Here is a 243793-nt window from a genome sequence, read left to right on the forward strand (position 1 = left end):
GAAGATTAGAGTTCCATACTCTTCATGCAAAGGATCAGAGTCAATATTTGGGCTTTGATCTGTTATGGTAGCCCCCATAGATCTCAAAAGGAGATAGGGAATGAGGGCTAATCCCCCAAATCTCATGAATTGTCATTGAACCATCATCTGACATTTGGATCATCTGACATTTTATTCTGGGGGACTTTTCTGCAATTTTACTTTTACTTTGTTCTAAGAATGAAAATTTATCTGTTCATGTTACTCCTGTACTTGCAAATCTATTACGGGTGACCATTGTTCAAAGGATAATGCCCTAACTCTTCCTTATCAAGACAAACAAGGCCCTTAACATTCTGGCCCCAACCTACCTGAACCAGCCTTATCTAGGGTCTCTGTTCATCCAACTCCACACCCCCCCTCCCCCCCCCCCTCTCTCTCTCTCTCTCTCTCTCTCTCTCTCTCTCTCTCTCTCTCTCTCTTTCATCAGTACAAAGTTTAAGGAGGATGCCATGCTAACATAGAATGGATTTCATCTCCTCTCTGAAGACCTTCCTCAGGTTTGCATGGTATTTATCACACTTTTGTTTAAGTGTTTATTCCCTTTTCTAAACAGTAACCTATTCAAGTAAAGGGGCCATGTATTTAGCATCTAGTACCTGAAACTTTGTTACATCATAACTATATCAATTAGTAAGGAAAATGCTTTATGCAGTTGTTTGAGTCCAATGCCAATTATAGAGATGTACAAACAAGCTGTTTTACAGGAAGAATAATAACATCTAAATGTAATGGTGAAGAAAAAACAAAATCGCAATTCTAAATTCTATCCAGAACGAACTCTGACTATGAATGCTTGCACTAGACAACGCTATGAACCCTAAGGCTGCTCTGCCACCCACACTTCCTAATTCCAGCCCTTAGAGAGAGCATGGACAGGACAGGCTTTGTCTGTCAAGATGACAATGTAAGGAAAAGGAAGCTCTCTGGGTAGGGCCAAGTGTAGGGGTGCCAGACTTGTTGGGAAGAAGATGTCTTATTGGAAAGTGCTTTTAGAAAAGGGGAAGCCTATTCGTTAGGGAAAAGACTAATGAGAGCAGTTAGATCACAGAAGGAAAGGAAGTTGAGCTAATATCTTTCTCTTGTGTGTTGATGCCTGGGTGCAAAAGGCAGAGCTGAATCTCTGGATGCAGAAGCACATGATAAATGATGGTTGCTAGGGAGAGAGTGGTTGTCATATGAGATAATAATCCCTCGGAGAATAATGCCTTTGCCCTTTTGGTAATAGCTATTTGTTTCTGCTTTTCCTTTTTTTTTTTTTCTCCCTCTTCAGAACCTGAACTAGAATACTGACAGCTAACCACATTTAAAGGAACCGGATGGTGGTGAGAATTTGGAAAATAAAACATCCAAGCTAGAAAAATCATCCTGTAACCAAAATGTTTACTTCTTAAAGTTTTTTTTCCCAAGAAAACCACTACCATTCATTGAATGATTCATATAACATATATCTTGTGCCTTCTCTGCACTATGCCCTGTGCTAGACACTGGGAATAAGATGAATAAGACATAGTCCATGCCTTTAAGGATGTGACAGATGTTACCAAAAAGAAGTGCAGTAAGCTGTTGTAGGCGACAGTAATGCAAGCCTGTAAAGGTGGAGGCAGAGCACAAAGAAGGGCTGATGCATTCAACCCTGGAGACTCAGAAAAGCCTCCCATAGAGGGGTGACTCTTGAGAGGACTCTAGAAAGAGAAGTAGACTCCTTGGTTGAAAGGGAGGGGGAAGACTTGGGATCTAAACAAAGGAATTTGGATGAGAAGCAAAAATTTCCCGGCCCATTCAGAGACCTGGGGCCCTGAAGTCCCCGAAGGTCAGAAGGGACAAGCCAGACTTTGGAGAACCTCAGAAGCCTTATTAAGAATTTGGACTTTCTCGGGGCGCCTGGGTGGCGCAGTCGGTTGGGCGTCCGACTTCAGCCAGGTCACGATCTCGCGGTCCGTGAGTTCGAGCCCCGCGTCGGGCTCTGGGCTGATGGCTCAGAGCCTGGAGCCTGTTTCCGATTCTGTGTCTCCCTCTCTCTCTGCCCCTCCCCCGTTCATGCTCTGTCTCTCTCTGTCCCAAAAATAAAATAAACGTTGGAAAAAAAAAATTTTTTTAAAAGAATTTGGACTTTCTGTTAAAGGTAATGAAGAATCATTTAATTGTTTCAAGCAAGGAAATATATCTTTATAAGCCTTTGTGAAATGTGAGTTTATTAAAGATCTCTCTAGTGGTAAAGGATAAACTAGAACAGCGTGAGACTAGAGACAGGCTAGGAAGAGACAAGAGAGAAAGGAAAGCAAAAGAACACAGGGGACATGTAAGAGTCACTACCTGATCATCCTACCTGGGGGAGGGGAGGAACAATACTGGCAACGATTTAATTTTGATCTATTATTTTAGCATAAAAATGCATTATACAGCCCTTCTCTCAGCCCCAAAAACTCTAATCATATTTTTCTGATAAATTGTAAAGAAAGAATACTGATGTTTTCTGGCCCTGCATGAACATTAGTGCTAATTATGCACTTGCATCTAAAGCAGACCAGGTTTCTAACACAGAGCAAACTGTCACCCTCTTGGAAATAAGTAAACAGAGAAACCACTAATTAAAACAGTAACCTGACATTTACCTGGGCTTTCTTACAGCTAGAAAGAATCCCCTAGGATTAACAGCGATCCAATCAATCTGGAGTATGTTGAAGTTCCCACATACTAGTGCAGAAAATACAACATATGTTTATGCCGAGAGATTGAAGATTGTCCTCCTAAAGTATCTATCGCTCAATAAATATGTCACGATTGTTTCTGTAAACAGAATATTTTAGATATAAACTTTAAAAATATATGTAAGAATATATATATATAATATATATTACTTTTAGATGGCTTACAACTTTATTCACTATGTTTAATATTGTAAATGACATCTGTTACTTCATTCTGATTTTTTTAAGTTTATTTATTTATTTTGAGAGAGACAGAGAGAGTGTGGAGCAGGGGAGGGGTGGCAAGAGAGGGAGAGAGAGAATCCCAAGCAGGCTTCATGCTGTCAGCACAGAGCCCAACACGGGCTCAACCCACAAACCTTGAGATGAGACTAAATTGAGAGTCCCATCTTTGACTGAGTCACCCAGGTGCCTCCTTCTTTCTCATTATTAACACAAGACAACAATTGGGGAAATACAGAAAGTATTAAGAGGAAAATAGAACAATGACTCGAACTATCATTAATGACAAACCTTGCATCATCTTGTTTCCCTTCTTTCCCTCAACAACCATATTCATCAGGAAGTCTGTGAACTCTGTCTCCTAAATATTCAATACCATTCACTTTTCTCTACCTCTATTGATGGCACTATTGATGGCACCAAATTACCATGATCTCTTCCATGGATTACTGTACTGCCTTCACCAGTCATGCTAACACTCTTGTCCTCATTGCACCTAAGCACCACACGGTGGCAAGTGATTTTTTTAAACATAATTCAGATGATCACTCACCTACATAATATCTTTTCATGTGGTGACGGATCACTAATAAGCAACTCTTTATAGAAGTCCTTCATCATGACAATGACCTTTTGCCCAACAAAATAACTCCTGCAGTTTTTCTCCACTTAATTTGTCTATGGAAGTGACACCCCTCCTTCCCTTTTTGAGAATTATTCTGTCTCATTTCAATTCCTATCTCATTATTCCACATTACATGAAGTCTTAAAAGCGATTCAGCTGCAAGGGATCTTGAAGGTCATAAACTCCAGTGGGTTTTCAATTTTGTTTTTTGCAGTATAACTCAAATAGATAAATACATAATATATTTATGTTCACTAATATAAAAGTGATATAAGCTGTATTTTATTAGGATAAATGTGTTATTTAAATTCAAATCTATATTTTGTTGTTAAGACACTTCATAAGACTTATCTAAGAAAATAACTTGGTTGCTTATTATGTGCTCGGCCCCACTGGGTGGGCACAGAGTTGCTGATGTTGATGGGAGTTTGCGTACTTCTCTTCTGATAGTTTCAGTTTTCTCAGTGAATCCAGAAGCAAGGTCATCAGCTGAGAATGAGTGTGAAGGAGGAGATGTTAGAAGTTTAAGAGAAGGGAGAGAGGAAATTATGAAATAAAGTGAGAGAGTGAGTGGCTTAAGACACAGGTTTACAGAACTCTGGTGCCCCGACCAGCCGCACCAGTATGGCATGGGAACTTGTTAGAAATTACAAATTCTCAAGGCCCCATCAGAAACTTTGGAGGTAGGGCACCCCTGATTCATGTTTTAACAGGCCCCCTAGGTGAGAGTGATGCTCAATGAAATCTGAATGCCTGGGAAGTGCAGGAATGTTTCCGGACAGCATTAAGAGTCCCTTATTTTTTTTTTCTAAAATTTTTTTAGCGTTTATTTATTTTTGAGACAGAGAGAGATAGAGCATGAACGGGGGAGGGGCAGAGAGAGAGGGAGACACAGAATCGGAAGCAGGCTCCAGGCTCTGAGCCATCAGCCCAGAGCCCGACGCGGGGCTCAAACTCACAGTCCTCGAGATCGTGACCTGAGCTGAAGTTGGACGCTCAACCAGCTGAGCCACCCAGGCGCCCCTTTTTTTCTTTTTTTTTTTTTTCTAAAAATTTTTTTAACGTTTATTTATTTTTGAGACAGAGACAGAGCATGAACGGGAGAGGGGAAGAGTCCCTTAAGGTTCAGGATTATTGATGGACAATGACACACCACTGTTGTGTATTTTTCATTGACCAAATTTAACTATCGAGTGCAGGGTTGAAATAAATAGAGATTTTAATTTAACTCAAATTTGTGTTTGCCAGTTATTAAATTTTGCACTTAACGTATTTCAAGGTGTATGCTTTTTTAAAAAAATGCCTAAAAATGAAACAAATATATTTGAGAAATGAAACTCAAACTACATGTTTTTAATTCCTAAAGCAGAAACAGAGTATTAAACCTAAACTACTGGATCTAATCCAGCTTCCTTATTACACAGGTGAGTAGGCTTAAACTGATTAAATGTACCCCTGCTTTATTCTAATTGATAAAAATGCCTACTTTAAATAGGAAATCAGGCAATGGTAATATTCAACAATGACAATGGTATTTTCAGTAAGAAATTTTTTTCTGGAAACTTCCCAGCACACCTGAATTAAACCAGTGGTTCTCTAATATTTTCCTCTGTTAATAAAAGAAAGGGCAACAACATAGATCTGTCAGAAAGAGTGATTGGAGGGGAGATGGGAGGAAACCGCTCCCCGCCCTCTACCATGAGAATATCAGGAATTTGGTAATTTGGCACAAGGGAGGGAAGGCAAAGGTAGCCTTTAAAAGCTTGCATCCCATGCACATTTGCCTTCCCTCTCTCTGGAATCACTTGGGTATTTTGCTGATTACCTCAAGGTCAAACAGCCAATCCCTAGATTCATGAATATCAAATGCACTCCTCTCTGCCTATTTTGTAAGCATGTGCCATGGCCCCAAATTAGAGAGCAGTAAAGTACTACAACCCAGCACTCCTGCTGTAGAAAGGAACCACTCACCTCATTTCTGTCTCTCCCTCTCTCTCTCTCTCTCTCATCCTCTCTGTCTCTCTCTGTCTCTCTGTCTCTGTCTCTCTGTCTCTCTCTCTCTCTCTCACACACACACACACACACACACACACACACACACACTTGCTTCCAGGCTCAGCACTCATTTCTTTCATCTGGAAAGCATCCTCCCTACACCTTACCATTTCAAGTGTTTCACATCATTTAATAGCAGAAAAAACAGACTTTTCCTTGCCTACTTTAACTGTTTCTCTCCTTTCATCAAATCCTATAGAATGTATTATTTTTACCTCACAAATCAGAATTTCCCTGAACCCACAGACTAAGTTGAGATCCCTGCTAAATGTTGGCAGTATAGCTCTTACCATTTTCAGAGCACCCATCAAATTACGAGTTAATGAAATCTCTTGTTTAATTGCCTGATGTATGATCTATCAGGACAAGGACCTTGTACATTTTGTTCAATTGTACAAGTGGTATCCCCGGTGTCTACTACAAGCCCTGGCACAGGATAGATGCTCAGCAAATAATTGTGGAAATAATAAATGAATATTCTCTTATATTCCAAGAAGTAGCCAAATGTTTGTATTAGATGAGTGGTATGATGCTGTTTGGGCCCCAATGCCCACATCTCCTGCTATTTACATCCTTACGCAGTCCCCTTTTCTTGAATCTGACACTGTTGGTTTTTTTTAATTTGTTAATGTTTATTTATTTTTGAGAGAGAGAAACAGAGCGTGAGTGGCGGAGGGGCAGAGAGAGAGGGAGACAGAATCCAAAGCAGGCTCCAGGCTCTAAGTTGTCAGCACAGAGCCCGATGCGGGGCTCCAACCCACCAGCTGTGAGATCATGCCATGAGCCACCCAGGCGCCTTGAATCCGACACTCTTTAACCAGTCAAATACAGTGGAAGATACATGCTCACCACTAATCAGGCCTAAGCCTCAAGAAAGCTTAGTAGCTTCTCTTTTTGCACGCATGGAAGTTACTCCCCACATACACAGTCAACTATCCTGAAACCACCAAGTTAGGGGGAAACCCAAGTTATCTGTATGCTGAGGCCACGTGGAAGACAGCCAAGAACCCAGCTGACAGAACCAAGGAACTGCAGCTGAGCAAGAAATGAACGTCTCCTGCAACCAAACTCACAGTTAACAACCAGCACCCACTTCCCAGTCATGTGATGAACCATCTTACAAATGGATCATCCAGGGGCGCCTGGGTGGCTCAGTTGGTTAAGCCTCTGACTTTGGCTCAGGTCATGATCTCACAGTTCATGAGTTCTAGCCCCACATCAGGCTTTGTGCTGACAGCTCAGAGCCTGGAGCCTGCTTCGGATTCTGTATCTCCCCCTCTCTCTGCCCCTCCCATGCTCATGCTCTGTGTTTCTCTCTCAGTAATAAATAAAAATGTTAAACTTTTTTTTAAAAAAACAAAAAACAAATGGATCATCCAACACCAGGCCAGCTGTCCCAGCTGATGCCATGTGCAGCAAAAACAAGGTGCTATACCCAGTTCTGCACAAATGGCAGAATCATGAACACATAAATGATTACTATAGTTCTAAGCCAGTAAATATTGAAATGATTTGTTATGCAGGAACTGATAACCAGGATAGATGATTGATATATATTAATTTAAATTTCACAGAAATAATATTATATGTACACTGAAAGACTTGTTTCAGTGACAGGCAGCAAATTTCCAGAGAGGAGCTATATGTTTTCTGGACATATCATAGTCTACTGTGTTTTTAAATCAAGCATTATGACCTGTTAGCAGTTTTCTTTCAGCCATGTAACATAACTAATGTTTATAAAGTATTTACTATGTGCCAGATATAATTTAATTCCTTTTTTTTTTTTTTTTTTAGTAATCTCTGTCCCCAATGTGGGTCTCAAACTCATAGCCCTGAGATCAAGAGTCCTATGCTCTACAGATGGAGCCAGCCAGGTGCCCCTCATTTAATTCTCACAACAGCTCTATGCTACACTTTATCCCTAATTTACAGATGTGGAAACTGAGGATTAGAGAGATGAGGTCACCAGTCTGAGGTCACACAGCAAGTAAGCATCAGTGCCAGCATTTCAACCTAGACAGTGACTCTTCAGAGCCTAAGATCTTAAAAACACTAGGGGACATTCTGGAAAGAGCCACCACCATCACCACCACCACCACCCAACTGTCATAACCATTTTAATTGTGCTCCTTAAAGAAAGAATTGCTGTCATGATTCTCTAGGCACTTCTCTTTCTCCCCAGCTCGGCAGAGCTCCGCTCCACCAGGGCTACTGGAATAAGGGGCAATATCACTGTAAGTTAGCCCCCCACTAGGGCCTGTGAGTGGGATGACTTATCACCCATTTTACCTCTAAAAAGGATTTGCAGAAAGAGAGTTAACCCTACCAACATTCAGCACCTGTGGAAATGATGTCGCTTGCAAGGAAAAGCCTATGTGATCAAAAATTTCTTCCCCAACTGGTACAAGCCTCAAATTTGCCACCACGGAGGGGAAGTGATGATGATCTGCCACATTCTTCGGTACCCCCAGTTCTCTAGATTCAACTTCTTCATGTGTAAATTAGAGAACTTGATCTTATAAATTCTATGGTTCTATTTTTCATTTCTTTAAGATATATTTAGCAGCTATGTCCTTAAGTTAGATAAATGAAGTAATTTAGCAGTTTAAGTCATTAAGTTAGGTAAAAGATTATACATATAAAATAATAAAGTAATAATATAATAAAATGTAGTAAAATAATAAAATAATAAATTCTATATATAACATATAGTATATCATATATAACATATATATGTTATATATAACATATATAACACACATATTATATACAAAATTTAATTGAAAGGTACTGGTAATCCCTGGGTTTATTTCCATTCATTTTTTTTTTCAATTTTTATTTATTTTTGAGAGAGAGAGTGCATTCATGATCAGAGAAGTGGCAGAGAGACAGGGAGACACAGAATCTGAAGCAGGCTCCAGGCTCTGAGCTGTCAGAGCTTGACGCAGGATTCAAACTCACAACCATAAGATCATGAACTGAGCCGAAGTCAGATGCTCAATCGACCGAGCCACCCGGGTGCCCCTCTATTCTGAAACCTAAAAGAAAACATAGAATTTGGGGGAAAGCAGTACAAATGACTCTCAAATTATCTACACTGAATCTGCCAGCAAAGCTAAAACTTGCTGTGAAAAGAAAAAAAAAAAAAAAAAAAAAAAAACCTAGGAATTGGAAATGTTACCTAAGTATCCCTCATGGTTCCCACAAGTATGCAGGACATGTAGCTAAAGCAATTCTATGCATGGGTCGGATTTGAAAATCTGACTGTACGCATTCAACACAAGTTTATTGAACATATTTTTCTTTATTTATTTATTTTGAGAGAGAGAGAGCATGCAAGTGCATGCAGGAGGAGGGGCAGAGAGGGGGCAGAGAGAGAGGAGACAGAATCCCAAGCAGGATCTGCAGGGTCAGCACAGAACCCAATGTGGGGGCTTGATCTCAAGAACAGTGAGATCATGGCCTGAGCCGAAATCAAGAGTCAGATGCTTCATTAACCAGTTGGCCATCCCAGCGCCCCATGTTGAGCACATTGAATGAAAACTATTCCATACTGATCAATACGAAGGATCAGAAAATGTGCATGACAATATCTTTCTGGTAGCTTAACATCTGATAGAAAAGGAAAGACACATATGTAAATAATCACAACCAAGGAAAATGGAATATATGAAATGTCAGTCACAAAAAGACAAATACTATTTGATACCACTTACACAAGGTGTCAAGAGTAGCCAAATTCCTAGAAACACAGCAGAATGGTGGTTCCTAGGGGCTGGGGTAAGAGGAACGGGGAACTGTTGTTTAATGGGTATAGAGTTTCAGTTTTGCATGTTGAAAAAGTTCTGGAGATCAGTTGCACCACAGTATGAATATACTTAACATTACTGAACTGTACACTTAGCAATGGTTGATAGTCAATTTTACATTATGAGCTGTTGACCGCAATAAAAAAGGGAAATGGAATATAAATACCACATGAATGGTACAGATAGTAAGTAGTGCAGGAGCTTGAGAAAATGACAGATTCACTGCTGATTAAGTTGTGAAAGTTAAGGGTGAAAGTTAGTGGGACAAGGAAAGCCTCCTTGTAGGAAGTAAATCTGGAGGCAGTCCTTGAAGATGGCCTGAGTCTTGACAGGTAGAGATTGGGAAGATTGAAGAGATGAGTAAAAGTGGGAAGGTAGAAAAGGCCACAGAGTGCTGGGGACAGGAAAAGAAACACTCTGATTTTACACGAAGCAATATATACAGAGAAGAAATGTTTAAAGAACCACAATCCAGGGAATTTTAAATTCATTGTAGTTAGAGTTATATTTCCACTGTGTGTCACTTCTTCATAATTAAAACAATATATGACAGATTGCCCTAAGGAATGAACTTTTATTGCTTCAATTTTAGATTGATAAGAACCCATTACGATGTATCATTAGTAACAGCTAATAACAGTAATGATTTAATAAGTGTAATGCAACCTAAGACACTTCACAAATAAACAAAAATTAAACCAAACTGGGCAAAATGCCCAGATTACTTCCTACACACACCAACAAAGTACTATAAAAAGTGAAAATGAAAAGAAATGTCTCACAGCAATGGTGGTTATTTTGGGGTGGTAAAACAATGGAAGACCTTTTCTCTGTATTACTTTTTATTCTTATGTTTTAAAATAAACATGAACACTTTGTACAATGGAAACACATTTCATGAAACAAATCGCTATTATAATAAATGACATTGGAAAATGAGAGAATTATTCCTTGAGATCCTGAAAGAAAAATGATGCGGATTTTTTTTTAAGATTTTGCTTTTAGGTAATTTCTACACCCAACATGGGGCTCAAGCTTACAACCCCAAGATCAAGAGTCACATGCCCTACCAACTGAGCTAGCCAGGTGCCCCAGGGATCATCCTTAATAAAATGAGGGGACATGTTCTCCTGGTCAGATTTCCTCAAAGTTCTCAGATCACTCTCTCTATCTCTGTATCACCAAGCAAAGTGGGGACTACAGCTATTTGTCTTCCATTGATCTTACATACCCCTAACAGAGGTCTTCCCAGCATAATGTCTGAGTCAATAGCTCTTGATAATTAATGACTTTGAATACATACGATGGAAAGTCACTACACCATTCCTGAGGTGCCTTTTGGCCCTGCACTTAACTAGAAGGAAGGAACAGCAGGAAGGCTCCCATCGGTTAAGATGTTTTATAGAACTTGACAGTCCCATCATTGAGCCAATTTGGGGAGTTAGTCTCCTCTCCACAAGAAGAGAAGATATGGCATCTTCTCTCTTTTTTTTTTTTTCTTTTTAAGTAATCTCTACACCCAGTGTGGGGCTTGAACTCACAAGAGATCGAGAGTCACATGCTCTTCTGACAGCCAACCAGACGTCCCAATGGGATCTTCTTTTAAGGAGAGACTGTGGGTAGGTTTACAACTGAACTTACACTTTTCATTCCTAAAGGAAAGCAATGTTATCAGTTTCTTCCATTTTCTTCCACAGATATTCTTTTTTTTTAAATCTTCTTATTTTATTTATTGGAGAGAGAGAGAGAGAGAGAGAGAGAGAGAGAGAGAGAGAAACATAAGCAAGGGAGTGGGGCAGAGGGAGAGAAAGAATCCTAAGTGGGCTCCACAATCATTGCGGAGCCCAATGGGGGACTCAGTCCCACGATCCTGGGATCATGACCTGAACTGAAACCAAGAGTCGGGAGCTTAAAGCTGAGCCACCCAGGCGCCCCTCCTTCCACAGATAGTCTATGCATATATATGCAAATATGTATGTTACACACACACATATGACATCACATCACTGGTGTCTGTCTCCAATTTTCTTTTCTTTTTATTTTTCTTTCTTTTTTTTTAAATTATTTTTAAGTAATCTCTACATCCACTGTGGGGCCTGAACTCACAACCTCAAAATCAAGAGTTGTATGCTCTACCGGTTAAGCCAGCAAGTAGCTTTTCTGTCTCCAATTTTCTAATTTCTTTCCACCCCCAATATATTCAACTACACCCATAATAGTAACACTTGTTGATTTGAACTGCAGTTGAATTGCTGAAATGAACCAAAGAAAATTTCATGTAATCACTCAACAACTGTCAAAATTTGAGGTAATACTTCATCCATGCCAGTGAGCAAAACAGATAGGGCTTCCGCCTTCACAACGTTTAAAGTGTAATTTTCAAAATCATGATAAGCTATTAGCCTAATAACTACCTAATTTTTTAATGCTTATTTATTTTTGAGAGAGAGAGAGAAAGCAGGGGAAGGGCAGAGAGAGATGGAGAATCCCAAGAAGGTTCTGAGCCTGACACAGGGCTCAATCCCAGGAACAGTGAAATCATGACTTGAGCTAAAATCAAGAGCTGGACGCTTAACCTCCTGAGCCACCCAGGTGCCCCAAACCTACCTGATTTCTATAAAAAATATGTACGTGTATAAAACAACCAGAGAAAAATTGCCAATAGACTCAAATGCTTGCTCACTGGTAGAATTACAGGCTACCTGTGGGGCAGATGCTGAGTCTACAAACACCGGTGCCAAGAGACAGAATTGGATAGGCTTTGGATAAGTAGGAATTTTATACACGGAAGACATTTTAGATATAATGGAATTCTTTACTTTTAGAAGAGGAATACAAGTCTCAGGGGGTAAATGAGTGCTATTTAGAAGTAGAGGGAGACCCAGGCTGTTTCCAATCCAGAGTAGCCCATTGTGTCTGCTGTCGGTGAAAAACAATGTAGACGACTTTTTTTTAAATATTCTTTTTAATGTTTATTTATTTTTGAGAGACAGGGTGTGAGCAGGGGAGAGGCAGAGAGAAAAGGAGACCCAGAATCTGAAGCAGGTTCCAGGCTCCAAGCTGTCAGCACAGAGCCAGATGTGGGGCTCAAACTCACGGACAGAGAGATCATGACCAGAGCTGAAGTCGGCTGTCACCCAGGCACACCCCTCCACCCCACTCCCGCCCCCGCCATGTGGATGACTTTTAAGAACACATTCCAACCTTCCATTGTGAGCTGCATTCTTTTTTGTAGAAAACACTGCAAGGAGAGAACACAGCTTTGGGATCAATCAACATTGACAATGCAAAGAGTTTAAGACCATGAACTTCAGAGCCTGATTGCTGAAATAAAAATCCCTACTGTGCAACTTATTATCTATGTGACCGTGGATGGGACAAGTGACCTCAACTTCCCTGGTCTCAGTTCGTCATTTGTAAAGTGGGAATGATAATTGTATCCATTTTATGAAGTCACTGTGAGAGTAAATGGAGTTGGTGCACATAATGGTGTGATCGTAAATGTTTAAAAATCAGTCTGGGCAGTAAGGATGCTTTGTAGCAATTACCAATTTCCTACCAATGTGAGGTCAGTCAACTCACAGAATTTCTGGTATTTTAACAATAGGTTCGTCTTGAACTGGTTACATGGCCACATCACTGCATGTAAAGTTATTTATGAAAGTGGCACTTGGTAAGTGCTATATATATAAAATGTATAGATACTAGTCACTATATACACTAATATGAATGATAGCATTTTCTCTGATTTTGGAATGTTGATACAGACTGTAATTTTCAGAATAACTAAATTCATAGTGGTGCCTAGGGGGCAAAAGAGGCCCCCAAAGACCATACAACCTAACTGAAACAGTCCGTTTGCTATGCAACTACAGATTCAAGACAGATTCCCCCATGTATCTGCCCCTTCTAATCAGATTTCCACCCCTAATCCCCTTCTAGATGGAGGAGAGCCACTGTAAATGCATTAATAATTCCTATTTGAATGACATTATTAACCACATATGATTTCTAATTTTGTAACAATTAATTAAGTGTATCCCATGTGCTTTACTTACAGTATCTCAATTAGTCCATATAGCAACCATGTTGGACGGATATTATTTTCAAGTGAAGAAACTGACTTTCAGAGAGGATTCTTAACTTTCCAGCTTTCCAAAGGGCTTACATCTAGTAAATAATACATGCTTGATCCTGGTCTTTTGAGGCTAAACCTTATGGCATAATCACACATTGTGCCATAATTACAACAAGTTTTGCTTTGTTTTGTTTTTCAGTTCCATGTAAAAATACGGGTTAAGTAATTTATATAATAGTACTTTAACAATAACTGTCCATATTGAACACTACAGCTAGCTATATACTGAACCATGTATGTAATATCTAATTTTATATATAAAGTTAATAGTAAACTATTGCTGGATATTTATAAACACTAAGAAAACTCCTCTTATTATACATTTTCAGTAAATTGCTCAATGATTCTAAAATCAAGAAGGCTTATACTATGATTTCTGTACTTTTAAATTATTGTTTCAAAAGCAGAATTCTTAAAATAAGCTTAATTTCTGACTCTGAAGATATAAACACAATATTAAGTCTGTAATTTGAAAATCTTGGAAAAAGATTTCTTTAAAAGATGGGCAAATGGGGTAGAGTGGGAGGTGGTGAGGGGAGTAGACAAGAATGTCACTAAAGACAGTTTAGGGGCTGCATACACCAATATGAACGTTCCTCTATTAACTGTAGGAGTATACAGAATGAAAACATATATGATTTAGGTCAATAGGATCATCTGCTTTCAAACAAATGACATTATGCCTACAAGTATAGAGAAATATAATATCCATATTTTATTCGTACCAAGATGCATTTAACACACTCAGTGTCACAACCTGAAACACGATCTGCCCATCCTCACCTCTGAGGCCTCATTCGACCTCACCTAGACTGCTTAAACTACAACGACAATCTCCCTATTCCTGGAAAATACCAAACTGGTCCTACCTTTGACCATTCTCATCCGCTTAACATATGCCTAAAATGCTATTCCCCAGATGGGTGATCCCTCCTTCCTATGCTTCAAAACTCTGTACGTCTGACTGTCGCTCATCAGGGAAGTTTTCTCTGACCACCAAATATAAAATAGCAATCTGTACCCTGCTCATGCCATGTGCTCCCATATCTGTGTTTGACTTCTTGCATAGCCCTTATCACTACCTAATATTTCTACCTATCTTTCTTTCCTTCCTTCCTTCCTTCCCTCCTTCCTTCCTTCCTTCCTTCCTTCCTTCCTTCCTTCCTTCCTTCCTTCCTTCCTTCTTCCCTTCTTGTTTTATTTTTTTTAATTGTGGTAAAATACAGATAACATAAAATTTACTGCTCAACTATTTTTAAATGTACAGTTTGGTAGCGTAAAGTACATTCACATTGTCATGCAACCAATTTCCAGAAGTCTTCACCTTCCCAAACCGAAAGTTCATACCCCTTATACAATTTACCAATTTCACCCTCTCCACAGCCCCTGACAACCACCATTCTACTTTCTGTCTCTTTGAATTTGACTACTATAGGTTTCTCATGGAAGTGGAATCATACAGTACTTGTCCTTTTGTGACTGGCTTCTTTTATTTAACATAATGTCTTCCAAATTCATCCATATTGTAGCATGTGTCAGAATTTCCTCCCTGTTTAAGGCTGAATAATATTTCATTGTATGTGAAACATAATATGTATATACCACATTTTGTTTATCCACTATTCCATGGATGGACACTTTGGTCGCTTTCACCTTTTGGCTAGAATGCTCCTGTGAAAATGGATATACAAATAGCTGTTCAAGTTCGCACTTTCAACCCTTTTGGTTATATACCTAGAAGAGCAATTGCTGGATCATATGGAGTTCTATTTTTCATGTTTTGAGGAACCGCCATACTGTTTTCCACAGCAGCTGTATCATTTTACATACCCAATAGCAGTGCACAGGGCTCCAATTTCTCCATATCCTTGTCAATAATTACGTTCTGCCTTTTGATAGTAGCTATACCAATAGGCGTAAGATGGTATATATTTATTTTTATATCTTTTTTTTCTATCTTTCCTACCTGCTGCAATATAAGCTTCATGAAGCCGGGGACTTCATTTTGTCACTGTTGCTTCCCAAATTCTGTAACACTGCCTGACAGTGTGATAAAGGCATATTAGGCATCAAAAAATATTTATAAAATGAACTAAGTGATACCACACCTTCTTTTATCTTAGCATAATTTTCTTTGTGTTTTTTCTCTTTTTCTTTTTTTTAAGTAAGCTCTGTGACCAACTTGGGGCTTAAACTCATGACCCAGAGATCAAGAGTCTCATGTTCTACCAACTGAGCCAGCCAGGCACCACTATCTTAGCATAATTTCCAACTTGAAAAGATAAGAGCATAGTTATTGTAGGAATTATTATATAGACCATCTCAACAGATTCTCTCAGAAGTTTGAGTGTAAAATTGAGACTCTTATCTCTATTGATTATATTTTAAAGTTTAAACCCAGAGGTAATTTCAGTAATGTAATGCATACATCACATGAACTGAAGAACAAATTCTTTCTAAACACATTCTCAACAATTGCCAGGGACCATTTTTGTTTATTCCTGTGATCATCATCTAAACTGTGTCTTTTGCTGTTAGGTTCTAAAGGAATGCTCTTAGATGATAATGCTTTTCATCACCATGGAAACATTAACCACAAAGTTTATATCAAGCTCTCATAGAGATAGCTAAATAGAAAGAGAACATAAAACTCAGAACATAAAACTCAGAACATAAGACTCAGTCTTTAAGCCTCACAGAAGTAAATTCCAGTAAATTAACTGCAGATTCATGAGATCTAAAATTCAATCAAGTTCTAGCTATTTAGCTTAGCAGATATTGTTGATTTGCTACTTAACACCTTTCTGTAATTTTCCCCAACCATTTTGGTTAAATGATAATGTACCCAACCCCAACACATGGCATCGTGTTCTTATTCCTAGAGATTTTTCTAGGGGTAGGCACATGATCCAGTTCTAACAATGAAATGAAAGGAGGTTTTTGAAGGATGACGTCTAGGAAAGATTTTTCTCCCTGATACACAAAAAGGGATGTGACCAGAGGAAGACCTGGCCATCATGTGCCACACTCCACATAACCTTGCTTTCTGCTTTGGATAACATTACATTGAGACATGATACTTGGTGGGCGCGGGGAGGTGGGAGTAATGGCGTCTGGCTGGGCCAGTCAAAAGAGTGTGTGACTCAAGCTGTAATCATCAAGACAGTATGGTACTGGCACAAGAACAGACACTCAGATCAATGGAACAGAATAGAGAACCCAGAAATGGACCCATAATCATATGGCCAACTAATCTTTGACAAAACAGGAAAGAATATCCAATGGAATAAAGACAGTCTCTTCAGCAAGTGGTACTGGGAAAACTGGACAGCGACATGCAGAAAAATGAACCTGGACCACTTTCTTACACCATACACAAAAATAAACTCAAAATGTATGAAAGACCTCAATGTAATACAGGAAGCCATCAAAATCCTCGAGGAGAAAGCAGGCAAAAACCTCTTTGATCTTGGCCACAGCAACTTCTTACTCAACACGTCTCCAGAGGCAAGGGAAACAAAAGCAAAAATGAACTACTGGGACCTCATCAAAATAAAAAGCTTCTACACAGCGAAGGAAACAATCAGCAAAACTAAAAGGCAACCGACAGAATGGGAGAAGATATTTGCAAATGACATATTAGATAAAGGGTTAGTATCCAAAATCTATAAAGAACTTATCAAACTCAACACCCAAAAAACAAATAATCCAGTGAAGAAATGGGCAAAAGACGTGAATAGACACTTCTCCAAAGAAGACATCCAGACGGCCAACCGACACATGAAAAAATGCTCAACTTCACTCATCATCAGGAAAATACAAATCAAAACCACAATGAGATACCACCTTACACCTGTCAGAATGGCTCACATTAACAACTCAGGCAACAACAGATGTTGGTGAGGATGAGGAGAAAGAGGATCTCTTTTGCATTGTTGGTGGGAATGTAAGCTGGTGCAGCCACTCTGGAAAAGAGTATGGAGGTTCCTCAAAAAACTAAAAATAGAACTACCCTACAACCCAGCAATTGCACTACTGGGTATTTATCCAAGGGATACAGGTATGTTGTTTCAAAGGGACACATGCACCCCAATGTTTACAGCAGCACTATCAACAATAGCCAAAGTATGGAAAGAGTGCAAATGTCCATCAATGGATCAATGGATAAAGAAGATGTGGTATATACATACAATGGAGTATTACTCGGCAACCAAAAAGAATGAAATTTTGCCATTTCCAACTATGTGGATGGAACTAGAGGGTCTTATGCTAAGTGAAATTAGGCAGTCAGAGAAAGACAAATATCCTATGACTTCACTCATATGAGGACTTTAAGAGACAAAGCAGATGAACATAAGAGAAGAGAAACAAAAATAATATAAAAACAGGGAGGGGGACAAGACAGAAGAGACTCATAAATATGGAGAACAAACTGAGGGTTACTGGAAGGGTTGTGGGAGGGGAGATGAGCTAAATGGGTAAGGGGCACTAAGGAATCTACTCCTGAAATCATTGTTGCACTATATGCTAACTAATTTGGATATAAATTTTAAAAATAATTAATTAAATTTACAAAAAAAGAGAGAGAGCATGTGACTCTTGATCTTGGGGTCATGAATTTGAACCCCACATTGGATGTAGTTTACCACAAAAAAACTACATGATGCTTAGAACTGTGGCAGCCATCCTGTGACCAAGAGGTACAACATAGATTACACCTGAGGACTGCAAAACAGAAAGATTAGAGAGGCTTCAATCACTGATAACATTACTGATAACATCAATAACTTCTGACCTCCTTGTTAGGTAAACAGTAGATTCTTTATGGCTTAAGGCAAGATTAGCTGAAGCATCTTAAATGATGTGTGTATATGTATGTGTGTTAGGTACACTCTTCCATTAAACAGCTGTGATTCCAGACCACAACTTCATCACTTGCAGAGAGAGGGAGAGAGATGGGGCGGGGGGAGAGAGAAGGAGGGAGAATAACGGTCCAATGCAGAACGCTGAGAGACACTTATAACGAAGACAAGTGAGAGAAGAGGAAATGATGGAGAATAATAAAGAACTTCCTGGGAATGCACTGGGAGGAAAATCATGAATGAGTCATGGTCATAAATAAGGCTTTTTATGATCTGGCTTTTGACTGAATTACCAGTCTCATCTCCTGTGACCCCCTCTCAACACTCTGGTTCAGCCATTCATATCTGCTGATAACTCACTAAAATACAATATGCTTTCTACTTCTATGTCTTTGCACCTGCTCTGTCCTCTGCCTGGAATTTCCTCTCTATCTTTCAAACTTTTACTCTTCCTTCAAACACCAACTTCTCTCCCAGGCCGTTGCTGAATTCCCCCCCAGTAAACAAAGGCCCATACTGCCTGGGATCATACCCCCATGATCCAAATCATCACATTCTATTTGTTTTTTTGTTTTGCTTTGTTTTCCCACCATAGGGTAACTTCCATGAGTAGTGACTGTTTTCACCTCTGCATTTCCAGGCCTTAACAGGGCACCTGGAATGAGGAGTGGGTATTATATGCTCTATTTAAGGACATGGCTATGGTGCCTAACACATGTGGATATAAATCCATTACTCTGCCGTTTACTTGCCCATGTGATCATAGGTAAACTATTAAGCCTACTTCTCTGTCTTATAGATTGGGATAATTACTGTACCCATCTCATAGAATGGATGGGAGAATGAAATGAGAGAATACATGTATAGAACTTGGCACACACTCAGGCTCCATTAAGAGTTAGCATCACATTTCAGAGGGAGTTCAATGTAATGGTTGAATATATGAATGGTGCTCTACAGTCCTCCCAGGAAGAGTTTCAAAAAGGAAAGAAAGATCAACAGAATCAAAACTGCTGAGAAGTCTAGTAAGATTAGGGCTGTCAGTGTGTTAAATTTTCAACCAAAGCAACCTTCTCTCCACATAGTTGGGCGTCTTTCACTTCACCATCAGGCTCAACCCTGCTCCGGTCTCCATAACTATGAAGACAAAAAAAATGGGGGGAAAAAAAACAACTCCTAGGCAAAGTAACTTCCTAGAGTAGGCAAAAGGAGTGGGATCAAGGTCAGGATAATTCTTCCTATGAAACAGGAAGAAAGAAAGCAAGAATATGTGAAAATACTGTGTAGAGCTGGAGGTATGTTTCTGGTTTTCTTTTATAACTAAAGAGGATGACTATAAAAGAGGCATTTGTGAATAAAACATTTTTTACTCTCAATGAAAGAATTAAGTCCGTAATACAAGAAACCAATCTACTTTTATCAAAAACAGAGAGGACTGGGGCGCCTGGGTAGCTCAGTCAGTTAAGCATTTTGCTCTTGATTTCAGCTCACGTCATGCATGATCTCATGGTTTGTGAGTTTGAGCCCCACGTCGAGCTCTGCACTGACAGTGCAGAACCTACTTGGGATTGTCTCTCTCTCCTTCTCTCTCTGCCCCTCCTTCACTCTCTTTCTCTCTCTCAAAATAAATAAACATTAAAAAAAAAAAAAGGAAATAGGATTTTCAAAGTTGGCATACAAGTTCCCTTACCCAATTAGAATTCTGATTTAGTCAACAGCTCTGGTGTTTTTGTACAACTTGGCTTCTTATATTTGTAAATGTGTCTTTTATTATTCATTGGTGTCTAAATCAACTATATGAGCACTTCTAACAAAGGTATACAAATACTTGATAACTATCATGGATAGGTAATAGCACTACATACATTGATTTGGTAAGCATTATTTTTAGCTCAATGGTGCAGATTTAAAAAACAAGTATTTTTCCTTATAAACTAGTATTATGAAAGTGAATAGTCCATATAAGTTATGTCAAATATATTTGTTATTCTTTTTCTTTAATGTTTATTTATTTATATTGTAAGAGAGATTGAGAGAGAGAGAGAGAGAGAGAGAGAGAGCGAGCATGACAGGGAGAGAGAAAGGGAGAGAGAGAATCCCAAGCAAGCTCCGTGCTGCCAGCACAGAGCCCAACACGGGGCTCCATCCCACCAACCGTGAGATCATGACCTGAGTCCAAATTAAGAGTCAGAAGCCCAACTGACTGAGCTACCCAGGCACCCCTATATCCATTATTCTTAAATTTGTAAGCTCACTTAATTTAACCAATATCATAGTATGATGCATGTAATATTCATTACATGAGGCAGCAAGTTGGTTAAACCAGGTTGAATCCAGTTCCCAAAAGCGTTTATGTCACTTGCCTGATCCCAAAATGAACTAGGGTGAAATGACCTTATGATATGAAACTGAAGACAGACATTAAAATAGAAACTCAGTATTCATAAAACCTGTGGGAAGATTTCTTTTAGTTTTAATGTTTATTTATTTTTGAGAGAAAGAGACAGAGAGAGACAGAGTGCGAGTGGGAGACACAGAACCCGAAGCAGACTCCAGGCTCTGAGCTGTGAGCACAGAGCCCTACGTGGGGCTCAAACCCACAAACTGAGATCATGACCTGAGCCGAAGTTGGACACTTAGCCGACTGAGCCACCCAGGTGCCCCGATTTCTTGTACTTTTATAAGCCTATTCTTTAGGTCATACAAACCCAATTTATATTATATCATACATTGCAGAAAAATGACATGATCCTTCTACTTTTATTACCATAAGAGTTGAATAAAGGTTAATGAATTTAAAAAACTGCATTGCTAGGAGTCTAGTTTTTAATACCAAGTGTCTGGCAAGCTACCATCCATTATAAAGGAAAATTGTTGAAATAAATAATTTCTACATAAGACAGTGTGGAAGATTCGAGGCGATTTATTGCTATGTTACTCCAAGTAAAATAAAGCATTTTTAAATGCTTTGTTCTTTTAAGAACAAAATTGTTGGGGCACTTGGCTGGCTCAGATGGTAGGGCATATGACAATCTCAGAGCCATGAGTTTAAGCCCCATGTTGGGGGGTAAAGTTTACTTTTTAAAAGGGGGTAGGGCACCTGGGTGGCTCAGTGGTTAACCATCAGACTTCGGCTCAGGTCATGATCTCACAGTTCATGAGTTCAAGTCCCACTTTGGGCTCAGGCTCTCTGCTGTCAGCGCAGAGCTTGCTTCAGATCCTGTCTCTCTCTCTGCCCCTCCCCATTTGTGCTCACTCTCCCTCTCTGTCAAAAGTTATAAGAAACATTAAAAGAAAGAAAGAAAGAAAGAAAGAAAGAAAGAAAGAAAGAAAGAAAGAAAGAAAGAAAGAAAGAAAGAAAGAAAGAAAAAAAGAAAAAAAGAGGGGCAACTGGCAGCTCGGTCAGTTAAGCATCAGACTCTTGATCTGAGCTCAGGTCTTGATCTCAGGGTCGTGAGTTGAAGCCCCATGTTGGGCTCCACACCGGGCATGAAGTCTGCTTAAAAAAACATTGTTTTAGATATATGCAAATAAAACAAAAGTATATGTCCTAGGTCCTTAATTTCATTAAAAGAAAAAATAAAGTCCAGATATAGCATTTGACAGTAACTCCTATCTTGATGTCTCCTCTAGTTTCTTTAAACTGTAAGATACCCATTCTCAACAAGCATGATCATATCTTTGACTTTTTGTTGGGTTTCCATCACCTAAACTTGGGCACATCCCCACCTAAACTGGTTACATCCAACATAGGAAATACCATCAGTCTGTACTCTGCCCAAAGGATTCTGTTTTCAGTCTGAACTCAACCAAGAAATGACCTAGTAAGCTATAACTTAAAGTATCCCTCCTATCGCCTCTAGCTCACCAAATGGGGATCGTGACCAAATACACATGTTCAAGACAGAAGACACCAATTAGATAGATATCATTATCAGGTTAATAGGTAGATTATGGTAGAAGTTTTGCAGAGTAAAGTGACAGAAGCAAAAGACCCCAGAAATCAGACTGTAAAATTTAGTACTTTAAACAACATTTAAATTAATGTTGAAATTAATTGATTTAAATTAATTAATTTTAAACTAAATCACATTAGCATCAAATAAGATTAAAATGTAAATAATGACAACAACCCTAAAACAAGGAAGTTATCAATCACAGCATGGACATTTCTAGGAAAGAATATGGAATTGAGAATATGATCAGGCTGGATCTGGAAAAACCAAAGACTGAGACTTCCTAGTGAAGAGGCACAGTATTTTGTTTCAAACCCCGACTGGATAGTATTAATAACCACAGATGTGTCTAACTTATTGTATCTTCATTTTTTTTAATTTATTTTTTTAGTAATCTCTATTCCCACTATAGGGCTCAAACCCACAACCCCAAGATCAGGAGTCGCATGCTTTTCTGACCGAACCAGTCGGGTGTCCCTATTGTATCTTTAAATGCATATAATTTTTATTTATATTGTGAGTTCCATTATTCCTTATGAATTATTTACTGGTTTCATAAAGTCTTAAAGTAAAGAACCTAGGTATGCCTGACTGGCTTAGGTGGTACAGCACAGGACTCTTGATATGCAGGTCTTGAGTTCAAGCACCATGTTGGGTGTATAGCTTACTTAAAAAATGACTAGGGGCACCTGGCTAGCTCAGGTGGTAGGGCATGTGACTCTTGACCTCAGGGTTGGGAGTCGAAGCCCCATGTTGGCTGTAGAGATTACTTAAAAACAAAATCCTAAGGAAATAATACAAAATAAAATTGAAAAGGATGGGGTACCTGGGTGGCTCAGTCTGTTGAGTGTCAGACTCTTGATTTCAGCTCAGGTCACGTTTCAGGGTCATGGGATCGAGCTCTGTGTTGGGCTCTGCACTGAGAATGCTTCAGATTCTCTCTCTCTCTCTCTCTCTCCCTCTGTCCCTCTTCCCAACTCATGCTCTCTCTCTCTCTTTAAAATAATAATTTTTAAAACTTTAAAAAATAATAAAATAAAAATAAAATACAAAAAAGGCAAACAACAAACAAAAACACTCTTGCAAGCATTGTTATAAAAAGATATCTGGTCTAATACTTAAATATTGGTCAAGATTCTGGTGCTCAAATGAGCCAAACCAGATAAGCAAATCTATTACAGTGCTCATTTTTTTCTGAGCGTTCTACAAGTTATATTTACACAAAAGGATCTCAGTTAGACCTATGATCTTAAATCTATTATTGTTCAGCTTGTGAAATAAATTATTCTTTCAACTAAAATCCCTGCATGCAGCAGCAGCTTCAGAATTTCTATTAGTTGGGACCTAAGAGAGGAATATGATAGGAAGACAGGGAGATTCTAAGGAAGCATGATGTGAGTTACTCGTGCAGAACATAAACATATCATTTTTCTTAGATTTTATGTTACAGAATTTATGAAAATAGTAGTTTCCTAGAGTTACTTTTATTCACATTTTAGTTAAAACTGTAAAAATATGGCTTATCCATGATTAGGTGATGATGATGATAATGATGATAGAGCCAAACCCTAGCAGGGGTATTTACCTTCTACAGAATAAAGATCAAACTCCAGCAAATTGAAGACTCTCCATGGTATACCAATTATCATTCCAGTTTCATCTTTCACTATTCACTCCTGGTCTCTTACTCTGTAGCCAGTCAGTTTTGATTACTAACTATTCTGTCTACTCTTCATTTTTTCCTCCCATTTCTATGTGTCTCTTCATGCACTCATTCTGAATTTCCAATGTTTTCTTCTTCTTCTTCTTCTTCTTCTTCTTCTTCTTCTTCTTCTTCTTCTTCTTCTTCTTTTAAGATTTTCTTTTATGTAATATCCATACCCTACATGGGGTTCGAACTTATAACCCAGAGATCAAGAGTCACATGCTTTGCCAGCTGAGCCAGCCAGGCTCCCTTCAAATGTTTTTTATCCAATCTCTACCTGTCAAAATTAAATCTATTCTTCAATATCCATCTCATATTTCAACTGCTTCAGTAAAGCTAATGTGATTTCCCCCAACCAAAATAAACATCTTTTATCTGTTTTCTTATGGTATTTTGTACTCTATTATTGTATTTACCATATTCTATCTGTATTATAGTAAGCTGTGTACCTTCCTTGATTCATCTTCCAATGAATTGTTAAGATTTGAGAGTAGAGGTAAATCTAAAGTCCTTTTAGGAAAAATTTTCCAAATAGACCAGAACTTCTATAATCATGAGGCTTATCTTTTAAAAAATCTGAGGGGGCGCCTAGGTGGCTCAGTCGGTTAAGCATTCCGACTTCAGCTCAGGCCATGATCTCGCGGTCCATGAGTTCGAGCCCCACGTCGGGCTCTGTGCTGACAGCTCAGAGCCTGGAGCCTGTTTCAGATTCTGTGTCTCCCTCTCTCTCTGCCCCTTCCCTGTTCATGCTCTGTCTCTCTCTGTCTCAAAAACAAATAAAACGTTAAAAAAAAAATCTGAGGAACTTATCACTTATAATGGTCCACCTAGAGGAATATTCCAGGAGACCACCTATACTTGCAATTTGGTTTTTCATTTTAAGAGCAACCTTTTATAATGTCCAATGAAGTTGTAGAGGAAGATTACATTGTTAGTATATCTTCCATCAAATGATAGTTAAAATTGGAAATGTGATTGCCGATAGCACTCTTCTTTGAAAGACAATAAAGTTCCATTGATTAAAAGCAAATAGTTACTAATCAGGGTCTTTTTCAGACTGTCATTCGCTTGCTAGGTAATGCTGAGCACATTATACTCCTTGTGCATCCACTTACCTAATCTGAAATCTAAAATACAGATTATCTGCTTTCCAAGCTGTTACAGATATTAGTCATTAAGTGACTGTCAGGAATGATTATGGGGCACCCAGATGGCTCAGTCGGTTAAGGGCAGATCCTTGGTTTCTGCTCAGGTCATGATCTCACAGTTCAGAACCCATTGGCCGATGCTGTCAGCATACAGCCTGCTTGGGATTCTTTCTCTTCTTTTCTTTTTGCCCCTCCCCCCCCCCCTCTGTCTTTCTGTTAAAATAAATGAGTAAACTTTAAAAAAAAAAAAGAGTGATCATGAAAGAGAGAATATGAAAAGTGAACAGAAATGGTACTTGCTAATAACATCCTGAGCTTAATCTAAAGTGATCTAAGGTACTCCTGGTGGCTCAGTTGGTTTAGGCATCTACTCTTGATCTCAACTCAGGTCCTTGATCTTAGGGTCATGAGTTCCACACTGGGGTGTGGAGCCTACTTAAGAAAGAAAGAAAGAAGAAAGAAAGAAAGAAAGAGGGAGGGAGAGAGAGAGAGGGAGGGAGAAAGAAAGAAAGAAAGAAAGAAAGAAAGAAAGAAAAGAAAAGAAAGAAAGAAAGGGAATCGAAGGTGGCACCTGGCTGACTCAGTTGATAGAGCACGCTAATCTTGATCTCGGGGTTGTAAGTTCAAACCTCTAGTTGGATGTAGAGATTACTATATACGTATAAAACCTGAAAAAATAATAAAGTGATCTTAAGAAAATAATGGAGTTAAGGAAAAGTTTTCACCAAAGTAATATAATCCATTAGGACTCATCACAAGATTCTGATAACTGTTTCCCTAATATGGTATATATAATCCATTAGGACTCATCACAAGATTCTGATAACTGTTTCCCTATATGATGACATATAAGTATGTAACATTAAAAGTGGAGGAGAAGGGCGCCTGGGTGGCGCAGGTCGGTTAAGGGTCCGACTTCAGCCAGGTCACGACCTCGCGGTCTGTGAGTTCGAGCCCCTCGTCAGGCTCTGGGCTGATGCTCAGAGCCTGGAGCCTGTTTCCGATTCTGTGTCTCCCTCTCTCTCTGCCCCTCCCCCGTTCATGCTCTGTCTCTCTCTGTCCCAAAATAAATAAACGTTGAAAAAATAAATAAATAAAAAATAAAAATAAAAGTGGAGGAGAGGTGCATGGGTGGCTCAGTAGGTTAAGTGTCCAACTTTGGCTCAGGTCATGATCTGGCAGTTTGTGGGTTCGAGCCCCACATTGGGCTCTGTGCTGACAGCTCAGAGCCAGGAGCCTGCTTCAGATCCTGTCTCCCTTTCTCTCTGTCCCTCCCCTATTCAACTCTGTCTCTCTCTCTCTCTCTCTCAAAAATAAATAAAACGTTAAAAAAAATTTTTTTAAGTGGAGGGAAACAAAAAAGGATCTGCAAAATATAAAGCTTGGTTGGCAATTGTATACTTAGGACCAAAATTGATGTAATTCATTCATTACTTGGAGTTTCTACATTGCTGAATATAGGACTCAGAAGTGCGAGGAGGTAAAAAGTAGCCTTTATCCAACAATTTTACTTCTGGGAACTTATCTACCAATACATGTGTTCAAAAACCCCTATATTCCCACACATCCCCTTAAACACAATGTGCAAGATCTTCACTGTTGCAGAATGCTGGCAGCAACAGAAATGTCCATTCATAAAGAAAGTTTGAAATGAATTATGATATGTTCATTTAATAAAATAATACATAGCTGAATAAAAAATGAAGTGTATGTACCAAAATGGAGTGATGACCAAAATATTTTTTTATGAAAGAAACAGAGTACAAAGCAATGTGTACAGTAGATCACATTTATGTAAATGAAAGGGGGTAGAGGTATGTATACAGGTAAATTTTTATATAACACAGAATAGTTTCGCTTGGGAATACATAAGAAGTGGTTGCTTTAGTGGTAGGGGGTTGTGAGTTTGGGTTTGGAGTAAGGTTTACTTAGAATTATTAGAGTTTAATACTAGGCCTTTCGGCTAGCATGACAATTATTTGCATTTTTTTAAGTTTATTTTCAGAGAGAGAGAAAGAGAGAGAGCAGGGGAGCAGAGAGGGGCAGAGAGAGAGGGAGAGAGAGAACCCCAAGCAGGCTCTGTACTGTCAGTGTGGTGCCTGACATGGGACTTCATACCCACGAACCGTGAAATCATGACCTGAGCCGAGATCAAGAGTCAAATGCTTAACGAACTGAGCCACCCAGGAGCTCCTATTTGCATTTTATAGATTATAAAACTAAGGCTTAACAAGACTGAATAATTTATTTACTCAGATTACTCAGAATTATTTATTTACTCAATAGCAACCAGGTTAGCTGTACAAGTCGACTTCTGACTTTTATGTCTACTCCTCAGAAAAATGACTTAGATGTCTACTTCTAGCACTGTCCCTGGAAAGGGAAGGGGCTGATATTTATTAAGTATTTCTCGTATAACAACAATACCTAAAATTATTGGTATTTACCAAGTGCCAAGCACTAAGCAAAAGGCATTGTGCACTGTATTCATTGCATTCTTTAATTTTAAGCTAATTTTATGTAGTGGATACCACTATGATCCCCCCATTCATAAGTGAAGAAACTAGGCACAGATAGGTTAAGTAGTTTGCCTAAGATCAGGTCACATGGCCAATAAGTGACCAAACCAGACTTTGCACAGGACACCTGCATACCCCAGGCTTCACTGTCAAGATCTGTCTACAGCCTCCACAAATAATATTTGGGCCACGGGTGCACACGAGTACCTCTCAGTCTGCTCTCTGGAGAACAGACTAGGAGGAAAGCAGACCCGAAGTCACTGGAACAGAAAATTCTGGTTCCTAATTACCCAGAGCATAATTCCAAAGACAAAAGTACTGACTCAGTGTGAGCAAGTTCCCTGGCCCCAAGCACTCCTCCCTTGGTAGAAAAGGGTATCATCAGAGGAGGCCCAGAGTGGGAGCCTCCGTAGGCCAGGGACTCTTCTGCTTTTGTCTAAGGGTGATTCTGTGTGACACCCTCCAAACTCCAATGACAGAACCCAAATCTAGGACCACTGAGCAACTGAAAGTCAGTCAAAGTGTATTCAGTGTTTCATATAGTGATTGACAAAGATGTAAGTGGGAAAATATTTCCTCTGAAATGCTTACTTAACTAGTTGTTGTCACCTGTGTATTACCTCCTGCTCCAATGACAAAAACAATGTGCTGAATATACCAACTTACTTTGTGTTAACTTGGTTCTCACTCTCTGAACGTGGTAGATCACGTTTGCAAAAGTGGCTAATATCCTAACCCCATGCTGTTTCTAAAAATGTAGGATTGATATTCACCCTTCCCATGGAGTAATGGGATCTAGGTCCCCTCCCCTTGAATCTAGGTGAAAATTTGTGACTGCTTCAACCAATAGATTATGGCAAAAGTGGCCCTGTGTGATTTCCAAGTCTAGATCATAAAGATGTTATTTACTTCTGCTGTGATTTCTTGGGACTCTTACTGTTAGAGCACAGTCATCACGCTGTGAGGAAGAGAAGTGTCTACATGGTGAGGACTTGTGCATGCGTTCCAACCAACAGCCCAGCCAGCACTGTCCACCAGACATGTCTGTGAGCAAACCTTACATGATTCCTGCCCCCAGCCAGAAAGTCACCTCAAGCCTTCTGGTAACCCCAGCTGATTCCCAATGCCCTCATCAAGCCCTGCTCACACTGCAGATTACAAAATACATGATTACTATTGCTCAAAACCACTATGCTTGGGGTGACTTGTTATGCAGCAATAGGTCACTGAAATTTTATTTATAAATCTTTGCAATCACAGCTAGGTTTACTGAACTCAGGGTTGTATGTGTCATTAGGAACAGGTGATTGCTCTATTTTTCTTTTTTTAACTAAACTCTATACCCTAGGTGAGGCTTGAACGCACAACTCGGAGATCAAGAGTTACATGCTCTACAGGCTGAGATAGCCAGGCACCCCCTTATTAGCTCCTTAATATACCATAACCTACCTATAAAATAACTCTTTTTTTAAATTTATTTTAATTTATTTTTATCTTTATTTTGAGAGAGAGAGAGAGTGGGCGGGGGGTGGGGGCGGAGAGAGAGAGAGAGAGAGAGAGAGAGACAGAGAGAGAGAGAGAGACAGAGAGAGAGAGAGAGAGAGAGAATCTCAAGGAGGCTCCGTGCTGTCAGTGCAGAACCTGATGCGCAGCTTGAACTCCTGAAACGTGAGATCGTGATCTGTGCCAAAACCAAGAGTCGGACGTTTAACCGACTGAGCCACCCAGACCAGCCACCCCAAATAACTCTTTTTTTTAAATAACTTCAAAAAACATGAAACGTTAATCTTCTCTAAAACCTACAATGAATGAAGTCCCTATTTATTTTTCATTTCATTACCAATATTGAATATAGCTGATTTAGAAACTTTTCTTAACGCCCCTGGAAGCTCTACTCATCAAGCAGACACAACATGACATATTATCTTGTAATTTTCCATTTGTTTTCTTGATATAGTTTTATTGTATGCATTTCACTTTTATAAATGGCTTCCCTCCCAGACATGACGATTTGCCTCGTACTTTCATATAACATTTAGATTTAAAATTATGTAAATAACATTTTAAAAAACAAAGCCAAAAGCATATTAACGTCATTAAGATTTCCTAAAAATTACATGGTACATACCTATTTCTAAAATCTGAAAAACTCAAAACATCTAAACCTAGAAGAAACAGTCCAAAAATGGACTCATGTCAATATGTCAATTGATTTTTTTATGAAGATGCAAAGGCAATTAATAGATAAAGCACAGTCATATCAATAAATAGTGCTGGAACAACTGGATAGCCATAGGCAAAAAAAAAAAAAAGGTTCTTGATCTATAAGTTATAAAAAATCAACTCAATATGGGCCATAGACTTAAACGTAAAATGTTAAAACTATAAAACTTTTAAGAAAATATGGGAGAAAATATTTGTGACTCTAGATTAGGGAAAGAGCTCTTAAACACAATAAAAATGCAACCCATAAAAGAAAAAAAATGATAATTGGACTTCATCGAAATTATAAGCCATTTCTGAGAAAGTGTAAAGAGAAAAGACAAGAAACTGACTAAGAGCAAATGTTTTCAGATCTCAGATCTAACAAAGAACTTACATCCAGAATATATAAATAACTCCCTACACAATAAGAAAACAACACCCAGTTTAAATGATGGCCAAAGTATTTGAATACTTCAACAAAAAAATGTAAGGATGGCAACTAAGCACATTAAAATGATGTTCAACAACATCAGTCATTAGAGAAATACAAATTAAAATTACAATGCAGTACCTCTGCATACCGACTAGAATGACTAAAACGAAAAAATGATACCACCAATTTGTATTCTTTTTTTTAAATTTACATCCAAGTTAGTTAGCATGGAGTGCAATAATAATTTTAGGAGTAGAATACAGTGATTTATCCCCTACATATAACACCCAGTGTTCATCCCAACAAGTGCCCTCCTTAATGCCCCTTGCCCATTTAGTCCATCCCCAACCCACAACCCCTCAAGCAACCCTCAGTTTGTTCTCTGTATTGGAGTCTCTTATGTTTTGTCCCCCTCCCTATTTTTATATTATTTTTGCTTCCCTTCCCGTATGTTAATCTGTTTTGTATCTTAAATTCCACATACGAGTGAAGTCACATGATATGTCTTTCTCTGACTAATTTCGCCTAGCATAATACACTCTAGTTCCATCCACATTGTTGCAAATGGCAAGATTTCATTCTTTTTTACCACTGAGTAATATTCCATTGTATATATATATATATATATGTATATACATACACCACATCTTCTTCATCCATTCATCTGTCAATGGACATTTAGACTCTTTCCATACTTTGGCTATTATTGATAGTGCTGCTATAAACATTGGGGTGCATGTGACCCTTTGAAACAGCACACCTGTATCCTTTGGATAAATACCTAGTAGTGCAATTGCTGGGTAGTAGAGTAGTTCTGTCTTTAATTTTTTGAGAAACCTCCATACTGTTTTCCAGAATGGCTGCACCAGTTTGCATTCCCACCAGCAGTGTTAAAAGAGTTCCTCTTTCTCCGCATCCTCGCCAATATCTGCTGTTGCCTGAGTTGTTAATTTTAGCCATTCTGACTGAGATAACATCAAATGTTGACAAAGCCTCAGAGCAACAGGAATTCTCACTATTGGGAGGAAAGCAAAATAGTATAATCACTATGGAAAATAGTTTAGCAGTTTTTTTATAAAGTTAAATATACACTTACGATATGATCCAGTAATCCTATTTCTAGGTATACACCTGAGACAAATTAAAACTTTATGTTCACACAAAACCTTAATAGCAACTTTATTCTCAATTGCTGCAATCTGGAAACAACCCAAATATCCTTCATCTAAATGGCTGAACAGTGGTACCATCCATACAACAGAATACTACTCCACAGTAAAAAGGAACAAAATATTAATGCACACAGGAAGTTAGATGGATATTTAGAGCACTGTGATGAAAGAAAAAAACCCAAAGGTGATTATCTAGATAATTCCATTTACAATGATTCAGGTAAAGGCAGAAATGTAGGGACAGGACAGGTCGGTGGCTGTGGTCAGTGGCAGCCAGGGGTCAGAGAAGGAAACATTTGTTTGACTACAGTGGAATTAGCACAAGGGAATGTTTCAGGGAGATAGAACTGTTCTGTACCCGGGCAGTGGTGGTGGAGACACAGCCTAAGTATTTGTCAAAACTCATAAAACTGTATATAAAGTGAATTTTACTGTATGTAAATTTTTAAAAATTAAAAACTCGAAACCAGTATACATCAATGTATGCTATATTATTTATGGCCTTGTTCTTCCATTACTTCACTGTCTGAAGGAAATTATCCTCTTTTGTTACTAAAATACCTTACATAACATGAAAATTCAAAATATAAGTTATCTTGACCTTAACCATAAACAAAGAATGGAATTGATATTAGAAGCATGAAAAACTTGAAAATATAAGCCTATTGTTGTTTGTTTACGCCTGTTCCAGAAGACTCTCCATTAACCCAACTCATTTTCAGAATTTTAAAAATTTTTTTAATGTTTATTCATTTTGATAGAGAGAGACGAAGAGTGAACGGGAGAGGGGTAGAGAGAGAGGAAGTCACAGAATCTGAAGCAGGCTCCAGGCTCTAAGCTGTTAGCACAGAGCCCGATGTGGGGCTCGAACTCACAAACCGTGAGATCATGACCTGAGCAGAAGTCGGACGCTTAACTGACTGGGCCACCCAGGTGCCCCAGAATTATTTTTTTTCAGGACCACTGTATTAACAGCAGGAATAATTGAAGAGTTCTCAGGGGTAAGCAAAAGCTAAATGAGGGATTTAGTCTCTCAGCAACCATGACGCTAGAGAAATACTCTCTTAGAGAATACAGAAGTGAAAATGGAATTCAAGTTATCTCACTTAACAAATTACAATAATGAAAATTATTTCACTCTGCTATAAATTCTGCAGTTATTTTCAAGGTAACCTAAAGGAGAATGGTTACATTCTTAGCAAGAGTGCTAAGACAAGCTCCCTCAAGAGTCACAATGTCTGAAAATTAGAAGGGGAATACAATAAATAATAGTGATTGTGAAACAAGGCATGATCAATTAAGACGAAGTCTGAAATCCCTGAGTTGCAACTGTCTAGCTATGACCTTGAGCAGGTAGCTCAGTTCCTCTAAACCCACATTTCTCATCTGGAGAAGAGGAATAACATACCTCCTTCATGGAACCCTTGAGAAAAAAACCAGCTTAGCATTCACACCTGAGTCATTATAAATATTTCAGCATTACATATATGGGAGTTGTCTAAGTTACCACAGCATACAAAGAAGGAACACGTGGTTTGCTGCCATAAATGCAAAGACCCAGTACCAACAAATCTTGGAGAAGGATTGATCATGAAATGAAAAGACACTAAATGTTACTAGCACCAATTTCAAAGGATTTCTTATATCTTTTCAATTCTCCTAGCAATCATTGCCTTGGAAACTCCCATCAGCGTTCATCAGAAAGATGGTTAAGGCCAGAAAGAGGCTAGCAAAATATCTTAACTTCAAGATGTCAATAAATACTCATTTAATTAATTGATTTAAGTTTTCTGGCAATGGCCATAGGTATCATATGGGTCTCTTAATATACATAGACAAACTATTTAAAAACTTAGTTGCAAAACTACCATTTCTTAATCTTTTCTTTACAAAGTGAAAAAGTGAATGAAGAATAAACACAGGAAGAAATCCAGTAAATGTGTCTTTCTGCTGGAAACTAATCTAATGCAGATATTTATAAAGTAGGTGAAACGTCTGTACCACGTCATCTTGTATATAAAATAAAGATAAACCTTTATTTAAAAGAAGGAAAAAACTGGGGTGCCTGGGTACCTCAGTCAGTTAGGTGACCAACTTCAGTTCAGGTCATGATCTCCAGATCACGAGTTCAAGAGCCCTACATCAGGCTCTGTGCTGACGGCTCAGAGCCTGGAGCTGGCTTCAGATTCAGTCTCTGGCTCTTTCTACATTTCCCCTGCGCTCGCTCTCTCTCTCTCTCTCTCTCTCTCAAAAAATAAATAAACACTTAAAAAATGCTTTAATAATAAAAAAAGAGGGTAAAATTATGTATCTAGTATCTTAGGAGCCTAGGACAGAGTATATTGATAAATTTTCTCTCCCTCAACATGACAGAATGAAGTTGAAGGTCATTTTCCCTTGACCTTCTCATTTTTGGAACCTAGATTTTAACCACGGTATGTGAAGCCACTGGACTACTTTAGCTATTTCATGCTGCATCAGTATTTTCCAAAAGCTAAGCAAAAATATTTGTCCAAAATATCAAATTGTAAAATAATACATGTAGTATCTGATATGTAATTCTAATAACATATTAAATAATTAAAAGAGAACAGAAATATATCAAATTAATGCAAACAGGAATTTGGTCATACAGTGACTTTTTAGATATATGCAGGCCTAGGTATTATTTAGGCTCATTATTAGAGGAATGATCAAAACAAAAGCTGAGAAATAAACATATTTTTAAAATAATGTGGAAAGGACCTTATAAGCAATTCAGAATTTAAATGTTTTAATGTTAGTCTTCATTAAAAATACCTACACCTGCTAATGGATAAGATTTTTGTGTGTGTCCTCTTCCTTTCTTTATCTTTAAGGCATGAAATATTACCTTATGCAGAATATATGTGTGTTGAATAAATGAATCTTCACATAACATTCTCATTGAAATTAGACATTAAACACACTAATTTACCAATTATATTTATATTCACAAAAAGACTTTCTAAAGTATTTTTTATTTCTAAATGTCCATTACATAATTAAAATTCACTGCTTTGGAGTTCTATGCTTTCTCAATTATACTTTTTCTCTCAATCATGACTTAAAAAGAAAAAAATTTCAGATTTTAAGTCAGTTGTGATTCAATCCAGAATTGGTTTGAAAAATAATTCTTAAAGAACAAGGAAAAAAGATGTGTGAGAAACAGTGACACCGTTAAAATATACTGGGACTGGGGCCTAAAATATTTCACCACTTGCAGGAAAACACTGTTATCTCTTCTGTTTTTTTTGGTTTTTGGGGTTTTTTTTATTCCTAATTGTCTCAAAATCACTTGCAGGCAAATGGTGATACTGCAGTCAGAGGTTGTCAGTATTTTTTTTCCACCTGCCTGGATGAATCAGGTAGAATGGAATGACCAATAATTCCAGGAGCCTATTTCTACATCCTATGCAAATTAATGCACCAATCACTAAAAGAGTGCTTCTTTAAGGTCATATAAATGAAAGTCTAACCAGAGGACACCACTCAATTACTTGAATGTTGCAGCATTATGTCATTTACACAGCTTCTAGTTAGGAGGTCCTCTAAGTAGATATCTACAAAATAACAATGACCTTTCTTACAAATTTTTTCTAGTAACTATTTGCATATATACTTTCTTAGATCAATACAAGTATTCTAAATATAGAATAAGATTTCATAGAGATTTTTATGAGTACGTATATTCTGTTTAAACTAATATATTTTTATCCTTAATGCTTATATGAATATATATACTACATACATATATACATATTTAGTCAAATAGATATAGAAATGTTTTTTCATCCTATTTTCTTGCATAGGATGTGTTTTCTCTTATATTGCAAATACCAATAATTTCACCTTCATTCTTACATGCATAAATATCACAAATATTTATCACAAAGATTTAATGATACCTGCCACCACAATTCTTCAGGAAAAAAAAAATAGCTCCATGTGCAATTAAAAACGCATTGTCATAAAATTAGAGTCCTGTGCCCTATAAGAGTTTAAAACCCTAACAATTTCTTTGGGATACCATTTTAAAAAGTGCCATTAAAAAAAGTATACATTTTTAAGAAAGAAGATTTTCAAAAGTATACATTAATTTTTAGTTGCTGCATTAAAAAATGCACATAAACAAAGGTTGCCCCTAAAATAGCACTACCTGTACATATTAAAATTCAAATGTGGCAAAGACCTGGTTAAGTGTCAACTAAATTTTATGGGCAGAATTCCTTTTTTCAGAAATTCTGAAGCCCCTGGTGTTCTTCATAATTTCTACACCGTCCTGAAAAAAGACCATTGTGTTGGGCATTATCTTCCCGCCCAGATAGTTTCCATAAACCGATTTTACCCTATTTCTAAACAGGAATCCAATTATCGTTGGTAAAGAGGTTGCCTCCTTGGAGTCAGTGGATCATATTTTCACACCCATGCACTACCCTGATCAGGGCTAACCCTTGCGTTCCTACGGCGATAACCTAAAGTGGTATGTAGTTCAGGCAATGACAGCAGGAAACACACACACACACACACACACACACACACACACACACACACAAAACTCTTTCAGATACCAAATCGCAGATCACAACCAGATGGAGTACTCCCTTGTTTTAATATTACCATACAAACAGAAAACAGGACTCTTTCAAATAGCCAAAGCAATGTGCATTCCCCTCTTGCAGTATTGGGGAAAACTGTCTTTGCACACGACAGAGCAGGAGCACATGTTTTCTAGTACTACATGTCTATTACAGGGCTGCAGTTGTCCGGGGTAGCTCTGTCTGAAAGTTGAGAACTGGTAAGTAACATATAGACAAGATTCCTCCTCTCCTAAGAGTGGGAAGTGAATGCTTCCGGCAGTCCCTCTCAGAGTCCTCGCTGGATTTGGGTCTGGGGTGCATTTCCACCCTGAGGGCACCACGGGTTTCTTCTAATGGTGCAGCTCCGCAGTAGATCATGTGACATTTGGGTGTGTGCCTCTGTGCGCGACTTGGGGGGGGGGGTGGGGGATGAGTTTGCGGGGGCGGGGGGGTGTGCAGAAGTTACACGTCTGGTTTTGGAAGACGTGTTTCTAGGAGTGTATGTGTGTTGTCTGTGTGCCTGTGTGTGTCTGTGTGTGAAGTGAGTAGAAAAAGAGATTATGAGACTGGCCTGGGCCAGCGATGCGGCAAGTACGCCTATGTCCGCCCACCTCTCGCGCAGCCCCTACCCGGGGCGAGGTCCCGTCCTTGAGGGAGGCGAGGACAATGGGGTGCGCCCCTCCCGCACTTTGTGCACCCACCTGACGAATCCGCGGCGGGTTCGGCGGGGTGGAGGCCCCGCCTTCCGGGGCCGGGGAGGTGGGAGAAGCCATCTTCCTGGTGCTCCGGGTTTCTTCCCCCTGTCACGCCCGGGTCCCCCGCGTCTCCTGGAGTCCTCAGCGTCCGGCCTGCGGCCCGCGGCCCCGCAGGGACCGGGAGACTCCGCAGCCGCCGCGCCCGCGGCCCCGCCCGGCCCCTCCGCCGCAGAGTGCAAGGAGCGGCCGGCCCCTTCGCTCGCCCTGGCGGAGTCCCGGCCGGAGCCCCTAGCGCCTTCCCGCGCCCACCTACCTCCCGGCCGGGAGACTCGGGGCCATGGCGGTCCGGGGTCTGGCGCGACCTTGGCCGCGAAGCCGGGCGGACGGCGGCCACTTCCCAGCGCCGCGCTCCGCGCGTGTGTCTGAATGTGTTAGCGGCGGGGCTTATTCTAGCGGCGCCGGGAGAAAGGAGGCTGCTTCCCTCGCTGCTGCCGCTATCGCCAGGAGAGCGATGAGCTCATGGACAGCTCCCAGAAATATGTCTATATGCACCACTGACTGCCGGAGTTCGGGAGGTGGGTGGGGAGAAGGAGGCTCCTCGGCTGGCGCTCCCGCATCACAGGCAGACGTTCCCCCGGGAGGCCCCCGGCCTGCAGGACACGTCCAGCTCTTCCCTGCCCATCTCCACACTCGCTCGTCTCTCTCCATTCATACAGTGCACACATTGCCTGTTCACACCCATTCTCCCCCTTCGCATTGTGATAGCCACGCACTCACCAGCGCTCACCGCTAGCCTCCACAGGCACACATTCTTTGTTCTGTCAACCACTCCCTATTGAGAAGGAGAAATTAATTTATGGACTGGACACGGCGTGAAATGCCACTGCGACTTCAACCTATGTCGTCTGTGGGCTGATGAACTGCCTTAAGCAGTGTGTCCTTTACTCTTTGGGCGTTTCCCCTTCCCCAAGACCCAGCTTCTCCCCTCCCATCTTCATTCATGAGAAAGTATCCGTCAAACTACTGTCCAGGGTAGTGATGGACCCCATCCTCACTAAGGTGAAGAGAACGTCCTCTGTAGTAGCCCTGTGAAGAACTTAAAAGACAGGACCAGGTTTTGCAGACCTCAATCTGTGCAAGAACTTGTGGCAGCAGTAGTGAATCCCGCACAGGGACCAGCTTTGTTTGCATTATTGTCTCTCAGGGATACATCTGGAGCTGTCATTGACTAAGTGCAAACCACTTTCCAAGACCTGATCATTTTTTCTCTTTATTGGCTCCAGCTGCCCCACTGAGGTGGAAATGACAGCTTTTTATAAATAAGGTGACCCTCAAGAGATTAATTGTTCCCTCTCATGCATCAATTTCCTCTTTCTTATGGATCTCCATACAAACATATTCCCACCTTTAAAAAAACCAAACTTTACCAGCAGATACCCTCCCCTTACTCCTATCCCCCCAGCTAGTATTTCAGTTGATTATACCTCTTTCAGTAAGATCTTCAACAAAGTTCCAATACCTCCCATTCTTATCCTTACACTCTCCACTAAAGCTTCTTATAGAAGCTTTCCTCCATTTATTCCACCAAACTTCCTATTGCCAAGATTCCCAGTGATGTTCATGTTACCAGGTCTAATGGTCAATTCTCAGTCTTCATTTGGCTTGACCACTAAATGATTTTTTCAAATGTTTTATTTATTTATTTGGGGGGGGGGGAGGCGAAGAGAGAGGGAATCCCAAACAAGTTCCACTTTGTCAGCACAGAGCCCGTCTCAGGGCTCAATCCCACCAATCGTGAGATCATAACCTACGCAGAAATCAAAAGTCAGATGCCCAACCCACAGTGCCACCTCAGGCACCCCTAAAGGATATTTTTTTTAATTGAAGTATAGATTGCATGTAATACTATATTAGTTTCAGGTGTACAACATAGTGATTTAACAATTATATACATTATGAAATGCTCATAAACATGACTGTAAAAAAAATCCATTCCTCTTGATCATCTTCTTAACTCACTGGTACTTCTCTTCTGTCCCCTTTACTATTTCTTCCTCATCATCCAGACCTCTACACTTTGAAATATCAAAAAGTTCAGTCCTGGTCCACCTTTTCTTCTCTATTTATACTCACTTTGTTGTTGATCTTAAGATGACCTCAGTTCTATGGCTTTAAATAGAATCTGTATTATGGGGTGCCTGGATAGCTCAGTCAGTTGAGCCTCCGACTTCGGCTCAGGTCATGATCTCACAGCTTGTGAGTTTGAGCCCCATGTCAGGCTCTGTGCTGATGGCTCAGGGCCTGGAGGCTGCTTCAGATTCTGTCTCTCTCTCTCTCTCTCTCTCTCTGCCCCTCCCCCACTCATGCTCTGTCTCGGTCTCTCAAAAATACAAAAAAAAATTTTTAAGTTAAATAAATAAATAAATAAATAAATAAATAAATAAATAAATAGAATCTGAATTCTGATACATATTCCCAAATGTGTATCTCCACCCCCCAATTCCCCTATTAAGTTTAAACTCCTACTGCCAACTAATTCCTCCTCTACCTGGATATCTAGGAGTTTCAAGCTTACCAGGTGCAAAACTGAGCTCCTTTTTATCCTCCCCTCCCAAATCAACTGCTCAGCTATAGCTCTACCCATCCTTCAGATGTTCAGGGCAAAAACCTCCAAGATATTCTTAATTCCTCTCTTGCTCCCACGATCCACATTTGATCTAACAGCAAATCCTATTGGTTCTATGTTCATGCAGCATTTCATCACTTCGTTTACACCATAGTCTCTCTAGCCCAAGCCACCATCATCTTTCACTTGCCTGAGAGCACAAGTCTCTAATCAGTCTGCATTCTCCACCCTTGCTCCTCACAGTTGGCTTGCAATGGAGCAGCTGGCCAATGCTCAAAGACCTCTTATGTCTATTCATCTCACTCACTCAGAGTCAGAGCAAACGCCTCTTGATATAAGATAAAGTCTATGTAATCCATCTTCCATTCCTGCCCACCACCTTGTTTCTACTTCTTGAGCATTCCAGGCCTACTCTGGTTTTGGCCCTTTGGACTTAAACCACTTCTCCAGAAGATATCATCATAGATCATTCCCTTACTTCCTTCAGGCCCCTGTGCCAATATCACCTCATCAGTGAGGTCTCCTTGGTGAATTATGTCTCCCAAAATTCATATATTGAGTCATAACCCCCAGTACCTCAGAATATGACCTTATTAAGAAACAGAGTGGTTGCAGATGTAGTTAGTTAAGATGGGGTCATACTGAGTTGGCCTCCAATCCAATATGACTGGTGTCCTTCTAAAAGGGGGAGATTTAGACACAGAGACACACACACAGGGAGAGCACCATGTGAACATGCAGACAGAGATTGGGATGATGCATTTCTAAGCCAAGGAATGCCAACAAACTACTAGAAGCTGGAAAAGTGGCAAAGACAAGATTTTCCCTCACAGCCCTCAGAAGAACCTGCTTTGCCAACATTGATCCCAGATTTCTAGCCTCCAGAACTGAGAGAGAATAGATTTCCTCTGTTTAAGCCACACATTGGACTCTGTGCTGATAGCTCAGAGCCTGGAGCCTATTTCAGATTCTGTGTCTTCCTCTCTCTCTCTGCCCCTCTCCCGTTCATGGTCTGTCTCCCTCCCTCTCTCTTTCTCTCTCTCAAAAATAAATAAACATTAAAAAAAATTTTTTTAAAGTGCCTCAGGAACGTGTGAGCTATTTCAAGTGGGTTAAGTAAAGACATGATTCAGTCCTTTGAATATAAGGTATTCAAAGTACAACGCCTCCCTTTTCCCTTATGCATCCCATCTATCCATTCATGTACACAAACACTCAAACCTGCTTCAACCTCTTCATTCTTAATCTACATAAAGAGTCTCGCTGTCGACTGAGTCACTCAAACTAGAAACTTTAGTGTCATTCTCAACCTCTCTACATCTCTCACACTCTATAATCTCTCACCAAACCCTGTGAATTCTAATATGGTAAAGTCCTGCTTCTTTTTCTCCATATCCATGGCTTTAGTCCAGGTTAGTTCAGCTACACTTAGTGTGTTATTGTAGCTTCTTAATAATGGCCCTTCAGAGCTTTTTCTATTCTGAAACATCTTGCATAATTCAGAGTATCTTCCTTAAAAACAAAAACAAAAACAAAAAACCCTCCCATTTCAAAAGCCCTGATGGCTTTCTGTTGCCCTCAGGATGAAATCTACATCCTTTCACTTTGAAATAAAAACCCTTCTTAATATTAATATACTTTTTTTATGCTCAGGAAGATTTCCTAAGAATGATAGCTATAAAAAAAATTTAAAGAGAAGTGGTAGATTTTCCTACATAAAATTATAAAACTTCTTTACATTAAAACTCACTCTATTATAGGGCATGAAAATATTTATGAATATGTATTTGTGTGTGAACAGAAAAAACTTAAAAGCTAAATGACCGAGGGCAGCTGGGTGGCTCAGTCAGTTGAGTGTCCAAGTCTTGATTTCAGCTCAGGTCATAATGCTAGGGTCATGGGATAGAGCCCTGCTTTGAGCCCTGCGTTAGGCTCCAAGCTGGGCCCGGGCCCTGTTTGAGATTCTCTCTGTCTCCCTCTGCCCTTCTTCCTTATTTCCCGCTCATGGTAGCTCCCAAAAAAAAAAAATTTTTTTTTTTTAATTTTTTTTTTCAACGTTTATTTATTTTTGGGACAGAGAGAGACAGAGCATGAACAGGCGAGGGGCAGAGAGAGAGGGAGACACCGAATCGGAAACAGGCTCCAGGCTCTGAGCCATCAGCCCAGAGCCTGACGCGGGGCTCGAACTCACGGACCGCGAGATCGTGACCTGGCTGAAGTTGGACGCCCAACCGACTGCGCCACCCAGGCGCCCCCAAAAAAAATTTTTTTAAAGAGAGGAGGACTTTTAGGAGAACTCACAAAAGAATAGTAATTTCTAATAAGCAGATGGAAAAAAATGTTTAGCCTCTTCTGTAATAAAAGAAATGCAAATGCAAATGACAAACTACTATTTTCACGTTTAAATTGGCAGAAAAGAGAATTTTAAGCAATGAAAATCCCTCCAGAGCTTCCAAAAGAATTCTGAAGAGTATCTTGTCACTCTGTACAAAAAAAAAGCTGTAAAATATACAAATATACATATAATTTTTGAGTTTGAAAATGATCACAAACATGAACAAAGGTTTTTTTATTGCAGCATTCTTCATAATAGTAAAAACAAAGACAAATAAACAATAACAACCTGGAAATCACCTAAATATTCTAAAGAAGGGAATTGAGTACATACATTGTGGAACTTCCATATACAGGAATGTATAATGGAATGCCATTAACCCATTCAAATAATTCTTCAGGCAAATATTTCATGTATGGTAGTTTTCATAATAAATCATTTCAAGGGGCCCCCGGCTGGTTCAGTCAGTAGAGCATGCAACACATAATCTCAGGGTCTTGAGTTCAAGCCCCACATTGGGTGTGGAGCCTACCTAACTTTTTTAAAAAGGCAAAAAAATAATTGTTGCAAGTTATCAGTTGTTTGTTTGTTTTCCTTTAGTGCCCTTCTCCATTTTTTCCACAACTAGGCCTTTGAGCTTGTTTCCTTCTGCTCCTGATTCACTCTCTGTTTCTGCCACTTTCTTGTCCTTGGAAACCAGCCTCGACTATGCCTTTGGCCCCCCACATGCTGGGTTCCATCTGCCCAGAATGCCCTCACCTCCCTTCTTCACCTAACTAACATCTGTGCACCTTGCAAGACCTAGATCAAGAAAGTCTTTGTTTACTCCTTTAGATAGAGTTTTGTTCTCAGTGCCCCCAGAGCAATTTTAGCCAGTTCTATTTTAATACTTGCACATCTGTAATTTTTCTGTCTACACAGTTATCTTCCCAACCAGACTACGAGATTTCAAAGGGAGTTAAGACTGGATTTTTTTTTTTCTGAATTTTCAGTTCCTAGCAGAGCCCTTCACAGTTAGTAAGTGCTCTATAAAGCTTGTGATTTCAAGGAGCACAACTTGAAACAATATCGAATCATAATTTATGACCACAGCTAGCTGACTGCATTGAATTTCCACCAAACTACGTGTGTGTGTGAGAATGTGTATACGTGTGTGTAGGTTCGTGTGTTTGTATAAATAATTTGGAGTCACCATTGTGTCAAATATGAAGCAAAGAAACATAACCACATAATTCTTAACTTACAATTCTCAGAAAACAGTCAACACTTCTCAAAGGTGTATGTTTTGTTTCCTTAAAGAGATTACAACCACTTATGGAGATATAGAAATTTACACATAAATTTGTATGATCTTGTATTTTCATAGATCTACATATCTCCCCAAATAGTAATATATACATTATTATAAATATATTTAAAGTAAGTTCATTAACATTTCAATCAAGCTTCAAAAAACCCAGAGCCTCCAACCTTTCAAATGTCTGAATAGCTATTGATCTCCATTCTAGAACAGAGGCTCATTATCATTGGTGCGATATTTGTGCAGGTCCGAAAATTAAAGGTGCGTATTATGATGTGACAAACTTGGCTTTGAGTCTGGCTTCTATATCTGATTATACGTTACCCCTCTAAACCTTATAGGTTGTATGTGTGGTAGGAGTTGGAGGTCTAGAGGCGATATAAATCATTTACTGTGTCTGGACACTCAATGACTACAAAGCTGTATTAGGTCTTATTTTCTTCCTTAATCTGACATTCCACATTTATTTTATCTGTAGGCTTTTTTTAATGTTTGTTTATTATTTTTGAGAAAGAGAGAGAGCACGAGCTGGGGAGGGGCAGAGAGAGGGGGACAGAGGTTCCAAAGCAGGCTCTGCTGGCAGCAGAGACCCCAATGTGGGGCTCGAACTCAGGAACAATGAGATCATGACCTGAGCTGAAGTCAGAGGCTTAACCAACTGAGCGACCCAGGCGCCCCTATCTGCAGGCTTTTATAGGTATCATATAATTTATGCCCACAACTACTATGTGGAGTGGCAGGACAGTGTTATGCTTATGTTATAAATAATGAAAATGAGTCTCAGGGTTTAGATGTATGACCCAAGTCATGCTAGTAAGTGCTGTTTTCAGAGCTCCTGTTGAACATTTTCTCTTGAATTACACTACATTGGAACTTTAGTAAAATTCACAGGTGGTTTTCTTTGGCGGAGGGTGGGGGGAGGGGAAAAATTCACGGGTGTTTTCTGATTCTGACAAAAAAAGAATTTTCTTTTGTTTGAACTCCGATGCCTAATTTCCCTCTACCATTTTTTCCCGGTTTCCTAAAATCAACTGAAGACCACGAATAACATGAAATGCATGCATGCTTCAGTATGTAACCAGGGTACATCACCTAAACTGCTGAATCAACTTCCTAGAAGTCATGGGTCCACCATTAATGTGCCATTACTCCACCCCTTCTGATGTTTATCCAGGGCTGCCTTCCAGAGGATCAAGTATATGCGATAGCAAATTGTGAATAAGTAGCCAGGGCATACAGATGTCGAGTGTCCTTGTCCTCAGCATACCACCTGGCTACAGTGTTTTCATTCATTTATGGCTGCTTTCTCCTCCTCTAATTCCATTTGTAACTGGGGGGGAAAAAGCTAAGGACTCATCGTATTCATAAGAGAAGATAGTTTTAATATAGTACAGTTGGCATTTTAGGCAGGATTTGTAGTCTAAAGGCCTTACTTTCCACACTAAACTCTAAAGCTAAAAAAAAAGTCTCTTTATGTATGTCAACTATACTCAAAAAAAAAAAAAAAAATAGAGAACAAACAGGGTTGCTGGTGGGTTAAATGGGGGATGATATTAAGGAGGGCATTTGTCGGGGCGCCTGGGTGGCGCAGTCGGTTAAGCGTCCGACTTCAGCCAGGTCACGATCTCGCGGTCCGTGAGTTCGAGCCCCGCGTCAGGCTCTGGGCTGATGGCTCAGAGCCTGGAGCCTGTTTCCGATTCTGTGTCTCCCTCTCTCTCTGCCCCTCCCCCGTTCATGCTCTGTCTCTCTCTGTCCCAAAAATAAATAAACGTTGAAAAAAAAAATTAAAAAAAAAAAAAAAAGGAGGGCATTTGTTGTGATGAACACTGGGTATTGTGTGTAAGTGATGAATCACTAAATCCTATGCATGAAAATAATATCACACTGTATGTTAACTAACTGGAATTCAAAACAAAACAAAACAAAATAAAGCAAAACACAAACTTGGGAGGGAAAAAAAGAAAAAAAATTAAAGTCTTCCTACAGCTTCCAGACAAAATTGAAAACGGTAATAAATCTCTAAAGAGAATTGGGCTCGTTCCCAAATAAATATATTAAAACTATATATATATATATATAATATATATATATATATATAATGTCCAAAACAATCTTAAAATTAATCAATTAAAAGAACAGGAGCTTCAACTACACAAAACAAATCAATAGGAACACCTGAGTGGCTTGGTCAGTTAAGCATCCAACTCTTTTTTTTTTTTTTTCAACGTTTGCTTAATGTTTCTAAGATGCTGTTCTGAGCAGCCTGTAGGTAATTACTTATTAAATTCTGACAATCACTTTATCAAATAGGGATCAATATTATCCCTGTTTCATAGATAAGGAAAAAGTAACTTGCCTGAAGCCACAAAACTGATGAATAGAGTGGAGCTGGGATTTAAACCTGGGTGGGTAGTCTTGCACCAGAATCTATGTTCTTTTTTTTTTTTAATTTTATTTTTTATTTTTAAAAATTTACATCCAAATTAGCATATAGTGCAACAATTATTTCAGGAGTAGATTCCTTAATGCCCCTTATCCATTTAGCCCATTCCCCCTCCCACAACCCTTCCAGTAACCCTCAGTTTGTTCTCCATGTTTATGAGCCTCTTCTGTTTTGTCCCCCTCCCTATTTTTATATTATTTTTGTTTCCCTTCCCTTATGTTCATCTGTTTTGTCTCTTAAAGTCCTCATAGGACTGAAGTCATATGATTTTTGTCTTTCTCTAATTTCACTTAGCATAATACCCTCCAGGTCCATCCATGTAGTTGCAAATAGCAAGATTTCCCTTCTTTTTGATTGCCGAGTAATACTCTATTGTGTGTATATGTGTATATATATATATATATATATATATATGTATATATATATATATATATATATATATATACCACATCTTCTTTATCCACTCACCCATCGATGGACATTTGGGCTCTTTCCATACTTTGGCTATTGTTCAAAGTGCTGCTATAAACATGGGAGTGCACATGTCCCTTTGAAACAGCACACCTGTATCCCATGGATAAATTCCTAGTAGTGCAATTGCTGGGTTGTAGGGTAGTTCTGTTTTTAGTTTTTTGAGGAACCTCCATACTGTTTTCCAGAGTGGCTCCACCAGCTTGCATTCCCAAGCATCCAACTCTTGATCTCTACTTAGGTTATGATCTCATGGGTTCATGGGATCGAGCCCTGTGTCAGGGTCTACTTACAGTGCATAGCCTGCTTGGGATTCTCTCTCTCTCTCTCTCTCTGCCCCTCCCCCATTTGTGCACCTCTCTCTCTCTCTCTGTCTCTCAAAACTTAAAAACAATCAATAGACTGAAATTCAGATATTCTAGCTCACATAGATCTTGATCCAAGTTCTGTTTCCTATGAAATATAGGCTGAATGTTAGGAAGCTGACACTGAAGATTTCCATTAGGACTCCTTTGTTTCTTTCAAATTTTATTTCCTATCTTTTGTCTACATAAAACTTTTTTCAGCTGAACCAATCTAATGTGTAAATTAATCCCCACAGGGGCACCTGGCTAGTAGAGCACATGACTCCTGATTTTAGAGTCATGAGTTCAAGCCCCGATTTAGGCATGGAAACTACTTAAAAACAAACAAAAAAGTCATAAGTTAATCCCCACATTTATTTCTGCCTTCTAGTTAGAGTATTATTGGATTTCCCTAGACTTCTCTAATGGCCATAACTTTTGATTATTTATTAGCACTTTTTGTCTGTAGCAATCCTATCACTCTTATGTATATATAATACAGGGTAACACTTAGTGTATAGTTTTCTGTATTTTATGTATGCAGTTTATTTCCCAATTGCTATGTCATTAACAGCTTAAAGTCAGGGGCTATGTCATATAATTGCCTTTATTTCCAGAACCCAGTACATGTCCTACAAATAATAGGCATGAAATAAATGATTGTTGATATTTCTAAAAAGTCACCAGAAATAAAAAAATCCCTAGAAATGGACATTAGTTTTTATGTAGGAGCTCCAAAAAGAAAGGAATATTTTTCTCATTTTCCAGTCATTTTTGACTTCTTCAAAATAATAAGGAGTATAGAGAGACAAGTTTTGAAGAACACGTTGGTCTTCAGTTGGCAGCTTATACCTGTACATGCATTACATATTATAATATATGGCATTACATTTACATATTAAATAACAATATACCTTATCACTTGAAGTTATTCCAGATGCTTTTGACACTCATATTTACAAGTGTATCTCAGTATTTTACAAAATTTTATTAAGATTCTAAATAGTTATTAAGCTTGAATCTTTTATAAAATATTAATTATAAAGGTAATGCATTCTCATAGTAAACAACAGACAACATACAATATAAAGTGAAAAATATGAGTCCTTTACTTCTCGTTACTTTAGTCCCATGCCCTAGTAGTCAACTAACATAAATTATTTCTTATTTGTCCTTCCAGAACTCTTAGCACACATGTCTGAAAAGACAAAATAAGTATATTTTAGGAATTATGTTATACATTCTACTTTACAGGTTGCTTTTTTCCTTTTTTTCCCCCCACAAGGTGCTTTTAATCTCTGTACAATATAGCATGTTTCCATATCAGTATATACAAATCTACTTAGTTTTTTTTTTTAAGTTTATTTATTTATTTTGAGAGAGGGAAAGACAGAGCACATGAGCCAGGGAAAGGCAGAGAGGGGGGAAGAGAAAAATTCCCAAACAGCCTCCACACCATCAGCGCAGGCCCGGGGCTCAATCTCACAAACCATGAGATCATGATCTGAACCAAGAGTTGGACTCTAACCAGCTGACCCATCCAGGCACCCCTGCAACACTTTCCAAATGATGATGTCCCCTTTGTCATTTCCTTTCTGCAGCCAAGACCAAAGAGTTGAGACTGACATTTTCGCTGGGAGGAATTCCCTGGAGACTCAGCCAAGTTGTTGGATGAATCAGTGGTTCGTTTCTTTTGATTGTGGTGTAGTAGAAGTCTTAATACCATAAACAACATGGTATTATCAGACACCACAGCATCTTCTATCACAGCACATTTTTAAGAAATCAAATAAGTGACTCTAAAAGTCAAAGGTTGTGTTATGAAATTAATATAGGCCCAGGCTTGGTTTCAGGAGTGTGATGGTACCTTTAGGAGTACTGTCCTGGATGAGGTACAGGATAATCTTTCCAATAGAAGATGTTTACAATTAGAAAATACCATTATTATTGCATGTTTTGGACATGCAATATCCAAAATCCAAAAATCATTTGGACAACATGATTTACTTTGACCTTAAAGGACAGAAAAGGTAATCTTGACTGAAATAAACCTCCAGAAGGCTTCTGACCTTCTTCTTCACTGGGATATTTTCCAGTTCATCCAGGGCAATATGCCTGGTACATGAAGAGCCAATGTGAAAATCAGCTGTGTAGGTCAAACAGGTGAAGTACTCTTTTATAGACTTGCTCTAGTGTTTGAAACAAATCCCACTGAAAGACAGGAAGTACCTTAGTGTATTAAGATAGTATTATCCACCTTCCAAATAGATAAGTGACCATTCAGAACAATTAGGAAACTGAAGTACAAGGAAGACTGAGGAAAACTACAAATTTAGGACACATTCACCTCACAGTTGCTGAAACAGCTGTATAAGGTGTTTCAGAAAATGTGAAAGAGCGGGTTCCTGGGTCGCTCAGTTGGTTAAGCATCCAACCCTTGGTTTCAGCTCAGGTCATGATCTCACAGTTCCTGTGTTCCAACCCTGGGTCGGGCTCTGCACTGACGGTACATAGCCTGCTTGGGATTCTTTCTCTCCCTCTCTCTCTGCCCTTCCCTTGCTCATGCTCTCCCTCTCTCTCTCAAAAATAAAAATAAACATTAAAAAAAAAAATAAGAAAAAAATGTGAAATAGGACTCTGTCAAAAAGCACTTTTCTAGAAGAAGAATGTAGAATAGAAAACAACTTTATAAAATAAATAAGAATTCTGCCATATGATAGAATTTCTTTCCTAATAGATATTAGTTCTTGGTGAAGTAATGAAGGGAATAAAAGCAGAAGAAATCAAGTTAGATATACTTTTATAAATGAGAAAATGTGCATTTGACCCTGTATGTTTTTTATCAATTAAAATGCAATCTAAGGATCTGTAAATTGGAGCAGAATATTCATAAACAACTAGGGAATTTTGAATAACAAATTTCATTGCTTTGCAGATGGCACATAGATGTGACTTTGTAAAAACAGATCAGAGAGAACAGGAAAGAAATAAAGACTAATTTACTTCGGTGATAAAATAATGTCTGAATCCCCACACTAAACAACCATTTTCCTGTTCTGCTAAAAGTGCTTTATATGTTACTTAGCTTTTAAGATAAGTATCTATTTTTTTTTTTTTTTGTCAATTGGGCACATAAGCAAAGTTTCAGTTGGTGTCCTTGAAATAGTTTCTTCAATTCTATGCATCTTTCTTTCTTAAGTGCAAAAGGGGATATGGAGAATGATAATACTCAAAGACCAAGACAAGGATAAAACATCCTTTAGAAGTCAACTATTCAGGACCAGTGAGCACCCCACATGGCATGACCGAAACCAACCTCAGCTGCTGCTTCTCATTCTCACAGCACAAACCAGAAAATCCGGGATCATCCTAATCTCCTTCTTCTCTTCCACCAATCTTCCCCACATCAGTTATTAAATTCCCTTCCTACCGACTTCTTTGGTAACAGTCCCTTTTTCTTTCTTCACAGTGGCCACAATTTCAAGCTCCTGACACCTTTTCCCATTTTACGGCAGGGACTCCTTGACTGCTCTGTCTGACTCTGATCCCATGATCTATCCTCCAATGATCTTTCTGAAACAAAAGTGTAATCAGGTGGCACTTCTGTTTTCACTCCTTCAAAGGCATTGCACAGGATTCAGGATAAAATCCAAATCCTTGAGTTTAATGAGCAAAGCTCTTCACAGTCTGGTCCCTGCCCATGGCTCTTGCATCATCAGCTACGATTTCCACACGTGCCCTGAATATATCTTGCTATTTTCTACCATCTTGCCTTCAAACACCCTGCTGCCTATGAGTCAAACGCTCATTCTTACTTCTATAAACCAATGCTCAAGGTCCCTCTTCTGGGTTCTGTTACCTCCCACCCCCACATAAATTCCTGTTTTAGCTCTCATTTTACTTATGCTACGCATTCATTCATTCAACAATTATTTGCGTGCCTACTATGTGCCAGGAATTCTACTATATTGTCACTGTGCTTTGATGATTTATGTGTCTCTTCTCCCTCTTTGAATGTAAATTCCCTGCATAGTGGATTCATCCATAAGGATGAATGGACAGACAGACAGAGGGTTGGAGATTTTAAAGGATAGCTGACAGTGTTCTTTATAAGCACCAAAAATATTTTGTATTAATCATTTTATGTAGAAAAATTTCTAGGATGTACTATAAACTCCCTGCTTTCTTTTTTTTCTTCAATATATGAAATTTATTGTCAAATTGGTTTCCATACAACACCCAGTGTCATCCCAAAAGGTGCCCTCCTCAATACCCATCACCCACCCCCCCCTCCCCCCCCCCCCATCAACCCTCAGTTTGTTCTCAGTTTTTAACAGTCTCTTATGCTTTGGCTCTCTCCCACTCTAACCTCTTTTTTTCCCTTCCCCTCCCCCATGGGTTTCTGTTAAGTTTCTCAGGATCCACATAAGAGTGAAAACATATGGTATCTGTCTTTCTCTGTATGGCTTATTTCACTTAGCATTACACTCTCCAGTTCCATCCACATTGCTACAAAGGGCCATATTTCATTCTTCCTCATTGCCACATAGTATTCCATTGTGTATATAAACCACAATTTCTGTATCCATTCATCAGTTGATGGACATTTAGGCTCTTTCCATAATTTGGCTATTGTTGAGAGTGTTGCTATAAACATTGGGGTACAAGTGCCCCTATGTAACAGTACTCCTGTATCCCTTGGGTAAATTCCTAGCAGTGCTACTGCTGGGTCATAGAGTAGACCTATTTTTAATTTTTTGAGGAACCTCCACACTGTTTTCCAGAGTGGCTGCACCAGTTTGCATTCCCACCAACAGTGCAAGAGGGTTCCCGTTTCTCCACATCCTCTCCAGCATCTATAGTCTCCTGATTTGTTCATTTTGGCCACTCTGACTGGCATGAGGTGATAGATATCTGAGTGTGGTTTTGATTTGTATTTCCCTGATGAGGAGCGACGTTGAGCATCTTTTCATGTGCCTGTTGGCCACCCAGATGTCTTCTTTAGAGAAGTGTCTATTCATGTTTTCTGCCCATTTCTTCACTGGGTTATTTGTTTTTCGGGTGTGGAAACTCCCTGCTGTCTGAAGAAATACTACTACTGTTTCACCTTACTAAATGACTCCTTATTACTTTTCTTTGAAGTATTTAAGTTTTTTCTATATTTTCGTTTTCCTTCCTTGCTGATATGAAATGATTTTTTGCTTACTACCGTTGTCAATATGCCACTCAAGACAGATGTTCTTCCTCTAACACCAATCTGATCTGTTTAAGTTTAGAAGACACATCATAAAAGTTGCTGTAACTATATGCAAAATACAAACAAATGGATACAGAATGAGGTCCTGAAGACTCTTTTGTAAGAATAGTCATGAGGGTGGCTGGGTGACATGGTCGGTTAAGCTCTGACTTCAGCTCAGGTCATGATCTGGTAGTTCCTGAGTTCCAGCACTGTGTCAGGTTCTCTGCCTGCACAGAGCCTGCTTCAGGTCTCTGTCCCCCTCTCTCTCTCCCCCCCCCCCGCCCCTTGCACACTGTCTCTGTCTCTCTCAAAAGAAATAAATAAACTTAAAAAAAGAGAATAGGCATGAACTCTAGAGCAATGGACTTTAGGACAATTATTTTTGCATACTCAGAATATTTTGCTTACTTCAAGATTCTTTGGGTTCTGTATAGCAGTGGTATTAATGTACCAAATTTAGTACCATTTTAAAAACTAAAATCTACCAAAACAGAAATTAATATTTGAACATATACCTGTTTAGAAAATAGTAATAAGATATGGTATGGTGGAGGCCTCTGGCTGGCTCAGTCAGTGGAGCATGTGACTCTTGATCTCAGGGTCATGAGTTCAAGCCCCACATTGGGCTGGAGCCTACTTTAAAAATTAATTAATTCATAAGTAAATAAAAAAAGATACGGTATTGTGAAAAGACAAATTACAAAATTGATTTGATTTAAACATCTGGCAGAATCTATGAAATTCCTCAGTATATGGTGAAATGAAAAGCATGAGCTTTGGAAACAGATAACCCAGGTCCAAATCCTTGTTCACCCCTGGGTGATCTTTGAGTAACAGCTATTTTACCTTCTGTGATCTATAAAATCCCTAACCTGAAAAATGGAGGTAAAAACACTTCTTGGGGGGCCTGGATAGCTCCAGTTAAGTATCCAACTCTTGATCTCAGCTCAGGTCTTGATCTCAGGGTCATGAGTTCAAGCCCCACTTGGACTCCACGCTGTGTGTGGAACTTACTAAAAAAAAAAACAAAAAAAAAAAAACAACAAAAAAAAACTTTTCTTATGTGTTGTGAATAGATTAAGATAATAATTTAAATAGTCAACAATGTACACTAACAATTTGTAAGAGAGAGTAGCTGTTATGTAAGTGGACTTACCACAGTAAAAATAAATTTTTTTTAAAGATAATAGTTTAACAGCAATTGCTTATTGGGCATTTTCTCTTGTAAGAATGAACTCCTCCAAATAAGATAGGCATCTATATCAGTAATTAGAGAAAGAGAGCTGAAGCCTCAACAAAATGGTAGATCATTAATGTTTTACTAGGCAAATCTTGTAATCCCTTTTACATTTATGCTATCAGTGCCTCTTTCAAGCAACCTTGTAACCTTTGCTAACATGGTTACAGCCATGCTCAGCCTGCTTTCGTGAGATCTCCCCTCCTTTATTTGTCAACAAGCTTCAGGCCTTCCCCTAGAGAATACCAGGCCCTTTTTGAAGAAGGTGTAAAGGTGGTTTTTTTGTTTTGTTTTTTGTTCTTGTTTTTGTTTTGTTTTGTCTTGTTTAATTCTGAGTTGTGGTAAGCACTTTCTATCCATTAACTCATTTAATCTCATGGAACACATCCGTGTTTTCTTTTTTCTTTTATGCTATCTTTATTTTTTTTTATGAGGTAAAACAACAAATAACATTGTATTAGTTTCAGGCATACAACATAATAATTCAATACTTATATATATTGCAAAATGATCACCACAATGCCTAGTTAATAGATGGAAACTTTAAGATTTATTTTCTTAGCAATTTTCTAATATATTAATACAGTATTGTTAACTCTGGATGCCTTGCTTGTACATTACATCCTCACGACTTTTTTTTTTTTCTTTTTTAGTTCATTTGCTATTTTGAGAGAGACAGAGAGAGCTTAACAAGGGAGGGGGAGAGAGAGAGAGGGGAGAGAGAAAATGCCAAGCAGGCTCATGGGCAGACCCGATGCAGGGCCTGAATTCACAAAACCGTGAGATCATGACCCTGATCTGAAATCAAGAGACTGAGGCTTAACTGACTGAGCCACCCAGGCGCCCCTGACTTATTTATTTTTTAACAGAAGTTTGTAGGTTTTTTACTTTTCAGTAATCTCTACACCCAGTCGGGAGCTCAGACTTACAACCCCAAGATCAAGAGTCACATTCTCCATCAACCGAGCCAGCCAAAGCACCACTGAAGTTTTGTAGCTTTTGACTCTCTTCCCTAGTTTGCTGCCCTCACTCCCACTCCTCAGTCAGGTACTGATATTACACCACGTTTACAGACAGGCAGAAGTGGAAGCTTGGGTTGTTCAACACAGTAGTCAGAAGCACATGTGGCAATTGAGCACTTGAAACACGGCCTGTGTGGGGCACCTGGCTGGCTCAATTGGGAGAGCATGAGACTTGATCTCAGGGTTGTGATTCAAGTCCCATGTTGGGTATGGAGCCTATTTAAAAAAAAAAAAAAAAAATGTGGCTCACCCTGAACGAGATACACAGATGAATACAAGCTATTTCATTAATGTGGTTTACTTTGGGGTGCCTGGGTGGCTCAGTTTGTTGAGGATCTGACTTTGGCTCAGGTCATGATCTCACAATTTGTGAGTTCGAGCCCTGCATCGGTTCACTGCTATCAGTGCAGATGCTGCTTCAGATCCTGTGTCCCCCTCTCTCTCTGCCCCTTCCCTGCCGGCACTCTCTCCCTCAAAAATAAATAAATGTTAAAAAAAAAATGTGTCAAGGGTGCCTGGGTGGCTCAGTCGGTTTAAGTGTCCGACTTTGGCTCAGGTCATGATCTCGTGGTCCGTTGAGTTCGAGCCCTGCGTCGGGGCTTCTGTTGCTGACCGCTCGAGCCTGGAGCCTGTTTCAGATTCTGGTCTCCTTCTCTCTCTGACCCTCCCCCATTCATGCTCTCTCTCTGTCTCAAAAATAAAATAAACGTTAAAAAAAAATTTTTTTAATAAAAAAAATGTGTCTATGTGGAAAATAAAACACAATCTTAAAAAATATATATTGGTTTATGTTAATTGCATGTTGAAATGATATTTTGTATATATTGGCTTAATAAAATATTTTAACAAAATTAATTATACTTGTTTCTTTAACTTTCTGTAACTTGGCTACTATAAAAATTTAAATTACTTATGTACTTCATAAGTAATTATGTGTCTCATAAGCTTCATAGGACAGCACTGGCTTAAGCAATTTGCTCAAGATCACCCTGAGAGTGTCAGAGGCAGAGTCAGAACCAGGTGGTCTGGCCCCGGAGCATACACTCTATCACCATGCTCTGAATCAGCATAAAGCACTCAATGGCCCTTTGGACACATAGTATCACAAATTCAGTGAATGTGCATCCTTTGGTCTTTTTCCTTCTATGTTCTCTACTAACGTGTCCCCTTCCTCCACCTCGGCTTCCTTCTAAACTACATATTAAGTAAGTCAGTCTAAAAAAATAAAATAGCAATCTGTTAGATAGAGAGCCCATGTGGTACTGAAGTGATCTTCTTTTTGCTTTAATAGTTTTAAGATGACACAGTTATTTTATCCACAATGTGTGAAAAGCTAATGTCTAAGAATAGGCCTACAGGGATACTGTGATCTATTTCTGAATACCATTAGGTCAACATTTATTATGTTGAGGTATACCTGAATTTTCTAGCAAATATCTCAATCATGGCATCATATGCTCAGAGCTGGGGAATGACTTTGGGATGAATCCCTCCATGATGCTCCCCCAGAAAATAGGGTTGACAAGATATATCATTGCCTCTGTATGTGAAAATTATGGCTTGGTGTACATTTTTTGTTTATAAACTGCTATGTTTTCAAGCTGATAATCCTGGGATGCCTGGCTGGCTCAGTCAGTAGAGCATTCGACTCTTGATCTCAGGGCGGTGAGTTTAAGCCCCACGTTGGGCGTCGAGCCTACTTAAATACATACATTCATACATACATACATACATTACTTATATATGTATATAGGTCCTAAACTGAACAATTAAAATAACCATAATAATTATTATTACATTTATTACATCATTTACTGAGTGCTCATCCTTAGAAGACTGTTTTCACAGATGAAAGATTTAATATGTGTAAAGATTAAAACAGTGTTGGCACACAGTAAGTAGTCAATAAATGTTAGCCATTATTATTACAAAGTAATATTAAACTTTGACTCACTGATGTATTTGGTCCTCAAGACTCCTGTAAGAGAGAAGTGAGGTTCAAAAAAGTTAAATAATTTGTCAAAGTTTATATAGTTGATGGAACAGCTGGATGACAAGACAAGCCATCTGACTCAGAGCCAATGCTTTTAACTGCTATGCTCTCATTCCATAAATGCCTTTCTGTGTGCTTTCGTAATTGTGCAATACCATAAGATTATCATGAAAAAATTTTAAATATAGATAACAAGGTGAAAAAATAAAAAGTATTTATAATCCAACTGGCTCCGACCTAGTAACACCTTGATTAATTCTTCCAACTATTTTTCTACTGATTTAAAAAGTGCAACATCTAGGGCACGTGGCTCAATCAGCTGGTAGAGCATGTAACTCTTGATCTCATGGTCCTGAGTTTTAGTCCCACATTGTGGGTGGAGATTCCAAAAAAGAGGGGGCACCTGGGTGGTTCAGTCAGTTAAGAGTATGACTCTTGGTTTCATCTGAGGTCATGATCTCACAGTTTGTGGATCAAGGCCTGAGTCAGGCTCCACACTGACAGCACAAAGCCTGCTTGGGATTCTCTCTCTCCCTCTTTCTCTGTCCCTCCCCTGCTCACATGTGCTCTCTCTTTCTCAAAAATAAATAATTAAACTTAAAAATTATTTAAAAAACTGCATCTAATTTACTTAATTTAATAATATATTATAAATATCTTTTAAATGTGATTTTACAAAAAAATTTTAAAAATTAAAAATAACTGTGATTTTACAGCGTCTTTTTACGGCTGCATAGAATTCTATTATATTCGTAAATTATTATTCAGGTATTTATTTTTGACTATTCAGATTGTTTCTAATTTTTTATTTCATTATAACATATGTAAACTATGCTGTTATGTGTGCTTTTTTTTTTTTTTCAGTGTTTACTTATTTTTAAGAGAGAGACAGTACAAGCAGGGGAGGGGCAGGGAGACAGAGGGAGATACAGAATCCAAGGTAGGCTCCAGGCTCTGAGCTGTCAGCACAGGAGCCTGATGTGAGGCTCAGACTCATGAACTTTGAGATCATGACCTGAGCCAAAGTCGGATGCTTACCAACCTGAGTCACCCAGGTGCCCCATGAGTACCATTATAGTTGAATATTTTTACCCCTTGTTAATTATGGCTTTCAAATGCATTTCTAGCACTTCAAAATATATTTTTTTACATATATATTTTGAAGCTTTAGATACATAACACAGATTTGAAAGAATTTACAAAATTAGACTCCCATGAGTGGTGAATATAAGAGTAGCCTTTTCACCATATACTTATGAATAGTGTGCATTGATTTTTTAAAAATATATTTTGATACGTGAAATACTATATATGGTTTAATTGATTTTTTTTTTTTTTTTTTATGACTAGTGAGGTTGAACTTACTCTTTCAAATTTTCATGTGTGCCTTTGCTTAGGAGAGCCTCCCAGAGATTGTTTTCCTCACTCTTATAAATATGTCTTTGTGATAATAAAAATAGCTGGTATTTGCTGAGCACATACTGTGTTTCAGACACTATGCCAAGTACTTTATAGATACCATCTGATTTAATTCCTACAAGACTACTAGTTACCTGCTATTATCATTCCCCATTTCCAGATAAGAATACTGAAGTTTGAAGAGGTAAGTTCATTGATCAAGATCACAAGCCAGTGAAGAGCTGAACAATCTTGGAATATGTACATTAATAAGGATCATAATATTCAGTCCACCTAAATTGTCTGAAACAAATATATGGGACATGCTCTGTGGAACCAGTGTTTCTAGGTAATTGTTAAGACTGTAGCAAAGAAAAATAAACAAACAAACAAACAAAAAAGACTGTAGCAAGAGTTTGAAATCAAACAACCTCAGAAAATATCAAGCAATGACTACTACAATACTTCTTCTGTCATAAGCTATATGACAACTATATAGGAAATTTATAATTTTCAATATAAATAATGTTAACCATATATCTATATACATATTTTTCAAAGTAGCTCTAGACCAAATGGAGCCTGAACTCATGACCCTGAGATCAAGAGTCACATGCTCTACTGAGACAGTCAGGCGCTCCTTAAAAATGTTTTTAAAAATGCAATCAATCAAAATATTTCTAATTTGGGACACAAAGTGCATTATAGTTCTTTATATACCAGATGTCTAGTACCTCTCATTGTACAGCTCAGTTTAACACATTATCTTATAGCATGAGGACATTTTGGAACTTTTCAGCTTTCGAAACTGAAATTAAAGAAGAAATGAACTTAAGGTACCCTTATACAAATCTTGAGGTAATTCAGAGGGGGAGAACATATCATTAACCTTTTGATCATTAGTAATTGTGTTGTCATTTTCAAAAAATTAATTTTGTGTGTAGCAGAGAAAAACAAGAAAATCCCTTGCCCTAATGGAGCTTACATTCTAGGCAGGGGGTTGGGAGGGAGATAGATGTTGCAAATAATATATACTATTTCAGGTGGGTAAAGGGGCTGTGAAGAAAAAAAAAGGAAGGTAAAGGCACAGAAATGATGGGAGAATAATGGATGGGAACAGTGCTGTTTTAATAGAAGGATCTGGGAAGTCCCCTCTGTCATGCTGGCATTTGCACAGGGACCTGAATGAAGTGATGGAGCAAAGCCTTGCAGTTATTTTGGGAAAGAACATTTCAGGCAGAGAGAAAAGCAGATGCAAAGGACCTAGGGCAGGAGCAAAAGCTAATGTAGCCGGAATGGAATGAAAAGAGGTAGAAGAAGAGGTTAGAGGGAGTGGGGCGGGGCCAGGTACAAAGGGCCTCATGGGCCACTGTAAAGACTTTTGATCATTTGATTGACAGTGAAAATCACCGGAGGTTTCAGAGCAGAGGAGTTATACATTCCGAGCCACACTCTTACTGCTTTTAAGATTAGACTGTAGGCAGCAGCCATGAAGGCAGGGAGGCCAGCTGAGACGTCATTGCACATGTCCAGTTGTCCAAGTATGTAGTTTAGACTAGGATGGTATCATAGGTGACAATAAAGGTCAGATTTGGGTTGTTTATAAAGATAAGACTGACAAAATCTGAGAATGGTTTGGATGTGAAATGTGGAGACAAGAAAGCAGTTAAAGTGGCTTAAATATACAGGACTTTGTCTTATTTCATTTATTCATCTACTTGTTCATTCTTTCATAGATTTATTTATCCAGTATTTCCACAAGCTGACAGAATGCCAATCAATGTGCTGGATGCTGGAAAGCAAGGAAAAGAAAACCTTTTAGCCTAGCAGATTTTAGAGGCATATTTTTCAATAACTTTTTTTTTTCCTGATCATGAAACTAATATTGGGGCGGCTGAGTGGCTCAGTTTGTTAAGTGTCCAACTCTTGATTTAGACTCAGGTCATGACTTCAGGATTCGTGAGTTCCAGCCCCATATTGGGCTCTGTGCTAAGAGTGAGGAGCCTGCTTGGGATTCTCTCTCTCTGCCTCTTTCTGCCCCTTCTGTGCTCTCTCTCTCTCTCACTCTCTCTCAAAATAAGTAAAATAAACTAAAAAAAAACTAATATTGATTGAAGATATTTTGAGAGAAAGAAGCAAAAAAAAGAAAAAATCCCCATCAAGGTATTAAAGTCTTGAAATTTAAACATATATTCTCCTTGAAATATTATTTTATTATAATATGAGGATTTCTTTAAGTTTTTTTTAATGTGTATTTATTTCTGAGACAGAGAGAGACAGAGCATGAGTGGGGGAGGGGCAGAAAGAGGGAGACACAGAATCTTAAAACAGGCTCCCAGGCTCTAAGCTGTCCGCATAGAGCCCGACGTGGGCTCGAACTCACAAACTGTGAGATCATGACCTGAGCTGAAGTCGGACACCTAACCGGACTGAGCCACCCAGGCGCCCCTATAATATGAGCATATTAAACAAGGTTTCTTCCTGTCATTTCATATCTATGTATGTATTGTCTAGAATACATGTAATGTCACATAGTTGGGATCATACTCTATACAGAGTTTTGAACCCAATATTTCTTCACTCAATATAGTTCCTTTGACATGTCATGTAAAGTCTTTCAAAAATATTATCTTTAATGGCTACATCTTATTTCTTCTTATGAGTATACCAAAATTTTCTTGACCATTCCCACATATCTGACTTATTTTCTTTGGGAAAAAGAATCCTGGAAATGGAGTTTTTAGATCAAAGGACCAAAATTTCTTGAAAGTTCTTCAAGAAATTGTTAAGTAGTTCTCTTGAAAATGTCAAGTATATACGTATCAGCAACATATGATCACTTTTTTGTCTTTGGACCCTTGTCAGCACAGAGTGGTAAATTTTTTAAAGGTTCTATTATTTTTGTTTTTTAAGTAATCTCTACACCTAATGTGAGGCTCAAACTTACAACCCTGAGATCAAGAGTTGCATGCTCTACTAAGTGAGCCAGCCAGGAGACCCAAGTAGTAACTTTTTAATTGCCAATTTTTGCAGTAAGAAAAAGTAAAAGATTTTCCGTTGTTGGGGCGCCTGGGTGGCTCAGTTAGTTGAGTCTCTGAATCTTGATTTCAGATCAGGTCATGATCTCACCATTCATGAGTTCAAGCCCTGTGCTGGGCTCTGATAGCTCAGAGACTGCTTGGGATACTCTCTCTCCCTTCCTATCTCTCTGACATCCCCTGTTCACACGTGTGCTCTCTCTCTCTCTCTCTCAATCTTTCAAAATAAATAAACATTAAAAAAAAAAAAGATTTCCATTGTTGCTTTAGTTTTCATTTATTTGAATACTTTAAAATGTTTAAATATTAGGCATACTTACGTATCATAGTTTACCTGCCGTTTACTTTTGTGTTCACACCCTTCATGGGGGTTTCTTGTGGTGTGCAGGAGCAATTTTGAGACAAAGTTAACTGGAGATTAAGAAGACTGGGGACCTCCTGGGGCTAAAGATACTCTGGCAAGGGTAATGAGGTTAAAGTCTGTTCTTCAGCTTCTTTGATCTGGGACCTTGGTAGCTTACTCAAGGATGGCTCAAGCTACCCAAAGTCACATGCTATAAATATAATATTTTTTAAGATTTTATTTTATTCTACACCCAAGGTGGGGCTCAAACTCACAACCCCAAGATCAAGAGTCACAGGCCTCATGGACTGAGCCAACCAGGCATCCTAATTCACTTATTTTAAATAAAGTGTATAGTCCACTAGTGACTGAATATATGTGTCTTATTTGCAAATCACTCTTTTCCTATTGACGAGCTATCTGGTTAATCAGTTTAATAACAAATTCAACAAGTACACATTAAGTGCCTATTATCTGCAAGTTAATACAGTTAAATAATGAGCAGCTTATGGTTTTTCCCCTCAAGGTCTTTATAGTCCTATGGGGAATAACAGATTCCATTTAATTATAACATAACAAATGAAGGAATCACAAAGAAAAGACATGAGAAGATCATTTGCTGAGCACAAATGGGGAAGGGAACTTAGTTGGTATTTAACTAAACCATTGTGGAGTATCCCCCAGAGAGTGTAACTTTCTAGTGTGCCTCAAGTACATGTCTCTCCCCTTTGAGGTCTGTTGGGTCAACCCGAAATATTGGCCTTTTCCTGATAATACCATTACAGCCAATGCATTGCAATGTCACTCTTTCTTCTTCAATGTCCTTTCTATAGTACTTTTAAGTTTAAAGTTTTGAGTGTTTTATCAAAGTGCTGACCACATCTAGAGGGCATAACCAAATTATCACCTTCATGGCCTTGGCACTTTTACCTTCATGGTCCCCTTATAAATATTGAAACTATAGTTAATAAACTGTGCTGTATAAAGGCAAATATATATTATGTGTTAAAATATAAAATATTTTTTTGAACCTGAAAGTCATTTTTCCTTCTGATTTTAAAATAAATTAAAACATTTTCTTAAGCCCAGAAGAATACTGTGGCCTGCATATGTGATGTCTGCTGTGCCTATACCAAGTCATTAATTTCCTCAATAGCCAGTTTCTACTCAGGGAACTTTCTTGAACACAGTCAACCCAACTTGTAGGTATAGATACCTATTAGTCTTAACCAAAGAGAAAGACTCTTCTCTACCTTCAGCATGCCATATGCCTGGTCACTTAAAGAAGGTTTGATGTGGGACATCTGGCTGGCTCATTTGGTGGAGCATGTGACTCTTGATTTTCGTGTGAGTTCGAGATTACTTAAGAAAAAAATCTTTTTATTTTTTTTATTTTTTTTTAAAGTTTATTTCTGAGACAGAGAGAGACAGAGCATGAGTGGGAGGAGGGGCAGAGGGAAAGGAGACAAAATCCAAAGTGGGGTCCAGGCTCTGAACTGTCAGCACAGAGTCGGACGGGGGGCTCAAACCCACAAACCGTGAGATCATGACCTGAGCCGAAGTCAGACGCTCAACCGACTGAGCCACCCAGGTGTCCGAACCCCCCCCCCTTTTTTTTAAAGAAGGTTTGATGAATAAATGAGCAAATGAAAGAAATTGGGTGAGAGAGTTGGTAAGAATGGCCCTCATTCATTGGGACATATGTTGTGTTAGATGCTATACTAAGCACTCCATTACTAATTCTTAAATAATCCTGTCAGATAGGTACTATCCTCTTGTTGCCTCTGCCTAGCCCAGACTTGTTCTCACATAAAGTAGCCCCTCTCGCTCTGTGGTTATTTTTTGAGTGGCAATTTTGTAGATGATTTTTCCCTTTAAAAAGCAAACTACATTTATAAAAATGTTTTAAGTTTTTTGTATATATAAAATAAGGGGAAATCATCCATTATAACACTTCCCTAAAGCTAACATTAATACTTTGTATATTCCTTTCCTAGTAATTTGTAAGATGCATGCATATTTTTACATAATGAAATTATCAGGGATAACCCATTGTCTATATTGCATATTCAGTTTTTACCTTTTGTCTGCATGATAATCAAAAGTCGCATGTTTAAAAAAAAGTAGCATGCTGGGGCGCCTGGGTGGCGCAGTCGGTTAAGCGTCCGACTTCAGCCAGGTCACGATCTCGCGGTCCGTGAGTTCGAGCCCCGCGTCAGGCTCTGGGCTGATGGCTCGGAGCCTGGAGCCTGTTTCCGATTCTGTGTCTCCCTCTCTCTCTGCCCCTCCCCCGTTTGTGCTCTGTCTCTCTCTGTCCCAAAAATAAATAAAAACGTTGAAAAAAAAATTAAAAAAAAAAAAAAAGTAGCATGTACAATGGTTTTATAGTACAAAGTATCTACATCCCAATTTCAGTAACTATTCCCCTTGCATCATCTTCCAATTCTTGTTATAAATAGCACTTAAGAATGAATGAATGAATGAATGAATGAATGAATAAGTAAGTAAGTAAGTAAATAATAAATAACATTTAAGGAGTGTTTCTTTTTGGATTATATTATTAGATGATAATTTTCTTTCTTTCTCTCTTTCTTTCTTTTCTTTCTTTCTATCTTTCTTAAGATTTTATTTTTAAGTAATCTCTACAACTAATGTGGAGCTCAAATTACAACGCTGAAATCAAGAGTAGAGCATGCTACTAATAATTTAGAGCATAATCTAAATTATGATCTAAGGGATGCCTGGTTGGCTCAGTCATTAGAACATGTGACTCTTGATCTTGGGGTCATTGAGTTCTAGTCCCATGTTGGGGAGAGAGATTACTTTTAAAAAAATGAATATTTAGTCTAATCTCATGAAATGTATTTTAATTCTATTTCTCTATTCAGTATCTATATGACTAAAACAAAAATTTAACTGAACTTGGTGAACATAAAATTTTATGGAGGCCTAAGCTTTTAAATTCTCACTCAAAAATCCCCCAAGAACAACCTTCTCAAATTATTTGATTGATATAGAAAAAGATAGTTATTTAAAAACTTATATTACGGGGCGCCTGGGTGGCTCAGTTAAGCGTCCGACTTCAGCTCAGGTCAGGATCTCCCGGTTCGTGAGTTCAAGCCCCGAGTCGGGCTCTGGGCTGGCTGATGGCTCAGAGCCTGGAGCCTGCTTCTGATTCTGTGTCTCCCTCTCTCTCTGCCCCTCCCCCATTCATGCTCTGTCTCTCTCTGTCCCAAAAATAAATAAACGTTAAAAAAAATTTTTTTTAATAAAAAATAAATAAAAAATAAATAAAAATAAAAACTTATATTACTATGGCTTTACTGTTATTTCCTATCAAAAGTAATACACTTATTTAAAAATTTTTAGAAGTACAGAAAGAAAGAACTAGGAAAAACAGCTTATTCATTGTCCCACTACATAATCACTGTCATGGATAGACTATTGGTAAATTTCCTTCCAGTTATTATTTTTTTTAATGCTTAGATTACTTTAAAAAAAATTTGTATTCCTACTACAAATACAATTTTTTCATCCTGACTTATTCACTTGACATTTCCCCACACAATTAAGCAGTTTTCATAAAAATACTTTTTTTTTAATGTTTACTTATTTATAGAGAGGGAGAGAGACAGAGTGGGAGCAGGGAAGGGGCAGAGAGAGAGGGAGACATGTAATCCGAAGCAGGCTCCAGGCTCTGAGCTGTCAGCACAAAGCCCCACGTGGGGCTCAAACTCACAAACTGCGAGATCATGGCCTGAGCCGAAGTCGGATGCTCAACTGACTGAGCCACCCAGGTGCCCCATAAAAACACTTTTTTAATGAAAATAATGTTCTATGGATTTACTTGGATATCAATATGATTTATATTTGACTACTGTTAATCCATCCATCATTGTTTAATTAGGTTAATCTATCAAGTTAAGCGGTCTTTAGTCTTTCCTCAGCATCCCATGTCCACTGAACAGACTCTCCCAAAAAGCGGAGGTATGTTTGCAGAAGCCTCCATGCTGTATTTTTCTTAACTATTCGCCCATTATTTTGAGTTTTCTTAATTCTATCTTGGTTCTGCATTTGTCCTTACATAGTCTTTGTTAGTTTTGTTATTTTTCACTAACAAATTTATTTGTTTTCACTTTTAATATGTCGATAAGTCATCATATATGCATAGTAACTATAATCGTCATCTTCCTTATTAAAAAGGCAATACCTAATCACTTAAAAAAAAAAGAACATTATAAAACAGACAAGGAAAAAGAACTACAAACACTGCAATCCAGACAACAGTGCTAACTCTTAGCATATACCTTTCTACATCTTTTTTTAAAAAATTGTTTAAATGCTTATTTATTTTTGAGAAAGAGAGAGACAGAGCATGAACGGGGGAGGGGCAGCGAGAGAGGGAGACACAGAATCAGAAGCAGGCTCCAGGATCTGAGCCATCAGCCCAGAGCCCGACCCGGGGCTCGAACTCAGGGACTGCGAGATGGTGACCTGAGCTGAAGTCAGACGCTTAACTGACTGAGCCACCCAGGCGCCCCTCTACATCTTTTTTTTTTTTTTTTTTTTTAGGTATGTGCATGTGTATGTATGTGTCCCTTGCACTTCATCTGCACTTATCTGTTATTTGCCATTAACAGTGAAGAAAAAAACTAATTTTTCATCTTGAAAAACACACACACAAAAGCTGTATCCTTGGACTGAAGTTTCATATTCTTGTGATGTTTTTTTCAAAGGGATTTAGGGAGTCCTACCTATTTAGTTCAGGGAACAGAAAACACCAAGTGAGAGAAGGTTGATACTGGATGTAAAAGAAAATAGAAACAAATAAGTCAAGGTCGAAGAAAAAGAACAGGTTCAGAGGCCCCGGATCCTCAGCTGCTGTTGCTTCTCATCTTGCACCTGGCCTCCTGCCGAACACCAAGTGCCTGTCCTTGACTTCCCTCCTCCCTCCTGCCCTTGAGGAGACACACATTAAGACATGAGGAGCCTAAACTCCCAGTCTCCTGTGCTAACCCTACAATGCACACGCCCATGACACTCCAGCTGGTACTGAGTGATTTCGTAGTTTCTAGTGATTGGCATTGCCTTAGGGGACTTCCTTGTGTTTTGACAACATTGGTATCTCAATAAAAGATCGAAGAAGAAATCTCTTGCCACAGGAATACACAATTCAAATAGGTTAATTATGTTTAATGTTCCATAGAATAATGAATACATATATGGGCTGTGTGCTTGATATTTACATTCTATTTTATAAAATGTTACCACCTATGTTGGCAAAACATGAGCTTCAATGTCAGCTGAATTTGAAATCTTACTCCTGACTTTGCCATCTATACGTTATAAGAACTTCATCAAGGATCTTAATTCTCCAAGCTTCAATTTCCTTAGATGAAATGTAGCTAATAATACCTAACTAAAAATTTAAGTTTTATATGAAATAACATATTCAAAAAGACAAATATAAGGCCAGGCAAATAGTTTCTTAAACCTTTATTCCTTATCACAGCTAGAATGGTGTCTCGTGTATTTGTTGCAATTGAATTAAATAGATGAGCACACCACATAAACATGAGTTTAATTCTCTGCCAGCATAGGCATCTGAGAAGTTTTGCAAAGTTGAGAGAGAGCTCCTTGGTCTTCTGGTGCTGCAGAAGGGTGCCCAACACTGCCATTTACTTATACATGTACCATGTTAAGAATCTACTTGGGTGCATGTCAAAGAAAAGAAAGAGACTGAGAATTTGAAAGAGTGGCCAGTAGGAAGGACACAGACCCAGGAATTTTCCACCATGTTGCCATAGTGCTTGCCCTACTGAATCGACACAAAGTTACATAGGACTTTGCATTACCCATCAGCTTCAGAGATTCTCAATATAAATCTGATTCAAGCAGAGAATTTAAAGAATTTAGGAAGAAAAGAGAAATAATTGCCCTGCACCATCCTAGAAAGAATTTAAGATTAAAAAGGACAGAGCCGTGAATTTGCATTGAATGGATATGAAGAGCTAAGAGTTGGTCAGCATTTTTTTTTTTTTTTTTTTTTTTTGATGAGTTAGGAATGATGGGTTTCCCTTAATGATGGGTTTCCAGTAAGAATAGTGTTTCTGGAAAAATGTAATCTGAAACTTTTCTCTTTATTTCCTATTTTACCTCTTCTGACTGAAAGAGTAGTTTAGTTTCTACATCACCAGCAAAATTCAGGGCACTGGATGACTGATCTTGTCTGTAGACAGAGAATGAGAGAAAATGAGGTGTTTTCATAAAGAAGACACTTCCTGCCTAAAAATATCTATCGCTGAAATTCTATTTTAGAATCTCCTTATAAAATGCTTATCATAGTGCCTGTGCATATTAATTGTTCAATATATGTTGGCTATTTCTATCATCATTATAATACACATAATATTACATATTGTCATTACCTCTACAGTGTTGTAGTCCCAGAAAGGATAGTACTTTAAGATGTTTTAGACCACATTATTCTGCCCCAAACCTTCCAGTGGCTTCTCATCTCCCTCAGAATCAAAATAAATTTTTTTTTTTTTTGCAGCGATCCCCAAGGCTCTATATCATCTGACGTCCACCTCCACGCTTGGCCTCATCTCCTGCCTCTCTCTCCCGTATTCATTCCACACCATCCAGGCCAGGCTTCTTCTTGTTACCTCAATATCTGAGGCACATTCCCACCATAGGGCCCTTGCATTTGCTCCTCCTCGGCTTGAAAGCTGGATTGCTCTCTATCTCACATCTTTTAGGTCCTGACTTAAATGTCATCTTCTCAGTAAGACCAACCCCTGAGTGTCCTATTTAAAATTGCAGTATCTGCATACACACCACCCACTTGAACTCCCTATCTCCTTTCCTGGCTTTATTTTTCTACATAGTGTGTGTCATAATCTAACATAGTGTATGCATGTGTGTGTACATTTATATATAAATAAATATAAATGTTTTATATATGGGTGTGTATACATATACACATACACATATATATACATATACATATACATATACATATACATATACACATACAGCTATTTCCTTCACTGGAATATAAGCTCAGCCAAGCCAGATATATTTTTTTGTTGCTGATGCTTAGCCCCAAATAGCTGTATAATAAATATTTGCTGAATTAATACATGAATCATATACATTGCTATTTGTAATGAAAAATCTAAGAAAATATTTTAATAAAAGTACAATCATGAAAGGAGGCATGAGATCAGATGGACACCACCCAAGAAGGTGAAGGACAGAGAATGGAACAGGTTTTCGTTTTGTTTTGTTTTTTAATTTTAGAGAGATAGCACGTAGTGGGGGAGAGGGCCAGAGGAAGAGAAAGAGAAAGAGACACAGAGAGAGAGTCCCAAGCAGTCTCCACACTCAGCAAGGAGACCAACGTGTGGCTTGATTTCATGAACCATGAGAGTTCATGCCAAAATCAAGAGTTGGATGCTCAACCAGCTGAGCCATCCAGACATCCCAAGAATGGGACAGTCTCGGACCCTGAAGATTAACCTGTCTACTTGATCACTTTGCAGAAGGCCAACCCTCTTCAGTGGGCCAGAAACAAGACTGCATTAATCCTGTCAATAGAGGAAAACCCAACCCTAATCTCAGAAACTCCACTGCTGTATTAAAACCCTTTTGTGGTCACTTCTCATGTATGTTAATAGATCTCTCCTCTTCCTCTAAGGGTACTAAAACCAACTAAACAAACAAAAAATTTCAAGGGCTTAGAAGGGAATGACTAACTAAATATAACCACATTGTACTGTAAAAAATAAAGACTGCCAAAATGAGAGCCTATCAACAAGGAACACATTACGTTGTTCCTGGTTTCAACTTTGAGATAGGAAAGTTAAAGAAACTAAGGTTAACAATTCTCTATTTTGCATATAATAATCAGAAACTTTAAATGATTGGCTCATCCTTTCAAAGTGCAACCTGGATATTTAAAGGCAGGGACTACGTGACTCTGGGCAAAAATATACCGTATCACATTGGAAGCTTGGTATGCCTTCCCAGCTGCTGCAAGAACATTTGTCATGTGCTGACAGCATTCTCACTTCTGAGGGTATGCATAGTCTCAAACAGTAGCTGCAGCCTCTGCCTCGGTTTGGGTGTCTTTGTGAAATCAATTCTCAATAACCCTGTGAGAGCAGAACATAAGGAAGGTCTTAAGTCCCCTCCTACCTTTTGAAACCATTTCAAAGTTAAGTATATAATCAGAAGAGGTTACCTTTCAATGATATGCAGGTTGGGGGCAGAAGTGTGGTGAAACCAAACACTTCTTCAGGCCTGCACAGGGTCTCATGCCTCTGGGATTAAACATCAGCGTTGGGTGTCGACTAAAGCAGAGTCATCAAAAACTTGCTCTGAGAACTTTTAATCATAGCTTTCTCTTTCTTGGCATAGGTAAGTTAGAGGGTGGTGGTGTTTTTTTCATAGAGGCCTTGGGGAAGGAAAATTAAGTAGAAAGAGAGAGGGGCTGTGTTGGATGGACGCAGAACATAGGTTAGTTTACAAGGGAATATGATATGGGCTTAAGCAAGTAGAAGAAGCCGTATGATATGCAAAAATTAGCTGTACAAGGTAATCTGATTAGCGTCAGATAATCATGAAGACAGTGGTCCTCAGAGAGCCATCTGGACCAGCAGCATCGGCATCATCAGGGGACTCGTTGGAGATGCAAATTCTCAGACCTATCCCAGACCTACGGGATCGGAAACTCTGGAGGTAGAGAGTTTAACAAGCCCTCCAGGCGATGCTGATGTAATCCTAAAGTTTGAGAACCACTGAACCACAGGATCTCGTGCCCTAGTGCAGAGATTCTCCAACATTAGTGAGCATCAGTCACCTGTAGGTAGATCACAACTGCCAATGCCCTGCACAGGATATGTTCTTCGTCAGTTCTTGTGGACTTGTGGACGACAGGAAAGGAGGGATGGGGGTGTATTCCCTTAAACTGAAGAAGCAGAACTATTCAACTTCCATCACTATCTCTTACTTTTTGTTTTTTGTTAGACTCAAATTTATAGAACAAAAGTTAATCTCTAACACCAATTACCAGGTATGAAATAAATGTACCTAATATTTTACTGAGTCGAAATCAGTATATATACTATTTTGTGATACAATTTTTATTTTATTTTAGTTTATTTGTTCATTTATTTATTTATATTTAAGTAGGCTGTATGACCAACGTGGGTGGTTGAACTCAAGACCCTGAGATCAAGAGCTACATACTCTATCTTTTAAATTTTTTTAAAGTTTATTATTTAGTTTTTGAGAGAGAGAGACAGAGACAGAGCATGAGCAGGGGACAGCAGAGAGAAAAGGGAGACACCAAATCCAAAGCAGGCCCTGAGCTGTCAGCACAGAGCCCGACGCAGGGTTGGAACTGACAAACTGTTAAGATCATGACCTGAGACCCAGTCGGACACTTAACCAACAGAGCCACCCAGGGGCCCCGAGTTTCATGCTCTATTGACTGAACCAGCCAGGTGACTTTATTTATTTATTTTTAAAATATATTTATGTTTACCTTTATCTATAAAGCATCAGGGTCTATTGCTTTTTTTTTTCCACTTGGTTTATGTGCACACTTTCATGTATCAGTTTATCCCATGTGCTTGTTACTTTTATGCTTTACAATCTTTCTTTGTATTTCCTTTTCCCTGGCTTATAATTGAACAATTAACTCTGATATTTATGACGAGTAGTGGCAATAGCATTGGAATCAGTTAGTGCTACCAGGTGCTAAGTTCAATTCAAATAACAAAGAAAGAATCAGTCCCAGTTCTGTAGAGACAGCAGTCACATGAAGTAATTTAAGGAAATTAACAAGGACCACAGTAAGAAGCACCTCAGAGTTTAGATGATTGGGGAATATGCAGTAAAAAAGTGATCAGAGTCTCCAAGACTCCTTGGAGAAAATTAAGTTTTGGATTAGCACTGAGAGGAAGTGATGGATATAGATTGGCAGAGAGTGGCAAAGCCATTCCACGTTTAAGGAATGGCTTTTCCAAGGGCCCACAGAGAGGAACTAGCAAGTCATGTGCTGGGTGCTATCTGCCAATTAACTTGGCTCAAGAAGAAGGTCATGTTAGGAAATAACAAAAGATGAGGTTGAGGAGTTGACAATGAGCCCAGAATGCTAAGCTAAGAGATATAGTAACCAGTAAACAGGAAATCTTGATAGATTCACAAATGAGACAGTGATGTGATAAAACTATTAAAAAAAAAAAAAAGTTTGACATCCAAAATGAGTATTGATATAGAAGTAAAATCCACAAGTTTTCATAGCTGGCAGTGTAAGCCATTTAAAACAAGAATTATTGTAAGATGTAAAATAATTTGCACTATTATGCCTCTCTTCCTTTGTTTGTATACTTCAGGTGCTTTCACAACTCTCTGTCCTATTTCCTCCAGCATCACCGGGTAAAATAGTTCCATTGTAAGTTTGTGCTAGGAAGAATAGCCTTTGACTGATACTCCGAATTCTGTCATGCAAAAGTAGTTCAAGTTTTCCTGAGTCAGTCTTAACACTGTACTTCTGAAGTACTTTTCTGATACCCTTCCACCTACATTGAGCTCTAAAGCTGCATTGCTTAACCTTAGTCAACCCAGCGAAGCCCTTGCTTGCTATATCCTTTGCAAACCCTGTTAGCTTCATTTAATGCAATTGCATCTCTACTCACATTTCACAGCCTTTGACTGGAGCAGTAACAGGGCTGAAAATAGCTCTTAAAAATCTTAATATTTTAGATATGCCAAATACATTAAATAAAAGTGAAAGTGTGATGCTACACTGTCCAGTTCTAATCCTGAATTCTATTTTTGTTTTTAATTTAAAAATCCTACATATATGAGAAGCCATCTATAATTGAGCAGTAATTGTTCACTCTGGGGTCCGTATAACTCCAGGATATCTTAGTGAATTCAGTTTTTTTTTTTTTAAGATTTTATTTTTTTAATTAAAAACGCTTATTTATTTATTTTTGAAAGGGAGAGGGGGGTGGAAAACAACAACATGTGCAAGAGGGCGAGTGAGTGGGTGAGGGGCAGGGAGAGAGGGAGACAGAGAGTCCCAAGCACGCTCCACGCTGGCAGCACAGAGCCCTACTCGGGGCTCAGTCTCATAAACCATGAAATCGTGACCTGAGCCAAAATCAAGAGTTGGATACTTAACCGACTGAGCCATGCAGGCACCCCATAAGATTTTATTTTATTTTATTATTTTTTTTTTCAACGTTTATTTATTTTTGGGACAGAGAGAAACAGAGCATGAACAGGGGAGGGGCAGAGAGAGAGGGAGACACAGAATCGGAAACAGGCTCCAGGCTCTGAGCCATCAGCCCAGAGCCTGACGCGGGGCTCGATCTCACGGACTGCGAGATCGTGACCTGGCTGAAGTCGGACGCTTAACCGACTGCGCCACCCAGGCGCCCCTAGATTTTATTTTTAAGTAATCTCTACACCCAATGTGGGACTTGAACCTACAACTCCAAGATCAAGAGTGGCAGGCTCCATGGACTGAGTCAGCCAGACACCCCCACAGGTAGTGAGTTTAAATCAAGGGCAGAGCTGATGGATAATGAATTGGTGAGGGAATTTTGCCAAGGCTCGATACCCTGCGGAGTGATGATTTCCAAATGAAACGTTTTCAAACTTGTTAAGGACTCTGAGAGCTAGGCAGAGCAAAGTATTGAAGAGCAGAACCCATAGATTTGGTTCAACATATTTAAATAGTTTTTTGGCCCAAACTGTTTCAAGTAATGAGAAATGAGGTCTGAGGTTTGGGAGAGTAAGTCATTGGGATGGTGAGAAAAAAATGGTAAATACTTCCTATGTGATATGAACCAAAGAAAGTCACCAGGCATTCCTCGATAACAGATGATTGTCATTCATGTATTTTCTTCGCTGTTTCCACTATTCCAGTATCTTATAGAGTCCTACAGTCCCATCAACCTTGGTGGAGTCAAGAAAATCCATGCATTTCCCTGAAATAACAAATCCTCCAAGCTCAGAAAGGAGAGAGGGAGAAAAAGGAGAAAAGTAAAGAAGAGGGAGAAGAGAAGAGAAAGGAGAGTGTGATAATTTAATTTATATGGGAAAGTCTTAATTGGGAAACAGGAATATACTCTTCCCAGGCTTCATTTTCCAAATTCTTTTCTGAGTGTGAACATTGAGCCACACTTGCGTGTGATTTAGCACTTAAAGATTCACTTGGGGTGCCTGGCTGGCTCAGTGGGTAGAGCATGTGACTTCTTGATCTCTGGTTGTGAGTTTGAGCCTCACTTTCGGTGTAGACATTACTTAAAAATAAAATCTTAAAAAAAAGAAAAAAAAGGTTTAGGGCACATGGGTGGCTTAGTCAGTTAAGCATCCAGCTTTGGCTCAGGTCATGATCTCATGGTTTGTGGGTTCCAGCCCCACGTCGGGCTCTGTGCTGACAGCTCAGAGCCTGGAACCTGCTTTGGATTCTGTGTCTCCCTCTCTGCCCCTCCCCCACTCACACTCTCTCTGTCTCTCAGAAATGAATAAATGTTAAAAAAAATTTTTAAAAAGATTCACTTGTCTTTTTGTTGTTGTTGTATATGAAAATTTATTGTCATGTTTTCATCATCATCAAAACTTAAGATCTTGGTCTTTCCTTCTTGCCTTTGTATGAGGCCAAAAGAGAGAGACATTGGCTACTTTGACGACCTTAGGGCAAACTCCAGGAATGTCACCAACAGCATGACCTTTGCAACCAAATCCAGCAACCAGAACCTCACCGTTTTCCTCGATAAAATTCAAACAACCATCATTGGGTACAAAGGCGGTGATTTTCTTGCCATTCTTGATCGGCTGGACTCTGACACACTTCCTGATGGCAGAATTTGGCCGTTTGGCTTCAACCCCTACTTTTTTCCAGCACAATTCCTTTCGCATGGGAAGAGCCTCCAAAAGGGTTGGCCTTCAGGACTGTGCCCAAATCGGCTTTCTTGTACTGTTTATCGTACCACTTCTGATCTCGTCAGTGGCTACGGAGCTTCCTGGCAGTATGAAGACCACGACACTCGCCCATCCTGCCAGCACCATGGGCTTGAGCAAAAGCAAGATTCACTTGTCTCATGACATGATCTTCACATATATCTGTGTCCATTGGAAGGAACAGGGACTGCTTCTAATAATAGGAAAATTGGCTCTATTGAACTTCATTTTTCTTTTTTAACATGTATTTATTTTTGAGAGACAGAGTGGGGGAGGAGCAGAGAGAGAGAGGAAGACACATAATCTGAAGCAGGCTCCAAGCTCTGAGCTGTCTGCATAGAGACTGACATGGGGCTCAAACTTATGAACCGTGAGATCATGACCTCAGCCGAAGTTGGACGCTTAACTGACTGAGCCACCCAGGTGCCTTGAGAATTAATTTTTCTACCGAGGCATATTCCTGGGGGATTCTTTTTCCCTAGGATAAATTTGACTACTAGTGGTGTTTCTCCTAGGTGTTGGCTTTAGCACCTAAATCTAGCATCTGGGATAACTCCATTTGTCCTGTGACTTTGGATAAGTAATTGAACAACTCAGGGCTTCTGTTTCTCATCTGTAACATAAGCAATAATTTACAAGATGATGCTTGTGTGTCTTTTTTGCACATGATTATTCCAAGTGCAGCCTTCCTTTCTCAGACCTATCTATCCCTGCCTCAGAAAGAGTCTGAACTTTTAGAACTATCAATAAAATATTTAACCTATTGAACCCCATCCTCAGGTTCAGGAATTTTTAGTTCCTGCTTAGATGACAACAGCAAGTATATAATTAATGAAAATTAGTTAATACTGCAAACCTGTATTACAGAAATTAAAGAAGTTTTCTAAATTAATTATCTATGTAGATTTGAGACTGAGATTTTGTTTCATTTATTTATTTTGAGGGGGGGGCAGGGGTAGAGAGAGGGAGAGAGAATCCCAAGCAGGCTCTGCACTATCAGCACAGTGGCTCAATCCCATGAACCATGAGATCATGTCCTGAGTCAAAATCAAGAGTCAGATGCTTAACTGACTGAACCAGCCAGGTGTTCCCTTCCTACTTTATTCTTTTTTTTTTTATTTGCATCCAAGTTAGTTAGCATATAGTACAACAATGATTTCAGGAGTAGATTCCTTAATGCCTCTTACCCATTTAGCTCATCCCCCCTCCCACAGCCCCTCCAGTAACCCTCTGCTCTCCATATTTAAGAGTCTCTTCTGTTTTGTCCCCCTCCCTGTTTTTATATTATTTTTGTTTCCCTTCCCTTATGTTCATCTGTTTTGTCTCTTAAAATCCTCGTATGAGTGAAGTCATGATATTTGTCTTTCTCTGACTACTTTCGCTTAGCATAATACCCTCTAGTTCTATCCATGTAGTTGCACGTGGCAAGATTTCATTCTTTTTTGAGTCCTAGTAATACTCCATCGTATACCTCTTTTATTGATTCTTAATGGAAAGTGTGTTTTTTAAGGATAAATGTAAGAAAATAAATAAAATAATAAAAATGAGTAATTATATGAAGAACTAGCTAAGAAACTGAAGACATCAGAATAAGAAGAATCCATAGAAAAAATAGGTAAAAGAAATGTGCAAAATGTGTCAGAAAAGAAAGATCACTCATGTTTGCTTAGAGGCCAATCAATAAGCATTTTCTGTTGTTCTTTCACTCCACATCTCAAAATGATATTACTTTGAGACCTGAAAATTCTTTCAAAATTTAAAAATAAACTTTACAAGTACTATGGCATAGAATGATCACTTTTCTCATATCCCTTCTTAAAAGATTATTGTATTATTTATATAAATACCAATCTTTTTTCTTATAGCAATGAGTATGTATAGAGCCCTTGCTACATGCCCGATATTGTACTAAGCACATGAGACCTATTAACTGACTTAATTTTCCCCACATGCTCTACAATAGAGTATTATCCTAATCTCTACTTCGTAGTTTGGAAAACTGAGGCAGAAAAAGGTGAAGAAAATTCCCAAAAGCAGTTAGCTGGTAAGTGGTAGGATAGGGTTTTGAGTCCCTATCATAAACAACATGAAATACTCCCTAAAGATTCCACAAAGATGGCCGTCTCTGAGGAGAAATGCTCAGTAGAACCCAGATCTACAGTTAATATACTTCTATGTGATTTCATAGATGTTGGCCTCACAAATTAAACCAATGGAGAAAGATGTCTGAATTAGTTAAAATCTGATTTAAAGAATAACTGAAAAGAATTTTATTCTTTATTTTGACATATATTCCTTGGCAGTACTTGAAGATGTACTAACAGCATGCACAGTATCACTAAATAGGAATAATTTGAAGTTAATAATACATGTAAGTGAATATTTCTTCTGTTTTTAGTATTTAAGTAATCAAAAATACCTTACTGATGCTAATTAAAATAAGCTTAATTTATTCATAATGTTTAATCTTTCCTTAAGGGTGTACAATATAATAATTAAAAAAAATTTTTTTTAATGTTTAGTTATTTTTGACACAGAGAGAGAGGCAGCATAAGCAGGGCAAGGGCAGAGAGAGAGGGAGACACAGAATCCAAAGCAGGTTCCAGGCTCTGAGCCATCAGCACAGAGCCCAACCCGGGGCTCGAACCCATGAACCGTGAGATCATGACCTGAGCCGAAGTCGGATGCCTAACTGACTGAGCCACCCAGTTGCCCCACAATACAATGATTTATGTATACATTATGAAATGATAATCACAGTCAAGTTAGTTAACACACACATCACCTCACATAGTTACCAACTTTTTATTTTTCCTTTTTTTATGATGAGAACACTGAAGATTTACTTTTCATAGTACATTTCAAGTATACAATACAGTATTATTAACTGCAGTCACCATGTGTAGATTAGATCATTAGATCCTCAGAACTTACTATCTTATAACTGAAAGTTTATGCCCTTTGACATCACCCCATTTCTACCACCTGCAGCCCCTGGCAACCACCATTCTACTTTGTAGTTCTATGAATTTGACTTTTTTAGATTATGCATGTAAGTGAGATCATACAGTGTTTCTGTGCCTGACTTATTTCACTTAGCATAATGTCTTCCAGGATTACCCATGTTGTCACCAATGGCAGGATTTCATTTTTTTATGGCCGAGTAGTATTCCACTGCATCCATATAACACATTTTCCTTATGCATTCATTTGTCAACAGACAATTTGGTTGTTTCCATTTCTTGGTTATTGTTAATAAATGCTGCAGTGAACTTGGGGGTGCAAATATCTCTTCAAGACACTGATTTTATTTTCTTTGTATATATACCCAGAAGTGGGATTGCTAGATCACATGGTAGCACTATTTTTAAATTTTTTAGGAATCTCCATATTGTTTTCCCTAATGGCTGTTACCACTTCACATTCCCGCTAACAGTGTACAAGTATTCCCGTTTTTTCACACGCTTCCCAACACTTGGCATCTATTGTCCTATACACAATAGCCATGCTGACATGTGTGAGGTGCTATCTTTTGTGGTTGATTTTAATTTCCCTGATAATTACTAATATTGAGTACCTTTTTAGGAACCTACATACAGTACCATCTGTATGTCTTTATTTAGGTCCTCTGCCCATATTTTAATCAGATTTTTTTTGGCTATCAAGTTATATAATTTCCTTATATTTTATATCAGATATGTGATTTGCAAATATTTTCTCTCATTCCATACGTTGCCTTTCTTTCTTTCTTTCTTTCTTTCTTTCTTTCTTTCTTCTTTCTTTCTTTCTTTTTCTGAGAGAGAAAGAAGGAGTGAGGGAGGTACAGAGAAAGAGAGGGAGACAGAGAATTCCAAGCAGGCTCCACACTGTCAGTGCAGAGTCTCATGCAGGGCTTGAACTCACGAACTATGAGATCAGATGCTTAACTGCCTGGTCCACCCAGGCACTGCTCTTATATGTTGCTTTTTCATTTTGTTTGTTGTTTCCTCTGCTGTACATAAGTTTATCAATTTGACATTGTTCCACTTGTTTATTTTTGCCTTTGTTGCCTAAGCTTTTGGTGCCCAATCCAAAAAATCATTGCCAAGACCAGTATCAAGGAGCTTTTCCTTATGTTTTCTTCCAGGTGTTTTATAGTTCCAAGTTCTACATTTAAAACTTTAATCCATTTTGAGTTAATTTTTATGTATGGTATAAGGTCTAATTTCATTATTTTCCACTTGTCTCTCCAGTTTTCCCACACCATTTATTGAGATACTTTACCCATTGTGAATTCTTGTTGCCATGTCAAAGATTAGTTGACTGTACGTGCATGGGTCTATTTCTAGGCTCTCTATTCTGTTCCATTGGTCTATTTGTCTATTTTTATGCCAGTACCATACTTTTAAAAAATAACATAGCTTTGTAATATAGTTTGAAATCAGAGAGCAAAATGCCTTTAGCTTTGTTCTTTCTTAGGATTGCTTTGACTATTCAAGGTCTTTTGTGGTTCCATACAAATTTTAGGCTTCTTTTTCCTGTTTCTGTGAAAAATGCCACTGAAATTTTGATAGGGATTGCAATGAATCCGTAGATAGCTTTGGGTAATATGGACATTTTAACAATATTAATTCTTCCAATTCATAGGGCATCTTTCTGTTTATTTGTGTCTTCTTCAATTTCTTTCATCAAAGTGTCATAGTTTTTAGTAAACATGTCTTTCAGCTCCTTGGTTAAATTTCTTCCTAAATATTTTATTCTTTTTTTTTTTTTTTTTAAGTGAACTCTATTCCCATCATAGAGCTTGAACACACAACCCTGAGATCAAGAGTTGCAAATTCTATTGACTGATCCAGCCAGGCACTCCATATTTTACTTTTTGATGCTACTGTAAATAGTTCATTGTTAGTGAACAGAAACGCAACAAATTTTTGCGTGTCAATCTTTCATCCTTCAACTTTACTGAATTCACTTATTAGTATTAACAGTTTTTGGTGGAGTCTGTGGTTCTTTTCATATATAAAAGCATGTCACCTGCAAACACAATTTCCCTTCTTCCTTTTCTATTTCCTTGTGCTTTCTTTTTTGTTGCCTGGTTGCTCTGGCTAGGACTCCCAGTGTTATGGTCAATAGAAGTGGTAGGAGTGGGCACCCTTGTCTTATTATTCCGGATCTTAGAGGAAAGACTTTCAGCTTTTCATGGAGTATGATGTTCACAAGTATGATGGGCTTGTCATATAAAGTGTTTATTATGTTGAGGTAAATTGCTTCTATAGCTACTTTGTTGAGAGTGTTATCATGAAAGATGTTGAATTTTGTCAAATACTTTCTCTGCCATCTATCAAGATGACCAACATGCTTTCTATGCACCAGGAACTTATCTGGGCACTGGGGAGACCTGGTTTAAAATCCCAGCTCTCCCTTTTATTAGCCTGTGATCTTGGACAAGTTTCTTAATCTCTCTGATCCTCAGTTTCTTCATATGTAAATGTATCTATCTCATAGGATTGTTCTAAGTATGAATTATAAATATATAGTGCTTGCTATAGTGCTTGGTACAGTAAACACCTGTATTCACTTTTATTATTAATTAATACAGAGTTATATAAAGTAAAAAGTGAAAGGGGCGCCTGGGTGGCTCAGTTGTTTAAGCAACTGACTTTGACTCAGATCATGATCTCATGGTTCATGAGTTCAAGCCCCACGTCAGGCTCTGTGCTGACAGCTCAGTGCCTGGAGCCTACTTCGGATTCTGTGTCTCCCTCTCTCTCTGTCCCTCCCCTGCTCACACTCTGTCTCTCTCTCTCTCTCTCAAAAATAAATATTAAAAAATATATGTTAGGCGTACCTGGGTGGCTCAGTCGATTGAGCGTCCAACTTCAGCTCAGGTCATGATCTCATACTCCGTAAGTTCAAGCCCCAGGTCAGGATCTGTGCTGACAGCTCAGAGCCTGGAGCCTGCTTCGGATTCTGTGTCTCCCTCTCTCTCTGTCCCTCCCCCGCTCATGTGCTCTCTGCCAAAAATAAACGTTAAAAAAATTTTAAAAAATATATATATATGTTAAAAAAAATAAAGTAAAAAGTGAAAATCCACACCAGATTCCACTCTGCAGATATAGCCACTGTTAATATTTTGGCTTATATTTGTCCCTATTTTTTGTATGCAAATATATATTTTATATCTGTATGTATGTAAACATGTTTTATATGAGTGAAATTGTTTTACTCTTCAACTTGCTTTTTCACTTAACTATATTTATTTTATAATCAGAAAGAAATCGATATCTGGTATATATTATAGAGGATTAAATACACTGTAGGGGTACATGGCTGGCTCAGTGGGTGGAGCATGCGACTCCTGATCTTGGGGTTGTGAGTTCAAGCCCCATGTTGGCTGTAGAGATTACTTAAAAATAAAAATCTCTGGGGTACCTGGGTGGCTCAGTGGGTTAAGTGACTTAGGCTCAGGTCATTATCTTGCAGTTCATGAATTTGAGCCTGGTGTCGGGCTCTGTGCTGACAGCTCAGAGCCTGGAACCTGCTTCAGATTCTGTGTCTCCCTCTCTCTCTGCTCCTCCCCTGCTTGCACTCTCTCTCTATCTCTCAAAAATAAATATTTAAAAAAACTTTTTTAATAAAAATCTTTATTTTATTTTTTTAACGTTTACTTATTTTTGAGACAGAGAGAGACAGAGCATGAACGGGGGAGAGTCAGAGAGAGGGAGACACAGAATCTGAAACAGGCTCCAGGCTCTGAGCTGTCAGCACAGGGCCTGACGCGGGGCTTGAACTCACTGCGAGATCATGACCTGAGCCGAAGTCGGCCACTTAACTGACTGAGCCACCCAGGTGCCCCCAAAATCTTTAAAAATATATACTCTAGTGGCACCTGGGTGGCTCAGTCGGTTGTGTCTGAATCTTGATTTCAGCTCAGGTCATGATCTCACCATTGTGGGATGGAGCCCTGTGGGGGCTCTACACTGACCGTGAGCATGACAGCATGGAGCCTGCCTGGGATTCTCTCTCTGCCCTTTCCCCTTGCTCTTTCTCAAAATAAAAAAGCATTTAAAAAATACACTATGTATAAATTAGGCCCATTCTTCCACACACTCGTAATCAAATATGGATAGGGAGATGACCTTTAGGCCACCTGAAAAACCAAAGTGGATAGTTTTTGGTTAGAGAGGGTAAGTGTATAATAGAGAATAGGGTCCATTGTTAAACTGAAAAATCTATTTATTCACTGATATTGAGGTCAGCTTTTCTCCTTTAAGAGTAATCTAAGATAATTTGATATATGATATATTAAAACTGAGACCAAAGTCAGCACCATCCAAAACAAAATATGTCCATAAAACAAAGAATAGTCTTGAGGATTAGAGTCCTGGGTGGGACCAATGGGGAATTCAAGTCAATAGTACGATGTGATCAGAGGCTTTTGGACAGCTTATTCTTAGAAAGACTGTGGTTTTGTTTGTTTCATTGTTTTTAAATATTTTTTTAAAGTAAGCTCTATGCTCAATGTGGAGCTTGAACTCAGAAACTTGAAATGAAGAGTCATATGCTCTACTGACTGAACCAGCCAGGAACCCCAGAAAGGCTGTGATTTTTTTAAAACCACTTTATGTATGTATGTATGTATGTATGTATGTTTATTTTTGACAGACAGAGAAAGAGACAGAGCATGAGTGGGGGGAGGGGCAGAGAGAGAGAGACAGAGAGAGAGAGAGAGAGAGAGAGAGAGAGAGACAGACAGAATCTGAAGCAGGCTCCAGGCTCTGAGCTGTCCACATAGAGCCTGATGTGGGTCTTGAACTCACGAACCACAAGATCATGACCTGAGCTGAAGTTGGCCACTTAACCAACTGAGCCACCCAGGTGGGCTCCTTTATTTCATTTTTTAAAGTGTGTTTATTTATTTTGAGGGGGGGAGGGGGCGGAGAGAATCCCAAGCAGGCTCTGAGCTGTCAGCACAGAGCCTGAGCTGGGGCTCTATCCCATGAACCATGAGATCATGACCTGAGCTGAGATCAAGAGTAGGATGCTTAACCAACTGAGCCACTCAGGCACCCCTATTTAATTTTTTTATTTGAGTGAGAGAGAGAGAGAGAGAGGCAGAGAGAGAGAGAGAGCTCGAGTGGGGTAGAGACGCAGAGGGGGAGAGAGAGAAAGAGAGGGAATCTTAAGCAGGCTCAATGACACAGGGCTCCATCTCACAACTCTGGGATCATGACCAGAGGCAAAATCAAGAGTCGGACACTCAACTGACTGAGCTACCACCCAGTCACCCCAGAGAGACAGTGTTCTCAATCAGCTCAGTCAAACACTGAACCCACAACTGGGAAGAAACAGGATGTATGAGTATTTATGCTTGCATGGATAGAGAGCAACAGTTCAGCTAGTGCTCCGAAGTACAACCATTGTATTCAGAACGAAGACAAATTTATAGTGCCTTAATATGTCTCGTAAGGTGTTCCTTCCAGTTTCTCCTATTTCATTTAAAAAAAAAATTTGTTTTTTTTAACGTTTAAAAAAGAGAGAGGGAGACACAGAATCCAAAGCAGGCTCCAGGCTCTGAGCTGTCAGCACAGAGCTCGACGCGGGGCTCGAACTCACGGACCGCAAGATGGTGACCTGAGCCGAAGTCGGCCGCTCAACCGACTGAGCCACCCAGGCACCCTTCCTATTTCATTTTAAAGATGGAAGATCAGGTTCTAGAAGAGTCATAGCAGAGAGACATACTCATGTCTCTTCAGTATAAGACACAGATGTCAGCTCCTCAGCCATTCAGTCAAGCTTTGGATAAGAGCAATCCTCTTGGAGCAGCACCGCAGGAGCTCGGTCTGTTCATCGAGACACCTATCACCCAGGAGAGAAGGTGATGCTGGGTCCAGTGACAAACCAACTGGATGGGATTTGACTCCCAGACACCCCAGAGACACTTGGCCTCCCCCAGGTCTAGGCCACACATTTGCTTTTGGCTCTGGTCTAGTCAGTCATGGTCATGGTAGCAACATAAGTACTTGACATGCATGGCACAAACCATATAAACTTTATAGAAGGGGGAAAAATGCGTTTAGAAATATTTAGCAGGCCCTTAGGAATTCATGGACCACTTCCTTCACTTTCTTTGTACTGCACCCCTTGCCTGTCATAAACACTTCTAGGAATTTTTTCTAAGCACACACACATAATAATAAAAAAATTAGAGGGGCACCTGGGTGGCTCAGTCGGTTAAACATTGGACTTTGGTTCAGGTCACAATCTTGTGGTCTGTGAGTTCGAGGCCTGCATCAGGCTCTGTGCTGACAGGTCAGACCCTGGAGCCTGGTTCAGATTCTGTGTCTCCCTCTCTCTCTGCCCCTCCCCCACTCACACTTTGTCTCTGTCTCTGAAAAATGAACAAACGTTAAAAAAATTTTTTTTCAAATTAAAAGAAAATTAGGAAACCAAATGTCAAGCAATAATTGTTTCATTAATAGGTTATAGTAGGGGGTGCCTGGCTGGCTCATTCGGTAGAGCATGTGCCTTTTGATCTCAGGGTTGTAAGTTTGAGCCCCACATTGGGTACAGATAAAAACTACTTAAAACTAAAATTAAAAAAAAAATCTTGGCGTGTCTGGGTGGCTCAGTCAGTTAAGCATCCAACTCTTGATTTCTGCTCAGGTCATGAGATCGAGACCTGATTCGGGATCTGCACTGACCATGGAGCCTGCTTGATTCTCTCTTCCTCTGCCCCCTCCCCTTACTCCCCACTCTCTCTAAAATAATAAAAAATAGTTAAATAAAATTTCTAAAAACAAAAAATCTTTAAAAAAGAAGCTATAGGGGCGCCTGGGTGGCGCAGTCGGTTAAGCGTCCGACTTCAACCAGGTCACGATCTCGCGGTGCGTGAGTTCGAGCCCCGCATCAGGCTCTGGGCTGATGGCTCAGAGCCTGGAGCCTGTTTCCGATTCTGTGTCTCCCTCTCTCTCTGCCCCTCCCCCGTTCATGCTCTGTCTCTCTCTGTCCCAAAAATAAATAAACGTTGAAAAAAAAAATTAAAAAAAAAAAAAAGAAGCTATAGTAAATAACATAAAGGGTATTAAGTAGCTATTAAAAATAACAATGTAGGGGTGCCTAAGTAGCTCAGCCGTTAAGCTTCTGACTTGGGCTCAGGTCATGATCTCACATTTTGAGTTCCACATGGGGCAAGCTTGAGGCCTACTTCCGGTCAACACAAGCCCTGCTTTGGGTTAAAAAAAAAAAAAAAAGAAATACACATGAGCCCCAGGTAAGCCCCACTTCTCTTTTCCTGTCTCTGTCTGCCCCTCATGGGATTCCACTCCCCCACCCTGCCCCTTGCTCACTTGCGCACTCTCTCTCTCTCAAAAATAAAGAAATAATAATAATAAAAATAAATAAAAATAAAAATAACAATGTGGGGCACCTGGGTGGCTCGGTCTAGTGTCTGACTCTTGGCTTCTTCTCAGGTCATGATCTTGTGGTTTGTGGGTTCAAGCCCCTCACTGGGCTCCATGCTGGCAGTGCAGAGCCTGCTTGGGTTTCTCTCTCTCCCTCTCTCTGCCCCTCTCATATTCTTTTCTCTCTCTCAAAATAAATAAACAAATATTTATTTATTTATTTATTTGGGGGGGGGGCGCATGTGAGTGAGGGACAGAGAGAGAATCCCAAGAGAACAGAGAGAGAGAGAGAGAGGGAAGTGGGGTTCACCCGAAGTGGGGCTCATGTTCACCCAAAGCAGGGCTTGAGCTCACCCACTGTGGTGCTCAAGCGCAACCAATGTAGGACTTGAACTCACAAACCATGAGATTAGGACCTGAGCTGAAGTCAGATGCTTAATGACTGAACACCCCCAGGTGCTTTAAAAAAAAAAAAAAAAAAAGATGCTATTTTTGAATGATTATCATATGCCAGGCCTGTGCTACACAGTACATAATATTACTGTCCATATTTTGTAGATTAAAAACATGATTTGGAGGGGCACCTGGCCTGCTCACTCAGAACATGCAACTCTTGATTTTAGGATTTTAAGTTTGAGCCCCACATTGGGTGTAGAGATTACTTAAAAATAAAATCTTAAAAAATAAAAATAAAACATAAACCTCACTTGGAGAAGGTAATATCTATTGACAGAAAAATCTTTACAGTATACTATTCACTAAACATAGGAGGTTATGAAAGTGTAATAACCTGTATAAAATTTTGGTGACTTTCTTTTCTGTTTTGTTCTCATACAATTTCTAATTTTTTCCTTAATAAATTTGTGTTATTTATGTAACTCAAATATAATAGGCAAATTTTTTTTTTGTTTTTTGTTTTTTGAAAAAAAATTTAAGTAGGCTCTATATCCAACCTGGGGCTTGAACTCACAACCCCAACTGGGGGACAGGGGAGTGCTGGCTGGCTCAGTTGGTATAGCATGTGAGTCTTAATCTCTGGGTTGTGAGTTCAAATACCATGTTGGGCATGGGGCCTACTTAAAAAAAGAAAAAAAGTTATTTTCAGTACTTGCGAGAATTTAAAAATCTTTCTTCACTCTCTTCAGTCTTTCTTCCTTATTGTTTATCAAACTTGGTTTTCTTTTTTAAAATCCAGTGACAGGGCAAATGGAGTTGGTTTCCTTAGTAATAGCAGCTAAAGCTCCCAAACATTCTTTTCTTTTTGTTTTTTCCATTACTTTCTTTTAAAACTGTTTGGATTTCCTGAGTAATAGATACGCATACTAATTATTCTGATTTTATTCTGGGAGCTTGAAAATCATGACTGTGAAAATGGCCTGATTCAAAGTTTAAATCAACAATTTTAACAGCTTAAATCAACAATTTTAAGTGGGTCACCAGTTACTCCTAGAATTTTCAGACATTTTCAGTGCTGTGATTTAAGTTCTTGGGCCAATGTTTTATTACCACAGTAGTCAACAAGGGTTCTCAAATTAAATGCGAGGATTGTATTTAAAGGATTCTTCAACTTTCTACTCATGTTTTTTTTAATTGAACAAAATACATGGTTGTTAAAATTAAAGACACAAAGAGCTAAAATTAAAAAGTCTGTTTTTTTAAAAAAAATATTTTATGTTTATTTATTTTTGAGAGAGAGAAAGAGTGCAACCAGGGGAGGGGCAAGGAGAGAGAGGGAGACACAGAATCCAAAGCAGGCACCAGGCTCTGAGCTGTCAGCACAGAGTCCTATGGGGGCTCGAGCCCACAGACCCTGAGATCATGACCTGAGCTGGAGTAGGACTCTCAACCGATGGAGCCACCCAGGAGCCCCCCAAAAGTCTGTCTTTACTTCAGGTCATCTTCACCAAAGGCATCACAGTTATCAATTTCCTATGTAGTATTCTAAAATGTGTTTAATGTAAAGGGGTATCTGGGTGGATTGGTGGGTTAAATGTCTGACTCTTGATTTTGGTTTAAGTCATGACCTCAAGCTTCTTGAGTTTGAGCCCTGAGATTTTCTCTCTTGGGATTCTGTCCATCCCCTGGCTTGCCTCGTCTCTCTCAAAATAAATAAACATTAAAATAATAATAATAAAATGTTTTTAATGTATGCAACAGCACAAATATGATAAATGCTTTTTGAAGTAGATACATTATCTTTAATATATTTACCCAGATGGGCTCATACTCTATTACTGACTTGTAACATCTTTCCTCCACTTCAATCTTAACCTCTGCAAAGCATTCAATTGGATAAACATACAGTAATGTGAAGAACTAGTTCTTTTTTGAAGATTTAGAGTTTTTCCTGGAATGACCACACCAATGACACAAAAGAACATCTAAACATTTGATTCTACTTATATAAAGTACAAAATCAGATGAAAGTAATCTATGCTAAGTCTCCTCCCTTTGTGGAGGGAGTGGGGGTGGCTGGAAGAGGGACTCTGAGGGTGCTCATGATGATAGTTCTTGATTTGGGTGCTGCTTACCTATGTGTTCCTTTTGTAAAATTTCATTGATCTTTACTAAGCTTCAAAAAACAAACAAAAACACAAAGTACAGTTTTCAGTATACATGTTGTGCTTCTTAAGAAGTTGACAAGGTAGTTGTTGGTGCTGTGCTTTATAGGACATAAACAGTGGTGCTTTATGCAACATAAAGTGATTAGCTTGGTTACTTTTATTGAATTTTAGCTCTGTGCTTCTGCATATTTAAACAACTAAATATATAGTTGTTACAAATGTATGACTAACACATATAACCTTACATTCCCAGATATTGCTCTGGCATCAGTTTTTATACACAGCTATTTGGGAGAAACCCAAAATCCTTGTATTTGGCCTCTTGTATTATGATTGTAGTTTCTATTCGTCCAACAGTTTGTAGGACATTTTCATACAGAACTCCACCCTCAAATTAACATGTTAAAAAGTTGCTAATTATATCCTCACCCCACCAGCACACCTCCTGAAAATCAACTCTCATCTTAACCTTATTTATTTATTTATTTATTTATTTATTTATAGTTCATTTTGAGAGAGAGAGAGGTTCTGTGTGGGGAAGGGGCAGAGATAGAGGGAGAGAAAGTCCGAAGCAAGCTCTGCATGGTCAGTGCAGAGCCTGATGTGGGTCTCGAACTTATTTTATTTTTTAAAATCAATTGTTGTGTTCTGTCACCTAGCCTAGAATTTCTTAGATAGCTTTTACTCTTCCATTTCCACCATTTTTTATCTGATCAGTCACCAAGGACTGTTAGCCCTTCTGACCTAGACCTTGCATTCATAACATCTTTTTCATTTTCTCTGAACTCCACTGCTTCATGACTGAAATAGTCTAATAGTTTTTTTTTTTTTTTTAAGAACTTTTTTTTTAAACGTTTATTTATTTTGGAGAGAGAGAGAGAGCAAGCAGAGGAGGAGCAGACAGGGAGACAGAATCCCAACAGGCCCACAACTGTCAGCACAGAGCCTGACGTGGGGCTCAAACTCATGAACCGTGAGATCATGACCTGAGCCAAAAGCAAGAGTCAGACGCTTAACCGACTGAGCCACCCAGGCACCACCCCCAACCCTGACACTTTTTTTTTAAAGTAAGCTCCATGTTGGGCTTGTAGCCCATAACAGGTCTTGAACTCACAAAACTGAGATTAAGACCTGAGTTGAGATCAAGAGCCAGACACTTACTTGTTTCTTCCTTCTTTCCTTCCAATAGTTGACATATTGATGCTGGTTTTTTACACTGATACTTTGATATCTTTCCCTTGTCTAAAATCTACAGTTGCTACAGGGTAAATCCCTGAATCTAACATTCAAAAAATTTCTATAGACCGATCCTTATCAACCTATCCTATTCTTTATCTTTCCCTATTTTCTTTTTATGAACTTTCTTCAGCTGCTGAGATTTTTCAAACACACCAGGCAAATTCCTCCTTTAGCATTTTTACATGTGCTGTTTTCTTAACTCTACTGATATAAGAGATGGTAACAAAGGTCAGCTAACAACCTTTGCTGTCGTCTTGAAGAATGAATCCTAAACCTGTAGTCGTCTTTCAGAATATCTACTTATTATAATTAATAATAATGCAAGAATGCACTCGACTCAACCCAAGCTTGGTCAGGAGAGTTGGGTCTCCTAAGGGAAATGGGAATTTTGAACTGAGAGTCCATGAGCCTGGAGAACATTGTTGCTGAATCGACTGAACAGTAATTTGAAGTAGCCTCTCTAAAATCTGTGAGGAAATCCAGAGCTGTCCTGGCTCCCGTACTTCATTTACTTCTTTCTCAGATTTCACAAGTTTCCCTTGTATTTACAATATTTTTTTTTCCCCTTTGCTTAATCTAGTGTAGTTTCTATTTCTTGCAACCAAAAAATAGTAAATAGGGCATCTGACTGCTCAGTCAGTAGGACATTCGGTTCCTGATCTCATTTTCATGAGTTCTGGCCCCACATTGGGTGTAAAGCCTACTTACAAACAAAAACCAAAGAGAAGGGGCATATGGGTAGCTCAGTCAGTTGGGCATCTGACTTCAGCTCAGGTCATGATCTTGTGGTTCCTGAGTTCAAGACCCACACTGGGGCATTCTGCTGTCAGCACAGAGCTCGCTTCAGATCCTCTGTCGCCCTCTCTCTGCCCCTCCCATTGTGCTCTCTCAAAAACAAAATATTTCTCACTTGCTCTTGCACACTTATTCTTTCTTCTAATTTTTTTTTCTTGCATATTTATTCTGTAAATATGTTGCTGGGTCCCATACTGACCTATCCTTACTCTGACAGGTGAAGAGAAGTAAATCAACAGTCACGGAGTGTTTACTTCATGAGATGGGCAAGTTACAGCACAGCACAAAAGCTCTGTAGTTATTTACCAGTCGTGAGCATGCTTGAGAAGTGGCATGAGAACTTTTGGGCTAAGTACGCAGGAACAAGGGATACTTATAAACCTGGAGTGAATGAATGACTTGGAACTGGGGCAGTGGCCTTCTCAGATAATAGGACTGGAAACAAATAGGTGCCCCTCCCACTTGGTATTGCATAAGCATCTAATATTGACTCAACTTTTAAGAAAAAGGGAGAGAACCCTACACTGACTGAGGTTAAGAATTCTGTAGAAAGTAGGGCTTGAAATTGAAATTAAGTTGAATTATAAAAATATAAAGTTATACTTCCTGCACACCTTTGTGGACCAAGATTTATTATATTGCAACAGAAATAATGGATTTTGTAATACTTATTTTTGAGAGAGAAAGAGCACAAGTGGGGGAGGGGCAGAGACGGAGGGACAGAGGATCTGAAGAGGGCCCCAGGCTGACTGCAGCCAGCTATATGCAGGGCTCGCACTCATTAACCATGTGATCATGACCTGAGCCAAAGTCAGTCATTCAACCGACTGAGCCACCCAGGTACCCTTGGATTTTGTAATACTTAAGTACTGTAAGATAAACATTATTTGACCATATCCATTGGATCCAAAATCTAATTTATCAATTATATAATGAATTCACTAGTTAACCCACAGTATATCAAGATTAATTTTAATACATTCACCCAATTTTTCTAAGTATCACTTTAGTTAAAATAAGGATTAGGCAGGTGTGTGTTTGGTTACTAAGTAATTTCATGAAAAGTTCTTCAGGTATGGGGGGGAGAATCCCCTTAAATCCTGATAATTTTTTTTAAGCTCTATGCCTGACATGGGGCTTGAACTCACAACCCTGACATCTAGAGTTGCATGTTCTACCAACTGAGCCAGCGAGGCACCCCCGACAATTTTTATTTAGTTACCCCACTAGGGACTTACAGAAATACAAATTCAGATCTATTCCAATCAAAAGATAACAAACCTTACCAAATGGTAAGACCTAGAACAGACTTTTCTTTTCCTAGTATCGAATAAGTCTTTTGTAGAGCAATAAGCATTTGGATATTTTCAGTTGATTCTTTCAGTAACTGAGTCAGTATAAAAGCTATTACTATAAATACTACCACTGATTCCAGTTGTATTGTGGTTTCTCCAAGTCAGTGCTATCTTACTGAAATATAATGTGAGGCATGTAAGTAATTTAAAGTTTTTTATTAGCGGGGGGTTCCTGAGCAGCTCAGTTGGTTAAGCATCTGACTTCAGCTCAGGTTATGATCTCAAGGTTTCTGAGTTGGAGAGCCCTGCATGGGCTCTCTCCTGTCTGCACACAGCCTGAGCCTGCTTCCTACCCTCTGTCTCCCTCTCTCACTGCCCCTCCCCTACTCGTGTGTGCATACTCTCTCTTCCTCAAAAATAAACATTAAAAACAAATTAAAAAAATAAAATTTTCTATAGCAACATTAAAAAGGTTAAAAAAAAAGCAAATGAAATTAAGTTTAGTAATATTTTAAGCCAATAAATATTATCATTTCAATAAGCTATTCAAATATGAAAACATTATTATATATATTTTTAGTAAGCTCTATGCCTGAGGTGCCTGGCTGGCTTGGTTAGTACAGCATATGACTTTTGATCTTGGGACGAGTTTGGGCGCCATGTTAAGTGAGTGTAGTTTACTTTTTTTTTCCAGATAAATAGAAAGTGACCACGCATATGCTCATGGGAGAAGGGCAGAGTAAAAAGAGAGAATCTTAAGCAAACTCCACTCTCAGCACATAGCTGAAATGGGGCTTGATCTCACAACCATGAGATCATGACCTGGGTGGAAATCAAGAGTTGGATGCTCAATGGACAGAGTCACCCAGATGCTTTTTTAAAAATTAAACTCTGGGGGCACCTGGGTGGCTCAGTCGGTTAAGTACCCGACTTCAGCTCAGGTCATGATGTCACAGTTTGTGGGTTCGAGCCTGTGTCAGGCTCTGTGCTGACAGCTCAGAGCCTGGAGCCTGTTTCAGATTCTGTGTCTCCTTCTCTCTCTGGCTCTCACCTGCTCACACTCTGTCTCTCTCAAAAATAAATAAACATAAAAAAAAATTAAAAAAAATATAAAGTAAAAACTAAACTCTGTGCACAACATGGGGCTTGAACTTGTGACCCCAAGATTAGTAAGAGTCTCATGCTTTACCCACTGGATCAGCTAGGTGCCCCCAAAACACAACTTTTAAGACCAAGCCCTGGTTAGTCAAGATAGAGCAAATCTAAAACATTTCGGTAGACATTCACAATATAGTTATATATATTATAGTTGTAAGTATTGCTATAAAAATTTTTCCTATAATGGTTGCAAAACCTCAGGTTGACATTTAGAGATCCCTAGTATAATGTCTATACTTGAAAGTCCCTATTTTGATAACCTGCTCTGTAATATAAACCAAGTCTCCAGGTTTGGATCACCTCAGACCTGGAGTACTGTGGTAATTTCAAGAATGTTAGTTTTTTGTCTTATTTCCCCAGCAGTGTAAGGATGGTCTCAATCACAAAACAGAAAAAGCTAAGGATCACTGGGCTGTCATGTACAGTGTGCAGATTGTGCACTGTATACCTCCAAGAACACCTTCACATCGTACTCTATGCAAATGCTAGCACTGGTGCATAACTTGTGCAGCTGCATAAATGAGACAATCTTGTTTGTACCAATAAGTCAGTCATCAGACAAATGGGGAATAAATAAAAATGATAGTGTGGACTCTTCTAGTGTGACTGCTTCCTACTTTTTCATTTTAATTCTCTTTATATTATAAACTTCCCAAGGTATTAAAAAAAAATAAAATTTGTGACTTATTTTTTAAAGAAAGGTATTGCTTTAATTAAGATTGTATTTGTCCGCGGGGCACCTGGGTGGCTCAGTTGGTTGAACATCTGCCTTCAGCTCAGGTCATGATCTCACGGTTCGCGGGTTCGAGCCCCACATCGGGCTCTGTGCTGACAGCTCAGAGCCTGGAGCCTGCTTTGAATTCTCTCTGCCCCTCCCCCACTCATGCTCTGTCTCACAAAAATGAATGTTAAAAAAAAAAAAAAAGATTGCACTTGTCCACAAAGTCTCATGCTAACTCAAAGATTCCTGCTTATCTGTCAATATTCTGAACATGAGAAAATAAGAAAAGAAGGCAGGATTCAGACTCCAGACTGGGAAATTATTTTGTAAAAAGCAGACTGAAAGATACGGCTCTGTAAAAATATAAAATATTTATACAACAAATGTATTATAAACCAAGTTGAAAGGCAAGTGGTTGAATGGGAGAACATATTTATAAGGATATGTTAACATAAAAAGTTCTGCAGTTCAGTCCTTAAAAAGAAATTATCCATGCCATAAAAATCTACAAATAATAATTTGTTGGGGCACCCAGGTGGCTTAGTCAGTTAAGTATCTGAATCTTGTTTTTGGCTCACGTCATGATCATATTTATCATGAATACACTTCACATTTTCATGTTTAGATCGGGAAAAACGAAAACGACTGATTATGATTAAAACCTGTACTTTTTTTAATAGTTTATTCAAGAGTGAACAAGCATAGGCACAAGGGGGGAAGGTGCAGAGAGAGTGGGAGAGAGAGAGAATCCCAAGCAGGCTCTGAGCTATCAGCGTGGAGCCTGACGGGCTCAATCTGAAGAACCATGAGATCATGACCTGAGCCAAAACCAAGAGTTGGATGCTTAATTGACTGAGCCACCCAGGTGCTCAACCTGTACTTTTTAAAAAGTAAACTCTATGCCCAAAGAGGGGTTCCAAGTCATAACCCTGAGATCAACAGGTGCATGCTCTGCTGAGTGAGCCAGCGAGGCACCCCAGATTCTGTATTAGTAAGAGTTTAGATTAAAAAAAAAAAAAAAAGGAAAATGTAATTGTTGCCCAGTGAAAATTTATAAACCATTTTGGGCTATTTCAGACATACTAATATAAAAGATATATATGTATTTTTAACTTTTAAGTAAGCTCCATGCCCATCATGGGGCTTGAACTCATGTTCTACCAAAGGAGTCAGCCAGGCACCCCTAAAAGATATCTTTGTCCCAATTCCTATTCCAGAAATCTATCCCGCAAATACATTTCAATAAGGTGGACATGATGTTCACTGCAGCATTGCTCTTGGTAGTAAAAAAGCAGACAACTACTTGTCCAATAGAAGCATGGTTAAATAAACTACAGTACATCTCTACCATAACATGGAAAACATTGGCTAGAAAGAATAAAATAAGGAAGAAAAGGAGAAAGGCGGGAAGGTGGTTAAGAAGGGAGGTATCACAGTTGTTATATGTGTGGTCTTTAGAATAAGAGAAACTGAACTTAAATCTCAGATTAGGTATTATAACCTTTGACAAGTGCTTTAGTTTCAACAACTACTAACAACAGACAATGACCAATGAGTGGTACTGAGCTACTGTAAGGTGCTTAAATAAAATTAGTTTTGCAGTTAAGAAACTAAATCCCACCAAAATACATGAAGACAGGTACACAGGAAGCACTTACAAAAAAAAAGGAATGTGAACACTGAGAATCAGCAAGTTGAGTAAGAAAATATCCTTCACTGGAGCAAACTGTAACACCCATCCTGGGGGAACATCTTGAAACACATATTCAATTTAACTCAAACAAATATGTATTAAACAATTACTATGTGCTAAGTGTTAGATAAAAAGGAAATTCACTTACCCCCCCGCCCCCCAAATTAAAGGTTCATAGAAACCTTGGAAGGTCACTCAATTATCATGAGTAAGCTTTTAGGAATGTATCCCACATAATCTGGAGCTACTTGTTACATTACTTACATAGTATCATGATTATGTTGGCTTGTGGGTCTTCCCCAAGGCTGTAAACTGCTCAAGGGCAGGATGCCTTACCTTTTATTTGTAGCTGTTTGTCAGGGTCAAATGTGTAGCAAAGACTAAGTATTTCTTTAATTAAATGAATTAAAGAATAAATAAAAGAATGAATGAATGGGGTTTCTCCTCCACCTTTTCTGTTTGTCCTAAGGAGTTACCTAACAAAGTATAACTTTTATTACTTATTTTTGCTTACCGTCTCTAACTACTGCTGAACTATAAGGTCCACGGGAGAGAGATCTTTGTCCCAAGTGCTAAAAGCGTCCAAAGATATTTGCTGAATGACCACTTATCTTGTTTTAAAAACTGCCAAGGGGAGAATTTCTTAAATTTTACTTAATAACCCTTCCAAAGTCACCTTAAGACCGTCCTCACTGAGACCAACTGAATCCTTTAAACATACATCCAACTGTTGACTATTCTGGATCAACTAAAGCATATTTAGTCATAATCTTCATAATAAGGTTTAGTAACTATTTATAGATATTTCTTTCCCTCCATTACAGTGTGTGTACGTTAGCTTTCCTTCATAGAGAAAAAAAAGGGAACGGGTCAGTGGGCAACTTGCCAGATACCTATTTTTAGTATTAATAAACTGCTGTCACCTCAACCAGTGAGGCAGCCAATCTCCTCAAATCCCTGGTCCACAGAAGTAGTTTCCTGACTGTAGGTCTTCTACAATTAGGCACCAAATGAGGCCCTCACTTCTGGATAAAGCTGATGGAACTACAAATGGTTTCTAGCCCAAGGAAATGAACCCCATGGCTGTTTTTAATATTCTGATAGGGGATCAAGATGCCAGTCATGAAAAGGCCCTGTAGATTCAGTTCTGAGAAGGACTTAAAATACTCCAGTCTGCCACTTTCCTGAATAAAATGATAGAGTTCAGTTATGCCCAAGGCTGATTCTGAGAAGATGGTTTTTCTCCCTGTGTTCAGAGCATCTGGTACATTTTACTTTGGTTAAGCAAAATAAAATGTTTAACTTCATTTATGAAAAACAAACTCAATACTTTTAAAAGTTTAATATTTTAATTGGACAGTTCATATGGCCTATTCAGTGGAAGCTCAGATAAGCAAAGTGCAATGAACAGAATGAAGTATCACACATAAGTCTCTGTATAAGTCAACATGAAAAGATATCCTAGATATTTGAAATGGAAAAAGCAAACTATAAAACAAGTACAGTGAGTCTACTGTCAAACAGATTTTCTTAAACTATTTGTGTAGTATTATTTTTGCAAATATTTTGTTTTTTGTAATATAAAAACAACAAAATCAATGATAATGTTCAAAACATTTACTAATTATTTTGAGGTTGATTTGTAGAAGATAATTTCAGCAAATAAGACGTTTAATGTAAAACTGTGGGTATACAATGTACTTGTCTCAAAAAAAAGTCTTATTTACAAGTTAAGGAACAAAGGTATTTTTTTTAATTAACGTAGGTTTCAGAAAAACATTCTTTATTATTGACTACCATAATAAAATGGATTTCCTAAGAAAAGTTCAAGTAATCATTGAAATCTTAAGAGGTGAACCAAAAGTGTTTTTTAATCATATTCAGAAAATCTAATATGTTTACTTGCTTGTTGAGTCTTTGCCAGTCTAATCTTCTCAGCTTTGGTGATTAACTATGGAGAAAGAAATTAGAAATCAGAAATCTTAAAAAGATAATTACGACTAGAAAAATCAGGTTGAATAAAAATTTTTTAAAAGAGGGAAAGGTAGACAAAAGACATAAATTAAGCGTAGCTCAAATCAATATAGAAAGAACTGTTCAGGATTATGGCTTATTAAGTATAATAGATAATAAATCTTAGAATTACCTAAAACACTCAAATTTTAGTTTCACATTACTAAAAAAATTTCAGTTGAAAACAGCCACTCCATGCTGACAATTTTTTTTAACCTTTTAGGAGGGTTCAAGACCCATATTGGTTAGTTGTTTCATATCCCCTTGGACTTGAGTATTAATTACTAAGACATTTCTTAAAAGATATGTGGTCCTAAATAATTATATTGTGCATGCGAATTCATGCATTATTGGAATGAGACAATATATTTTGGTCTGAGTGCTACACAAAGGTTTGCTTACAAATCTGAAGATTAAAATATTCTACCTAGGGATCCACTCTTTTTAAAATTTTTTTTTTTTTCTTCAACGTTTTTATTTATTTTTGGGACAGAGAGAGACAGAGCATGAACGGGGGAGGGGCAGAGAGAGAGGGAGACACAGAATCGGAAACAGGCTCCAGGCTCTGAGCCATCAGCCCAGAGCCTGACGCGGGGCTTGAACTCGCGGACCGCGAGATCGTGACCTGGCTGAAGCCGGACGCTTAACCGACTGCGCCACCCAGGCGCCCCTTTAGGGATCCACTCTTAAGAGAACTTATTACTTACCACACCCTTACATAAATACTTTAATATTTTTAAAGGCAAATGAAATTGTATGGAATGTAGAAGACCGTTTAAGATGTCTAAATATTCCAAAAGTTTTCTTGATGTAAAAATTTTAAATATCTTATTGTAGCTTTGGAGGAAATGAAAATCTTACTCCCTTAAAAAATAGATTCTAGGGGCTCCTGGGTGGCTCAGATGGTTGGGCATCCAACTTTGGCTCAAGTCATGATCTCATAGCTCATGGGTTTGAACCCCACATCAGGCTCTGTGCTGACAGCTCAGAGCCTGGAGCCTGTTCTGATTCTGTGTTTCCCTTTCTCTCTGCCCCTTCCCTGCTCGTGTTCTATCTCTCAAAAATAAACATCAAAAAATAAAAAATAAAAAAAATAGATTCTAGTAATTATTCACCAGTTTTGTTAAAATGTTTTGTGACTGTGGCCATTGGTAGGAAGTCACTTTTATTTATTGTTTAGTTTCTTAAAGTGTTTGCTTAATATTAAAAGTTTACTTAAAAGTTAAAGTAGAAGTCAGCATAGAGATAGACCGGCTACACAAGTTAAAAATACAAGTACTTAAAGACAAAAACTCAAAAGATGCCAAGGTCACCAAACAGTCTGTTTATGATAGAAAACAGTAATAGCCACATGAGGACCACATTCACAAAAGTCATCAGCAAAGCCAGAACCAGGGTTTATATCTATGGAAGTAAAGGTTTATGGGATATATTTAAGATTTTATTACCATGGAAATGAAATTAGGGTGCCCCTGTATTTGTTGTTTTTGTACAAAGTCACTTCAAGATTAAACCAAAAGCCTGTTCCTCATTATAATTTCATGAATTCTGTCTTTACCTGTTGAATATCTGATATATCAGTAATCTGTAGAAAAAAGACCATGCTAACTAAATTTCAAATATGCTTTAAAAGCTAAGGATGAATGAGAAAAGACTTATGGTCTCCAGTAGCTGTTACTGAATTTTACCCACATGCTCAAAGTGATAGGGAAGACTACAAAGGCTACAAAGACTCGCCAGAAGGAATGAGCCCCTTTCTGGGGGATGCTTCCTCATCTTACTAATCTTTTGTGAGAATTTACCCATATTGATCTCTATATGTAAAAAATACTACCATGAGTATAAAACACCTTTTTTCTTCACCTATTCTCCTCTCTTAATATTGCATAAACTGACTGGGACTTAGGAAACTGTCCCTAGTTTCCTTCTGCTCCCCCGACATGAAAATGCAGAACGAAGATTCATTACCAGTGCTTTTCTTCCTTCGCTCATGGACCAAACACTACAATACTACTGGGAAACTTTGAACTGTCGTATCAGAAAAGCGCTAATGTCATACTTTTTTAGCCGCTAATTTTTTTCTAAATATTTAACTTCCGTTACTATGGTGCTTGCTCCCAGGGATCTAGCTGTAGTGGCCTCCTTCCCTTTAAGGCTTCTGTGCTTTCTGGTGCCTCTGCCTGGAAAGCTATGTATGCATTTAAGCTCTCCTGCTTGTATGCTCACTTTCCTAAGGTCTGCTCTAGTGTCGCTTTCACAGAGAACTTCCCAGAACCTCATGCGATGTAAAGATATCTCACAATACCCTTTAATTTGCTCTTTATACACAGCATTTGTCATCACCTGACCTAAACTGTTCATCTGCAAACTTCACGAAAACAGGGTATTTTGTTACTTGCAGCTATTTCCTAGAATGGTGGCTAACACAAATCAGCACTCAAAAAATATTAATTAAATGAATTATCAAAAAGGTAGACTGACATACTAATTACTGTGTTTTCTGAAAAGTATGTACAATACCCACTTTGTGTGGTACCTTATTTTAATTACATGACGGGAGCCAACTAGCTACTTTCACATCTTCAGCTAGAATCCTATACTATTTATCAAACAAATCATGCTAAGGACAAGACTGGTGGTGCAACAGATAAATGAGATCAGGAAAAAACTTTCCAACTCAGTAACAGAGGCACTCATTGTGTTCCAATGAAACTTATAAAATTCCCCAGTTATCGTTTATTTCCTTGCCTCAAGTTTATTTATGGAGATTGGATCTTTCTGAAAAACAAAACTAATTCCTAGTTTTAAAAACATATACGATTTAAATGAAATTTCACACCAATTAGAATGGTAAATACTATTTAACAAAGTGATTTCATTTTAGTTATGAGCTCTGGTTCAATGATTTTAACATTTAAATAATCTCAAGCAGGCTTTGAAATTACCACCTCTTAGACCTGAAAGAATCCTTAGGGAGGAAGGAGGACTTCCCACATTTCAGCAAATTCAGTCTGTATTCATGGAAACAGAATTAACAAAGACCAGTAGGAAACCTCCCTTCAAATCATCTTAAATTCCAGTGAATCCTAGGCAATGCAAGGCCAATGAAAAACACTCAACAAACCTAGCACACAGGAAGTATTATGATTTTAAGTGTAACCAGTCATAGAAGAATGCATATCTTTTTAGATTCTTATTTAATAATACACATTTAAAATTTTTATAATAGCATTAGTTATTATGTACCCTTAATTTGTCCTAAGCACTTAAAGATGTACTACTATTTATAATAATCTGACTAAAAAGAATAAATGTGACAGCACACAAGCAACAAGTATTAAATTACTCAGTATCATTTAAAATGAAATTATTGAAACAGAGTCTATTTTACATTATTTAAAGTATTTAAGCTTGTTTGTTTCACTTGTTGACTACTATAGAGAAAAAGGAATAAAGCTTATCATTGCTATAACAAACATTAGGCATAAAGTCTCCCAATCTTATCTGTGGGGGGTCATATCTTAAAAAACTACACTCTTAAATACATTGTGTTTTTACCATTAAGACAATCTTTAAATAATCATTTACTACCAAACTATGATACATAGCAGCCAGAATTCAACATTGTTGAAATTAAACTGCTACTAACAGGTACAATAAAAGAAAGGAAAACAAGAAAACTCTAAATTAAAATTATGTACCCTGTGGGGAAAATAATTCTAATTTCGTATATTTCAAAATCCAGAGAAACAAGTATTGTCTCTCACAATTTAAAATGCAGTATACACCATGTAAATCTTTATCGTATATAGGAAAACCAAGGTTATTTTTGGACTACACATTACTGACTTCCAGAAAACATTCAACCTATTATATTTAAGCTATCAAACAACTATAACAACAAAAAACAAAAAAATGAATTGATTACCTTCTCAGTGCCTCTCTTCTTTTCACGAGGCTGATTAAGTTTGGCCTGCCTATCTACCAAAATCTTCTGCCAATACCTCTGCTCATGATCACCTTGAAAACAAACAAAAACAGTAATCACTGATACAAATGACGAAACATATTCAAGGCATTAATCACACTTCAATAATAAATCTATAGTTGTCTGATTAAATACTTTGTACATGCTAGAATATGAATAAAAAGTTTATTAATCAAAATCAGAAAACACAGTACAATCACCTCTAAGTAAGAGTTATTAAAAAAGACTCTGACGTTTTACCAGAAAGGATCTCGAGATTCCAGCAGTGTTTCTTTTTAATTTCCATATATGCGTTTATTACTGCTTGAGCATCCTCAGGGGTTTTAAACCTAGCATGGCATTCTGTATCTCCTTCTAGCAAGTCCACATAAACAACTTCTGAGATTGCTGCCAAAGTATCCTGCATTAGAGTTTAGAAAGATTTTACATAAATAATAGAAATGTTTGATAATAATTCTAAAATTATTCCCATGGTTGTGTTAGAATGTGTTACATAAATAAGCCGTATCCAGTTTAAAATGAGGAGTAACTATCCTACTTATCATACACAGGGGTGCCTGGCTGGCTCAGTCAGTACAACAGTTAGGTGACTCTTGATCTAGGGGTTTTGAGTTCGAGCTTCATGTTGAGGGTAGAGATCATTTACATAATCTGGGCTAGAACTCACAACCCCAAGATCAAGAGTCATAAACTCTCTTGACTGAGCCAGCCACACACCTCTAAAATATACACAAATACTCTTAAAATTGACTTGGACAAAGTTGAAAACTCTAATCAAACCCTTTTTTTCAATCACAATCTTAGAATATTAACTAGAATAGGACTACTACAGAGAGACAACAGATTTATAGAGCAGGATGTACAAATAATTTCCCCTAGCCCCCACATCAAGAAGGGGATTACAAGTCACGGTATAGTTAAAATAAGGAATACAATTAAAAACAAACAAAAAACCCAGAATGGATTGGGGGAGAAGGTGCGCTTCCACTTATCTGTACAAAATCCCTTATGACTTAAAATATATGAAAAAAAATTCAACTTTTTCTAACAACTTGTGAAAAAAAACATTTCATGGGAGCCTACAAAAATCCTAGGTTCCTGGGTAGATCTATGGGAATATAGCTCAAGAGTTCATACTTTCTGATGAAATACCTCAACAATCTCTTCTAAACAAGTTGTGGTCCCCCAGCAAGGAAAAGTTTTACCTATAATGCCTGCTGTGAGGGCAAATTAACAAGATTCCTGCATTCCTAACCATTTCTTCCCAGCATGTTCTGTGGTGTAAACAATGCAATTATGCAAGAATGTTATATAATTCTTCATTCATCAACTTCCATTCAGAAAACCAAAGAAATTACTAGAGATTCCCAACTTAAAAAAAAAAAGCACTTTACGCATCTGGCTTTACTTTTGACCCAAATTTCAAGCCTCAAAGAATTTAGATTACTTTTAGATGTTGGATTTTTAAGGTCTGAATTCTGTAACTGAGCAGTATTCTGGAAATATTATTTCACCCACAATATAAGAAAAGTTTATTAGTTAATAATAAAGAATAAGCAATAAAAACCTGAGAAGCCAGGGAGTAAGTATTAACTCAACCCTACTCTTAGCATATTGCCTATCTCAAAATTGGCACTTACTGATTGCTAATTACATGAAAAAAATAGAACTGGAGGGAAATATACTTGCCAATTCTTTCCACTTGTACTTGAGTACTAAATTTAGAAAGCAAGACAAATAATTGGTATGAAGTTAATGAAATGTGAATATATTAACTGGTAGTGTTTTGTAACTGACTTACCAGATAGACCCGATTACTACAATTCAAAATATTACCTATATATCCATTATAATGTTAGGCTAATCCCAGGACTTAAAACCATTCCTTAAAATGATAAATTAGCCTGGTAATCACATGGGCAAGTTAAATAGCAGTAAATAACATAATAACTCAATTTTTGTTCCGGCAAAATTTAAGTAACTACTAACTTTTAACAATGTTATGATTTTGTAAGTAATTTATAACTGATATACTTATCTTTTAGATAACAAAAGCTCTTTGATGAATATTACTGAATCTATGTTATTTCAAACAACAAACTTTTTCTAATTTTTCTTTTAAATCTTTTGCAACCTAATTCATTTACATCCTCAGTTTTTTACCTTTCTGATCTGAAATTCTGTATTGTTACCATACTCTGAAATATAAGTTGGTAATACCAATTTGGGATTCACCAAATCCCTCATCAACATCTTAAAGAGAATCTAAATTTATGTTAGTGACAGCTACAGGATTTTACAGGAAACAGGATTTCAGATAAAGTGTTCACAAGCTTATTTCAGTGAGCAACATCAATGGTCATGCAAGTTAAAAAATGTGACTGGTAGGAGTCTATGCAAAATCAAAACAACATACTAGATGACGATGAATGTCAGCATAACAATTGAAAATATATTTGCTATGAAAATATATATGCTATTTTACATAGGAATATGTCAATAAGAAAGAAATATGGTTGTGCTGTTACAAAAGGCTGTTAGAAGATCAAATAGATAAAGTGAAAAAAGATTGCAGAGCAATAGATATAACAATGTGTACTGTAAATTATATAGGACTCCGTATTTATTTGTACACGCATACAAAATTTTTGTAGCTTTTCAAAATATTTTACACTTTTCTGTAATTGTTTCACAGTTTTTTAAATTGTTTCACATTTTTAAACAATCAGTGCAGACTGAAAATAGCAAAAAAAATTAATAAATAATATTAACAAAACCTTTTTTCTCCAAAAAAATCTTTCATTTCTTCCAGGAAAAAATTTCAATTTCCAAGAGGATTAACAGACAAAATTACTAAATTTACATTAAGTTAAAAAATATGCATATGATATCCCCTTTGTTCCAAAATAGCTGTGACTTTCTTTAGGTCACAAAATCTTTTGGGAATCTATTGGAAGTTAAGAGCTCTAATGAAAACGAATTATGTTCGCTACAAAATCAGACAACAACAGACGATTAAAAATTCGTAATAACTTCAGACCAACTCTAACGCTGACTAGATATTTAATACATTTGAGCATGAAATATTTTCTAAAATAAATTTTCTCTGAAAATAGATGTCCCTTTAAAGGAATACCAGGAAAGCATTTTACTAATTTATTCTTTTAAGTTATAATGACTATAGTAAGGCTTACTCATTCAACTACTCAATCAACCGTTAACGGCACCAATAAAAATAAGCCAAGTGCAGTTCTATAGAAAGATGTTTTAAACTAAGCTTACTGCAAATTTCATCTAGCAGGGAATTTCAGACTTCAGATTTTGCTTCAAATACAAGAGTTACGGTAGAATCAAATCTAGACATAGTTTATTGCAGAGGAACAAATTCTAATTTTACTTGCTTTGTTTTCCATATGCAAAACATTTTCACATGGGGAAGTTTTAAAAAGGAAAGAGCAACAACTATCCTCAACACACAAAAGCATTACCCTGACTTGTTTCCTGCCAGGCAGAGGCTCAGTGCTAATGATCTTCACAATCACGCCACTGACAAACTGTGGTCCTGTTGCATTAACCTTTTCCTGGGGACAACACTCTTCACTGTTTGCTGTTGATTTGAAAAGGAAAGAGAAATAAGCCTCTTACACTCAGTAATTTAGTAGGCCCACTTTAGAAGAACAACAGTAATTTCTTCAGCTGATTTAAGTAACCAATTTCAATTTACTTAATGTAACTGTAAAATAAGTTATTCTGGTGTCATACTGCTTACTGCAGATTACCATGAATAAAAATACCCAAACCTTTACTACTCTAATTGCAGAGCCTGGTTAGAACACTTGTAAAACCTTAGAAAAACTCCCCCTTTTTCTTAACCAAATAATAGAGTACTTTACTTGGTAAACAGCCACAGAACAGTATGTTAAGAACATTCAACAAACATTATGATTAAAATGTGAAAATTTAAGATTTTCAATTTGTAAGAATTCCAAATATGTCCTAATAGGATAAAATTACAGATGGAAATTGTAATTTTTGTTTCTACAAACTTGCTCAATTGATAGACACTCATCACTAATTCTGATTAATAAAAACTGTAGAGAAAACTTAAGTAAAAAAGACACTTTCTTTTTTCTTTTTTTTATTTTTTTAAATGTCAAGGGCTTGAATTACAAGGGGCTTGAACATAGGACGCAGATCCAGAGACCCATGTTCTACTGAACCAGCCAGGTGCCCAGAAAAACAGGAGTCATGAAAACGAGCACTTCAAATATTCTTATATCAAAAATAAATTGCACATTTATGTTTTTAGAAATTAAGGTTTATCCTGTAACTCAGAAATAGTACATTAGTATATAAACACAATACAATACTACAAAAACTATTATAGTGGTATTTACTTTTTTCATTTTCTATTCCAGAGTTAGGAGCTACTCCATTTGTTTCCATTTTTGACTCCGATTTTATTTGGGATATTGTTTTTTTTAAAGAAGACATGCTGGCTTTTTGCAGTGCTAAATACTCTTTTTTCAAATCCATCCATTCGCTCCTGTAACGAAAAGAATGTACTTTTGAAATAGTGAAAAAAGATGGTCAAATAAAAAGTTATTATCAAAGTATATACATTCACAGTGCCTTGTAATTTTTTCCTTCTTCAAACACATACGTTCACACTACTTCTGGAGTCCTAAGTCCATCCAGTAAATATATAAAGGGGAGTTCCATCTGACACAACATTCAGATTAAATGTTTTAAATTTGACAATTCATTTCCTGAGTATGTTTCAAATATTTTCATTTATGAAAATAAAAGTTTTGAATTAATTAACTAGTAACAATTAGTCATCACTAGGGGGAAAATGGCAGATTACTATTAAGAGATTATTTGTTAAACTGCTTCCAATTTGGGAGATAACATTCCTTAGCATTTACTTGACTCAAAAGGAATTTCTAAGAAGAAAAAAAACGCCCCATGGAAGCAATTTATTTATTTACATGCATTTAACATGTAGATGTTTCTTCAAACAGCTAGAGCTCCTCCAGATAGAAACACAATGCCTCTCCAGGCTCCACAGAAGCACTCATTGTTACTCTAATCTATGCCATCAAACAAGCAGATAGGGTTTTTTTTTTTTTTTTTAAAGAGGATATCTTGTGGTAATGGTCTTAGCTGTTATTATTGACATCTGTATACTTCAAAAAAAAAAAAAAAAGTATCCAGACCCACCCAGGATCATACATTCCCAGAGAGCTGATACATTAGAATAACAAAAACCTCTTGTAATGATTCTCTGAGATAAAAAGGCAAGAGGAATTCAGCAGTTAAGAATAGTATAAATACAAGTGCCTGAAGTCCTTGCCTTTTAACCTTCAAGAGGAGGACAGGGCACTTCGAGAGTACAATTCAAGAAGGATCAGAAAAACTTTCTTGGCTAAGGTATGGTTTTTTGCCTTTTCTTTTCTTTTCCTACATGGCTTCCGCTTCTTGTGTGGATGGACTCCCTTTAACTTTAACATGGAAGTACTTTCTTTGACTTTTAAATAGTAAGTGCTTCCATGTTTTAGTAGAAGTGAATCCAAATCATTCCTCTGAATGTAACAAGGCAAGTTCCTTATATAGCCCAAGGGGAGCCCCTTTGCTTTAACATGGGGGTACCTGCTGTGTAAAACAAAAGTAAGTGCTTCCATGTTTCAGTGGAGGTGTTCCCAAATGGACACAACTTTTATCTTGATCCGGCATCTTCTAAGCTTATTTTACAGGTTAAGGAATGGTAACTTTTTCACATTTTTACAAGACTGGGCTCCCCACCACTTAAACGTGGATGTACTTGCTTTGTATCTAAAAAAGTAAGTGCTTCCATGTTTTAGTGATGGTAAGTCTTACTTTTACATTTTAGAAACTTACAAGGCTTAAGCCTCACCGAAATGACCATCTATGGTATATTTAAGCTGTACCCTTAAAACTGTTAAGGAACGCCCTCTACTTTAACATGGAGACACTTGCTGTGACATGATAAAAATAAGTGCTTCCATGTTTTAGTGTGGTGGTTCCTTTCAAATCCTCAACTGCCTTATATCCATTATGTGTGCAGATCTTGGCTACATGCCATGACTGTTGCTAATATGCAACTCTGTTCAATACAAATTGGAATTGCACTTTAGCAATGGTGATGGCGTGTGCCAATTTTCAACTACAGAATCTGTATCATCTACTTACTTTGAAAGTACTCTTAAGGGTATAACCTCTTCTCCCATTTTGTGCCTCTCTTTGTGTTTTTTCTTATGCTTCCTTTTTGCTTTTAAAAGGGATCCATCTTTTACATCTCCAGTATCCTTTTCCTCTTCAGTAGAGACTTCTAAATCTTAATATCAAAAAGTTAACTTTAGGTAAATAAGCATTTCTTAATCTCTCATTTTAATTTAATTGTAGATAAATTAACCTTGAAGTTGTCAATACCTTTGTTTTCTTTGGGAACCTCTACGTCTTCTTTTTTAATGTTGTCTTTCTGCGTTATTTTCTTTACTTTTAACCTGGGAGTTGGGTGTTCTGCTTCTTCAGAGATACTTCTCTTCCTCTTCCCCGTTCTGACTGAAGGTAAGCTGGATGCTTCTGCTCTTTCCCGTTTTTTCTTTTTCTTTGACGGTGGCTTCTGGGGTTCAGTAATCTCTACTTCAGATCCCTCAGATGTGGTCCTGGATCTTTTCATTTTTCCTACAGTCTCTTTACTTGTGTCAATGTTTGACTCTTTGGTCTGGATATTGTCCTCTTTCTTCATTCGGCCTTTCTTCTTCTTCTTCTTTTTCTTTTCTTCTGTAACAATGTTATCATTAGTGTTCATTTTAATTCAACTACGTTTACTTAAATATCAATATTAAGTTACCTGATACTCCAAGGACAGGAATAGGCTTATTTTTTACTGTCTTAGGAAATATGCCAGGTTTTCTTGGTGCTTCTTCTGGTGGGTTGTTAAGAAACTGAAAACCAATAAAATTTTGTTACTATTTAAAAACACTTGCTAATTGTTTTTGCTTTTCTTTTTAGGTTCGGGACCTACCTCAATAGCTTTTGCTGCTTGTTCTTTTGTTTCAAATTCTACAAAGGCAAATCCCTTTGGATCTCCAGTAGATTTATAATGTGGTATACTTATATAAACAACATTGCCACATTTCCCAAATACTCTTTCAATCCAGCTGTGATTAACATTTTTGGGAAGTAATTCCTATAAGTGAGAAGCAATATTAAAATAGAAGTACTTTTTCAGGGTCAATAAATTTTTACTTGTAAAGTTAGAATGTTTCTGTCATTCTTTTGAATGCCAGCACTGAGCTTTTAGAAAATAAGGTCTCACCACATACATACCACATACACTGTCCGCTCATCCTCATCTTTTGGTCGTTCACCTAAAGGCTTTTTTCTCCTGATTCTGGTGCCTTCTAAATCCAGCTATGAAATAGTTACATGAGATTAATAACTGACATAATAATTCCATGATATAGTTGTAATAATTCTTACCTCTACAACAGATGAACTTTTCAGTGCTCTGGCTATTAACTTTCCATCTGTGGTCAATTTTTTCATTTTGTTGAAAGACACAAGAAGTGATATATCAACATCTAATGGAAATGCATAAGTTAGTATTACAGAGAATAATTGCATTTTGGTAAAAAAATTAATCACATTTCCCTCCTTTCAAAATTAATTAGTAAAAAATGCCTTATGAGAATTAATGCACTAAGCAGACAGCATTCAAGAAAACTCAAAAAACACTGAAAACTTTGCTCTACCCACTGAGCTTGCAAGAGCTCAACCACACAAACATGGAGCCTGGGTGGCTAGTTAGGTTAAGCCTCCGACTTTAGCTCAGGTCATAATCTGCTCTCAGCACAAAGCCTGCTTGTGAACGCGTGTCCCCATATCTCTGCTCTATCTCTAAGATAAAGAAAAAAATATAGGATGTGTGTCTCCAGAATTAACTGAGATCTTTGTCTTTTAACACTAGAAATCTCTTCTAAAGCAAAAGTGAGCTATAATAGTTTTCACGTGTAAAAACTAATGGATTTGTATGTATAGTATATGGTATATATCACAATACAAAACATGCTACCATTGTATTTATGGGAAACGTTGTACAAGTTTAAGGCAGTTCCATTCATTATACAGTGAAGTAAACTTACATCCATCTCTGGACTTTTCTATTTGTTCTCGAAGAAATCTATCCTTGTGAAGATTTGCATCTCCAAACCAGAAATCCACTTGCTTAGCAATATCTGCAAGCACTTGTTTAACTCGTGACCGTTTCTTTTTTTCTACTTCTTTTTTCTTTTCAGGGTTTTCTTCTTCCATTGCTTTTTCTTGATTTCCACTTTCAGCTTCCATTCCTGTGTACTGAAAAAAGGTTTATATCACATGTAATAATAGGAAAATATTTAGGTTACCCTTTTTATTGTCTGAAGGGTTAATAGACTCATTCAGCTGGCAGAGAACAAACTTGTAACACTTGTAATTAGCTGAGAAAACTTTCATTGTGTTTTTTTTTTTAATCTCTTACCTGTTCACTTTTCATTGGCCTTTTTACTTTCAAAATAATTTACAACCTATGTCATTAATTAGCTTAAGCTTTTGATGCATTTTAGTTCAGGGCCAGAATGTTCTAGTATAGCATAAAATCTCTACCAACATCTATATCTCACCAAGCTACACTTCTAAATCAGTATGTCAAATTATAAGATTAAAGTCTCAGACATTCTCCATCTTAACAAACTAAAAAATACAATCTCCAATGAAATAAGTTGATGTTGGTTTTGATTTTTAAGTGTTTTTGTTTTCAGTGTTTTCTTAAGTAATCTCTACACCCAAAGTGGGGCTTGGGGGCTTGAATTTACAATCCTGAGATCAAGAGTCCCATGCTCTATGGACTAAGCTAGCCATGTGCCCAGAAATGTTAATTTCTGTTCATTAGAAACAGAACTGGCTTTCTCTTTTCCAGGTGACCTTCCCATCCCAGTGCTTATTTCTTGGGACAGCAAACCTCTTTCCTTGAGTTACTTTGCATGTATCTTCTTTGTTATCTAGCTCTTCCTTAAAACCTGGTTATCTAGCTCGTCCTAAAACTGGTTTTCTAGCTCTTCCTAAAACCTGGCTGGCAAATCTTCAACTGAGGGCCTTCTGAATTTGCAGTTCCCTTCCAAACACTTGCTGCCTAGATAACATGGCTTGCTCCCTCACTTGCTAAAGTCTTGTTCAAATGTCACTTCATTTAAAACTGCAAATTTCTGGATACCTGTATCTCCCTTGCCTTACTTTTCCTTCATTGCACTTATCTTCTAACATTATTGTACATTAAAAAAAAATGCTTATTTATTTGTTTTTAGGAGTGGTGAGGCAGAGAGAGAGGGAGATAGACAATACTAGGGAAGCTCCTCAAAGCCTGACATGGGGCTCGAACTCATGAACCGTGAGATCATGACCTGACCTGGAAGTTGGATGCTCAACTAACTGAGCCACTCAGGTGCCCCTACTGTACATTTTTATTTATCCTTCCTAGAATGTAATATTAATGAAATCAGGTTTTTGTCTGTTTTGTTTACTGATGAATTCCCATTCCCTGGCACACAGTAGTCACTCAAAACTTTGTTGAATGAATTGTGGCCTCTTCACTGAACCACTAGAAGTACATACACAAAAAGAAGTAAATGAGCAAAGGCTTATTAAATCGGGCCTGCGGTGAGATTTATCTCTGTAACATAGTTTTCCCATATTTTATTTCCCAGGCTCCCATAACTGTTTTCTTGGGACACAGGAGAGTGAAGACATATGGGGAGAGTTTTATCTGATTGCACCAGGGTGGGAGCCACTATTGGTTGGTATGCAGGCCTTGGACCTATGCGACCAGAATGGCATACTAGATTGATAGGAAACAGGGGCTAAGGCTTTTACACATCAAGGTGACCTAAAACATTCTGGTCCGTTATCTATGGAAGTCACACATGTCTGTTGTAATGTAAAGGGGGGAAAAGTGGATTTGGATTAATTGCTCAGTTTGAGTAAGTGCTGGGGCCGAGACTCCAGATGAGATGAAGATGCTGTCCCTACTGTATCTTCTGTCTTTATCCTTCTTTAAAGCTCGGGGCGCCTGGGTGGCGCAGTCGGTTAAGCGTCCGACTTCAGCCAGGTCACGATCTCGCGGTCCGTGAGTTCGAGCCCCGCGTCGGGCTCTGGGCTGATGGCTCAGAGCCTGGAGCCTGTTTCAGATTCTGTGTCTCCCTCTCTCTCTGCCCCTCCCTCGTTCATGCTCTGTCTCTCTCTGTCCCAAAAATAAATAAAACGTTGAAAAAAAATTAAAAAAAAAAATAAAGCTCAGTGTACATAGTATTAAAGCCTATTTCTGTCTCTTTGGCCTGTCAGCTGGAATCAGTTACTGAGCACCAATGCTGCAGACAGTAATAGAAATAGAAAATGTGTTTCAAAGTGACACCCAGTAAGAGAGTACAAGCCATTAATGCATTTCACTTCAAATCTCCAACTAAACGTGCAATCTCACAAAAATCAGATGAGTATTTTGGCATTTTCAGAACAGGCTGGAGCTGACTGACCAAGTACCAATTTTGAAAATATACAAGTAATGAAGTATTTATTGAGATACATATAAAAGAGTTACTTGTCAGAATTAATCATTAAAAAAAAAAAAAAACAACCCAAAAACCAATCAGGTGTCATTTAGTGCTGAATAACCACATTCTTCAGCCCATCCTGTGAAGCTTCCCTTTCCATCATTCTAGTGAAACCGAAAACAGTGATCTCCACTGACTACTGGACCCCTAAGCAGCTCTTGCAGTCAAACTCCCTCTTTGAAAATATTTTCTTCATCTGGCTTCCAGGAGAGTTTTCCTCCTTCTCAATTTCCTTTTCTGGACCATTCTACTCTGTTCTACCTTTACATGCTACCCAGAATTGAATTCAGTCCTGGGCTCCCTTCTTATCTCCACACATATCCATCCTTTCTGAGGGTCCCAGGCTTTACGCTGTTTAGCTCTATGCTGATGTTTCACAAATCTATATTCTCCAGCCCTTACTTCTCCCATTAGCTCCCCCCATTCCAATATTCAATCATCCATTTGACATCTTCACTTATCTTCCTGAACTATATATATCTCATGTGGAAAATGGCAAAAACCGAACGCTCAAATTTTAACAAACCTCTTTTTGCCTTGTTTTCCCCATTCTGGAAAACACCAATCACAAAACTGTTGAGAGGAAAAATTCTGAAATCCTCCTTCTTTTCCTCATATACCACAACAAATTCATTAGCATTTTTGTTAGCTCTACCTTTATAAAATATATCCTGAATATGAATACTTTTCATTTATCACCTGGTTCATGCTATCATTGTGTCCTGTCTGAACTACTACAAGAACATAACTTGTGCTTGCTTCTACTCTTCTTCCATTATCACCAACTCTCCAGACAGCAGCCAGAATATGTAAACCAGAGATGTCAATATCTTGGACAAAGTCCTCCAAAGGATTTTTAATCACACTCAAAATCCAAAATCCATAGTATGCCTAAGCAGTATGCTCTCTAGCCTGGGGATATCTAACTTCATTTCTTAACAATTCTTTCCAACAGGTTCACTCCAACTACAACATATCATTCCTTAAACATGCTAAGGCCATTCCCATCTCAAGGCCTGTGCTCTTGCTGTTTACCTTCCCTGCCACATCGCAGGGATTACTTCCCTGTTCATTCAGATCTCCATAAATGTCAATTTCTCAAAAAGGCTTTCTTTCACTCAATCTAAGATATTCCTTACCTGGCAACTTTAACCCCACCTATCCCCTCTGTCACCACTTTGTATCCTTGTATCTTCTTGGAGTTATAATTTTATTGTCTGTCTACCCCACTAGAATGCAAAAAACTATGAAGGTAGGGACTTGAACTTGATCACAACCTAAGCATTTGTTAACTATTTAAAAGGATCTCTCATACACTGCAAAACGTTAAGCACTTCAAGTTCTTTTGAAAGGGGGTAGGATTATAATTTAAAAATACGCGGAAGCTAAAAATTATTACATAAGGATCCAATGTTAGCTTTCCTTTTTTTTTTTTTTATTTTTTAAAAAAAAATTTTTTTTTTCAACGTTTATTTATTTTTGGGACAGAGAGAGACAGAGCATGAATGGGGGAGGGGCAGAGAGAGAGGGAGACACAGAATCGGAAACAGGCTCCAGGCTCTGAGCCATCAGCCCAGAGCCTGACGCGGGGCTCGAACTCACGCACCGCGAGATCGTGACCTGGCTGAAGTCGGACGCTTAACCGACTGCGCCACCCAGGCGCCCCTTAGCTTTCCTTTTTGTAAAAACTCCAAATTAGTAAATGGCATACTATTAGCTCTCTAGTTCCTTTCCTTGTCAGAGCCACCATCTAAAGAAACAGTGGACAGAATTGCAGAAGTGAAGAAAGTCACGATTATCCCAAACCAGATTTTTCCTATCATTCTCATCTCAGAGACCCTCCTCATTCCTTTTCCTAAGGATTATTTTTGTGACCCGAATAATTAAGTTCCAAAACTCTTGCCTAGTGTGTATAACATATGTCTGCAATTTCGATTTTTAAAAAAAAAATTTTTTTTTAACGTTTTATTTATTTTTGAGACAGAGAGAGACAGAGCATGAACGGGGGAGGGGCAGAGAGAGAGGGAGACACAGAACCGGAAACAGGCTCCAGGCTCTGAGCCATCAGCCCAGAGCCCGATGCGGGGCTCGAACTCACGGACCGCGAGATCGTGACCTGAGCTGAAGTCGGCCGCTTAACCGACTGAGCCACCCAGGCGCCCCTGCAATTTCGATTTTAAGAAATATATCCTCTAGATAATCAAATACATCTCTGTTATTAGAGGAAGATATGGATGAAACATAAAGTAACAAGATAGGATTCAATTTAACTTTCCTATGCAATGGCTGCTAGAAAATCAGGAAGTTACACGGCAGTACTTTTGTCACAGTCTTGATTCTCTAACTCTACCTTCTCACTCCCTCCATAAAACGTAACCATTATTATTACCATTATTATTACCAACTTCTGGAAGGGCTCTTTCTCTCCTTCCAGTGTGTTCACAACTACTGTCACTATAATACAGGAACAGTTTATAAATGGTTCCAGAAGTCATCTATCCTTCTCAGAAGCTGTGTAACTTGTCCAAAACACAGATCTAATTTTATGATTTTAATGTTACAACTTTCAACATTAAAAATCCTTTAGCACTTTCTTACAATATGCAAGTTTAAAAAATTGGTAATAAAAAAATAAAAATTAAAAAATTGGTGATGAACCAGTGACATCTAACTGGCTTCTAAACAGGGGCTTAAGGAATAAAAGTTACTGTATGACAATGCCAGTTACTTTACATATATTGTTTTAAATCCTCAGTCACAATCGGGTAGTTTCTTCCAACTTGTTTTGACACAGGCTTAAAGGTGAAGTGAATTGGCCCGAAACTAGCTAGGTAAACAAGTTCTGGTAAATTCGACTCCTATTAGTAGAACCTCTTGTAGTCTGTCATCATTCATTCTATCTTCTGACTCAGATATTCTTAACCTAAAGTCCAGGGAATTTTGGATGGGTTTCAAACATTCTTGTCAATTTCATGAAATTGTTAAAAGATACATTTTAAAAAGAGAAATCTAAATATGTGAATATAAAATGAATACACATCAAATATTTTAAGTAATAAATCACGGAACTAGTTAAGTAGGATTTTTTATGTGTGTGTTCTGTGTTAGGAAACAGTTAAGTATTAAAAACTAGCTCAGGGGGTGCAGAGCTGGCTCATTCAGAAGACCATGTGACCCTTAATCTCAGGGTCATGAGTTTAAGGCCCATGTTCGGTGTGGAGCCTACCTAAAACAAGATAAATAAATAATAAATTTAAAAAATTATATAAAATACCAAATCGAAGGAGAATTAAAATAAATAAGCAATGAGGAACACTGAAATGAATTTGTTAATAGGTGTAAAACTGGTTACGGCAGTAATTGCAAAATTAATTTAATTCCAAGACTAATTTCCATTATTATCGTTTTCTACAACTTACACAAAGTAAAATAACTCAATGACAACGAAAGAGATAACCTAGACAACACATACAATATAACGCTTCTTGGCCGTTTCAAGGTTCTTCATAATTTCCCTACAAAATTATACGCAAAATATTTGGACATGTACATGAATTTTCCTGGGAAACTCATCCATAGCTTTTATCGTTTTTGGAGGAAATGGTGTGTCAAAAACGTTAAGTTCTAGTCACGGCTGACCACCCAACGATACCAGAACTCCCTTGCCTGTGTGCAAGTTCTTTTTACCTTACTTGTCTTATAAACCTCTATTCAATTTTCAAGATCCACGTTAAATGGCATCTTACTCTCTATAGCTTTCCAAGACCACTTCTTCCTTAATTAACTGCTACCTTACTTTCCCTAAAGGGCATCTATGAACGCACTCAGTACACTTAACACTTCTACTTTGTTAGCTCCTCTCCGTAATTGATTTTCGACATCCTTTGATGACAAAAACTAGAATCCTGAAAAAGAAAATGACTTAACTTCACAACACAAGCCCTCACATTCGCTATCGTTTGGCCGCCAAGGCTCAGATCGACGAAGTAAGGTAATTTCCACTTTGGCTACGGCCCCCCTCAGCACCCGTCCTTTCGCAAGGACGTCGCCAAATGCTGGGCGGACCCCCAACCTCCCAACGCCGGACAATACGCGCCCCCAACCTCTGAAAACTGGAACTACAAGGGCTGCCAAAGCATTTCTGCGCGTGCGTAGAGAGAACTAGCACAAGCAAACTGATGGGTTTGCGGGAGGGGGCGAGGTGAGAAGAACGATAGATAAAATGGACTGCATGAAAAAAGAGAAACTGAGACCTCGCTCAACCTGACCAACACTATCTACAGTCTACTTGGAACTTACTCCGCTCAATTCCCAACACACAGGGCTGGGGACTGCGTCTTCCAACCTTTTCGTCTCTAGATCCTTATGGTCCGGGTTTCCGCGTCATAGGACGAGCGACACCGTTCTCCCGTACGCCTCGGAAAAGACGAGCACGGAGACCGCGCGTCCGTCGCTTACGTCACAAGCGTGAGCTGGCGCAGGGGGCGGGGCGTCGGAGTACGCGGCTGGCCTAGGCTCTCAGCGAAAAGTTTGGCGGTTTGAAAATGCTGCTTCTCGTGGGCGGGCCAAGCATTGGGTCCTGATTTGTTCCGGTCGCGGGCTAATGACGTCACAGTTTTTCGCGGGAGAAATTCGAAAGTGGATTTTATGCAATGGACGGGTGAAGTGTTTTCCCGGGATTGAGGGTGGATAGGCAAGGGGATTTTGAGCGAGAGGCAGCGTCACTGATTTAGGGCAAAGAGTTAAAAGAATCTGTTCCGCCAGAAGCGGACTGGTCCGGGTGCCGTGCGGACCACGTTTGGGTAGTGACTGTCGCAACTTGCTCCGAATCCCTGTAAAATTGCTGCCTCCTCTTCGCCGCGTTTCCAAGCCTCTGCTCTGCAGTTCCCGCATACGTGTAAGGACCAGGGAGGGTTTTTCTGTTTGTTTTTAGGACTGACAAAGGGTCAAGTCCTTTGTCAGTCTCATTGCCACTTGGTTAACACAGGATCATGGTAATTACTATCTTGGTAAATGAAGTGTGGGCTTCTTTTGGTTACTTGGACTGACTGGTTTCTTAAACAGGATATTGGGTTCGAGACTCCAACTTTTGAATCTGAACCATTTATGGATTCTAAAGGTCCTGCTTGTTCCAGAATAAAAGACCAAAAAAATCTTGTGGTACTTAAAAGGAAGTGGTACTCATTTTATTGAGAACACTGAATTTTATATATGAATGTACAAAGCAGTGTAAGGATATATGAGTATATATGTGTGTGGGGGGTGTGTTTGTATGTGTCTGGTTATATGATCATCCCACCATCTGAGGGCTCCATACCACTTTAAAAGTTTTCCACATTAAACTTTGACCCTTTAGTGGATCAACACTTGATGTGGTTAGATGAAGACTTTAAGGAATTTTTTTTTTCTTTTCAAAATGTTATGTAAATTATAGTTAATTAACATACAGTGCAATTTTGGTTTCAGGAGTAGAACTCCGTGATTCATCACTTGCATACAACACCCAGGGCTCTTCACAAATGCCCTCCTTGGTACCCATCATGCATCTACTGTCCCCCACCTTCCTCCCTCCATCAACCCTCAGTTTGTTTTTTATCCTTAAGAGTCTCTTATGGTTTGTTTCCCTTTTTTCCCCCCATCCTGTAAGTCTCTGACTGACTTATGTGGCTTAACGTAATATACTCTAGCTTCATCCACATCGTTGCAAATGGAAAGATTTCATTCTTTTTGATCTCTGAGTAATATTCTATTGTGTGTACATGTATATATGTATAGATACAACACATCTTCTTTATCCATTCATCAGTTGCTGGACATTTGGGCTTTTCCCATAGTTTGGCTATTGTTGATGTTGCTATAAACATTGGGATGCATGTACCTCTGAATCTGTACTTTTTTTATCCTTTGGGCAAATACTAGTGCATTTGCTGGACTATAGAGTAGTTGTATTTTTAACTTTTTGAGGAACCTCCATTATGTTTTCCAGAGTGGCTGCACCAGTTTGCATTTCTACCAACAACTCAAGAGGGTTCCCCTTTCTCCACATCCTGGCCAACACCTGTTGTTTCTTGTGTTGTTTACTTTAGCCATTCTGACAAGTGTGAGGTGGTATCTTATTGTGGTTTTGATTTGTATTTCCCTTATGCTGAGTGATGTTGAGCATCTTTTCATGTGTCTTGTTTGCCATCTGAATGTCTTTGGAAAAATGTCTATTCGTGCCTTCTGCCCATTTCTTAACTGGATTGTTTATTTTTGGGGTGTTGAGTTTGATAAGTTTGTTATAGATTTTGGATAGTAACTCTTTATCAGATATGCCACTTGCAAATATCTTCTTCCATTCCGTAGGCTGCCTTTTAGTTTTGTTGATTGTTTTCTTCCCTGTGCAGAAGCTTTTTATCTAGATAAAGTCCCAATACTTCATGTTTGCTTTTGTTCCCCTTACCTTCCACAATGTCTCTAGTAAGAAGTTACTCTGGCCAAGGTCAAAGAGGTTGCTGCTTGTTCTCTTCTAGGATTTCGATGGTTTCCTACCTCACATTTAGTTTTTTCATGCATTCAAATTTATTTATTTGTTTGTTTGTTTATTTACTTATTTTAAGAGAGACAAACATGGCATGAGCTGAGGAGGGGCAGAGGGAGCTAGAGAATCCCAAACAGGCTCTGTGCTGCCAGTGCAGATCCTGATATGGGGCTTGATCTCACAAATTGTGAAATCATGACCAAAACCAAGAGTTGGACACTTAACTGACTGAGCTACCCTGGCACCCCCATTTTGAATTTATTTTTGTGTATGTTGTAAAAAAGTGGTCTGGTTTCATTCTTCTCCATGGTGCTGTCTGGTTTTCTCAACACCATTTGTGGAAGAGACTGTCTTTTTTCCATTGGATATTCTTTCCTGCTCTGTCAGAGATTAATGCACTGTATAATTATGGGTTTATTTCTGGGTTCTTTATTCTGTTCTGTTGATCTATGTGTCTGTTTTTGTGCCAGTACCATACTGTCTCTATGACTACAGCTTTGTAATATAGCTTGAAATCCAGAATCAGGATGCCTCCAATTTTGTTTTTCTTTTTCAGGATTGCTTTGGCTATTTGGGGTCTTTTGTGGTGCCATACAGATTTTAAGATTGTTTGTTCTAGCTGTGTTAAGAATGCTGGTGTTATTTTGATAATGATTGCGTTGAATATGTAGATTCCTTTTGGTACTATAGACATTTTAACAATGTTTTTTCTTCCAGTCCATGAGCATGGAAAGCTTTTCCATTTCTTTGTGTCCTCCTCAATTTCTTTCATAAGTGTTCTATAGTCTTCAAGAGTATAGGTCTTTTACCTCTTTATTTACCTAGGTTTATTCCTAGGTATCGAATTGTTTTGGTGCAATTACAAATGGGATAGATTGCTTGATTTCTTTTTCTGCTACTTCGTATTGGTGTATAGAAATGCAACAGATTTCTGCATGTTGATTTCATATCCTGAGACTTTGCTGAATTCATGTATTCTGGTAATTTTTTTGGTGGTGTCTTTCTGGTTTTCTACATAGAGTATCATGTCATCTGCAAATAGTAAAGTTTGACTTCTTCCGTGCTGATTTGGATGCCTGTTTTTTTTCTTTTTGTTGTGTGATTGCTGAGGCTGACTTCTAGTACTATTTAAATAGTAATGGTGAGACTGGAAATCTGTCTTATTCCTTCCTGACTATAAGGAAAAGCTCTGTTTTTCCCCATTGAGGATGATATTAGCTGTGTGTCTTTCATATATGGCTTTTATGATGTTGAGGTATGTTCCCTCTATACCTACTTTGTTGAGGGTTTTTATCAAGAATGGATGCTGTATTTTGTCAAATGCTTTTCCTACATCTTTTGACAAGATCATATAGTTCTTATCCTTTTATTAATGTGTATCACGTTGATTGATTTGTGAAGACTGAATCACCCTTGCAGCCCAGGAATAAATCCCACTTGACCATGTTGAATAATTCTTTTAATATACTGTTGGATTTGATTTGCTGATGTCTTGTTGAGAATTTTTGCATCTGTGTTCATCATTGATATTGGCCTGTAATTTTTCTTTTTAGAGAGGTCTTTGTCTGGTTTTGGAATCAAGGTAATGCTGGTCTTGTAGAATCAGTCTGGGAGCTTTCCTTCCAATTCTATTTTTTGGAACAGTTCGAGAAGAATAGTTACTAGCTCTTCTTTAAAAAAAAATTATATATTTTGCGGTGGAGAGCAAGTGTGTGCACCTGTGTGAGAGGGAGAAACAGAGAGAGAGGGTGAGAGAGAATCCCAAGTAGCCTCCTCACTGTCAGTAGGAACCTGATGTAGGACCCGAACTCACGAACCATGACCTGAATCAAAATCAAGAGGTGCTTAAGCGAATGAGCCACCCAGGCACTCCAGGCCTCTTTAAATATTTTTGAATACAGTTAGCCTTTTTTTTTAAGCTAGTCTTTTTTTTTTTTATTGTCTAATTTACACTTCTGAGAGCATGGATCTTTACAATTCCTTTTAAATTGTAAATCCCGCAAGTAGTATCTCAGATTTAGGAAAACAATGGAGATTTATCTTGCAATTCCTAAATAGAATATAAGTAATCCTATATTAGTAAATACCGGTTTCCTAATCTGTATGTTGTGGTGATAATATCTAAACCAGTGCTTTAGATCATGCCTTCAGGATTCTGAGACTGGCAAATATTATATATAATTTTTATATGATATAAATTATCTAGTCTACTTCCTGCCTGATATAGTAGGCACTCAATAAATAGTTATATGTCATATTTGTGAGTATGAGTGCCAGAGTTTAGACTACTTAGTTTTTAAAATTTCATATTTTTTTAAGTAAACTTTATGCCCACCATGGGCTTGAACTCAACTGGAGATCAAGAGGTGCATGCTCTAGGGGCTGAGCCAGGCAGGAGCCCCTAAACTACTTAGTTTTGAATTTTGAATCTGCCATTTATTTTGTGATCTTGGGCAAATTATTTACTGATATATACTTTCGTTTCCTTTTTTTGTAAAATAATGTGAAAATTGAAATCTATACAGTAAGGTTGTGAGCATTTAAAGCATGTTAGATGTCTAGCACATAATTGCACTGAATAAATGATAGCTGTTATTAAAGCAATCTCATATCAATAACTGCCACATGCCAAGCACTGTGCCTACACCATGTAGTCTCATACATATGTAGAATGTCCAACACATTCAGTGGTTGGGAGCAAGTAGTGAAAGATGTGTTTCTCTGGACATCTGTTATCTTCTTGGCATTCATTAGGGATTTAGCAATTCCTGTAGGATATGGGAGTTTTTATCTCTGAAAGGCAGTGCCTCCATAGGCCTGTGTCCTGTCCTGTGAACTATGTCCTGGGGCAAGTATTCATACCTCGTTTGCCTAATCCCTTATCCCTCCTATCTCCATTCAGCAGCCAGAGCAATCTTTGTAAAACCCAAGTCAGATTATGTAATCTTATTCTTAAAACCCTACCCTTCCCGCTGCCTTTATGCAAAGTTCAAACAACTCGGCAAAGCATAGAAGGCCCTCCGACTCCTATTATTTCTCAGTTTTTTCCAGTCTTCTCTCTCACTATTCCCTATCTTGACTCCTAAATCGTACTGAGTTCCTTGATCATGCCTTGCTGTGTCTTTTCACAGGCCCTTGTATATATTGATTTCATTTTGGAAATACATTCGTGGCATCTTCTTTCGGTTATGGTTATTTCAACTTGCAGCTTAGACATTATGTTCTTCGGGAAGCCTTATTTGATGCCCTAGACCCAGTTAAGTGCCCCTCCTGTGCTTATTTCTGTCATGGTTTATTGTAAGTACTGTTTTTCACCCTGCTACACTGAAATTTCCTTGATTAAGAATAGTATTTTGTTCATTTTAGTACCTAGTTTAGCACATTGTCTGGCAAGTACTAAGGGAAATAATATATGTAATTTATAAATGATACGTATGTGGTATATTTTATATGTATGAAAGGGGATTTGAATCTAGAATTGCAAATTATACTTTCATTGAATCATCCTGGGTGGTTTAGCCGTGTGTTCTCAAAATTGAGCATATATCACTATCACTTGCAGGGCATGTTAAAACGAAGTACTGGGCCTGACCTTAGACTCTCTGATTGAACAGGTCAGGGGTGGGACCCAAGACCTTGAATTTCTAACTAGTTCCCAGGTGATGTTGTCTTGTTAGTCCAGGGTTCATACCTTTGGAACCAGTGCTTTAGAAAATTTTTTTTCATTGGCATCTCTGTTTACTTCTTCAATTCCCCATCAGTAATTTTAGATTTCTAAATTTGCCCACAGTAACAATTTTATCCAGCAGCATAGGATAACTACAGTACTCATTCCAATATCATTGCAGTGATATTGCAAAGATTATTCCTTGCAGAGGAAATTTGTATATTCTTGGATGCTAGGATATGTTGACTTTAAGATGTAAAAGGAAAAATTCAAAACGCAAGGGGGCCATCTTGTGGTGCCTATAGCAATTTAGAAAATGGAAAATTGAAGCTCTTTCCACAAGGATCCCATATGTTGTGGGATCATTTTCAGATACATGTTATGGCACCTAGAAAAAGCTTTCCACGCTAATTATTTTATGTAATATATATTATTGTTATATAATATATATTAATAACATGTTATTGTATGTATTTTATAATATACATTATCTTACATATTTTACTTAGTTTTCTCTTTTAGTTTTTCTTGGCAAATTCTTTTTCCACAGGGTAGGGTCACTCTTTTATTGTGTACTTAGTATCAGATAATTTGATTATACCTATGTTTCCCTTGGTGATTCTAAGACTTAGAACTCTCAGATTTCTCTCTTCTGTCGAGTTTGTGGGAAACAATTGTGTTTGATATTTATTCTTTTCATCAAGGTTGAATGTTCTTTGTTTTCATTTTAGGTGATACAAATAATTGAATAACCACAGTTATTTTCTGGACCTGACTCGTTTATAACTTCGGAAGAAATAATGGAAAGCCAGGAATTTATTGTGAGTCTTACCAGTTTTCACTATTTCCTTTTTTCTTTTTTTAAAATCCTCTTTATTTTATTATTATTATTATTTTTTAATATTTTATTTTCAAGTAATCTCTACACCCACTGTGGGGCACTAACTTACAACCTTGAGATCAAGAATTGCACGCTCCATCCATTGAGCCAGCCAGGTGCCCCACTATTTCCTTTTTCTTACTTCCTTTCACATTTCACAAATGTCTTGCTAGGGTTGATAGATTTAACAAACAACCTCAGAACCTAAAAGCAAGACACTTAGTTAAATTTAAGTATCAGATAAACAGTGAATAATTTTTTTGGTATAAATATGTATACTTCAAATATTGCCTGATGTTTTACCTGGCAACCCTATCTCTTGCCTACTATTCAGGTTTGTTATACAAAGTCCTTTGGAACAAACTCTTTGTAAGCTCTTTGTTAGGACCAGGAAATAATTTCTTTTGAAGAATTGGCATGCCTCTTCTATCTAGATTAGTGATTCTTAAAACTGTTTGGTCTTAGGATCCTTTTATGCTCTAAACAATTATTGGGGACCCAAGAGAATTTTTGATTATGGGGCTTATGTCTATTGATGTCTTTCATATGATAAATTGTAACAAATTTAAAAAATATTTATTAATTCATTAAAAATAACCCATTACATCGGACATAAATTACTTTTTTTTTTAATGGAAATAGCTATATTTTCCAAAACAACAACAGAAGAAAAACACATAGAAAAAAGTGGCATTGCTTTACTTTTTTTTGCAAATCCTCCTAGCAATTGACTTAATAAAAGTCCGCTAGATTCTCAGATCTGCCTCTGCATTAGTCTGAAATTGAATCTTACAACATTGCGTATACATAACCCTGGGAAACTCCATTCTGCATGCCTGAAGAAATGAGAGAAAAGGCAAATAACATCACGAAAATATGACCTCATAGACCTATGACCTCATAGACCCCTGAAAAGGTCTTGGGGACTTATAGGAGTCTCTGGACTACATTTTGAGCACAGATCATGACTTCTGTATAACTCAACAAATATTTTCCTTCCCACAGATGACTGAGAAGCTCAAAATTATCATTGTTATTATTTTTTTGAGCGAGAGAGAGAGAGTGTATAAGTGTGCGTGCAAGCAGGAGAGAGGGGTAGAGGTGGGGAGAATCCTAAGCAGGTTCCACGCTCAGCACAGAGCCCAACGTGGGGCTCAGTCCCACAACCCTGGCATCATCACCTGAGCTGAAATCAAGCGTCGGATGCTTAAGTGACTAAGCCACCCTGGTGCCCCTCAAAATTGTTGTTGTCCAGTTAACTTTTCAGTTTCCTCTTTAGATTTTATCTTGTTTCTTTCCTGCCTTGACTTCTACTACCAAGTTTCTTTTTTTTTAATTGATGTTTGTTGTTATTTATTATTATTATTGTTTTTTCATGTAAGCTCAGGGCCCATTGTGGGCCTTGAACTCACAGTTATGTACTGTGCCAACTGAATCAACCAGACACCCTGATGTTTTGTTGTTATTATTATATCTTTTGTTTTGATAAAAGATGTCTAAATATTTTTTGTGGGTAGGAAGTGTATAAAGATATATAACATTTAATACACGTAAAAAGAAACCATTTCTTTTGTACTTTTGGAAATAAGGTACTATATACTCATCAAAAAATGAAGAAGTCAAAAGTGTGGCAAGATGGAACTCTGAAGATCACTCACTTGGGAAACAAAGTAAGTACAAAGCAGTTGACTACAAAATTCAAGAGCTAGATTCTTGCCTTTTGATTATTAAAAAAGACTCTATAGATGATAGAATGTTAAATTTGTCCATAAACTGAAACAATATGAAAACAGAAGTGATCAGATGATTATAGTGATTAATTTGTGCATTATAAAAGTTCACTAAATATTATTGAATTTGTTTTGATTTTCAAAAGTTGAATTAGGTTTTCTATAAAATGATTTAGGAATTTTGGCATATTTTTTTTCTTTGCAGGCATGAGTTTAATGATAAAAAAATATATTAAAATATATTTCTAACATGGTAATAGAGGGAAATGGTACGTACAGAGTTGACACACCATTGTAGAAAAGTTGCTGATTTCTAAAATTATGTACAGAGTACTCTTTATTTTCATGTTTTCTTTCAATTAGTTACTTTGATCGTGATATGTACCTATCAGTCTTGAGAGAATTATTTGCTAGGGTGATCTTTTACTTTACTAGATATGGTAATCCTTCTATGGGTTTCTTTTCTCACCCCCAAGGGTCTCCATCTGCCAAATCATAATATTCTTTAACCAGTTCTCATGACCTTATGCAACACTGTTGGCTCCTCCATTCTTCTTCCTGATACCTTTTCATTTGACTTTTGTGACACCACACTTTCCTGATGTTGCTTACTGATGTCTAAGTATTTTCTGTGGGCTCATTCTCTTCTCAAAGTTTAAATTTTTCCTTAGGACTCAGTCTTACATGTACTTATAAAGAAATACATAAAGGTATATAAATATTTCTTACTCTCTCTTTTATCCCTGTGTGTGTGTGTGTGTATACACACACATGTAGAGAGAGAGAGGGAGAAAAGAGATTTATTCTAAGGAATTGGATCATGTGATTGTGGAAGCTGACAAGTCCCAAGATCCGTAGTTGGTAAGATGGGAGATCCAAGAAAGCCAATAGTGTAGTTTCAGTATAAATGTTGGAATGCTTGAGACTCAGGAAGAGCCAGTATTTCAGTTTGAGTCAAAAGGCAGGAGAGCACTCATAACTCAGCTGAGAGACAATCAGGCAGGAGGAGTTTTTTCTTACTCAAGCTTTTTATTCTCTTTGGTCCTTCCTCTGATCAGATGAGGCCCACCCAATTAGGGAGAGCAATCTGCTCATTTGTTTATTTTTTTATTGAAGTATAATTGACATTTAACATTATGTTAGTTTCAGGTGTACAGTGTAGTGATTTGATATTCATATACATTGCAAAATGATCACAGTAAGTGTAGGGTACCATCTGTCACCATATATAGTTAACAAATTTTTTTTTCTTTTATTTTTTGTGATGAGTACTTTTAAGATTTACTTTTAGCAACTTTTAAATATGCAGTATGGTGGTATTAATTATGGTCACTATGCTGTACATTATTTATTTTTAGAATTAGAATTTTGTGTCTTTTGACGTCTTCATCCATTTTGTCCCTTCATTCCCCTTCCCAGATGGATTAAAAAAACATTTTTTTTTAATGTTTATTTATTTTTGTGAGAGACAGAGTGCAAGCAGGGGAGGGCCAGAGAGAGGGAGACACAGAATCTGAAGCAGGCTCTAGGCTCTGAGCTGTCAGCACAGAGCCTGATGTGGGGCTCAAACCCACAAACCACGAGATTATGACCCAAGCCAAAGTAGGATGCTCAGCCAACTGAGCCACCCAGGTGCCCCCCCGGATGGATTTTTAAAAAAACTTATATTGTCAACTGCTTACTAGGTGCCAGGCATGCTTTAAATGTGTCAACTTACTTAGTCTACATAACTCCACTACTAGGTACTATTTTTATCTTTATTTTACTGAGGATGAAACTGAAGCACAGAAAGGTGAAATAACTTGTCCACAGATCTCATAGTTAGAAAATGGAGAAGTCATATGTGACCCTAGGCTTTTTGGCTCCAGAGCCCATATCCTAACCATTCTGCTGTCTCTGTTAATATTACAAATTAAAAACAAAAACAAAAAAAACCCTCCAACACATTTGAGTTGACAATACATGAAGTTACAAGTCATACTTCTCAGTTAGCAGTTAAAGATCTCCATATTCTGTCCTTATTCTACATATCTATCATTGTGAAATTACCAGAGAAGCTTTTCAATGTAGAAAGGCTACTTGTTATTATTTTTAAATTAGCAATTAGTTAAAACAAAATTAAAAGAAAAAAATCATTTTGCTTTAAGCCTTCAAGTTCAACTTACACTTCCTATTAACTTTAACGTTCAGTGGGTTTAACGTTCAGTCAATTTAAGTTGAACAAACTGGATACTTTTAATCATCAGTCTAGTAACAGACATAAAATTTTAAATATTTTAAATTTATAAATTTATTTTCTTTTTTCTTTTTCTTTTTTTTTTTTTTTTTTTTTTAAGATTTTGTTTTTAAGTAATCTATACCCAACATGGGGCTCAAACCCACAACCCTTAGATCAAAAGTGAAATACTCCTCCTACTGAACAAGCCAGGTGTCCGTTTCTTTTTTTTTCTTTCTCCCCCCCCCCCCCCAAAGTAATATCTACATCCAATGTGGGGCTCAAACTCATGATCCCAAGATCAAGAGTTGCATGCTGGGGCACATAGGTGGCTCAGTCGGTTGAGTGTCTGACTCTTGATTTCAGCTCAGGTCATGATCCCAGGATTGTGGGATCAAGCCCTCCCTTGGGTTCCACATTCAGTGCAGAGCCTGCTTGGGATTCTCCCTCTCCTTGCCTCTGTGCCTCTCCTCCACTCAAGCTCTTTCCATCTCTCAAGTAAAAAAAAAAGAAAAAAAGAGTTGCATGCCATACCAATTGAGCCAGCCAGGTGCCTCTGATTTTCTTTCTTTAGCATTTTAGTTGTCCTAACAAATAAAAACCTCCCAATTGCCAAAATCCTTCTATTATATCTAGTAAATTAAACATAAACATAGTTATTCTTAAGGCTTTGTAAGTATTCTAATACTGTTTATAAACTTAGTAAAATTAAGTTACCCACCTCTTTCACTTAAAAAGTCACATATCTGGGGCACCTGGGGGGCTCAGTTGAGTATCTAACTGTTGATTTCAGATCAGGTCATGATCCCAGGGTTGTAGGATCAAATCCCATGTTGGGTTCTGTGCTGAGCATGGAGCCTGCTTAAGATTCTCTTTCTCTCTCCCTCTGTTCTTCTCCCCTGCTTGCATTCTCTCCTGCTTGCATTGACCCAGCCAGGTGACTCTGATTTTCTTTCTTTCTTTCTCTCTCTCTCCCCTTTCCTTCCTCTCTCTCTAAGAGTTACAAAAAAATAAAGGCCACATATCCAAAATGAATTTTTCAGTTACACATTTGGGATCATAAATGTATAATCTGTCTTTGTAAATTGAAACATTACAAGTACTTTTTAAAGTAAAAAATAATTTTTGAATGTTAAAATAGCACAGATACTTCAAAATCATGGGTTGCATAATTACTAAAACCTATTCATGATCTTAACTCAAAAGCATTGATATTTTGGGGGTGATTTACTGCCTTGTCACTATCCAGTTCTAAATGTTTCAGGAGTTAAAAAGTCCTTTTCCATAGTTTAAAAAAAATTTTTTTTTAGGGGCACCTGGCTGGCTCATTCCATAGAGCAGGTGACTCTTGGTCTCAGGGTTGTGAATTGTGAGTTTGAGTCCATTGGGTGTAGAGATTACTTAAAAATAAACAAACAAATAAATAAACTTTAGATAAAAATGTTACTGCCCAAGTAAATTGAAGGTATATCAGTGAACACAAGTTACTAATTAGATTCTAGGCTGGGACTTGAGACCTAGGGTTATAGATAATCACTGTACCCTTACCAGCATCATAAAGGGATATGTTGAGCCTTGTGTTTAGTGGGAGTAACAACAGGATGTCTAAGTCCATGCCCTTTAGAGAGTGTTGGTCTCATAGTTGATATCTTAGGTTTAAGTCATGGCATTATCTAATTCTTTTATTATTTTTTAATTTTTACTTACTATTAAAAATTTTTTTTCAATGTTTATTTTTGAAAGAGAGAGAGAGACAGAGCGTGAGTGGGGAAGGGGCAGAGAGACAGGGAGACACAGAATCCAAAGCAGGCTCCAGGCTCTGAGCCATCAGTACAGAGCCCGATGAGGGGCTCAAACTCATGAACCTTGAGATCATGACCTGAGCTAAAGTCAGACATTCAACTGACTGAGCCACCCAGGCATCCCTCTTTTTTAAAATTTAAGTCAAAGTTAGTTAACATATAATGTAATAATTTCAAGAATAGAATTTAGTGATTCATCACTTACATATAACACCCAGTGCTCCTCCTGACCAGTGCCCTTCATAATTCCCATCACCCATTTAGCCCCTTGCTCCTAACACCTTACCAGCAACCCTCAGTTTGTTCTCTGTATTTAGAGTCTCTTATGGTTTGTCTCCCTCTCTGCTTTTATCTTATTTTTGCTTCCCTTCCCCTATGTCCATCTGTTTTGTTTGTTAAATTCTACATATGAGTGAAATCATATATTTGTCTTTCTCTGACTGACTTATTTCACTTAGCATAATGCATTCTAGTTCCATCCATGTTGTTGCAAAGGGCAAGATTTCATTCTTTTTGATTGCCGAGTAATATTCCATCATATATGTATACCACATCTTCTTTATCCACTTGTCAGTTGATGGGCATTTGGGCTCTTTCCATACTTTGACTATTGTTTATATTGCTGCAGTAAACATTGGGGTGCATGTGCCCCTTCGAATCAGCACTCCTGTATCCTTTGGATAAATACCTAATAGTGCAATTGCTGGATTGTAGAATAGTTCTATTTTTAATTTTTTGAGGAACCGCCACATTGTTTTCCAGAATGGTTGCACCAGTTTGCAATTACCTAATTCTTTTAATCTGAATAAATGAATGTCTATGCCTGCCCTCATTCATATTTTTAAATAATTTGTCTTAAACTAATTAATCCATTCACTGTTTGAGCTATTCTTTCTCTCTCTCTATATATACACATATTTAATAGTTTTCCTATTTGGTTGGGCCAAGTCTGCAAAGTCTTATAGATTTTGTCTTATATTAAAAGGACATCTGTGGCCCCTGGGTGGCTCAGTTGGTTAAGCATCTGACTTCGGCTCAGGTCATGATCTCGCAGTTTGTGAGCTTGAGCTCTGCATCGGGCTCTGTACCAACAGCTCGGGTCTGGAGCCTGCTTTGCGTTCTGTCTCCCTCTCTCTCTGCCCCTTCCTTGCTCTCTCTCTCTCTTTCTCTCTCTCTCTCAAAAATAAATAAACATTTAAAAAAAAGGCATCTGATTAGATTCTGCATATCCTTCATGTCTTCTGGTACAAAATCATAATATTAGGTCACACTAGTGGTGTTATCCAACTTTATCTGCACGTATAGCATATATTTATTGAATGTCTATTTTATGCCTCTCATTGGTAAGTTACAGGAAGACAAGATAAATTCAAGTTAGTCCTAGGGATTTTCTGTGATGCAAGAAAGTTAGTAGATCCTAAATTACAGCCTTGTTCTCAAATCCAAACCACTGCTTGCACCATTTCTCTTACTAGTATTACCTTTTCCCTACCTATCCAAATTCTTACTGTCACAGTTACTCATCTTCCATTAATTGAGTCATCATTCAATAAACATATGTTGCTGGTAGGCAGTGGGAGAAGTTAAATAAGACATATGGAGGCAATGTAGAAGACCAGTTAATGTCAAACAACCTTAGTTTGAATTCTCGTTCTTCACTTACTAGATGTGTAATCTTGGCAAGTTATTTAGCCTCTCAAGGGCTATAGTTTCTTTAAGTTGTCTTGAGGATTAAATAAGAAAAATAAGAAAAATGTATAAATCTCTTATCAAAGTACCTGGCACACTGTAAGAATGCAATAAATGGTAACTGTTATTATAGTTTTTGCCTTCAAGGAGCTTTTACCTGAGAACATAAGATTATAATATGTAAAGAGATATGCTTAGGGTTCTATGAGATTACAAAGGAGAGACATCAAAGTCAGACTCTGGTTCAGAGAAGTCTTTCCAGATGAAGCATAGTTTTTGAGGATTTGTTTTGTTTTGTAAACAGAATTGATAGCTTGGAGGGGCGGAAGCTAAAGATGGTATAACTGTAACAACGTGGAGGTATGGAAGTGTATTAAACATTTGGGGAACTATAAGCAATTAAATATGCCTGGAATGAAGGACTCATATTGGACAATTGTAGAATATAGCTAAAGAGGCAGTCAGGAGTCATATAATGAAGGACTTTGTCTTCTCTGCTTCAGGAGCCAGTGAAGAATTAGGAGTCGAAGAGTGACATAATCATGTTTCTATTTTAGAAAGATCACTTTGGCAGCAATGTGTATCATAACTTCTCAGCTGTGTAGGATGAAGTTAGGAAGAGTGTAGTCTAAAGAATAATGTAGACAAAAAGTGATGGGGGTCTGGCCAACCAGGCATTAGCAATGACAGTGGAGAGAAAGGATGATTAGGGAGAAATTATGAAAATATTATAGAATCTTAAGGTCTTGGATGTGAAAGGTGAGAATTCACAATGACTTTCAGGTTTTTGTATTGTTTTTATGGTACTGAAATAGGATATCTCAAAAAGAAAAAAAGCAAGGGAAAAATTAAGATTTTGAGTTCCATTGTTTTGAATTTACTGAATTTTTTCTGTCCTAGGAACATTTAAGTAATTGTCTCTAGAGACCTGGAACTCAGGAAAGTTCTGGGCCACTGATATAGATATGTTAGGAGTATTTAACACTTAGATATTTGAAATTCCTGGAGTGAATACATTCATCTATTCATTTAGCAGATATTTTTTGAGAACCTGTTATGAGTTACACACTATTCTAGGGGATGCAGAGAGAGCAAAACACATAAATCCCTGACTTCATGGAAATAGCATGGAGGAAAGACACCAATAAACTAAATGAATACGTATGGCTAGTGAGTTAGGCAAACAACAAGGAGTAGAGTGAGCAAGGGTGAGAATGGAGATAAAGGGGATTATGTAAGCCTTATTGGTCATTGTAGGAACTTTTGTTCTTATTCTTTGGGAGCTGTGGAGACATTGGAAGGATTTGAACAGAAGCATGACATGATCTGGTTTGTATGGATGATATCGCCAAAGGATGGAGTAGAGAATGTAAAGAATAGAGGGGAAAAGATAGGGCCTTTGTAAATACCAGTCTTTTAAAGAGTTGTGTTGAGATAACATTCACAAACTTTTCAATTCACCCATTTAAAGTATTCAGTTTAATGGTTCTTTGTATATTCACAGAATTTTGCTGACCATTGCTACAATATAATTTTAGAACATTTGTCACCCCTAAAAGAAATCCCATACCTATTAATGGTCACTACTCAGTATCCACCTCCCAACCCTAAGCAACCACTAATCTACTTACTGTCTCAATAGATTTGCCTATTCTGGACTTTTCACGTGTATGGAATTGTATAATATGTGTTCTTTCATTGAATGACTACTTTCATTTAGCATGTTTTCAAGGTTCATCTATGTTGATGCATGTGTCAATACTTTATTCCTTTTTATTGTTCAGTAATAGTCTATTGTGTAGATCTGTCACATTTTATTTATCCATTCTTCAATTGGTATACATATGAGTCATTTCCACTTTTTTGGCTGTTATGTGTGTTATGTGTAATGTTGGTATGAACATTTGTGTGCAATATTTGTGAAGTTGTGAAGATCTATGTTTTCATTTCTCTGTATATATATCTAGGAGTGGAATTGCCGGATCACGTGGCATCTCATGTTTAACCTTTTAAGCAACTGCCAAACTATTTTCCAAAGTGATGGAAACAGTAATATTTAAGGGACTAGTGGAGAAACTGGTATAAAAAATGTCTAGAGATAACAAGGAGAAAGCCAGAAAGTTGTAACTACCTTAGTTTCCTTTTTCTCCTTCAAATTTTATTCCTTATACCTCATAAACAAGTATCCGTCCCAATGCTGATGACTTATTTCAAGCACTGATCATCTCCCTGGTGCTCTGTGCCACACCATTACCATAATCTCTTTACTCATTTTGCCTTCTGTTTTGCCCTCTAATACATTCCAGTTCTGTTTTCTTTCCAGTTCCATCCCAGATCCTTCTGGTAGAGATTAAGTTTGTGAATTCCTTATATGTATACCTTTGCTCTTGCACAGACTGAATAGTTGCTTAGGAAACATTTGAGATAGATGCACTTTTTTTCCTTGTTTTTGTTTTTTGGTTTTTTTTACTTTTTAAAAAATGTTTGTTTATTTTGAGAGAGAGAGAGAGTGAGTGTGCTCAAATTGGGGAGGGCAGAGAGAGACGGGGACAGAGGATCTGAAGCAGGCTCTGCATTGACGGCAGCAAGCCCAATGTGGGCTTTATCTCATGAACCATGAGATCATGGCCTGAGCTGAAGTCACACTTAACTCACTGGCCACCCAGGTACGCTGAAATACACTTTCTAGTCCAAAACAAAGTGGGCAATTCTTTCATTATATGATTACTTATGCAACAACTTTTGATTTGCTATTTATTGAAGATGTTTAAGAAAAGCAATATTATATTGTTTAACATTTGTTTTAATACAGGCAATTTTATATGATGACAAAGGAGAATGTTTGGAGAGTATATTTCTTAAGTGCCTTGAGGTATTTTAATGTTTCTATCTTATTTTTAAGTTATCTAAATCTCTATATTTAAGTTAAAAACATCTCTTTTTCCTTTATGAATATTGTCAAATACTGTTAGTGTTACTATTAGTGTTACTATAGTATTAATTATAGTTAGTACTTATTGAACATTTATTATTAGCCACACTCTGTGCTAAAAACTTTTAGATATTGTTTCATTTAATCTTTCCACAACCCTGTGATTTTTATAGATTAGGAGTGCAGTACAGAAAAGTTAAGTAACTTGCTCATGTTCATAGAATTACAGTGGTAGGGCTGGGATTTGAACCCAGGAAGTGACCTTATAGCCTAACTCTATTACATGATCTTGATAGGCTGAGAACTACAGTGGGGAATATTTTGTGAAATTATTCCTATTTATAATATTTTCTCAAATATTCTCTATTTTTCCCTTTTGGAGGGAAAAAAAGGGAACTAAAGGCAATTTCAGTGTAAAGAATAAGGCTATTAAAGTAGGTCATTCTGGGTTCATGTCCCACTTTCAAATGCTTTCTAGCTAACCTCTCTCTGTGTCTAACTTCTCTACTGTTTATAAAATATAAACAATAGATTTCATTGTGTTGGTCTAAAAATTAGAAATCATGTATGTGAAGTGCTTAGCAGTTTAGTATGGTGATTCTAAAAGTGTTAAAATGCATATTCTTGTTATCATTGTGTTGATTTTGACCATGGTGTTAAATCTTTTAAAATTTTTAAAGAAAAAATTTTTTAATGTTTATTTATTTTTGAGACAGAGAGACAGAGCATGAACAGGGGAGGGGCAGAGAGAGAGAGAGACACAGAATCTGAAACAGGCTCCAGGCTCTGAGCTGTCAGCACAGAACCCGATGCGGGACTCGAACCCACGAACCGTGAGATCATGACCTGAGCCAAAGTTGGGCGCTTAACCGACTGAGCCACCCAGGCGCCCCATAAATCTTCTAAAATTTTATGTGACATTAATAGTGGTTGTGGTATCTTTATATTTATCATAAAGAGGAAAAGCACTATCTTCGTAGATGCTTAATTGGGCCTAACTACTGTTATTTCATTTTAAATCATTTACTAATGAGTAAAGACTAAACACATTGTCTGAGATAATACACAGATTTTGTGTATTACCAGGGGTTAATAATCTTATTTTTATGCTACAGAGATGGTGGCAGGTGCTATGTTTTTTGGGTTTTTTTTATTAAAAAATTTTTTTTGTTTTTAATGTTTATTTTTTGAGAGAGAGATTGACAGAGTGTGAGCAGGGGAGGGGCAGAGAGAGAGAGGAAGACGTAGAATCTGAAGCAGGCTCCAGGCTATGAGCTGTCAGCACAGAGCCTGATGTGGGGCTCAAACCCACAAACCGTGAGATCATGACCTGAGCTGAAGTCAGACACTCAACCGACTGAGCCACCCAGGCGCCCCTGTTTTGTTTTTTAAAAGTATTTTGTTTATGGGGTGTCTGGGTGGCTCAGTTAGCTAATCATCCAGCCTCAGCTCAGGTCATGATCTTATGGTTTGTGAGTTCGAGCCTATGTCGGGCTGTGTGCTGACAGAGCCTGGAGCCTGCTTCGGATTCTGTGTCTCCCTCTCTCTCTGCCCTTCCCCCACTCACACTCTGTCTCTCTGTCTCTCAAAAATAAACATCTTAAAAAATATATTTTGTTTATTCAAGTAATTAAAATGCATTTTTGGATTATGATTATTTCAGCAATTTCGGTTAATAATTTATAATATTATTTCAGTTAATAATTTATAATAATATTTAATTTGTAATAATTATGAGCATATAATTCATCTGAATTTATAAGGATAAATATATAATTGCTATTTAATAGCTCTAATTTAAAAAATTACGTTTAGTTCCTGGTGAACTCCTTGAAAGAGGGCATACTTGTGCTGCTTGTCATTGTACCTCCTGCATGCAACAAAGGGTCTCATGTGTATTATTGGATACACAAATTGGTGATAATTTTTTTGCTGTATTGTTCCTTTTTGTGCTTCTTAACTAGTACATAATAATAAAGACTTAGTTATTGATTCATACATTTAATAATTATTTATCGAATACCTATTGTGTCTTGCTAGTAGTGTTAGTGACCTACTGGAACACAGAATCCAATAATTAGATATATGTGATTTTGAATTTATGTTTTAGAACTTATTTGTTCTTTAAAATGTATTGTTTAAAATTTAGGTGAAGCCTGGAGATGACTTAGAAGGTGACCGATACTTAATCACAGTTGAGGAGGTTAAAGTTGCTGGAAGCATAGCTATTAAACAGGATGTCAGTAAAGAAGCACCAGAGTTAAGTCCAAGGACATTTCTATCCTCTGGCCGATCCCTTGGATGTCAGCCTGCTGGTTTAAAAAGGAAGTTTACTGTAAGTTTATCTGTTGAAAATAATAAGTCAATATATATTTATAATATTGTTCCAAGAAGTAGTGAATTTGAAGCTATTGTACTCTATATCATTAAAATGGTACTTCATAATATATGTTTAGGTAGGGAAGTAAACCCTAATTAGAAAAATCTTAATACAAATGAGCATTTACATTTTAATTTAGCAGATTTTATATCTTTATTACTGTACCTGGTAAAACAGACTCCTTTTTTTTCTTTCCTTTTTTTTGAGCCAGTTCATTTTACACTTCCTTTGTAGATAATGGGACAGCTAATAACTGTTTTAATATTTTTAGGGTTTTCAAGGACCACGTCAAGTGCCAAAGAAAATGATGATTACAGAAAATGGTGAATCAACTGCATCACTTGAGGCTAAGAAACCTGGCCCTAATTTTCTTTCTCCCTTGTACAGCACACCTCCTTTGTTTTCTACTGCTGGCAAGAAAGATATAAATAATATGCCAATAGACCCTGAGAACATTGTCACTTACAGGAATAGAGAAGCAAATGGCTTACGTTTTTCTTCAGTTGTCTCTACTCCATCTTTTAAGAGTAACCCAGAAATGCTATGTGAAGAAAATTATTCTTGCTTTCCTGTCTGTTCTGTAAATAAGCATTCAGATTCTTTACTGACCAATGAGGCCATAAAAAAAGATGGTTTGATATCTCACTGTTTGGGAGTTTCACAAAACGTCAGAAGCAAAGCACATATATTAGCTCTTTTGAAGTCCAAGTCGACTATGTGTAAGGAGCCAAATTCTGGGATTACAGAACATCTCCCTCAGATACAACTACAAGGAAGTATAAACATTCCTACTAAACCAAAGTGCATAATTGAACAGAAGGAGTGTGCTGACGTGAAGAGCACAGAAAGTTTACACGACCGGCATCAATCAGAGAAAAACGTGAGAAATAAAAGCCGGTGGGCCATGTATTTATCCTCACAGAGCTCACCTGTACATTCTTCTAGTGAAGATGGAAATAATATAGAAAGGAAACCCAAGGCCCAGGGAGACAATATAGATTTAAATTTGAGAGACCTTTTGGTACAAGAAAAGATACAGTTCTTTGAAACATGTGCTGAAGAGGGTAAAAAGTATAATGAAGACAAGCCAGTAGATGCTAATGATCAATTTTGGGATCAGGAAGTAGAACTGGAAATTCCTTCATTCTGTGAAAGCAACCATATACCAGTTACCTGTAGCAATGTAGAGAATGATGGCTTATTATCCAAGCCTGACATTCAAAAAAATAATAAAATACCTGTTAATGAAAATGACCAGATGTGTCTAAAAGGATCAGTTCTCATTAGAGAAAATACTCAGGAGATAAATATATGTGGAACACCAGAAAAGGAGTACAAACAGCCAGTGTCGTTTCTGCCAGAATCTGAACATCTACAGATTGAATCTTCTAGAAGTAAAAATTCTAGGGTCTCTGATGACTTTACCAGCATGCTTTCTAACAGTAATACTGATAGTGAAAGTCTTAATAGTATTCCCAAACCTATGAGCAATGTAACACAGCCACTTGTGGAGGTGACTTTTAATCTGAACAGTTTTGAAACCAGTGACACTGAGGAGGAGTCACAGGAAAACAACAAAATTTCCCAGGATTCAGGGAGTCGTGTAAAGGAAACTTTGGTTAATGACAGTAGTCCAGATGTTCAAAAGAGATGTGAAGATATAAGCTGTACAGAAGTTGGCAGTAAACATTTGTCTCTCTTAACATCTATTGGGGATAAACCTACAAAGACATTTCCTATTAAAGAGACTCTTCTATCACAATTTTGTGATAAAGCTTATGTGGGTTTTGACACAGGACCTTGGAAAGCTGAAAACGTTAGAAAAGGAACAGAAGAGTACAGTGACACATTAAGCAATTTTGACTCATCCTTAGAATGGACTGATGACGTATATGTAGATAATAATGAAGATGCTAATAAATCTATTCAAAAAGTGAGAATTAACTATGATACTGCTTCACTACTGAGTAAATCTAAAGATGTCAGCTCGAATTTACATATTCCTCATTTAAATATAGTCATTAATCAGACTCCTGAAAATAGCCTATTCTCAGACCAGGAGGAGCCTCAGCCTTTTGTTATGGGAAGTAATTTAGACAAAAACGATGAATGGGTTTTACCATCAATTTCTAGCAGTGATATCAGTATCCAACAATTAAATGTCAATCAGAATCACTCTGAAGAATGTGTTGCACTTGATAAATCAAATACCCAAGTTTCTAATTCTTTGTTTTACCCTCTGGGAAAAAAGCGTCCAATTTCCAAAGACACAGAAGCGTGTATTCCTGAACCTGAAGATTTGGGAAGGATTAGTTTAGACCATGACCATATTGATGTAGAAACTGTTGGAGAAAGCAAACAATACTGGAATATTCCTAGAAATCCTTCAGAACTCTCTGGATTAGTAAATAACATTTCCCTTTTAAAGTCATTGTCTGAACATAGTACGGCTTTAGAAGGCTTGGAAATATTGAAAAAGAAAAATACAACCTTTAAGCAACAAGGAACTCTGCAGACATGTGAGCCAGACAGCAATCCTGAAGGTTAGATTGGTGTGTTTGTTTTGGATTGTTCTCTGTATAACTGTAAGGATGAGAAGTATTTGCTTTGGAGGCTACGTTAAAGAATTACATGGTATTGGTGCATCTGGGTGGCTCAGTTGGTTGAGTGTCCAACTCTTGATTTTGGCTCAGGTCGTGATCTCACGGTTCGTGGTTTCGAGTCCTGCGTGGGGCTCCATGCTGATAGTGCAGGGCCTGTTTGGGATTCTCTGTCTCTCTCCCTCTCTGCTCATTGTCTGTCTGTCTGTCTCTCTCTCTCTCTCTCTCAAAATAAATAAACTTAAGAATTACATAGTATTTAAATAGGTAATACATGTACTTGGTAAAATCAGTTCTAATAGATAATCTAGTAAGTTCTGCAGTCCCTCAGTCCAATCCTCAGAATTAGCCACAGTTTCCTTCCAGGATATCCTTCTGCAAATGTTTTATGCATATATAAACATATATAAGCATATATAAGCAATATGTGTGTGAATATCCATTCCTGTCTTACATTTTTAGATGTGTGCTAGAAGATGCTTTTTCTTTTTTTTTTTTGAGAGAGAGAGAGTGCAAGTGAGCAAGGGGCAGAGAGACAGAGAGGGGGAGAGAGAAGTGGGGCTCACACTCACCCGAAGCAAGGCTCGAGTTAATGAACCCTAAGATCATGACCTGATCTGAAGTCAGAGGTTCATCCGACTGAGCCACCCAGACACCCTGCTGGAAGATACTTTTAAAAAATAATCATGAGTTCATATTGATATCTCTAATTCCAGTTCTAAACCACAGGGTTCTTCCTGTCCTTCCATTTCATGATTATATTTCTTTACTTCTAAAATGAGAAGGGGCCCTGGTTCCCAACAACATCCGTATATTTACTTCCTCAATTCTACATACAATACGCATCAAATAGCTTCCAAATTGTTATACTAGTATCACTACTAGCAAAAAACCTTTACAAGTTTGTGAAGTTCACAAATCCTTTGATTTTTTTGTTTTTTTGGTTTTTTTTTAGAATGTATCCTGGGAATATAGAGTTGGAGTATTATGTTCAAAAGTTACTTGGGTTACTTTTCTTTACTGTGATTGTAGTATCATTTGATGTAAATATAGTTAAGTTTATTGTTTATATTTCAGTATGAGGGGTTTTCTGTGCAACCTTGTTGATTTATTTTTATTTCTGACTATGTAAAATATGAACCTAGTTAAGAGTCAAAGCTGTATAAAAACATAAATTCATATGCCTTCCTTAAGCCTTTTATCCTGTTCTTACTCACCTGCTATATGTAACCAATATATCATACCTGTGTTTCTTTTTTGCAAAAATAAACAGCTCCATGTTTAAATTCTTGTCCCCCCCCCCCGCCCGCCCCCGACACACACATATTCAACAAAAGACAGTAAAGTCTGTATATTCTTTAGCACCTACTTTTCACTTAATATATTCTGGAAATCACTTCATATCAATTCATAGGACACATCCTCATTTTATTTGTTTATATCTGTGTAATACTCCGCTGTGTGGATAAACCATCATTTATGCAACCTGTCTCCAATACTTTGCTATTACAAATAATGTGACAATACATAACCGTGTGTGTGTGTGTGTGTGTGTATGTGTGTATGTGTGTGTGTTGCATATTGTTTGAGGTGTGTCTTCAGGGCGAATTCCCAGTAGGTTTGCTGCGTAAATGCGTGACTTTATTAGATACTTCAAAATTTCCTCCATTTCGTAGCCCTGTCAGTAATGTATGAGAGTGCTTGTTTCTCTAGTCTTGCCAATATAGTGTGTTACCAAGCTTTTGAATTTTGCTAATCTAATAGATGAGAAATGGCATTCAGTATACTTAAATTTGCATTTCTCATACTACAAGTGAAATTGAGCATCTTTTCATATGTTTAAGTATCATTTATATATCTTTTTTTTCATGAATTTTCTTACCCTTTTGTCCAGATTTTAATGGGTATTGTTCTTTTTATTCTCATTGATTTGTAAGAGTTCTTTATATTTTAGAGATACTAGCCTCTTATCTATGATATATGTTGCAGATATTTTCTTTCAGTATGGTATTGGTCTTCTGACTTTGCTTATGGTATGTTACCAACAGCAACATTTTTTTTTTAAAGAAAACTATTATAGGGGCGCCTGGGTGGCGCAGTCGGTTAAGCGTCCGACTTCAGCCAGGTCACGATCTTGCGGTCCGTGAGTTCGAGCCCCGCGTCGGGCTCTGGGCTGATGGCTCAGAGCCTGGAGCCTGTTTCAGATTCTGTGTCTCCCTCTCTCTCTGCCCCTCCCCCGTTCATGCTCTGTCTCTCTCTGTCCCAAAAATAAAAATAAACATTGAAAAAAAAAATTAAAAAAAAAAAACTATTATAGAACATATTAGTAAATATAGCAAATATTATATACATATGAATGTGAATGAACAATGTACTTTATGATACTCAAAGAAAAGTTAAAATTGAATTCTTATTTGAATATCTCAAGGATTCCTGAGGAAAATAGGAATAAATTATTATATGTACTGGTATGTTTCTTTAAGTTTGTTTGTTTATTTATTTATTTGAGTGAGAGAAAGGGGTAGAGAAAGCACAAGTATGGGAGGAACAGAAAGAGAAGGAGAATCCCAAGCAGGGGCTCGAACTCACAAACTGTGAGATCGTGACTTGAGCCAAAACCAAGAGTTGGCCGGCTTAACCAACTCAGCCACCGAGGCACCCCTGATATGTTTTTTTAAAATGTAGTTGTTTGCAATAGCCAAATTGTGGAAAAAGCCTAAATGTCCATCAACTGATGAGTGGATGAAGAAATTGTGGTTTATATACACGATGGAATACTACTTGGCAATGAGAAAGAATGAAATATGGCCTTTTGTAGAAACGTGGATGTAACTGGAGAGTGTTATGCTAAGTGAAATAAGTTGTACAGAGAAAGACAGATACCATATGTTTTTACTCATGTGGATCCTGAGAAACTTAACAGAAGACCATGGGGGAGGGGAACGGAAAAAAAAGTTGGAGAGGGAGGGAGACAAACCATAAGAGACTCTTAAAAACTGAGAATAGGGGCGCCTGGGTGGCTTAGTCGGTTAAGCGGCCGACTTTGGCTCCGGTCATGATCTTGCGGTCCGTGAGTTCGAGCCCCGCGTCGGGCTCTGTGCTGACAGCTCAGAGCCTGGAGCCTGTTTTAGATTCTGTGTCTCCCTCTCTCTGACCCTCCCCTGTTCATGCTCTGTCTCTGCCTGTCTCAAAAATAAATTTAAAAAACGTTAAAAAAATTTAAAAACTATAAAAAAATCTGAGAATAAACTGAGGGTTGATGGGGGGTGGAAGGGAGGAGAAAGTGGGTGATGGGCATTGAGGAGGGCACCTGTTGGGATGAGCACTGGGTGTTGTATGGAAACCAATTTGACAATAAATTTCATATTAAAAAATAAATAAAGTAAAAAAATAAAATTTAATTTAATTTTAAAAATGTAGTTGTTTGATGGCAGTTGATAGTTTGTTTTCTAAAAATTAAAAAGAAAGAAGAAATTTTAATGAAAAATAAGTAGGGGTAGATATGATTATGTAATATCATATAAGGATGTAAATCCCTAGTATGAAGACTTGAGAATTATAGAATTTAGTTTTAAGAAATCTTTTTTCTTATCAAGTTAAAAAGAGGATTGCAGTTGATTCTTCTTATTTTGGTAGTTATATTCTATAAAATCAACATAAACACTGAATTAGTGAAAAATGAGTCATTGCTTTTAGGAGTAGATTCCTTCAAGCCTCTGGTCAAAGCATTTTCATCAACTGATCAAAATCTTGTTTTTATCTGTGTTTCCATTTGAAGACAATATATATTGTTGATCCATTAACATTGAATTTGTAGTGAACAGCACTATGACTAATGTCTGAAAGAAACCTCTGTCTAAGGGCGCCTGGATGGCTCAGTTGGTTAAGCGTCCAACTCTTGGTTTTCGGCTCAGGTTTTTGGCTCAGGTCATAATCTCAGTTTGAGTTGGAGCCACACATCAGGCTCTGTGCTGACAGTGCAGAACCTGCTTGGGATTCTCTCTCTCTCTCTCTCTCTCTCTCTCTCTCTCTCCCCCCCCTTCTTTCTGCCCCTCCCCTGCTTGCACTCTCTCTCTGCCTCTCTCAAAATAAATAAATAAACTTAAAAAAGAAAAAAAGAAACTCATCTAACGTATGTTCTCTCTGTAAGGGACATCACAGCCGCCTTGCACTTAGCAACACTAGACAGCAGTATGCTTAGGGAACATTTTAAATAGCACAGTCCCTTATAAAAAGCCCCCAAATACAAAAACATGGGCTAAGTAGATGACAAAAAGGATACTTGTTTATAGTATGAGAGCTCAAGAAGGCAGAGTGTTGCCTTGTTCTACCTCAGCTGGGAATGTATATGTCGGGCAGCTTATTTTTTGTAGTTCTGTATGTCTACAAATGACCTCAAAAACAAGGTATTGATTTAGGGTTTCTGAATAAATTTTAGTGCATAGGTAAGATCTGTGAGTAAGGAAAATTAACTGTATTTGTTTTCTGATATAAATGTATTTCTTCAGAAAGGAATGTTGGTTTTCTTAAGACAATCTGAGAAAATTAATACAGAATTAGAGATGAGTCAGTTTTACCACCAATTTAGGATGTGTGAATGTGTTAAAAAAAAAAAAAAAGATTTTCTTCAGTAGGTTAAAGTTTTTATGAGATAATTGAGAATAACTTTGAAATGTTAATTTAGAATTTTATTCTTTAGTGAAGGCAATCAGGGAAACACACCAATTTTCATGCAGTGCATGAAAATCTTTTTAAAAATAGCATTAAGTTCCAAGATCCACTTATTTTTATTTCATTTAATGTATTCTGAATTTTAACAGGAAAATAATGAAACCATAAATAACAATTGACTAAAAAATTATAGTCTTGGTGACTTTAGAAGGAATTGAAATGATTGAATATGCACTTTTCTTTAAGAAAAAAAAAATCCTATTTTGAAGCAAGGTAGGATGGCCTGGCCACCATGTCCTTTGTATTCAGTAGACTTGTCAACTTCTCTGTCTCAGAGTCTTTTTACTTGTGCCTTTGGTCTCAACAACTTTACCCCTGGCATAGCTGGTGGCCTTTTCTTATATTCAGATCTCAACTTAAATATCACTTCCCACAAGAGAGCTTTCCAATCATCATATCTACATTAGTCTCTGTCATATCAACCTTTATGATGCCCTTTTGTATCATAATCTGAATTTATGCGGTTTGTTTATTCTGTGGCTCTCCCTTTTCAAGGGACTGCTGTTTTCCCAGTGTCTGGCATAATACACTTTGGAAATAATTGAAGTTTTTTTTCTCAAACCATAGTCAAATGGGTTTAAAATAGACCCAGAAATAGCATGAAGTTCTTCTTTTCTTTTCTGTGTTTGCACATAGCAGCTGTATAGTGGTGGTCTTGGCTTTCTTCTAACAGTTAATGTTTCATTTTTAGAATTTTTAGTATAGATTATTAGCTGTTTACTCAGTTTTTCAATTAGTTTGAAAAAAGGAAGCATTTCTAGTACTGACTTAGAACATAACCAAAAATATCTTATTTAAAATTTTTTATCATGAAAATGTTTGAACATACAGAGAATAGACAATGAATCCTCAAATATCCAAAATCCATATTCAACAATTATCAAGACTACCTTATCTTCAAATTTAAGTTGTATTCCTTGTTTCATTCAGTTTTGGGTGGTTTTTTAAAGATTTTATTGTTTTATTTTAAATGTTTATTTTGAGAGAGCGTACACAGACTTGTGCAAGTGGGAGTTGGGGGGAGGCAGAGAGAAGGAGAGAGAGAATCTTAAGCAGGCTCTGTGCTGTCAGCATGGAGGCTTGATCTCTCATGAGATCATGACCTGGGCTGAAATCAAGCATCAGATACTTAACCGACTGAGCCACCCAGATACCCCCAAAGATTTTATTATTTTTAAGTAGTATCTATACCCAGTGTGGGGTTGAACCTACAACCCTGAAATCAAGAGTTGTCATCATCAACTGGGCCAGCCAGGTGCCCCTAGAAATAAGTTTTTAAAAAATTTAAAACACTACTATATGTATGATGAATAAAATAATTTCATTTTATCTATTATAGCTAGGAAACCATTGACTGAAGTAGTTTCACAAACTTTACCAAAGTTTCCTCATCTGAACCAGGATTCTCAACAGGTACGTCTTTTTTTTTTTTTTTCTTATCAGCATATTCTTATATTTTGATATAGAATGTTGTCATTAGTAATGAAATTACAGTAATATAAAGGGTTCCAAGCTATCTTGCTTCATGACTCTCCCACACCTTGTATCAGAATATTTTTCATTATATCCCTTGGCTAAAAGGAAAAAAGAAAAACCAAACCTGGCAGTTCCATTTATTAAGTTGTTAGTAGTATTAAATAACATAGTAAGTATTTTGTCCTAGTAATTTAGTGAGCTTTTTATTTTTTCCATTTTCATTGATATAAAAGATATAACATTGTGATCAGTTTAAGGTGTACAACATAATGATTTGATGTATGTATAGTGAAATGATTACTGTAAACATTTTATTTATTTTTAATTTTTAGTTTATTGTTTAATTTACATACAAGTTAGTTAGCATATGGTGCAACAATGATTTCAGGAATAGATTACTTAATGCCCCTTGCCCTTTTAAACCATCCCCACCCCAACCCCTCCAGCAACTCTCTGTTCTCTATATTTAAGTCTTTTAGTTTTGCCCCCCTCCTTGTTTTTATATTATTTTTGTTTCCCTTCCCTTATGTTCATCTGTTTTCTATCTTAAATTCCTCATATGAGTGAAGTCATATGATATTTGCCTTTCTCTGACTACTTTCACTTAGCATAATATCCTCCAGTTCCATCCATGTAGTTGCACATGGCAAGATTTCATTCTTTTTGATTGCTTAGTAATACCCCATTATATATATATATATACCACATCTTTATCCATTTATCCGTCAGTGGACATTGGGCTCTTTCCATACTTTGGCTATTGTCAATAGCACTGTTGTAAACTTTGGGGTGCATGTGCCCCTTCGAAACAGCTCACCTGTATCCCTTGGATAAATACCTAGTAGTGCAATTGCTGGGTTGTAGGGTAGTTCTATTCTTAATTTTTTGAGGAACCTCCATATTGTTTTCCAGAGTGGCTGCACCAGCTTGCATTGCCACCAGCAGTGCAAAAGAGATCCTCTTTCTCTGCATCCTCGCCAACATCTGTTGTTGCCTGAGGTGTTCATGTTAGCCATTCTGACAGGTGTAAGGTGGTATCTCATTGCGGTTTTGATTTGTATTTCCCCAGTGATGAGTGATGTTGAGCATTTTTTCATGTGTCGGTTGGCCATCTAGATATCTTCTTTGGAGAAATATGTATTCATGTCTTTTGCCCATTTCTTCATTGGATTATTTGTTTTTTGGGTGTTGAGTTTGATAAGTTCTTTACAGATTTTGGATACTAACCCTTTATCTGATATGTCATTTGCAAATATCTTTTCCCATTCTGTCGGTTGCCTTTTAGTTTTGCTGATTGCTTCCTTCACTGTGCAGAGCTTTTTATTTTGATGAGGTCCCAAGAGTTCATTTTTGCTTTTGTTTCCCTTGCCTCTAGAGATGTGTTAAGTAAGAAGTTGCTGTAAGCATTTTTAAACACAATCACTGATAGAATGTATGCATTTGTTGGGCACTGCTCAGCTTCTCAAACCTTAGAATAATTAGTTCACGTTGTTTTTCTCATGGTAATTGATTTTTTTTTATCATAGCAATTTCTGAAAACTCAGCTTTACAAGGTGCCATTGAGAGAAACGACAAAAGATCTGTTGTTGAAATGGAACTACCTTGAGTTAGTAGTTCATTCAATAGAGGTCAAATGACACTGTATTTCCCTTAAATTTAAAATATCTTATGGAGCCCATGTTGAGTTTCCTGTGGCACCCCAAAGTACCTTGAACAGTTTGGGAACCATTGTAGTAATATAAAAATAATAGTACTAATTAGATACGTTGAAATTCTAGAATAAAATTAATTTATTAGAATAAATCTAAATTCTTGTTTCTCAGTGGGGATACTATTAGCATATTTGGAGGGATAATTCATATGACACTTTTTCGAGAAGATATATTTAAAAGAAAAGAAAGTGAAGTGTTTCATTTGCCCCACTTTGTATCTTACTCTGTTTTCCATGTTACTGTTTTTTTTAAATAATCTTGATGTTTTCTCTTTTTTAATTATAGAAGAAAGTGAAGAAAAAATAAAACAACCTACTGAGAGATAATTATTATTAGTATTTCCAGGATTTTTTGGCCTATTTTTAAAAATATGGTTAGCTTGATGTGTGCAAATAGTTTTATATCTTATCCCCTTAATGTATTTCTCACATCATTAAAACACTTATTAAATATATCTTTTATTAATTTATTTTATTTTTTTAGCTGCTTGGTGAATAGGTTTATTATTATCTTTAATCTGAAAAATCTTCAAAGAAAATAATGGTTTGGTTTATTAGCTCTCAGCAGCCGATCCTGCACTTTAAGGAAGCTGCCTTCTTCTCAGCTACTCGATCTTTCTTCTGGGCAAGAGACATTTTGGAATGGTTCCACCTTTTCTTTTTAACTTCTTTCTTAGGCTTCTCTCAAAGATTGGATTCTCTTGTACAGCAGCATGAGCTTTCTTATACATCTCCATCACGCCTGGAGTTACATTGTTCTTTATGTATCAAGAGAATTGTTTCTTGTAAGCATCTTAGTCTTCTTCCATTAGTGACACATATAATCTGCAGCATTCTGACCCAGGATGTGCTTCTGATGTATTTCTGCATTGAATTCCTTGCTTTCCCAATCATAACCAAGGAATCTTTTGGTACTATGAGGGGTAGAGAAACCTCCATCCACAACTCCCTTGAAGGCCTCCCAAACTTCATTTTCAGTAGGGGTTTTGGCAAGCCCTTCATCCAAATAGCAGACGAAGGCACCAGATTGACCATCAGTGCTTTCCACGTTGTATTCATCTTGTCACCTCCACTTGGCCTTCATAGACTTTTGTCCGTGCCAAACCTACTGGGAAGCCTGTGGACCAGCAGCATGCCAGTACACTATGCTGCAGCATGATTTGTCAGGCCAACCTTCACACCATACTTTGGGAGTTCATGCCCATGAGCTGCACAAACTACCGTATCTCCTTTAGGGGCATTAGCAATCTGACAAATGAGATCTCTGTTACACAAATTACCATCCTGTATTAAGGTGTGTTGTACTTATTTTTATCCTGAATCGCTGAGCATTTTAAAGCATTGTAATCAGTTTTGTGCTCTTGTCTTCTAAATTTCACTTGGTATCTCTTGAAATCAGTCTTATTCTTGACAACTTTAATAAGCCCCATCCTGTGGAACAGAGTTTGGCATTGGCGGCTTGCTACTGGGTACTGACCAGCAGTTAAATATATCTTTTAGAGGTTACTTACTATTCCGTCCTATGGATATCCTGTGCTTTGGACAAGCAGTGCCCTATTTTGAACATTTAGATTATTTCCAGCATTTTGCTAGGATAAATAAAATATTAGTAAATGTTTTTGCACATAAGTCATTGCTTACATTTAAGTTATTTCCTTAGATGTGAGTCCCAGAAGTGGAACTGATAGCTTGAAAGGCTAAGAACAATTTTCTTGATATATATTGTCAAATTTAAAAGTCTTACTGTTTTACAATATGAATATTTATTTCACTCTACATTCACCAGTACTAAGATATTTTCAATTCTTGCTAAGTAAAATAGTGTTTCATTAACATTTTTTACTTCCTTGATTATTAGTGATGGTGTTCTTTTATTTCTTATGTCTAATTGAAATTTATGTATTTTTTGTAACTTACTACTACCTTTTAGTTGTTCTTATATTAATATTCTGTTCCTAAGATTATAAAAGAAAATGAAGTCAAACCAAGTGGACCACTTCAGTCTTTGCAGGTATGTTCATTTTTAAACTATAAAGTAGCCAGAAATTATAGTTGTATATATAGGTATGGCATATAATTTTATGTTTGTATTTTACATTGTCAGTTTTCAGTCTCATGTATCTTATTTTTTATTTTTTAATTAATTAATTTATTTTTGAGAGAGAGAGAGTATGTGTGTAAGTAGGAGAGGGGCACAGAAAGAGGAAGAGAGAGAGAATCTTAAGGTCATGATCATGAGATCATGACCTGAGCCAAAATCAAAAGTCAGATGCTTAACGCCTGAGCCACCCAGGCACCACTAGTTTTCAATCTCATTTATAATTAGTTGCTCCTTTATACTTACTTAGATGATCCTGCTATCTTTTGTACCAATGCCTGTGTGGTCAATGCAATTTGGTTATATAACAAATCTTTTATTATAAAACTAAGTCTGTAAACTTTGTAAGCATTACTTAAGCCAAGAATTGTCATTGACAATTCAGCTGCACCTGCAACTTCTTTGCCTAAAAGAGAACAAAACATAACAAATAAAATTCATATTGTGGTGGCTCAATCATTTTTCACCCTTTATGTATATAATAAGAGCAAATGTATAAAATCAAAATTAGCAACTGCATAATTTAGCTTATAAATGGTCACTTTTTTTTTTAATATTTATTTATTTTTGAGACAGGGAGAGACAGCATGAACGGGGGAGGGTCAGAGAGAGAGGGAGACACAGAATCTGAAACAGGTTCTAAGCTCTGAGCTGTCAGTACAGAGCCTGATGCGGGGCTCGAACTCACAGACCGGGAGATCATGACCTGAGCCGAAGTCGGATGTTTAACCGACTGAGCCACCCAGGCACCCCTCTTTTTTTTTTTTTTTAAGTTCATTTATTTCAAAAGAGAAAGAGAGCGGGTGCACCATGCACGGGAACAGGGGAGGGACAGAGAGAGAATCCAAAGCAGGAACCATGCTACTGGTGTGAACTCACGAAGCATGAGGTCATGACCTGAGCTAAAAGAAACTAAGAGTGGGATGCTTAAGTGACTGAGCCACCCAGGGGCCATATATGATCATATTCTTAATGCTTTCTTTCACTTGAAAAATTAGGATTTAACCCTTTCAAGAACAGTTATCACAAAGTATAAACTGCAAATAAACAATATCACTGTTTTTTCCTCCAGAATGAGTTTCCTCTTAAAACAAGTATTACATGTTTTGGGACGCCTGGGTGGCTCAGTTGGTTAAGCATGTAACTCTTGGTATTGGCTCAGGTCCTGATCTCACAGTTCATGAGATTGAGCCCTGCATAGGGCTCTGCACTGACAGTGCAAAGATGTTTGGGATTCTCTCTTTCCCTCTCTCTGCCCCTTCTTGCTCATGCTTTCTCTCTCTAAATAAATAAATAAGTAAATAATTACATGTTTTTTAAAAAGTGCATTGTAATTTTAACAGTAATGAAAAAGGTCTTATGGTCTTTTGCAAAAAAAAATTATTTAAATCTGTAGCATTAATATAGGAATATATTTGCATTTATGTAATGCGTTTTGTACTACAACCCTCTGAAGCAATCTCTTCATGTACACTAGTGATAGAAAGAACTTTCAGAATTTTAAATTAGGGTCCTCTTTGAGGATACACTTAATGACACTGCCACTTTATTTCTATAATTAGCTACACATAGCAAAGCAGAAGAGAAGGTGCTATGCTAATTGATTTTTTAAATTCACTGTATTAGAAAATTCTAATTCTAAAATGTGAGTTGATAAAAAAATAAAATAAGAGTTGAAAGTTTTCAAGAACTACTTCGTTGGGAGATGTGTTAATGTATTTTGTTATTAATGGAAAGCTCCCATTATTTGAAGAAATACACTAATTTATCTCTTCTGTCTATTGGGGAAATTTTTTTCTCTATATTTTTTAAACATAAAAATTGCTTCTCAGTTGAATTCATTTTTCTATCTAAATCATAGTAGAAATCATGGTTATTTTACATAGTCATTTGATGAACTAAAAATGACTAGTTTCTATTGTCTATATCTTGTGTTTTATGGTTGCTAGAAAATTATTCTTTTTTTTTTTTTTTTTTTTTAAGTAGGCTTAACACCCAGCTTGGGGCTTGAACTCACAACCCACAACCCTGAGATCAAGAGTTGCGTGCTTGACTGAGCAAGCCAGGCGCCCTGATTCATTCTTTAGATAAACTGTTAACACTGTTTACAATTTTTCCTCCTTTGATTTCATACTAATTTTTGAATTAAATAATCTGCATTCGCATTAAATATTAGGTTTGATGGATAATTATCAGGTACTCAATTTTTTCTAGTGTTAAAACATTCAATTTAAATTTTAGGGTTAGAATTTTTTTATTGCTGAATTTTAAAATTAATTAGCATAGTGCCTTATCTGCTAGAGAACTCCTTTGCCAGGGGTACCTTTTATACATATGTATATACAGAAGATTGAAATGGCAAGTGTATTTTCAAATGGGAAACTTTAAGTTTTGGGAGTATTTTCCCATCTAACCCATGAACCACCTACAAAACTATTGTAGCTAACACAATTACTGATATTTTATTCTAGTTCTTTCCCTTGGGAGATGAAGAAGAGGCTACTTTTCTAGATATTATTCCTAAACAGTTAGAGAGAAAAACCTGTGATCCTAAGGTAAAACTTGTGAAGAACTTTGATTTTCTAATCTATCTTTTCCTGCTGTTTTTTATACAACTATCAGAGTTTTCATAGGTAGAAGGTTAGTGAGCATAATGAATTAACCTGGTTTTAAGAGCAAGAGTAACTGACTGCTAGCCTTTGTTTGGTCTTGAGCCCTTTCTCTTTACTCATGAACTAATAATACATCTCATATATATGTATATATGAAGGATATATATATATATGTGTATATGTATATATATATATATGTGTGTGTGAAGGATGCCCTAGGGGTTGGACAGGAAGATAAATTAAGTATGATTAATGAATGTTCTGTGGAGAACAAAATAGAGATCTTTATAGCTATGAACATATAGTCTACTCTACCACTTCTACTTCTGTAGAAGTATATATAAACCAAGGTCTAAGTAGTTCTACCTACTGCATATCAAAAATTGATAGAGAAAGTAGCATATAAATAGTTGAGTTTTGTAAGTACCGATTCTGTTTCTTAAACCCAATAGATCTCTACAGAAGAGATCCACTTAGAAACATAGACAACAAGACATCTGTGTTCTTGTGGAGAATGTGTATTCCCCATCAAACAAAACGGAAATATACAGTCTTTAACAATTGAGACTTTTTTATTGAAATGTGTGTGCTTCATAATTCAGGATATTTTCAATAAAAGTCCCATACAGGGGCAATTTAGATTTGATTTTCCTCTCAAATGTATGATTTAGAATCTTCATTTTTAATAAGAGAATATTCAGATTATGTACTATTATAATTTTGTTCATTTATGAGTTAGAAATAAATTTGTCCTTTATGTACATTCCTTTGGCTCTATTAGCAATCTTAATTTCCTACTTTTTGGGTAGGTTTGGTCACCCTGTGAGGAGTAAAAATCCTAGAGCCCTCAAGGGGGCAGCAGAGAAAGCCATTTGGAGCCTGAAAGCTGATCAAGTCTCTGAGGAGATGACAGTACCTCCCTGAAGTACATGCCTAGATTGGCATCCTATTCTTAGGCCTCTGGTCTCAGAGCAATAGGATCAGATCTTCTGGGAGCCTCCATCCCTCCTCTATTAAGCCTGATAGTGTACAAAATGCCTAAACAAAGGAAAATGCTTCTTGTATTTCTTCTCTTACTTTCTTTCCTATTATCATGTTTATTGACTGTCTCCTATATGCCAAAGACAGTGTTAAATGCATATTATATCCTCATGAAACAAAAAGGTCTCTTCCCTCAAGGAGCTTACAGTATAGGTAGTATATAGATAAGAAGAAACTTCGTTGTACTATAATGTGATAAGTCTATAATGGAAAATTTTATAATGTACAGGGGAAGCATAGAGAAAGGAGCAACTAAGTCTTCCTGTTTTTTTTTTTCTTCTAATGTTTATTGTTTTGAGAAAGAGCGCGCACAGGTAGGGGAGGGGCAGAGAGAATCCCAAGTAGGTCCCACACAGAGCCAGACTGGGGGCTCAGTCTCACAACCATGAGATCATGACCTGAGCCCAAATCAAGACTTGGACACTTAACTGACTGAGTTACCCAGGTGCCGCATCTTTCTGATTTTTTTAATTTATTCATTTATTTTTGAGAGAGAGCAAGTGGGGGAGGGGCAGAGAGAAAGGGAGGGATAATCTGAAGCAAGCTCCATACTGTCATCAGCGTAGAGCCTGACGCAAGGCTCGAACTCACAAACTGTGAGCTGCTCCACATCTTTCTGGTGGAATTAGTTCATTATAACTATACTTTTATGCTTATAATGAAAAAATTAGTACTTATTCATTTTGAACTGAATTAAATCAATAACTGAATTATATTTCATAATTAACATATTAGGATAATAGGGGTCTTTCCTGGTTTTAGTATTGGTCACTTAGTAATTACTTACATTAAGTAATATTTAATAGAGCTGAATTGTGATTTCTGTGTATATATACATTGTGACTATATATCAATATATACTTATGCAATACTCATTTTTAATAATTTACTTGTAGCCTGTTGAGTTTCAAGGGCACCAAGTGAAAGGATCAGCCACTAGCACTGTGATGGTCAGAGGACACAACTCACAGCTAGAATGCAGTCAGTTCCCAGATAGTATTGAGTATGGAAACTGCATGACGGACTCTTGTTTTTTGACACCAAAATTGACTAGTGCTTGTATGCAGATTGATTTCTTGCAGGTAAAAATATTTTTTCTAGTTGCACCTTGCCAAATCATTTTCTTTACGTAAATGTTAAATCTTATAAACAGATTATATTTAAATCTTTGAACAAATGTAAGTTACAAAGGAGTTTAGTAAATTGATAAGAAGCATGGTATCTGAAATCAATCTAAATAAGAGAAAAATATTTTATTTGAAAGATTTGCTGCCTTTTAGGACCTGGAATTTAAAGGATTACTTTTCATTTAAGAAAAGACTAGGGATTCATGACAATGGCAAATAGATCACATTTAGAAAATATATTTAACAGCTATAGATTTTTTCTTTTCTTCTATTATCCCCACCCCCACTTCACTGTGACACCAGGTGCTTCTCATTGCTACCAAATAGAGGTCATAGAGAGAGAACAATATGCGTATATTTGAAACAATGTCAAAGAGATTAAATTTTTTTTCTTTTTTATTAAAGTGTGATGCACATACAAAATAAATGTACATACCATAAGTACACAGCTTAATGATTACCACGAAGTGAACACACCCATGTAACCTCCACCCAGAAGTCCCCCTCTACTCCCTTTCAACTACTACTCCTTCTGTTCCCTCCAAAGATAACCATTAGTTTGACTTGAAACACCATATATTCATTGTGCTTTTAAAACTTGATGTAAATAGAGTAGTAATATGCAATGTATTTTTTGTGTCTCATTCTTTTTGTTCAACACTGAACATTTGAAGTTCATCACTGTTGTTACCTGTAGCTGTAGTTTATTCATTTTCATTGCTGGTGTGCTAGTCCGTTGTATGAATGTTCCCCAGTTTATCCATTCTTCAGTTGTTTGCATTTGGTTATTATGGATAATGCTGATAGGAACATTCGTGTGCTGCCATGCGCTTCTGTTAATTATACTTTATTGGAGTGAGATTGTTGAGTCACCAGATATGCATATCTTTGCTTTTAGTATATAATGCCAAACTGCTTTCCAAAAATGGTTGTTATAGTTTACATTTCTATCAGAAGTGTATGAGAGTCCCCATCACTCTATATCTTCATCAACGCTTGGTTCTGACAGTTTGTGTTTTGAATATTAGCTATTCTGGTAGATATGTAGTGGTATTTCATTGTGGTTTTAGTTTGCATTTTCCTGCCTAACAGTGAGGTTGGGACCTTTATAGATGCTTATTGGCCTTCTCTGTATTCTCTTTGATGAAGTATTTGTTCAGATTTCTTCCTCAGTTTTTAATTCATGTGTTTATCTTTTTAATTAATTTTTGAAATCCTTTATATATTGGATATATACTCATTGTCAGTTGAATACTTTGCAAATACCTTCCCTGATTCTGTCTTATATTTTACTCCTAATGATGCTTTTTGATGAATGGAAGTTTATAATTTTTAACATAATACAATTTATCTACCCTTTCCTTTATGATCAATGCTTTTTTGTCTTAGGTCTAAGAAGTCTTTCCTCCATGGGGCACCTGGGTGGTTCAGTGGTTGAGCGTCCAACTCTTGATTTCAGCTTAGGTCGTGATCCCAGCGTTGCGGGATTGAGCTCTGTGCTGACTGTGGAGCCTGCTTAGGGTATTCTCATTCTCTCTCTCTCTCTCTCCCTTTCTCTGTCTTTCTTTCCCTCTCTCTCCCCCCCTCCCTCTGCCCTCTCTCCCCTGCTCAGATACACTCTCTCTCTCTCTAAAAAAAAAAAAAAAAAGGAAAAAGAAAAGAAAATATTCTCTCATATTATCTTGTAGAAGCTTTATTATTTGCCTTTCACACTTTGATGTACAATTTTTTATGTGTTGAGATATGGATAAAGTTTCATATTTTTTCCATATGGACATTCAGTTGACCTAGCACCGTTTATCGAAAAGGCTATCTTTTCTCCATCCTTTTGTGTTTCCTCCTTTGCTGTATAAATCACGTGTCCTTATATTTCAGGTCCAGTTTTGGTTTCTGTTCTGATTCATTGGTTTGTAGTTTTGGAAGTCTTCATATCTTACAAAGTATGTGTTTTCATGCATCTCTAAATCTTCCCACTTTCTTCTTTTTAGCTTTTTGCATTTCCATATACATTTAGAATTAGCTTAATAATTTCCACACATGTACATAAACATGCTGGGAATTTGATTGGAATTTCATTGTGTATGTAAATCTTGAGGAGAATTGACATTTTTACAATATTTTATTGATATTTTTTCAATATTGTAATAATATATTTTCTATTTTGATCTTAAATTTTTCCCATAAAATTTTACATTTGTGGCATACAGCATTCTCTATCTGTTATTTGTATATTTGATTTGTAGGAGCTCTTTTCATATTAAGAAAACTAACCGTTTGCCATTTTTCCTAATGTATTAGTGTTTTGGTTCTGTTTATGATTTTCTGCAGAAATGCATTTTTAATATTTATGTAATCAGATCTATCAGTGCTTTTTTTCATGGTTTCTGGAGCCAGAACTCTTAAGTTTTCCTTTAGTTCTTTTTAATAATGAATCTTGTTGCTTTTATTATCATGGTTTTACACTATTTTTAGTAAGAACTAATGATTGGCTATGTTAAGTAGAATAAGTTATTTCTGAATTCCTTCTTTATATTCTCTCAGATTCCTAGTATAACTATATCATTTTTAGATAAATGTTCAACATTTGTATTATAAATATTGTAATATTTTCACAGCTGAAACAATATACTGTGGTTACATTTTGTTTCTTTTATAATTTTGGATTTTTTTTTCTTAGTTTCTAATTGTCTCATTTTTAAAAATTTGCTTAGTATTCTTTGAATATTGGAGTAAAGATTTTTCACATACTCGAAAAGCTTTTTATAAAATACCCTTCAATACAGGAATCTACACAAACTTATTAGATAAACTTTGTTAGTTCATTTTTTTCCCCCTTGGATCTCTTTCCTATGTCCTCCATCTGTCTGTTCTAATCTACACTGTATAGTTGGCATCTTAAAATTAACCTTCGCCTAGGGGCACCTGGGTGGTTCAGTCGGTTGAACGTCCGACTTCGGCTCAGGTCATGATCTCGCAGTCTGTGAGTTTGAGCCTCGTGTCGGGCTCTGTGCTGACAGCTCAGAGCCTGGAGCCTGTTTCAGATTCTGTGTCTCCCTCTCTCTCTCTGCCCCTCCCCCGCTCATACTCTGTCTGTCTGTCTGTCTCTCTCTCTCTGTCAAAAGTAAATAAACAGGGGCGCCTGGGTGGCGCAGTCGGTTAAGCGTCCGACTTCAGCCAGGTCACGATCTCGCGGTGCGTGAGTTCGAGCCCCGCGTCAGGCTCTGGGCTGATGGCTCAGAGCCTGGAGCCTGTTTCCGATTCTGTGTCTCCCTCTCTCTCTGCCCCTCCCCCGTTCATGCTCTGTCTCTCTCTGTCCCAAAAATAAATAAACGTTGAAAAAAAAATTAAAAAAAAAAAGTAAATAAACATTTTAAAAAATTTTAAAAAATAAATAAACTTTGCCTATTTCCTAGCTTGAGTTGCCTATATCTTGAACATTGTCTTTTCTTCTTGTTTTGTTATGACACATCTTAAGTGCCTCTGAAGAAAGGGAGAATAGGAAATAGAATTTGGGAGACTTTGTATGTTGTAAATATTTTTATTCTGTTGTCATCCTTGATTGATAGGCTAAATATAGAAATTGGATATGATCTGCTATTTTTCTTTTTAAATTTAAATTTAGCAATGTTTTCTCCTAGAGGTTTTTAAGCATATTTTCTTTGTATTCTTTATTCCTGAAATTTCACAGTGATGAACCTTCCTTCAGGTTTTATTAATACTGGATATTGAATTCTCAGTGAATCTATCCTGCAGATACAAGTCCACCAGTCCTGTAAAAATTTTTTTAAAAATAATTTTTTGGTAATTTCCTCCCCATTATTTTCTTGATTTTTCTCATTCTAAAGCTTCTATCAGGGGCGCCTGGGTGGCGCAGTCGGTTGAGCGTCCGACTTCAGCCAGGTCACGATCTCGCGGTCCGTGAGTTCGAGCCCCGCGTCAGGCTGTGGGCTGATGGCTCAGAGCCTGGAGCCTGTTTCCGATTCTGTGTCTCCCTCTCTCTCTGCCCCTCCTCCGTTCATGCTCTGTCTCTGTCCCAAAAAAAATACATAAAAACGTTGAAAAAAAAAATTTTTTTTTTTAAAATAAAGCTTCTATCAAATGTTTTTAGCCTTTTGTAGCCTACTTTTTCAGCAGCCCCTGTGGACGGCATAGTTTCTAAGTGTTTCCCTGGTTATAGGGGTAAATCAGTTTACTTGTCATTGGACTCCCTTGTAATAGGTACTTTGGTGTGACTTTCTTTCATATGATGAAGTTTGTATTCTTCCCCATCCTCTTAATTATGGTTGTTAAAGGTTACCATTGTTTCTTAGTTTCATCAAAGATAAAAGATGTTTTTGTGTCTTATTTCCTATGGTTTTTTTGAGGAGAATAGAGGCACTCATATTGAAAATGAAATTTGTATCCATTTGTTTTATTTATTTTATTTTTATTCCGTGCGCAATGTGGGGCTTGAACTCACCACCCTGAGCTTAAGCGTCATATGCTGTACCGATTGAGCCAGCCAGACACCCCCATTTGTTTTATTTCTAATTATTTTTACATACGTTGGTTATGGTAATGTTTTGTATCATGAGTTTCTATGATATGTTTTAAGGCAAAATGACCAGATAGATCTAGGACCACAGAGAATTTTTTTGGTGTGAGTGTGGCAAATTGCATATAGCAGTCTCTGAACTTTAAAAAAAATTCTGTAGTTCATTAAATTCTCAGGTGCTCTCACTGATTGAAAGGCGCACTGTTCTATTATACACCACTAAGAAGGAAGAACAGTCAGTTAACATACGATGCTTTATCACTTAGACTTTTTATTGGAAACTTTTTATTGTGGTAAAAACACATCATAAAGTTTCCAACCTCATCCGTTTTTATGTGTATGGTTCAGCCATGTGAAGTATATTTACAATGTTGTGAAACAGATCTCTAGAACTTTTTCACTTTCACTTAGATTTTTAATGTTATATTTATTGAAAGAAGTCTTGGATTTATTTGTATATCACAAGTAAGGTATATCACCCTGCTTTGTTTCCTTGCCCTTCTGTGAACACAAGACTTTTTTGTTCAATGGCAAATGATAATGTCATCCTTTTGAATACATTTAAACAGCAAAATTTCATAACATGGTAATGTTAATGCAAACTCCTATTTAAGTGACCAATATATGAACAGTATGTCTAACTTGCATATAGTTTCACTTGCACAGCAATACCAACTATGTTACAACCATTGCTGGTGCTATAGGGATGTAAAAGTGTCATCACAGGCTTCATCTGCATTTCAATGGTGTTAAGGTATAAGAAATGTGAACTGTAAGAATAGATGAAATGTAATATACTCTACTTTCCCTGACTAGAATTGGTTTCATAACATATTGTTTTCTGTTTGTCTGTGTCTCGTTATAACCACAAGCTATATGTGTATATATAGAGAGGTAGATAAAGATATAGATATGTACACACACACACACACAGTTTCTTTTTACTAAATAAACTGATAAATGGATTTCTGTTTTCTAGTTCCCAGATGAAGACAACTTTCCAAAAGGAGGTATTAGTTTTAATATTGAAGACAATTTTCAAGTGAGAGCTGAGTCTAATAAGGACAAAGTTGAAAATGACTGTAAGTAAATTCTAAATAAAACATAACATTAAAAAGTTATTTGACATTATGTAAAAATCCATGCTTTTTTTTTTTTTTTTCTCCACAGCAATTTTAGATTTCTCTCCTAAAAAGTCAGAACGTTCATATCATTATTTGGATTCTAATTTTAAATCAGCAGAGAGGACTTCATTGGAAGCAAATAAGGTACAGTGTAAGCAAAGTTTTAATAGTTGGTAGTAAAAAATCTTGGTAGTCTTATAAGAAATGAATCCATTAAAAACGAAAAAGATAAAAATTTTAAGATTGGATCATTTTTAACATGATAAAGTTTATCAATAACCAGCCAACATTATTTTAACAATAAAACAAGCAGCAAAATTTCTGTTAGAATAATTAACAAAATGTAGATGACTACCATCTTATTATTCAAAGGTGTTTTGAATTTTCTAATATGACATGACATAGGAGGCATACATAATTAGAGAGGAAGAAATAGAACAATCAATTAAAAATGAGAAGTTTAAGAAGAATTTTGTAAGTTAGTTGAAGGCAAGATAAACTTAAAAAATTAATAGCTTTCCTGAACCAGTTAGAAAACATAATAGAAAAAGTGTTCCAACAATAATAACAACTGATATACAATGCCTAGGCATAATCTTAATTGTAAATATATGAAACATGTGTGGAATAGACTATGAAATTTTACTGTGAAATATAAAATTCATGAATACATGGCAATTCACCAATACCAAATACCCTCTGTAGGTCAGAACTTGTAAGACTTGGGTATAGAGTGATGGGCAAAATAGGTATGTATGATCTCTGTCTTTATTTTTTTTTTTAATTTTTTTTTTTCAACATTTATTTATTTTTGGGACAGAGAGAAACAGAGCATGAACAGGGGAGGGGCAGAGAGAGAGGGAGACTGATCTCTGTCTTTAAAGGCCAAGGAGAAAGAGAATGAGATGGTTAAAGGAGGGAGAGAGATGTTAATCAAGAGTGCAAGCAAACAAATAAATTGAGATAATTGCTATGTAAGAAAGCTATGAACGTACTCTGAAATAGGGGAATCTACTTTATGGATAAATCTACTTTATGGCTTTTCCAGCTGTGGCAGCTGTAGGGGGAGGAGCATACCTTGTAAAGAAACTGCAAGTATAAATAGCCTGAGATCGAAAAGAGTTGAGTGGGCTTGAGAAAGTGGACGAAAGCCAGAGTAGTGGGATTGTAGAGCGTGAAAGTGGTAATTAGAGATTGGAAAAGTGAGCAGGACCAGACACACAATCTTACAGGTGAGGTAAAGAATTTTGATAGTCCTCTGTGTTCCTCAGGGAAATCCATGAAGGGTTTTCAGCAGAAAATTACATGACTTAATTTACATTTTTAAAAGGTTTGCTGGTTGCTCTGTGGTAGATGGGTTTAATGGATGCTGTGGTGGAAACAGAGAAACCAGTTTAGAGGAGACTTAATTGATAGGGACTTGAGGATAGGCATTGTGGCAGTGAAAGGAGTTAGAAGCATGGATGTTGATGGATTGAATGTAGATAGTTAGGGTGAAGGAAAAGGGAGAAGAAAGATTCCTGGCTATCTGACTTAACAATTGTGTGATTTTCACTGTGTGGAGTAAGAAGGAGGAGTGTATTAGTCTGCCGGGATTGCCATAACAAAATACTGCAGAATATGTCTCTTACACAGCAGAAATTTATTTTGTCAGAATTTTGGAAGCCAGAAGTCCAAGATCATAGTTCTGGCTAATTTGGTTTCTCATGAGGACTGTCTTCCTGGCTTGCAGACAGCTGCCTTCTCACTGTGTCCTCACATGGCCTTTCCTCGATGTGTACACATGGAAAGAAAGAGAGCAGGTGAATGCAAGCTCTCTTTTTATAAGACCACTAATTCTGTCAGATCACAGCCCCACTCTTATGACCTCATTTATAATTTAGACTTTGTTACCTATTAGATGCCATGTCTCCAAGTACAGTTACATTGGGGTTAGGGCTTAAACATCTGAATTTGTGGGGGACACAATTCAGTCCACAGCAGGGAGGAGCGGGTTTGGTGAATACATAGGAACAGACAGAAACGCCTGTGAATCAGTCAGGTAGATATGTAAAGTTAGATATCAGATACATGGGTCTGGTTCAGAGAAGTTTGCATGGTCATTTGCACATAGCAAAGTTTAAAGCACTGAGAATGGATGGGTTCATTTCAAGAGTGTGTAGAGAAAGGAGAATGTGTTATATCCCATTCTTAAGAATTGGGGGGTAGGGAGGGTTTGCTATGTCAGTTATTGTGGAGACATTGGTAAAATGACAGAAACAGGTTCATGTGGCAACTTGAGAGTCATTGGTGACTTTGGCAAGAGCAGTTTCAGTGAAATAGTGAGGATTGAAACCAGTTTAGGTGGATTAAATGGTAAATGAGATGTAAGAAAGTAGTGACTGGATATGGAAAATTCCTTAAAAAGAGTAACATATTTGATTGATCAGCCACTCATTCCTCAAATATTTTGGGGGCATCTACTGTATGTTGCACTGTTCTACATGTTAGAGGTAGGCCTATGAATAAAACAGGCAAAGATCTGCTCTCCTGGAGCTTGCCGTCTGATGAAAGGAGACAGATAATAAGCAAGTATATAGTACCTTAGAGTGTTTAAGTGCTGTGGAGAACAATAAAGCTGTGTAAGAGGGATGGAGTTCTATTTTATAGGTAAAATAGGGCCTCTCTAATAAAACACTGGGGTGGAGAACTGAAAGAAAAGAGAGGAAGGGAGAGGACACGCATGCCATGCAGATATCTGGAGGAAGAGCATTCCAGGCATAAGGAATAGCAAATGGAAAGGTTTTGAGGCGGGGGAATGCTGGCCAATTTGTAGAACAGCAAGGAGGTAGCCATGGAATGAGTGAACAAACGAAGGGGAAAGTGGTAGGAAGTGAGATCAGAAAGGAAGTAAAGGACCTAATCTTATAGGGCAACTGGGTAGGACATTTTCAGAGCTTTGTACTTTGAGAGAGTTTGGGAACCATTAGTTTTAATGAGAAGAGTGAAATGATTAAACTTATGTTTAGAAAGAAACCTATGGCTGGTTGATAGAGAATGTACTATGGGAACAAGGTGCATTCTCAGTAAGTATTGCCTATTATTGTTACTTTTGTTGAAAGTGCAATACAATCTAGGCTGCCTAGGTTTGAATCCCAACTCTGCTGCTAATAAGCTGGATGAGTTTAAACAAGTTTAATTGCTTAACTACTCTTTTTCTCAATTCTCTCAGTTGTAAAATAAGGAAAATGAGAGTACTGACCTCATATGGTTGTGTAAGGATCAAACAAGTTAAAACTAAAAGGTACTTAGGACAGTCCCTAGCACGTAGTAAGAATTTGTTATTATAATAAGACTATTACTATGGTGATGATTGAATGTAATTTCCCATTGATTTGTCAGTTTCTTCTACTAGACTGAACTCCCTGAATGTGGGGATCATGAGTAATCATCTTCACATCCTTATTTCCTAGCACAGCACCTAGAACCAAATGACTAAGAGAGTGTTTTAAAATTTATATATACATTTTTCAACTTTATTGTAATTTACTGAAAAAAAAAAAGACATGCACATTCTAAAAAATTTAAACCATTCAGAAGTACATAAAGTTACAAGAATCCTTTCTCCTTAATTCCACCTGCATTAGAAACCAACCACTCTTAACAGTTTGGTATGTATTCTTCCAAACTTTTATTCTTTCATTCTATTGTTATACAAAAATATATATATATATATATATATATATATATATATATATGTGATCATCGTATTATATTTTTAAGGTGATTAATTTCTGGAAGCAGCAAGAAAATTAAATACTGTTCTAAGGAGAATAACATAATGAGTAATATGACTATTCATGTCTTGAATAGATCAAAAAAGTTCAGTCCATTTGGGAGTAGTATCTTCAAGTTTAGGTCAACTGTAGATAAACCCTAGACCTGAGGACATAAGAGAAAGCTGTTCATTCCATGAGTCTGCAGGAAGTTTTACCTTCACATCTTCAAACATGAAATCTGAGTTAGTCTTAAGCCCTATTGACTAGAAATTCATCTTCAGAACCAAATCCCCATAACCCAGATCAGTCTAAGTCAGGATCTGACCCATTTCAAATAAATCCAATGGCTTTTATGTTCTGTGTTTTATTTTTTTTATTATTCTTATTGATTTTAGTGAGTTTATCCTGTCCCTTTGGGAAGAGTTTTTGCCCTACTGTAGCTCTTCATAATGTGCTTCAAAGCATTATTTGTATGATATAGATTACTAGAATTCATTCAAACTATAGGGGAAAAAAATGTAGTAACATTTGGTTAGTAATTTTGTTTCTTCTTTCTGAATAGATGACATCACCAGAGCAAAAGATCTCGACCTTAAACCCTGTTTCTACTTTTTCTTTGAACTCAAGAGATGAAGACTTTGTGCTAGAATTCTCTACGGAGTCCCTGAAAGCAAGAACTTTACCTGGTGACCTTTACTTCCTCAGCTTAGACAGTTGCTACCCTGCTGCTCTAATAATACTTATATGTGTAAAATGAAGTTTTTTATTTGAGAAATTGTCACTAAACTAAAAATATCTTGAAACCAGATTCAGTGTCATCCCCCTCAATCCTTCCCACACCACTTTTCTATTTGAGATGGCTCTTACTTCCAAATACAGTACACCCTTCTAACTCTCAGGTCCTTCTTCTCCTCTCAACTTCTCATGACAGACCTCTGCAAATGTCTTCCATCATTGCAGTACTTCTCACAGCTGTAACTCCAGAGTCGGGCCCCTCTGTAGTGCCCTCCCCTCCCAGGGAATGATTCATTGTGAATGTCTGATTTACACCATTGGTTGACTTTGGTATAACCTCTTAGTTTCCCCTTTTTTGCTTTGGGATCCTGGCAAAATCAGGGAACTCTTCCAACTGTTGCTACCACAGTTGCATTCTCAGATCTCTGTGTTTTTATACATTTTAAGTCTTCCCCTATGAGTAATTTCCTGCTTCTTGATAAGTACAGTACATTCTGTAGGATTCTTTCCACTAACTTTTCTTTCCCTCTCTCTTTTCTTGAAATCTCACCAACGTATCTTCCCTGATTCCAAAGTTATGTTGGGTAAAGGATGAAGTTGTAGGTAATTTTGGGGAGTGGACGATATAAAAAAAAGAACAAAAAAACCCCACCAACTTTGTAATGTGAATGGGTAGTTGGGTTGAAGAAGGTTTAGTGGGTATGGCTAGTAGAGGAAGCAAGGTAGGGAAAAGTCAGTATGGGAGGAGTGGGTATCGAAAACAAATGAAGTGACAATGGAATAATAGATGATTTTCATAGTTAAAGCATGAATCTTACTCTTGATTTCTTAATTTTTTATTCAAGTATGATTAACATGTAGTGTTATATTAGTTTCAGGTGTATAGTGTAATGATTTAACAACTGTAGACATTTCTCAGTGCTTATCAAGATAAGTGTACTCTTAATCCCTTTATCTCTTTCCCTCCTCCTCCTGCCCACTTCCCCTCTGGAAACCACCAGTTTATTCTCTGTATGTTAGAGTCTGTTTTTTTATCTCTGTTTTTCTTTGTTCATTTGATTCTTAAATTCCACATATGGGTGAAATAATATATTTGTCTTTCTCTGACTTATTTCACTTAGGATTATACCCTGTAGGCCCATCCGTGTTGTTACAAATGGCAAGATTTCATTTTTTTATGGCTGAGTAATATCCCATTGTGTTTGTGTGTGTGTTGTGTGGGTAGGTATGTACTACCTCTTCTTTATCCATCCACGAATGGATACTTGGGTTGCTTCCATATCTTACCTATTGAAAACAATGCTGCAGTAGACATAGGGGTGCATATATCTTTTCAAATTAATGTTTTCATTTTCTTTGGGTAAATACCCAGCAGTGGAATTACTAGATCATATGGTAGTTCTATTTTCAATTTTTTGAGGAATTCCATACTGTTTTCCATAGTTGCTGCACCAATTTGCATTCCCACCAACAGTGCAGTGTTCTCTTTTCTCCACATCCTTGCCAACACTTGTTATTTCTTGTCTTTTTGATTTTGGCCATTCTGACAGGTGTAAAGTGATATCTCATTGTAATTTTAATTTGCATTTCCCTGATGATTAGTGAACATTTTTACATGTGTCTATTGGTCATCTGTATGTCTTTGGGAGAATGTCTCTTCTGGTCCTCTGCCTATTTTATTTTATTTATGTTATATTATTTTTGAGAGAGCAAGAGAGAGAGGGAGTGAGCGAGAACGGGGGAGGGGCAGAGAGAGAGGGAGACAAAAGATCTGAAGCAGGCTTGGCGATGACAACGCAGAGCCTGGTGTGGGGCTCAAACTCACGAACCATGAGATTATGACCTGAACCAAAGTTGGACCCTTAACTGACTAAGCCACCCAGGTGTCTTGGTTCCTCTGCCCATTTTAATCAGATTATTGGCTTTTTTTGGTGTTGAGTCATATAAGTTGTTTATATATTTGGGATATTAATCCCTTATCTGATATATCGTTTGCAAATATCTTCTTCCGTTCAGTAGGTTGCCTTTTTCTTTTGTTAATGGTTTCCTTCACTGTGCAAAAGCTTTATTTTGGTGCGGTCCCAATAGTTTAATTTTGCTTTTGTTGCCCTTGCGTGGGGAGACCTATCTAGGAAAATGTTTCTATGGCCAGTGTCAAAGAAATTACTGTCTATGTTCTTTTCTAGGAGTTTTATGACATCAGGTCTCACATTTAGGTCTTTAATCCATTTTGAGTTTATTTTTGTGTCTTGTGTAAAAAAGTGGTCCAGTTTTATTCTTTTGCATGTAGCTCTCCAGTTTTCCCAGCACCATTTGTTGAAGAGATTGTCTTTTCTCAATTGTATATTCTTGCCTCCTTTGTTGTATGACCATAAGTGTGGGCTTATTTCTGGACACTACTCTGTCCCTTGATCTATACGTCTATTTTTGTGCCAATCTTTTACTCTTTAATGATGTTTTAACTTTTCTGTCAGTGTTGCTTGATTGGCTTGTTAGAATTATAAAATAACACTATAAAAGAATATCATTTGCTCACTTACTGCTCTACTACCTACCCAAATGATCCCCAAAGTTTATTTCCAACAAATATTAACTCTGTCAAGAAGGTACATTATTATAAAATAGGAAACCATAGCATTGTCAGATAAAAACGTTAAGCTTATATAGCTCCCATGCGGTATTATTTATTCATTTATTTATTGAACAAATATTTATTATTGCTTTTTACATTTTAGGAATATATTTATTATTAATACTGCTGACAGAAGGAATTCTAAAACTCAGCCAAAATCTAGTTTAGGAGAATTATACTCTTACCACATACCAATAGATCAGAATAAAGCTAACTATCTTCTTTACCCTGAAGGTTAACATATCACTTCATGGGTATAGTAAATATAAAGGAAGTTACAGTCACATAGATAAATAAACCGTGAACTTCAGTCTCTGGAGTAGGAATATACAATTAAGAACAAAAAACCAGTTCTCAGTTCATGTCCTGTCTCTGCCAGTTGATAGTCATGTTACCTCTAGGCCTTGGCAATCTCATCTGTAAAATGAGAATAATAAATCCCTTCATGGTTGTAAAGTACTTTGAAAAGTTAAGTGCTATGTAAATATAATCTAGTGATTGGTGGTGGTGGGTTGGGGGGAATCTTAGCTAAGGGAAAAAGAAAAAGGGAAGGATTTCAAATGCATTAACCTTAAAAAAGTTTGAGTCTCTTGAGCTTTGAAATCTTCATTTTTTTGAGACTAAAATCATTAAAAATATTTTATTATGAAAAAGGAACTAAAATTACCTATTTTTTGTTTTTTGTTTTTTTGTTTGTTTTGGCAAGGCAAGTCGTTACTTTTTCTTTCTTGTATAGATAGCTTACTGGTTTTTAGAGCCTAGTTGATGGCCATAATACATTTTTATTTAATCAGCTCTTTTTTTTTTTTTTTTTTCCAGTTATCAAAAAACCCAGTTCTCTGGGGAATAAGAACTTTCAAAGGCTTCCATTAGTAAGTAGAACCCGAGTTCCACTTATTACTTTGCCACGTGTTGATAGGTCACCTGATTTAGATTCTCGTTCATACGACATCATCTGTGACAGGCAAGAATCTTCTGGTTCCCCCATATTCAACTTGTGTGAAAAGTCAGCGGTTCTTTCTTTTAGCTTTGGACTTGACAGCCAAAGTGAAACTTCCTTCTCTAAAGAATCCAGAGAAGTGACTCCAAAGGATGTTTTACTTCTCAATAATATATCTACTCAAAGCAAGTGGCTGAAATATCAAAACATACCCCAGTGCAACTTGACTACTCTAAATGTAGTTGATAAAGTAACAGATGGCTTCTTTGCTGAGGTTGTTTCTGGGACACATTGTAGTGACATAGGTGAAAGACAGAGTGATGCTGTGAATGAAAGCTCCATGCATTTGCAAATGATAAAAGACATGCTCCATCAGCAGCAACAGGATTTTAGCAGTCAGGATTTGATTTCCAGAAAGAAAGCACTGTCTTTGAATTTAAAGCAGACTACCAAGACTGAGAAAATTCACAATGTGTTAGGAGAGTCTGCCTGCTGCAACTACAGTGTAACAGGAGATTTACAGGTGAGGAAATGAGCCAATGTATCTTGGTGCATTGTTTCCAATAGTTAGTGTTTGAATTTCAACAAAAGAATTACCAAAATCATATAGGAGCAATGATTTTACTTTTAGAGCTAATGACTTCTTTTTTTGAGTTTTATAGAACTCTAGCTATAGTCATATCTTCTTTGACTTAAAATCTTACCTAGTTGTTATGAGCATTAAAAGAAATTATGTGGTATCTGGCACGTAATAGGTACTTAATAAATGATAGCTCCAACTGTTTCCACTTCTGCCACTATTACTGTGTTGTTTTCATTTTTCACTGTCAGCTCAATTTTGCCGATCAGATCATGATTAGGGTAAAGTTACATCTTATACATTGGTTTTGCAAAATTCTATTGTAGTTGTAACCGGAAATAGAAACACATAATGATACCATTCACATCAGCTAAGTTTTTCCTAGAAAAAAGTTTTTACAAACTTATTAAGAGGCAGACCAGAAATGGTTTTGTTTTTTTTTAATGTTCATTTATTTTTGAGAGAGAGAGGGTAAGTGGGGGAGGGGCAGAGAGACAAGGGAACAGAGGATCCAAAGCGAAATCTGCCCTGGCAGCAGTGGGCCCAATATGGGGCTCAAACTCATGAGTCATGAGATCATGATCTGAGCTGAAGTTGAATACTCAACCGACAGAGCCACCCAGGTGCCCCACGTTTAGTCGTATTTATATGATTAAAAGTGCGATGCATAGCCATTCTTGCTATACTTGATATCTCATTTAAAATGAGAAAATGAAGAGCGCCTGGGTGGCTCAGTCGATTGAGCATCTGACTCTTGATATCAGCCGGGTCATGATCCCAAGGTCATGGAATGGAACCCTGCATCCAGCTCTGCGCTGAGCATACAGCTTGCTTAAGATTCTCTGTCTCTCTCCCTCCCTCTGCCCTGCTCCCTTGCTTGTGCTCTCTTTCTCTAAAATACTACTACTACTACTACTAATAATAATAATAATAAAATCAGAAAATGATTTTCAAGGATTCTGAAAAATCAAAAAAATGTGGTAAACATATCTGTAGAAAATAATTTACTCATTAGTAGACAGTATTTTTCTGGAGTTGTTATAATAACTTGAATTATTCCATTTCAGGAGATAAGTGGCTCTGAGCTGTGCTTCCCAAGTGGGCAGAAAATAAAATCTGCTTATCTTCCCCAAAGGCAAATTCATATACCGGCTGTTTTTCAGTCTCCTGCTCATTATAAGCAAATTTTTACATCTTGTCTCATAGGTATGACTTATCTTCCTATTTTATTATAATTGGTTGCTGCTTAATGTAAGTAGGATATCTGTGAGAAAACATAGTATCTTATATTGTGAACTTTCATATTAAATTCTCTACTTGAGATTTGTTATTTTCCATATGTCCATTCCAGTTTTCAACAGTAACTTATATTCTAATTTCAGGTCAAATTGAGTGTCAAAAGTAGGAAATGATAGTATTATCTTTCACAAGTTAGAATTTTTCATTAAAAAAAAATGTTTACTTATTTATTTTTTAGAGAGAGAGAGAGCAGGGTAGGGGCAGAGAGGGAGAGGGGCAGGGCTGTTAGCATGGAGCCTGATGCTGGGCTCAAACTCACAAACCATGAAATCATGACCTGAACTGAAATCAAGAGTCAGCAGTTCAACTGACTGAGGCACCCAAGCACCTCTTCATTTTTTTTTTATTAAACTAGAAGTGTTACTGGGGTGCCTGGATGGCACAATTTAATTTTAAAAAATAATAATAACAACTAGAAGTGTTACAGATGGTTTTGTTAAGAAATTTTAAGTATGATGCATGATTAGTTTTGATTGTTTTGTTGTACAAGGGCAAAACTTGCCTTTAAAAAAATGAATATTAGTGTTAGATTATAGATTACTGTTAAAAGTCATTTTCAAACTTAGCTAACAGTACACAGGATACAAACACAAACTTATTTTGTATTTAATTTTCATCTGTATTTATATATATACACACATATATATACATATACATATATATATATTTTTTTTTTTGTAGAACATCTAAATATATTGCTGTTTGGATTGGCACAGAGGTTGCACAAAGCTCTTTCAAAAGTTGACATATCATTTTACACATCACTAAAGAGAGAGAAACTGAAAATGTAGAAAGTAATGTGCCATCCTGCCATCATCATCAACCTGCAAAACTTGTCACGGTTAAAAAGGAAGGTCCAAATAAGGTATTGTTCCCTGATACTCACCGGTTGCCCCACCGAATACTTGTCTTGTAGAAAATTTAGGTACCTATTGCTTTATGACCGGCTTTGTTAAAGAGCAGGTCCTGATTAGGAGCCTTCTACTTGAGGTATTAGTAACTAACCTACAGTAAACTCCCAGTAATTTTTATTAAAAGATGATCTGTGTTCTAGGATATAAAAGTATGAGTTAAGATAATCCTTCAGATTGCCTGTGAATCTATTGCATAGTGGTAGCTGGAGACAGAAACATAAAAATAAATTTTATGTAATAGTATAATTGATAGAATAGGAAGGATATGCCCAAGTTACAGTGAGAACACTGAGGAGGAATATGTCCCAACCTGAGATCTTAGAGAATGCAGAGATGAGCCTGAAGAAGTGAAAGTTAGTGTAGTCTCCTGTATGAGCCCCAGTACGAGTAATAGATAAGGCCTGAGGAATGTAAAAGCAAACTGATTTAATTTACATTGCTGATAACATATTATTATGGAAGATGTCAAGTTAGTAAAATGTTTATGTATTGCATACGTACATTGAGATTTAAATTTAGGCGTCAAAGGCAAGAATTTGTAAATAATATTATAACCATAGAATAAAATATTATAGAGCCATCAAAAGTCTTTTTTTTCTTTTTAAGATAATTTGATGACATGGTTGTCATGCATACAGCATGTTATTGTGTTAGGTTATATTAGGTTATGGAATAGAAAACACATCATCATCTGAGTTTTACTTTTTTTAAAAAAAACAGTGTATGTGTGTGTCCTTGTGCGCACACACACTTATGTGAGTGACAAAAAAGGCCAAAAAGAAATGCACAAGATGTTTCTTGTAGTTGTTTCTGGGTAGCCTTCAGGGTGTCTATGGTGAACATTTTAAATTGGAGAAACAAAAAATTTTATTTTTCAAATAAGCTTATGTTCTCAGAATAATGTAATTTTCTGATAAAGAGAAATGTCAACTAAGTGGTTTTAAATTTTAATTTGTTGTTTAGTATTAATAAAAAGGTTAACTTGTATGATGAATAATTTATTGGAGCACATTAATGCCAAGCACCTTTTTATAGAAGTCTTGACAAACATAATACAAAAATAGTAAAATATAAAATTTTTCTTACTCAATTGCAATATCTTTTTCCTCTTAGGGTCGTCTCTTTTATACCTGTGATGGACCCAAAGCCAACCGATGTAAATTTTTCAAGTGGCTTGAAGAAGTGACCCCAGGATATTTAACAAAGGAAGCCTCTCTAACTAGCATGGTTTTAAGTGATATAAAGAGTATTGGCTTATACTTAAGAAGTCAAAAGATACCCCTCTTTGAGGAATGCCAGCTTTTGGTGAGGTATGCTTTGGTAGCAAATAATGCCTGTAATTAATTATTATATCAGAAAATAATAACCTCATATGATTGTTATCAGTTTTAAAAGATATTGAGATAGGTAAATTATCTGAAAGATAGAGTACCTCAGGTTTTCTAACTTTAAAATGGAAATAATTTTCTAAAGCTATTTTTAGACAATCATTTTTATTTTATTTTTTTTTTTTTTTCAACGTTTATTTATTTTTGGGACAGAGAGAGACAGAGCATGAACGGGGGAGGGGCAGAGAGAGAGGGAGACACAGAATCGGAAACAGGCTCCAGGCTCTGAGCCATCAGCCCAGAGCCTGACGCGGGGCTCGAACTCCCGGACCGCGAGATCGTGACCTGAGCTGAAGTCGGACGCTTAACCGACTGCGCCACCCAGGCGCCCCTAGACAATCATTTTTATATATAGTCACAATCCTTAGGAAACCCTGTTGAACAAACCACAAGAATAATTTTTGTCAGTGCAGGATAATAGGTAGCCTAACTAGTTAGTTTTATAGGATAATAGAATGCTACAATTTGGAAACATGTCCTATAAAAGTGGGATTATCCAAAAAGTAGCTATAATGAACATGTGCATCATAATTTAATAACATCTTTGGGGAGTTTATACATGCCTGCATTCTTCTAAGGACTTTGCATGTATTATTTCATTTAATCGTCATAATAACCTATAAGATACGGAAATAATGGGGATGATTTATTACAGTTATTGAAGCTGAGATACTCTATCTTTTGTGTACTTTTTCAATACTTGTCCTGGCTTAGTCTCTCTTTCTTTTTTTTTTTTTTTAATTTTTTTTTTTTAATTTTTTTTAACGTTTATTTATTTTTGAGACAGAGAGAGAGCATGAACGGGGGAGGGTCAGAGAGGGAGACACAGAATCTGAAACAGGCTCCAGGCTCCGAGCTGTCAGCACAGAGCCCGACGCGGGGCTTGAACTCACGGACCGCAAGATCATGACCTGAGCCGAAGTCGGCCGCCCAACCGACTGAGCAACCCAGGCGCCCCTTAATTTTTTAAATGTTTTATTTATTTTTGAGACAGAGAGACAGAACGTGAGCGGGGGAGGGGCAGAGAGAGAGCAAGACACAGAATCCGAAGCAGGCTCCAGGCTCTGAGCTGTCAGCACAGAGCCCGACACGGGGCTTGAACTCACAAACCGTGAGATCATGACCTGAGCCAAAGTTGGACACTTAACCGACTGAGCCACCCAGGTGCCTCTGGCTTACTCATTTTAAAACTAATGATAATTCAGGGCGCCTGGGTGGCTCAATCAGTTGAGCATCTGACTTCAGCTCAGGTCATGATCTTGTAGTTTATGAGTTTGAGCCCCACATTGGGCTTGCTGCTGTCAGCCTGCCAGTGTGGAGCCAGCTTCGGATCCTGTGTCCCTTCTTTCTGCCCCTCCCTCACTTGTGCTCCTCTCTCTCAAAAAATAAATAAAACATTAAAAAAAATAAAACTAATGATTCTGTGAGGGTTGCTATTTTCTTCCTATTTTTTTATTTTTTGTCCATGGATGAAAGTATATAAACATACACTCACTCTGGTTCCCTCCTTTTAATGCTATATTTTAAAGATGAAAAAAAAAATGTACTTTCAAACTTATAAAGTCCTGGGGTTGTAATGTATTGCATGGCAACTGTTGTTAATAATACTGTATTGTATATGTAAAAGTTGCTAAGAGAGTAGATCTTAAAAGTGCTCATCACAAGGAAGGCAGTTTGTAACTCTGTGTGGTGATAGATGTTACCTAGACTTATTTTGGTGATCATTTTACCACATATATACACACACACACACATATCTCGAACCATTATATTGTATACCTAATACAATTGTTTCGATTGTTATTGACAATTACATCTCAGTAAAAATTTGTATCTTAATATTTAAATTCATTTTTGTTTTTGCTCATTTTTCAGAAAAGGATTTGACTTTCAAAGAAAACAGTATGGCAAACTAAAGAAGTTTACAACTGTAAATCCTGAATTTTATAGTGAACCTAAAAGCAAACTTTATCTTAAGCTGAGTCGGAAGGAAAGTTCTTCAACTTATAGTAAAAGTAAGTTGACCTGGTCATGATGGTGACAGAGTCTACCCTTGTATCTCAGTTACATTCAGCTCTGCAAATTCTTTACATTAAAGAAGGTTTATAAAGTACTGTTTAATAGTAGCATATACTCTGAGTTATTATATAAGAGTTATTATGTAATAAATTATACCATTTCCAAAAAGCGTATTTTAAAATTTTAGTTTATTATTGTTATTTTTTAAATTAAAAAATATTTATTCATTTTTGAGGGTGAAAGAGACAGAGCATGAGGGGGGAGGGGCAGAGAGAGAAGGAGACACACACAGCACAGAGCCCGATGCAGGCCTCAAACTCACGGAATGCGAGATCATGACCTGAGCTGAAGTCAGACTCTTAACTGACTGAGCTACCCAAGTGTCCCTAAAATTTTAGTTTTAGTCCCTAAAAATTTTATTAAAGGCTAACAAAATCTATTTAATTTTGTTTAGAAAAAGTATACTAGCTTCTTACCATTATATAAATAAGTATATTTGATTCAGCTGTACTCTGACCTAATATCAAAAATAAACTGAAAATGTGGGCACCTGGGTGGCTCAGTCAGTTAAGCATCTAATGCGTGGTTTTGGTTCAGGTCATGATCTCACAGTTTGTGGGTTCAAGCCCTGTGTCGGGTTCCAGCTTGGGATTCTTTCTCTCCCTCTCTTTATGCCACTCCCCGCTCACAGTCCTCTCTCTCTTCTTTTTTCACTCTTTGTCTCAAATAAGAGAATAAACTTTAAAAAAATAAACTGAAAATGTAATGACTTTATTGACACTTCTGTCATTGTCTGCACAATTTGACAGGACTAGACCACCAGTTTTAGAGAATTGGAAATAAAATCCTTAAAAGAATTTTTTTTTTTCCTAAGGAGCTTAGATGCACTAAATTGGGTTCATCATTATCTTTGGTTTCATGACCTACTCATATCATTGGTCCTCACCTAGAGTGCTTTGATTATTTAGTTACTTAAAATGTAATTATCTGTGAATCTACAAACTGAGGCAAAATCAAGTACCTTTATAGCTACCTACATTTAACCCACTAACTCATCTGGCTGTCTCCTAACCTAAGGTAATTATCATTTCATCCCTGTGTTCATCAGCATCTTGCTCCTCTTTGTTTATAAGTTTATAGAAATGAATTCCTCAAGAGCGTACAGTTAACCATTGAGCAAAATAGGTTTGAACTGTGCGGATCCACTTATACATCGATCTTTAAAATATATACAGTACAGTATTGTAACTATAATTTCTCTTATGACTTTCTTAATAAAGTTTTCTTTTTTGTTTCTTTATTGTAAGAATACAATAGATAACTCATATAACATACAAAGTATTTGTTAATTGACTGTTTATGCCATCTGTAAAGTTCTGGTCAGTAGGCTATTATTAGTAGATAAGTCTTTAGGGAGTCAAAAGTTATACGTAGATTTTTGACTATGGGAAGTTAGCACCTCTAACCTCCATATTGTTCAGGAGTCAATTGTAATTTAAATTTTTTTTTTAAACATTATTAAAGTGATATAAATCTGTAATCTTTTGGAGTTTATCTTTTTCACTTAGTGACATATCATTGCAATATAGACATTTTATTGATGTTGATCTGAAATCTAGAGTGTAGATTACTTGCTTGACTGCTATATCAATTTATTTTGTAAATGTGCCACAGTTTTATTCATTCACTCTTCCACTGATGGGAATTTTGGTTTCTAAGTTTTGCCACTGTGAGCAGTATGCTACATATATTCTTGTACTGTCTTATAGATGTGCAACAGCTTCTTTTGGATATAATTCTAAGAATGAAAATGCCCACACCTTCAGGTTGTAGTGCCAAAGTCATTTCTGAAGTGGTTACATCAGCTTGTCTTCTACTATCTTGCATCAGCCTGATCAAATGGGTGTAAAAGGATCTCACTGTGGTTTCAGTTTGCATTTCTCTGCTCACCAGTGGTGTCAAACAGCTCTTCATGTGTTTTTTGCTTATGTATTGTTGTTTCTTACCCATTTTATTATTTGTAATCTTATTTATAGTTCTATATTTTTCGTGCTAATTTTTTGTTGATCATGTATATTGTGACTGTCCACTCACAGTTTGCATCCTGTCTTTTCACTTTACTTTATTTTTATTTATTTATTTATTTATTTATTTATTTATTTATTTAAGTTTCATTTATTTAGGTAATCTTTACACCCACTGTGGGGCTTGAACTTATGGCCCTGATATCAAGAGTCATGTACTCTTCTCAGAGCCAGCTGACTCTGTCAGCACAGAGCCCTGCAGGGCTCAAACTCACAAACCAAACTGTGAGATCAAGACCTGAGCTGAAGTTGGACGCTTAACCAACTGAGCCACCCAGGCACCCCTCTGTGTCCCATTTTAACATCTTTCCTATAGTGAGGTCTAAAATTATTCACCTTTATTTTCTACTAATTTTTTTTAAAGTTTCTTTTTGACTTTTTTTTTTACTTCTTTAAAGTTTATTAAGGTTTTCTTAATGACATACTACATGCGAAATCTTCAATCCATTTGGAGTTTTTATTTTTTTTGTACATGGTGTTGAGATAGGGATCCAATTTCATTTTTTGTCTCTTTAATTAACAGTTTTGCTAGCATAGTAATCATTTTTATTAATTAGTCCTGCTTTTCCTCTCTAAATTGAAATGCTATCTCGGTTATAGCCAAGTTCAAAATAATGTGATCTGTTTCTGGACTCCCTATTTTATACTAGTGTTCAATTTGTATATCCTCATGTCCATTCCATACTGTCTAAATTACTGTAGCTCCATCTATGGTATACTTTCTCCCTGCTATTTTACTACTTTTTGGATCTTATACATTGAGGTTATTTTAATATTTGAATATATTGAGGTTTATATTTTAAATTGCTATTATCTTCTTGATAAATTGAAACTTTTATTATTGTATAGAGACTCTCTTCATCTGTAATAATACTTTTTTCTTATAATCTAGTTTTAATATAACTATGTGAGATTTATTTCGATTTAGTATTTGTTTGATAAGTCTTCTAACATTCTTGTTCCACCCTTTGTGTGTTCCTACATTGTCCCTTATAAATAGCAGATGTCTGAATTTTTAAAATTTTGACTTGTGAATGGAATAGGTCCAGTATTTAAATTTATTATAATAATAATAATAATATGCTTGGGTACGTTTCTCCAATTTTATTTTTTAAAATTGTTATTTATTTTAATTTTTATCATTATTATTTTTTAAATTTATATCTAAGTTAGCATGTGGTGCAACAATGATTTCAGGAGTAGATTCTTTAATGCCCCTTACCCATTTAGCCCATCCCCTCTCCCACAACTCCTCCAGCAACCCTCTGTTTGTTCTCCATATTAAGAGTCTCTTATGTTTTGTCCATCTCCCTGTTTTATATTATTTTGCTTCCCTTCCCTGTGTTCATCTGTTCTGTGTCTTAAAGTTCTCATATGAGTGAAGTCATATATTTGTCTTTCTCTGACTACTTTCGCTTAGCATAATACCCTCCAGTTCCATCCATGTAGTTGCACATGACAAGATTTCATTCTTTTTGGTTGCTGAGTAATACTCCATTCATCCATCGATGGACATTTGTGCTCTTTCCATACTTTGGCTATTGTTTATAGTGCTGCTATAATCTTTGGGGTGCATGTGCCCCTTCGAAACAGCACACCTGTATTCCTTGGATAAATACCTAGTAGTGCCATTGTTGGGTTGTAGGGTAGTTCTATTTTTAATTTTTTGAGGAACCTCCATACTGGTGTGTGTGTGTGTGTGTGTGTGTGTGTGTGTACACACACATATATATTGGTGTATATATATACACACACACACACACACACACACACACACACACATTTACCATATATTTTTACCACATCTTCTTTATCCACTCATCCATTGATGGACACTTGGGCTCTTTCCATGCTTTGGCTATTGTTGATAGTGCTGATATAAACATGGGGCGCATGTGCCCTTTCTTGTTTCTACAATTTTAAATTATTTCTTTTATCCCATTTTACCTATGCTCTTTTAAATCATTTCTTGCTTTTTTAAAATTGATATTTAAAAGCTTACCCTCCAATAAGATAAGAACTTACAAAACACACCTCTTGTTTCTTCCTGTTTTTTTTTTTTTTTTAAGAGCTTGTTTCTTCCTCTTGACCTTTTCTTTCACTCTCCCCTTCCCTACATCTTCTTGATATTTTCTACAATGGTGCTACTCAAAGTATGGTCTGCAGACTGGTTTTAGTCCAAACACTGTTACTGGTTTCCAAAGAGAGGTGAGGAGCTGCTCCAGGGTGTTATAAACTACCCGTGTCAATAAGCAAACTAGTTTAGTTGGGTTTTGCTTTGTTTTGTTTGTAGCAAGACTTCTGAATGAAGGAAGCGTTATGTTGATTTGTTAAATTGCATTCTAGCACAGACTTTATGTTGCAGACCTATAACAGAACTATTTAAGACAGGCTACTTTGAATAGCACTAATCTAAACCTATAAATTTTAGGTTAGTATGGATTTATTTCTATCTTCTTTGAATGTAAGTACTTTTTAAAAGATGACTCAGACTTGTCCAGGGTAATTTAATTACATTTGTTTGTGTATCTCTTTAGCGTCTCCTAAATTTTTCTCTCTTATTAATGTATTTCATCAAAAACTGTTTTGAATGTAGGTCGTTGTATGGTAAACCTTCTAAGCCTTGAATGCTTGAGAATGTTTTTGTTATACATTCATATTTGAATGATAGTTTGGCTGCACATAAAATTCTAGGTTATAAGTTCTTTTCACTTATACTTTTGACCCCCAGAAGCAGCAATTTTATATGTTTTAAGAAAATATTAATATACTTGGTTATCTTCTTGCTGTTGAAAAATCTGTTGGCATTCCAATTCTTATTCCTTTGTATGTTATTCGCTCTTTCTGACTGGAAGCTTTAGAATTTTCTCTCTGACTATTATAGTCTTATATTTCCTTGTAATGTGTCTAAATGTGGTTTTTCCTTTTTTCTCCTCTTGGGCACACTGTGAGCCTTTTAAATCTATTAATTGTCTATTTCCAAACTCATGCAGTATATGCATTAAATAGGTACAGCTTTTTGTATGTCATTCATACCTCCATAAGGTGTTTTTTAAAAAAAATACTAAAGTCCTTTATCTTTTTTTTTTAATTCTGGGAAATTGATCTCCTTTATCTTCGAATAATCTTCATTTTACTTTTATTTCTCTAAGACTTTTATTATTCCAATGTAGCACCTCTGACTCAACATTTCTTTTATATTGTCTAGGCTTTTGTCATCTCTTCCTTCTAGGAAATATCCTTAATATGGTCTTCTAAATTGCTTAGTTATTGCTCAAATGTATCCATTCTATGATTTAACACATCAATTATAGCTTTATTTCAACTACCATATTTTTTCAACCTGATATTTTTGTTCATTACCTTTCATTATTTTCTGGTTCTTATTTTGCATTGCAACTGTCTTCTCTTCCTTCTTGTAAAAAAATCTCTTTACCAGGCTAAATTTAAATGACTGGTCCATCTGTTCTGGTATTTCTTTTTCTGTAGGACTCTGTAATCCAGTATGTTTTTCTTTTGAAGTCTTTGTCTCCTTAAATGTCTCATTATTTTGGCCCGTGAACTAATTTTCCCCTCGTGGTATCAGCTGTTCTTTCTGAACAATGCATATGAGTGAAGGCTGACCACAGTCTGGTCAGCTCCAATGAGGTCAGGGAGTTGGGTTCAGTCCCAGATCTGCTATTTACTGGCCTTGTGTCTATGGACAATTTAACTTCTTTGGGCCAGTCTTCCTTCCTCAATAAAATGGTGATAATAATAATACCTACTTGACATTTAAAATATCTATTGACCCAGAATATAATATAGGTTATTGTGTGGGGGTTGTTTTTTATTTTTATTTTTGGAAGATTTTATTTTTTTAAAGTAATTTCAGCACCCAACATGGGCTCAGGTTTACAACTCTGAAATTAAGAGTCGCATGCTCCATCAACTGAGCTAGCCAGGCTGCCCCTAGGCTATTGCGTTTTATTAAAAAAAAAAAAATTCCCATAGATACATGATCTGCCAATAGATTCTGATCTATTCATCTTACCCTGGTGCCCAGGGAAAATTGTTTAAATATATATTACATAAGTTGGCAAGTAGTTTTTTAAAAATTAGATATAAAATATATATGAACTTTTTAAAAAATAGTTTCCTAAACATATTTTCTAAAACAGTAGTTTTATGGGGTATGATAAAATTCAGTGTAAAAAAAAAGGGGCAGGTGGTTCTGTGGCTAAATAAATTTGGAGAGTGCTATGTTAAACAAATAACCTTAATCTAAGATTTTTCAGAATCTTAAACATGCTGGAATGCATTGGACTTTCCAAGATGGGAATGTAGCCCAGTACACTATCTTTTCTGATGCAGTTGAGACTTGTGGTTTGTCAGTTAATTTTCTTAGTTGGTTAAGGTCAGGGATTATAATAAATAATGCATATGAACATAAAACATTTTAACTTAAAATATATGAGATAATTTAATGATCTTTTGATGAAGAATCAAAGTTTTTGCTTGGAATGTGGGGTTTGTGGTTGGAGATCTTTTTTATCTTGTATAAACTATACCCACAAATATACCACTCAGAGATTTACCATTCTGAATTCTTAAACACGGAGCAAGAACTTGTGAAGCGATCTAAGTAGAGAATGATTTAAATGTTTTCAATTTCTTTTCTAATCTTTTATATTTACTTCACCTATGCTTGAGTCAACAGCAGTGTTTTTGTGTTTTGTGGTTTTCTTAAAGCAAATTGTAATGAATTCTTTCTAAATTATTACTTTAGTTTTCATAAAACAATTATTTTTCTTCATACTCAAATAATTATATATAATATATAATTATAACTAATCCAACTGTATAAATAAGTTTTAGAACAAATACAATTGACTCTTTGTAAGTGTAAACTCAACTGGTGGTAGAAATGGTGTACAGGTATTGTGGAAAATAGCCTACTAGCTATGAGTGCTCAATATGCCATGGAGATGGCATATTATACAGAAAGAAAGAAGTACATTAATTAATCTACAGCATCAGTTAAGGACAATCCATTAAGAGAACTTGTATTCTATCTACAGATTGCCAACTTTATTTGAGCATGAAAACCATTATAAGGCAGAGCCTCTTTTCAGACTAATGTTCTACCTTGGGAAAGTCTAATACAGTTATAAAGTTGTCTTTTTAAAAATGTTTATTTATTTTGAGAGAGATAGAGAGAGAGAGCAAGAGTGTGAGCAGGAGAGGGGCAGAGAGAGAGGGAGGAAGGGAATCCCAAGCAGGCTCTGAGCTGTCAGCGCAGAGCCCGTCATGGGGCAGATTCTCATGAACCTGGGGCTCGATCTCACGAACTGAGCCAAGATCAAGAGTCAGACGCTTAACTGACCACCACCCAGGTGCCCTTCAATTTTGTTTTTTGAGAAATAACATAGGACTAAACATGTAAGAAGTCCAAAGTAATTTTAAATTGAGCATAGTTCTAAGTTCTTTAAAATTGTTTGTCTTCTCAGATGATCTTTGGGTGGTTTCAAAAACCCTAGACTTTGAATTGGATACTTTTATTGCATGTAGTGCTTTCTTTGGACCATCATCTACCAATGAGGTGGAGCTACTACCTTTGCAAGGTTATTTCCCCTCTAACTGGCCCACTAACAGTAAGTATTGCCATGCTTATATTAATTTATATAAAAGAAGAATGATAGACATAAGATGTATTGTGAGCAAGGATGCTAACTTTGGGGTTATTTGATTAAAGCCAACAAAAAGCATCCACCTCTACTTCCTATTATTGTGTATAATGTGTTCCTGAAAAATGTGTATAAAGTCGAATATATAAATATTTCTGTAGTTCAAGTCTCAGAGGGATAACAATATATAAAATTTTGAATCCTCACTTAATTGTTAAAGTTGATCTTTACACAGAATATACCTGATTTTTAAAATATAAACATTAAACATATAAATAAGTATTTTCTCAAATAATTTCTTACAGCAAGTTTTGATTCTCTGGTTTTGAATTCTTTTGGTTATTATTCTAATAGGGTACATTTAGTAATAAATCGTTTTATTTTATATTGAGAAGGTCTTATAGATTTTGCAAGAGATTTTGTAGGCAACTGAAGAGGAGGGTATGATTTTTATTTGAGGGTATTTTATCATCTGTCTTGAGAAATTTTCAATAAGCTTCTAGGCTACCAGTCTTATACTATTTTAATAAAGGAAATTTTAGTAGGCTGAATCCCTGTTCAGTTCTAAGAATCTGTAGATATGTCTATACATCTTGATCTCTGAAATAATTCCTGATGGTCGAATTTGGTCTATAACTAATTAAAGACAACATTTAATGATTCATTTAAGTACTTCCTATACATTTCTAACTTTTGAATATTTTCTTCAAGAACGAAATAAATCTAGCCAACTAGCTTGAGTCCAGTAAGAGCCTGCCTAATTAAGTAACATTTGTTACTTAATTTGTCACTTCATATGTGTATTTTTTTTATTTTTATTTATTTTTTTGAGAGAGAGAGAGCGTACGCATGTGCATGAGTGCGAGTGGGGGAGGGACAGAGAGAGAGAGGGAGACAGAATCTGAAGCAGACTCCAGGCTCTGAGCTGTCAGCACAGAACCTGACGTGGGGCTTGAACCCACAAGCTGTGAGATCATGACCTGAGCCAAAGTCAGATGCTTAACTGACTGGGCCACCAGGCGCCCCATATGTGTATTTTAGTATTTGCTACCGTTGTTCCCCAGCAATATCAGCGTTCTAACTTTCTGCTTTCCCTATATTTCTATAAAATAGTTGAAGAATGAAAGAAAATGTTCCGAAGTTACACAATACTATACAGCACAAGGTGGTATGCTGATTAGTTGGAACTGTCAAGGAGGGTCACCATGCACTAACTCAAAACAGTAGTTATTGCTCATTAGGTGATATATAGAAGTCCAAGTTTGATTTAAGTTATGCAATTTATGGATACCGTGGAAAAAGTATGAATAAGTAGATCGTATAGTAGTTTAATGGGTAGAAGTACCTCCCCATATACTTAAGGGTTTATTTATGTCATGTGATTAATGCAGTAGCTGAGCTCTGAGTTGTATCGAATGTTTTAAATAGTTCCTTTATGATCCATTTTATTTTCATTAAATGTTCAGTTTCTGCGTTCTCTCTACAGTAGTGGTCCATGCATTGTTGGTTTGTAATGCTAGCACAGAGCTGACCACTTTGAAAAACATTCAGGACTACTTTAACCCAGCTACTCTACCTCTAACACCGTACCTGTTAACAATGTAAGTCATTATTTACCAGCGGTCATTGGTGTTCAAAAATGGTGACTAGCTGTGAATATGAAAATGCGTTCAAAGTACATTACATACATTTTTGCCAAAAATATTTTAATTATCTTTCAGAGACCATGAGGTTACTGTCTGTCAGTAGTTAAAAGGATGTTAGTGTAAATTTTTGCCTTCTTCAAGGAATGATATTTTAGGGAGATTCTGAGTGTTGATTTTTTATTCATTTCTGTTTTTATGCCACAAATTATTTAACATGTAAAAGAATTCTTTTAGTGGGAATGCAAACTGGTGCAGCCACTTTAGAAAACAGTATGGAGGTTCCACAAAAATTAAAATTAGAACTACTCTATGACCCAGCAATTGCCCTACGAGGTGTTTATCCATAGGATACAGGAGTGCTGTTTCAAAGGGGCACATGCACCCCAGTGTTTATAGCAGCTGTATTGACGGTAGCCAAAATATGGAAAGAGCCCAAATGTCCATCAACTGATGAATGGATAAAGAAGATGTGGTGTATATATATATATATATATATATATATATATATATACAATGTAGTATTACTTGGCAATGAAAAAGAATGGAATCTTGTCATTTGCAGCATGGGTGGAACTAGAGTGTATTATGCTAAGTGAAATTAGAGAAAGACAAATACTGTATGACTTCACTCAAAAGTGGAATTTAAGATCCAAAACAGATGAACATAAGGGAAGGGAAGCAAAAATAATATAAAAACAGGGAAGGGGGCAAAACATAAGAGACTCTTAATACAGAGAAACAGGGGCACCTGGGTGGCTCAGTTGGTTAAGCGTCCAACTTCATCTCAGGTCATGATATCACAGCTCGAAAGTTCAAGTCCCATGTCAGGTTCTGTGCTGACAGCTCAGTGCCTGGAGCCTGGTTGGGATTCTGTATCTCCCTCTCTAACTGCCCCTCCGCCGCTCATCCTCTGTCTCCCAAAAGTGAATAAACATTAAAAAAATTTTTTCTTTTAATACAGAGAACAAGCTGAGGGTTGCTGGCAGGGTGTTGGGTCAGGGGATAGACTAAATGGTCAAGAGGCATTGAAGAGGGCACTTGTTGGGATGAGCACTGGGTGTTATATGTAGATAATGAATCACTGGCTTCTACTCCTGAAATCATTATTTTACTATATGCTCACTAACTTGGATGTAAATTAAAAAGATAAACTAAACTAAAATAAAAAGAATCCTTTTTATAGGTTGAATTCAGTATGTACATTGATACTATTTTTTTTTATGTTATTTTGAGAGAGAGGGAGTGTGCATGCATGAGCAAGGGAGGGGCAGAAACAGAGAGAGAGAGAGAGAGAGAGAGAGAGAGAGAGAGAGAATCCCAAGCAGACTCCATGCTGTCAGCGCAGAGCCCTGTGGGGGACTGGATCTCATGAACTGTGAGATCATATCCTGAGCCGAAATCAAGGGTTGGACATTTAACCGACTGAGCCACCCAAGCGCCCTGTACTCACTTATTCTTGACATAAACTTAATTTCTCAAGTTTTAAAATACCCCCTTTTTAAAATATTGGAAGTGATATTCTGTTAAATTCACTAAAATGGTAGAAAAAGTCTAGTTTCTAATTTGGAATGTTATCTGTCTTGTGGTGTTTCCTTCTCTCAGTATAATGAAATTCTAGGTAAAAAATAAAAATCCTTATGACCCCATTATGTTATTATCTATCTTTGTTATTTAATCTTTGAAATGAATTGATCCTTTATAAAAATAGAAATAAAACCAATTTATTTATTATAGTTTTACCTGAAATAGAGGCTGTATTAATTACCTAAGACAGCCTTGTATAATAGAACGTGGGCTTTAAAGTCAGTACACCGCTTATTATCTGTGTGCTTTTTGGGAAAAAAAATTAATATTTCTGTATCTTATTTGGCTAATTAACTACTTCTTAGTGTTGTTTTAAGATCACATCAAATAATATGTAAAATGCTTAGCATAGCGCTGGCACATAGTTGGTATTCAAAATAGCATTAAAACATTAGTTTTCTTCTCCTCTACCCTCCTTCAAATGGGGTATATATATCCATTTGTGCCCTTAAAAAAATGTTCTCTATGATGCTTATGAAATGAAGGTTATTATAGGTTTACTCACTATTTCAAAAACCCCTCATTTTCCTTTGATTTTTTTTTTTTTTTTTTTTGCTGCCTTTTTACTAGGTCTTCGTCAACTGTAGTTAGCAACAAGAGAGTCAGTAAGAGAAAATTATCCCACCAGCCTTCTCAAGTATCAATACAAAATTTGAACTTCTCAGCCTAGAAGCAACATTGCAGTTAGCTAGTCAATTAATTCAGGCACACAAGTTAAATGAGGATCAAGCTACAGCCTTAATTCAGATAGCTCAAATGATGGCATCGCACGAAAATGCTGAAGTGAAGGAACTGCAAACACATACCCTCCCTATCACGATCATACATGGTAAGAAGCAAGAAAGAAAGCAGTTCTAATAAATATACTGTTATATGCACTTTTGTAACTCTGTCTGCTTGTAATTTCCTAATCACAGAAGATTCTAGAATGACTCTACATAGATTATTTTGAGTCTGAACCTACTTTAGTAAACTATTAGATGAGAGCAGAACTGACCATCCTGAAAGGGAGAATAGGCAGCGTATCTAATGAATGAGTAGCATTATATACTCATTATTCACAGTATCCAGACTTGATCTAGATATCTACGTGTTGCACTATCAGAGTGAACTTCAAGCCTGAGCAACGAAGCCTTTTGTTAATTTCCAGTGAGCTCACACTTTCATCCTCCCCCAGCAGCTATTCCAAACCTTTAATCTCTCCTGGCCCTTGCCCTACTCCCTCTAAAATTGATTCTGCCTTTAAAACAGGAAATGGAGGGGCGCCTGGGTGGCGCAGTCGGTTAAGCGTCCGACTTCAGCCAGGTCACGATCTCGCGGTCCGTGAGTTCGAGCCCCGCCTCGGGCTCTGGGCTGATGGCTCAGAGCTGGAGCCTGTTTCCAATTCTGTGTCTCCCTCTCTCTCTGCCCCTCCCCCGTTCATGCTCTTTCTCTCTCTGTCCCAAGAAAAATAAATAAATGTTGAAAAAAAAATTTTTTTTTAAATTAAAAAAAATAAATAAATAAAAAGGAAATGGAGTTTATAACAGAAATTCCTCTCAATATCCTGCTCTCCCCCATTTTTACCTAAGTTTGAAACCTATTTTTACCTTTTTTGGTTCTGTCCCAGTAAAGGAGCTTTACTTCCCCCTCTTCAGAGCTAATAATTCTATCTGGATTCTGTCACCTTTTTAGCTCATTTCCTCAAACATCCACTCAAAGCTATTTTGTGCTATTTTGAGGATTTATATCACATTCACCCTGTTGACCAAGCTAGATACCTGGGACTCATCCTTGATTATTCTTTCTCCTTAGATGAAGTGACTCTCTTAATCTTCCTCCTCCTCTCTGTTTATCTCCCCCCATCAGATTAGTCACTGAGATGTTTCACTTCTGGTTTCTACCTTTCTTTCCTATAAGTTTTCTCCTCTCCAGGTTACTTGGGTCCCCTCCATCCAAGCCTTCACTGTACCTCCTATATAGCCTGGTGGTGAAAAGGTAGGCTCTAGAGCTGGAATCCTGGATTTACATCCTGGTGCTCTCGTGTATTAGCTGCATGACCTTAGCAGGTTACTTATCTCAGCTTTAATTTCCTACTCTGTAACATAAGTTGATAACAGCATCTTTCTCTTAGGGTTGGAGGACCATATGAGTGAACACTGGTAAAGGGCGTAGAACAGTGTCTGACACATGGAGGCACTGAGGAACGTTAGCATGTATTATTGTTATGGTTACCTCACACCCCTTTCTAATTGCTCCACCTTTAGTTTTTCCTTCTTAATATTTTCACTCAAGTAGTTTTTACAAAATACAGTCTGCCTAAGTGAATTCTATGCTTAAAATCCTTCAGTGACTTTCCCTGGTCTGCAAGACAAACTTTAAACTTTTTTTTTTTTTTTTTAATTTTTTTTTTTTTTTCAACGTTTATTTATTTTGGGACAGAGAGACAAACTTTAAACTTTTTAGCCACACCAAGCAGAATTCTTGTGATTTATCCTCTTGCCTACTTTGTCGGCCTTGTCTCTTACCTATTTTGCTATAGGCTGTGTAGAAATAGTTAACATCTGCATACTTTGTCATGCCTTTGCCTGGAATGACCCTTTCTTTAAGCAGTCTGGATATATTATGCTGGAAGACTTAGTTCTGCTACTTTTATTTTTAGGAAGCATTCCCATCTCTACCAAAGCAGAGAGGAATGTTCTTTCTTTGATACAATAACAGTGTTGCTTATCATATTATTTTATCATTGTTCCTTCACTTTGTTTTCCTGCGTAGATTCATTAAATGTGGAGGCCTTTGGTTATCTATTTATCCCTTGTGCAAAGCACATAGTAGTCACTCAGTGAATGTCTTTTGACTAAATTAATTAAATGAAAGGGAGAGGGAAGCAGATGGATGAGATATTTCTTATACTTTCAAAAATTATTTATGACATTGCCTTTATTCTATTTCCCTTTCCTTCAAATAATTAGGTGTTTTTGGAGCAGGAAAGAGTTATTTGCTGGCAGTGGTGATTTTGTTTTTTGTACAGCTATTTGAAAAGAGTGAAGTTCCTACAGTTGGAAATGCAAAGACCATGGAAACTTCTCATTTCTTCTTCCACTAATGTAGCTGTGGACAGAGTACTTCTTGGGTAGGTATGACTAGTGTATTTAAGTGTCTAATATTTATTTATTTATTTTTTTTACAAGTTTATTTATTTAAGTAATCTCTACAACCAACGTGGGGCTCAAACTCATGACTCTGAGATCTAGAGTTGCACACTCCTCCACTTGAGCCGCCACGTGCCTTGATCTGTTAATTTTTTTCCATATTTTTGCCATTATAAATAATATTGTGACAAAATCCTTAAATACAAATCTTTATCTCCATTTCTGATTCTTTCCTTAGGAAACAGTCCCAGGTCTAGAATAAAAGATATCAACCTTTTTTTCTTATTAAGTAAGCTCTGTGGCCAACGTGCCCAATGTTAGTTTAAACTCTCAACCCCGAGATAAAGAGTTGCATTCTTACCAACTGAGCCAGCCAGGTGCCCCAAGATATAAACATTAAAAAAAAATTTTTTTAAGTTTGTTTGTTTATTATAAGTTTATGTATTTGTTTCGAGAGAGAGAGAGAGAGAGAGGTAGAGAGAGAGAGAATCCCAAGCAGGCTCCACCCTGGCAGTGCAGAGGCTGACATGGGGCTTGAACCTGTAAGCTGTGAGATCATAACCTGAGACAAAATCAAGAGTCAGAGGCTCAACTGACTGAACCATCCAGGCGCCCCAAGATACATTTTTAAGCTCCCTAATATATTTTGAAAAATTGTCCTTCAGAAAGGGAGTGATGTATATATACAAATGATCATAGCCTTTAGAGGTAGACAGACTTGCCTAGGTTGAATCATGGCTGACTCCACTTTTTAGCTATGTGGCCTCAGCAAAATACCTCACTTTTTTTTTGGAGTCCTCATCTCTAAGATGAGATACTGTCGTGCAGAGTTGTAATGAATATTAAATGAGATAATGTATGTAAAGATAAAGTATTTATTCCTAATAAATCCTGATGCTCAGTATATGGTAGCTATTGTTTTCCATATTATTATGTTGTTAGAGACAATTTTATATGTGATAAATACTAACATCAATATTTTATAAACATTTAATGAACCCTCAGTTGAATTTAAAAATTCTCTATAAAACGCCTTATATAAAAAGACTTTTAGCTACATTGCATTTACTCTGAGTTTGGACATTTCAGATTGACTTCTATAACTATAAGATACACTATACACAAAATTAATTTAGTAACATAAATATTATATGAAACTTTGCTTTATATTCTTCTAAATAATCGTAATCTATTTTACCTTGTTTTCTTAAAGGCTTCTCAGTCTTGGATTTGAAAAGTTCGTCAGAGTTGGGAGTGTTAGGAAGATTGCCAAACCAATTTTACCTTATAGGTGAGAACACTGAATTCCAGAAGTCACAGAGTGCTCAGAGAAGTACAATTTTTTTTTAAGTTTATTTATTTATTTTTGAGAGAGAGTGCACCCACGTACACACAAGCGGGGGGAGGGGCAGAGAGAGATTGGGATAAAGGAAAATCCCAAGCAGACTCCACACTCAATGTGGAGCCCAGCACTGGGACTTGATCCCAACACTTTGAAATCATGACCTGAGCCGAAAACCAGAGTCTGTTGCTCACTGACTGAGCCACCCAGGCACCCCAAGAAGTATAATAATTTTATATAACTCTTACCTTAAATTTGGTTTTTGAAGAAGAGTGGAAAAAGATTTATCTTTTTATCTTTTTTAACTTAGAAAATCTGTATTTTATATTTTTATAATGTGAAAATGGGACAAAGAGGGATATTGTTTTATGTAATACTTTTTTTAGTTTTGCATGCTAGCTCAGAAAATGAAAATGAGCAACTAAAAGAACTGAACGCACTAATGAAGAAGACTTGACTCCTCTGGAAAAGATCTATGTCAGAAAAAAGTATGAGCAGCATAAACTGGGGACCAATAAAACCCTGCTGAAGCAGGTAAGTTTGTTTCTTCATTTATACATACTATTCAGATTTCTTTTTCTTGTTGACGGAGAATATTTCCTTTAAATAAAACAAATGACTGTGATAGTTTAGATTCACATAAGGTGTATGTCCATCTGGTGTGCGTTTATCCTATCAGAAAAACACTCTTCAAATTTGTGAACAGATCCAGCTTACCATGACTGAGTTATCTTTTCTCCTTTTCTGTATTTGCGTGTGTGTATTTAAAATATTTATTCATTATTTATTTATAATTTGAGACAGAAAGAGCACAAGTGGGGGAGGGGCAGAGAGAGATGGGGAGAGAGAGGATCCCAAACAGGCCCCGCACTGTCAGCACCGAGCCCAACGCAGGATTTGAACGTATGAAACTGTAAGATCATGACCTGAGCCGAAATCAAGAGTCAGACTCAACCAACTGAGCCACCCAGGTGCCCCTATTTGTATATCTTTTATAAGCTTAAGAGGAAAGAGAAAAGGTTTTATTATTAATGCATTATTTTATAATTTTTATATACGTTATATATAAGTATATTATTTATACTAATTATTTATTATGAGAAAAACCTCCCCTTTAAAGAGGAAACAGAAGATAGTTTCTGGGCAAGTTAAGTGAAACTGGTTTTTTTCTAGGTGAATTGGAGAGGAGAAGGTCTGACCTGGGCAAAATATCAAGTGAAATTTGTCTTTAATGCTTTCCCTAGAAAGCCAGCCTTCAGGGTCTGTCTGTATCTGACAATCTAGGAGTCTCAGATACTTGCTTCTAGGTATTGGAAGCCAAGACCAGGCACATAGGATCCTAACCTGTAACAGGTAGCATCATCCTTTATCAACTTCTCATCCAGAGCAGCTTCCTTCAGCTGGCAGCTGATGAGAAAGAAGCCAATGAGTAGCTCCCACCAATGAAAGGAGAGCATGCAGAAAAGAAAGAGGAATGGAGGAAAAGGGGGTGTTGGCTGTTTGGACCATGTGGACATTGGTCACTTTCTGCAAGAGATTTGGAAAAATCGGGGCACCTGGGCGGCTCAGTCAGTTGAGCGGCTGGCTCTTGGTTTCAGCTCAGGTCATGATCTCATGGTTCATGAGTTCAAAACCCCGCATCGGTCTCTGCACTGACAGTGTGGAGCCTGCTTGGGATTCTCTTTCTCTCCCTCTCCCTCCCCCACCCCTTCTCAAAATAAATAAACTTAAAAAAATTATATAAAAAGAAATTTGGAAAAATCAACATGCTTGGGGTCCTGGTATTGCTTAGCTCTTTCCAAAAAATGCTGCTTAACAAACAAAATCTCAGTACTTTAAGACAACAGACTCATGACTATAGAGGTCATTTGGCACGGCCCAGCTTGAGGCTGTGGTTCAGGTCTCTCGTTCTGAGAACAGTTGCCTATGGCATGATGGCCTTCTCCTGACGGATGGCAGAAGCACAAGAAGGTGGGCAGGATCACACAAATACATTTAAAGCGTTTGTTCATATTATGTCTGCTAATACCTCCATTTGCTTTAACAGGTCAGATGGCCAAGCCCAGCAGTGGTGGGACAGGGAAATACACTCCACCTACTTCTCTGGTGGGAAGCGCTGCAAAGCCACATGGCAAAGGGTGCGGATGTGTAATACTCTCACAAGGAGGGAGGGGGGAATTGGAAATGATAACCAATCTGCAACAAGTTTTGCTTACAGAAGTCCTCAGAAGGCTTCAGACGAGCTTCAAGTATTTTGAATTATAGAGTCAAATTCTACTTCCTTCTCCTCAACTCTACTTCCTTCTCTACTTAATCCAGAAGGGCTTAGTTTGACTGTGTTCAATCAATGCAAATTAGTCATTTATGTAAATTATTTACCATTTTAGTCACTTATTCAACATAATATTGACATGTAAGAATAATTGTTAACGACTCTTTTGATAATTTTCTAAGCGAAAGCCCAGATAGCATAATCTGTTGCTCACTGGTAATATCTGTTCACAAATGAGAACTCTTTTAAAGGAAACATTTTTCTTAAAGTTTATTTAGCAAATTTCCAAGGTCAGAGCTAACACATTTCTAAAGTGGCATGTCTTACAATAAAATTAATTTTAAAAAATGCTTCATGGTTGACTATTTCCTAGATCAATAATAAAAATCTCTTCTGTGGTTAGAACCTCAGCAATACAAGGACAAATTAAAATATATAAATAATACAGTATTTTATTTTATTTTTCAATATAATTTATTGTCAAATTGGCTAACATACAGCATGTGAAGTGTGCTCTTGGTTTTTGGGGTAGATTCCCATGGTTCATCGCTGACATACAACCCCCAGTGCTCATCCCAACGAGTGCCCTCCTCAATAATAATAATGATATTTTAAAGAAAACTTAGTTATTTAGGTTTTTGTATTAGATATTTATTTAACTAAAAAAACTGCTTCCTGGGTCACAACTTCAGGGTTCTCATTCTAAGGTTGTCTTATCAGATACAGTTCCAGAAATTAAATGAGGAATGCCATTTGAGAGTGGTACCATGAGAATGTATAGTGCTACAGTGTGGTGTCCCCTGCTGGATCCTTTCACAAGAGCTGATATTTAAAAACTGTGGAGTTTCTAATATAAATGGGGCCTTGGGATTTTTGGTTTTGTTTTTAACAAGAGGAAAACCTAACTGACAAAGGGTTATTGTATGTGATAAATGTTATCTATTATTAAAGAAAATAAGGAGTTTATAATATTTCTTGTTTCACAGGGCCTATGGAGGCAGTGTTTAATTTGTAAAGCACATTTTTGTCAATCACATTTGTTGACAAAATTTTGGTCAGTTTGTGTGGACTGCCCTTGCTACCCAAGAAGTAGAATTATACTTCAGATTGTTAAGAGAGGAAAAAAAATGTATATATGCTTGTGTGTATGTGTATCTATACACACATGTGTGTGTTTGTGTGTGTGTGTGTAGCTATTAGACTACTAGTACAATGGCCACATGTAATTAGAAAATTCAGTCATTTTCCTCTTGTTTATATTTAGTTGCAATATGAGCTTTTTTTTTTTTTTTTTTTTTTTTTTTACATCAGGCTTTTTGCCTTGAGAATAATGGTATTCTCTTATAAGATTCAAATATACTTACAGGCCACAAGGACACTAATTTACTGTTGTTTAGAAGTAGCCATCTTACTTTCTTAAGTAAGTTAAAATCCTAGAGTGCAGTTCATTAGTGTGTTCAGTGCTCTTCGTGGAGCACTTTGGCCTGTGTTGATAACACATGTGGTGTTTATTTAGCTTCATCTAGAAGGATAAAATATGCATATCATCCTTAACGTTTTAAATCCTGACACTGTAATACCTCCCTTGTGAATATCAAATGTGTCTTTTATCTGTTCTTATTAAGAGGCTTGTGGCTTAAGTAGCCTCTATGCTGTGATTTCCATTCACTCTGTGGGAATGACAAAAATGTGGAAATAAAGTGACCTATGATTTCTGATTGCCAGTAATTAAATTAAGACAGCTCGTTTCTGATTTAGCCTACAAGTTCTTTGGTAAATACATTGTCTTATTTTTTAAAAGTTTGTTAATTAATAATATTCTTATTGTAATAAAGGTGCGGGTAGTTGGAGTTACCTGTGCAGCCTGCCCATTCCCATGCATGAATGATCTTAAATTTCCTGTAGTTGTGCTGGATGAGTGTAGTCAAATAACTGAACCGGCCTCTCTCCTTCCCATTGCAAGGTAACCTAAATATTCCTTTCCAAAACACACTCAGATATCATAATATTTCAAATAATTTTGCACTTCAAACTCTTACCAAACTTTTTGAAAATTTTTAACAGTTTAGGTACTAAAGTGACTTTTTAAAAGAATGCAGAGGGGAACTTGAGAGGGGTTAATGTGTCAAAATTTTGTTAGATCACAGTTGAGACATTTGGATCACATAATTCTTTTTTTTAAAGTTTTCGTTTAATTCCAGGGAGTTAATATACAATGTTATATTAGTTTCAGGTATACAATATAGTGATTCATCAATTCTGTACATCATCCTGTGCTCATCACAAGTGCCCTCCTTAATCCCCATCATCTATTTCACCCCATTCCCCCCCCCCACCTCCCCTCTTGCAACCATCTGTTTGTTCTCGATAGTTAAGAGTTTGTTTCTTGGTTTACCTCTCTCTTATTTTTTTTCCCTTTCTTGTTTATTTTTAAATTCCACATATGAGTGAAATGAGATGGTATTTGTCTTTTTTTGGTTGATTTGTTTCACTTAGCATTATACTCTCACTCCATCTGTGTCATTGCAAATGGACAGATTTCATTCCTTTTTTTATGGCTGAATGATATTCATTGTATGTATACACCACTTCTTTATCCATTCATCACTGGATGGACACTTGGGCTGCTATATATCTTTGCTATGGTAAATAATGCTGCTGTAAACATAAGAGTGCATGTATCCCTTTGAATTAGTATTTTTGTATCCTTTGGGTAAATACCTGGTAGTGCAATTGCTAGATCATAGGGTAGTTCTATTTTTAACTTTTTGAGGAACCCCTACAGTGTTTTCCATGGTGGCTGTACCAGTTTGCATTCCCACCAATAGTGCACAAGGGTTCCTTTTTCTCCACATCCTCGCCAACACCTGTTGTTTCTTTGGTTGTTGATTTTAGCCATTCTAACAGGTGTGAGGTGATATCTCCTTGTAGTTTTGATTTACATTTCCCTGATGATAGATCACATAATTTTTAAAGCCTTGATAACACTAGTGCTAGAATTTTACTAGAGAACCTTGCAGGTTCTCACCTAGATTAGAGGTTCTTCTTTAGTCCTATTTTGAGAACCTAAGTCTACTGAGAATGTTCTTCAGTTGCTTACATTGATAAAGTTCCAGTGTTTAAGTTCTGAAAATAAAATTTATATTATGAAAGGATATAAACTATGTACAGAAAAAATAAGTTGAAAATGAAACTTTGTCCAATAAAATTTAGAAGACTATAAAATCTTCTAAGCTGTATCAGTTAATTGAAACATTGTGCTTTTAAAGCATCTCTAACTGAGGATCCTGAAGGCAGTGGAAAGAGTGCTAGACTTGGACTCAGTAGGCCTGAGTTCTAATCCTTGTTCTATCCCCAGTTAATGAGGGAACGAGTACCTACTGTCATGATTTTCCCAGGACTTGGGAGGTCTTGCATCATGGGAATTTTAGGTTAAACTGGGACAGTCCTAAGCAAACCAATATGAGTTGGTCACCCCACTCAGGAGCCGGGAATGGAGGAACGGTAAGGTCCTGCACAGAGGATAGAGGAGTAATAGGGTTAATCTATTTAACAATAGAAGCATAATGCTAATATGAGTAACAAATATTTCCTGTTATGTGAAGCACCTGCTGTATACTAAACACATTATATACTGCACGAAGTCCTGATAACAGTTATGCAAAGTAGTAGCATATCCAGGTTACTGGTAAGAGTGCTGAAGCTGGAGAAGTTAAATAACTTGTTGTGTCCATAGAATATAATGGAGTTGAGATTTAGATACAAGTTTTTCTACAAAAAATTGGACATTTTCCCACGATATCCTACCTCGATTTAAAAGACATTTAGCCCCAGGAACTTAATTTATTTCATCTCTAAAGCAAGAGTTTAAGCCAATGTTTTCTATGAAAGCCTCTAAGTTTATAGAATTTAAAAGTCATTGTTTCTCAAAACGTGTTGTGCAAAATGCTAATTCCATGCAGAGGCAAGGGGACATTTAGTACGTTTTATGTAGGAAAAAATTGTAAGGGGTTTTTTACTGAGTAAGTTCAAAGCCTTTTAATACATTTATTAGCATATTAAGCCTTGTTAGTTCCCAGAACTCTGGAATACATGCTGGAAAATAGTGCAGCAATGATGTCAATGCATGTCTTCTCTTATTGCTTAGATTAATTTTGGAATTCTGTTTTAGGTTCGAGTGTGAAAAAGCTGATTCTTGTTGGAGATCCCAAACAGCTTCCTCCTACTATTCAGGGTTCTGATGCAGCTCATGAAATGGATTAGAACAAACTCTTTTTGATCGGCTCTGCTTAATGGTACTACTGTTCAGTTCATGCAGAATTACCATTATGGATTATATACTGTGTAGATGGATCGAAAATGAAAATATTAGAAGACTTAGTCCCTGCCCTAAAATAATTGTAACTGTTTAGAAAGTAGCCCTCTTAAGATAACTAGCACCTTGTAATTTAAGTACCCTTTTATATAATGAATCTTTTCCCCATGTACTACTTTAATAGTGGGTAGTAAATATATTGCTTTTGCTCTAAAATCTTAAAAAACTCTATAATGTCTTTATTATCCATGTCCCCTATTGTAGAGCTGTTGTAGAGTGCTGCTTCACATTTAAAAGAATTTTTTTTAATTAATTATTAATATACACATATATATTTTTTAACATTTACTAATTTTGAGAGCGAGGGATCCTGAGCAGGGGAGGAGCAGAGAGAGAGGGAGAGACAGAATCCCAAGAAGTCAGCGCAGAGCCCAATGCAGGGCTTGAACTCAGTGAACCATGAGATCATGACCTGAGCCTAAATCAAGTCTGACACTTAACTGATGGAGCTACCCAGGCTCCCCTAATTATTAATGTATCTTTTTTAAATTTAATTAATTTATTTATGTATTTATTTTTACTTTACATCCAAGTTAGTTAGCATATAGTGCAACGATGATTTCGGGGGTAGATTCCTTAATGCCCCTTATCCGTTTAGCTCATCCCCCCTCCCCCAACCCCTTCAGTAACCCTCTGTTTGTTCTCCATATTTAAGAGTCTCATGTTTTGTCCGCCTCCCTGCTTTTATATTATTTTTGCTTCCCTTCCCTTGTGTTCATCTGTTCTGTGTCTTAAAGTCCTCATGAGTGAAGTCATGTGATATTTGTCTTTCTCTGACTGACTACTTTCGCTTAGCATAATACCCTCTAGTTCCATCCATGTAGCTGCTCATGGCAAGATTTCATTCTTTTTGATTGCCGAGTAATACTCCATTGTGTGTGTGTGTGTGTGTGTGTGTGTGTGTGTGTGTGTGTGTATGCCACATCTTCTTTATCCATTCATCCATCAATGGACATTTGGGCTCTTTCCATACTTTGGCTATTGTTGATAATGCTGCTATAAACATTGGGGAGCATGTGCCCCTTCAAACAGCATACCTATATCCCTTGGATAAATATGCTTTGTCAAAGATTAGCTGGCCCATATGTTTGTGGGTCCATTTCTGGGTTCTCTATTCTGTTCCATTGATCTGAGTGTCTGTTCTTGTGCCAGTACCATACTGTCTTGATGGTTACAGCTTTGTAATACAGCTTGAAGTCTGGAATTGTGATGCCTCCTGCTTTGGTTTTCTTTTTCCAGCATTGCTTTGGCTATCTGGGGTCTTTTCTGGTTCCATACAAATTTTAGGATTGTTTATTCTAGCTCTGTGAAGAATGCTGGCGTTATTTTATAAGGATTGCATGATATATAGATTGCTTTGGGTAGTATTGACAGTTTAACAATCTTGGTTCTTCCTATCCAGGAGCATGGAATCTTCTTCCATGCTTTGTGTCTTCAATTTCTTTCATAAGCTTCTATAGTTTTCAGTGTGTAGATTTTTCACCTCTTTGGTTAGATTTATCCTAGGTATTTATGGGTTTGATGCAGTTGTAAATGGGATCGTTCTTTTATTCTCTCTCTGTTGTTTCATTGTTGGTGTATAGGAATGCAACCAGTTTCTGTGCATTGTTGTTATGTCCTGCAACTTTGCTGAATTCAAATCAGTTCTAGCAGCTTTTTGGTGGAATCTTTGGGTTTTCCATATAGAGTATCATGTCATTCTGCGAAAAGTGGAAGTTGACCTCATGGCCGATTTGGATGCCTTTATTTCTTTATGTTGTCTGATGTGAGGCTAAGACTTCCAATACTGTGTTGATAACAATGGTGATAATATATCTTAAATAGAGGTGACATTCACATAATGTAAAATTAACCGTTTTAATAAGTGGATCATTCAGTGGCATTTAATACGTTCACGGTACTGTTGTAAACACGGGCTCTATTTTGAAAACACTTCTGTCACCCAAAAATAAAACCCATACCCATTTAGCAGTTTCTCCATTCCCTCCTCTCCAGACCCTGGCAACCACCAGTCTGTTTTTCAGTCTGTATAGTCGCATCTAGTCAGTATACTTTATGTCATACAATCTACAACTTTCATATCATATACAACCCAGAATCTATACCAATATGTGACCTTTTGTGCCTGGCTTAGTCACTTAGCACCGGCAGTTTTCGAGGTTCATCCACATTATAGCATATATCAATACTGTATTACATTAAATAAAAATACATTCTTAATGGGACTATAGTCATCTCCCTACTCATATCTAGAACTTTTCATTATCCCAACAGAAACTTTGTACCCATTAAACAATAATGCCTCTTCTTTCCTGAACACCTGGTAACCTCTATTCAGCTTTCTGCCTCTGTGGATTTGCCTCCTCTATGTGCTTCATAAAGTATAAATCATATGATTTGTGTCCTTTTGTGTTGGCTTATTTACTTGGCATAATCCATTCGGAGTGTGTCCATGTTGTAATGTGTGTCAGAATTTCATTCCTTGTTAACACCAAATAATATTCCATGTATGTAAACCACATTTCAATATCCACTCATCTGTGGATGGATATTTGGGTTGTTTCGGTCTTTCAGCTATTGTGAATAACAGTGCCATGAGCATTGTATACAGATACCTATTCGAGTCTCTGCTTTCAGTTCTGTTGAGTATACATGCAGAATGCTACTACTGGGTCATATAATAATTTTATGGGTTTTTTTTTTTTTAAATCCTTTCTCTTGTTTTTTAAGTTTTATTTAAATTCCAGTTAGTTAACATACAGGTAATATTAGTTTCAGGTGTACAGTGTAGTGATTCGCACTTCCATACAACACCTGACGCTCATCACAGTAAGTGCCCTTCTTAGTCCTGATCACCTGTTTACCCATCCCCCACCCACTTCCCCTCTGGTAACCATATCAGTTGTTTTCTGTAGTTAAGAGTCTGTTTCTTTCTTTTCTTTTCTTTTTTTTTTTTTCTTTTTTTACCTTTGTTCATTTTTGAGAGAGACAGAGTGCATGCAGTGATGGAGCAGAGAGAGAGGGAAACATAGAATCCAAAGCAGACTCCAGGCTCTGAGCTTTCAGCTCAGAGCCTAACGTGGGGCTTGAACTCACGAACTGTGAGATCAGGACCTGGGCTGAAGTCAGACACTTAACTGACTGAGCCACCCAGACGCCCCTTGACAGTTTCCTTGATGAACAAAAGTTCTGTAATTTTGCTGAAATCCAGTTATCTGTTTTTTTTTCTTGTGTTGCTTGTGCTTTTGGGGTCATATCCATGAAACCTCATCCAGTATCATACAAATTTTCCCCCAGTGTTTTCTTCAAGAGTTTTATAGTTTTGGTCTACATTTAACTTAAGATTCTTTGATCCATCTTGAGTTATTTTTTGTAAAGGTATAAGATTGGTCCAGTTTTTTTTTTCCCCCATGCATATATTCAGTTTTTCTAGCACCATTGTCAAAAAATCTGTCCTTTCCCCATTGAATGGTTTTGGCACCCTTGACAAAAATCAGTTTGACTAGTGCAGGTTTATTTCTGGACCCTCTATTCTATTCCATTGGTCTATATTATTTAATGTTTTATGGCTGAATAATATTCCATTGTATGCATGTACCACAATTTGCTTATCTATTTATTATTACTATTGTTTGATGCAATATTCAAAATCAAGCTATTTTTATAAGCAGAAGATTAAAGTATTACGGCCAAAGAATATAGAAAATCTACCAAAAGAAAAATTTATCAGTGTTGCTAGCTTAAATTGCATTTAAGGAGTTACTTTGCTGTTTGAACTTTCAATAATCTGTACTTTTTTTGAGAGAGAGAGAGGGTGTAACTGAGCAAAGGGGCAGACAAGAGAGAGAGAGGGAGAGAGAGAGAACTGGGTCTCACCCAAAGCAGGGCTCATGCTCACCCAAAGTGGGGCTTGTGCTCATTTGAAGCAGGGTTTGTATTCATGAACCATGAGATCATGGCCTGAACTGAAGTCAGATGCTTAACTTACTGAGCCCCCCAGACACCCCAATAATCTGTACTTTCTTAACAGAGGAAGAAAAATAGAAATGAAACTAAAAGAATGATTAAATCTCAAATAAATGTTCTTCACCCTCAAGAGATAGTATTTCCTAAAAGATCCTTCTAACAAGAGATTTTAGATGGATGGATTGATTGCTCTAAACGGTAGAGATATTAGTGCTCTCATGCTTTTCCCCCTTTTCTTATCCCTTCCCTTATTCCTATTTTGTTAGTTACGTTGTTATTCTTTTTGTTCTATAGTCATAATTTGTACGATTGTTTAGAGTCATTCTATATATTTTTTAATTTTTAAAAAAATGTTTATTTGAGAGAGAAAGAGCACGCATGCACGCGCGCCGCACACACACGTGTGCGCATGCATGTGGGGGAGGGGCAGAGAGAGAGGGAGAGAGAGAAAATCCCAAAAGGCTCCACACTGTCAGCACAGAGCCCTGACCAAGACTCCATCTCACAAACTATGAGATCATGACCTGAGCCACCCAGGTGACCCTAGAATTAGTTCTATATTTAGAAGTTTCAGTGTCATTCATATGGGTGCTTTGGACTTCATCATCATTTTTTTTTTTTTCAAGATGACTTATAGATACATACTTTCCTGAGTCCGTTTTGTTTCAAATGTCCATTGCTTTTAAAATGTAAAAGGCATCTGGCTTATTGAATAGTTGCATCAAGTATTACTGTGAATTTAGGGCCAGCCTGATTATTTTCCCCTTGTAATGATTTATTTTTTCTACCTAGATACAATAACTCTTTTTACACCTTAAGTTTATAATTTGCCACAGTATATCCAGTGTGGAGCTTTCTGTAACTAATCGTTCTGTAATAAAAGTTCTCCCAAACTGGAGACTCTTGTTCTTTGTTTCAGGAAAGGGTTCTGCTCTACCTGATGATTCTCTACCCAGTAGCTTAGTCTGTGCAGGATGCTGTAAGAAAATACCATAGACTGGGTGGCTTAACCAACAGACATTTATTCTCACAGTTCTGGAGGCTGGGAAGGCCAAGATCAAGTACCTTCAGATTTGGTTCCTGGTAAGAATGCCTCTTCTTGGACGTGTCCTCACATGGTAGAATGAGAAAAAAACTCTGGCCTCTTCCTCTTCTAATAAGGAAACTAATCTTATCATAAGGACCCCATCCTCATGACCTCATCTGAACCTAATTACCTTCCAAAGGCCTCGCCTCCGAATATCATCTCCGTGGGGTTTAGGGCTGCAACATAGGAACTGGGGTCGGAGACACATTTGGTCTAAAATACAAAGGCCCCTCAATTATTTTTATATTGGGTATCTTTATCTGTTTCCATTAATGTTACTTTAATTTTTTGTCTTCATTATCTGTGAAGGCTTTCTAATATGTCTGTTCCCCTTACATTGAGTTTGAAGTTGCATTGAGTTTTAAGTTGGGTTGTAGTGAGTTTTATGAAGAAATTCCATTTGTTCTTTGCTTCCTTTAGTTCTCTAATGATACTATTTTGAAAATTAGTTTGTTTTCTTAGGATTGAAATTTCCCTTTTAATCTCATTATCTTTTTAAATCTCATTGTCTTTTCATCATCTCACTGTTGAGATTTTATTTCACTCAGTTACATTCTGATTATATTCTAAAGGTTGAGACTTGAGGAAAACTTTCTTCTGTTTCTTGGTTATATTTTGTCTAGGCTGCGTTCTATACATAGTGTTTGCATTGTCTTTATCTTGTTAGTTTGAGGGGAAGCTGTAGTGTGTTAGCACAGTTGCCATTCCTGCTTTATCTCCTGATGTTCTTGCTTAGGTAGCTCTCCAGATTCTGTATTTTCTTAGTACCTGAAAATAGGGTGTGGGGAGTGGGGTAGGTGTGGGACTGGAATAGAACTGAATTAAGAATGTGTACTGTCTTGGGGCACTTGGATGGCTCAGTCGGTTGAGCGTCCGACTTTGGCTCAGGTCGTGATCTCACGGTTCATGGGTTCGAACCCTGCGTGGGGCTCTATGCTGACAGCTTGGAGCCTGGAGCTGCTTCGGATTCTGTGTGTGTCTCTCTCCGCCCCTCCCCGTTGTTCATTCCCTGTCTCTCTCTCTTTCTCTCTCTCAAAAATAAGTAAAAAAAAAAAAAGTTAAGAACGTGTACTGCCTTTTTTTTGCTTACATGGGCTCTCTCAATTCTAAGGTTTTATAAATATCCAGTATCAGGATTCATTCCACATAGTTGGAGGTATTGTCCCTTTGCCAGACAAGGAATATTCTTGGACTTCAGGTGTCCCCCCAGTTTGATGTTTCATCCTCAGAGCCTTCACTTCACTAAAAACTAACTGCTCAGATCACTTTCCCTCTTTCATTACTATTCTTAGGAGCAATTTCTATGTTATGACTTCTAGAGAAGTTAGGAATCTCACCATACAGATGGTCCTTGACTTACAATATTTGGACTTAACAATTTCAACTGTATGATGGTGGTGAAAGTGATACACATATAGTAGAAACTATCCTTTGAATCTTGAATTTTGATCTTTTCCCAGGCTAACGATATGATGTAAGATCCTCTCTCATGATGCTGGGCAGTGCAGCGAGCCACAGCTCCCAGTCAGCCACATGGTCATGACTGTAAACAACCTATACACTTACAGCCATTCTGCACCCCTACAGCCATTCTGTTTTTCACTCTCAGTATCGTGTTAAATAAATTACATGAAATATTCAATATTTCATTATAAATTAGGCTTTGTGTTAGATGATTTAACCCAATTGCTAGCTAATGTAAGTATTCTGAGCATGTTTAAGGTAGAATAGGCTAAGCTATGATGTTCCATAGGGTAAGTGTACTAAATGCATTTTCACTTCCATTTTCAACTTATGATGAGTTCATCAGGATGTAACACCATCATAAGTCAAGAAAGCTCTTTACTGCATTTCTCCCTTCTGCTTTATTTTTTTTTTATTTTTTTTTAACGTTTATTTTTGAGACAGAGAGAGACAGAGCATGAACCAGGGGAGGGTCAGAGAGAGGGAGACACAGAATCTGAAACAGGCTCCAGGCTCTGAGCTGTCAGCACAGAGCTCGACGCGGGCTTGAACTCACGGACCGCGAAATCATGACCTGAGCGGAAGTCGGCCACTTAACCGACTGAGCCACCCAGGCACCCCTCTCCCTTCTGCTTTAGAATGCTGTTTCTTAATAAGCACTTTATAAACTTTATGGCATTGAGTTGTCTCTAAACCTTTCTTTGGTGCATGGCTACTGAATTTTTCCTTTGCTATTGTTTTTAATATATTGTTGTAGATGTTTCTTTAGATATTGGAAAATGGATTCTGCAAGTCAGTGTTATTCCACCTTTTTTCAGAAGTTTCCCCTTACACTGAGTTTCAAGTTGTGTTGTTTTGAGTTGAGTTGTACTCAATTTTGTGAAGACTCAAGCTTTCAATTATCTTGAGTTATTAATTGTAACTGAATTGAATTGCACAACTTTCTACCCCTTCCATGATAAGTCCGTGTTCAGATTCTTTTGAATCAGACCTTTCCATTGGCTTTTTTAAAAATCTTAATTTAAAAATTATTTAGATTCTGAAAACATTTTAAATAGTCCATGATTCAAAATGCAATTCTAAAGGAACCATAGAGTGAAGACTTTTACTCCTGTCCCCCAACCACTCAGTTTTTCACCCCCAAAGCACTGTCATCTTTTTCTTGTATTCTTCTAGTGATAATTTATGCCATCATAAGCAAATACATAAAATATTTCCCCCCTCTTTTACAAATGCTACCATACAATACATGCCGTTATGCTCTTTGCTCTTTCACTTATCTGTTGTCGATGATTTTTAAAACATGAAGTAGATTATTGAGGGAATTTTAAAAGGCCAAATAAAGATAGACTAAAAAGTGGATTTACTTGTAGAATATAATGGAATTAAATTTACGAAATGGAATATATAAAACATTCAAGATGAATGAACTTGATCCATATAGATGATTCTCATAAACATAGTAGATGTTGAAAGAAGCAAGGTACAAAGAGATACATAGTATAAAATACAATTTATGTGAATTTCAAAAACACAGCAAATAATGTGTATTATTCATACATACATGCCCATGTATGAAACATATAAAGCTTGCATGGGAATGCCATAAAACACAGTTAGTATTGGAACTGTTTCTAGACAAGGTGGTAGAGGAAATAGATGAGCACAGGGGGTGGGGGGGGGGGCATAGCTATCTATGCCACATTTCATATTTTAACAAAAAGGAAATCTGAAGCAAGATGACTAAATACTAATGTCAGATTTGTGTGGTACATAGATGAGTATTATATTTTTTTTGCTTTTCTGTATATTTGAACTAGTTCAGAATTAATTAAAAGAAACAAAAATAATATCTATTATTCATTATAGAAAGTGTGGAAACTACAGAAAACTAAAAGATTAAAAAAAATCTATAATAACCTCACTGCCCCCAAGAGAGAATCCTTTGTAATATTTTGGTATCATTCCTTCCAGCTTTTATCCTAGGGGTGTCTGCATATATCAAATATATACACTGTAAGAATACATATATTTGAGGGCGCCTGGGTGGCGCAGTCGGTTAAGTGTCCGACTTCAGCCAGGTCACGATCTCGCGGTCCGTGAGTTCGAGCCCCGCGTCGGGCTCTGTGCTGACTGCTCAGAGCCTGGAGCCTGTTTCCGATTCTGTGTCTCCCTCTCTCTCTGCCCCTCCCCCGTTCATGCTCTGTCTCTCTCTGTCCCAAAAATAAATAAACGTTGAAAAAAAAAATTTAAAAAAAAAAAAAAAGAATACATATATTTGATATATGTGCACACAATGGAATATCATTCAGCCATAAAAAAAGAGGGAAGTCTTGCCACTTACAACAACATGGATATACCTTGAGAGCATTATGCTAAGTGAAATAAATCAGAAAGAGATAAATACTGTATGTTATCACTTACCTGTAGAATCTAAAAAAAAGCTGACCTCATAGAAACAAAGAGTAGAATGGTGGTTACCATGAGCTAGGAGGTAGAAAGGTAGGAAGAGGGAGATGTTGGTCAAAGGGCATAAATTTCCAGTTATCAGATGAGTAAGTTCTGGGGATCTAATTAACAGCATGGTAATTATAGTTAATAATATCATATACTTGAAAATTGCTAAGAGAGTAGATGTTGCATGTTCTCACTATTAAAAAAGAAATGTAATTACCTAATTATGTGATGTGATAGAGGTGTTACCTAATGCTATGGTGGTAGTCAATTTGCAATATATGAATATCAAATCAATTCATGGTTCACCTTCAGCTTATACAATTGTGTTATACTTACACAATTATGTTGTATGTCAATTATATCGCAATTAAATCTGTAAAAATATGTATTTTACGTAGTTGAAAACCATACCATGTAGTTACTCTCCTGCCTTTTTTAAACTTTGCATTATAATAAACCATTTCCCTGTGTTATTACTAGCTTTGTAATCATCACTGTTGTCACAAATATTTTAATCACCAAATATTATGTGAATATACCATAATTTAATCATTTTTCTAACATTGTTTCTAGTACTAAATAATGGTCCTTTGAATAAAAAAAAATCATTTGAGAATTTTTTGTACTTGAGCATATTTTGTATTTTTGGCAAGGTTTTCACATGCCCACTGACTTAGACTCATCTGCAAACTTATGCCCTAAATAATACAAGGACTGTTTTTTTCCTTACTGTTTTTCTTCCATAAAAGATACCTTGTCTGTGTGATCATTAATCCTGCCTTTAACTATGCATTATTATTATTGGAGTACCTTGTAGTTATTCAAAATATTCAAATAGTGCTCCAGAACATTTTGCAAACACAGAGCATGCTCTACAAGAGCTCTAACTTGGATGGAATGTGGATTTTATGATGCACTAACAAGATTGAAGATTCAAAATAAAGATGGCTTATGCCCAAGGAGGAAAATTAATGAGCTATCAGCAAGTCTTTCTAACATTTTTTTAAAATTTTTAATGTTTATTATTTTTGAGAGAGAGACAGAGAGAGAGAGCACGCGTGCAAGCGGGGGAGGGACAGAGAGAGGGAGACACAGAATCCAAAGCAGGCTCCAGGCTCCGAGCTGTCAGCACAGAGCACGATGCAGAGCTCAAACTCACAAAACCGTGAGATTATGACCTGAGCTGAAGTCAGACACTTAACCGGCTGAGCCACCCAGGTGCCCCTCAAATATATATTTTTAAAGATTCCTTTTCAATTTAGTGCCACATACATTATGAAACCACCTAATGTTAGTCACCAAACTTACTAGATAAGTCTAATATTTGACATGCTTTATAATTTTGTGGTGTAAATAATAGGTTACCATGAAGATATTTTTAGTAATTAAAATTGTTATTTATAGTCTATTTGATCATAGTTGTAATTCATTTACTAAGAGCACAGTATGTTGATATTTTTAAATTTTTAAATACTAATCTTTTTTTTCCCCCTAAGGAAAAAAATGTTTTAATTTTTTTTTCTTCATTTAAATTTCTTAGGGTCATAAGCCAGTTCTGTTGAGAACCCAATACCGTTGTCACCCTGCGATCAGTGCTATCTCTAATGATCTGTTTTATGAAGGAAACCTCATGAATGGCATTTCAGAAACAGAGAGGAGCCCTTTATTGGAATGGCTCCCAACTCTGTGTTTCTATAACGTTAAAGGACTGGAGCAGGGTAAATGACATTAATGAGAGTCAACATGGTTTAGTTTCCTGGTTTAATTTTATTGTTGTTGTTTATATGGTTTTCTTGGTCTTTCCACAGCCTTTCTGGGAAATATAATTTAGGCTCTGTTTCATATTCCAGATTGAAAGAGATAACAGCTTTCATAATGTGGCAGAAGCTGCTTTTACACTCAAGCTGATTCAATCACTGATTGTAAGTGGAATAGCAGGCTCGGTGATCGGGGTGATAACATTATACAAATCCCAGATGTACAAGGTTTGTATCGTATTATGACACTTAAATATTGTGACTTTTTGTTACAATATTTGATAGTTACATTTGAGTAGTAGTTGGGTTTGGTACTTAAAAAACTTCTGGGAGTGTAACATTTTAAAATTCTGATTTTTGTGTGGTCTGGCTTTTTTTCTGTATAATTAAATGTAAACCTAACAAGGTTTAATTAAATTCAGTTTACAGCTGTTAGGGCAAAAATGCAAATAAACAAATTAGAGGGAAGAAAATACAGTGTATGCTTTGTGTTTTGGGCCAGATGGGATTCAATCTCTGTTTTCCAAAATGTTCTTTCATTATTATTTCATTTTATTAATAAATCAAAAGTAGATAGCAAATATTAATGTACATGTAAACCAATTACTTCTAACTAGTTTTTACTTTTTTTCTTTTTTAAAATATTTTCATCTTTTCTATTATTAATTTTCAACTCTGAATTAGTATATCTGGATGAATTCCCCAACAATAGATAATCATCACTTTTGCTTTTGTTTCCTAATTTATATTGTCATCTAGTTATTTATGAATCATTTTAGAACCTATCAAATCTATGTGAATCATTAAAAAATGAAAATTATCCACTACTAGTTAAATAAAATGGCTGCTGTGAATAGGTTCAGGGCTTAAGTTCTTCGTGGTCTCTTCCCTGTGTGATCTGTCTTTTCCTCCACAGCTTTGTCATTCACTCAGTGCCATGGACTTTGATCATCCTGATATTAAAGCCGTGCAGGTATCCACAGTAGATGCTTTTCAGGGAGCTGAAAAGGAGATTATTATTCTGTCCTGTGTAAGGACAAGACAAGTAGGATTTATTGATTCAGAAAAAAGAATGAATGTTGCATTGACCAGAGGAAGGAGGGCATTTGTTGATCGTGGGAAATTTAGCCTGTTTGCGGAAAAAAATCGACTCTGGGGACGTGTGATCCAACACTGTGAAGGTAAATATAAAAATGCCTTTAATTCAAGTGTTTTGAATTAAAAATGACTCTTGAGTTAGTGCTTGGAGTGGTTCAGGTAGGACTAGCTCTGACTTTGCCACTGTGTGAGATGACTGAAATATCGTCATCTCACGTTTTATCTCTTTTTTAGGAAGGGAGGATGGATTACAACATGCAAGCCAATGTGAACCACAGCTGAATCATCTTCTAAAGATTATTCTGAAAAAACAAGCAGAAGAGAAACAGAAGAAAAAGAGTGAAAAAGATAAATCTCATTCACAAAAAGTCATGGCATAGATCATTTGTATTTATATGAATTCAAATTCATTTTACACTATATATTTTTTATATTTTTACTACCCCAAAATGTTGTTATTGATAAAAAATTTATAATATTTATGTAATAAATTAACTCCAAATAAAATTTGTTCTTCAAAAAATATACATACTTATATTAAGATAGGCAGATGTTGAATGTAATATAAAATCTTACTAATAAAAATACACTTTTTTCTAAAAATTATTATTTCTTTTTGCTAAAGGAATAAGTTTTACAAAGGGTATGGAAAAGCTCCTGGGGAATACCAATGTTACTTCAAAATAAGTAAATATCTCAAAACTCATCTGTTAGAACATGGCTACAAAGTTGTATCAATACACCCCTTTCTGAACTACAGTTCTATCAGAATCTTTAAAAACTAAATATATATAATGCCCAGTTATAAGTAAAAACATATTCACAATAACTTTTTAGAAATATAAAAAGAAGAAGAAAAATACAAAAAATTCACTCCTGGAGAATGCAGTGCTCAGTACCTGGCCTTGTCCAGTGCCCAGCACCATACCTGGTATTATAGGTTCTCAGTAAGTAGCCATGGATGAATGAACAAATGAATGAATGAGAGACTACCTTTGGTTCGTTTCCTTCTAGTCTTTTTCCTGTGCATTTATCACATGGTAGATATTGGTATATAAAATATATAAGGGATTTAAATTTTTTATTTAAAGTATTTTTTAATACACACGTATAGAAAAGTGTACAAATTACAAGTATACAGCTGAGTGAATTTTCATAAAGTGAATACATCTTTGTAATCAGCACTCAGATCACAGACGGAACATAACCAGTATCGGGAAGCCCCTTCGGTGTCCCCTCACTGCTACTACTACACTCTCACCCTCAGAGTAACCAATATCATAACTTTTAAAAACATAGGTTTGAGATTCATGTTATCATGTGCAGGCTTTGGACTTTATAGAAATGGAATCGCATTATGCTTCTACATGTGATTGATTAAATATCTCACGAGATTCATTCACATTGTTTTGAATATGGTAGTTTTTAATATTCTCGTTCCTGTTTGATATTCCACTGTAAAATAATTAATCTACTTACGTTTATTACTCTTTTTTTGCCAGTTTTATTGAGAAATAATTGACATACGTCACTGCATAAGTTTAAGGCATACAGCATGATGGCTTCATTTACATGTATTGTGAAATGATGAGCACAGTAGGTTCAGCTAACGTCCATCTTCATATAGGTACAATAAAAAGAGGGAGAAAAGGGAAAAATTTTTCTTGTGATGAGAATTCTTAGGTTTATTATCTTGACAACTTTCCTGTATATTGTACAGCAGTGTTAGCTGTGGTCATCACGTTGTCCATACATTCCTAGTACTTACTTATCATATAACTGGAATTTTGTGCTTTTGATCACCTTCTTCCAACTCCCCCTCCCTCTACCCTCCACTTCTAGTAACCACAAGTCTGATCTCTTTTTCTAGAAGTTTGGGGATTTTTGTTTTTAATATGCCACATATAGGGGCGCCTGGGTGGCGCAGTCGGTTAAGCGTCCGACTTCAGCCAGGTCACGATCTCGCGGTCCGTGAGTTCGAGCCCCGCGTCAGGCTCTGGGCTGATGGCTCGGAGCCTGGAGCCTGTTTCCTGTTCTGTGTCTCCCTCTCTCTCTGCCCCTCCCCCGTTCATGCTCTGGACTCTCTCTGTCCCAAAAATAAATAAACGTTGAAAAAAAAAAATTTAAAATATGCCACATATAAGTGAGATCATACAGTATTTGTCTTTCTTGGACTTACTTATATTATGCCTTCAAGGTCCATCCATGTTTTCACAAATGGTAGGATTTCCTTGTTTTTTATGGCTAAATAACATGTGATATTCATATATGATGTACATTCATATTCATATTACATATGATATATGTATCACAGCTTCTGCCTTTTTTAAGTAAACTCTGCACCCTTTTGGAGTTTGAATTCATGACCCCAAGATCAAGAGGCACATGTGCCACCAACTGAGCCATCCAGGCGGCCCTATATCACAACTTCTTTATCCATTCATCCATCAATGGACACTTAGGTTGTTTCCACGTCTAAGCTGCTATGAATGGTGCAGATGACTTTTGAGTTAGAGTTTTCATTTCCTCTGGATATATCTCCAGAAGTATATAATCGCTGGATCATATGGTAGTTCTATTTTTAATTTTTTTTTTTTTTTTTTTTTTTTTTTGAGGAAACTCCATGCTGTTTCCATAGTGGCTATACCAATTTACAATCCTACAAACATGCACAAGGGTTCTCTTTTCTCCATATTCACACTAACAGTTGTTGTCTTGTCTTTTTGATGATGGCTATTCCAACAGGCATGAGGTGATAGATACCTCATTGTGGTTTTAATTTGCATTTCCTTAATGACTAGTGATGTTGCGCATCTTTTCACATACCTGCTGGCCTTTCATATATCTTCTTGGAGAAAAGACTTAGTTCTTTTGCCCATTTTTTTTTTAACTGATCTTAGAGGAACAACTTTCAGCCTTTTATCATTGAGTATGATATTAGCTGTGGGCCTGTCATATATAGCCTTTATAATGTTGAGATATGTTCCTCTCTGCCTAATTATTGAGAGTTTATTGTGAATGGATATGAATTTTTGTCAAATGCTTTTTCTGCATCTATTGAGATGATTCATTTTTTTGTTCTATTGCAGGGTATCACATTGATTTGTATATATTAAACTGTCCTTGCATTCCAGGAATAAATCCAACTTGATCATGATGAATGATCCTTTTAGTGTGCATTTAAATTAGGAAAACAATGTATGAACAAAACAAGAAGTTCAACAAGGAAATAGGCACCATCTAAAACAAAAAACAAATCTGGAGTTAAAAATACAACTGAAGAATTCAATAGAGATTTTCAAAAGTAGACTTTGCCATGTAAAGAAAGAATTTGTTACGTAAAGGACATTGAAAGGGATATTGACAATTCTCCAGAGAAGCAAAAACTAAAAAAAAAAAAAGATTGAAGAAAGCCTTTGGGAATTATGAAACACAAAACAAACACTATTCACATGGGAATTCCAGAAGAAGAAAAAAGAACAGAAACTGTATTTAAAGCAATCAGAGAATGTGGGGAGAGAAATGGACATTCAGATCTACGAGGCCCAAAGGATAAAGGATCCCAAGTAGGTCAACACAAATAGGACTACGCTGAGGACACATAGTAATTAAGTTGTTAAAAGTCAAAGACAATTTTAAAGGAGCAAGAGAAAAGAGAGAAGTTATATACCACGGAAAACTCCATAAGACTATTGACCAGTTTCTCAGTAGAAACTTTTCAGGCCAGGAGAGAATGAGATGACATATTTAAAATACCAAAAGAAAATAACTGTCAACCAGAAATTCTATAGCCAGTGAAGTCCTTCAGAAACAAGGGATAAAGAGTTTCCTGAACAAACAAGAGCTGAGGGGGGTCCTTACCACCAGACCTCCCTCCAAAGGGAGTTCTTTGAGCAAAAGTAAAAGAATTCTAATTAACATAAACACAGGTAGTGTAAATCCCACAATAAGGTAAATATATAGTCATAGTTAGATTCTGCAACATAGTAATAATGGTACATAATTCACAATCCTAGTTTTAAAAGGGGGGTTATGTCTCTGTAATTTGTCTGATGGTTGCTATTCCTTGTCAAACTTCTTGTGGGTTTTTTTCATGCATTGTTTTCCTAATTTCATTTATTTGTCTGTGTTTTCTTATAGTTCACTAAACTTTAAGAGGATTATTCTAAACTCTTTGATAATTTATAGATTTCCATTTCTTTAGGGTCAATTATTGGAGCTATATAGCTTTCCTTGGTGGTATCGTATTTACCTGATTTTTCATGATCCTTGATTCTGTATGTTGTACCTGTACATTTGAGTAATCAGGCTCCCCTTCCAGTCTTTAAAGATTGCTTTCGCAGAGACAGTCTTAACCAGTCAGCTCAGTTTGGATTTCTTGGCGGTGTTGTGGGCAGGTGGGGCATGCTATTGTCTGTTTTGGGGTGAGGTAAGGGTTGAGCTCTGAGGATTAGGTGGGGGGTTGTGCCACTGGCAGAGAACATTTGGATAGAACGGCTGGCTCAGTCCCCTACCCAAGCGAGGCTGTAGGATGGTCTCTGGGTTGCCTGCGCAGTAGGAAAGGATCCAGGGCCCAGACGGCTCATCGCTGAGCGACCCAAATCAGGTCAGACTGTACACTGAATTCCCTGGTCAGGTGAGGCCACTGGCTCTTCTCTGCAGAGGGTGGAAGCCTGGGCTGCACTCTCTGTTCCAGTGCCACAGTAAGCAGTGCTGTTGAATGGACTGTGTAGCATCTTGTGTATTAGGTTCCTTGGTCAGACGTACTAAAGGCTATATCAGCAATGAGCGGAGCTGTGAATTAGATTCTCAAATGCCATGGGAGATTCTCAGATGCTCTTTGTTGTCTTAACTCAAACAACCCACATCCCACGTTCCCTGGATGAACAGGACCATGGCTTTGCTTGTCAATTATTGGCTCTGCGGTCTGCCTCTCAGTTTGAGTTCTGCTGGGCCACACAGTTTCCAGGAGTTCCCACAGCGCTTCTGGTCAGATGGGGTCGAAAGCCACTGTTCACAGGGATGGGGCTATGTTGAAGCTCCTTTGTCTGGGTGGGAAGGGGAGAGGCTACTTCAAGCTACTCTGAAGTTTCATGGGGAGGAGCCAGAAGTTACCCTCAGTTTGGGCTGTGAATTGACCCCTCCGCTTGTGTGTAGTGTGGGAACACTCCACTCCCAGTACTGGCTTTGTTCCGGGGACAGTCAGCTCTGCCCATCCACTTCTCTGCTCTACTGCTGCTGCTGGACCGCAGATTCCAGTTGTGCCAGCCCTTCTGGCCAGATGGGGCCATAAGACACTCCACAGAGGGTGGAGCTCTGATTCAGGTCCTTGGCTTGGGCCTGGGGCAAGCCAGGCTTTAGAGCTGGCAGAATTCATTTGAGGAACTAAATCAGGCAGATCTCCTACCTGCTGAGCTCCCTGGTCAGGGTTTTGCAGGTAAGCAAAAACCCCTGGTTGGGATTACTTCTTGGGCTCTGCAGGTGTGAACTCAGTCTGACTGTCCTGTTTGTTGTAAGCCTCTGCCTCCTTTGTCACGGTCAGATTCCCAGTGGCTGGGCCCTGCAGATTCCCCAGCAATCTCCATGGAGTGAGATCAGAGTAGGGACTTCCTTAAAGTGACCCAACGCTGGGGATGACTGGCTATTCCTCTTGGGTCTCTTCTCACTGGAAGATCCAGAGGTTCAGGGGAGACCTCTCCAAGTGGTGCTGTGCTATCTCAGGGGAGGGGCAATGTGGTCAACATGTAGTCACTTCTTACCCTTTGAATGCAGTCTCTCCCAGTGTCTGTGTTGTGGGGGTGTTTCAGCCTCATTTTTGTGTTCTAGGATTCTCTCAGTGGGTCTTATTCTTGAGTGGTGGTTGTTCTGGTGTGGGGGAGCAAAGTCAGGAACAACTATGTCACCATCTTGTTGACGTCACTCCTAAATTTTAAAAAATGTTTATTTATTTATTTATTTATTTATTTATTTATTTATTTATTTAGAGAATGTGTGTGCTCATGTGCACATGAGCAGAGGAGGGGCAGAGGGAGAGGGAGAGAGAGAATCCCAAGCAGGCAGCATGGAGCTCAATGTGGGTATTGATCCCACCATCATGAGATCATGACCTGAGCCAAAATCAAGTTGGACTCTCAACCGACTGAGCCACTCAGGTGCCTACCCCCTCCCCCAATTTTTTATTATGAAAAGAATACATTCTCTTTGTAGAAAATTTGTAAATACAGCAGAGTATACAATAGAAAACAAAAAGCACTTAGGGATCCACTACCCAGAGATAATCGTTACAAACAACAGTGTATATATGTGAATAAGTTAACCCATTTGTGGTATGATTTTAAACATTAACAAAGGAACATTTACTCATTCTATATGGAAAAATGGCAAGGGCTTGATTATAATTAATAGCAATGAAGTGTTGTCTTTATCAGTTAAAACAGAAAACCGCTTACTTGAATTATTTATAATAAAAAATGACCAGTCTACTTCTATAAAACTATTCTTTATGTTTGGGAAAGAAATAAAGCCACTGAAGAAACAAAACTTGTTTCATAATTCTCCAAGCCTTGTCCCAAATGTGTTCCTGAGTTTAACAGCAATTGCACGCTTAAACATTCATCCAAACTGTGAAGAAATCAGATTGTTGATTGCTCTTTGAAGGTCTTGAAGGTCTACATTTGCTACTAGGATCCACTTTGCTACTTAATGCAAGAAAAACTGATTACCAGCAAAGAAGTTTAATAGTTGAGCTGGTGATTCCTAAAATTCTTATTTTCAAAAGTTGACTTAAAAAGAACATATATGTTTCATACTCTGCTGCCAACCCCTGTCCTTAGAAATATGCATTTCAATATTTGAGTCGTTTGTGAAAAATCACAAGTTAAAATCTGAGATTATGAAGCCCAGCTTAAAACTTCACAGTAAAATGTAACGTTTGGTATTGTTCTATGATATTGGAACAAAAAGAATGTTTGATTTGGCAATGCTGCGTGCTCTTGACTATGGTTTAATTTAAAGACAGCTGTGAAATAGCTTTCTACTAATTTGATTTTTTTATATTAAATAAGAAGGAAATGGAAATTGGTGATTTACTCGACAGATATTGGACCTTGAAAATTAAATAATTGTTCTAAAAACATTAGCTTAATGCTGACTTGAAATGCCTGCTTCGTAATTAGTCATGAGTGAAATGTGTGTTTAGCTCAAGTTGTGTTTTTGGTTTATATTAGCATGACTTGATGATAGAATAAAGGAAAAATACAATACAAATATCTCTGCAAGGCCCTGAGTTCTTTTCATCCTGAAATACTAGATAGGTTAATATTTTTAACTCTTCTGTTTTATTTTTATTTTTTTAATTAAAAAAAAATTTTTAATGTTTATTTATTTTTGACAGAGCATGAGCAGGGGAGGGGCAGAGAGAGAGGGAGACACAGAATCCGAAGCAGGCTCCAGGCTCTGAGCTGTCAGCACAGAGCCTGATGCGGGGCTTATCCACTGACCGTGAGATCATGACCTGAGCCGAAGTCAGATGCTCAACCGACTGAGCCACCCAGGCGCCCCTAACTCTTCTGTTTTATTTAGTCTCTTTATTATTGATTTTCTCTCCTATTCTTTTCTTTTCTTTCTTTCTTTCTTTCTTTCTTTCTTTCTTTCTTTCTTTTTTTTTTTTTTTTTTTTTTTTTTTTTTTTTTTTTTTTTTTAGTTTATTTATTTATTTGGAGATATAGAGAGAATGAGTGGGGTAGAGACAGAGAGAAAGAATCCCAAGCAGGTTCCATTCTGTCAGTGCAGAGCCCGATGCGAGGCTCCATCTCATGAACTCTAAGATCATGACCTGGGCTGAAATCAGGAGTTGGACGCTTAATCAACCAAACCACCCAGGAGCCCCTAGAGTACCTCTTTTACAACAGAAACTTTGAGTACATTTATTTTATTGGCTGGATTATAATGGATTCGTGGCTTTGGGGAATAGAAATCATTTCTTGATTCAGTTGAAGTCAGTGCATTCATTGAGCATCTACTCTGTGGCTGGCCCCATATTCAATGGAAAGCAGGCTGGTTCAGTATTCGGGAACACATGTGTGCAGCTTGTCTTATTTGTGAGCCCAGGCATGGAGTACAGGTGAATTAGTTACGTACCACCTTGCGCCTATGTGGGGCAGGCTAAAGCTCTCCCTGATAGAGAAACTTGGCAGAATTCTTGAGGTAAAAATATCAGCCTTCTTTGACCATTCTTTTGGAGTGTCTATTTCTAAATAAAGCAAGAACTACCATGGCCATGATGATGTTGGGAGCTGATACATTGTTACCTACATTTCCAGATTCCTTACTCCTAGAGTTAGTGTCAGGCTTTGGGGTGTGAGGCAGAGGCCAGATCTTTGAAGACCAGGTAAGGCAACGAGAAGTAGAAGAGGGCTGGATGTACATGGAGGGGGGTAACTGATGGGGAATATTCAGGGTTGACAAATTCTGAGGCATGAAAAGATACCAAGTCTCACAGATGGGGTGAGTGTGTGTGTGTGTGTGTGTGTGTGTGTGTGTGTGTGTGGTGTGTGTGTGTGTGTCTAACCAGATGGCATCTCCAAGTAGTCTATGACTCTTTTCACGTATCATGGGCCATATCCAGTGTTTTGAATGCATAATGATGACCTTCCACATGGAGACATCACATGAGTACAGAATCAGGGCCTCAGACGAAGTATAATGAACAGCATTTCAGGGAAATTGCTGAGTCTAGACATTGTTGTATGAGACTTGCTTTCACGTATCAGGCATACTGTGTAAGCAAGCTGACTGAATACAAGGGGCTAAGGACAAAATAAAGAACATACTGCAAAGGGTGCTACATTCATAACTTTAGTGCCTGCCTTTTCAAAACTTATTCTGCATTTCTAAATTAGGATCAGCACCACCACAATAGGTTCTCAGTGTTTACACATTGAATAATATAAAATCTAGAATGTCCAGGTCGTATGTTTTCCTTTCTTCTTTTTAAACATTTTCTTCTATGCTTTTAAACAAATCAAATTGAGCTTATTTCTCTCACCTTCTAGTATTTGTCCATATATGCCTAATTTGTATACTTAAAGCATGAATACCTCACTTTGTATTCTGTGTTTATTCATTATATCATATTTTCTTTTCCCTTCCTTTTGTCTGGGCTTATTTATATATTTTTGAGCAGGTAATAACATACACATGATTCAATATTCAAGAGGAACAAAAGGGAGTAGAGTGAAAAGTCTACCTCTCTGTCGTGTCCCTCAGCTACCCAGTTCTCTTCCCCAGAGTCAACCAATATTATAAGGTTCTTAAATTTCTTTCCAGAAATATTTTACTAGCATACAATAAATATTAGTGGCGTTGCCCTCTGATGGTACTCTACTATACACACTTTCTTGTACCTTGCTTTTTTTTTTTTTAATTTTTTTTAACGCTTATTTATTTTTGAGACAGAGAGAGACAGAGCATGAACAGGGGAGGGGCAGAGAGAGGGAGACACAGAATCCGAAACAGGCTTCAGGCTCTGAGCTGTCAGCACAGAGCCCGACGCGGGGCTCGAACTCACGGACCGTGAGATCACGACCTGAGCCAAAGTCGGATGCTTAACCGACCAAGCCACCCAGGCGCCCCGTACCTTGCTTTTTTTACTGAACAGTATTGTCTTCCAGTTCATGCCAGTTCATACTTTTAAACAATCACCTGAGATTTGTCATCAGCATAAATTACTCCAACATGCCACTGACCACAGTCTCTCCCTCACTTCCCCAACATGTACTCCCTGGCTTCATCATGATCTCTCATCTCCTGACTCCTTACTGTTCTGCCAACCCTATTGCATCCTTTGATCTTTTCCTGTCTGCCTAGACACCATTGTGTTAATCACACTCAACTGCCTTGGTACATTGACTCTTCGCTGTGGGTTTTTCCAGCTGACAAAACTCTAACATCCTTTTCCATTTCTCATACCTGGGCTGCTGCTGGGTGCTCTTGAGAAAATTATACATGAAAAGATGAAAATTATACTAATATGCAAATGGGTGCCACAACATGGCTTGATAGCTTATTTCTTTTTGTCATTGAATAATATTCCATTATTTGGATGTACCACAATTTATTTATCTACTTACCTACTGAAGGACATCTTGGTTACCTCCAAGTATTGGCAATTATGAATAAAGCTTCTATAAACATCCATGTTCAGTTTTTTGTTTGGACAGAAGTTTTCAACTCCTTTGTTGAAACCCAGCAGTGTGATTGCTGGATCTTATGGTAAGAGTATGTTTCGTTTGTAAGAAACTGCCAAACTATCTTCCAAAACTGCTGTACCATTTTGCATTCCCAACAGCAATGAATGAGAGTTCCTGTCACTCCATATCCTCACTGGCATTTGGTGTTTTTGGTGTTCTAGATTTGGGCCATTTTATAGATGTGTAGTGCTCTCGTTTTTTTAATTCACATTTCCCTGATGGCATATGGTGTGGAGCATCTCTTCATATGCTTGTCATCTGTATCTTTTTTTTGGTGAGGTGTTAAGATCTGTGTACATTTTGGATACTCTTTATTAGATGTGTCTTTTGCAAATATTTTCTCCTAGTCCTGTGGCTCGTCTTCTAATTCTCTTGATCTTTTCTTTTTGTGTGTGCCCAAGTTTTTAATGAGGCACAGATTATCATTTATTTCTTTTATGGATCATGCCCTTGGTGTTGTATCAAAAAAGGCATTGCCATACCTAAAGTACTCTAGGTTTTCTCCTATGTTATTTTCTAGGAGTTTTATGGTTTTGCATTTCACATTTAGGTGATGGACCATTTTGCAGATTTTGTGGAGAGTGTCAAGTCTGTGTCTACATTCATTTTTTTGCATGTGTATGTCCAGTGGTTTCGGCATCATTTGTTGAGACTATCCTTTGCTCCATTTTATTGCCTTTGCTCCTTTGTCAAATATCAGTAGACTATATTTATAGGGGTCTATTTCTAGACTCCATCTGCTCTGTTGTCTATTTTTTTTTTTTTACCAATACCACACTGTCTTGATTACTAAAACTTTATAGCAAGTCTTAAAGTTGGTAGCATCAATCTTTCAATTTTGTTCTCCTTCAATATTGTGTTGGCTATTGTAGGTCTTATGCCTGGCCACATAAACTTTAGAATCAGTTTGTCAATATTCATAAAATAATTTGCTGGGATTTTGACTGGGGTTATATTGGATTGGCAGATCAAAGTGCAAAGAACCGATACCTTGATAATATCGTGAGGATGGAATACCTATTTATTTAGTTCTTTGATTTTGTTCTTCAGAGCTTTGTAGTTTCCCTCAAATAGATCTTATATTTTAATAGATTTATACCTAAGTATTTCATTGAATCGCGTACTAACATAAAAAGTATTGTGTTTTTAATTCCAAATTCCACTTGTTCATTGTCAACATATAGGAAAACAGTTAACATTTGTTTATGAACCTTGTAACTGGCAACCTTGCAATAATTGCTCATTAGTTTCAGGAGATTTTTGTGGACTCTTTTCTACACAGATCAATTATATTATCTATCAACAAAGACAGTTTTATATCTTCTTTCTTAACCTCTTTGCCTTTTATTTCCTATTCTTGCCTTATTCCATTACCAAGGACTTCCAGTATGATGCTGAAAAGCAGTGGTGAGAGGGGACATCCTGCCTTGTGCCTGTTCTTAGTGGGAAAGCTTTGAATTCCTCACCATTATGTATGGAATTAGCAGTAGGTTTTTTTGTAGCTAGGCTTTATCAAGTTGAGAAAGTTCCCCTCTTTTTCTAACTTACTGAGAGTTTTTATCATGAATAGGTATCGGATTTTGCCAATTGCCTCTTCTGCATCTATTGAGATGATAATGTGATTTTTCTTTCCCAGTTTTTGAAGTGGTGGATTATCTAAATCCCACTTGGTTGTGGCATTTAATTCTTTCTGTTTTGGATTTCATTTGCTCATAATTTGTTGAGGATCTTTGCATCAATGTTCATGAGAGATAACTGTTTTGTAGTTCTCTATCCTTGTTATATCTGACTGGTTTGGATATTAGGGTAATGCTGGCCTCAAAAAAAAAAAAAAGAATTAGGAAGTATCCCCTCTGCTTCTATCCTCTGGAAAGAGATTGCAGGGAATTGGATATTTGGTATAATTTCTTCCATAAATGTCTGGTAGAATCCACCAGTCAACCCATCTAGGTCTGGTACTTTCTGTTTTGGAAGGTTATTAGTTATTGATAAAATTTCTCTAAAATATAGGCCTTTTCAGATTGTTTTCTTCTATGAGTTTTGGCTGATTGTATCTTTCAAGGAATTGGTTCATTTCTATGGGATCAAGCCCCACTTTGGGCTCCACGATGAGCAAGGAGTCTGCTTAAAATTCTCTCCTTCTCGCTCTGGCCCACCCTTGCTCTCTCTCTCTCTCTCAAAATAAACAAACGTACTTTAAAAAAAGTGTATTGTTTAGTCTCCATATATTTTGGGATTCTTCAGTTATCTTTCTGTTACTGATTTCTAGGTTAATTTCACTGTGGTCTGAAAGTCAATATTGTATGATTATATACTTTTAAATGTGTTACAGTGTTTTATGGTCCAGAATATGTTCTAGCTTGGTAAGTGTTCCATGTCTGAGAGAAATGTGTATTCTGCTATTGTTGAATGAAGTAGTCTAGAGATGTCAATTATATCCAGTTCATTGATGGTGTTGTTGAATTCAACTATGTCCTTACTGATTTTCTACCTGTTGGACTGTTCATTCCTGAGAGGGGTGTTGGAGTATCTAATTATATTAGTGGATATATCTATTCCTCCTTACAGTTCTATAAGTTTTTGCCTCCCTTACATTGATGCTCTGTTGTTAGGTGCATATATATTAAGGATTGTTATGTCTTTTGGAGAATTGATTCCTTTATCGTTATGTAATGCCCTTCTTTATCCCTGATAACTTTCATTACTTTGAAGTCTGTTTTGTCTGAAATTAGTATAGCTACTCCCACTTTCCTTGATTAGTGTTAGGATGGTGTATTTTTCTCCTTCCACTTATATTTAATCTATAATTTGTCTGTAGTCAAAGTGGTTTTCCAGTAGACAACATATAGTTGTGTTCTGTTTTTTCAATTAGCAATAATCGCGCCTCGGATAAACCTCATTGGCTATGATACTGCCACTGCACAAAGCGTGTGTTCTGTTTTTGAATCACTCTGACAGACTCTGTTTTTTATTTTATTTATTTTTTTTAATTTTTTTTTTCTTCAACGTTTTTATTTATTTTTGGGACAGACAGAGACAGAGCATGAATGGGGGAGGGGCAGAGAGAGAGGGAGACACAGAATCGGAAACAGGCTCCAGGCTCCGAGCCATCAGCCCAGAGCCTGACGCGGGGCTCGAACTCACGGACTGTGAGATCGTGACCTGGCTGAAGTCGGACGCTTAACCGACTGCGCCACCCAGGCGCCCCAAAACTCTGTTTTTTAATTGGTGCATTTAGGGCATTGACATTCAAAGTATTGTTGATATATTTGGATTAATATCTCCCACATTCATTATTGTTGTTGTCCTTGATCTTTATTCCTGTTTTGTCTTGTCTTTTTCTACCTTTTATGGTTTCAATTGAACATTTTATATGATTACATTTTCTTTTCCTCCTTAGTGTGTCAGTTAGACTTCTTTTTTGTTTTTGCTTTTGTTGGTTTGTTCTTACTTTTTTACTTTTTTTAGTGATTGCCTAGAGTTTGCAATATGTATTTATGACTAATCCAGATCCATTTTCAAATAACATTATACCACCTCACAGGTAGCATGAGTACCTTATAATAACAAAATAAACCTAATTCCTTTCTCCCGTTCCTTGTATCTTTGCTTTTATTCATTTCACTTATATATAAGCAGACATAAGCATATACACATAAGTATACATAACTCAATACACTGTTGTTATTATTAATTTGAACAAATTGTTTTCTGTTAGGTCAATTAAAAATAATTTTAAAAAATAGGACCTAAAAATAAATAGGTCAAAAAAAAAAAAAACAATTTACCCTCACTTATTCTTTACTTGGTGTTCTTCTTCTTATGTAGATCTGAATTTCTGAACTATATCATTTTCCTTCTCTCAAAAGAGCTTTTTTTTTAATTTAATTTTTTATTTTTTAAAATTTACCTCCAAATTAGTTAGCATATAGTGCAACAATGATTTCAGGAGTAGATTCCTTAGTGCCTCTTACCCATTTAGCCCACCCCCCCTCCCACAACCTTTCCAGAAACCCTGTTTGTTCTCCATATTTAAGAGTCTCTTCTGTTTTGTCCCCCTCCCTGTTTTTATATTTTTTCCCTTCCCTTATGTTCATCTGTTTTGTCTCTTAATGTCCTCATATGAATGAAGTCATATGATTTTTGTCTTTCTCTGACTGACTAATTTCACTTAGCATAATACCCTCCAGTTCCATCCACGTAGTTGCAAATGGCAAGATTTCGTTCTTTTGATTGCCGAGTAATACTCCAGTGTGTGTGTGTGTGTGTGTGTGTGTGTGTGTGTGTGTATATCACATCTTCTTTATCCATTCATCCATCGATGGACATTTGGGCTCTTTCCATACTTTGGTATTGTTGATAACGCTGCTATAAACATGGGGGTGCATGTGTCCCTTCAAAACAGCACACTGTATCCCATGTATAAATGCCTAGTAGTGCAGTTGCTGGGTCATAGGGTAATTCTATTTTCAGTTTTTTGAGGAACCTCTATACTGTTTTCCAGAGTGGCTGTACCAGCTTGCATTCCCATCAAAAGAACTTTTTTTTAACATTTCTGACAAGGCAGATTTACTGGCCAAAAATGCCCTCAATATTTGTATTCCTGAGTAAGCCTTTATTTCACCTTCACTTTTGAAGGATAATTTCTCAGGGTACAGAATTTTAGGTGAGTGGTATTTTTTGTTTGTTTATTTTTATTTTTATTTTTTGTCTCAACACTAAATATTTAGTGTTAATAAATAATATTTAGTCCAACACTAAATATTTCACTCTACCGTCTTCTTGCTTACATGGTTTCTGAGGAGAAGTCAACTGTAATTCTTATCTTTGCCCCTCTACAGGTAAGGTATTCCTCCTGCCCCAACCCACCTTCTTTTAGTATTTTTTCTTCATCTTTGATTTTCTGAAATTTGAAAATGATAAAGCCTCGGTGATTTTTAGCAGGAGGTGGGGGGGGTGGGAATGGGGCATTTATCCTGCTAGGTACTCTCTGAGGTTCCTGGATTTGTGATTTGGTGTTTGGTATTAATTTGGGGGGAAATTTCAGTCATTGTTTCAAATATTTCTTTGCATTTCTCAAGGGAAGGGCATAGGCTTGGAGTTCTCAAGTCTGGGTATACAGTGTGACAGATCTAGTCTGTGACTGGGATCCTGACCTTTAATTAATATGTGACCTTGGTGTGTGTGTGTGTGTGTGTGTGTGTCACAAAATAAATAAATAACTTTAAAAAAATGGAGCACCCCGGGTGGCTCAGTTGGTTAAGTGTTAGACTCTTGATTTAGCTCAAGTCATGATTTCACGGTTTGTGGCATTAAGCCCTATGCTGACAGCATGAAGCCTACTTGGGATTCTCTCCCTCTCTCTTTCTCTCTCTCTCTCTCTCTCTGCCCCTCTCCCACTCTCTAGTGCTCTCTCCCTCAAAATAAATAAACAGGGGTGACTGAGTGACTCAGTCGGTTAAGGGTCCAACTCTTGATTTTGGCTCAGGTCATGATTTCACAGTTCATGAGTTCAACTCCTACACTGGGCTCGGCATTGTCAGCGCAGAGCCTGCTTGGGATTATGTCTCCCTCTCTTTCTGCCCCTCCCCAACTTGCTCTCTCTCTTTCAAATAAATAAAAATAAACTTGAAAAAATAAATTAACAAAAAAAAAGAAGTAGTTTCTATTTTCTCAGTTTTCATCAGGTATCAGCCTGAAAACACTGTCTTCCCTGGCTGTTCACTACAACCAAAAAATATGGGGAAAGATGAAGTGGAGAAAAAACTGCCCAAGAAATCATTCCTTTAGAACACAGTTTTGGGGCATCTGGGTGTCTCATTTGGTTACGCATCTGACTCTCTATTCCTGCTCAGGTCGCGATCTCCCAGTTTGTGAGATCAAACCCTATGTGGGGCTCTCCATTGACAATGCAAAGCCTGCTTGGGATTCTTTCTCTCCCCCTCTCTGTGCCCCTCCCCAGTCATGCTTTGCTTGCTTGACTCTCTCTCTCTCTCTCTCTCTCTCAAGATAAACAAATAAACTTTAAAAAAAGTTTTATCAAGATCACTGATGTTGATCTGACACAGCCTTGATACATCTATCAACTACATATTATGTAATCAATATTGCTTAATGAAAAGAAACAAGAAGAAAAAGTGATGGTCCTCATCTCTGTGAATGCTGCGTTAACCTAAATTTTGACTTGACTTTCTACAATGATTAAATTTACTCTGTGTTCTCTAGTACAGATTTATTTCTCCATAAATATTAAGTTAGAATTTCAGTTGCCAAATTATGATTGAAATCACCTAGGTATCCTTTCTTGGCCAAATGCTTGGAACCAAGAAATGTATTACTGACTTCTTATTAGACTGTGTGCATATATTTTAATTTGTTGTATTTATTATTTTAAAAATCTGTATGTCTTACTTGCTTTTATTTCTATTTTATGAGAAGAAGAAAAAGCACTTTGAGCTTTTCAGTTAAGAGGGAAGGAAAAACCTGTTACAGTAAAACCTTAGATTGCAAGTAACTTGTTCCGCGGGTGTTCCACAAGACGAGCCAACATTTCTAATCAGTTTTAACTTGATAAATGAGTGATGTCTTGCCATACAAGTAGTAAGTGCTGACAAATGTCACATGATCCACAACTGAGCCAGTGGTTCTCTCTCTCTCTCTCCTCTCTCTCCTCTCTCTCTGCTACATTGTGGGTGATCTCCCCTGCTCGGATGCTCAGTCTCAGACCGAGGTGTTTGGCAGATATCAGTTAACATTTTCAGAACACTGGAAGGTGCCCACAATTGGCACTAGTGTATTTTTTATCACTTCAAAGCACCTATGGACAGTCCTTTGTTTTCCATACAAGAGGAAGCTTAGGAATGCTTTGCTTCATTCTGGGTCAGGCTGCCTATAGATATAGACCCTTTCCTCTGCTGCCTTGTTGCCAGTTACATTAAATATAGTATATGACAAGCGTTTATTAATACTGTACTCAACATCCATGTTAGCATATACAATGGCCCCCATGTAGAAAAAGGTGAAAAGAAAGGCAGTAAGAAGGAGATGATTATGGTGGAAGTTAAGAAGGAAATCATCAAAAAGTATGAACAAGGTATGTGAGTGGCTGAAATTGCAAGATTTTATAAGAAGTACATCTGTGTCTTTTCTGCAGAGAAGGAGAAAAAAGCAGGAGGAACCCCTCCCTTCAAATGCGATTAGGGAGATGTGTAAAATGTGGGGAAACAGTGCAAAATTTTGTATAAAAAAAGACCACCAGAATAAGGCTGTAGCAGTGTGAGTGGTGAATCTGTTTAACGACAACGCAATGTCACATTTCGGCAAAATCCTCAACAGGAGGCAAAAGCAATGTCCTTGGATAGGTTCCTGTTAAAGCTGCACAAAAAGAAAAAGATTCCACTGAGCCAAAAGAGAGCAGTGATTTCCATTAGTGATAGTGAAGTTGTCCTACACAATAATCCTTCTCTCTCTGTCTCCTTCACACCAGCCACAAAGGTTTTCAAAGATAAGTACAGGTTAATTTGTTTATTTTTCTTTATATTTTGCATTTTAAAAATTATTTGGTATTATATTACAGTATTGTAATCATTTTTATATGAATATTTTTGGGTTGTGGAATGAATCATCTGAGTTTCCATTATTTCTTATGGGGAAATTCACTTTGATACACAAGTGCTTCGGATTACAAGCATGTTTCCTGAACGACTTATGATGACAAACCAAGGTTTTACTGTATTTTAATAAGACACTACTCTTGGTTAGCTTATTTGAACAAGAATTGTTTCCAAGCATCACCATGGGGGTAGGTGAGCACTGTTTATGCCTATTTTGTGAGACCCTGTGCCAAAGGAATATTCGGAGAGAAAACCAAATACCATGTGATTTTTCGGGAGCAGCCAGCAATTTATTCTCAGGAACAATGCACTTCGTCATAAAACAACTTCCTTTAAGCCTTCCAATGACTTGTTTTCTGAGAAACTGTTGATCTCAAATCAATGTAGCCCAATAATTTGAAGTATAAGGATAAAAGGTGATCAGATTCATGCAAAAATAAACTGTATTTTCCTCCAATTTTCAGGGGCATATTAGATCCAGTGCAGCTGGGAAATTTAAAAAAGTTTTCTTTTTCAGAAATTTCTTAACAGACATTTACCATAAAAAAAACTTTAGAAAATATCTCTTGATTTTTCTGCTTAATATTGTGAAATTGTTCTTTTCCTTTCACCCAAGAGAAAATGAACTCTCAAATCCTCAAAAATAAAAAAACCTTGGAGAAAAAGAATTTGCTGAGAAGAATGCCATTATCCTCTGGCAAATCCTTTCCTTCTCTTATTCTCAGTCATGCTGCCTCATACACAGACAATAACACAACATAGTTTCAGTGTGATGATTGGTGCTATAAAAATGCAAAGTTAAATAGAAACCCACAATAGTCTCCTTCAGGGTAAAGATGGCTTCTGTCAATAAAGCCAAAGCCCTAATAGCATCAGAAAGCAAAATTCAGAATTAAACAATTTCTGGATCCCGACTGTTTTTAAATAGAAGTTTTAAAGGCCGTATTTTCAAGCACAGAATGTAAGAGGAGGAAAGTTTTTAATCACTACTAAGAACAGGTCAGAAGAAGTACATTTAAGGAAGATTAGACACAAGAATTTTCTGTTAACAAGTGCCATTTAAAAGGGGGATATATTACTTTGATACATGGTTAAAAAATCTTTCTTTAGATATCCATCAAAACACTATCTGTGATGAGATCTCATCTCTTTGGGAAAATTATATGTGATTTACCCAGAATATAGAAAACAATAGCATCAAGGAGATTTCCTTTCCCTATCCAACCCCAAGAATTGTGATTTACAAAAATATTGAAATTAGCACTGAATGTTTCCTATACAACAATGTTTACACTGTGGTTCAAGAGCAAGTTTTAAATGCTGGTTTTCAAGTTACAGAAGCCAATATCAATCAATATCAATCAACCAAAGATGGATCAATCGATCCATCTGTGTGATCCTTAATTTTAACCGTGAAGGAGTTCTATGATCTAACTCACCCCGGTTCAGGCATCTCTGATCTGAAATTTACCCCCAATCTTTGACAAACACTACAAAAGACAAAGGTGAACCCCAGAAGGTCATCAGCTTTTAAATAATAATTTCTGATTATAAATGTCCCCAAATTTACCTGGCAAACACAAAGAAGAAAATTTCAATTACCACTACCCAATGGCAAAAAAAAAAAAAAAGCACTATGAATATTTTTCTTTCCAGGATGTATGTGTTTTTATGTCCCTGCAATCTTTCAAGTATACATATTGTCTACAAACTAGGTCATACTAAGAATTATGTCATGATTTTAAAGGTGAAATATCTGCCAAAAATATTTTAAAGTTTGCACGACATTTTGTTATTGTGGTAATACTATAACTTATTATTAGTCAGACTCTACATTGGTAAATATGGTCAAACTTAAAAGAATCACAGGTGAAGTGCTAAAATTATAACTCCTTAAGTTATCTTTGACAATTGGAAAAGCCCAATTTGCCTGACAGAGTTAAAGACAAGTACATTCTAGTGGGGAAGAAATGAGAATGGGTAGCAGAAATTGGAATTTGAGCCTCTGAATCCAAGGGATGAAGCTGAAGGCAATTGGCACTGTGTGTCTCACAGCCCCCTCTCCCAACATACATGATATCCAGCTAAAATGTGTATCGAATATCAATTTGGAAGAGAAAAACATATACTAGGGGAACGGCAGCTATCTGAGAAGGAGTCTGGAAAGTGGCTCTTTGTGTGTCGGGAGAAACATTCATCTACACCCTTTATATAATATACAGATATAGTGTATGCTCAATAAGTGCATATGAAGTCCTTTCAACAGTCTGGAATTCAGGCCTTTTCCTTAGTCTACTGCATCTTGGCGTCACTTCTAGCTGGTGAATAGAGAAATCCTCAAAACAAAAGTCTCGGGGCCTAGGCCCCCTTGTTCTCAAACTTGGCCGCCATCAGAATCGCTGGGGGAGGTGCCTTGTATGTTTACTTCGGCTCCGAGGCGCACACACACTACGGACGCTTTTGAGTCTGATGGTTAGAAGTGGCCGGGTGCCATGCGTTTGTAAAACAAGTCCAGGTGAAGGCACCAGAGGGTACCACCGGAGGAACTGCGAAGTGACGGACAGCCCAAAGTCCTGTTTGCAGCCGGCGGACCCCGGGCCCGCCGTAGTCCGCCCGTAGTCCCGCCAGGGGCGCCAGGACCTCGCCGCGCGCCCAGCTCCCCTGGACCCTCTGCGCTTAACTCTAGGTGTGACCGGAAGGGAGCCTGACCCCGGGGGTGCGGCCGGCGGTAGGGGGCGCCTCTTCCAAACCCAGCAGCCGCTCGCGTTCCCGCGGATATCGCCCTCGCGTGAGATCTTGTTTTGTGTTTTGTTTTAAAAGCCTTCTCCGTCCCGGTACTGCTTGAAGGCCGTAAATGAGAGACGGTGGGAGGGGGTGGGAGGGGGAAACGGAGAAAAGAGGCGCTGGGGGACTGAATGCCTTCTTTAAATTACTGCTGACACCTCGGTTCCAGGCCCCTAAAATCTCAATCAACAATCCATTAGAACTCAACAGGAGTAAAACGAAATCCTCGTTTAAGTGTATTTATCCGATCTCCTTTCTCTCTTTCAAATGCAAAATCCATTTCAGCATATGCCCCCTTCTTTCTCTGGCCTTTCTCTCAAGACTGGCAGCCCATACCACTCTTGTAAATATGAAAGATGCTAATCATATGACATATCACGTCTCCGTCGGAGCCGGAATAAAGCCTTCAGATTTGGGATCATTGCCTCCAGACAACAGCTTCATCAGCCGGAAAGTTGGTTTTTTTCTCCTTTCCTTCAACTCTCAATCCCTTCTTTGTCTGGAGGAAAATGCAGCCGACTCGAGCCACCCAGGCCATATGGTTCACTCTGTATTTTCTTAGTTGAATTCTGTATTGTTTCTGTGACTTGCGAAGTTTTTTTGGAAATGCGTATAAAGACATAGACGAGCTACTTGTGCAGGGAGCGCTGCCCGGGCGCGCCGCGGCCGCCCCCTCCCGGCCTGGAGACCCGGCCGTCGCCGCTCCGCGGAGTGCGGTGTCGTCGATGGCATTAGCACACTGACGTGACCAACCACCGAGCCGGCCGCAGCTGTCTGGTTCGCTCGAGGTGCGTACTCTGCGCCTTGCACGGCGCCTGGCACACAGTAGGCGCTCGAGGAGACTCGGGGGCAATGAAAGAATGAATACATCAGCGACAAGGGTCGACCCCGAATGTTTTCGGTTCTAAAATATACTTTGGGTCTCTCAAAGAAGAAAACGTAGTCCGCTCTCTCTTGACACTAATACCACTGTCTTATCGTCCACACAACACACGTTTTCTGATTTCTGCAACTCTCTCTCTCTCTCTCTTTTCTTGCCTACTTATTTGAATGCAAGCTTTATGGGAGTAGAAATCGTGTCTGTCTTGCGCGTCGCACTGTTCCCAGGGGTTGGTACAGTGCTTGGCACACATAGGGTACTCATTAAGTGTATTTTGAACGTAGGAAGGAGGGATGATTGAATGAGTTAAAGCGGTAAACGGATCCTCCTATTCCCCAAGATACGATTAAGAAACTTCTCTCCTAATGATTCGAATTATTTAGTGCAATCTCACCCTTTTTAAAAATCTATGTCAGCAACAATGAAAAATGCATTTATCTCCAGAAGAGAATTCGGTGTTTGGGGGGTTTTGTTTTTTTCTTTAGTGGGGAAAGCAGAGGGGAAAATCAGCTTTCAGATCTTTATCCATCGCTCTGAATAAGTTTTGTGTTTTCCAGGTTCGGTACTGTCCGGGCGAGGGAGCAGGCTGCCAAATTCCCTTCTCTCGGTCTAACTCCTTATACAAACCCAAAGGGCCCTTTCACCAAATCATTAAATTCTACAGAGGTGGTCAAGCTCGCACTGCTTTTCATGAAACGGAGAAAGAAAAGGGTCCTTGAAGTTTAGAAGATGCCCAAGGAAAACTCCTTGAATGACATCAAAAGAATGAGTTTCCATAGCTGTTGAAGCACGAGGGCCGTGTATCCGCACAAAGGGGGACCGGGGCACCGGGACGGGCCCAACGCTCTGTCCCAGGACAATTGGGTCACTGAAATAGGGAATTAATTACCATTGGAGAGTGGGCAGCCCATTCACCACTGGCTGAGTTTTATTAAACGCCAATATAAATAACAAAACAACTCTTGTGGCTGCACTATTCCTACACGCCAAAGGAAGGATTATGCTGGGGATTAACATCTTAAAGTCTATGAGACTTTCTGACTCAAGGCTCGGAGCTGGTAATCGTGTTTGTCTCCTGGTTCAGCGATTAGTGCTCTCTTTCTTGCACTTTCCCCTGGATAGCCAATGTCCCTTTTTGCAGGCACGGAGGGTTAGGGTGGGGGAGCCTTCTTTCACTAGTGGGCCCCCAGGTCCCCATTCACGCGCCGGCTGTTCTTTTCCTCTTACCTGAAGAAAACAATCAGAAAGCTGGCGTGGATTGGCAAAATCTTCTAACAGGGATTTCTTTCCTTCCTGGGAAAGCAAAGGGGCACTTGGGTCGTTTAAGGAGTGAGGAGAAGCCTGTAGGGCACTGCCTTTCCAGAGCTGATGGGGACAGGGTTAGGGTCCGGGCGGAAGAAAGGGAGCCTCCCCTCGCTTGCCGGGCAGATCTCGCCGCCTTCAAGACGACCTCGTGCGTCAAGATGGGTTCCCTGAATATTTGGCTTGAGGGACCAAAGCACTTTGTGCGGGCTTGGAGCGAGGATCTGGGAATGGGGCTCCGACAGGGAGTAGGGTGGGGTCGGTCGGGTGGGGAGATGGTCTACCCTGCCCTGGATCTCCTCCCGTCGATTTCTCCGCGACTACCAGTTTATGGAAGAGAGGGGCGGGGGCGCTGGCGTGGTGAAGCTCCTAGCTTGCACCTCTCCAGTACGAGGGTGATGCCCAGTCCTCCCCGGACAGGATCCGAGGGGAAAGCCGGGGAAGACTGGGAATTCCATGCAGGGGGTCCAGGACGAAAGTGGGGGCGTGATTTCACATAGTTTTGTTTTGCTTTTTCTTTTTTTTCCCCCCGGAAGGGGACCGCCAATATACCCGAGCTCACACTAGCTGCCAGCGCTTGTCGTCACAAATAACGAACTCTGGCAGCGCGAGGAGTCCTCGGCGAGGAAAGCTAACCTTTTCCAGCCCGGCCTCCCCGGCCCTGGAAAGGGCGTTTGCAGCCCCCAGTGAAGAACTAACGATTTTCAGGATTGGCTAACTTTTTCTCTCCATCTTTACGCCTTTCTGAGCGCTCCCTCGGGGGATTAGGCCATTAGGCTATAAAATCCCTTTGGCAGGCAAGGCACCCTATCCTTTTAGCAGGGTGTAGACGCTCCCTCTCCTTGCAGGCAGGATGGTTTACTGGGAATTGGGGGACAGGCTCGCTGGGCAGGCAAATTTTTCCTCCTGCACTCTGGGAAAAGAGCCCTCCCTCGCGGCCTCTCCGCCCACCCTCACCCCGCATTCACCTGCAGCAGCGTGAGTTTGGGGAGGAGACCATTTGCCCTCTTTGGCCACTTGTGAGGTCGAAGTGTGGATGGGATGTAGCCTATGGCCCCACAGCAACACCTACCCTAAACTTTAGGGCTTTTGGGTCGCCTCAAAGTTCAAGCTTCTTAGAGGCAACAAAGACTTTCTAAAGATCTCCACCCTCTCACCCCTCCCCTTACTTCACTTTTCTCTCGCTACACGATTCGACCCCCTTTCTTTCGACGGCTTAGGGATGAGTTTAAATCATTGTGCTCCCATCTCTTGATAACTGCCTGCTTTGAGCTTTTGTTCTCTTAAAGTAGGATTGCACACTGAAAGAAGGGCTGAAGATGAACAGTTTGACCCTTCAGGACAGTTCACGCAGTGGACAGGAGCGGCCCTCGGTCACCGTCCTCACTGATGCTATTCACGCGCTCCCCTCCCCCTTCGCATAACATTTCAGCCTCGTTTCATCTGGACAATCTTTTAGACCACACAAGTGCCTCTTGAATTTATTTAAGTTAAAAGAGTGCTAGAAGAGTCCAGCTAAGGATATTTGGCGTCGGTCACGTCTTCGCACATCTGAGTACAAATTAAAATTTCTTTCTTTCAGCAAAACTGAGCAAAATGCTGAACAAAAAGAATTCTGCAACTGAGTGTGAATGGTTGGTTTCTGGACTTCACTAGCGTTGTTAGACTGTTCTTGGAGTTGTTTCTTTTCTTTTCTTTTTAAAAATAATATTCTTCATAGTGGGAAATATTTCCAGAAGTGCTCTATTACTGAGTGACGATTCTCTTGAAAGCTATAACACAAACATACAACCAAAATTCTTAGAATTCCAAGATGATATAAAGGGTGATTTTTAAAAACTCTGTACTTTGCACAGTAATCTAAGATACACCACTGCATACACCCAAAGAAGCCCTTATTTTAAAGAAAAAATTCTATGAACTCCATGATATCCTTATATTTATAAAGATTAGAAGCTGATTTACGTCTATGTTTGAAACCTTAAGTTTCTCCGCAGAATTTTTCCTTTTGAAGGAAATTTCTGGAATCCAAAATGTGCAATTTACCCTCATGATATTTTATCTTTACTAAATATCTGCACAGAACATGCTTAAATATGTATTATTAACTTCTTACAGCGTAGAAAGTTTGGATTTTGACAAGAGAAAGCATGCACCCCTTCGGTGCATCATAAAAACATAAAACCTGGGAGAACATAAAAGCTGGGAAGTCAGACACCCAAATGCTGTTAACAATCAACTAAAGAAATCCATTGTGTGTTTCACTAGCACTAAACGTTAGACCCAGTTTGATCTCTGTGTAGAGTTATACAAGATTTACCAGATTTTCCTTTAAGCTTCTTCTTAACTGGATTCTGATTCTGTTCTTCACCCAAATATATATTATCGTATCAACCCAGCACTTTCTAGCCAAACCAAAATTTTCCAACAACCTGTCCAAAGGGTACGTTTCTACTGATACCGAAATAAACCTTCCTTTGCTTTCTGTTACATTAACCAATTGGCTTGTCATTCTTTGCGGGCAACTCCTACATGAGATGTATCTATCTAAAGACTGACACTCCATGCGTGGTTCCTCCCATCATCCCAGTATTTCTTTTTAGCAGTCTTTGATCATTTCCTCAGAACCCAGCATTCTCATCCTCTGTTTCACTCAAATTAACACAAAAAATCTTGCATCCACTGCAGTGTTCCTGTGTTCCTTCAATCTTTACCTGCTAGCCATGACTTTGAAGGCTTTCTTTTAGAGGGACTGTGAAGAGTATTCACTTGTTTGGTATCGGTGAGCATCACCTACAAAATAATGTTAAGATATACATGCAACCATGGTAAAGCACTTCTGGTAACTTTTACTACTGACCTATCTTCTGCTTGATCAAACTCTTTTACGAAGTTCTGATTCTGTAGGCTCATGATCCAGAATCAGAGACCCGAAGAAGTGTGAGAGAGGCAGATGCTGTATTCTGGAGACTGAAAGTGTCTCTCTTCTTTATAAATGTTTGCACTGCTAACACATGAAATCAAGCTGTTCTGAAAAGATTGAGGGGGCATCTGGAGAAATAATGCTTTTAAGCATAGGGAACTTGCTCTTTCCAAGGGGAAGAGAGGCAAAACACAAATATCAACGAGCAAAGTGAAAATTGAGGCAGTTTTCAAATCATTTCAAGACAGAAGGGAGTCTGGAGGTTGGAGGGCTGCAGTGGGCACAAGTCTCTTTCACGGGATTCTAATTTTCATTTTCTTTACTTTGCACCTTCCAATCCTGCAGTTACTCCATGCAGAAAACATTAAACAAGTTGAAACCATGCCAAAACACTAACAACCGCTTTCATCATGCCCTTCTCTGAAATAAATGTTTCCAATTCCTACAACCTGAGTGACACAGAGACCTGCAGACAAGAATCTTTTCTCTCTTGTCACTTTTCAACTCCCACCATTCCAAATACGCCTTGCTTAAACTGAATTTGCAAAAGGGAACTCAAGGGACTTCTCTCCTATCTACCGCAGTCCAGATTCTTGTCAGCTACTCTGGCACGGTCTAACGCTCCATCCGGCACACACACTTCTAGGGACTCTGGTTCTGTCTCTAAGAAAAGTCAGTCAAGGCGACAAGAGGGTGGGCGTGAGCGTGGGGGAGGAGGAGAGAGGGAGGGCCGACGAGCAATTCAGAACAAGTTCCCTCCGAAGTCCAGTAGCCCTCGGCTCTATTTTCCCGTTGAAAAGCGCCGAGTATCGGGAGGACGGGCCCCTTGTCCCTACAACGCCCCCCAGCGCGGAGCAGAGGTCACGGAAATGTCAGCTCAGCCCAGGCGCTCACAGGCGCTGCAGGTCGGCCGCTCCTCCCACTCCGCTGGCTGCCACCCTTGCAAGGAAGCCACCTTGTTGTCTGGCTCTGCCGTAAACCGGGGTTAAACCCCAAAACAAAACAAACAAAACAAAGCAAACGAACAGACAGAACCTGCGTCGGTTCCCGGAGACTCCGTTTGTCACCGGCAAAATGAGGAGGGTTTTAGCTTTAACCTGTGAGTGCGTTTATTCTCACATCCTCTAAAAGCCCATCTACCGCTCCTGCACTGGATCTCCCCTTCTAGGAGACCGATGAACCTTCCAACGTCCTCTTCCTTCACCCTTCCACGCCATTCTCTCTGGAACCTAAACACGTTTGCCCACCATGTGCCCACAACTCGCCACCCACACCCCACTCCTCCCTTGACCAAATGAATGCGTTTTAAAACCATTTACTATTTGGTACAGCTCCTAAGAGGCTTTGCCAAGAGACGCCGGGTAGCACCAGAGGGTTGCTGCTTTCCCCGAGATTCTGACCCCCATTAACTAATTCCTCGGAGCTCAACGTCCGGGAGCTGAGAGGCCGGGCAGCGCCTGGTGCGGTGAGCGAGCGCGCGCCGGGGCTGGGGGTGGGGTGCGGCCGCAAGGACGGGGGCGGGGGGAGGTAGCCTCCGTCTCCCCAACGGCCCCCGGCGCCCCGGCCCCTAATGAGCTGCTGAAAGGGAGCGGGCTCCGGTGCGCGTGGCTCGCAGGCCTCCCGGAGTCCGGGGCGCCCTGATTGGCCAGCTGCGCCTCGCGACCTCCATTCATTAATAAATTAGCGGCACGCTCCAGCCGAGCGCGAGCCACCAATCACAATGGGCAGCGGCGGCGACAACAGCCGCAGCTTGAGCTGAAGCTGCCACCGCGGCTTCAGCCGCTCCGACCGCAGCCTCGAGCTCCAACAGGAGCTTTAGAACCATTTTATGCTGATTAGATAAAGGGGGAAAAGAGAGGCGGGGGGCGATGGGAGGAGGAGGATGGATGGCAGGGCCAGGGAGGGGGGAAGTGGGTGAAGAAAGAGAAAGAAATGAATGATGATAATGCAATGAAAAGAATAAGCCGGGGGAGGGAAAAGCGGGGGAGAAGGGGGGCCTGCACAGGGGGGAGGAGGAGGCGGCGGCAGGGGTTGAGGGGGAGGTGGGGGCCCTGGGGGCAGATCTGATTGTTTTCTTGGTGGTATATAAGGGGTTTTAAGGAGAGTCGTGTGCCAGACACGCAGCCACTGAACCACAAGCAGCTTCGCTTTAACTGGAGTGCCCGGGAGTCGCGTGCCAGGAGCTGCACGGCCGAGGACTGACTGACAGACAGACACGCACCACCACCACAACACACGAGACCCGGGCGGATCGCCGCGGCCTCCGGGGCTCTTGGCAAACTCGCCAGTCGGAGAGGTCCCCCGCGGAGCCGCGCCAGATCCGCCGCTTTCACGTTAAGAGAAGGACGCAGCGCTGCGCTCCCGGCAGCGCGGAGAATCGCAGCACACGCCAAAGTAATAGCTTCGCCGAGACGCACTGAGGGAGCGAACTACGTAAGTATCCGCCGGTGTCTTCCAACTTGGAAGGGTGTTTCCGGCACTCTTTTCCGTCACTCTGTTCCACCACGTCCGAGCACCCTTTGCAGGCACAGAATCTTTGTCCCAGGGGCTGCTGTCTCTTTCCGGGCGGGAACACAGCCGCGAGGTCGACCAGCCGGGGGCGGGACCCTGTTGGCTGGCAGCGGGGACACAACGAGGGGCTCTCCTGAGCTTGGAGAGCACTGGCGGGGTCTCCTCCCTAACTACGTTCCTCCTTGGCGCCGCCCTTCCGAACCAGTCCTAGTGGGTGCGCGCAGGAGTACTTTCCGCTGGCACCAAGAACGTGCCTCTGCTTCTGTATTTACATCTCGTTTGGTTCTTTCTTCCTCCCCGCTCTCCCCGGTAGGATGTTTGTCAAATCCGAGACCTTGGAGTTGAAGGAGGAAGAGGACGTGCTGGTCCTGCTCGGCTCGGCCTCCCCCGCCTCGGCTGCCCTCACCCCGCTGTCGTCCAGCGCCGACGAGGAGGAAGAGGAGGAGCTGGGCGCGTCGGGAGGGGCGCGACGGCAGCTTGGGGCCGAGGCCGGGCCCGGGGGGCTGGGCGGCCCGTCGGCCGGAGCTGAGGGCTGCCGGCCAGCGCGGCTGCTGGGTCTGGTGCATGAATGCAAGCGGCGCCCCTCCAGGGCGCGGGCCGTTTCCCGCGGCGCCAAGACAGCCGAGACCGTGCAGCGCATCAAGAAGACCCGTAGACTGAAGGCCAACAACCGTGAGCGCAACCGCATGCACAACCTCAATGCGGCGCTGGACGCGTTGCGCGAGGTACTCCCCACGTTCCCGGAGGACGCCAAGCTTACCAAGATCGAGACCCTGCGCTTTGCCCACAATTATATCTGGGCGCTTACCGAGACCCTTCGCCTGGCGGACCACTGCGGGGGTGGCGGCGGAGGCCTGCCGGGGGCGCTCTTTTCCGAGACCGTATTGCTGAGTCCGGGAAGCGCTAGCGCCTCCCTGAGCAGCAGCGGAGACAGTCCGTCGCCTGCCTCCACCTGGAGCTGCACCAACAGCCCGGCGCCGTCCTCCTCGGCGTCCTCCAACTCCACCTCCCCCTACAGCTGCACTTTATCTCCTGCCAGCCCGGCTGGTTCTGACATGGACTATTGGCAGCCCCCACCTCCCGACAAGCACCGCTACGCACCTCACCTCCCCATAGTCAGGGACTGTATCTAGAACTGCCATCCTTGCTACCCGCGCCAGGCCTTAGTGGGTTCCCTTTCCTGTCCTGGACCGAGCCCTCCCACCCCTCTCCTGTCCCCACTTCTATGCCCTGGAAACCATCTCATTTCGCAGGGCAGATGTAGCCGTTCTGACTCCTGGGTTGTTTGCTGCATTCCTTGGCCAAGGGTTTCCTTCCGTCAGACGGTCTCTAATTTATTGAAGGTGTGATGGAGCTTATTGTCAAAGAGGATGGTAGAGTTTGGGGGGGGGGGAGGGGGCGTTTCTTAAGGCTAAAAAGATGCTGGGAAGCAAAGAAGGTGGCCAGTCTAAAGAGTTTGCAGAGCGGACTGACGCTCCTCCCCCTCTCTGTAACACCAGAGGGACCCAGCGCAGTGCGTGTGAATCTCCCTGGGGGAATGCAACTGGTTCCTCTGATCTCTTCACCTTTGCTTCTACATAGAGATGTTAATGTCGAGTAGAAAGAAATGTATCTTAGCATCTGAATGATTTTACCGGTAATAATATTATCCACAGATTTGCAATGGCTGGCATCTGCTTTATTCCCATTGCTGTCTGCGGGCTGTGGGAATTTCACCTGTCAAACCAAACTTTCCCTCTCTGATGTGCACTTTGTTCTGTTTCCCAGATTCGTCACAATGCCTATTGTCCCGTCCTTCTCTTTCCTTTTTCTTCTCCATTTTGCCATCTGTCTCTTATGATTTATAAGGGGGAAAAAGTTGTTTTGTTAGAGGGCCAGGTTAGAAGTCATTGTATAATTTGTAGGCTTTGTAATGATTGAATGCAAGCGTGGAAATTTAGGCTGAACTCTCTATCAAAAGGAAAAATGTGGAGGAAAAGGGAAAAATCAGGAGGGAGGATTGCTTCATGCATTATTTATCTCGACCTTTTAGGGGAGAAGGAACTCCCCCAGTCTTTCAAGAGATTAAAAATAAATCAACAGACTGAAAACCTAAGCAGACACGGAGCATTATCAGGATCAGCCACACACGTGTTCCCTTCTATTTATTATAAAGAAATTTTTCATGGGAAAAGTATGTATTTTTTGTATATTCTACAGAGTTTATTCTAGTATGTATTTACATCTTGAACAAAAAAATTGTTCTTGTGATTAAACTATAAATAAAATATATAATTTTCATAATTTCTGTGTGTTGTAACTTTTGCCTGCTTATGTGGTTTTTAGAAGAATGTGTTGTGTCTTTGTGAAATTCTCCTTATAGCAAACTGAGTAGAGTCCTTGTATTTTTCATCAGTGTTTGTGTGTAGAATTTCACTGACATATAAGGTCTAAGAAATCACAAGAAGCTGAATCATATTTGAGACATTAACACTGACATCAGAGTGTTGCTCTGCATACAACCAAAATTTGATTTTTAAGAAATCAATTTCTGAGTATACGAGATCAGTAAAAAAGGGGTGGGGATTAAAAGATAATTAAATCACGGTAATTTCCAAAGTTCAGAAACCTTGATTTAAAAAGAGACAGTGAAGTTGAAATTTCTTGTTAGAATGTGTAAAAATGTGGTGCCTACACTTTGAGTCTCAATTATTATCTGTAAATTGTAGGAATTAGACAATGACTTCTAAGGAAGGCCCCCTTCCAGTTCTAGCATTTGTATTGTATTTATAATTCATTATCAGAAGCTGATTTTGTATTAGCTGCTTTAACAAGCTTGTTGGTTTGAAAAGCAAACTCCTGGAGAAAAAATGCTCAGAGTGAGCTGGGATAAAATTGTATCTAAGGGAAATAGCTCAGCTTTCATTTTTTGTTAGAATAATTACATAGCCAAAACTTCTTCAAAGAGAAAGCAAAAATGGTTTCCTAATCTCCAAAGCACAAAACTCTATAACTTGCACTTCAATCTCCAAAGCAGAAATGAATAGCACCATGGGTCAAAGATGACCGACCAAGTGGGATGAGCACTGGGTGTTGTATGGAAACCAATTTGACAATAAATTATTAAAAAAAAAAAAAAGATGACCAAGTGAAGGTTGACCCCATTCTAGATTTAAGCCCCTTCCTTGGGGGGAGGGTGTCCACTGGACTACACAAGCTTAAAAAACACCTTAGCAAAGAAATGGTCATTCATGTCCAACTCCCCCACCGCCCATGAACTTCATATCTGCTTCTGGTTTGGGTTAAATCCTCCAGTCCTCTGCTTCAAGCAACAATAATTTCTCCTGAGATATCTATATGAAATGACTCCTCCTGTCTATCCATATGGAAAATATTAAGTGTTTAATATCTTAATGACTCCATTTTTTATCAAAGGAAGAACCGAGCCAGGGTTTTGCTTTGTGTTCATAGCTGGACATAACAGAGACCTGTTGGAATACCTTTCTATTTTCAAGCCTGTTATTCCTACGCACTCTTGATTATCTGATATGAGAAAAAAGTGCCATACCTCATATTTACATTTGTAATTCTAATGTTTAAGAAGCTAAACAATTGTAAGGAAAACAACTGTAGTATGTATGGGCGTTTTAAGATGTCAGTGTTAGTGCCAAATAATTGTTCTCATCATGACGCGGCTTATGTTGATACAAGATGCTGCTTTCAGAAATTTGCCAAAGAAACAGTTCATGGCACAGGTCTGTGGAGGCAAACTCTCAGGTGCAGTTACTCTCCCAAGACTAGGGGAAACCTCCTCATAAACAGGTGACACTCATTGTTTACTTGGAGAGGCATGGTCAGATGGTCCAGTAATCACAGCTTTGAGTAAGAGTACTACAGCGAATGACTAGACCCGCTACTTTGCTCAGCTTAGCAGCCACCTCCACACGGCACCAGAGAGACCTGTTTAGCTGGAGCTTGTCGGTCCCCATAGACGTCAGTGGTCACACATGGCCAGAATTCCATCCACCATTTGTGATCTACACTCAGGCGTTCCCTTCCCCATCTAGAGCAGACCTTATTTTACACTAAATTGGTGCAATTATTTTTTATGGCGTCCAATCTCTCTTAGTGCTTAAGAATGATGTTCTTTCTGCCTCACTTCGCGCTGGAAGTTCTCCTCCCCAACCTACAGCAACTTCCACAGCGCGTGGGCTGAGGCCCCACGGCCCTTTCCTCGCCTCTGTAGGAATGAGAATTACACGGTTGAAGCCGCTGCTTCTGCAGTAGCGAGTGTAGTCGCTCTTCCAGTTTCTCCATTTCCTCCCCACGCTTTGACCACACCATGAAGAGCTGGTCTGTCTACACCGAGAGGGCTCGTGGGCCGCCGAGCGGCCATTCTTTTCTGGCAGCTATCTGATGGCGTACGTTTCAAACTAGGCCAAGGCGATGTTCTTCCGATGCCAGTCCCGCACCAGCAGAGTTGCTAGATCTTTCCAGCGCGCCAGCCCGTGAGCTGCGCGTGTTTACCTAATGGCTGAGAGGTGTGAAGCCTGGTTCTGTCCTCTCTGGAAACGTGGCTTCGACGCCGTCAGGTTTCCGGCACAGGTTATATTTATTTGCTCTGAACTGCCCAGGATTTGTTAACAGCCTTATTATTTCTTCACCAGATTTTAAATAAATCCAGCTGAGGGCCAACAAGGAGGAAAAAAAGCAGAGAGGTGGGCTGCCAACTGCTGGGCCCGCCGCGGGACCAAATCCAGCTGAGGGCCAACAAGGAGGAAAAAAAGCAGAGAGGTGGGCTGCCAACTGCTGGGCCCGCCGCGGGACCCCGGCCCAGGCCCAGCCGAGGTTAGAGGAGCCCGGGGTCCCGCCGCTCCTGAGCAGGAGTTGAGCCTTGCAGGCTGAGGCTAGGGCAGCCGAAGGCCCAGGGCGGCCTTGGCCCGGAGAGGGCGAGGGGTCGTCGGTCCTTCTCCGAGTTTAGCCCGATTACGCACGAAGGACATCCGGGCCCAAGGCCCGCTTTAGCCGCGCACACCCCCGGGTCCTGATGGCAAGGGCTTCTGGCTGCGGCAGGCCAGGGCTGCGGGAGAGGCTGGGAGCTGCGAGTCCCCCACCCGTCTCGCCCTCCGCCTGCCGCCGTTCGTCGGGCGCACCCCCTGCATTGCACAGCCTTGGGCAGGTTCTGACTTCTGGGCACCGACACCTGGAACCCGTTAAAAGCGCCTCCTCCGCGTGCAGGGCCTCCTCACCCCCCGCCCCCCACAATCCCCCGGCGCAGCGCCCCCTCAGTTCTTGGGCTCCCAGGCGAGCTTTGAATGTATTAATTAAATAAAGCAGGCAGCCCTTGAATCGCACCGATGCAGGGCGCTCCCGGGAGCGTGAAAGTCCCGGCCTCCGAATCCGCAAAAGAAAATGTGTGAAAAGAGAATTAGTGAAATTAGGTTAGACCAATAAAACGTGAGGGCTCCAGCACCCCCCTTCCCGCTCCCCCAGCCTGGGGCTAGAAGGGCTATCTGGTCTGATCTATTGTTTCCCTCCCTGGCAGGGGGTTCATTGTGTGATAAATAATTCCCCTTCCATTTTATTCTTAAAAATAAAGGGGGGGGGGTATTTGCATAATCAGTGCTTTGATGTGGCCAGAGATCGGAGGCTTGGTCTCCCCAAGTCTGCTATTGGTAGCGAAGCAACAAAGCTCGGTCCACATCTTTCACTTCGCTAACAGTGTGTGGGGCAGATTGTCAGAAACGGCGGCAGCGTTAAGCTGCTGCCTCCCTTTTTTAAAAATTCATTTTAATGATTACACTTAAGGAATGTCAAAAAAGGGGTGTGTGTGTGTGAGTGTGAAAAACGAGGGTTCTCACCCCCCACCCCCTCTCCCTATCCTCTAGGGTTCATTGCTCTGGGCAGTTAGTTTCTTTTCCAAAACCTTTGGGTGTGGATGTGGAGGGAGGGGGGCGGTGCGGCTCGCTAGGGGCCGCCCCACGTGGCACACAGTGGGCACCCGCAAGGTCCGGCCGGGCGGGGAGGAGCGAGAACTGCAGGAGCGGTTCTCCTTGCACCCCACCCCCACCCCTACCCCCTGGTTTTCTTTTTCCAGTTTGCTTTATTCAGCCTGGATGAGCTCCTCTTACCGAGGAAGATGAAGTGAGTTGCTCTTTAGTCCCCGAGTCGGATCCGGGGGGTCTCCTGGGAACACTACTTGGGGGCAGTTTTAGATGGTCCCCGACAGGAGAGAGGAGCAACGAAATGCAGTCATCCGGAAAGCAGAACTGGAAAGCCAGTGTGGCCGAAGCTATTATTTTCCTGCAAGGTGGCGTGAGTCGGGAGGATGGAGTGGGAAAGGATCCCGATGGTGTGTGCACTACAACAAATGACCCCCCGCCCCTTGGTGCCACGGGCGGAGGAAGAGGGAGGGCGATAGGAGTGCTCCTGTCTGCTTTCGCTCGCACCAGGCTTCTCCGGCCACTCACAGCGCAAAGGGGCAAAGTCAACTTGGATTATCGACCAGGAACACCCAGTGAAAGGCCAGGACTCCCTGAGCACCCGGACAGGGGCCAGCTCTGCGCTCCACCCAGCAGATCTCTCACCTTCCAAAAGGGCTCAGCCTCCTGGGATCAGAGCGCCGGAATCCCTTAGGGTTGGGGGTGGGGAGCTGCAGGTGGGAAGGAAGATCCGCAGGGCTTTCCTCTCCCTCTCTAGCCCCCGCCTCTCACCGAGCGGACTCGGGGCCATTACTCATCAGGTGTTCTAACCAGCTTTGGGATCTCAGAGGTTCAGTGGTGGTTAGCTCATTATCAATCCTCTTTTTACTTATTTTTCCCTTGTACTTGTCAAGGCTGTAACTGTGTCAGCATTAGGTTTTCATGTCAAGTTTCTCACCGTACAAAAGTCGCATTTCTTAAGAAATAAAAGGATTTGGGATCTAAGATTCCTCCCAGTGGAAGCATACTTTTAATTTTGGTTGGACTTTGGGGGCAGTGCTTTTAGATTCATGTGACCTGGTAGGCACTGTAGTTAATAGTGTACATTGGATTCCAGGGGTGTAAGAAATCTAGTTGCAAAAAGTTAAATTTCTTTCAAAGGACACGTCTCCAGGAGAGGCTGTTTGCACTGTAACTGGCTTTTCAAAGGTCTAGAAACGAGGGCGTATCTTCTCTGATCTTGTTGAATTGCAGGGAGCAGACTGTGCCACCAAGGTCTTTCCACATTCCTCCTTGCTTTCTCATGATACCATCACCACCTCTTTCTCTTCCCTTCAGTGCCTGGACGAGTACCTGGAGATGGTCAACAGCGGCGCCAAGAACCAAAACCTTTCACCTATTTTATTTGATCCAGCAACAATTAAATAGAAGTGCTGAAGTCCATGTAACATGGAAACAGGAACCTTCAAAATAAGCAGAGGGAAACTCAGGGCTGGTTTCCATGGCAGCAGCTTGCAATAAAGCCTAATTCCTTGTGACAAAGAGGTCATCTTCCTTTTCAAACGTGTTTATGATCCCTTTGTGCATTGTATTTTGGCATAAAAGCTTCTCCGCACCGTCAGGGCTCCACGGGCAGCTCCATGACTCTCAAGGGGGTTTATTGCCTCCTCGGTATAAGAATAGCAGAAAGAAGCCAAACTAGTGCCAGTGTGACAAAAGAGTAAGCCCACAGGCTTGCCATGGCTTGCTTTCTGCAGTACATAAATCTTGGTGTGCCTTGAAACAATTAAAAATGAGGGATTCTGAGTATAACTTTAATTTGATTTTGCTTTTTCAAGCTTGTACTTCTAACGAAACACAACATGCAAACAAATACAAGACGACCGATTCAATGTGAAGATATAATTTTTTTTCCAGCTAATTTTGAAAAAAGAAATCATGTGGGGTTAAGACCTTGAACATATCTTTGAAACTATGTGGAGGAAAGTGTAACCATAACCTTGGATAAGTATGGTATTAATGCATTAATACTTCTTTCATATCACAGTGCCTAGAACATGATCAAACATAAAAAAAAAAAAAATCAAGCCCATCTGAACTAGTTTTATTTTCCTTAACTCTCAAAGATTGCCATGGCAGAAACTTGGAAGTAGGGAAGTGAAACATCGTTTTCCTGGTGGAGCAGGAAAAAGAATCTTGAAAGTCCTGAATTCAAATCCAGTGCTTCTCTTGAGTTGGAAGAAAAATGATTTCACCATATCCACATGGCAGGGAGTATGTACACAGGCAAGCCTTTCCCAAGCTCTTGTTGGCATTGACAAAAGACGCTCCTGTCCTGTGCAGGAAACTTAAAGAGTCCACCTGACAACGTCTTCGGTCTGGGAAGTTCAGAAAGAATGCAGTGAAAAATGAGTTTTCTTTTTTGTGACCAAATCATTTAAAAAGCATTGAGTTCTCCTCATGTAGAACAGTTCTAGAATCTTAGACTATTCTGCTCTCTCATACCGGGGGGAGTTTTCTAGACTCCCTAGAGTTTTTTCAAAGCAAAAGGTTCTAAACTATACAGAGGAAGCTGATCTAATGATTATTCAAAGCCCGTTATTTCATTTCATTCCATCTGACAAAACCCTGCTGCTGGATATTGTGGAGGACGTGCCTAGTCTCCACCAGTATCTGATGTTCTAACCCTATTGGGCATGTTCAGGGCCCTTACCATTGGGTGGGGCCCCATCTCTGGTCTCTATCTTCCTCTTCTCTTGACATGGTGAGGACAAATAGTAAAGCTGGTTGGGCTTTTGAATGGCCATATAAGCAGCAGTGGTCCTCCTGAGTCACCTAAACTTGCAGTGGATGTTGAGTGACAGAGAAGAAACTTGTGAGTTAAAAGCCACTAGGACTTGGTGGTTGTATGATTGCATTGTAATAGCCTACTCTGATTAATACGCATGTATATTTATTTGGGGACTACATAACTTACATGCAGCAAAACAATGTCTTATAGTTGACTAAAACTTGGTAACTAATCTCTGAAAAGCTTGAAGATTCTGTTACAAAAACCATTCTAATTTTTATTTACAGCCATGCAAAAAAAGCTTTAATGCCTGGAAATCTATAGCCATCCTAAAAGTGATTTTTAAAATCATCTTAGCCATTTTGTAAGCCTAGTAGCTTTAAGTATATTTACATTGTTGTACAAGTAATCCCCATACTTGTGCATTTTGCAAAACTGAAACACTGTACCAATCAAATAACAACTCCTATTTTCCCTACCCTGGAAACCACTATTCTTTCTATGAATTTGAGTATGTTACATACGTTATATAATAAAAGGTGTTTTCATTTTTGAAGCACACGTTATCCCTGTCCCTACTTTTCTCTATCTCATTTTAATAAGATTTAATTTTATTTCTCCACACTGCTGATGTAGAAACGAACATTGTATAAAGTTCTATTGTTTACCACACCTGCTCTTTCTGCTACATTGTGGGAAATAATTATTAATATGGAGCTGTGCTCTCCTTTGTATAGTAGTGACTGATTGAGGGCAATTTTGCAGGGAGGGCACCCATTATCTGGGTACCTGTCCCTCTTGAATGAAGCCACCTATTTTTTTTTTAATTTTTTTTCAACGTTTATTTATTTTTGGGACAGAGAGAGACAGAGCATGAACGGGGGAGGGGCAGAGAGAGAGGGAGACACAGAATCGGAAACAGGCTCCAGGCTCTGAGCCATCATCAGCCCAGAGCCCGACGCGGGACTCGAACTCACGGACCGCGAGATCGTGACCTGGCTGAAGTCGGACGCTTAACCGACTGCGCCACCCAGGCGCCCCTGAAGCCACCTATTCTTGAGAGAGCGTATGTTTTTGCCTCATTCTATCAGAATGTGATTGAAGTGGTTTGATAGGCTCTGGAGATTCATTTGAAGAGTAGATTGATTCCTGGGACACTATGGATAAAACTCACTGTCGTAATGTCATTTGATCCTCTTGTACCCAAGCCTAATAAGGGGACACACAGATAATTAAAAAAAATTTTTTAATGTTATTTGTTTTTGAGAGAGAGAGAGCGCGCAAGTGGGGGAGGGGCAGAGAGCAAGGGAGACAGAATCTGTAGCAGGTTCCAGACTCTGAGCTGTCAGCACAGGGCCTGATGCAGGGATTGAACTCGTGAACCATGAGATCATGACCTGAGCCAAAAGTCAAATGCTTAACTGACTGAGCTACTCAGGCACCCTTTATCTCAATGTATTTTTTAGAAAGATTTACTTTTTTAAAAAAATTTACTTTTTAAAATTTATATCCAAGTTAGTTAGCATATAGTGCAACAATGATTTCAGGAGTAGATTTCTTAATGTCCCTTACCCATTTAGCCCAGCTCCC

General features: G+C 38.0%; 3 protein-coding genes, 1 non-coding gene and 2 pseudogenes across 6 annotated transcripts; 2 read left to right on the top strand and 4 right to left on the bottom strand.

The window, feature by feature from the left end:
- Positions 1 to 73293: 73293 nt before the first annotated feature.
- LOC115512310 lies at positions 73294 to 73793 on the bottom strand (annotated as a pseudogene).
- A 21052-nt stretch (positions 73794 to 94845) lies between these two features.
- Positions 94846 to 114655, bottom strand: LARP7 (La ribonucleoprotein 7, transcriptional regulator). Of its 3 annotated transcripts, none has more exons than XM_030313232.2 (13): positions 114486 to 114655; positions 107691 to 107901; positions 107029 to 107129; positions 106876 to 106959; positions 106571 to 106735; positions 106397 to 106490; positions 105973 to 106326; positions 105733 to 105877; positions 103917 to 104065; positions 103008 to 103126; positions 99760 to 99919; positions 99460 to 99551; positions 94846 to 95469 (listed from the first exon to the last, which is right to left on the bottom strand). In XM_030313232.2, exons 2-13 carry the CDS (start codon positions 107890 to 107892, stop codon positions 95389 to 95391), a joined length of 1746 nt encoding a protein of 581 aa, XP_030169092.1. In that variant the 5' UTR covers positions 107893 to 107901; positions 114486 to 114655; the 3' UTR covers positions 94846 to 95388. The 3 variants fall into 3 exon arrangements, with proteins under 3 accessions (XP_030169092.1, XP_030169094.1, XP_030169095.1); XM_030313234.1 differs by having other exon boundaries at positions 105973 to 106323; positions 114486 to 114633; XM_030313235.1 differs by lacking the exon at positions 106876 to 106959 and having other exon boundaries at positions 114486 to 114634.
- Positions 114656 to 122863: 8208 nt separating this feature from the next.
- ZGRF1 (zinc finger GRF-type containing 1) lies at positions 122864 to 205689 on the top strand. The gene is given in 33 exon segments (XM_032593068.1): positions 122864 to 122923; positions 133771 to 133956; positions 134273 to 136544; positions 142672 to 142745; positions 146480 to 146530; positions 149089 to 149172; positions 151167 to 151352; positions 161376 to 161526; positions 165000 to 165643; positions 166768 to 166906; positions 167681 to 167779; positions 167782 to 167864; positions 169027 to 169223; positions 171177 to 171316; positions 178894 to 179037; positions 180557 to 180671; positions 182871 to 182914; positions 182917 to 183129; positions 185252 to 185349; positions 185351 to 185412; positions 186645 to 186722; positions 187161 to 187216; positions 187219 to 187307; positions 190881 to 191008; positions 193217 to 193229; positions 193231 to 193294; positions 193297 to 193340; positions 203935 to 204108; positions 204242 to 204379; positions 205068 to 205253; positions 205255 to 205290; positions 205293 to 205332; positions 205484 to 205689. Coding segments are annotated over 33 exon segments (6234 nt in total). The 3' UTR covers positions 205630 to 205689.
- LOC115511675 lies at positions 145081 to 145961 on the bottom strand (annotated as a pseudogene).
- A 12599-nt stretch (positions 205690 to 218288) lies between the features above and the next one.
- Positions 218289 to 218428, bottom strand: LOC115513267. The gene has a single exon (XR_003968646.1). It is a non-coding gene; the product is annotated as a U4 spliceosomal RNA (small nuclear RNA).
- Positions 218429 to 233826: 15398 nt separating this feature from the next.
- On the top strand, positions 233827 to 234645 carry NEUROG2 (neurogenin 2). The gene has a single exon (XM_030311908.1). It carries the CDS (start codon positions 233827 to 233829, stop codon positions 234643 to 234645), a length of 819 nt encoding a protein of 272 aa, XP_030167768.1.
- The last annotated feature ends 9148 nt before the right edge of the window (positions 234646 to 243793 follow it).

The sequence above is a fragment of the Lynx canadensis genome, chromosome B1 (genome assembly GCF_007474595.2).
Source record: "Lynx canadensis isolate LIC74 chromosome B1, mLynCan4.pri.v2, whole genome shotgun sequence".
Lineage (NCBI taxonomy): Eukaryota > Metazoa > Chordata > Mammalia > Carnivora > Felidae > Lynx > Lynx canadensis.

Coding starts and splice junctions, on each gene's coding strand:
- LARP7 (XM_030313232.2), bottom strand. CDS start 107,892: ATGGAAGCTGAAAGTGGAAATCAAGAAAAAGCAATGGAAGAAGAAAAC. Junction 105,878..105,972: donor GGTTCCCAAAGAAAACAAAG/GTATTGACAACT, acceptor TTTGATATTAAG/ATTTAGAAGTCTCTACTGAA. Junction 95,470..99,459: donor AGAAGAGAGGCACTGAGAAG/GTAATCAATTCA, acceptor CTTTCTCCATAG/TTAATCACCAAAGCTGAGAA.
- NEUROG2 (XM_030311908.1), top strand. CDS start 233,827: ATGTTTGTCAAATCCGAGACCTTGGAGTTGAAGGAGGAAGAGGACGTG.